Consider the following 232,200-nt stretch of genomic DNA (forward strand, 5'->3'; position numbering starts at 1 on the left):
AGCACCCGAGGACGCGAGCCAAAGGGACCGTCCTGACGTATTCACGGGTGCGTGTTCCCCAGGTGAGGCAGAGGAAAGCCCAGGGTTACTAGAATGTCCCGAGAGAGAACGTTTAGACACCTAGGGCTCACCTGCTCACCTCACGGTCCGTACAGGGAAAGACGGTCGGCTAAGTGCTTAAGCGCCCTAGAACCAGCCATCACCAGTAACGAGTCTTTGGGGAAAGGTTTTCTCTGAGCGCAGGGTAGTATCGAGGCTACTTTGTGGAAGGAAATGGTGGAAAACCTTAGAGTAACAGGGTCTAAACGCCAGCTCTTGCACCGATGAGCTCTGTGGCTTTGGGTAGGTCCCCACGCCTCTCTGAGCCTCAGTTTTCCCTTTGTCAAATAGCGGCTTCCCCACAGGATCGAGCATGAGACAGACTCAGCACAGTCCTCCCCACAGGAAAGCTGCTCTTAGCTTCTGTTGTCCTCACTGGCCAAATGCGCTTTGTTTTGCTTTTTAGGGTTATTTGTTTCTGAGAGAAAGCGTGTGCACACGCGTGTGTGCAAGCGGGGGAGGGGCAGAGAGAGAGGAGACAGAGAATCCCAAGCAGACTCCATGCGGTCAGCTCAGGGCCCGATACGGGGCTTGATTTCCCGAACCATGAGATCGTGACCCGATCCGAAATCAAGAGTGGGATGCCTAACCGACAGAGCCACCCAGGCGCCCGCAAATGCACTCTTAAGGCAAGTGTTGGGGGCCGACCTGTTTCTAACGGTGCATGCCAACTTGTCAGAATCACCAGAGCATCCGTGACCGTTGGAACTGGATGAGTGACTAGTTGGAAGCATTTCATTTTTGATCAGTTTGCTTTTGGACCATGCATCTAGAGCTGGAAGTAGGAAATTCCCGAGAATTTGCCCTATGGTAGGACATAACTTTAAAAAAAAAAGGAGGGCAAAAAACGCTTAAACACCAACACATGAATAGTTGTGAACCTGTCTTGGGCAAGAGAAAATGCCCAGCTGACAGGAAGGAAGACCATGAGAAAAAGGAGACCTTCTAGAAAGGATCTATTTGTCTCAAGGTACACCAAACTCACTAATACATATTTTTCCACCATCTTGGGTTTTTTTTAATTAACCTTAAAAATATATTGATGCCACACACGATTACAGTTTCATAAAGCTACAAAGGCACTGAAGCGTGTCGCATAAAAAGTTCCCTTTCATACCTCTTCTCCCCTCTCACCCCGAACACGCACACTGAGCAAACCACTTTCTTCCCTAGAGGCAGACGTACCAGTTCGGTGTTGGGTTTCCATGTGTTGGGTTGTAGAGACGTTTATGGTTTCTTAAATGTTTTACATTCGTGGGGTCAGTTTGTCTTGGGTTTGTTTGTTTTGTTTTGTTTTTCCAATCAAGTAGTGGCCTTCTGTCCACATCATTCATGACACTTGGCTCTGTTAAATGGCCACGTCTGCACGCCATCTGGTCTGTGCACACTGTCCATGTGCGACAACCCCCACCACCCAGTGACTTAAATAGCAAGGATTTGCCTCACAGTTGCCCTGGGTCAGGAGTCCAGACACAGCAGAGCTCCTGCCTCCGGTTCAAGGTCTGTCCAGGTTGCGGTCAAGCTGTGGGCCAGGGCTGCGGTCTCATCCGTAGGCTCCACTGGGGAAGGGCCCACTTCCCGGCTCGTTCTGTGCTGGTGGGCAGGTTTCAGTGCCTCACGGGTGAAGGCCTCTTCATAGAGCAGCTCACGGCATGGCTGGCGGCCTCTCTGGAAGTGAGCGAGCACCCAAGATGGAAGGGAAGCCAGCGTCTTTTTGTAACCCAGTCGTGGGAGCGATCTCCCCATCACTCTTGCCGTGTTTTGTGCGTCACGACAGCTCAGTAGGCCCAGCCCACACTGAAGCGTAATAATGAGAATGTGATACCGCGAGGCGTGGGGGGCACGGGGGCCAGGTCTGAAGCTGTTTGCCACACTGTGGGTGGCAGTTGGCTAGCTGTGCAGTTTCACTTAAAAACGCTGCGGAGAATGAGTGCGCGCGTACTCTCGTGTCTACTTTTGCTCCCTTGTGCCGACATTCCTGTGGGAAACGCTCCTAACAGCAAAAGTTCAAAATCGAGTAGTGTGCTGGTTTTCGTTTCTACTTCTTTGACTTTGTAAAAATTGAATTTATTTTTTGTGTTTATAAAACCTCCATATGGTTCACACTTTAAGAGGTTCCAGAGTTAACCCAATGCATGGTCTCTCCCAGCTCCCCCTGGAGATCAATTACCAATTTTCTAAGATTGATTTTATTTATTTATTTATTTATTTATTTATTTATTTATTTATTTATTTATATTGATTGGTTGATTGAGTGTAGGCTCCATGCCCAGCATAGGGCTTGAACTCATGACCTTGAGATTAGGAGTCACACCAGGTGCCCCTCAATTGCCATGTTTCTTATGTATCCTTTAAAGATCTATACAGGCAGGTGGAAGCAAACAGAAACATTCATTTTCTGGCTCTGCTGTCCAGTGGCAAGCCCGTTTATATTTCTAAAACAGCTTTACTGGGGTGTAATTGATAAACGAAACCTGGCACATATTTAATGTGTACACTTTGATGAGTTTGGACATATGCATACACCCATAAAGTCATTCCTGCAATCAAGATAGACCTCTGTCACCTCCAAAAGTTTCCTCGTGTCCCTTCGTGTGTGTGTGTGTGTGTGTGTGTGTGTGTGTGTGTGTGTGTGTGTCTATGTGGTAAGGACACTTAACATGAGTTCTGCCCTTTTCCTAAACTTCAGCGCCCAGTAGAGGATTGCTAACTGTCAGCAATATGTCCTACGGCAGATGTCTAGAACTTAGATTTAGCCTATTTTATTCTGTAGATTCCTTTATTCATCTGACAAGGCATCTTGTGGTTTATACCAGGGCAAAAAGCCCTCTGTTCTTTTTCATGGCTCCAGAGTATTCCCTTATGTGAACGTCACCGTTTTTTATTATTTATTTACTTGTTTGTTTACTTTTAAGTTTTTATTTATTTTGAGAGCGTGCAAGCTCTCAAAAGGGAGAAGGGCAGGGAGAGAGGAGGAATCTGAGGCAGGATCCGCGCTGTCATTGCAGAGCCCTGTGAGGGGCTCGAACTGCGGACTGTGAGGTCATCATGACCTGATCCCAAGTCCAGAGTCAGGCGCTTAACCTACTGAGCCACCCAGGCGCCCCTGAACGCCACCGTGTTTTACATCCCCCATTGTTAGTCATAGAGGATGCTTCTGGACTCTTGGGGTGCCCGCTTTAAACCGAGACAGAACTGCCAAATCGCCCCCTCCAAAAATACCTGATTTCTCAGTAATTTGCCGGTATAGATCTCACTGCATCAGAAGAGGCTGGGCGGGACACAGTCCTCTCCGTATGAGGAAGAGCTCTCGGAGCGTTTGGAACTGGTGGTGGCTAGAGGCAGGTGTGAGAAGTGCTGTGGTAACAGGGATGGGAAGGCCCCATCTTGAGTTGATAGCCATGGTGTGCCTTGAGCAGGAGGGACAGGAAAGTGAGGCGTTAATGCCTGATGCCCCTCATTTTTTCCATCAAGTGAGTCAAGGGCTTCTGCTGAGGTTAATCAAGAACCCCGGCTCAAGACCACCCCCCTTGGCCTGTCCTCAGCCATGACCTCAGGCTCTTGCCTCCTAATCCTTGGTTTCCCTACCTATAGAGTGAGGACAAGATTGCCAACCTCATGGTGTGAGTTTAAAAAGGAAGTACTAAGTATAGTGTTCAGGAAATATTCTCTATCATTATTGCTTTCCCAAGAATGGTATTCTTTTTAAGTTTATTATTTTGAGACAGAGACAGCAGGAGTGGGGGAGGGACAGAGAGGGGGAGAGAGAGAGCGAGCAAAAATCCTAAGCAAGCTCCACACTGTCAGCACAGAGCTTGATGCGGGGCTTGAACTCATGAGCTGTGAGATCATGACCTGAGCCGAAACCAAGAGTCAGATGCTTAACCAACTGAGCCACCAAGGTGCCCCTAGAATATATATATATTATATTATTTTATTTTATGTTATTTTATGTTATTTTTTAATTAAGTGATCCAGGCTGGCATCAGCTCTTGACATCCAATCTGACCCACTCTGCTTTACAGGCTGCTGCTGAGCACCTAGAGGAACTTTCTAGACGTTCTGGTTGACACTGGAGGTCATAAATTTGCAGTTCATGTGTTTGAAAAATATTGATTGGTTGCCTACTAGAGGCCAGGGCTGTGGCCGTGAAAAGATGGCTGTGGTTCTGCCCTTCCGTGGTTGGCAGGAAGTGACCAGGTTGCTTGCTTTGAAGGTTCTCTCATATCTGTCAGAGGAAGCTCTGATAAGCTGACCTTGAAGGACCCTCGTGAGAAATAACCCCCCGCCACCACCCGGAGTCTAATGTGGATCGAGCTGTTCCCCCTGGTGGCTGTCCTCCAAGAGTGACTCAGGGGTCCCGTTGCTTTCATTCAATAGCCAACCCCTCCATTTTGAGGTCCTTGGTCTCCAACAGTGGGGGTAGAGCATGGGCATGGAGAGGACTGGGCGCACAGGCTTTTACCTGCCTGTGACCAGAGGTGGTGCTCGCGACATCGTGGTGCTCACGTTGATGTTTCCACTGGTGAGGATGAAGTCACCCCCATCTACTACGGGGGAAGCTGGGACACGTGGTTTTCTGGTGTGCCCTGAAAGGGAGAATGGGGTGTCAAACACACCACCCCACTTCTGTAGAGGTGTAGAGGGGGAGGGCGTTCTGGGGGTGCATGAGCATTTGGATGTAGAGAACTCTGTCGGGCTTTTGGGACATCTCTGTGAGTAAGTGACACGTGATGGGATGCTTGTCCTTACAAAGCTCCCAAGCTGATGTGGGCCCACAGATAATTAGAAATCATGATGAGAAAGCTTAAGGAAGCTTATAAAGAGCCTGAGACGCATGTATCCGGCAGACCGTGTTTTTTTTTTTTTTTTTTTAACGTACTTTTGTAATAACAAAACAAAACAAACTTCAAGACAGAGATCACTTTGCTCACCTTTTGTTGTATAAGGCATTGTTGTTTGTCCATATTGCCTTTGTGTCCTTGTCTGTCACCTACACATCCAACCCGAAGGTACTCCCAATCTGCCGTTTTAGTAAACTCAATCATGTTGGTTAAACGGGATTATTTAAAAAGGACATTCATATGTCAGGATAGGCTGGGTTTGGCTGCATGAACAACTTCCGAATTGCAGCGACTTGAAATAACAGAGGTGGGTTTTCTCACTCCTGCTACATAGAGGGTCAGCTTGGTGATCCTGATACATCTGGAACATTGCCAGCAGCACAGGAAAGGCTTAGAGAGCTTTCGTCGTGCGCTGGTAATTAAATGCTCGACTGAAGGCACATGTCATTTTCCTCGTATCTCATTGGCCAGAACTAATCACTTGACCCCACTCGACCATAATGGGGTCAGCAGGTGCAATCATCTTTTTAGGTTTGCTTGAGAGAGAGAGAGAGAGACAGCGCGCGCACGCGCCAGTGTGGGAAGGGCAGGGAGAGAGGGGGACAGAGGATCTGAAGCAGGCTCCGCGCTGACAGCAGGGAGCCCGATGGGGGGCTCGAACTCGCAAAACCGCGAGATCATGACCTGAGCCAGAGATCGACACTTACCCGACTGAACCACCCAGGAGCCCCAACAAGTGCGATCCTTTTCATTGGGGGGCAAATGGAGTTAGAAATAGATGGCAAATGGCACTTACACCCATCTAAGCACTTTGAATGTTTTCATTAAGAACATTTAAACAGACATTCAGGGGCGCCTGCGTGGCTTAGTGGTTGAGCTAAGGCTGACTCTTGGTTTTGGCTAAGGTCGTGATCTCACGGTTTATGAGTTCGAGACCCAAGTGGGGCTCGAGCTGCGGGGGGTGTGGGGGGCGGGGGGTATGGAGCCTGCTTAGGATCTCCCTCTCTCTCTGCCCCTCCCCCACCCACTCACACTGTCTCCCAAAATAATAAATAATCATCTTTTCTGTTTTCTGTTAGGACCAAGATCTTTTCTTTAAGTATTAGTTTCCCATCTGTCAAAAACATCATATTCTTTTATAAGCTACATCTGCAAAGCCCAAGTTATTTGTCATTTCCAGCACTTTATTTTTTGGGTTTTTTTTTTTTTCTTTTTTTTAAGCAACTCATTTTTATTTCTTCTAATGCAGGCAACCTGGTTTCCATATAAACAACTCTCTTGCGTTAACATTTCATTGGTTTGATAGGATTAAGTTATTAATTTAAGAGCAACCGGCATAAACAGGTTCGGTAACAGTGTTCAGGAAGTGTTGACAGATGGGAGCAGAATTGCTTAGTCATATTAGCCCGCTAGCCTGGGCAGCAGATTTCACAGATGAAGTGGGCAGTTGCCTTTTAAACTGGCACACCGGGTAAGCAAGGTGGTTTCGGAGAGCTGTACTGTCGTATAACTCATAATTTCTGCCTCCGTTTTCTTGTCACGCTCGGGGATGTTTCCATTTTGCTCCCGCCGGAGTGTATCCTGGCACAATTTTCTCTCCGCTTATACAATCCTGGGAATTCACACCCACGCATGCGCCCTGGTGGGCGCTGAAGGATGCTGGAGAGCAGGAGGGATGTCAGAGGAATCCGTGTGGATAGAGCAGCCAGCATCGAGCATGCAGGGCACTGGAGGAAGTTTGCGTTTAATTCTAAGGGAAGCCGCTGGGGTGTTTGGGTTAGCGAAGCGAGAGACACCGAGGAGGGGGTTTCCAGACAAGGGTTTATGAAGGCTTGGACCAACAAGAACGGTGAGAAATTAGGATTTAGGGGGATTAAGGAGGCTTCTGTCCCTGTGGTTCTGTCTCCCTGCTGCCAGTAGCGGGTTGTCCAGACACGGATGCTTGTTGGGGCTCTGGAGGTAACTGTTGCTGTCTAACTTGTGGTCTCGGTCCGGAGAGCACCGGTTCTCCATCTGGTCACAATCCAAGGCCGATTTGGAACTCAGGGCCAGGTTGGAGCCGGCCCTGGGAACCCCTTGGGCAGGCAGCTGAGTGGGCGGGGCAAACAGGGTGGGAAATACACCCAGCCTTTCTCCTCTTTCACGGGCCACTCCTGTCCCATCTGCTACTTGCCTCTCAGGACTCTGACCTCTAAAGGTCTGGAGCGTCCCGGTCTCTGTCTATACACGTGCCCTTGGTGATCTCAGTGTCTCATTGACTCAGACACTGAAGATTCTCAAAGTTGTATCTCCAGACTCCCCTATCTACATCACTTAGTCAACGTCTCAAAGTTAGCACGCATCACAAACCACCTGGCCCATAGTCTGCTCCCTTTCGCTAAGTGGCATCTCGGTACAGGCCAAAAACCATGGCATCGTCCTTCACGCCTCTTTCACTCACTCTCTGCCCAAACCCTTTGGGCTCTGGCTTGAAACAAGTTGTGGAAGCGACCACCTCCACTGTGGCCACCCTGCCTGCCATCCATCCCATCTATGCCTCTTGTCCGGATTATTGGCACCGTCTTCTCTGCCCTTCTGCTTCCACTCCTCTCCTACCGGTTTATTTTCTTCCTCTCTTTTTAATGTTTATTTTTTGAGAGACAGCAGGGGAGGGGCAGAGAGAAAGGGAGACAGAGGATCTGAAGCAGGCTCTGCACTGACAGAACTCAAACTCATGAACCGTGAGATCATGACCTGAGCTGAAATCGAATGCTTAACGCACTGAGCCATCCAGGCACCCCTACCGTTTTATTTTCAACACAGCAGCCAGAGGAATCCTTCCAAAAAGATGTAAGTATTTCAAAAATTATTTCTAAGTCGGCAACATCTGCATAATGTAAGAATTCCAGATAGTCTAAGAGAGGCAGCTGAATCTCCTTTGCGTCGCTGTGGCCCCATTCCCTCTGCGTGCTGCCTTCTCTCCTCAGAGGCCACTGTGGGCCCCGTTCCGGTAGACTTGTAGAAATGTCATTTCCGAGTATTGCAGGAGTGATTTGTCTAAAAATAAGGGAGTCTGTGTCACTCCCTTGTTGAAAGCCTTCTGGTGGATCCCCAGCAGAGTGAGATTAAAATTCAAGTTCCATAGCAAGGCTGCAGGTCCCTGCTTGGGGATCCCGGCACCTCCCCATTTCCACAGCCCTCCACCCTCAGTCGGCTCCAACTGTGCCGGCTTCCCTTACTTTCCTTCTGCCCTCAGGACTTGTGCCTTGCTGTTCCCTCGTTTTAGGGCTCTTCCGGCCCATATAGAATTGCAGGCTACCTAAAGGTCGGTCCCCTGACTTCTCGTGGTCACCATGCTGTCGTCCTGTGCCTTTGCTCTATTTGTCACACTTATCACAAACTGCGATTATTTTGTTTGCTCCAGTGGACTTCGGGCTCTGTGAGGGACCCTCTCTGTTTTGGTCATCACAGTATACGCACTGCTCGCGCAGACTGGAAATAGTAGTACTAATAACGATTTTTCTTTTTTTAAAAAAATTTTTTAATGTATTTATTTTTGAGACAGAGACAGAGCATGATCAGGGGAGGGCCAGAGAGAGAGGGGGAGACACAGAATCCAAAGCAGGCTCCAGGCTCCGAGCTGTCAGCACAGAGCCCGACGCGGGGCTCGAACTCATGGACTGTGGGATCACGACCTGCGCTTAAGTCGGGCGCTTAACCGACTGAGCCACCCAGGCGTCCCAATAACGCTTTTTCTTTAAGTTTTTATTTTATTCACTGGTGTTCATCACAATTTTTTTTTTAAAAAGATTTAACATTTAAGTGGTTACTAGGCTGAGTAGTGATCTTATATTAACTCATTTAATCCTCATAGCCACTTGACGGTTACCTATTACTAACATTTAAGAAACAGACAAATTTAAGCAGAAAATGTTACACAACTCCTAGTAAGTGAATACGCAGTCCTGTAATAGCTGAGTGTAGAGTGAATCAATGAACGGCCCGGGTGGCAAGAAGCCCGAGAAGGTACCTGGGGCGGTAGGCAGAGCCTTAGGGCACCGGGACCAATGGGCACGCAGCGGGGACTGGCGGGCGTCTCTGGGGTCGCTGGCCCCGCCCAGGCCGCGCGGGGGACGCTGGGATTTGTGGTCTCCGGCCCACCTAGCCACGTCACTGCCTTCAAACATTAAGTCCCCTCCTGGTGCAAGATACGATCCGTATCCCCAAACTTCTAGGTAGGCTCCTTCGCCACAAGGCCCACTATTCCCTTATTCCTGTTCTTCCTAAGGTCTCTTGGTGTAGTCTCGCGGCTCCGCGACTAAGGGTAGGGTCTCTTGGTATCCTGTCTCCCAGCCCGAAGCCAACTTAGTATCGTCGTCTTCGTTTATCACCCCCCGTCCACCCTTCGGTATGGCCTCTCCCGCCACACCCCCCTGAAGTTGTTGCTCGCACGTCTTCCCAGTTCCTCCCCCTCAAGCGCGAGAGGCCCAGAGCATCTCCCAATGGCCGCGTTCCCCGCCCCACACACCCTCTCCGCTTCCTGAGGCTCCCCCAGCCCTATTTTGGTACAGCCCGGCCACGCCCCCTCGCGGACGCTGTTGGTACGCGCCGCGCTCCCCCGCTCGCCGCAGTGGTTTGGCCGCGGCGACCCCTCTCCGGCGGCGCGTCCCCCGCGCTTGGTTCAGCCCAGCCCGTCTCCCCCGAAGCCGCGCGCCCGCGCCCCTCAGTCGGTGGAGCCCGCAGCCCCCCGTGCGGCCCGTGGCAGCCCCCAGCCCGCTCGGCTCGCGCCCGCCATGGTCCGTCCGCGCCGCGCTCCGCACCGCTCCGGCGCCGGGGGCCCCCTCGGGGGTCGCGGCCGCCCCCCACGGCCCCTCACGGTGCGCGCCGCCCGCTCGCGCTCCTGGCCGGCCAGCCCCCGGGGCCCGCAGCCACCGCGGATCCGGGCCCGCTCGGCCCCTCCCATGGTGAGCCCCCCGCCTTTTTTCCAGAGCCTTCCACGGCCCCGCCCCCGCCAGCCCCTCCCCCGGGCTCGGGTCTTTGTCCGCGGCCCCCTCTTCTGTGGGGTCTCAGGATGACCCGAAGGGTGGTCCCGGCTGGGGCCGGGTTCCCCCGTGGAAACCCCCCCCCCCCGGGTGGTACGCGCCGTGCTCTCCCCTTTGTTGCGCGTTGAGGCTGGGGTGGCGGGGGTGGGGTACGGGGGCGGGGAGGGCTCAAATTACTGCTGACTCCGCGTCCCGATTTAAACGCGGGGTGGGGGGCGGGCGGGCCGACGGCAGGCGTGCATGCTTGTTTTTCCAATTGGAAAGTTGGTCTCTCTCCGCGCAGGAAATCTGGAAATGGGGGAGGGGGCCGCGGGGCCGCGGCGAGGGGGGCCCGCGTGTTGCACTCGCGCGCCCAGGTGTTGCACCTGGGGGTGTTCCTTCCCGGGCCCGCGCGCGTCTCCACGGCGCCCGTGGCGTGTGCGCCCAGGATTTGCACGGTCGCCCAGATGTGGGATGCCCTTACAGAGTGCAACAAGCCCAAACGTAAACATCTGGCTTTGTCGGGACGTTAACTGCACACGCTTCCCCGGACCTAAAATAAGCGCATACTTTTCAAAAATCTTCAGGCGCACCTGGAATGTTAGTAAACCTGCACGTCGCGGCGTTTCACGCTTGCCCAGGTGTGCCTTTTACCCTAGGCTGGCTCTCGAGTTCGCTTCTTTCATACCCTGCGCCGACGTTGTGCGTGGCATGGAGCTGTGGCAGCTCCACACAGGCCTTAAAACAGGTTTTTTCGGATCTTAAACCTAGACAGGAAGACTCTGAACGTCTCCCAAAACTTAAACCTACCCCTCGGCTCCACTGTCATACGGGGATGCGTTCAGCATCTGCATCTAGTTCAAAAGCGCTTCCCGGTCCTGAAACTGTACCCTAAGGCTTTCATTCTCCTACCAAGTACAAAATAGGCTTCCCTGTGCAGGAAACAGTTCACACGTCAAACGCACACATTTGCTCCGATATGAGATTTCCTTTAGGACCGCACTTAACTCTCGTCCTTAATTGTAGTCGTGCACTTGGACGTACCTACCCTGTTGTTGCAGGTAGACTTGAGTTTTTAGCTAGGAATCCTCGGTCTTTACATTCTAGACCAGAAGGTGTTTTAAGCCTAACGTGGTCAGCTGGCCCTCACAGACAAAGCAGACTTCAAACACGTGCTCTCCCAGTTTACACTGACCGGATCCTAAAGTGCATTCATCTGGCCCTCCGAAGGCTCTTCAGCTGTGGGCTTTAAGCACATATTCTCCGATGTTCTCTGCCCCACCTGTGGCACCTCCAAACCCGGGACTTCAACCCCCGTCCTGCATCTCAGACCCAGCCCGTGCCTGAACACGCACCAACATGTTCTTACGCCAAGATTCTCTTTGGTTTTCTTCCTGATCCGCTACCATTGCCCATATTCCAGAATCAGCTGTCCAGGTGGAGGACGTGCTTGCTCAGGTTTTTTTGTTTGCTTTTTTAAGCTCCTGGAAAATCCGAGTTTTCCTGTCTTTCTGGGACAGAAAACATCTGTGTGCTTTATAGGAAATGCAGAAAGTGCCCTCTAATATAAGATGAAAAAGAACAACGCCCGTTAGTAATTTTTTCTGCTGCCCGGAGGCATTTACTGGTGAGATTTGTAGGGGGTACTTGCTGCCAGCCTGTTCCAAAGCCTTTCCCTTGTTTGCTTTGAGATGTCTTTGGTTTAGGAAAAAAAAAAAAAGGATAGCTGGGAGAGTGCCCTGTGAAGAGTAGAACGTGTAGCTTTCCTTGGTTTTGTTGCTGGAACGTTCTCTGGGTGTTCTGCAACCACTCTCAAGATGTCGTGTCTGAAACCCCTCTTGATGTTGTTACGCTCCCTCTTCCAAAAGTTTCTCTGCCTCCCTGGATGGTTCTGTTCTCTGTGCTTTGGTTTCCCTTCTCCACCCCCCGCCCCCCCCCCCCCCCCCCCGGGTCTGCAAGGGAGGGAAGGAGGGCCTGTGACCACCTCGGAAAGGTTGGCAGGATCTAGAGGAGAGAGTCCAGACTTTCTCTTGAGGGCCATGGGGGGCTTTGGAAGAGTTTTCAGCGTGGGTGGGTTGGGGCAAACCCATGTGCCAGGCAGCCAGCTGCAGTGTAGACTGGTGTGTGCATTGTGGGGGCTTCATGGAGGCCTGGACCCTCGGACCGCTGGCTTCTGAGTTGGGTCAGGACAGAGGGACCAAGAACGGATCGGGCCAGGAGGGTGAGTGAGTGGCATCTCCTGAAGGGGGAGGGATGGTATTCCGGGCCAAGGGCACAGCTGGAGCAGGGAGCAGACCAGTGTTGAAGTGACAAGTGGCCGGGGAGGAGGGGCTCCTAGTGGCAGGGAAAGGATATGTAGGTCAGCCACTTGGGGTCTTTGACTCCTGGGACGAGTGGTTTGGACGTGGCCCCGGGAGTTTCTGAGCAGGGGGTTTGGGTCTGAACGCTGGGTTGCGTGTGGTGGACAGGCTGCCCCTGTGGGTCCTTCAGCCTCGGCTTCCCCCCTCCCCTCTGCCGCAGCAAGGTGCTCGGGTCTTTGGGGCCCTGGGTCCCATCGGGCCCTCCTCGCCTGGGCTCGCCCTTGGGGGCCTGGCTGTGGGCGAGCACCGGCTCAGCAACAAGCTGCTGGCCTGGAGCGGCGTCCTCGAGTGGCAGGAGGTGAGCCGCAGGGTCCCCTCACGAGCCCGGGGGGTGGGGGCGGGGGACTGGCCCTGTGTGTGGGGCGGGCCCGCGCACCCAGGTTGTGCCCGGTGACCCCCCCCCCCACCCCGCCCCCAGAAGCGCAGACCCTACTCGGACTCCACGGCGAAGCTGAAGCGGGCCCTGCCCTGCCAGGCCTACGTGAACCAGGGCGAGAACCTGTGAGTGGCGGGCAGGGGGGCGGGGGTAGGTGGGTGGCCGGGGCTCCCCTGACTCGCCATCCTCCCCCCCTTCCCCCACCGCAGGGAGACCGACCAGTGGCCGCAGAAGCTCATCATGCAGCTCATCCCGCAGCAGCTGCTGGTAAGACCCACCTCTGGCCTCCCCAGGCCCGTTTTCCCGGGGACCCCGCCCCTGGCAGTGACCCAGCTGTCCCCTGGCCGCCCACAGACCACCCTGGGCCCCCTGTTCCGCAACTCCCAGCTGGCGCAGTTCCACTTCACCAACAGAGACTGCGACTCCCTCAAGGGGCTGTGCCGCGTCATGGGCAACGGCTTCGTGAGTAGAGCGGGACCCTCGGGCGGGGGGGCCGGGGGCCCAAGGTCTCCCTCCGAAGGAGTCTTGGTCCGTGTCCGAACACGCGGGTGTCAGGGAAGGCAGAGCACGGAGGACGCGGGCGGGTGGCGCCGGGGATGCGAGTGAGTGGAGGGCCCCAGCTGGCCCTCCTGGGACCCGGGAGCCTGTTGGGGACACGGCACGCGGCAGGGACCCAACTGAAGGTGGCCGTGGGGGTGCAGGGAGGGTGAGCCGGGCCGGGGGGATACTCCGTGCTGGGGCCGCTCCCTCATCCGGCAAACGGGGCTGGTGGCGGGACGCCTCGGGGGGTTAGCGGGAGTGAACTTGTGTGGTGTTTGAGGAGGCGGCCTGCACGTGTGGTCGACACCTGGTCAGCGTGGGCTGGTGAGTGACCGTGACACGGGGCCGTCAGGGAGTGAGTCTGGCGTGGTCTCTGCAGCCCCTCCGGTCTGGGCCCCAGCGTCTCATCCGGGCCCTGATCTCAGCGGTGAACACCCCCACCCCACAGGGGTCTGGTTGTGGAAGGGGACAGGTGCTCGCGGGGGGTGGGTGGCGAGAGAGGAGAGCGGGTCGTCTGCTCGGGACACCACAGGACTCGGCTCTGGGGTCCCCTTTGGGACCAAGCGCCTCCTTCCGCCTACTGTGTGGGCGGGCCATGACCCCCAGTGTCCAGGTAGATCCCCGTTCCCTTGGGGCCCGGACAGACCGGGGGTCGTGATTGGCGCGGTCTCTTGCCCGATGGGCCGGCCCTGACCTCAGCGCCATTTGCTGAGGGCCTGCCGTCTGCCTGGCCGATGGGCCCGAGGGCCACAGGGGAGAAGCGCGCCAGCACGCTCCCTGTGCTACCTGGCCGGTCACACTCCTGGTCCTACTGGTAGCTCTGGGAGGACGGGCCGCGCCTCGGTCTGGGAAGGCAGGGGACAGGTTCCCTGAGCAGGTGGCCCCTGGGTGACAGGACAAGTCAGGGGTATTCCCCGAGGTAGCCGCCTCTTTGTCCCGACAGCCCAGGTAGAGAGGCCTGTGACACTCCTTTCCGACGTCATGCCAAGGAGGCATTGGCGTCTCGCGTAAAGATGTTTATGTGGCGGCGACCATGGGACTGTCATTAAGCCATCTTACAGATGGGAAAACTGAGGTCCGGAACATGAAGTGATTCGCACTGGGTCACGCACTTAGGAGGGAGTAGAGCTGGGGCTGCGCCCAGTGCCTCCCTGGAGGCGGCTCGGCCGAGGCAGGCCCTACTCTGGGGACAAAGTGGCATCGAGAGGGGGCGACGCGGCGGAGGGGGGGGAGGTGCCACCCTCTCAGGATCCTCCTGCCTCAGCGGTGGGTCCCAGGCCCTCACCACAGATTGACCAGCTGAGGGAGACCCCCAAGTGCACATTCACATGCTCTTGCCTTGTGCTGTGGCCTCTCACTTGTCACGGAAGGCCACGGGGCGACTTTGAGGACTTCTGTCCAGTGACCTGTCCCCGAGACAGGACAGTCTCTGGTTAGCTTGGAGGGGTCTCTGACTTCCTGCCCGCCCCCTCCCCCCCAGGCGGGGTGCATGCTGTTTCCTCACATCTCCCCCTGCGAGGTGCGCGTGCTCATGCTCCTGTACTCGTCCAAGAAGAAGATCTTCATGGGCCTCATCCCCTACGACCAGAGCGGCTTTGTCAACGCCATCCGGCAGGTCATTACCACGCGCAAACAGGTGTGCTGGTGGAGCCCAGGCCAGCCCTTGGGGGTGGCTTGGGGGTCGGGGGGGGGGGGGTGTGGAGGGCGGTTCTTCACAGGAGGGCCTCCTACACACAGCAGGGCCTGGAGGTGGGCGGCAGGCTTATGGGGAGGGCTGCTATGCGGCTGGAAGGCTCTGGAGGGTGATTGTCCTGGTTCACCCCTTGCCAGTTATTTTATGAGTAGTGTTCCTGTTTGTGCAACATATTATAGGGCTGTCTGGGTCTTAGGGGCAGACCCTGTGAGCTTTATACCCCAGGTTGACCATCTGAGACTTGTTCTGGGGCACTGGGGAGCCACGGAAGGTCTGTGAGCAGCTGAGGAGCAGGGCCAGCTCTGGGGCTGTGGCCAGACTGTCTGGAGACGGGGGCCAGGGTCTTCAGGACAGCTCTGAGGTTCCCCAGAAGCATCCCTGGGGCACTCCCAGGCATCGGCCCCACTCGTCTGTTCCCACAGGCGGTGGGTCCCGGCGGGGTCGCGGGCCCAGTTCAGATCGTCAACAACAAGTTCCTGGCGTGGAGCGGGGTCATGGAGTGGCAAGAGGTGAGTCCTGGGGGGACCGGGGCGACCTGAAGACCAGCGTGTCTTCGCTGACTGGGGTGCCTCCCCCCTCCTGATGTCTCCCCTCTTCCTCTCCCCCTCCCCAAAAGCCCAGGCCTGAGCCCAACAGTCGGTCCAAGAGGTGGCTGCCGTCGCACGTCTACGTGAACCAAGGGGAGATCCTGTGAGTGCCGGGCTGGGGGCGGAGGCAGCGTCTTGCCAAGACCCAGCTTCCTGACCCCCGTCCCCTTGCCCCGCAGGAGGACCGAGCAGTGGCCAAGGAAGCTGTACATGCAGCTCATCCCGCAGCAGCTGCTGGTGAGTGTGATGGGAGGCACTCGGCCTGTGTGACAGACAGCAGATCATGGGGTGGCCGGGGCACTTCCCCGAGAAGGGGGCGCTGGAGTTGCCGGCTGGAGATCATCCAGGGCCCTGTGGCCAGCTTGTCCGGCAAGTGAAGATAGGCGGGTGTGGACCCGGAGGAGGTCAGAAGCAGGGGCGAGGCCTGCAGAGCCGGCACGGGGGACGGGGGCGAGGCCGGGCGGCGTGGCTGCGGACCGTTCTGGGCGCCCTGTCTCACGGCGCCGTCCGGCCTGCCCGCAGACCACACTGGTGCCGCTGTTCCGGAACTCGCGCCTGGTACAGTTTCACTTCACCAAGGACCTGGAGACGCTCAAGAGCCTGTGCCGGATCATGGACAACGGCTTCGTGAGTGCAGCGTGTGCGGGCCGGGCGAGTGGGTGGGGCGCGACCGGCCCGAAAGGCCCCCCCGGGCCGACGGGGCCGGGTCCGCTCTGTGTTTGAAAACTAGAAGGCGGATGACGGCCGGTGGCTGTTTCCCCAAAGCCAGCTGGGGAGAGAGTGGTGACAGCCGGTCGGCTCCCGGTCCACGGGACTCCCCGGGTCTGTGCTGTCCCGGACGTGTTTTATAGATGGGGAAACTGAGGCTCAGAGTGGGACTCGCACCCGGTGTGGTACCGGCCTCCAGGGTCGACTCAGAGTCTCGAGGGGCTGGAACCACTGAGTGCTGACCCGGTGCTCCCAGGTCCCTCCTCCACGGGGACCGGGTTTTCTCATGGACAATCCGGGGCTCCGGAAGAGCCCTGCCAGGCAGCGAGGTCTGTCTGCTCCCGGCCCGAGCTCTCAAGGTGCCGGCTCAGCCTCCAGCGGGTCTTGACCTCAGTTTGTCCGCGAGGGGAGGTGGGTTGTCTCGGTGCTTGTGAAAGCACGGCCGTCGCCACGTTTTGTGGACGTTTGCGGTCACGGGCCGGCATGCGTCCCCAACTATCTGATTCCGTCACAGCAGCGCAAGTGCGTTTGGAGGGAGGGCTGTGTATTTCTTGTGTCACAAAAGTTTGAGAGCACAGCGCTCCCGCGGGGGACCCTGTAAAGGCCGCGCATGCACCTGGCCGGCCCTGCCCAGCGTCCCGCGCTCCCTCGGCGGGGCCGGGGCTCAGGTACGAGCTCTGGAGGGGCTCCCCCCTGGACACCTGCCGCCGCCGTCTCCCCGGGGTGGTGCACAGGAAGGCACGGCCCCTTGTGGTTTGGGGGGCCTGGGGAGTCCTTGAACTCAGCCTCAGTTTGCCCACCTATAAGCCGGGGGTGGTGACCGGAGAGCAGGGTCCAGGGAAGCAGAGCGGGACCGCTTCTCCCGAGGTGGCTGTCCCTTCGGCCGCGTCCCTGGTTTGAGGGAACAGTGTTGTTGACAGTTCACTGGGGGTTCGTGGTTGGCACTTGAGCTGCTCCGGGGCCTGCGTGTGGGGGACTTAGTGCTGGGCTTCCTGGGGCCCGAGGGGGCCTCTGCGAGTCCCGGCCACGGCCACCTGGCGCCTCGGGGGCAGTCCGCGTACTCACCAGCCCACCATCGCCCTGCCTGTCGTGGGCGCCGTGGTCTCCTTGGAGCACGTCGGAGCCAAGTCCCGGTGCCTCGGTGCAGAGCCCGTCGGCCCCCAGGCCGTTGCGGGCTCGTGTGTCCTTGTCCCCAAGCGGTAGCGACACCAGGGCCGGGGGGACGGCGGTCAGGACGCAGCGTGCCGCGGCTCCGAGGGGCGCCGGCCCGCGCGCTCGTGCTCCAGTGGCCGTGGGGAGGCGCATCCGCACCGGGGCCAGACGGTGACCCCCGCCCCCGCCCGCCAGGCCGGCTGCGTGCACTTCTCCTACAAGGCGTCGTGCGAGGTGCGCGTGCTCATGCTCCTCTACTCCTCGGAGAAGAAGATCTTCATCGGCCTCATCCCCCACGACCAGAGCAACTTCGTCAACGGCATCCGGCGCGTCATCGCCAACCAGCAGCAGGTCCTGCAGCGGAACCTGGAGCAGGAGCAGCAGCAGCGGGGGGTGAGGCCGGGACCCCCCTCCCCCCACCCCTCCCCCCACCCCTCCCCCCCACCCCCCAAGTCCCTGCCACTGACGCAGCCCCCCTGCCTTCCTCCCCCGCAGATGGGGGGGTAGTGGCCACCCCCAGGCCGGGCCCCTCCAGGAGTCACAGACGAGGCCCCCGCCAAAACCGGTGAGTGGCACCCAGCCCGAGTGCACGAGGGACCCTCTGAGGTGTCTGGGGCTTGGGGAGCAGTCATGTGACTCTGGTCTTGAGACCGGAGCCGAGAGCGCCTCTCGGGGAAGCTTCCAGTAGCCCCAGGCCTCCTGGGAAACTGCAACCCTCTCCCCCCGGAGGTGATGGAGCCCGGGGCGGGTGGGGAGAGGGCTCGCCCCTTTGAGCCAGGGCCCCTCCCTGAGGAGCTGGGAGGCCCCGTCCAGCCCCTCCCCTTCTGCTCCTGCCCCCCAGGTCAGATGCTTCTGAGCAGGGGCCCCTGGGATGGCAGCCGCCCAGCGAGATGGGCTGGAGGACCGCGTCGTGAGCTGTCTCCAAGGACGGTCTCCACCCCTGTACGTTTCCCCAATAAAGTCTTTTAAAAGCCCGTTGGCCACCGCGCTCCGTGTCCAGAAGCCTTGGCCGGGGGTCCTCAGACTGGGTGTCATTGGCTCCCAGAGAGCTGATGGCCCAGCCCGCCCCCTGCTGTGGGGGGTGGGAATGTGCATCCTTGTGATGGGGGGGGGGGGGCCTCCGAGAGCGCAGTTACCTGAGCGGGGATGGATGGGCTGCACGTGGAGCCACTTAGGCCTTCAGTGGCAGGTCAGTCCCCAGACTGCAGGCCCCGCCGTGCCTGGTGGTCTTGTCTTCGAGGCCAGTCGCATGCCTGGGTTCTGCTCCCGGCTGCCACTGGGGTTCTCTCTCCATCCCTTTGGGTTCGACAGGTCGCGCTTGGCCAGCAGCAAACACAAGCTGGGGCCCGGGACCTGCCCCCTGTGACTGGTGTTCCCACCCCCTTTACTGCTGCAGGCCCTGCCCCAAGGTCAACTTCACGCAGTTTCTCACTCACCAAATCGAGCTCGTATACTCAGGGTCACAACACATATGCTCCTGCACTGGTTCTGCAGCCCGGCAGCCACGCGCAAGGAAGACCCCACCCCGCTCCCCCAGGGGGCCGTGTCCCTTGCGGGGAGCTCCCCAGCCTCGGTCTGGAGCGCCCACGGCCATGGTGCTGAGGCCTCAGTTACTCTGGCAGGAGAGGCATCTGGCCAGACACACTCAGGACAAACACCCCTGTATCCACCCCGGGAGGCCCCCCCCCCCCCCGTCCCCGCTTGGGGACTAGCGAGGTGCCAGTCCTTGGCCGGGCAGACCACCCTTCTTCCCAGCACAATGCTGCCCGAGCTTAAAGGAAAACCATTTATTGGGGGTTGGGGGGCGGGGGCAGCTCAGCCCTCTGAGAACTGGCGGTACAGCCGCTCGAGGGGAGGCTCCACATTCAGCCGGAACGGGATTTCCAGGATGGCCGAGAAGCCTTCCGCCAGCGTCGGGGCCTCGAACTGCTTTCTGGTGGCAGGGGTGAGGAGGGGAGGTGAGCCGCAGCCTGGGCCCCTGGCGCCCACCCGCTTGGAGCCTCCCCGCGGCGGGGCTCACCTGTAGCCAAACATGACGACGTCGGACACGGGGGCGTGAGAGGAGCCGGTCATCTCTCGGAACTGTGGGGGGTGGGGGTCGGGGGTCAGGCTGGGAGGGGGGGCTGGGTGGGGTGGAGGGGGGCAGGCTGGCGGGGGGCACGGGCCAGCTCACCCGGTTGTTGTGGCGCGCCTGCTCCAGCGTGGCGCCGAAAAGGAAGCAGCGGCAAGGGACCCCCGCGTCCCGGGCGCACTTAATGTACCTGTTGGGCCAGGAAGGGGCCGGGCTGGTGAGGGGCCCCAGGCCCGCCCTACAGAGGTCACCCCGGGGACCCTGGTACCTGGCCCGGGTAGGAGGGTCCGGGTTTGTGTTGTCGATCACAACCCGTTTCCTTTGCTTTAGAGCGGTCTCGCACGTGGTCACGCAGCGCTGCCATGAGCCCAGGGTGTCCTAGGGGACACGACCGGTCAGGAGACCCGGTTGGGGGGGGGGGGCGGGGCACGCAGGGACCCAGAAGAGGCACAGAGACCCGGACGGAAGTGGGGCGTGAGCACCAGGACAGGGGCGGGCAGGCCTTGCGAGGCGGCGCGGAGACCTGGAGGGGAATCGGCAACCCAGTGAGGAGGGGAAAGCGAGCGAGGGGCCGGGCAGCGCGGCCCTCGGCCTGGGGCGTGGGGGGTCTCACCCGGTTCACGTGGACGTAGCCAGCCGACACGAGATGCTCCTGCAGGAAGGTGGTCTTGCCAGCTGTGAAGCGGGGGACGGGATCAGGGGGCGCCGAGGACCCAGAGAGGGGCTGGGGCTTCCGGGTGTCGGGGGTCAGGTGTCTCACCCCCAGGAAATCCCACGGCGACCACCACTTCAGGGCTGTGACTCAAGAGGGAGCTGGCCTCAGGGAGGTAGAGCGGCCCCGAGGGGGAGACGGTTCTCTGGGAGGGGTGGCCGCGATCAGTGTGACTCCCGCCTCTCCCCTCCCCTCCCCCCCCCCCCCCCAGGGCCTCACCGGGTCAAAGGTGGGGAGCACAAAGCTGGCGACGGGCCACTTCAGGAAGAACTCCTCCGGCGTGGCGAAGGGCAAGCCAAGGTTGAGGGCAAACTGGGAGAGGAGGCGGGGGACGCAGAGGTCAGACAAGGTGGGGACGCAGCTCCAGGCGGGCAGGGGACGGGGGCCTCACCAGACGGTCCGCACAAGAGAAGTCTTTCTTCTTCCGCCCCGGGGCCCAGTTGGCTGGGCGTCCGGCTGCGTCTGGAACACAGGGGACACACCCCCGCGTCCACCAGCAGCCTTGGGGACACACGTCCCCCAGCCCCAGTGGATCCATCCGCACACCCTCCCCGTCCCCAGGCCCTTACCTCCCACAAAGACACTGTCCCCGACGGAGATGGGCACGCCCTCGTTGGCCTGGGGAGGGACAGGTGACGGCAGTAAGGAGCCTGCTTCCACATCTCCCTGGAGATGCTTGGCTCCGTCGGTGCCCTGCTGGAGGCGCCACCCTCAGGCCACTTCTCACCCCCTTCACCGCCACCGCCCGGATCCTGGGCTGTTCCATCCTGGTTTGCGGGCTTCTGTCCTCACGGTCTGTTCCCCACACGGCCACCAGAGGGTGCCGGTTCCTGCTCATGTTGACCCCACCCCTCCCAACCCTACCTGGCACCACCCCCTTGCTCCCCTGCTGGGTAAAGGGGAAGCCCTTACCTGGGCCCTCAAGGCATCACAGTCCCACACCTACCCGCCCTGACCTCATACCCCTCTCTCTCCTCATCCACTCAGGTCCAGCCACCCAGGCCTCTTCACTGTCCCTAAACACCCTAGTCACAGACCTGCCTCAGGACCTTTACACTTGCTGCTTCTCCCACCTAGACCACTCCTAGATACCCTCATGGCTCCCCCCCACAACCAGCTTCAGATCTCAAAAGGCACCTCGAAGAGACCTTACCTGACCACCGCAGGTACACCCTGCCTCATCTTGCCTCGCTTCCTCCCACTATTTTACACACCAGCGTGTGCACGTACAGTCTGCACCCTCACTGGTATGTGGGTGCCCCAGCAGGCCTGTCTGGTACACGGATACCTTCAGCTCAGGAAGCTGATGAACTTCAGAACAATTGCACACACAAAACAACCAACAAGCGACTGATTTCCTCCTTGACTGCTCTGACTTTGAGTTCAAGAGCGTTGCCCTCACCTACCAACAGAATGTGACACAGAAGGCGAGGACCTGGGGAGGGGAGGGGAGGAAGAGGAAGGAGGCAGGACGGCAAACCCCGGAGGCCTGTGGAGGGGAGGCCGGGCAGAGGGAAGAGGGGAATGACCCGGACGCCGAGGCTCACCTGCTCCCGCAGATGGTCCCACATGCCGATCACCGGCTTCCGGTACAAGCCGGCGTGCGTGGCCACCAGCACCTGTGGGTGGGAGTCACAGCAGGCAGACACCCTCCTGGGCTCCTTCCCAGGATCCTCCAGGGATGCTACCCCAACCCTCGCCAATCCAGGGAGCTCCGGTGCCCCAGGGCGGGCCACTTCTGAGGAGTTTCTCAGCATGACCCCGCCCAGACCCCGCCCTCCACCTCCCCACTGGCACTTACGGCTTCTCCCCAGGCCCCTGTCCCCTCCTCTCTGTGCCCCCAGCTCAGCATCTCTGTTCCCCTCTCTCTGGGTCCCCACCCCCCACCTCCACAACCCTCCGACTCCCTGGCAGCCATACCTGAAAGGGAAGGCCCAGCTTCTCCACCACAGCCTCCACCTTGGCCTTGAACTCCTCTGCCGGCAGCTTCCCGCGCCCGATGCCCATCTGGTTGGTGAAGATCACCAGCTGGGGAGCACACGGATGTCACCTGGTGCCCTCCTCGCGCGGGCCCCGGCCTGCCCCGAGGCCCAGCCATCACGCACAAAGCACACGCACCTTGTAGCCTTCCGCATCCAGTTCCCGGAGCTTACGGGGAATCTCTAGGTACAAGATCCTAGGGCGGATGGGAAAGGGGTAAGGCGACGGGGGACCCCCTGTGGGTGCCTCACTCACCCCCTTGTCCTGCCTCCTATCACCTCCAGTCACTGGGGCCAGTGGGAAAGACCTTCCCAGAGCGGGTGGTGATGAGGGTCCCATCCAGATCAAAGGCGGCCACCTGATGGTCAGCGAGAAAAGAGGAACGGTGACACTGTTACGCCTCCCATCCCCACCCCTCGCAAGGCGGAGACTTACCACTCGCCGTTCACCCGTAGGGAAACTGAGTCACAGAGCCTCCACATTTTACGAGGGCAAAGCCACAGCAAGGATGTGTCCCTGACACCAGAGCGTAGAGCCTAATCTTTACCCTACTGCCTCCCACTTCTTCTAAGCGCCTCAGTATTCCAGTCTTTAAAATGGGTTTCACGGGGCACCTGGGTGGTTCGGTCGGTTAAGCGCCCGACTTCAAGTCAGGTCGTGATCTCAGGGTTTGTGGATTCAAGCCCCACATCGGGCTCTCAGCATAGAGCCCGCTTCAGATCCTCTGTCTGCCTCTCTCTGCCCCTCCCCTGCTCACTCTCACTCTCTGTCGCTCAAAAATAAGCATTAAAAATTTTGTTTTTGGGGGTTCCTATCCTGCCCACCCTCCTCCCCTGGCCTCCACGCCAGAAGTCTAATAACCCTGGAAATAAAAACAGGAGTGGGGTTGTTTGGGTACTAACCGCGTGTCAGGGGCTGTGCCTCGTGCTTTTCATGGATTCAGCATTTTACTGGGGAGACTAGTGGCGCTAAGGACACGTGAAGTAAGGACACGTGAGCTCGGGTCTCTGCTACAATGTGCTACACCTGCTACCATGATTGTGGCTCGTTGCTGAGGTTACTGCGGGTCAGGCCGGAGCTGACATACATCCACGCCCCCAGCCCCTGACTGTCATCAGGTCCACTTCTCAGACCAAAAAAAAAAAAAAAAAAAAAAAAAAAAAGTGGAGGCTCAGAGAGGTTGAATGACCTGCCCAGGGGCACACAGCAAACTTAGGGCCAAGCCCCCGCCTGCGTGGCTCCTTCAGCTTGGCCCTCACCTTGCCCCGGGGCTTCACCCCAGGTGCTGTAAACACTAGCAGCTTCTCAAAATTCTCCCAGCCGGAGGAGGACTTCCGCATCCGCTTCTTCTTCGGTGGTTCAACGTCCCCTGAAGCGTCTGGGGCCACCGGAGGGGTGCCGGGTGGAGTGTCTTGCCGGGATTCAGACGTGCGGGCCTCTTCCCAGCGCAGGGTTAGCGGGTGGAGGCCGTTGACCAAATACAGTGTGTCCCCCACCCTCAGAGAGCCTTCTGCCCCCGGACTCAGCTCCTGGGCCCCAGCAGTTGAGGGGTTAATTCCCAGCTGCAAAGGGAGCGAGCGGAGCTGGCATTAACTGCATCCCCCACCAGGCACCTCCTCTAATTAAACGGGACTTCTTTTCCCCACCTGCCAGTCAGATCCATAAGCCCCGCCTCCTCGTTGTGTACCACCAATCAGGAATCTGGAAATGTTACAGGCGGCCAGCCTTATCCAATTTAAATGTGGATGGATCCCCAACTGAAGAAGGTAATACGCCGAGGCTTCTCTATTGGCCACACCCCCTTCCCTCCAAACCAGGTTTTTTCCAACGGGCCCGTTCCCGGCCGGGTTGCTATTCTTGCCCAACGCCACCCCCAGGCCTCACGGAGGAACTGGTACCTGTTTCACTGCCACGGTCTTAGTCCCAGGGTCTGCGACCAGCTCCACTGAGGGTTGAGAGGGTGGAGTCAGAATGTGCATCCTTGTGTGATCGTTTTCCTCATTACTGGAGAGCACGGCCAGCTTTAAGCCACAGGATGGGGGCCATAGCACCCGTTGCGGAGGGGAAAGCAGTTTATCTCTAAATGGGATCGGCTCTCTCCTTTATATGCAGGAATCAGATAAAGGCCATAGGACTGCCTGTGACGCGGGTTCTCGCCTAGGGACAGGGCGGGCATTTTTTCCGTAAAGAATTGGCTTCTCCCTGATGAGCCGTGTGCTTAGGTGCAGGTCCTGGGCTTCCCCCGTTACCACCGAGGCCTGCGTAGTACTTCTCACCATAGGCTCGGCTCTCTCCTTGTCAAGGGTCGTGACCTGACTCAAGCCTTCCCGGTGACCTGTAAGCATCCTCCTCTGACACCTCTATAGGGATTGGTTCTATCCTCTCCCCACTAAGGGGTCTGGCTAGTTCCAGGTCAGGCACAGCCTCTTTCTCTTCCTATACTCTCCAGAGGGCACCTATCAACTTCAGGACTAGCTACAGCACGCAATTCCGCCTGGTGGCCAAACATCTCCCTTACACGACCGGCGGTCCAGCTTTCCTGCACTGTGTTCCCGCTCCAGCAGCGGGCCACACCCCCTGCAGCCCCGGCCCCGCCCACCTTGGTTTCTGGAGCACTTCCGGTCGGTAACGCGGGTCAAGGGTCCCCGGCCGAGGACCAGGGCTTGCCCGTCCGAGGGCAGGAAGATGGGGGGCGCACTCCCAGGGGGGCTCTCCAGCCACAGGCGGCCCTGGGGCTCCACCTCGGCCATCCCTAGCGCCGGCCTAAGGGGAAGTAGGTAAACAGGTTTGATTGACAGAACGCCCTCAAACTGCCACAGGAAGTCCCTCCTCCTCCCTCCCCGTCCACCAGGAATTTCCCTTCTTCCGCTGAAGGCTCCGGAAATCCCACCCTCTTGCCGGCCTCAGGCTCGCGCCGTTTCCCAGGCGACGACGCCCCGCTCAGTCCTGCAGGGAGCCCGGACCCCTACGTCCGAAGGCAAAGCCAAGAACCTCGCGCGCGCCCTCAGCTCGGCCCACGCTCACCATGCCGGACCGGGGCTCACCTGCCACTTGCGACCGGGGAAGTCCGGCACGAGGCGCTCTGCCCGCAACTCCACCGGCTTCTTTCTCTGTTTCTCGGCGGACGGAAATGACTCGTCCTACGGAAGGGGGCAGGGCCTTGGCTCCTCCCACTACAGGAGCCCCGCCCCTTTCCAGACCTGCCCCTTTGGTCCTCCGGTGCTCTGACCTTCATCTCTCCCGCAGCAATGGACCGCTCGGGCCAGTAGGGGGTGTGGGTCTTCTTTTCGCAGATTTTCTTTCCACGTTGAACTCTGTAACATTCATTCCCTTAGTTATAGCGGGAGAAACTTTTTTTCCATTTGATGGTCATTGCCAGTCCAAGAAATCTCCGCCCCCGACAGCAGCCCTGACCCTCAATACTTCGATTTTCTCATCTGTAAAGTGGGGATAATCGTTTCCATTCATGGGGTTACTAGGAAGATTAAAAGAGTTAATACATGTTAATAACTTTATAAAATTGTTTGGCTGGTAGTTCGTCCTGTTTATGTCTTATCTGTTGCGCATTCCTCCGGTGGTGGTCTGATGGGAGATGAAATTACAGGTTCACTGGACCCCGCCTAGATTTGGGATCAAGTGCCAATTTCAGCTCTGTCAGGCAGAAAACTCCCGGCCTCAAGTGGAGGTTCCTGGTTTTGCTGGGGTCTATGTGGACTCAACACTGATTCCTTAAATACTATTCACATTCCAACATTCATCTCCCTGAAGAGTGGGGATCTATGGTCACACAAGGCTGGAATCCCCACTCCCACCCTGTGAATCTCTTTTATCTGTAAAAACTCCCAGCTTTGCACTGAAAATCCATGAAATGCTGCTCATTCGGCTTCAGGAAATGTTTGTTGAATGAACACAACACACTTTGTACTCATTTGCCAGAGGTAAAATTCTTTAATCTCAGACCACCCCTCCCAACTCCCAATCCCCACCCCCGACTCTCTCCCCCACACAAGGGCCGGAGAGCGAGGGCCCCTGCCCCCCACCTTGGGCGGACGAAGGCCCTTTAAGGCACCTGTGGGGGTGGGGAGAGAGGGGCGGGAGCTGGTGCCGTCCGGGCTGCAAGGACGGACTTCGATTGGCAGGCTGTTGTGGGATGGAACCAATGAGAGGGTATCAGACGCAGGGGCAGAATTGGGCCATCCCTGGGAGGGGGCAGAGGGACACTTGGTCGGGACTAGGTCAAAAACAACCCCAGTCCCAGTAGTGTAAAGAACGTAAATTTAAGGCCGCAGGCCAATCCTGGGCACAGGAGGAAGGTTTGGCCACGCCCTCAGGACGCTGGAGCCAATCAGGCGGGACAGCCCAGAAAGGGTGGGATGGCGACTCCGGGAGATTGGTCAAGCCCTTTGGGTTCGAGCCAATCAAATGTAGGAGCTTCCCATCTCTAGGCCGAAATGGCTTGCCACTTCCCAATCCTGTGGCTTGGCTTTTCGCTTTCGACCAATGCCGCGCGAGCAAAGCCCTTGTCGCTAGGCAAAAAACAACAGTTGACCCATTTTTGGGCTTAAAACTGGCCGCCCCGATCAGGGAGCGAGCTAGTCCCTTCATCGAAAGAATCTGTCGCAGGGCAGAGAAAGCGGCGACAGACCCAATCGAGAAACTAGATAGGTCCCGCTCCTCGGCGCGTGAGGGGATCGCGGGCTGGAAGGATGGCGGGGATTGGCAGGGAGGGGGCAATCCCGGGGCCCGGGCGACCTGGAAGGTCGGTCCCAGGTCTGACTCGGATTGGCCGGCCCAGGGGGCGGGGCAGGGGTGTAGTGTGGAGCGGAGCGGACGCTGGGCCGGGAAGCTCTTTGCTTGGGCCTCAGTATTTCCGCTTCAGCTTCTGGAAGTCGCTGGTGTTGAGCCGCGGCCGCGGCAGGTCCCCGAAGACCTGGGTGTCCTCGGCCTCCCGCAGCACCAGCGCGCGCATGCTCGCCGCGATGCGGTCCAGGTCCGGCGAGGAGGGCTGCGGAACGGGGGTGGGGTCAGCGCCCGCTGCGGCCCCGCCTCTTCGGCGCCACGCCCCGGCCCAACGCTTCTCGCCTGTTAGGAAGGCCCTTCCCGCCTCCCCCAGTCTTGCTCCATGTGGGATCCTTCCACCCAACTCAAACACCACCTCCTCCAAGAAGCCTTCCTGCCTCTCTCCTCCTCCCCTTCTTGGCCTGACTCCACGCGCAAGAACTACTTGTCCCATCGCCGTTCTAGTTCCTTATACAATGGAAGTGCTGCTTGTCTGCTGACCATCAAGGCTGTGTGCGCCCAGAGAGTGTCATGTCTAAGGATTTGGGGTGGGCTTGGCATCGAGTCATGTAATAATCAGGCCTCCGCCACCGACAAGCTGTCAACGGGCATTTCATCTCCCTAGGCTTCTCTCTCGCCTTTAAAACATAGGGATGATGACAGAGTCTGAGACCATCAGCCCAGTGACTGCTCAAGAGCCCTGAGCCATCACGTTGCCGGCGCTGTAAGGAAAGGACCCCTTTTCGTGTTGGCCTCCACCTGGGAGGGGCCCTGTCATCCTGTCCCCCAGCAACTAGTGCAATCTCCCGTGTGGCCCGAACCCTTGAGCTGGGCCTGGCTTCCAGCAGAACAGGAGAGGCCACAGGCAGAAGCTGCACGAGAGCCCCTCCGGAGTCCAGCCCGGCACCCCCACCCTCAGGCCTCAAATGTCAGTTCACTGGGTTTCCACCAGTGGCAACAAGGACAGCAACAGCGGATGGATGCTGCCAGTGAGTCGACGAGGACTCTGAGAGGCACACGGGGAGGGGGCCCAAGGGACCCAAGGCCTCCTGCCTTGTGGCCTGTAACTCCTTTCCAAAAGGAAGCTGGGTTCCAATCCCAGCTCTGTCCCTCACAAGTTGAGGTCCCAAGGAAGTCACATACACTCCCCGTGTGTCAGGGAAGTTCGGGGATGGATGGTGAGGGTCCATCCAGGCCAGCCCAGGGATACCACGTGTACAACCGTGTGGGAGAAACAGAGGAAGTGGGGGAGAGGGAAATGCCAGGAGGAGCCAGAAATATGCAGGGTGGGGACAGTAGGTGATCTGACCCCTCTGAGCCTCAATTTCTCCTTCTGGAGGGGATACCAAAGTACTGGTACCTTGCCTGGAGCAGGTATTCTGTAAATAAAGCTATTCCTAGAAACCGGAAAAGACTTTCCCTACAAGGCACTGGGGTACATTATAAGGCTGCAATAGTTAAAAAATTTTAGGGCTCTGGCCCCAAAACTTGCCTCATGAGGTGGAGGGGAGGATCAACCCTATGAAATGTGCCATCCATGCCTGAGGGCTTCCTGGAGGAAGTGACTCTGAGTCTTTCCCTCCACCCTCCTTCCCTTTTCCCCTCTGCCCCTCACCGGCCCATTCTCCTCATCCGATGATCGTGCTTCTGTCCTCTTCTCCTTGAAGGCCCAGACGGGCACGGACACGGGCAGGGACTTGGCATACTGCTGTGTGGGCAGGGCTGAGGCCGGGGGCACTGAGTAGGCTGGGGGGCCAGCAGGGGTCTCCTCGCTCAGGCTGCCATCTGAGGGAGAGGGTGGACTTCAGCCTCTGTCCCTGCCTTCATCCCAGCAGCCCTGGGCATGGGGACAGCCTGGGACACTTACCATCTGTGCTCTCAGGGTCCGACTCACAGAACGGGGGCAGGTCCTGGAGTGTGGCATCCTCGTCCATCACAAAGAGCCCTGTGGACGGTGTTAGTGGCCCGGGCCGGCTCGACTCCAGCCACTGCGATCACCTCTCTCCCCCACCCTGCTCCCCCCCCCCCGCTCCCCCCCCCCCCCCCATTGGCCAGGCCCTTGCAAGCCTCAGGGCTTCTGGAATTATTCCCTCTGCCTCAAACACCCTTGCCCCGGTTATCTTCCAGGTCATCAGCAGAAACAAATCCAGTTTCTATCTGTTACACCCTCGGGTGAAAACAACTGGCTGGATAAACATGAAATCTCTTAAGATCTGTTTGGGTTGAACTGGCTCAAAAAACACACTGAGAAAAATAGGAGACGATTATGAGCCTGTTTGACAAATGGGGACCAGGAGGCACAGAGAAGTTATATCATTGCCCAAAGTTCCGTAGCTAATAATCGTGTCAGCAGGATTTGAACCCAGGCCACCGGGCTCTAGAGTCTGTGCCCTTAACCCTATGCAGGCTGTCTCCAGCAACAATGAAGAAGCAAGCGTTAGCAGTAAGCAGTTGCTGAGTAGTAGTAAGTCCTATTGCTGAGCCCCCCCACAAACTCCTAATCACTCTTCAAAGCCCTAATGTTACAGGCCAGTCTCTTTGAAGTCCAACCTCCAAATTACCCCCCAAAACACACAGCTGCATTTTCCCTCGGCCTCTCTAAGCTATTGCCTGCATCCCTGACTCCTATCTTTGTTCTCACAAGCATGTGGCACCCCAGATCTGGAAAGAACTCCTGTGCTGCTCAAGCTCCCAGCTCAGGTCCCAACCCTATGGCCTCCACGGGGCACTGCCTCACATCGGGACCACCAACTTCTTGGCCGGGCCAGGAGTCCCTCAAGAAAAGGGCCTGGACTGGCTCTGCGTCTGTCTAGCACCTCCCACCACGGGGCTGGCGCCAGGTAACATGTAAGGAAACTGAGGCCCAGAGATGGGGACTGACCCGCTCAAGGTCTCCCGGCAAGTCAGCCAGGGCTCAGAGACAAGCAAGTCCCACCTCCCCAGGAAAACCTACCTTGGAGGCGACTTGCCGAGCCAAGAGCCACCCCAGCCCCTGCCCCCTCTCACCTCCGTTATCGCTGACGCCCAGCCGCTCCCCCGAGGTCTCGGTCTCTGTCGGCTCGTCCTCATCTTCCTCGTCCTCCTCCCTGGCCAGGGTGGGCCGAGGTGGGCTCCGTGCGGGGCTGGGTGGCTGCGGTGCTGGTGGGGGCGCGGGGGGCCTGGCGGCAGCGGCGGCCCTGTGGGCCAGGGCGATGTCGTGGAGGCAGCGGCGGGCGGCCTCTGCCAGGGCCCCCCGGCCGTGGGCTGCATAGGCACAGGGACCCGGGCGGGGCGGTGGGGGCGGCGCGGCGGTCAGCAGCACCAGCTCCGTGCCTGTCCGGGCCCGGAAACGCTCAGCGGCCCCCACCACCGCCTCCCACAGCTCCTCGGGGCGCCCCGACGCCATCCACGCCCTGCAGGGCAGAGCAGGACAGAGAGCTGAGGCTCCGCTGATGGCTGATGGCGCAGTCTACACCCGGCCCTGTGTGTCCACCTGTCCCTAGAGGCCACGCCCATCCCTCCCAGCCACCTTGTCCCTGCTGAGCTCAGCTTCTTCCGCAAAGCCCGCTACTCCCCCAGATTTCCTCCCCACCCGGATCTCCTGGTACCATCCTCAACCCTCCGGCCCCATCCCTCCTGCCCCACCCTGTCCCCACAGCCTTGGGCCCTCCTTTTGGCCCTGCCTTGTCCGACCTGGGAACCAACTGCCACACGTGACTAAGGAGTACTTGACAGGTGGCGGGTCCAGAGCGAGAGGGGCCATGGGTGTGAGATCCGCACTGGAGTTTTGAAGGCTTAGCACAAAAAAGTAGGGTGTCTAACATCTCACTGGCAGGTCTGCTGTTGATGACACGTTGAGATGATGACGTGTTAGCCATAATGGCTAAACAAGACATATGCCGAAAGCGGATCTTATGTTTTCTTTTTACGGTTTTAATGTGGCTTATAGAAGATTTGAAACTATATGCTTGGCCTGCGTTCTTTTCCCAACGGATCACCACTGTAGCCTCTTCCTGAACCTCTTAGCCTCCAGTTCGGCCAGCACACGGCCCCCTGGGGGTCCTTCCCCACTGGAAGAGCCCCTGCCCCGCCCCAGCAGCCCCAGGACAAGGTCACGGCCCCTCAACCTGGCCCTGCGCTCAGCATCACAGCCTTCCAAGACTTCTGAGGCCTTCAGTCAAGGTGGTCCCCCTACACCTGGATGGCCTGCCTTCCAGTTACTAGTCAACATTTCTCTCACTCTAGTGTGGAAAGAGCTTTCCCTCGCCCCTAGATCGGGTCAGTCCCCCCACTTTGGGCTCCTACAATGGAGGAGAGTCCCCCATTGTAGCACATAGCCCTCTGGGGAGCCTGCAGCCTTCATCTCTGAGGCACCAGCCTTGCCCTGCACATGGCAGGCCTTGGAGAGCGGGGGCTGAGCAGAAAATGGTGTGCGAGACGCTCTCTGTGCCTAGATTTCCATTCGCAAAGTTTTGTACTTCCTAAGACTGTTCTGGCAATTCCTCCGGAAGTCTTCCCTGGCCCCCAGGATGGATCAGATGGCTTCTCTAGACCCACAGTGCCCTGGGCTACCTCCATTATAGCTCACTGTCACTTGAGCTTGTGACCCTTGTACCTCTGCTGCCTCCTCCATCAGACTGTGAGCTCCCCAAGCTCGAGGACGCAGGACAGGCCTCCCCTAAGCAGACAAGCTGCTGGCTGCATCCCCTTATGAGATGGAAAGAGCAAGTAGTTGGGGCGCCTGGCTGGCTGAACTGGAAGAGCATGTGACTCTTGATCCCAGGGTCATAAGTTTGAGCCCCACACTGGGTGTAGAGAGTACTTAAATAAACTTAAAAAAAAAAAAAAAAAAAAAAAAGCAAGGGGACTGGCTGTCTGCCATCGCAAACCTGCTGTGTGACCCTGGACCACTCACTGGCCCTCTCTCTGCCTCATTTTCTTCTTCCTATAAACCACAGTGGGGGAGCCAGGGCTGCTGGGAAGCTGAGGGGCCTCTTCAGGGAGGTAGGGGGCACCCCATCACTGGAGGAACTCAAGCACAGTTCTAGTCCAGCCTGCCAAGGTCTTCTGTAGCTGGATTTCAATTCGCAGGCCCTTTTCAACGCATAACCACTTAAGCCATTGTTTGAAAAGCAGCGACTAAGTGTATGGAGTCTGCACCTGTCAATTCACCTCCTACCTGATCCACTAAGGTGGGAGCGGTTCCCTCACAAATGAGACAGCCCGGGCTCGTGGGCCACAAAGCCCTTGTCGGAAGCCACGTGCAGCGAGAACAGCCAGCACCATTCCGGACACGCCCCACGGCAAATTCACCCTGCACTTCCCATCCGCCAGGCGGGGGTTCAGGGGTGCAAGCGTGTCATCCCAGCCTCTCCCCCACCCCACGAGGGAGGGGGCTGTTATCAACCCGCTTCACGGTGGCAAACTGAGGGCCAGGGAGATTCAGGGCTTTGATTATAGAGTCAGAGGGCTGGATCCCGAGCCCGTCCTTCATCTCAGATGCCAGCCTGCCTTCCTTGCCAGGGAAAGTTTAGGATCTCCTAGTCCCGGTGGGGAAAGTGAGGCCCAGGGAGCCTAACGGTCTCACAGCGACTCCTGGGGTCACCCTTAGCTGGTGGAGGACACCAAGGCTCAGAGCAGGGAAATGACTGGTCCAAGGTCACACAGCCTGGCAGTGCTAAGCCTGGGGCTCTCGTGTCCCCAGGACATCAGGATTAAACTCTTCGTCCTAGATCTTAGAGCAGTTTCAGGATTGGAAAGAGTGAAATGGGGGTGAGTGGGCGTGAGGGTCCCCCTTCACACTGTGAAGAGGCGGCCTGGGCAAAAATGAGAAGAGTAACTCACACCTCTCTGCCAAGGCCTGCGGGCTCTCTGAGGCTGGTTACCCAAAAGCAGGGTGGCCAAGACCAGAGGAGACTCCACCCTTTCAGCTGCTGGAGAGTCCTCTATCCTCTAAGGCGCGGAGAGATGGACGGAGGGTCCCCAACCCCCAAGACTGAAGAGTTTAAGATGGGGGAGAGGAGATGAGACTTGTCCCCCACAGGAGGGGGAGGGGAGGGCTAAGGTAACTGGCCTCCTAGGATGAGATGAGATGAACTGAGGAAAAGAACTCTAGGTACAGGTGAGGAAAGAGGCCGAGTCCCCCAAGGAATGAGGGATGCTAGTGAAGCCCCCTTCCAACCACCTGTCAAACTACGAGTGCCCCCCTGCCCGAAAGTGGGAGAAACTCGAGGATGCCCCCTCACCCCCCTACCCCGCGTAGCCGGGGACAAGGTGAACGTCTGGGCTCTTTCTCGACCTCTCCGAGACCTTCCCACCTCGCCCGAGGGTCCAGGGAAGAGCCACTTCTCTAGGAAGAAAACAGGAAATCCCGCCCAGGTGGGGGCCAGGACCGGAAGTCCCGCCTTTGGACGGGTGAGGGGCGCCCCAAGTCCCCCCGGGCAACCCCCAGACCCTGTGGACATGGTCCACGACTAAGGCAAGGACCCTTGTGGGTCTGGAGACCGTATGAGAAGGCTGTCTAGGTTTTGCCTTGGGTCAGACACAACGGTTCCCGCGGGTGACCCCTTTCCAGCGCTCAGCGTAGGGTCGCTGGGCGACCTCTGCCCTCTGATCTACGCAGACCATACCCCTCCCACGAGTGGCTCGCCCTCCCAGCGCCCCTCTCCTCCGGACGGCCAAATCCTCCCCACACCGCGGTTCACAACGCCGCCTCCACTCACGTGCCCGAAGCCAGCATGGCCGGCCCGGCGCCGTCGCCGCCCTCAAAAGACATGGCGGCGCCTCACGTCACTTCCGCGTGGTTGGCCCTCCTCCACTATGCACACTCCGCCTCCCATATCGGGGCCGCCCGAAACCAAAATGGCCACGGGGACATCACCGGGTCACAGCGGGGCAATGGCGACAGCACGGTGCCCATAAGAAAGATGGCGAAAGAAAGGCTTCAGCTTGCTCGGAAACAAGCCAAACCATTTCGATTTGCCCCCAAGAAATACGGCCGTCGGCATATGCACACTCAAGGCGTCAGTAAACTAAGGCCAGCGACTTGATGCCCCTCACCCATTGTCAACCTCTTCCACAGAAGTAGAGAAAAGGCATGCCCGTTAATGACATGGCAGGCCAGCCTGGCATCACTTGCCCAAAATGTACATGGACTCTCCCTCCAACCTATTCCCCCTTCAGCACCAAGGCTGGTAAAGATCTAATATGGTAGCCCTTTTTGCTTCGGTTTGCCAGGATTCAATATGGCTGCCTAGACTGCTTTCTCGCGACGGTGACTCAGGAATTCGACTAGGACCGCTTCGTTCCCGTGAATAAGGACGGCTTCATCCCGTTAACCCAAGTCCCTCAGCACCTCTTCTGACGCACACCTTCTCTCACCTTCTTTTCTTTTATCCGTTTCTTTTCCAGGACCTCACTGTCGCGCCCCTCAGAGAGATGAAAGTGCCCCGCATTAACATGGCCGCAGCTGACCGGCTTTGCCTGTGCCCTCGAGCAAAATGGCACCTCTTTAGCTTCAATGCCAGTATACAATATGGAGAAAGAAGTAGGTGTTTCGGAGAGGGCTTGAGAGAAGGGGTGGAGCCCTTGGATCCTCCCCCTTGTTTACTTCGCGGTCAGGAGAGCAGCACTGCGTCTGCGCACTCTCGCTGGGCTGCTCTACCTTCAGCGTTTGCGCCATGTGACTTAAGCCCTCGTGGTTCAAGTTCAGTCACCCGATTCTGAAAGATGGTTACATCCACTCCTGTTCTAGAACAGGCAAGGGCGCTACCACTGTCCAGGCTTCAGGGGAGTCTCCTATCCGGATGTGACAGCACGATGACCCGGAAAGGGAGAGGACCTGGGTAGTGGGACCTCGGCCGCGGCTATGGAGGGAGCCGGCTACAAGGTAAGCACCGAGGACGCATTCTTTCCCTTCTGTGGTTGCGAGACGCCGCCCTCCGGTGGTCGGCTTCGCCCCAAGACTCTGCCGGGGCTCTGGGAGCCCGGCTGAGCCTTAGCAAACACATCATTCCTTTATAAATGCGCTGTCACCCTCCCCTCCGCTGCCCTAGGCGAGACCCTTACCTTATGGCCCCGCCCCCTGAGCGGCTGGACCCCTCCCAGGCCCCGCCCCCTGGGCGTCTACCTGCGCTTGGGCCCCGCCCCTCACTGGTTCCTGTCCCCAGGTGGTGTTTGAGAAGGGTGGCGTGTACCTGCACACCAGTGCCAAGAAGCACCAAGACCCGGACTCCCTCATCGCTGGCGTCATCCGCGTTGTGGAGAAGGTGGGCCGCGAGGCAGCGGGGCTCGGGCAGGCCCAGAGCGGGATGGAGGCCGCATCTGTAGGCGTATGGTCTGGAGGTCACGATGGGGCTTTAGGAAGGCAGGGGGTGCGGACTGCAGGGAGAGAAGGGGCTTTGTAAGTCTGGGGGGTCCAGACTGGGGAAGAAGTTTGGAAATACGGTTTGGGGAGATTGGAGGGCAGCACTTCTAAACTCCTCTCTCCTTTCCTCAGGACAGTGATGTCCTCCTGCAGTGGGTTCCTGTAGAGGAGGCTGGAGATTCCACCCAGATTCTCTTCGCCAAGAAGGTAGGCTTTTCTCTCTTCTCCACTTGCTTTTTCCAGGTTTCCGCGGTAGAAGACATCTGAAGGACCTGGGTTCAGTCCCAGACTAACTCTTAGATCCTGTGTGACCCTGCTTGGGATCTAGGTTCTCTTTGCCCCTTGGTTTCCTCCCCTCTGTGAAATGGGGCTGAAGATGCCCATTCAAAAGAAAGCAGACACTGAGATTTGTGGCCATGGGGACAGCTGCCCTCTCATCCCCTTTGCTCTTTGGGAGAGCCCTGCCAGAATGCAAGAGGACAACACAGCCTGTGGATTCGGGTTCCGTGGCCTCTCAGCCTACAAGAACTTGAAAGGGTGTGGCGTTTCCCCTCGGGCAGGTCTGCCGTCCGTGTCCAGAGAGGAAACTGAACGTGACCAAGGTGACTCGCCCACTTACCAGTACTCCTTCTTACCCCGGGTACCAGACTTTGCCCTTCTCGTTATTACAGACTCCTGAGGCTTTCTGTCACCAGGTTCTGTGCTGGGACCGGAGATGAGTCTCAATCAGACCCTGCCTTAGTCCCCGCCCCCACTGTATTTAGGGGAACTGAGGCACAATGATTGGGAGCCCTGTTTGCAAAGTCAGAAAGCTAGGAGGTGTTGGAACTTGAGTTTGAACCCAGACTCTGATTCCAGAGCCCTGCCCATTTCCGGAGGAAGCAGACATTGGCACCGGAACCCTAAGAAGGAGGACGGGGCAAGAAAGTATTTCAGGGATGGTAGGAGAAAGAGTATTTCAGGATACGGGAGGGAATGAGATGCCCTTGTAGAGGGTTTTGCCGGGAAGGTAGTTCGACGTGAAATGCCCGACTGAGAAGCTTGGGCTGCGTTCTAGGGGCCCTGGGGGAAACATCGGGGGAGAAGGGTGTGGGTGTGGAAAGTTTCCATGGGAAACCATGTGGGGGGTGGGCAGAAGGTCTCAATGGAGGGAGACTGGAGGCTGGGAGGCCAGGGAGAGGTTATTGTGTTGGGCCAGGGAGAGAGAATGAAGCCTGACCTGGGGCAGTGGAGCTTTGAATAACCTAGTGTGGGAGCATTACAAGTGGCGAATCCGTTGTGGGATCTGGCTTCCGGGGGTTGAGGAAGAACCAGCCAGGATTCTGCATTTTTCATCAGCCTCACGGGCGGTCTGAGTGCCTTTCTTGAAAATGTTGCTGTTCTCCTTGGCAGTCTTACTTTTGACCCACAGAAACTCACTGAGACGGGTTTCAGCAGAAACGGCACAGGTGCATACAGCGTATTAATCCAAGGAACACAACATCTGGCCGACAACAAATTAAGCCGACGAGTTTATTTCTCTTGTTTCACAAGACTGCCAAAGACGTATGGGGCTACGGGCCGTGGCTGGTGACCCCGGGGCCTGGATCGGTGAGACCAGACCACGCTTGCCCTGGTCACCTTTAAATGGCTGCTTGAGCTGAGCCCCTGCATCTGCTTTTTAAGGCAGAGAAGAGGGGGGCAGGCAGGGTGCCATTCACATCTGTCTTTCTCGATCTCCCACAAACTCTCGGCATCAGTTAGCAGTTATATTTGGCTACGTGGGATAGAAATGGAAATAACAGTGGCTTCAGCTAGATAGAAGCTCATACCTCTCCAGCTGAAAAGGCCAGAAGACGGCGGGTCCCTTCCATCTTTGCTCTGCCATCCCCAGCACACGGGATGCATCCTCACGGCTGCCTTGTGGTCCAAAGAGGCTGCTGGAGCGCCAGCCTTTTTGGCTGTTTTTGCTCACTCTATATGTGTGCTGCAGGTTGGCCAAGGAGCTCTGTTCGTCACGATTACTCGGGGAGGCGTGCTGCTAGAGTGGCTGTCTTAGAAGCCACCGTTCCTTGTGGCAGAGGGAGAGTTCTTCCCCGGCATTTCAGCAGTCCATCCTGGAGACATCCCAGCCCCTTGGTCAGGACTAGCTGCATGGCTCCAGCCAGCCAGTAGAGTTCAGCGAACAGTGATCCTGCTGTGTGCCCAAGGAGTAGAGAGCTGCAAACATTCGCAGACGGCAGCACTGACTCTCGTTGTCATGTAAACGTCGAAACATCAAATTCATCTCACAAGACACGCAGGGCAGGGATGGCTTTGCCAGGGCTGGTTCAGCAGCCTTGTGGATGGGTGTCTCTGACTCCCTTCTGGCCCTGGTTGGCTGCCACAGCTACAGACACCATGTTCTCCATCAATGGCACCCAAAGGCTGTTCTAAACGGGGTGTTCATCCCTGTACGTGCCTTTCTTAAATCAGGGATTTCCCTTTACATTCCCCACAGGTGTCATTTCAGCTCCCATTGGCCAGAGTTGGGTCCCTACGGCCACTCAGAGCCACAGGGAAGGCTGGGAAAGGAAACATGGGGAGGTTTTAACTTCTGTCGTGGGAGGGGCTCCGTCAGCCTGGAGGGAGCAGCGGAAATGGCTTTTGGGTGGATCCACTGTCTGTGTCCTTCCAACAGGGTCCCATCACGCAGGGTTTCATCGTAGGAGGCACAAAACACCAGTTACTTTCAGCAGGGAAGGATTAAAGGCCACCCTCCTGCTGGCAGGGAGAGGCCTGTAGAGTTTTTTCAAGGGCTGATAGAACGGGACTGACCCTGCAGAACTGACCTGCCAGGGGAGCTGCCGCCACTGCCAAAATGAGGGAGCGGGGAGAGATCATCCTGGGAGCGGTCCCTACCACCAGCTGCCACCCAAGGGCAGGAAGCTGCTTGGGCCCTACAAGGCTAGTACCTGGCACTGGGAGACTGAGCTAGCCACCACCTCTACCCTAGTCGCCTCTCTGTGTGTGGGGAAAACAGGAGTCTTCTTCGTCAGCCAAACACAGCCAGCACAGCCAGAAGTTGCCTTTGCCTCGCTTCTGCTTTCCGGTAGCCTCTGTCTTGCGTCCTGACCTCTAGCTGCAGACGAGCCAGGGAAATGTAGTTTTCGCCTTCCAACCTCTGCCTGACAGGAAGGCATACCGTCCTGTGAAGGGACTCCCATCCCCTCCCTGTCCTTCCCCATGGCCCGCGGCCAGCACCATCGGCCGGGACTGCACTGTGACCCTCAGCACGGCCCTCACCTGCACTGCTTACCCAAATCTGCCAGCAGGCCCCACGCAGGGCACTTTACTTGTTTTCGTAACAACCTGTGAGTTGCCTCTTTTATTGAGGTAAAATTCACTTACGATAAAGCACATGGTTACAGAAGAACTTAAGTTCTTAAAGTACAGAGGCGAGCGTTTCTCTGTTCGCAAAGTCTTGGCAGTTGTCACTGCTGTCTAAGTCCAGGACATTTCGTCACCCCCCCCACCCCCCCGCCCCCGAGAAACCCTGCACCCGTTGGCCCCTGCTCCCCATCCTCTCCTCCCCCAGCCTCTGGCAACCAGTAATCCGTCTCTCTGGCTTGGCCTTTCCTGGACGTGGTGTATAAACGGAGCCCCACGCATTTTGCTCACGCGTCGGTTGGGTTGTTTCCCCTTTGGGGCTGTTATGAATAATCCTGCTCTGAGCGTTTGTGCGTTCAAGTGTGGACGCTTGGTTTCATTTCTCTTGGGTATACGCCTGGGAGTAGAATCGCTGGGGCGTATGGTACTTGTACATTTAACCTTTTGAGGAACTTCCAGGTTTTTCCGCGGCAGCTCCTTCCATTTACGTTCCCGGGGCAGTATATGCGGTTCCATTTTTTTCTACCAGTGCTTCTCTTAACCGGTCTTTTTAATCCTCACCGTCCTGGTGAGTGTGAAGGGTACCTGATGGTGGCTTTGATTTGAGTTGCCCCAGTGACTACCGGCTACTTAACTTTAAGCACTATGCCCTCCGGCAGTCGGCGGGTGGAGCGCACAGTCCCGGGCGTTCTCTGTGCTCCCCCGTGTGGTGGTGCTTGGCTTAGAGCCACCAGGAGATTGGCTTTGAGTCCTGGCCCTATCCCGGTCCCTGGCCGCACCGGGTGACTCTGGGCAAGTATTGTGCCCCCTCTCTGCCTCAGTTGCCCTATTTGTTCAACGGGGCCGCCTTCCAGGGCAGCCTCACAGCTCGGATCTGGAAGTCCTGAATCTACAGCCCCTCGCTCTCTTTATCTTCCTACCCCAAGGATGTGAGTGGGGGTGACGCCTGCACCTCTGAGGAGGAACCGACCTTTGACCCCGGCTACGAACCCGACTGGGCTGTCATCAGCACTGTGCGGCCACAGCCCCGCCACTCAGAGCCCACTAGAGGTAGGCTGAGCCGGTGCCCCTGAGGGGCAGGTGGAGACACAGCTTACCCTCCGCGGTCATGGCTCCATAGGCTTTGCTGGTCACAGTCAAGATGGCCTTCCAGTCTCAGGAGAATGGATCGGGTGCAGGACTGTCCCCGGTCCAGGTCCAGCCTGGCAGGGTCCCCGGGGCTTCCCACCTTGCTCATCTCACCGGGCTCCCTCCCTCATTGGCTGTGGGGGTGGACAGCTGTAGAGTCACAGGGTGATTTGGGCTATCCTGGAGTTCAACAGGGTGCTGGGGGCCCCAGAGGAGGCATCTGGCCCCTCTGGGGAGTAGAAAAGCCTTCTGGGAAGAGGTGATGCCAGCCTCTGGCTCTGGGGGCGGGGCGGGGGGGGCGACACCTGGGAGTTTTCTCCCCAGCAGAGAGAGCAGCCGTGCAAGGCCAGAGGCACAGGGCATCGGGTGTATTTAGGAAACTCGAGCTGTGGCCTGAGTGTGGGGTCTGGAGAACGAACTGGAGACAAGACGGGCAGGGGGTAGACCCGAGGGGCCTGCCACCAGCTCGAGGAACAAAGCCGTCACCCTGAGAGCCGAGGGAGGTTCCGGAGCAAGCCCGCGGTGGGCGTTTCCGAGGAGACAGGAGGCGACCCAGGGCTCCCAGAGGGCTCCTGGGAGATGTGTGTGCTGCCTCGGGCTCCCTGTGCCCGTTCCCAACACGGCTCTCTTCTCCAGGTGCAGAGCCCAGCTCTCCCCGGGGCTCCTGGGCCTTCTCGGTGAGTCTGGGGGAGCTCAAGTCCATCCGCCGGTCTAAGCCAGGTCTCAGCTGGGCCTACCTGGTCCTGGTGACCCAGGCCGGAGGCTCCCTGCCCGCACTACACTTTCACCGCGGGGGTACACGCGCCCTCCTCCGTGTCCTCAGCCGCTACCTGCTGTTGGCCAGGTGAGCCTTCCTCCAGCACCGGCCTTTGTGCCCGGGGCCCGGCCCCTCAGGGCTGTGAAAGAAACAGACTGCTTTAAAGGCAGGAAAGGGGGAATCCACTGGTGCGTGTAACCGCAAAGCCAAAGGGTAGTTTGGTTTCAGGCAGGACCCGGGCCCTGGAACGTTAGGAAGAATTGCTCTCTTTGCGTCAGAGCTGGTATCACTCTCTGGGGGCCCCTGCAGGCCTGGCCTAGCGGCCCCGGTGACAGAAGCAGTTCCTTCTCCAGCGGCATCCTGGAGCCGCCTCTCACCGGCCAGCCCTGGGTCGTGTGCCCACCCCCGGGGTCCAGCTGAGGCGAGGGCCTCCCCAAGGGCAGCTGGGCCGCTGTAGCTGGAAGCGGGAGGGAACCCACCCAGTGTGTCACCGCACCTGCCCCTCCCCAGCTCCCCGCAGGACTCCCGCCTCTACCTTGTCTTCCCCCACGACTCCTCGGCCCTCTCCAGCTCCTTCCACCACCTCCAGCTCTTTGACCAGGACAGCTCCAACGTGGTGTCCGTGAGTGTCCCGGTGCCGGGCTGGGCCGCTGTGGGCAGGGAGGGGTGGACGCCTTGGTGGGCGGGGCAGGGTGGGGTGGAGCCGTGACCGCCCTCCGGCCCTGTCCACAGCGCTTCCTCCAGGACCCCTACTCCACCACCTTCGGCGGCTTCTCCCGTGTGACCAACTTCTTCCGGGGAGCCCTGCAGCCACACCCAGAGGGGGCCTCCCCCGACCTTCCTCCACCGCCCGATGACGAGCCCGAGCCTGGGTTCGAGGTCATCTCCTGTGTGAGTATCAGGTCGACCCTGCTGTGTTTTGGCCGTCACCTTGGCGGGCGACCACATTTCCTTGGGTCCCCTTTTCCACAATAACGGGGACGACAGAGCACCACTCTCACCAGATCGTGTGAGTGACCTCGAGGAAAACGCTTATAGCCTGTGACGCTCGGGGAGGACCTTCCTGACACGGAGGGTGACTTTGGCGCTGACCCGGGGAAGGAGATGCTCCCCACCCTGAACGTTAACTGTCCGTGGAGCTAAGGAGGGCTCTGAGCTGCCGTGCAGGTGGCCTGCGGAGGATGGGTGAGGCCCTGAGCTCACTTGCCTTGTGTCTTGCAGGTGGAGCTGGGCCCGCGGCCAGCCGTGGAGCGGGCACCTCCGGTCACAGAGGAGGAGTGGGCCCACCATGTGGGCCCCGAGGGCCGCCTTCAGCAAGTCCCCATGCTGAAGGCCCGGATCTTCTCGGGGGTAAGGCGCCGGGTGGGTGGGCAGAGGACCGGGGAGGGCCAGCCGGCGGCCAGGGGGAGGCTCCTCTGAGCGGCGGGCCCCGCTCTCTCCCCCAGGGTCTGAGCCCCGGCCTGAGACGCGAAGCTTGGAAGTTCCTCCTGGGGTACCTCAGCTGGGAGGGCTCAGCCGAGGAGCACAAGGCCCACGTGCGCAAGAAAACGTGAGTGAGGGGCGCCTGGGGGGCTCCGTCAGTTAGGTATCTGACTCTTGGTTTTGGCTCGGGTCGTGATCTCACGGTTCGCGGGTTCGAGCCCCACATCAGGCTCTGTGCCGGCAGCACGGAGCCTGCCTATGATTCTCTCTCACCTCCTTTCTCTGCTTCTCCCTCGCTCACAATCTCAAAATAAATAAACTTAAAAAAAAAAAAAGAAAGAAAACACGAGCGAGAAACTGTGGGCCTGCCGCCCCCCGCCCTCCCCAGCTCCCACCCCCCAAGTTGAACATATCCCCCTATCACGGCACGGCACCTGATACATCACAGATGCACAGGTAGGCTGGCTCCTGAAAGGTCAGTCAAGAGCCTGGCACGTGCGGGCACCGGCCCTGGCACAGGGAGACGGTGGTGGGCAGGCCGGTCCATCTCCCATGTCCATCGCTGTTCCATTCCAAGACCATAACGTTGCCGCCATCAGCACTCTGTGGCGGTCCTCCTAACCCCATGGGCCCAGTTCTCCTCCTTCCTGGTACATACTGTGACCCCACTGTGTATGTCCTGGTCCCTGCCCCAGTGCTCTCTGTCCAGTGGGGATGGATGACAGACTTGGAACAAAAGCCTGCAACAGGGCGGGGGGGGGGGGGGTGCCTGGTTGGTCCAGACTGTAGAGCGTGCGACTCTCGATCTTGAGGTCGTGAGTTTGAGCCCCACGTCGGGTGTAGAGTTCACAAGGCTGTTGTGTGTTGTGAGACATGTCAGAAAGGGGAAGCACGGGGACAGGGGCGAGGGCGACTGGGTGGCTTGCGTCGTGGCCTTGTGTGACCCCTCTCCGGGCCCCTCAGGGATGAGTATTTCCGAATGAAGCTGCAGTGGAAATCTGTGAGCCCTGAGCAGGAGCGGAGGAACTCACTGCTGCACGGTTACCGCAGCCTCATCGGTGGGTCGCGGGGCCGGGGCTGGGGCGGGGAGATGGGAAACGGCAGGGAGAGGACAGGGGAGCCCCCTACCTTCCCGAGAAAAGGGATGAGGTTATCTGCAGTGAGGAGATGGGGAGTAGGGGAAGGGAGCCAGACTCCTTGGGCTCAGCCTGCCGTCTGCGTACCGTCAGGCCTTGGCGAGTGGTTTTGCCTCCTTGGGCCTCAGTTTCCCACCTGTGGATGGCTCAGTGACTGTTGGTGGCTGGGAGGATGCAGCGACCTGGCCAAGCATGAAGCAGGGCGCCTCACGTGAGAGCGCCCGAGACGGTTTCTGGACCGACTCACACCTGCCCGGGGTCTGTGGAAGGGAGGAGCGGGGGCTGGTGCCCACAGTCAGCAGGGATGGGCCCCCACAGCCTCGTCACTTTGGCATCCCATGCCCTGTCTCCGCAGAGAGAGACGTGAGCCGTACCGACAGGACCAACAAGTTCTATGAGGGTCCTGAGAACCCAGGGCTGGGCCTGCTGAACGACATCCTCCTCACCTACTGCATGTACCACTTCGACCTCGGTGCGACGCCGGCCCGGGGAGGGGTTGGGGGTCCGGCCTTCCCTTGGGGAGGGGGGCGGGGTGCTGAGGGCCTAGGCTGGGCCCTGACCTCGTGTTCCCCCAGGCTACGTCCAGGGCATGAGTGACCTCCTCTCCCCGATCCTCTACGTCATTCAGAATGAGGTGGATGCCTTCTGGTGTTTCTGTGGCTTCATGGAGCTCGTGGTGAGGACCCACGCGGGCATGGGAGACAGGCCCCTCCAGGGACCGGGGTCTGGCTCCTCATCTCGCCGTCCCTCCTGCAGCACGGGAACTTCGAGGAGAGTCAGGAGACGATGAAGCGGCAGCTCGGGCAGCTCCTGCTGCTCCTGAGGGTGCTGGACCCGTCGCTCTGCGATTTCCTGGGTAGGCATCCCAGCGGGCGGTCAGTGGGTGGCGGGGCCACAGACGGTGTCCGGGACATTTGGTCCTGATCCAAACGAGAGAAATGTCTCCCCGCATAACCCAGAACCCACAATTTACGCAGGATTGCCCTTGGAAGCAAACCTCCCCACAGGCGCAGACGCATCCACGCTCCCGTGTGCCCCCCCCCCACGCTCCCCAAGCCCCTTACTTCGCAGATGGAAGGGGTGGGGGCTGGGCGCGGCTGCTAGCACTTCGTCCCTCCACCCACCTGGAACCAGGATTGCAAACTGGTTGTCGGGGCTCCCGGGGCTGGGCCCGCTGCATTCCGGCCTCAAAATTATTCTTCGTTGCTTGTTGGATGTAAAAAACGCAGGGAATCCCGATAAGGAAAGTCAAAGCTGCTGTCGATAATATGGTTCTTTCTGAACGCCGGTGACGCCGGTGACGATGAGTTAAGTTCTTTAGGGGCGTTTCCTCACTGATGTTAGGGTGGCCCTGGGGGAGGGAGCTATTGCCAAGATCGCCTCACCAAAGAGGAGGCAATCCAGGAAAGCACAGGCCACTTCTGGGGGCGCCTGGACACTAGCTGCCGGACCAGGTGTTGTGTCTGCCTTAAGTGCCTACAAGACTAGATCTCCCCTGACCTGCCGGACGAGTCAGTTATTGGCAGTTTCTCATCATAATGACCATAGTCGGGATGATTATTTCAGGTTAAATCCCAAGAAGTGAAATTGTATTCAGGGCAGGAGATAGTTTCACGGCTTTTGAAATGTTTGTTCCCGTCACTGCTTTCCTGGAAGTTTTTACCAACTTTTTTTTTGCTAGCCGAGTACACATGTGTCACACGAGTGTCACACGAGCGTCCCGTTTCCTCACGCCTCCACCAGCATTGGGTATTGGTACCTTTTATTTTTTTCCTCGAGTGCACACTGCACCCCTTTTATGTGAAGGTGGGAAACGGGACTGGCTCACCTCATCTGGAGTCTGGAAGGTTCCTGCGGACACAGAGCATTCCTGGCTCGCTGCTGAAGCCTCCCCATGCTGGGCATAAGCTCCTTGCCTAGACTGGTGGAGATTCTTACGACCGAGATAACTTCTTAGAGTCGCAGTCTGACCACCGTGCACACTGTAAATGAGAATGGGGTTGGAACGGCTTTGGGGCTTGCTCTCTGCTCAGCACCTCCCCTCCCCACCACTGTCTTCCTCCAGACTCCCAGGACTCTGGCTCTCTCTGCTTCTGCTTCCGGTGGCTGCTCATCTGGTTCAAGAGAGAATTCCCCTTCCCGGATGTCCTTCGGCTGTGGGAGGTGGGCCCCCCAGTTTGGGTCAGTGGGTGAACAGGAAGGAGAAATAGGTCAGCAACCCCAGGCTGGGAGGTTGTGGGGGGGAAGTGGGCAGGGGTGAGGCAGACCTGGGTGGGACCTCAGGCAGAGACTGCGCGGTGACTCCTCCCTCTGGCCCTCCCAGGTGCTGTGGACGGGGCTCCCTGGCCCCAATCTGCACCTGTTGGTGGCCTGTGCCATTCTGGACATGGAACGGGACACCCTCATGCTTTCTGGCTTCGGCTCCAATGAGATCCTCAAGGTGAGGCCTTGGCTCCTTCCCAGTCCTCCCCTTCTCCCTGCCAGTCCTGACCTGCGTAAGCGTTTCAAGGCAGCTCAGGTGTGAACTCCGCAGAGGCTGGTGCTGTGCCCATGCCACACTTTGCCTTGGGGTAGCAACTACTCAAAACAGGATTGTGGGAAGTGCGGTTGGCTAAGCTGTGAGCACCATGGCCGTGACATCGGGCTGTTTTCCCTACCCCATCCTATCCCTGGCTGCCAGCAGCACCCTTATGGGGTGCGGCCAGCACGTGAGGGGGCACCTACCCCTTCCCTATCACGTTAATGCACGACAGGGCCATAGGGGTGGAGCTCAGTGCCCTTTCCCTTCACTGTACTTGCATCTGGCAAGCGGCCCCCATTTCCCCAGTCTGTCTGTCTTCCATTGTGTCCCCAGCCAGAGGCACGGAATGGGCGCTGGGGCGGTGGCGGTAGAGGGCCCGTAGGCCGGCAGGCCTGATGCACCCCTTCCCACAGCACATCAACGAGCTGACCATGAAGCTGAGCGTGGAGGACGTGCTGACGCGGGCCGAGGCCCTCTACCGGCAGCTGACCGCCTGCCCGGTGAGCCCCCGCCTTCTGCCAACACCCCTCCCTGCCCCGCCGCCCCCGGTAAAACCACTGACTTTTCGCTCCCACCTGCCGACTTTGCAGGAGCTGCCCCACAACGTGCAGGAGGTCTTGGGTCTGGTGCCACCCACAGAGCCCCACAGCCCCTCGCCCCCTGCCTCCCCACTGCCTCTGTCGCCCACCCGGGCCCCACCGGCCCCACCGCCCCCCGAGGACACAGCCCCGCAGCCGGACAGCAGCCTGGAGATCCTGCCGGAGGAGGAGGAAGAGGAGGGGGAGGAAGAGGAAAGCGTGAAGTCTTAACCCTCCCGGCCGGCCTGCCCGGCACAAGCACTTTATCCAGATCGCAGAGGCTGGGGAGGAAGTGTGCGAAGAGGGCGGGCCTCCCCACCGTACCTCCCGCGGCTCCTAAAGAGCCCATCTCATTAAACTGACACTTCCCGTGTCCAGCTGGCCTCGTGTAGGTGAAGGAGGCGGCTATCTTGGCGTGGACCTGGATGGGGAGGGGGTGGTGGCCTTGCTGCTCTGCTGACGCCTGATCACGCGGTCCCGACCCAGCCAATGAGACGTCAGAGGAGGCCTTTGGGGGGCTCGTGGAGGTAGGGCTATTGTTACCCGCCTGGATTTGGGGCTTTTGGAGGAATGAGGAGGAAGTGCTGGGGTATGGCCGCCACCGGTAGCTTTGCGGGGACACGTCCGGGACATAACCGAGATGGAAGGGCCTGCAGAGCTGTTGAGACACTCTAGGGACTCTGCCCACCAGCTTCTTGTTACATGAAAACAATAAACTCGTGTTTAACCCCCTGCCTGCTAGGCTATTACTGACATCAGGGCTCCTCTGTTTGGTGACAGCCGGAGTGGGCACCGTGATTACCATCTACCAGCGGCACAAAGCGGTGTCCATCTGGTCCCTCCTCTCCCCCTCCCCCGGTGGGGCCCCACCGCCCAGGAAGAAGTAGGACAGCTGCTGCGGCCCCAGAACGAGGCGCAGCTCCTTCCACCGCGAAGGCTAACGGCTTTGCTTCGTGCACATTGGGGAAGCTACTGAACCACACGGCTTTTTCTGAAAATACATTTTTAATGCTCGGGTCTCTTGGTGTGCTGAGCGGTCATCCCATGTGCGGCCGGAGCGTGGGTGGCACCAGCCTTTTGGAACTCCCACCGGGTGTGCCTGGGCACCTGGCGCACGAGCCCCTCCTCGTTGACCAGCGGGTGCCCCTCGCGGCTGTGCCCTTCGCGGCTGTTGATTAACACGGCCGCGCGCAGCGCCGACTTGACAGCAGTCTCCACCCAGCCGTGCGGGTAGGCCGTGTGCTCACCGGCGAAGTAGATGCGGCCGTAGGGGACTGACCAGTCGTAGTCCTGCCCGTCGTCCCCGCCGTCTTGCCAGAGCGTCGGCGGCTGCACCACGAAGCCGCCCTGGCTGTGTGGGTCCTCGGCCCAGCGTTTGATTGTGCCGCTGCCGTCCCAGAGCCGGTACACGATCGTCCCGTGCAGCGCCGCCACGTCATCGAGCGCCACGCGCATCGCCTCGTCCTGGCTCAGGCCGGCGAAGGCGGTGGCCGCGTCCGACCACGTGTACGAAGCCAGAAGCAGCGCGCCCTCTCCCGGCGGCGGGTAGAATATCACGCGCGACGGGCGGGCGGTGCTCGAGTGGCCGCCCTCGATGTGCTCGTCGTGCCAAAAGGGCCGGCGGAAGCTCAGGAACACCTTGGTGGCCGGCACGTAGTGCAGCGCGCGCAGCGCCTCCTGCCCCCTGCGCGTCAGCGGCGGCGAGAAGGCAATGCGCTGTAGCGCCGGCCCGCTGGCGGTGAGCAGCACCACATCCGCGGTCATGGCCTTCAGACTCCGGGCCCCGCGCGAGCTCGCGACGTGCACGCGCACATCGTGCGTCCTCTGCGTTATCGCCACGACAGGCGAGTGCAGCAACACTGGCCCCGACAGCGAGCTCAGCAGCGCGCGCGGCAGCAGGTCCCAGCCGCCCACGATGCGGCTGTACCTGCGGGCAGGGCGACAGCGTGATCCGGGAGCTCGGGCACTGCCCTGCCTCGTGGGCTCCTTCCCGCGGGCCCCGCCCTGGGCACTCCCCGGTACCCATCCTAGTTTTCACCTGCCGGGTCCCCTCTTATCCTGCCCCTTCTCGCGGGCCCCGCCCATTCATCTACCCTTGACCTCGCCAGTCCCTGACATCACCCGGAGGACCAGGGAGCAGAGAATGTGCGACCCGGGAACCCCGTCTCTTCTCTGAGCCACACCTTTTTCCGGGAACATTCTTATCCAGTTCCTCCGGAGGACCCGGGACGAGAGGGCGCGTGTGGCCAGACGCGAGCTCCGCGTCTCTCCGCCCTCTGTGCCCCTTCCCGCACCTGTGCGTCCCGCTCCTTTCCCGCCAGTCCCGCCCCACCCAACGCCAACGGCTCCGCCCACTCCGTTTCTCGCCCGCATTGGCCCTCGTCGGCCCCGCCCTGTCCACTGGCCCCGCCTCTCACCGGAGCCGGTCGCTGAGGCAGCTGTGGGCCCTTAGGGCCTCCGCGAAGCTGAGATAGAAGAAGCCGTCCTCGGACATCACGTCTCCCAGGAGCCGAACGGCCGGCTGGCTCAAGTTCCCCTCCCCGAGGAGGTATTCCTGGGGGATGGGTGCGCGCCCGGGTCAGGACCCAAGCGTCCTGCACCTGCCTGTTCTGTCCCCGCTCCCATGGGGGTCCCTCCCAGGCTGAGCCTCCTGGTTCCGTGACAGGACCGTGAGCTAATATATTAGTACGGTTCTCTGAAGCTTAGCCATCCAGAGGAGGGACGCAAGCCCAGAGAGGGGGCCGTGTGCCGCCTCGGGTCAGGCAGGAGGGCCGTGGCAGGCCTGGAGTCCGGGACTCCTGCCTTCTGACTCCAGGGCTAAAGCCCATGGGTGCCCTCCTTGTTTCTGTTTCTCAGACGGCGACGCCAAGGCCCCCACTCACCAGGAGCGTGTGCCTTTCAAACTTCTTCATTGCCTTTCTGCAGCCCAGTTTCTTGAGATCTTTGAGGGCCTGTGGTGGAACAAGGGGACAGTGCTGAGCTCCAGGGGCAGGACTGCAGAAGCCAGACTTGGGGTCCAAACCTGGGTTCTCCTCCCGCACCTGCCCATGACCAGCCATTTACCATTCTTGCTCAAGTCAGCATGGTCCTTGTCCATGCTGTGCCCTCGGCCTTGCCCTCCACTCTGGGAAGTTCTTCCCAAGTTGTTAATGCCCCTCATCCCCCAGCCTTCATCCCACCCTGACAGTGTCACACTCAGTCCTATTGGGTACTGTTGGCCTGCACTTGTCCTAGTCTGTGAGTTAGTAGAGGCAGGTATCGTGTCTGTTTTAGTCAATGCTGTATCCTCCTGGTGCTTAGTGATTGTCACCTGCATCACCGGGGGCACAGACAGAAGCAGAGTCCCTTCTGCCCCCTGTCAGCCCTGAGGGGTTATTCACTGGATCCTCCCCTGCCCACAACCCTCCTGTGGCTCCCCAGGGCCCGGGGCCCCTCAGTCACCATCTTATGGCAGCTGTCGTTCTGCAGCACTATGTGCAGTGCCCAGACCACTTTCGGGCCCCCCCCCCCCCCCGACACCTGCACCACACCACTGCACTCGTTCCCCTGCCTTGTCTTTGCCTGAAACATGAGTGGCCATCCTTTACTGCGCTGTTCACGTCTCCTCGCTTCCTGGGAGCCTCACAGCCCCATCTGATGTTAGCCTTCTTCTCTGTCCACGTGGCTTTCCCCTGTGGCTGGGGAACTCCTCAAAGCATGTGCTCCTTTGCTCACTCACTCATCATTCACCTTGCATCTCCCTAGGCTCCCTGAACTGGTCAGTGCCAGGGCACAGAAATGGCCTGGACTCAGTGCCCACCCTGGTCCAGGAGGGGAGCCAGACAGGAGCTCCCAGAGGAGGCCAAGGCTGGCTCCTCCCTGAGGGCACCAGTGAAGGCTTCCTGGAGGAGGGGACGTTGGACCTGGTTCTTGGGGGATTAGTAGGGTTCCCTGGGTGGGAAAGGGAAAAGGCCTGCCAGGCGGGGCAGGAAGCAAGAGCAAGGGCATGGGTGCAGGATGGTGAAGGAGCATTGTGGGTACGAAGGAGTGCAGGGCTGGGGTGTTTGGCCACTCCGAAGGCTTTGGAGGATAACAAACACTTCTTGGAGGAGAGATGAGGCTAGAGGGGTGAGAGAAACCAGACCACTCAGGGCTTGACCCTGAGGCTAAGGCGCTGGGGAGCCATAGGGAGCTGTGAGCAGGGGCTGGAACAGGGTGAAAAGCCTGAGCCAGAGCAGGGCCCGTGGGGACAGAGGGGTGGGAACACTGCAGGAGAGTCAGGGGGCAGGAGGGATGGGGCTGGGGACTGACTGGTGGTGGAAGGGACAGGGAGGGAGCTAGGACAGCACCTGAGGGTCTGTCTGCCTTGTGACTAGGGTGGGGGTGATGGGGCCATCGTGAGATGGGGGAACCCGGCAGTATGCGTGGAGTTAAGGGAAGATGCTGAGCTCGGTGGGAGCCGGAGGGTCCTGGGGTATGACCCGGGGAGGGGGGACGTGGACAAAAGTCTGGGTCCCCCAAGATGGATGGGGAAAACATCAGGTCGAAGACCAAAGTTTAAGCCAAAGGCCTTTGTAGAATCTGAGGCTGTCCGGACAGCGTGAGTGAGAAGCGGATCAGAGACCGAGGGCAGAGGGGTGTGAGGGACGGGCCGCGGGGCTCCCGAGGCTGCCTACCTGGTTGAGAGCCATCTGATAGATGTCTTCCGGCGAGTGGCCCTTCTCCCTGGGGCGCAGCTTGTAGCCCAGCTTCTCTGGCATCTTCTCCACCACATAGTTGCGCAGCTTCAGGTTGTTGACCTCTACCCACGTGTTCTCATCATACTGAGTGAATTTGGTCAGGTTGAGTCCCAGACTCTTGCAGAGCTGGTGGAGGATCCTGAAGGAGCGGGGAGAGGCTGCTGAGGGTCAGGCGGGGGCGGGGCCAGGGCTGGGAGGAGTTGGGGCCCCTCTTCCGGAGGGGGGGGCGGGGTTGGGGATGGGCCTGAGTCCGCATCGGGGCTAGAGTCGGGTGGGAGGGCGGGTCACTGGAGCTGGGGCCGGAATGAGAGGAGAGAGAGGCTGGAAGGCTGAAGGTGTACGGGTTTCGGATCGTGTTTGGAGCCCCAGCAGGCTTTCGTTGGGGCTGAAGCGGGAATGAGGACAGAGCTTGGGTCGGGTGAGGGCTTGCGATGCGGAGGAGACAAGGTTGGGAGGGCAGAACTGGAACTCTGGCTGGACACGGAGCTCTGAGCACCTCGGGGACACAGAGGTGGGGCTAGGGGAGGCTTCGGTGCCCACAGGGCTGCCTGGCCAGGCCTCACCTGTGCGAGCTGGGCATGCGCATGGCTCCCAGCTCCCCAATCCAGCCTGTCTTCCGGTCCCGGTAGGTGAGGATGCGGCCTCCGATCCTGTTGTCTGCCTCCAGGATGGTGACCTGAGGGATGGGGGTGGGGAGCGCCAAGCAGGGCCCTTCAGCTCCTCCCACTGACCCCCCCATCCCCACCCTGTGCCAGCACCCAGCTTCCATCCCCCCGGCAGCCCAGACCTAGACTAGAGAAGGACGCCCTTCTTCATGAAAAAGCCAGAGGAGCTGGTGGGAGAACAGATGTCCTAGCAAGCGCGTACAATATGCAGTTTCCCAGCTGCAGCAGGACGACTGCAAGCCAGACTGCAGAGGAACTTCCCAGCCTAGGGAGTGGGGGTGGAGGGGGAAGATTTCCTCCGTGCACAGAAGTCCTGGCCCAGCCCATTCTCCTTCTCGGCTTTCAGTGAGAGGGTCAGTCAGTGGTTAGACCTCAGGCAGTGTTCCTCGAGTGGAGTTACCATGGCCACCAGCACAAATTCCCCTCCGGGAGGTTGGAGGACTTTCAGAGGGACTTCCCTCAGGAATGAGAGAGAGTGGGGCAGGGAAGGTCAAAGGTCTCTCAGCCTCCCCTCCAGTTTCAGTCCCCAGACCAAGGGGGAAAGCACAGCTCCTCTCTCCACCTCCTACCAGCCCCTCAACAGGGACGTGGCCAGGCCCCTAACAGCCGGGATTCCCGGCCTGCAGCACAAAAGACTCCAGGTAGACTGCAAGCAGCACTTCTCACCTTGTGTCCGGCATCACTGAGCACCTTGGCAGCTACCAGCCCAGCCACACCGGCACCAACCACAATCACCCTCTGGGGCTTTGAGGTTCGATTGAGGCCCAAGGTCACAACCTTGAGCAGCACCTCATAGTCAGGATCATGCATACATTTCTCAAAGGGATCCTGGCTATGGGAAGTCTTCCAGTCCAGGGAGGCCACCAGGCTGAAGAAGATGGAGATCAGGACGAGCAAGTACCGGGCTGGACGGAGGAGGAGGGGATCAGTGGGAAGGTCAGTAGGTATGTGTGGGGAGAGTGGGCTCCGTCCCCCCCGTCCCTGTGCCCCCCTCTCCTGCTTACTTACCCGACGAGGCCATAACTCTCCGCGGGAGATGGTGTCTAGTTTGGAGGGGAAGCAAGGGCCACTGTGACAGGGGCCTGGGTCCCACCCCAGGCCCCGTCCCTAAGGCCACCCGTCTCTCTGGAGCCTCATGCCTCCATCTACCCCTTCTAGCAGTCTCCTGTTCTGTGCTCACCTATCTGCCCCCCTGTCCCCGTCCCTGCCCTCCTTGTCCTTCTCTTCTCTGTTCCCCTCTCCTCTGCCCTGTCTCCCTGGGTCTATTTCTGTGGGTCCCAGTTTCTTGGCAGCCTCCCCTCTACCTTGGGCTCTACCACTGCTTGTGGACAGCAGTACCACCCTCTCTCTCCTGTTGCTTCCAAAGGTCTGCCCTGGCCCCCTTCTTGGTCCTTAAACAATGAGCTGAGCCCCGCCCTCCCCTCCCTTTGAGAAATCTGCGGTGGGGGAAATGAAACTACTTTCCTGGGTTGTAGGGTCAGGTGCTTAGAATTTAGTTGAGGCTGGAGGGGGTGGGCGTTGGGGAAAGGGGGTTGAGAGGAAGCAAATCAGTCTGTTTTCTTCCTCTTGCCCCAAATGGTTCTGGGGCGGTTGGAAGGCCGGAAATAAATGCTCAGGTAACCATGCTAAGGGTGCCTGGTCTCAGGGTCCCTGTGTCTGTCCTCCTCTGTGCTCTCTCTGTCTCCTTAATTCCTGGGGCGGGGGTGGGGGGGTGTCTGGCCTTGGGGCCGCATGTTCCCCGTGACAGTCCGAGTCCGTCCCTGTGTCTAGTTGTCGCTGTGCCCTGAAGGGCCCTTGCTGGCTCCACTCCCCTCCCACGTGGCTGCTCTGAGCCTCCGTCTTCCCCTCCGTGAAATGGACTCAGTAGTGGGACTTGCAGGCAACAGCGGCCTGGGCTCGGGGCCAGCCTGCCTGGGTCCTGAGCCTGGTGCCCGCCTGTATGGTTCTGGTCTCCAGCTGTCAAGTGGGGGCCGTGAATCCAGCTCAGGCCTTGTGAACAAGCGCCTGGGTCAATACTACAACTTGCTCCTTAGAAACTGCCGGCTGCTGTCACCGTGGGGGCGCTGGCAGGGGTTCAGGGAATGACCCCCCACCCCCACCCCTGCTCCCCAGCCCCGCACAAGCCGCAGCCCAGGATGTGTGCTCACCCTTCCCATCCCTACGTTGAGAACCACCGTGGCTCTCCGCTCACACTAGGGTGCTGGGGGCTCAGCAAAAAGGCCACTGGAGCTTCCGCCTCTCTGCCTTTGGCCTTAGCCTTCTCCACCTGTCTGTGGGGTGCTTTTTTCCTGAGGGGGGCAGGCAGAACAAGAGGACCCAGCCTCAAGGGGTCCCCACTCGTGGCAGCAGGGGTCCCTCGGCCCTTGGGACTTTAGCCAAGGGGACACGTGGTGGGTCCCCTGAAATGGGTGGAGGTAGAGAGGCAATTTCAGGGGGGTTTCTTGGGGTGGGGGGAGAAGGCACCAGGCAGCTGGTGGCAGATCCTCTCCGGCAACAAGATGGGAAAATCCAAACAGTACATCAAAGAGGGATGTGGTTTGGTGGAGGGTGGGGGTTGGAGGGGGTATATCTGAGTGAGTCAGTAAACATATGATGCAGGGGCCTGGGAGGCAGCAGCCAAGCAGGAAACACAATCAGCTGGACAGAGCCTTGGGCCTTGAGGCCAAATGCCAAGAAAGCAAAGGGGACAGTCAGCAAAAACGACGGAGACGGTCCCCACGGTGAGCGTGCACTTATGGGGTCCTGTGCTCAGTGCTTCGCGCTCACTGTGGACCTCACAGAGCCGCTCTTGGCAGAGGAGGGATCTGACAGATGGACAGGGGGCAGGTGGGGGAGGAGGACCCCAGGACTCACCCCAGGCCTCCCCATCACAGACCCTGCCTCCTTCCTTCATGGCAACATGAGTTGAGCACACCATGCTCTAGCCCTACTCACGCACACCGCCTGGTTTCTCCTCTAATCCCAGACACCTTGTGTCGGAGGGGGAGCCCGGCCTGCAGAGCTGGGGGTCCGGCTGGCCCCTCCCCGGAGGCCCATCTGTGCTACCTCCCCATGGCAATGTCACGAGCAGGAGTAACATGGACGCAGAAAGGGGTGGAGGCCGCAGGGCTGTGGAACTCCTGCACTGGTCTCGGCAAGCCGTGTCGGTCCCCAGATCAGTTTGGAGGGCCCTGCCGGGGTCCGAGTAGACCCCCTGGTCTCTCCACCACAGGATTGCGCTTAAAAATCCCCTGGCTCCGGGCACGCCCCGAGCTCACCTCCTGGACTCTACAACAAAAGTGGGGTGCTGACCTCACCCAAGGGGCTCAGCAGGACAGGGAAAGGAAGGGAGAGGAACCCAACTCATGAGGCCACCCAGGACTGGAAACCAGCAGCGCCTGAGGGAGCAGGAGCCCTACTAGGGCCAGGCCTGATTGATCTTGCTACCTATAACATGACTGGGTGCTGTTTAGCACCACGTGCCAGACATGCTTCACTTCATTTACTCCGGGAACAATTCTGACAGGGTGGGTTTAGCTGTCCCCATTTCACGGTGGAGAAAACCAAGGCCCAGAGAAGTCACCAGCTAAGAAGTAGCAGAACCTGGGTGTGATCCCAGCAGCCTGGCTCCAGTCCCATGTTCTTAAGCACTTTTTTTAACCAGCAGAAAGCTCAGGCTTGTGAACTAGGGACGGGGTCAGGGCAGGGTCTCTCTGCCTCGGCACTGTTGACATTGGGGGCCATCTTGGTGGGGACCATCCTGTGCATCGTAGGATGCCGAACAGCCTCACTGGCCTTTACCCTCTAGATGCCGGCAGCACCCGCCCCTCAAAGTGTGACAAAAGACACTGTCTCCAGGCATTGTCAATCATTCTCCGGGGCAGGGGACACAAAATCACCCTGGCTAAGAACCACTGGGTTAGGCTCAGGTTGATGTTGAACAGAACTCCCACAGGTGGCCAGATATGGTGCAGGATGGGGACGGACGTGGGTATGGGGGCAGGAAAAGAAATAGTGGCAGCCACACAGATGTGCAGGGGAGAGGGCTAGTGCCTACATATATTGCTTTCCCAGAGTCAGTTCAAAGACCATGAGTGGTTGGTACTAAAACTTTCCCCAAGTCTCAGAAGAGGGCAGGGCCTTGCCCAGGGGATGTCCAGGGCCCCAGGTGGAAGTCAGGGCTCCGGGCCTGGATCGGGGACGGGTACAGAGAGCAGAGGACAGACTTACCAGAGGCCCTTGATCTATGGCCTGACTCCTGGACAGAGTCCCCCTTCCTACGGAGCCCTCCTGCCCCTCCTTCCCCAGTTTCCAGAATCCCTGGGCCCCATGGGGGCGGGCACTCACTGCACAGCTGGCTCTGGGGGGCCCTCTCAGTGCCCATGGCCTTTCTGGTTAGCCCGGGACAGAAGTCATCTTCGGGCGTGTGCGGAAACGGGGTGAATGATGGTGGCTTTGTCCTGATTCCTGTTAGATTAAAGGTGCCAGCGTCCTGGTGTGAAGTCAGAACAGTGGTGAGGCTGTGGACAGCAGGTCCTCCTTTCTCAAAAGCTTTTCATTATGGAAATTTCAAACATATGTAACAACAGAGAGACTAGGATGCCGAACTCAAGTGCATCCGTCGCCTCCTAGCCCATCTTGTTTCATTCACATTTTCTCTTTCCTCCTCGGATTATTTTACAGCAAATACCAGACATCTTATTATTTTGTAGGTAAATACTTCAGGATGCTTCTCGAAGACAGGGGTCTGCAAACTTTTTCTGTAAATATGTGGGGCTTTTTGGCCCACACCATCTGTCTTGCCTACTCAATTCTGCCCTCCAAGTAGCCACAGCATGTATAAATGAATTGGTTGTGGCTGTGTTCCAATAAAAATTTATTTACAAAATCAGGAAGTGGAACTGTAGTTTGCCAACCAACTTCTGCTCTAAAAAAATATATGAACTCATTTGCTTTAAAAAACCAAAAACCAAAAACCAAAACTACAGGGGTACCTGGGTGGCTCAGTCACTTAAATATCCATCCGAGTCTTGGTTCTGGCTCAGGTCACGATCTCACGGTTCATGAGTTTTGAGCCCCACGTTGGGCTCCGCATGGACAGCATGGACCCTGCTCGGGATTCTCTCCCTCTCTCTCTGCCCCTCCCCCACTTGTGCTGTCTCTCAAACTAAACTAAAAAAACAAAAAACAAAAAAACCACAATGCCATTACCACATTTAAAAATGGCATTAGGGGCGCCTGGGTGGCTCAGTCAGTTAAGTATCCAACTCTTGGTTTCCGCTCAGGTCATGATCGCATGGTTTCACAGGTTCAAGCCCGTATCAAGCTCTACACTGACAGTGTGGAGCCTGCTTGGGATTCTCTCCCTCTCTCTCTGCCCCTCCCCCACTTGTGCCATCTCTGTCTCTCAAAATAAACTTAAAAAAACAAATAAATAAAAATGGCATTAAACCAAAGTCCGCATTTCCCTGATTGTCTCAAAAAATTAACAGTTGGAAAAAAAAAAAAGAAGAAAAAAAAATTAACAGTCGGTTTGAATCAAAACTCAAGACAGGGCCCACTTGGCATTTGAGTGATGCTGAGGGTCTTGGTCAATGAGTTATTACTTTCAGGTTGGTGGATTTGGTGTCTGTGTCCTTGGAACCAAAGGGCTTAATGGGACCCCACAGCCCCAGGCCAGGCCTGAACCTGGCAGAGCAGCGCACCAGGTCTGGTTTCTGCCTCGGGGAAATCTTTGGAGGTCATGGGTGCGACCAGGACGGTGTCTGCCTGTGAAGTGTGTGTGTGCACCAGGTGAGTCACTGGCGTTTGAAGTGATCGGTGCCCACGTGTGAGGACTCTAGGGCGGGCACAGGGGCAGCGCGGCCGAGTCAAGCCTGGCTGGGGGCTGGCTTCTGAGGCTGAGGGATTTTGTTCCCGGAAGTTCTGCAGAACACTGCTGCCCGGAGAGTCTGAGGGCAGGCTTTTTAGGCACCCAAGTAATTTCAAGGTTGATTGAAAACGGGAGCAGTGGTGTGCTGGGGCTGGCTCATACCAGTGCACGAGAGCGGATGGTTTCATTTTTAGGGTCTTTTTCTCGGTTTGGTTCTGCAAGCCATTCTTTAAAAAAAAAAAAAAAAAAAAAAATTCTGATCAATCTCCCGAAACACAGATTTACTCCAAACTCATTTCTTCCCAATCACCGGATTACATTTTACTATTCTGTATATTCTTGGGGTGAATTCACTGTATCTAGATAGTGCATGTCAATTTCCCAAATTCATGCTCAGTGACGTCATGTTCAGTGACCTCAAGTCGATAGCTTGAAATCAGCCCCGGTGGGAGTATTTACACCATGGGACCAACAACTGGTACCCCATGAGGGCTCTCCCCTTCTCTGGAGAGCCAGCTATTCAACATTTACCAGCACACCACTGCTTGGGAGTCCTTGGTTTCAACCTCCCCTAGAAGATCAAGGGTGCTGTTTGGGGACATCTGATCCTTCTGACGCCAAGCTGTGGCTGACAGGAAGAGGCATGATCCTGGGGAAGGTGCTGGGCCATAGAGAGGCAGTCGTTTGAAAGGGTTTCTTTGAGATTAACAGAAAGCCATGGCCACAAATCTGATTGCCACTCTTACCCCTGTACGGGGAGAAGAAACGCAGGTATAGCTTATGGAGGGATTCACCTTTAAAAGCCACTGCTTCCAAATTTAGTCACCATATTGGCTGTCTTCGTACTAATTAATGAAGAGGAACCTTAAGCAGAGGCCATTTGTCTGCACTGGCAAAGAAGCGCATCTGTTTTCTTCCTGGAAAGGGAAACGGCAATTACAATGAAGTCATCATCTGCAGGGTGGCACCCAGTCAGCTGCTGAATCTGTTGCAATCTCAGGGACCCCTCCCTGACTCCCCGAGGAAGCCTGTTGGGGCCGCTTTCCCTGTGGCACCAGAACACTGTAGCCAGCCCTCCCACATGGCCATCCTCCTGATTTTGAACTGTATTTGAGTGGGTTGCCCAAGATCCCTTGGGGAACAGGAAGAAAATAGATGGAACTTCAATGTTTTCATTAAAAAAAAAAAAAAAAAAAATACAGTTCTGGGGCACCTGCGTAGCTCAGTCGGTTAAGCGTCTTGACTTCAGCTAAGGTATTGATCTCACAGTTTGTAAGTTTGAGCCCCACATTGGGTTCTGGACCGACAGCTCGGAGCCTGGAGCTGCTTCAGATTCTGTGTCCCCTTCTCTCTGCCCCTCCCCTCCTTGTGCTCTGTCTCTCTCAAAAATAAGCATTAAAAAAATTTTTTTAAATCTAAAAAAAAAAATTAAAAAATACAGCTATATGAAAGCAATTAAGTTTTATGAGCGTTTAATATGCAAAACAGGCAAATGATATACATTTGAAATGCAGGCTCAGGGGAAATCTTAGCACGACTGTCTGGCCCCTGCCAGCAACCTGTGTGTGGGCGGAAACACTGTCCCATTTTTGTGACCCCGATGGCAGGCCAGCTATTTAGCAGGTGCTCCAAAAATGGGTGTTGAATGAATAAATGTGTATAAAATAAGAACTACTTCCTACTTTCTAGGGGGACTTGAGGCTGCCCCATCCCACCTCCCCCTTCAGGGAGAGGGGTCAGATACGGGTCGCGGAGGCTCTGAAGGCCAACTTGCCAGGAAGGTGGCGGGGAGCTTTTAGAGAGAATCAAGTGGTTTAGTCTGGGGGCTCCCTTCTCCCTCTGCTGTGGCTTTTGCAAGACACTTGTTCTGGGAAGCCAAAGATGGTGAAACGACTTATGGTCATGACTTTGGGCAACTGGACCACAGGTCTCCAGGAATAAGCTTTGGGCATTCCTTAGCAAAAAGCAGGCTCAGCGAGGCAAAGGCCGGAGGGACAGACTCTCCACCCCGCCGCAGGAGATCAGATCCAACTGCTGGGCGTCATTCTCGCCTACGGGAACTGGGGACAAGAGGCACAATGTTGGGCATGTGGAAATGACCCGAACAAATCCGCATCCCAGCTTTACCTGCTTTCCACCTCTGAGGCACAACGAACACCCTCCAGCTAGCTCCAGGTAATGGAGAGGGACGCTGCCCATGGCACCCGCGGCTGCGGAGCTACCGCCTTCGGGACGATGGCAAAGGACTGGACATTGACGTGTATCTAAGATATAACCTAGAACGTCACCTGCACACACTCTCCCATGTGTCCCTCCTCTGCCGTCGGCACCAGAGGAACATACCGCTTGCGTTTTGGCACAGAGGCGGGCCTAAATGCGTCGTCTAGTTCTGCTGGTTTCTGAGTTCCAGACAAACGGCCACTTCATGCGGTTTTTACCTGGAACCTGCTCTTTTTACCCAGCCTTCTAAGTTATCCACGTTAATGGCATCTTTTTTGTTCCACAATAAATTTTATTTAGGAAAGCAACATACAGTCACAGGTATTTCAGACAGTGCAGCAGTGTAAAGACAAATACAAAAGACACTTGGGATACAACTGGTTGCCTTCTGTTCTTCCGGACACTGGATCTCACTGTAACTAACTAGGTTTGCTTTAGCGTCGGTCAAGTTCAGAACCAAGTCTGTGGCCGCCTCTGGCACCCGTGGCCGTTTCAGCAGGCCATTTTGTGGATGAACATTTTATGCTGTTTTTTCATCTCTGTTGTTCATTCGTTCGCAAATGTGAGGGATGGTGCGGACGGACGTCACAAAAGGGAATAAGGAACGCTCCTTGCCCGCAGGGGCTCACACTCTTATGGTGAGGCAGTGACGTAACCGGTTGGCCTAAGATCGTGTGGCGAGTGTTATCAAAGGTGCGAGCTCAGTGTGGTGCAGGGACCACAGGACGGCCATCTGACCCAGCTTTTGGGGTGGCCGAGAGGGCTTCCTGGAGGAGGTGAGGCCTAAGATAAGGAGACCTGGACAATCAGGAGGCGTGTCAGCCAGGCAAAGTGAAGACCTCCCGGTTCGAGTCTGACCCTTTTCTCAACACCTCATTTAAGTCCCTCATCTGACCTGTCCTTCCTCCTTTGAAATTCTACATCCCACGGTCGGTTCTATTCACAAGTCCCTTCTTTGCACTGGTGGTGAATTTCCACACGCACACACCTCATACGAGGATGCTGTCTCCTCGAAGACGGAGACTTTTCACTGCACCTACGACTATGTGTTGGACAAGTGGCCGCCTGGCGGACCCTGGCTGGGAGACGGATGGTGTTTGTGCGAATCAGCACTTCTCCAGCACCTGGCTGGAGCCGGGAAGGATGGGGAGGGTGGCTGTTGCAGGTGACGGGGTCTGGGATACGCCAAAGATACACAAAAGGAACCACACCCACTAGGCTGCTGTCAGGACCAGAGTGCTTGGAATATTTCTCTTTTTACTAATGCGAAATGCCAGACCACAGAACTGTTCTCAACGGCACAGTCGTTTGGAAGAAAGGAGCAAACAAGTACTCACGGCAACCAAAAACCAGACAATAATTACGCGGCGCCCACTGCCCCCAACACCCTCGGAACCCACGGGCCCTGAAGACGGCCGGCAGCTCAGTCGAACGTGATCCGGAAGCTGCGCTCCTGCTCTTTGCGACGCCCCTCGCACACCTTGGTCACCTCCTCCACCTTCCTCTGCAGCAGGGCCGAGTTCTGGTCGATCCACTGCAGCGAGTCCATGTGCGCGTTGAGGATCTTGCAGATCTGCTGCAGGGGGTCGCTGGTGTCGGCGGGACCTCCAGACGTGTTCAGGTGCTCGATGATGTCCTTGAGGTCTTGGGCCATGCGCTTCAGCTGCGCGTCGATGTTCTCGGCGAGCTTGTAGGTTTTCTCGCGCTCCTCGTCGGCGTGCTGCAGGTAGACGGTCCCGCTCTGCTCCTTGACCGACTCCTCCAGCGGGCTCAGCAGGTCTTCCAGCTCCTTCTGCTGAGACAGGATGAAGTCGAGCTCTTGGTCCAGCCTCTTCTGGTCCAGCTTCACTTTCTCCACCTCGCGGTGGAGGGTAGTGATCTTCTCCCCGTTCTCGATCAGCGTGCGGTCCCAGGCGTTGACCTGTGTGGCCTGCTGCAAAAAGTGCCGCTCCTGGTCCTCCAGCTCCAGGCTCCACTTGTTGATCAGACTCTCCAGCTGGGCGTAGGTCATCACGGGACTGGCGGACGCCCCCGTGGGTGCACCGGAGCCAGGAGGCGCGGTCGCGGCAGCCGGTGCGTTGCTGGCGATCCCGGCCGGTGCGAGTGGCTTCAGATTCAAGGCAAAGCCGGTGGTGGTGGTGGTGGCCGCCGTGGTGGTGGCTGTGGCAGTGGTGGCAGCGGCAGTGGATGTTGTCGTGGAGGAGGTAGAAGCCGCCCCGGGGGCCTTTAAGCTGAAGCCCAGCGCTCCGGTCCCGGGTGCCGCAGCTGTGGTCGACGGGGTACAAAGGGAAAGCCCGGTGGTGGTGGAGGAGGCTGGAGCGGTCGCTAGCGAGGTGAACAGCGTGGGCCCGGCGCTGGTGGTGGCCGCGGCGGGTGCAGGAGCAGCTGGCTGAGTGGCTCCTGCTCCAGTGGTTGCCGGAGTGGCGGGAGTGAAGGGCAGTCCGCCCAGTGCCGTGGGCTGGGCCAAACTCCCCATGGAGCCAATGTTGAAACCGGAGGTCCCGCTCTGGGACGTGCTTCCGCCTATGAACGAGAATCCCCCCGGTGTGGTGGACGGAGCGGCAGAGGTGGTGGTGGAGCCGAACACAAAGCCAGCGGATGCCGTGCTCTGGCTGGAGGTGACAGCGCTCGAGACGGTGTTGGTGAGGGTGCTGCCGCCGAGCCCAAAGCCGCCAGGGTGAGCAGTGGCTGGGGTGGCGGCTGCATTGCTCAGGTTTAGCTTCGGAGCGCTGATCCCTAAGGAGAATCCCGTTCCTCCCGTAGCAGGAGTTGTGGTTCCAAAACTGAACCCTGGGGTCTGTGTCGCCGGAGCTTGGGTGGTGAGCGAGAACAGGCCAGTAGAAGGGGTGCTCGCAGCGGGCTGGGAGGGAGTCCCAAAGTTAAACCCGCCAGTGCCAGACGTAGAGAAAGAGAAGCCGGTAGCAGGCGTGGTTGTTGCCGTCTTTGCGGTGCCAAACGTGAACCCGCCTGTGGGGGCCCCAGTGCCTCCAAAATTAAACCCGCTCATGGCTCCAGATTCCGGCGGCAGCGGCTACTCTGACTCCCAGAGCAAATCCCTCGGTGTCTGCAACCTTGGGAAGATTTTCAAAGCACAGTAAGTCACATGATCAGATGGCAGTTTGGGAAAGGCAACCTCAATGGCACGATGGAGCGTGTGGAGGGTGGCGGGACTTTGCATAATTATAATACGTGCTCGCCACCCTGCTCCCTGCTACAGCCCAGACAGGCCCTGTTAAACTGGCAAAGAAAGATTCGGAAGCATAAGCCGGTGCCCTGGGGGTCAGGTGCTCGGGGCTAGATGTGCTTGGGCCGTGCGCAGCCAGGTTCAGCACAAGCAGGAGTATCCGCTGCCGTGGAAGAGAAGGCCAAAGAGCAGGCACCTGAGCTGACCTCAGCCCCGAGGAGGGCACACAAAATAACACCTGGAGGACCGGCTGCCCAGGATACCGTGCCAACCACAGGTGGGAGGTGGTGGGCGGTGGGCTGATCTGGCCGAGTGCCACGCTGACTGCCCTTCTGGACTCACAGAAAGGCCCCAGAAAGCTGAGCTGCACGGCAGGGCCTGAGGTGGCGAAGGTCCCATCTGTGCACACCCCTGACCTGTTAGGAGGATGGAGGGCGTGTTGGCGCATCCCTCTGCCCTCCTTCTAACTCGGGGGTGGACAGGAGACCCCAGTCGGCTAACTCAGACCTCCCCTGGGACTGCTCTCCAGGCACTCAAGAGGAGGTGGCCTTCACCTGCAGGTGTAGGGCACAGAGGATGCACATGTGGGGCACCCCCCTCCTTTTCGGCCATCTGCAGCTGAGCTGCCACCAGAGAGAGTGACAGTGGGGAGAGGGAGAAAGTGATCACGTGCCCAGAGGATCTACACGTACTCAGAGGCCCCACCCCATCTTCCTTAGAAGCTCCATGAGCCAGCACAACCCTGTTCAGTCTAAGCCGACTAGATTTCTACAATTTCTGACTGAAAAAGACCCAAGCAGAGTCACCTGTTAGCTGACGCAGGGGCTGCTCACAGACGCTCACTCTCACTAATACCTGGAGACAGGGATTCTGTCCTCAAGACAGTGGGGTGAGGACAGTGGGGCTCAGAGGGCTGCGGTGACTTGCCCAGGATCTCCCAGCCAGCAAGGGGTGGAGCCAGGAGCTGACCCCAGGCCACGGGCCTGTTTGCTGACTTCTACTGGCCCAGCATGGGTGCCGGACAACAGGGCACTTTCTCACACCAAGCGAGGGGATTGATTAAGTTTTCGGTGTAAGGGAAGAGCTGCGTTACACCTACCGACAGACTCTTACGACACACAAGAAACCTAAGAAGTGACAACAAAGGGACCTGGGCAGAATGCACATCACTAGTGCAGTGTGATCTCAGCTGTGGAAGACAGAACTTTCAAGGAGGGCGGGAAGGGCTAAACGGCTGATGGGCATTAAGGAGGGAACTTGTTAGGATCAGCACCGGGGGTTACAGGTAAGTGTTGAGTCACTAAATGCTACTCCTGAAACCAATGTGACACTGTATGTATGTTAACCAAACTAGAATTTAAATAAAAATTTGAGGGGTGCCTGGGTGGCTCAGTCAGTTGAGCGTCTGACTTCGGCTCAGGTCATGATCTCATGGCTCATGAATTCGAGCCCCGCGTTGGGCTCTGTGCTGATGGCTCAGAGCCTGGAGCCTGCTTCAGATTCTGTGTCTCTTTCTCTCTCTTGAAATAAATAAACATTAAAAAAATTTTTTTAAATAAAAATTAAAAAAAAAAGAAAAAAAAAAGGAGCACAGGAAGGAGACACACCGATGTGGACAGGGCCCATCTTTGGGTGGTGGGACTACATCATCTCCTTTCTACTTTGATGTTTGTTCTGTCCGTACAATGGAGGGACATAATCTATAAGCCTGGCGTTTCAAAGAGGCTCAAATTATAGGGTGTGGATTCAGTCTGAGGAACCAGTGAACTTATGCAGCCAGGTTTTAAAATCACAACTCAAGTAGGATAGATGGAGTTACTGAATTAAACAAGCCTCCCCTAGGCTGGCCCTGCCTCAAAGGTGACTGGGGCTGGGGTGGGGCCAGACCGAGGTGGGGAGGTGGAGCTGACCCTGAAGGTGGTGGGAGCCCTGAATAGTTTCCAGTGGAGTCAGTATGGGAAGTGCTATCAACCATGTGGTCCCCCTGAAGATGCCCACACCCCAATCCCTGGAACCTGGGAATATGCTGCTGTGTGCGGCAAAAGGAATTTCCAGGTGTGATTAAATTAATGGTTTTGAGATGCAGAGGAAGTGCCCCAAGCATGGGAACACACAGGCCTCTAGAAGCTAGAAAAAGGTGACAGCAGGTACCCTGCTGACACCCTGCTTTTAGCCCTTTTGAGACTGAATTCGGACTTTGACCTCCTGAACTGTAAGAAAATAAATCTGTCATTTTAAGCCACGAAGCTGCTGTAAATTTGTGAGAGCAGCCATGGGGAAAGAACACGGTTGGAAAGCATAAAACATCTGACAGACCTGAGGTAGGACCTAGTGGCTCCCTAGGGCTCCGGTTTCAAACGAGGGGCAGGAAACCTCTCTGAGACTCAGTTCCCTTATCAGGAAAGTGGGGCGGCAGCTACTGGGCTGAAGCGAGGCCAGCATCCGTGGGATGCAAGTTAGGGTGCTCGTTATCACTGCGGCCGTGCGCAGGCACACGCTTGAAAGTTTTACTTTGGGGACAGCCTCTGGAAGCTGGTGAGGAAAGAAGAAAAGGAGCCCAGGAGGGGCCGCAAACACCCAGCTGTAAAGAAGTTCTTCTGAAAGAAACGCGGGGGTTGAGGCCGACCTCAAGTTTAACGCGAATTCACGGTAGGCTGCCACGAGATGTAGACCCCGGGGGGATTTCCAGGCAGCCAGGTGTGCCCGGCACCGTGCTACGTACACTCTCCCTAGCCAGACCCCCAGCTAATTTCACACCGATCCTACAGAGAGGTCGGGATGACTGTCCCCCGGCACAGATGGGAAAAGAGAGGCTCAGATGGAAGTAACTTGGCCATTCTTATCCCACAGTGGGCCCTGAACCCTGCCTTGGGCTGTAAGCCCCTCTTTAGTTCTACCCTGTCAAACAGGTGCACCCGGTCACAGGGCAAGCAGCCCCGCTTTGGGGCACGGACGCTATTCTGCACCCCAGCCTCCATCCAATACCCGCGTTTCTTACTTCCCTTTCATCCAAGACAGCAAAGGTAGTTCGGAGGCAAGACAGCTCCCTGTCCTGAGGCACGAGGTCGGTTCTTCAGACTTCAAGACCTGTGTTCGAACTATGCTTCCGCTGCTAGCCATGGGGCCTGGGGCAAGTTATTCCTGAGCCTCTCCAAGCCTCAGTGCCTCCCTCTGTAAGGAGGACAATCCCCTCCCACCGTGAAGAACAAGGTCACAACCGAGAAGCCAAGTGCCTGGCCCAGGGAAGGCATCCCCAAGTCCCGATTCCTTTCCCCTCTCCCTCTTCAGGACCAGTTTTACTTCTGCAAGGGTCTCCAGGGATCCTCTTGTGGCCCGGGTCTGAAGAAACCTGTGGCGGCTGCCCCTCTCCAACGTCCACTGCACCCTCTGCCTTCCTGGCAGAGCCTGCCATTCCGTTCTCCTGTTCCGCATAGACACGTGCCTCTAAGGAGAGGACCTCGGGGCTGCCTGGTCTAAGCCTGGGGACCTTGGCTGGCTGCCCATCAGCACCTCTGGGGGCAGGTTCTTGGGGGCGGCGCCCCGGCCGTGGCATTTTTATAAAGCTCTTCCGGGGGGGTTCTGGGAAAGGGCCCTTCTCTCCCGCCACAGCCCCCAGGGCCTCCGGCGCCCCGCACTGGACCCCTTCTTCATGAGAGCCCAGCTCCCCACTCAAGTGCCGTGTCAAGCCAGGTCCGTTCGGGTTACTGGCGGCCAACAGCCTCCGAACAGCTACCACCTACGCGTCTCAGTTCTCAAGACCTCAGCCCCACAGAGCTTCTATGAATAAGCTGCAGCTAAATTTTTCCACAAGAGCATTTATAAAAAGGTCTCTGTAGCTGTTAAAAAATTAAAAGAAAAACAATTTTCCGTGGGGGGCTTTTGTGGCTTCATGGTTCACCATTTATTAAATGCCTCACGTGTTTCTGATTGTACAGGAGCCAGGAGCTACTCGCAGTGGCAAACACACGCCGACTCGGCCCCACGCTTTGCACTTTCGATGTATTATTGCTCATTTACTCCTGAGAGCAGGTCCCTTTCCTAAGCCAGGAGAGTGAGGCCCAGAGGTTACTTAAGCCATGGCCCTCGTCCTTGAGGTGGCCAAACGTGACCTTCAGTACCAGGGCACCAGGCAGGGACAGGACCGGGTCGCGTGTTGTACGAGCAAGGACAGGTCCTCACGCTGGCCTGGGCTCTGGGGAGCACTCTCCTGGAACTGAGTGTGGAGGGGAGATGTGAGATCAGCCAGGATCGGCCAGGCGGGAGGGGAGAAGGGCCTGGTCACGGGCACAGAGAGGCTGAAACCGCAGGCGTGTCTGTGCACACAGTGAAGGGTGGACTCGGGAGGCCCGGATTATCCAAAGAAAAGACTGGCCCGTGTCTGGCTCCTGGGAGATAACCTCCAAGCCCCCAGAGCATCCTGCCAGCCTGCCCTCGGCAGGGGCCGGAGACCAAGTGACGAAGATCAGTCACACAGATGCTCCGTGCCTGTGTGAAGGTCCTGGCACCAGGGCTCAGGGGAGCATCCCTGGAGGGCAACGCTCCACGTGTGTGGTCACACAACGGTGCCTGGAGAACCAAGCGCGGGGCTGTCGGGCCAGCTCCACTGGGAGACGAGCGGGAGCTCACACCTGGTCTCTCCCAGACTCTGCCCTGTGCATCTTTTACCTTTGTGGACTCTCATCTCCCTTTTGCCGTGACAGGGGCAAAATCTAACGGGTTTGCCGAGTTTTAGGAGTCCTTCTAACTAATCAGTGAACACAAGGGCGGTCTTGGGGACCACGGTGCACAGTGTGTGTACAGCACCACGTGACGGGAGCTGTTGGTCAAGAAATGACATGCTGATGCCTCAAACTTGGTTTCGAGGCAGCCAGGGAGGCACTTCACGGGTAGGGAGACTAACATCGCAGATCTACGTGTGGGGAACGGACTGGAGAGGCCGGGGTGATGGTCTAGGCCCGAAGCCAGAGCCAGGACTCTGAGGACAGAGGAGAGAGAACCGCGGTTTGGGAAATGTAAAGAAATGGAGTGATGGCTGTGCGGGGCTGTCCCAGTTAACGGGGCCGTCAACCAAGACCAGGACCTTGGGAGTCTCTCACAAACGTGTCTGAAAAACATACACTATTTCAAGACTTTTCCACTTTCACCAAACGGGCAAACTTCCCTACAAGAGAAGCGGACAGTGCTCGGGCCAGGTGCTGAGGGCTAGATGGCCACAGACGTGACGCCCAAGTGGGCCCGGAGTGAGGAGGGGCTGCCACGAAGTCACCGAGGGAGTCGGTGACAGAGCGGCCTGCGCTGCATCTGTCCTTGTTTTTCACACCACATCCGTCCGCCCTCACAGCCCAGGAGAGCCCGAGATTCTGACCACCCCCAGCCCCCGCCCCGGCTTTGAAGACCACCGTTCTCTGCCACCGCCTCCAACTTCACTCAGGTCCACTAACCTGACCTGTGCAGTTCCTTTGCCACTCCAAATCCCAACTCAGATTGTCTAATTTCTTTACTCTATTACTTACTCAGCCCTATTCTATGTACAGGGATGACAACGGAGACAAACCAAACTCTCTGCAGTGCAACATTCACTCATACAACAGATATTTGTGAGCACCTGCTATGTCCAGGCACCGTTCGAGGCCCTGGGATTATGGCTGTGACTGAGACAGAGGCTCCTTACTCTCATGAGGCTTGTATTCCAGCCAAGGAGACAGGAGAACAACGAACTTCACAAAGGAATTATACAGCATGCTAGAATAGGCTAAGCACTATGGAGGAAGCAAAAGTGGGGCAGGGAAAGGGGAACACGGTGGCGGCACGGGGGCAAAGGGGTTGACTGAGTCACACCGAGGGAAGAGCTACAACAAAGTCCTGGGTGGGACATGACGACAGGCAGCCAGTGTGGTTAAGGTGCAGGGGCCACTGTCCCTGCACCTGGGACTCTCTCCCTCCCTGTCCCAGCCCCTTTCCTCTATCTGAAACAGGGGTGTTTGGGAATGAATATGGAGGGGGAAACCTCAGCCTTGGACTGAAAGGAATGGAAGGATTGAGAAGGCAATGGGGGGAGGTGGGGCGTGTCTATGTGATAGAATAATGGCCTTCATACGTGTCCAGCCCCCTAGCCCCAGAACCTGTGAATAGGAGACCTCACATGGCAAAAAAGGACCTTGCATGTGTGATTAAATTAAGGATTTCGAGATGGGGAGATCACCCTGGATGGCAGCATGGGCCCTGAATGTAATCACAAGGGTCCTTAGGTGGAACGGGAGGTGGCAGAAGAGTCAGAAGGAGGTGTGACCATGGGAAGAAAATTCCGAGAGATGCTGTGTTGCTGGCTCTGAAGACAGGGCTTGGGCCACAAACCAAGGAATGTAGGGGGTCTCTAGAAGATAGAAAAGGGGGCGCCTGGGTGGCGCAGTCGGTTAAGCGTCCGACTTCAGCCAGGTCACGATCTCACGGTCCGTGAGTTCGAGCCCCACGTCGGGCTCTGGGCTGATGGCTCGGAGCCTGGAGCCTGTTTCCGGTTCTGTGTCTCCCTCTCTCTCTGCCCCTCCCCCCCTTCATGCTCTGTCTCTCTCTGTCCCAAAAATAAATAAAAAACGTTGAAAAAAAAAAAAAAATTTAGAAGATAGAAAAGATGGATTCTCTCTGAGTTTCCAGAAGGAATGAGATCCTGTGGACCCATTTCAGATTTCTGACTTCTAGAACTGTAGGAGGATAAACGTGTGTTGTTTTAAGCCACTAAGTTTATGATCGTTTGTTACGACAGCAATAGGAAGTGGACAGAGGAATAGGGGAGAGAGAACAGGAGGGCCTCAACCTAGATACATGGCTGGGAAACACATCCTAGAGTTGGGGTCGAGAAAAGGGCTAGAGCGAGAGGAGACAGGGCCGGGGCAGGTCTGCCTCTGTGCATCAGGACCAAGGCGGGAGGCTGCTGCAGTCGCTGGGCCCCGGCAGCTGGGGAGCCGGTGGGAAAAGAACATGCAGCTGCGATTCTGAGAATCAGGATGTCCTCTGCTGCTGGGGCGACCTCATCAGCGGTGTGGATGTGTATGAAACCCAGCAACAAGCCATCTGTGACAGAGGGAGGGAAAGGTGGCCTGGGGGCACCAAGGTGGGCTCATAATGGTGATGGTGTCCGCCCACAGGATTTCTGGCTTTTGTTCACTGTGGTTATCCCCAGCACCTAGAGCGGTGGCCGGCATGCAGCAGGCGCTCCGTAAGTGACTGTGACCGACTACCTGGTAACTCAGAACTACCACTTACAGAGTGCCACCTGTCATGGTACTGGGCCAGAAATACTAGGTAGCAGCCCGACGAATCCTTTCTGGATGGGAAACAGGATCAGAAAGGTGATGGGACTTCTTCAAGGTCACACAGCAGCAAACACCAGTCCCAGGATGGGAATCCAGAGCTTTCTGGAGCTAAGTCCTGCTGTTCTGTCTGGAACATGGGAGGAGGAGAGGTCAGAATTAAGTCTTGAAGGATGAGTGAGGTTCTCTGGGCAGACAGGTCACCGCAGGACCGACACACATACAGGCAGCTTCTCTATAGCTATGGCGGGAGCAGGGGGAGCTGGGGGCCAGGTCACAGAGGCAAACTGCCTCTAGTCCATCTAGCAGAGACAAAGCCATGATGCTGCTTCCTTTTCTGATCCTAAAGCTGGCCTTTGTCTTCTCACCTCAGAAGCTTAAGTGACCGACCCTTCCACACCAGGCTCACCCCACTGGGGTAGAGATAGCGGCTGTCCCCTCCTTTACACCTGTTCTACTCCACTTCATTTGGGGCAGCAATAAGTCAAGCCAAAGGGCTCTATTTCCTAGGGCTCCTCGGTGGGGCTTGGGATTGTGAGTCCAGGGTTTTCTAGTCCACTGATGGGCCAGGAGAGGGACTGCAAGCAGTAGGTCAGCAGGGGTCATTAGAGGTCCAGACTGTGGGGGCACCCGGGTGGCTCAGTCGGTTGAGTGTCCGACTTCGGCTCAGGTCATGATCTCGCGGTTCGCGAGTTTGAGTGACTGGGCTCCGTGCTGACAGCTCAGAGCCGGGAGCCTGCTTTGGATTCTGTGTCTCCCTCTCTCTCTGCCCCTCCCCTGCTCACGCTCTGTCTCTCTAAAATAAACAAACTTAAAAAAAAAAAAAAAAATGTCCAGACCGTGGACTTCTGTGCACTCTGAGGACAGGGGCCTTGGCTCGTCCTTTTCCACGAGTCACCTGGCAAGGCTCTGCAGCCCACCTGCCAGAGCCCCTGCTTCTCCACTCCTAACCCTGGGATCTTAGATTCTAAACTCACCACCATGCCTGTTTCCTCATGTGAAAAATGGGGGTTGTAGCTCATGAATCATGTGGTCTCTGTGAAGATGAAACTGTCTGATCCACCTCAGGCACTAACCACACGGTACACTCTTGGGGCCCAGGAAAAGCTACTCTCTTATTATTCCGGGAGCAACTGGAACAGATGCTCCTGACATTTCGGCCCACAGCCACCTGGTGGCGCTGCCAACAACGCCAAGTCCAGGTGGCGCCCAGGAAGCAAGGATGAGCCATCTGGGTGGGAGCCACCCTTTCCCCCCAAGAAATTAGCAATTTAATGGGGAGACTCTGTTATCTCCCGGGTGGAGATTTAAAATAAAATGAATGAAAGAAAGAAAAAGAAAAGGAAGACAATTAGCAAGTTAAGAACTTGCAGGAAGTGTGATCACAGGCACAGAAACCAGAGAAGAATCAAGGGGAGCAGGAGAGAAAAGGGGGAAAATGAGAGACTGAAGGGACCTTCGCCTTTGGCCCCCATGGGCGCAGCCAGGGAAATCTGGTCCCCACTGAGGCTCAAACGCCGGCTGGAGCCTTTGCCAAGTACATCAGTGCAGGAACTCCCCGTCCAGTCTGCTGCCCCCGCCCCCCACAAACGTCTCCCCTGGGCTGTCTCACCAACATGCGTTCGTCGGCCACTCACCCCAAGTCCACCAACTCTGCTTCTTAAACTTCTCTTGAATCGGTTCCCCTCTCTCTCGGAGTCAAAGAAAACCCCTCTAACCCACAGGGAACAGGTGAGCTCACAGAGCCTACCCTACGGGAATGGAAATCAACTGATAAGCACAGAGCTGAGCAGACCGTAACCAAGACAGAGTCTCCACTGTTCCAGGCTGAAGAGGCAGCAGTGAGGGGGTGTGCGGCCAGACTGGGGTGCAGTATGAAGCCACAGGAGGGCTCTGTGTCACAGGATCTTGTTTTGAAGGACCCCCACCCACCCCGCGGGGGGCTGGGAAGGAGGGTGGCGGTCGGGTCCGGTCACTCTTCGGCTCTTACACAACCGCCCTGCCCGGTGGGCACGGCCAACCCCAGGTGCAGGAAACCAGGAAACGGAGCCTCTGGGAGGGGCAGGGATGCCTTCCTAAGCGAAATGGGCAGCAGGGAAACCTCAGTGCTCGCCACTGCCTAGAGGCCTTTCTCTCCGCAGTACATGGTGTCCCCGACAGAGAGGGCAGGATAGACACCCACCTCTCACCTCCTTAGGCCGCTTGGGATTCTGGTCCTAACTTCCTCCAGCCCGCCCCTCCCTGAAGACCAGCACGCTCGAGGCCCTTCCACCCCCAGGTGTATCGAACTTGTGTTAAATATTAGACACCTGTGAGGAGATGCCAAGCAGAAGGCGTGTCTGTCCCTCTGTTTGCTCTTCAGGGGGAGGAGCGGTGGAAAGCCTCACTGCTTGTCTCACTGCTGCCTGTCTCTTCCTTCTCCCAGGCGGAATGCCCTGACCAGGTCCCTAAATGTCCCTGCATGCTAACTGCTACGGAAGCTTTGTCACACGTGTTCCATTTCTCTACCCACCGACGTGATGGCTGTTTTAGAAATTTTTAAAATTCTTTTTGCGAGCAGTCTGTTCACGTGGTTCTACATTCGAAAGGGAAATACCCTGGTCTCCGTCTTCCCCTGTCCCCACAGCCACCAGCTCTCCTCCCTGGAGAAACGTGGCTAGGTCTCCTGTGCCGCTTGTCAGACTTCTGATTCATTTAAGCAAATTCAGTGAGCTCTCTACCCCTTCGCACACAAAATGTCATGTGCCGGACGTGCTGTTCATTTTTCACTTCCTAGATCTTAGGATTCCTCTTAAGCAGGCTTATTATCCTCGCTGGAGAGAGGAAGAAACAGGCTCTCAAGAGGGGAACCACCTTGGCCGAGGCAACGACATCCTGCCTCAGCTGCCTGCTCCTGTGGGCTGCCTCCAGCTGGTACCTAAATGCTTCTTGGATTCGATATTCCCAACCTTCTCTCTCCTCCCTTCCTTCCCCTGAAAATACTAGTTTACCCTAAGAGAGCACTACCCAGCTAATTAGCAGTTACATTCTCCTTTACTCCAACACCCATAACTACATCCAAAGGAGCTCACATGGCAGGAAAAACAGCAGTTTTCCCATAGGGAAAGCAAATCAGGTTAAGACATGCACGGAAAAGAAGTCAGGAAACAAAAGAAGAGTCAATTAAGAAAGATTTTAGAACAATTCTTAGTATATTTTGTTTCTCTTCTACTGAAAGATTTTTTTTTCTAACTGCATTAAAAAATGTTTATTTTTGAATATTTCTTTCTTTTTTTTTTTAACGTTTTATTTATTTTTGAGACAGAGAGAGACAGAGCATGAACGGGGGAGGGGCAGAGAGAGAGGGAGACACAGAATCAGAGGCAGGCTCCAGGCTCTGAGCCATCAGCCCAGAGCCCGACGTGGGGCTCGAACTCACGGCCCGTGAGATCGTGACCCGAGCTGAAGTCAGACGCTTAACTGACCGAGCCACCCAGGCGCCCCCCAAAAAATGTTTATTTTTGAGAGACAGTGCACACACGCGAGCATGTGCGCAGGGGAGGGGTGGGGTGGGGACAGAGACTCCTAAGTGGGCTCTATGCTGACGACAAGAGAGCCCGATGTGGGGCTCAAACTCATGAGCTGTGAGATCATAACCAGAGCTGAAGTCAGATGCTTAACCGACTGAGCCACCCAGGGGCCCCTAGCTGCATTTTTAACATTCATATTTTAACTACAGAATTAATACATCAGTCCTTCCTTTAAAATAATGTCTTGCACATCACCAACAAAGCTAAGATTCTCTTAACACTACGCTCCACCCTGGTGCCCACACCTGTGAGGTAACCGCTGTTAAAAGCTGTCGCATATCTTTTATCTGCAAACTTGTGTGTGCATTCAGAGCCTGAGGAAATGAAATGACTCCGATTTTTCTTTTCCTGAACAATATGGCAACAAGCATGCTCATTCACACCTTTGGCACAGGTGCATTTTTCCAGGATGATCTCCAGAAGCAGAGTTGCTGGCTGTGGACACTTGCAGTTTGGTTTTACTGGGGATGACCAAATTGCCCTCCGACCTGCCTATACCTGTTTTTATCCTGACTGGCAGTTCCTAAAGAGAATCATTTCCCTACAACTTGCCAGCACGTGAGATTAGGAAAGTCCCACCCATCTGATGTACCAACTGCATTTACTAAAAAATGATAAAAGCACTAACCATTCAGGGGCGCCTGGGTGGCTCAATCCGATAAGTATCTGACTCTTGGTTTCGACTCAAGTCACGATCTCATGGTTTGTGACATCGAGCCCCGCATCAAGCTTTTCACTGACAGCACGGAGCCTGCTTGGGATTCTCTCTCTCCCCATCTCTCTGTCCCTCCCCCACTCAAGCACTCACTCTTTCAAAAAAAAAAAAAAAAAAAAGCACCATTCAGCACTCATTATATGCCAGCATGTGTTGGCACTAAGTCCACTAAGATGTAGAACAGGACAGACCCTGTGCTGGGCAAACAACGACAGTAATATATGGTATGGCTACCATTTTCATGAAACCCAGAGTGATATTTAAATATGAAAAAAAAACTTACCAGAATGGAAAACAGATACTCAAAAACTTGTACACAAATATTCACAGGAGCATTATTCCCAACAGCCAAAAGGTACTCTCATTGCCTCCGTTACTGAACTCCAATCCCACCTGTTCTTGAGGCCTAAAGTACTCCTGCCTCAGGGCCTTTGCACTTGCTGGTCCCGTCTCCTGAAATGCTCTCCCTTAAGTGTCCCCACAGTTCACTCCTTTACTTTCTTCAGCCTTTGATCACCTACTCAGTGAGGTTTTCCCTGGCTATCCTTAGAACTTAGCACCATCTGAAATAATATACTGACCTCACGGATCTCATTTATTGTCTCTCCATTAGGATGTCGGCTACATGAGGGGCAGCATTTTTGTCTGTGACTTCCACTGCTGTATTCCCAGTGTTAGCAATGGTTGCTGGCCATCGCAGGCACTCACTAAATGGTTGTCAATGGCACTAAATGGATGTCAATGGCATCCAGGAGTTTCTTTGTGCCAGGTGCTCTTTGTATATGAACTCCAACCATGAGACAGGTACCATTACTATTTCCCTTTTAGAGTTAAGTAACTTGTCCAATGTCAGCATGAACTTCAAAGTCAAGATGAATACAATAAGGTCTTGGGGCACCTGGGTGGCTCACAGTTCATGAGATGGAGCCCTGGGTTGGGCTCTCTACTAACAGTGCAGAGTCTCCTTGGGATTCTCACTTGCTTTTTCTCTCAAAGTAAACAAACATTAAAAAAAAAATTTTTAGGGGCACCTGGGTGGCTCAGTCGGTTAAGTGGTCGACTTTGGCTCAGGTCATGATCTCACGGTCCGTGAGTTCGAGCCCCACGTCGGGCTCTGTGCTGACCGCTCAGAGCCTGGAACCTGTTTCAGATTCTGTGTCTCCCTGTCTCTCTGCCCCTCCCCTGTTCATGCTCTGTCTCTCTCTGTCTCAAAAATAAATAAATGTTAAAAAAAATTAAAAAAAAAAAAAAAAATTTTAGGGGCACCTGGGTGGCTCAGTCAGTTAAGTGTCCGACTTCAGCTCAGGTCATGATCTCAGTTTGTGTGTTCAAGCCCTACACTGGGCTCTGTGCTGATAGCTCAGAGCCTGGAGCCTGCTTTGCATTCTGTGCCCAGCCCCCTTCTCTGCTCCTCCCAGACTCGTATTGTCTCTCTTTCAAAAACGAGTATTAAAAAAATTTTATTTTTAATTTAAAGGGGTGCCTGGATGGTTCAGTCAGTTAAGCGTCTGCCTTCGGCTCAGGTCATGATCTCATGGTTCATGGGTTCGATCTCTACATCAGGCTCTCTGCTGTCCGCACAGAGGCCGCGTTGGATCCTGTGTCCCCCCGACCCCCACAAAAAAATAAAAGACTTAGAACCTACTGGAAACCTAGGGGAGATGACTACCTTCACCTGGGGGATGGGTAAGGGGAGGGCCACGGAAACCCTCCTAGAGAAGAAAAAGGATATTTAAGCATAGTTTTGAGGAACATGGAAGAGTTGGGGTAGGGAGGGGTTAGATCAATACCTCATTCCAGGCAAATGGTCAGACAGGCAAGGGCCTGCCGCCTTATGGAACAGTGTTAAACACCCTACGTTAAAACCACAAGATGCCAGAGAAAATACACAAATGGCCAATAAGCATAGGAAAAGATGTTCATCATCATTGGCCACCGGGGAATGCAAATCACAACACAACGAAGATACCAGGTCAGACCCCATAGGATGGTAATAAAGATGGACAAGGAGTGTTAGCGAGGATGTAGAAAAACCGGAACCCTCATTCACTGCTAGGGAATATAAAATGGCCCAGCCACTGTGCAAGAGCCTGGCAATTCCTCAAAAGGTTAAACACTGAATTATCCTATAATCCAGCAATCCCATTCCTAAGTATCTCCCAGGAGAAATGAACACATATGTCCACCCCAAACTTGTACATGCATTATTTGTAATAGCCAGGAAGTAGAAACAACCCAAATGTCCACCAACCGATGAATGGACAAAATGTGGTATATCCATAAAATGGAATGTTATTCAGCCTTTAAAAGCAACGAAGTATTAATATATGTTACCAAACAGATAGACCTTGAAAGCCAAAGGACCTTCTATGACATGATTCCATTCCAATGAAATGTCCAGAAAGGCAAATGTAGAGACAGGTCAGTGGCTGCCTAGGGTTGAGGGATGGGGGAATGGGGAGAGAATACTAATGAATGGATATGGGGTTTTGGGGGTAGATGATGAAAATGTTTGAAAATTAGATTATAGTGATGACTGGACAACTCTGTGAATGTACTAAAAACCACTGAATTGTTCACGTTAATAAATGGATGTGCATTATACAATACCTCAATAAAAGCCAATAAACTAACCAATAGGTATGAGATGCCACGAAGTGGTTGGGAGGGCAGAAGTGAGCCTGCAGAAGTAGGCAGTGGCCAGACTCAGTCCTGACTTTACCTTGAGGGCAGGGACTGGGCAGAGGAGTTTCCAGACAGGATCTGAAATGCCCTCAGCTGTGAGGCCATCAGGGACTCCTTGAGACATGCAGTTAGGCATAGAGAGGACATTCAGACTTGGAGAGGGACTCTAAGAGCACCGTGGGTGTGCGTATGCGTGTGTGTGTGTGTGTGTGTGTAGAATCGCACACACTTGTGCTCCCTCCCCAGCGCAATCCCTGTAATCAACACCAGCATCTCGAGGGAGAGGCAGTGATGTCACTGGTTGGGGAGGAAAAGGCCCAGGCCAGGTTGTGGTAGAGACAGTTGCCATGGAGATGGTTTCTCTGGGAACCAAGTGAAAGCCACCAGAAGTGAGGGGGGCGGGCAAGGTGGCCTCGATTCTGAGAACTAGAAACCAATCACACCTACCCGCCTCTGGGTATCAATCGCCATGCTAATATTTCTGGACATTCGTTATGTGCCGGGCTGTTGGCAGTGCTTTACCTGCACCGACTGCCAACTTTATGAGGTGGGAATTATTCAAAACCCCATTTTACAGAGGAGCAAGCTAAAGCCAAGAGAACTTTAGTAACTTACTCCAAGTCACACAGGTAGTCAGGACAGACCCAGGCTATCTGATCCCAGAGCCGAGCTGCTAATCACTCACTAGCCTCTCCAACGTGACATTGTGTCCACCTTCCACACCGTGTGCCATCTCTAGCACTCCCCATTCTCTAAGGACATCCGGGGCATCTCCATCACCTTCCACACTTGTTCAGGTTTCACTCTGAATCCAATTCAGTGCTGTCTACCTCCCCGGCCACGGGCTAGACTCCCAGAGGCTAGAAGCTAAGAAGGGCATTAGCTGCTCTTTCCTGCCCCCACCTCGGGAACCTGTCCCTGCTCTGGGCGGGCGCTGGCAGAGGAGAAAGGCAAAGGGCTCTTGAACTCAGAGCGGGGCTCTGCTGGCGCTGACCCAGTGCTCTCCATCGGGCAGTCCCCACATTCATGGGGACCTATGAGGCATTCCTGTTGTGGTCCTCGGCCTCTGCCTCAGCCTCTCTCTTGCTCCCCGCAGCTCCCACTACAACTGGCCATCCCGAGTGCCGGCTGGGTTCAGGTCCTGCTATATTCCTTTGTGCTCAAGCAGCCCTGTGGGGACTCTGCATGTGTGACCCACCACACGGCAGGGACTCTCCACCTCTCTTTCCCCATTTGGAAGGATGGGCACGTTTGCTTTGAGAAAGGAAAAGCCAGGCCCTGGCTCGCTCCCGTCAGACAGAACTTCAGAGAACACCAGGCAGGGCCACTCTGACTGTGGTGGATGAGACAGAACAAGACCACTCTGGAATCCTATTTCAACACAGACAGATGCACAAACCTTGTCCAAAGCACAAAAATGACCCAAATCCCCTTCCTGGCTCAGAGCAGACGGGAGCTTCTTACCTTAACCATAGCATTAGCTGGGCTCACTCCTCCTGCCTCTAGATGAAGTGGAGATACCCAGTCCCGGACTTGCCTCTGCTGCCCAGCCTCCAATCCAGAGCCAAGCCTGCTTCCCGAACCCTTCCCAAGGCTACCTAACCCCACCCAGCTCCCATAAGAAGCTCTCCATAACACCCACTTACTGAGATGCCCCGAGGGACCCAATGGAGGAGGGCAAGAAACCCGATGTTCAACTATAGGTGCTCCTGGCAGCCTCTGGCATGAGGCGCGGACAGACGAGGAACAGACGGGGGAGTAAGACACCAGCCCCTCTGTAGCAGGCATTTGACCCTCAATGACAATTCCTGAGAGGCCTCCCTCCCTGCTCCCCACAAACACTGTCCTCTCGACTCTACATGGGGCTGGGGCTGAGCAAGGCCCTGCTCTTTCTCAATCTTGATCAGTTCAGCAGGGAGCGATGTGGTCTCAACTTTCAGCAACTCTGGAATGGAAGTACTTGGTTCTTTTTGTTCTCCGCTCTGGGCAGCGAGGATTACAGATCGGAGGGTGAGGGGGAAATCACTGAACCAAAGGTCAGGGAGGACCCGCAGCCTGAGTCTCATCCACACTCATGGTTCCTTGGAGTTTCTCTCAATCACTTGCCAACTTTTAAAACTTGGATCTCACAGGAAATGCTCGATTTCCAACTTCATAAAATCAGCAGCTCTGCACTGCAAGGTGGGGTCACCCCTGAGGTGCCTTTGGGGTTTCCCAGGGGCTCTGTTGGCCTCTCCTGAACACAGGCCCTTTGCGTTTAAGGAGAGGCTTGTTCGTTGAGCCAGGAACTGTTCTACGCCTTTTCGTGTATTATCTGTCTGCACCACTGCCCTCTGAGGGTTCTGTTATTGTCCCTACTTTAGTGATGAGACCACTGCAGCACACAAGGGCCCGGTATCTTGCTGGAGGCCACAGTTCAGTAAGTGATGGCATCTTGAGCTCTGGGCACTAGGCTGTCAACTACCTCCAGTTTGCCCAGTCCTCTTCCTATAGCCAGTCCCTGTGGGCACAGGAGGGGGCACCCTAGGGCTGGCCCTAGCTTTCATCTTCCAGATGAGGAAATAGGCTCCCTTGGGAGGTGTGATAGGCTGGATAATGGCTCTCCGAAGAGGTCTACATCCTAGTCCCCACAACCTGTGAACAGATTACCCTACCTGGAAAAAGGGAGTCTGCAGATATGATTAAACTGAGGATCCTGAATGCAGATATTCTGGATGATCCGGGTGAACCCTAATGTAATCACAAACCCTAATGTAATGTGAGTGGGAGGGCAAGAGGATCAAAGGAGAAAATGGGAGAGGAGATGATAGAAGCAAAGGTCAGAGTGATGCGAGAAGGGCCATGAGCTGAGGAACACAGGCGCCTCTAGAAAAGGCAAGAAAATGGATTCTCCCCTTGAGCCTCCAGAAGGAACACGGCCCTACAAACCTATTTTAGACTTTCGGTCTTCAGAAGTGAAAGGGAACGAAAGTGTGTTGATCTGAGCCACTGTGTTTATGATGGTCTGTTGCAACAGCCGCAGGAAACAAACACAGAAGACGAGCACCGAGGGTGCCGGAGCCAGTACAGCCATGTGGGGCCTACCCAGGCTTGAAGGGCCGTGGCTGCTTCTGCCGAGGGAGACACCGCAGGAGCAGCGGAAGGGCTCCCGAGGACTCTGAGCTACTAGGCCACGTGGCGGACCTATGCTCTGCATGCCTGGCCCCTGTACCGTCCTTTCCCCAACCGGGCTGGCCTTGGCCCTCCTGCCCTTGTTTGCCAGGACACCCACCTCCAACTCCTGCCCCCTTCCGGGCCCGCATGACCCCGGTACCTGCCCTAGCAGCTCTTCAGAGAGAATCTAGGTCCGTCTGATGCAAACTGGGTGCCTTTTCTATCATGCCAGGCCCAGTCACCTTGATTGGGAAACAGCGAGGGGTGGCTGGTGAGGAGGGCCTCCACTAGGGCAGGAAGATGGGAACAGGTTGGATAAGATGGAATTTGGCAATCGTGAGCAGCGGCAAACCTGAGGTGAAGGTCTAGATGAGGCGGCCTCCCGGCAGGCTAGGCCTTGGACTGCGGGTCAGGGACCTCACAGAGCCTAAAGAAGACAGGCTCTCCCTGGGGCTTGTGGGGTCTTGAAAGCTATGCGGTATCGTGGAGGCCTGGGCTCTAACTAGCGATGTGACTGCGCACAACCCCCTTCACCTCTCAGGGCCTCAGTCTTGCCCCCTGCAGGACCAGCAGGTCGGCCTGTGAGCTGAGGCCTCTTCTCAACACTGGTCTCAGACACTCGGGATCCCGCATAGGTGGCTGCTCTCCTTCTCCCTCCCTCGCAGCGCCGGGGCCCCTCCCCAACCCAGGCCTCTAGGGCCTCGCTAACCAGGAACTGTTGCCGGGTGCGCCAGGGCCCCCAGAGAATCCCCCCACTCCCCCTCCCCATCAAAGAGCCAGGGTGATGCAACCTGCCTGCAATGGCCACTGCACTCCCCAAGCCTGGCTCCTCCGCACTGAAAAAGAGTCCCCAGAAGCCCCGCCCATGCTCCCAGCCCCAGCTGAGGAGTTGAAGGGACTGGGGCACCTGGACCCACGTGCAAGACTCCAAGTCTTGGGGAGGCAGCGGCATTTGAGTCCTGGAGGTGCCATGGGTCTGGGGTCAAGAGGAGGTACAGGAGAGGGCTTGGGGTGCCAAGACCGGGGTTCACAGGTGCCCATGGATGACCCACCAGTCACAAATTAGAATACACCGGGAAGGGCTAGGGAGCTAAGTGTGTGAACTGGCACCCACTCAGTAGGAATCAGTCAAGCTGCTCTGATGGGACAGCTGGCACCAGGGCTGAACCGGGTGAGATCCAACAGCTAGGGAGAGAAAAAGCTGCAAGGGGCTGGGACAAGAGGACCAGGGTCCCTGCCCCAATGTCTCCTCAGTCAGCATATGTGGCATGCAGCCGGCAACATGATTCCCATACTAAGCAAGTTCATGTCCAGTAATTAACAAATATCCTACCTGGCCACCCTCTCAAAATCCCATAATCCCAGTCTACGAGACAAAACCAAATTGAGGAATATTCTATAGAATGACCAACTCTTCAAAACCGCCAAGATCATGAAAAGACTAGGAAAGTCTGAGAAACTGCTGCAGAGACCAGAGGCTAAGGAGACATGACGACTAAATGTGATACGGCATCTGGAACAAAAAAACAGCATGAAGAACAACTAGTGAAATGAGAATAAAGCATGCACTTGAAAACCCCCTTATGTATGTGGGTTCTTTAGTTGTGACCCATGTACCACAGTAATGTTAGATGTCAACGAGGGGGAAAACTGGATGAGGGGTACATGGGAACTCTCTGTACTATCTCTGTGACTTTTCTGTAGATCTAGTCCACATGTATATCATAGGACATCTTTTCAGAAAAAAACTCAGACTTTGGCGGGTAGTGGGGGGACACGACTCTCTGCCAGCAGTCCGTCCTAATCCTACCTATGGCTCAAATATCTATACTGAGAAGTAGAAGGAAGGTCGGTCCTTAAGTCTCACTTAAAAGGCTGGGCGATCTTTTAAAGCACTTACTGCTTAGCAGTGGGGATAAAACACAGCTGCCTCAGTAACAACCACCACCACTCCTTATGTAGCACCTGCTTGCCAGGCACTAACCTAAGTGCTTGACCTGAATTTATTTAATCCTCATAACAGTACTAAGATGTAGGCACTATTGTTTTGCAAACTCTACTCCTGATGTGGGGCTCGAACTCACGGCCCCAAGATCAAGTCGCATGCTCTACTAACTGAGCCAGTCAGGCACCCAAGAAGTAGGCACTCCAAACTGCCATGTATATTGCTATGTTTCTATGAACTAAACTTCATACTTTATTCTGGTACTATTCATGGAGACTGAGGCACAGGGAAGTAAGCGAAATTGCCAATAAGCTAATAAATGGGGTAGAGTCAGGGTTTGAACCCAACGACCTAGCGCCACAGTCTGTGCTTAACTGCGACTCTGTGCTCCCCAGGTAATCATGTAGGTCAAGTCCTCAAACACTGGCAGAGTGGACAGCTAGTGCTCTAAGTGAAAGTGGTCCGATCCCAAGAAGGATTTCCTGCATGTAACAGAAGCCTGCACGTCTTCATTCCCAGATACCTCTCAAGTTCAGGGTTCCCCCACTTTCTTTGGATCTCATAACCCTCACAAGCGATGAAAGCTGAACTCCAGGTGTCCTGCTGTGGGCAGATGCAAAGTGGGGAAGGGTTTCTGAAGCAAAGACCCAAAACCACCTGGGCTAGTGGAGGGCCTACTGCACAGGAAGGGAATGGCCAGGAAGCCCCTCTGTTTAGTAAAGGGAAGTGCAGATCTCACTATCTCCGGCAGGTTTGGGAAACTGATCCGGGAGGGGACAGCTGAAGCAGAGGCCCTTTTGAAAGAAGTGCTGAGGATAAGAGTTGATGGAGACATAAGCTGATAGAGAGTAAGAGGATGGAGAAAAGGCAGTTACGGTGATGATGCCGGCTTCTCTGCACCCCACACAGGGATGTGCTGAGCGTCCATCATGTACGATGGGGAAAGGTGGGGATGGCTGGAAATTACTGAGTCCTTGAAGGAGTGACCTACTAGCACATGCTGGATGTTCAAATGTCCGGGGCTTTTGCCAGAGCGGGAGGAAGGGCTAAGGGTTCCTACTAAAAATAAAATATGTTGAAAAATAAAAATGAAAATAAAAAACGTTGAAAAATAAAATAAAATACGCTGAACAGGTACATAAGAGCCCGGCTCTCGGTTTCACAGGCATCGACCTATTTGATTCTCACAAACAACCTCACCAGGTATACCTGATTTATTAATCCTCCTCATTACAGGTAGTTAGTCCCCGATCTACGAGACTAGAGACCTTGTCACTTGCCACCCTCGAAGGTCTGAGATTTGAAAGGCGCGCGATCTCATCGTGACTCACGCCAGACTCTAACCCACAAAGAGGTTTCCTAGCGTGGGGCAGTTGGGGGATGAGGACACTAGCGTGTGGCTGGCCGGAAATTCGGGAAGCAGGGGGAAAAGTGAACTGGTGCAGGTCGGGGGGGGGGGGGAGGGGGGAAGGGGACCGAATCCAGAAAATCGCGGGGGGCGGCTGGATCCCAGAGTCAGAGGAAAGGGAGGCTCGGAACCCCCGGGGTAGGAAAGATGAGGAGGGTGGATCCCCAAATAGGAGGAAGGGAAAGGTCGAACTCTAGGGGTCGGGAGGAGGAGGGGACTGGATCCCAGGATCCCCGAGAGGTAGGGACCAGGCCCGCCCCCCGGTTGGGACCTCGTGGGGTGGGGCGGAGCGCGGAAGGATCCTGGCGGGCCGTGCTGCGCCACCCGCGGTATATCTGTCCCCAGTCCCCGGGGCCGCCTCATTCCCCATCCTCAGATCACTATCTCTCCTCAGACTACCGCGACGCCATCTCCGCCCGCATAGCCCTGGCCATGGCTCTGTAGCCACGACCCCTCCGTGCCCCGGCCCGTCTCTGCGCTCACCGCGCTTGCGCTCTTCGCTACCGCCTTCTTTCTTCAGCGGAGGCCGCCGCCGCCTCTCTGTTCCACAGCCATGGAGTGAGTAACCGCTCGCCCCTCCCTCTCCAACCGCCTTTCCCGCCCTTTCGAAGCTCGCGGCCTTCTCGACCAGGTCTCGTGGGGGTGGGGTGGGGAGACGAGAGTGAGGAATCACGGTCGCGCAAGCGCAGAAGAGGAAAGACGCGCCGTCGGCGCGTGGCCAGGCATGCGCATTTGGGCCGATGGGGGGAAGGGTGCGTTCTTGAGAATGTTGGTGTTTAAAGATGGCCTGTGTGCAGGTGCGCCTGCGCACTAGCCCCTAGAGAGGGTGAGTTGTCTCCCACCCACCATCTCCTTGAGCAAGTCTGTCCGCGAGCGGTTGCTCACGTGCACGAGCCACCAGAGCCCGCATTTCTGTGTGAAGGGCGGACGGAAGCAACGGCACATGCGCACTGACCCCCCCGATCCCCCGCAGGCGTAAGAGCAGTTGGCTCGGTGGCGGAGCATGCGCTTTGGCCCTCGGCTAGAGAGCCGCGTGTGGAAGGGTCAGGGGTGGGGAGCTGTTCTCTGCCGGCCCCTCCACCCTCCCGCTCCGTGTTGCTCAGGCGCACAGCACAACTTACCTTTGACTCAGGCACCCGCTCGGGGGAGGGGGACTGATTTAGATTGGGCGTAAGGCGAGGCTTAGAGGCAACCTGTTAAGAAGGGGGTGGAGCTAGGATCACCTTGGTTGCAAAGGGTGGGGCCTTGGGGAGCCCGTTGTGAGAAGGGGCGGGGCTAAGCAAACATCGCTGAGGGGTGGGGTTTTCAATAGTAGACAAAGCGGGGCCTTCGGGGGAATCGTCGGGAAGGGGTGGGGTTAAGGTAAATATGGGGGCGGGGCTAGAGGGGGTCACCGCTAAGTTGAAAGGAAAGAGTGGGACTTGGTGTTCTACGTTGACAAAGGGGCGGGGCTGGGGCAATTCCCCTGAGAACCGATTCGAGCTTGCATCTAGGGATAGGGTGGAGCCTAAAGAAGGGGTGTGGCTGGAAGAAAATTGTGGGATTGAGTTTTTTATGAAGTCGAATAATTGCGGGGGGTGGCTGGGAGGGGCTTAAGGAAATTCCCCTGGGAGACCATTATGTTTCTATATTGGAAGGAGTGGGGCTTGGATATTCTAAAGGAAAGTAAGTGAGGGCTAAAGAGAATTCCCTTGGGAGTGGGTGGGGCTCAGAGATTTGGGGAAAGAAAGCATTGGTTTAGAATTCTGCGAGGGCAAGGTGCAGTCTCGAGCCTAGTTGGAAGGGGGAAGGGAAGACCCTGGGGACATGGGGGTGTGGCTTGGTTTCCCTGTGACTTTGGCTGTGGATAGCCTCTGACACTGCCTACTTTTGTCTCACATGTAGGTCTTCCACTTTCACCTTGGTGCCTGTCTTTGCCCCGCTGAGCAACTTCCAGAGCCGCCTCCTAGCTGTTGGTTCAGCCTTCTTCATTGCGACCCGTGCCCAGAGCCCGTGCTGCAGCCATGTCACTCCTGGCGACCCTGGGGCTGGAGCTGGACAGGGCCCTGCTCCCAGCTAGCGGTCTGGGCTGGCTCGTAGACTATGGGAAACTCCCCCTGGCCCCTGCCCCCCTCGGCTCCTATGAAATCCTTGGGGGAGCCCTGGAGGGCGGGCTCCCAGGGGGAGGAGAGCCCCTGGCAGGTAAGGACAGGTGGAGAATGGAGGTGGGGTGAGCTGGGGCATGGGGGACAGGGGAGAAGAATTCATTTATTCACTCAAGAAATATTTACGGAGCACCTGTAATAAGCCAGGTCATGTTTTAGGTGCTGGGGGATACAGCTGAGACAAGACCAACATGATCCCTGCCTTCCCGGAACTCACACACTAGTGGGGAGGCAGACAAAAGACAAATTAAGTGATGATATATTGGGATAAGTGGGAAACAGTAGCTGAGCCAAAAAAATAAAAACACAGCCTTAGTTTACAGCGAGTAGCGAGGAAACATATAGGTAACATTTTGGCTGAGACCTAAAGGCTGGGAAGGAATAAGACCCAAAGGAAGAGCTTTTCAGGTAGAGGAAACGGCATACGCAGAGGCCCTGGGGCAGGGGTTATTTTACTCATTAGTGTTTTCCAAACGCTTGGCACATGGTTTGTTCTCAATAATTAATGAATTAAAGATGAGACGGGTGTGTTGTGTGTGTGAGACCTAGTTTGTCTTTAGGGATGGAGAGTAAATCAGAAACTATGGACGTAGGGTAGTTAGTAAAGATTATTTGGGAATGGTTGAAGATCTAGCTGGTTGAGTTTTGTTGTTTGGGTCATTGGTTGGTTGACTGACCCATTGATTGGCTGCTTAATAGGTTGACTGGTTGGTTGACTGCTTCATTCACTTAGTTGATTGGTTGGCCAACTGGTGGGTAGTTGATTGGCTGGTTAACTGGTTGGTTAGATGTTTGATTTGTTGGCTGGTTTCTTGAGGGGTCTGATGATTCACGGGTTGGTCGGTTGACCGATTGGCTCGTAGGTGGTGTCACTCAGTGAATGGGATGAATGAAGCCGACGCGAATGAGCACCAGGTGAGGCAGGAGACCGGGAACTCAAGGAAATTTATGTCCCTCCTCCAATTCTCCAGGTGACGGCTTCTCTGACTGGATGACTGAGCGGGTGGACTTTACAGCCCTCCTGCCCCTGGAACCCTCCTTACCCCCAGGTGCCCTCCCCCCACCCTCCCCACCCCCACCTGACCTGGAGGCCATGGCCTCTCTCCTCAAGAAGGAGCTGGAACAGATAGAAGACTTCTTCCTTGATGCGCCACTCCTCCCACCATCCTCCCCCCTGCCTCAGCCGCCGCCACCAGCGCCCTCCCTCCCTCTTCCACTCCCCCTCCCCACCTTTGACCTCCCCCAGCCCCCTGCTCTGGATACCCTTGACTTGCTGGCTATCTACTGCCGCAGTGAGGCCGGGCCAGGAGACTCAGGGTCGGCATCCCTGCCCCCACCACAGCAGGCCCCCCCCCCCTCCACCTCCAGCCTCTCGCCCGGCCCCCTACCCGAATCCTACCACCACCCGAGGGGACCGCAAGCAAAAGAAGAGAGACCAGAACAAGTCAGCAGCTCTGAGGTACCGCCAGAGGAAGCGGGCAGAGGGCGAGGCCCTGGAGGGCGAGTGCCAGGGGCTGGAGGCTCGAAACCGGGAGTTGAGGGAGAGGGCTGAGTCGGTAGAGCGCGAGATCCAGTATGTCAAGGATCTGCTCATTGAGGTGTATAAGGCTCGGAGCCAGAGGACCCGGAACAGCTAGAGGGGCTTTGGGCTCTAGGGGGCACTGGCCTTCATCTCTGGCTCACCTCTATTTCTGGGGCTGGGGCCGGAGGATCCCACCATCCCCTTTCTGTCTGACTATCTCCCCCTCCCTCTCCTTTTATCTTTGACTGCTCTCGTCCATTTCTAAATTTGCCCCCCTTCTCCCACCCAGAATCCTGGAATGTCTGGCCTTACTCAACATCTCCACTTCTCAAGTAACAGCTGGGGGGCTGGGGGCCCAGAGACGGGGAGCTTGCAACCCTGGTCTCTCAATCAGGGAAGTGAGGCCAGAAGCTATGCAGAATGAATGTGGAACAAACAGGGGAGCCCCCTGGGGATGTGAGCCAGGGAGGGTCTTAATGGCCCCCGTATAATAATATAACCAAAAAAGCAAGCCAAGTGACCTTAGGGAAACATATTTGGGCAGGAAGCCAAAAGGTGGCCAAGTTCACAGAGCAGGTGAATATGCAGGTAGCCGGGGAGGTGGGCAGGGCGGGGGACGGCCATAGTTGGGACTGGGTGTTCATTTTAGCTCTGGGAGGAAATCAGTGTTTTGTTGTGGGGGGAGGGGTCGTGTTGTGTTGGGGGAGGGGCTGCATCTAGATGAGGGAGGGCAGGGACTGGTCCTTTTGGTGGTTTGGGAGCAGAAATAAAATGAAGAATTTTCTCTGATCTGTGTGTCTTTCTTTTGGGGAGAGGGCAGTCTTAGGCCAAAGAATGATCACGTAGATACAACAGATAATCCTTATTACACACACACACTTGGCTCATGGCCAAGGCCCAGATGGGATCATTGAACTGGTCAAGACTCAAGGCCCACTTCTTTTTAATTAATTAACTTGTTATTTTAGTTATTTTTAATTTTTTTAAGTTTATTTATTTTTGAGAGAGACAGACACAGAGACGGCGCTGGGTGAAGGACGGAGAGGGAGAGGAAGAAATCCAAGCAGGCTCCCTGCTGTCAACATAGAGCCCAACGCGGAGCTCGAACTCACGAAACTGTGAGATCTTGACCTGAGTGGAAACCAAGCATCAGATGCTCAGCCAACTCAGCCACCCAGGAGCCCCCAAGACCCACTTTTAGATCCAGACCACTTACTACTTGTGTAGACAGAAGATGCCAGCTCCTTGTGGTTCTTGTCACACACACCAAAGGGGACACGGAAACAAAAGGGCTGCAGCAAGGGGGATGGGGCACCCGTGCCGAGGAGCCCACTGTCTGATGAAAGCCCCCCAGGGGAAGTTGGGAAGTAGGTGAGAATACGGCCTGGAAGCTATAACGAAGATGGTCCCCAACATCTCTTTGTGGAGGGTTTACTATGCATCCAGCACTATTTGAAGCTGTGATTATCTCAGCGGTCACAAGAGGATGGGGCTGTTAGATTTTGGGTGAAGAACCTTAAGCACGCACTCCACCTGTGGGGTCTCTGCCAGCCACTAATTGGGACAGGAAGGGCTGGGCACGCAGTGTGAACAAAGTCAAGTTCTCTGCCACCACGAAACCTACATTCTGGCCAGGGAGACGAGTTATGTAACTTGACGAAGTGTATCAGTTATGCTTTGGGGGGGGGGGGAGGAAGGGGGGGGTGATGCCTGGGTGGCTCAGTCAGTTAAACCCTGGTCTCGGATCAGGTCCTGATCTTCTGGTTTCATGAGTTCAAGCTCCATGTCAGGCTCTGGGCTGGCAGCACAGAGCCTGCTTGGTATTCTCTCTCTCTCTCTCTCTCACCCTCTCCGCCACCCCCCCCCTTCTCCCACTTGCTCTGTGTCGGACTCAAAATAAATGAATCTACTTAAAGTTTAAACAAATGAATGCTTTGGGCTGCAACTAACAGCAGAGCCAATCATCAGCATGCAAATAAAAGGTTAATTTTTCTCCTAGAAGTCTAGAGGGAGAGGGCTACTGGCATTGTTCAGAGGTTCAGAGGCTGTTGTCGCTGAGGCCTGTCTGATTCGGTTTTTTCCTCATGGTCACAAGATGGAGGCCACAGCTCCAGGCATTGTGTATGAGTTCGAGGCAGGAGGTCAAAACTTTCTTAGCTTGGTAGATACCTGCCTGCATCTCCTTGTCTGGACCTATGTTACGTGGATATTTCCATAATTCAGTCTTAAAAAGGAGGTGAATTCTGACAGCCGCTACAACATGGATAAGTCTTGAGGACATTATGCTAAGTGAAATAAGTCAGTCACAAAAAGAAAATTAGTGTATGATTCTGCGTGTATTATATACCATTCCATGCCCTAAAGTTTTATGCCAAAGGATCATATGGTAATTGCATTTTTTTTTTTTTTTTGGTAATTTCATTTTTAATTTTCTTGGGAAATGCCTAACATCCACAGCAGCCGTACCATTTTTCGTTCCCGCAAACAGTACACAAAGTTTCCAATTTCTCCACGTCCTTGCCAATATTTATTTTGTGTGTTTTTAATAGCGGCCATCCTGATGGTTGTGAGATGTATGCCTAAAATTCTTTTTTTTTCTTTTTTAAATGTTTATTTTTGAGAGAGAGAAAGAGCACGAGCGGGAGTGGGGGAGCAAAGAGAGAGGGAGACACAGAATCGGAAGCAGGCTCCAGGCTCCGAGCTGTCAGCACAGAGCCCCACGCAGGGCTCAAGCCCGTGAACTGCGAGATCATGACCTGAGCCGAAGTTGGACGTTTAACCAACTGAGCCACCCAGGCGCCCGAGATACATGCCTAAAATTCTTAATTCAAAAAAAAATCAAGGGGTGTTTTTAAATATATTTTTAATTAAGATACTGATTTGAGGGGCACCTGGCTGGCTGAGTTGATAGAATACCCGACTCCTAATCTCAGGGTCATGAGTTGAAGCCTCATGTTGGGTGTGGAGCCTACTTTAAAAAAAAAAAAAAAGACATTGATTTCATTTACTAAAGACCAAATAACAGACGCTTTAATAAGATAGAAGATGGGTTAAAAAATGTTTTTAATGTTTATTTGTTTTTGACAGAAAGAGCATGAGTGGGGGAGGGGCAGAGAGGGAGGGAGACCCAGAATCCGAAGCAGGCTCCAGGTTCCGAGCTGTCAGCACAGAACATGATGCGGGGCTCGAGCTCACGAACCGTGAGATCATGACCTGAACTGAAGTCAGACACTTAACCGACTGAGCCACCCAGGCACCCCTCCTGGAGGCCTTTTTGTAACACAGATTGCTGGATCCTAAACCCCAGAGTTTCTGATTCAGTAGGTCTTGGATGGAGCCTGAGAATTTTCCTTTCTCACAAAATCCCAGGGGACCTAGCTGCTGCTCATCCGGGGACCACACCTGGGGAACCGTTATTCCAAGGAGTTTCCTTCCTGGGGCACCTGGGTGGTTTAGCCGGTTAAACCTCCAGCTCTAGGTTTCGGCTCAGGTCATGATCTCATGGTTTCAGGGTTTGAGCCCCGCATCGGGCTCTGCGCTGGCAGTGTGGAGCCTGCTTGGGATTCTCTGTCTCCCTCTCTCTCTACCCTTCCCCCACTCGCTCTGTCTCTCTCAAAATAGATAAAACTTAAAAAAAAAATTAAAAATAAGGTGTTTCCTTGTTCAACCCAGTTGAAGGGAAGTCACCACCACCACGACCTCGTTACTGCAAGCAGGAAGGGGGACAGGGATATTGGAGAGCATGTCGCCTCTTAAGGACAAGAGCTGGGCATTTTCTACATCTTTTCTGTGCCTTTCCTTTGAGCGGAATTTAGTCACATGGTCAAGCTTACCTGCAAGGGAGCCTGGGAAATGTAGTCTCTAGATGGGTGGCCATTTTCCCAGCGAGAACCTAGGTGGTCCTATTACTATAATAAGAGAAAAATCGATGTTAGGGACTATGGTCAATAAGATAAAACTCGAAAGCTCAGCAAGGGTCAGTCAGGAATGCAGGGGTTTCTAGTTCAGCGGTGTTGTCTGGTGGCCTCGGGATCCCCAAGACCCTTTCAGGGGATTTGCATGGTTACAGTTCTTTTCATAATAATACCAAAATGTTATTTGCCTCCGCCCCCCACCAAAATTTGGAGTTTTCCTGAGGTTATGTGATGTGTGATGACATCAATGGTCTGACAGCTGATCCAATATGTGCTTGTGTATTCCTGTGATTTAAAAGTTTTGCAAGGGGCGCCTGGGTGGCTTGGTCGGTTGAGCGTCCGACTTCGGCTCAGGTCATGATCTCACGGTCCGTGAGTTCGAGCCCCACGTCGGGCTCTGTGCTGACAGTTCAGAGCCTGGAGCCTGTTTCGGATTCTGTGTCTCCCTCCCTCTCTGCTCCTCACCTGTTCATGCTCTGTCTCTCTCTGTCTCAAAAATAAATAAACGTTAAAAAAATTAAAAAAAAAATAAAAATAAAAAAATAAAAGTTTTGCAATTTGGGGGCGCCCGGGTGGCTCAGTTAAGCCTCCGACTTCACTCAGGTCGTGCTCTCACTGTTTGTGAGTCCGAGCCCTGCATCGGCCCCGTGCTGACGGCTCAGAGCCTGGAGCCTGCTTCCAATTCTGTGTCTCCCTCTCTCTCTGCCCCCTCACCTGCTCACATTCTGTCTGTCCCTCTCTCAAAATTAAATCAATGTTGGAAAAAAATTTTAAAAGTTTTGCACTTTTAATTGCTAAAATTGTAAAGATGGATAGATACGGCCCAAGCAAACAAAAGTTCTTTGTGGCCGCTGATATTTCTTTACGAGTACAAAGGGGGTCCTGAGACCAAAAAGTTTGAGAACTCCTGTATTAGTATTTAGTGCCACTTAAATTCAAATCTGGAGATTTGGGGCCATCCAAGCGTTGTGAGTTGGGGCTGAAATCTCACCTGAGGGCTGGCCAGTCCTTAGAGCTTCTCAGAGTCAGCTTTTCTCCTTCTCCATCTTTACTTATGACAGTGCTGAAGTCTAGCTGAGCCTTGTGCATCTGGAAGACAGCTATGGTTAAGAATCCTCCCTCGGCTTTTGCGTTCCAGGAACTGGCTTATCGCAAAGAAGCCATCTTCCCCATGATTTAGATAAGAAGACCCCACCCCCAGCCCCCACCGATGACCCCCTTGTTAACCTAAGACAGGGCCATGCACAGCCCCTTCAAATTCCCCACCCTTTTTGGGGGGGGTGGGGATGGGACCCATAAACGATTAGCTGAACTGTTTTGTCCCACTGATCCATCAGAACAAAATGTTTGTTAACCGAACCTCGGTGAAGCCGCGCCTCCCCCCTGCCCCGCACCCCAGAATCTGGAACTGTAGTTCATTCTCAGCCTGAACTCTCCTCCACCTTGTAATAATCCTTGCTAACAAAGTTTCTCCTGACCAGGTCTGAATTTTGTTTTATTAAACACTTTTATAATTTTTTTAAACTTTATTTTGAGAGAGTGAGAGTGGGGGAGGGGCAGAGAGAGAGAGAGAGAGAGAGAGAGAGGCAGAGACAGAGGATCCCAAGCAGACTCCTCACCGTCAGCACAGAGCCCGATGCAAGTGCAAGGCTCAAAATCACGAACCACGAAATGGTGACCTGAGCCGAAACCAAGAGTCGACGCTTAACCGACTGAGCCACCCCGGCGCCCCTAAAACTGATCATTTGAAAGTGAACAATTCACTGGCGTTTGGTACATTCACAATGTTGTGCAACCACCCCCTCTACCTAGTTCCAGAACACTCCCATCACTCCATGCCCATTAGGCAGTTACTTCACATTCCCCTCACCCCATTTTTTAAAATGTTTATTTTTGTGAGAGAGAGAGAGCGTAGAGAGAAAAGGGGACAGAGGATCTGAAGCAGCTGCCTGCACGCTCTCTCAAAATAAATAAGCTCAAAAAAAAAAAAAAAAAAGGGAAAAATAGGAAGCGCTCCTGACCGATGGTTGCTACCTGGCAGGAAAAGTGCAAATGTCGAGGCCTAAGTTCAAGTTCACCTAGCATTTCAGTGCTAACTCCTGTCTTGGGTTCCCGCCCCATGGACTTTGGCCTGGACGGTCCCTGACTACGGCTGCCCAGAAGATGATGTTCATATTTTACTTGTCGCCTCTACATCTATTTAAGTGGGTTTGTTTGCACGATGGAGAATAAACACAGACTCTTTATCTCCACCTCAGACTCATTTTGTGATGTAATGAATTTTAGGCCTGCTTTGCCACGCCTTTAATTTCCATCGTACGTTACAGGAAAACAGGAGGCCAGGGCAGCTCAATCGTGTTGGCTGAAATGGAGAAAGGACTAAATTAAGCTTTGCTCAACAGTAAAATTAGGAGCATTTAGTGGTTTTTCTCCTGGAGAAGTGAGGCAGAAGCTGGCAGTCCACCGCTGTGTGGACTGAACAAGTGTCTTCACCTCCCCGAACCCAGGTTCCTTGTCTGGAAGTCAGGGGATAGCAGGCAGGGACCCTAGAGGCGGCGGCGTGACATGGAGGGAGATCACCCTGGGTTTGGAGGGAGTCCGGCCTGGGTGCTCACCTTTGCTCCATCGTAATCTTTCTTTGCGAGCTGGCGGGGGGGGGGGGGGGGGGGGGGGGGGGGGGGCGGAGAAGAATGGCGCAGCAGGGCGCCCGTTATAGAGTCAAGGAATCAATTTAAAGGATTCTGACCAGCGTTGAAAGACAGGAACAGTATAAAAAAATCATGCCGGGGGCGCCTGGGTGGCTCAGTCGGTTGAGCAGCCGACTTCGGCTCAGGTCATGATCTCGCGTTCCGTGAGTTCGAGCCCCGCGTCGGGCGCTGTGCTGACAGCTCAGAGCCTGGAGCCTGTTTCAGATTCTGTGTCTCCCTCTCTCTGACCCTCCCCTGTTCATAGCTGTGTCTCTCCCTGTCTCAAAAATAAATAAAACGTTAAAAAAAAAAAATCATGCCGTACAGGGTGGCATTTCCAGAAACTATGGTGATGTGAGATGATTTCTTGCTGTGCATCACGGTCAGAAAGGTCTGGAAGCCAACAGAGGGTCCCCAGCTTCGCACTGCTTTCCGGACCACCGCCGGGAACGTTCTGAGAGCCTCTCCCAGAGCGAACCCCCGTCTCTCGGCGGCGCTGCGTTGGCGGGACTCCGCCGCCAGGTGGCGCCCGTGTCCCGCCGCGAGCGGGCTCGGCTCAGTCCGACCTTCCAGGCCCGGGTTTCCTTCTGGTCCAGCGTCGCCCAGAGGATCCGTTCGCTGGGACTGGAGGCCCCGCCAGGAAGACAGCTCCCGGAGCAGAGCGCGGTGGGGAGGCTTGGGAGGCCGGCAAGGGATGCGGCCATCCTGAGCCCCACCCCTCCCTTCTTATTCTGCAGTGTTCAGCCGATGCCTCTCTCTGTGCCCCAGACGGGGTCGCTGCTCCCAGAGCTCGCATCCCGGTGGGGAGGACAGACAAGAAGCCACAGTCGCGACCCCGCCACCACAGGGACGCCTCCCCGCCTAGGGCTTAAGAGGCTGGCGTAGTATACAGGACAGCCCGGGTGGAATCCCACCCTGCCCCCAGCTGGCCGTGTTATTTTGGGGAGCTTGCTTAGCCTCTCCGTGCCTCAGTTTCCCAATGCTATAAAATGGGAAAATAGCACCCACTGCACAGGGTTGTCGTGAGCATTAAACGAGTTGATATCTGTAAAGCATTCAGCGGGGGCCTGGTATGATTGTTAAATCAATGGATACAAATTCCCATTTTACAGGAGAGAAAACTGAGGACCAGAGCAGGGTAGTGGATCGTCAAAGCCACATTTCTACCCTCTAGGAGGATCTCTGAATAGAGTCCAATGATTCTGATTCCCAGCCCAGAGGCTTTTCCTCTGCATCACGCTTGTAGGAGTGAGCGCAGCTCCCTTTGCTTTGGTGGAGGGCAGGGAAAGCCCAGCGTGAAATCCTCAGGCGAGAACCAGGGCCCATCCAGACACCAGTCAGGGGTGGAGTCCGGGCTGGACCTAGAGTGAGACCCTGTGTCTGGGTCAGTGGAATAATTAGACAAGTAAATAAATCATTTTCCTCTTTTTTTTTTTTTTTGAAGTATATTTACTCTGAGAAAGCGGGGAGGCGGAGGAGCAGAGAGAGGGAGAGAGAGAGAGTCCCAAGCAGACTCCACACTGTTAGCACAGAGCCTGAGGCAGGGCTTGAACTCGCGAACCGTGAGATCATGACCTGAGCCGAAATCCAGGGTCAGATGCTTAACTGACTGAGGCACCCAGGCGCCCCTAAATCATTTTCATGTTATGAACTGCATCCTGGTTGCAACAAGAACGCGGAAGGAAACTGAAGTGAGCTGGCCGATAGCAGTCGTGGAGAGGTACCAGCTCTTCAGTGCTGAACTTGATGCATTTTGAAGGTCGGGCGTTGAGATTCCCGGCTTCAGAATCTCTTCCCTCAAGAGAAGGGATCTAACGAGGCCAGAGCGCACGGGTCAGCTGCATTAACAGGTGTCCCAGGTGCCCTATCATCTGCGTCTCCTGCTCTGTGATCTCACCGTGAACGGTCAGGGTGACGCCACGACACCCCATGGGGTTCCCTATGGCCATGCGACCAAGTGTACTGGGTTGGAGAGCGTTTCCCCCTCTCCTCCCAAATTCATGTCCTTCTCGAACCTCAGAATGTGACCTTATTTGGAAATAGAGTCATCGCAGATGTAATCGGTTAAGATGAGTCCCCCCCACCCCCCCACCCCCCCACCCCGGGCGCCTGGGTGGCTCAGTCGATTGAGTGTCTGACTTTGGCTCAGGCCATGATCTCAAGGTCCGTGAGTTCGAGCCCCCATCAAGCTCTGTGCTGATGGCGCAGAGCCTGCTTCCGATTCTCTTTTTCTCCCTCTGCCCCTCCCCCCCTAAAAAAAACAACAACAACAGACATTTTAAAAAATGAAAAAAAAAAAAGGTGAGGTCCTATCACAGGAGGGTGAGTGATTAACCCAACACGACCGGTGTATTTATATTTATAGGAAGAAAAAGAAACACAGAGACAGACATGCAGGGAGGCACGTCGTTCAAAGACAGAGTCAGAAATGAAGTGATGACGTCACGAGCCTGGGATTGCTGGCAACCACCAGAAACTGGAAGAACCTTCCCTAGAGGCTTCAGAGAGAACACAGCCCAGTCCATACCATGATTTCAGACTTCTAGCTCCCAGAGCTCCCAGAGAGAATAAATTTCTGTTATTTTAAGCCCCACAGTTTGCAGTGCTTTGCAAGAATTTGTAAGAATAGGGGCACCTGGGTGGCTCAGTCAGTTGAGCGTTTGACTCTTGATTTTGGTTCAGGTCATGATGCCAGGGTCCTGGGATCGAGTCCTGCGTCAGGCTCTGCACTGAGAATGGATCCTGCTTAAGATTCTCTCCCCTACTGCCCCTCTCCCCTGCTTGGGCTGTCTCTCCTTCTCTCTCTCTCTCTCCTCTCAAAAAAAAAAAAACAAAAAAAAAAAAAAACGGAATTTGTAAGAACATAGATGTGCTGAGAAAGAAAATGAGCCCTTTTAAAACTTTTTTTTTAATGTTTTTTTTTTATTTTTGAGACAGAGAGAGAGAGAGAGTGAGAGAGAGAGAGAGTGAGCTGGGCAGGGGCCGAGAGAGAGGGAGACCGAGAACCCAAAGCAGTCTCCAGGCTCCCAGCTGTCAGCACAGAGCCCGATGTGGGGCTCAAACTCACGAACCATGAGAGCATAACTTGGGCCGAAGCCAGACGCTTAACTGACTAAGCCACCCAGGCACCCCCAGAATGAGCTCTCGATATCCTGGCTGGGCTGGGCTGTTCTCTTGCGGGACAGAAACAAGCCCGCAGAACATAAACATCAGTCAAGGTCACTCTTTGGCCTTAATAAGGTAAGACAAAAAACAAGTCCATTTCATAATTTTCTCTAAGTGCTGATAACAAAGAAGGTCACAATGCAAACCTTGAAGGTACCGAATCTCTCTCTCTCCTGACTTATAGGAGTGATCTCTGCTTCTTCAGTGGAATCACTTCTTACTGTCTCTGGCTGGCAAGGATGGACTGTCCAGGAAGAAGAGGGGCTATTTCATAGCCCCCGGGAAATCAGGCCATGTTGTTGGAGAACAGATAACTCATCCTACCTCCTTTCCTGTTCTATTTTTTTTTATTTAATTTTTAAAATGTTTATTTATTTTTGAGAGAGAGACAGAGTGCAAGCAGGGGAGGAGCAGAGAGAGGGCGACACAGAACCTGAAGCAGGCTCCAGGCTCTGAGCAATCAGCACAGAGCCCGATGCGGGGCTCGAACTCACGGACCTCGAGACCATGACCCGAGCGGAAGTCAGACGCCCAACCAACTGAGCCACCCAGGCACCCCTCCTTCCTTGTTTTATTTATTCATTTTTTAAAAGTTTATTTATTTTTGAGAAAGAGAGAGCAGAGGAGGGAAAGAGAGAGGGAGAGAGAGAATCCCAAGCAGGCTCTGTGTTGTCAGCATGGAGCCTGACGCTGGGCTGAATCCAATGAACCGTGAGGTCGTGACCTGAGCCGAAATCAAGAGTTGGACGCTTAACCCGCTGGGCCACCCAGGAGCCCCGCCCCTACAAACATTCCTATAAGAGGAGTTTGGAAACAATCTCCAAAGCAAAGGGAGATCGAACACAGAAGAAAAGCAGCTCAAGGCAGATTAAGAGGGAGAAGTTGCCGCACCCCTGGCTTTGACGATGGAGGAAGGGGCCGCGAGGCACAGAACGCAGTTCTAGAAGCTAGGAAAGGCCAGGAGGTGGATCCTCCCCTGGAGCCTCTCAAGGGAGCAGGGGTTAAACTTACACGTAGTGGCTCAGACAAAACGAATGCATTCGCTTACAGTTCTGCAGTCCAAAGGTCCCAACTGAGTCTCACGAGGCTGAAATCAAGGTGTCGCCAAGGGTTGGTTCTTTCTGGACGTTCTAGGGGGAGAATCTGTTCCTTGCTTCTTGAGGTTCCCGGTGGTCGCCAGCACTTCTGGACCGATGGCGTCACTACAGTCTCTTTTGTCATCACATCCCCTCCTATCCCGTCTGTAGTCACATCTCCCTCTGCGTCCTTCTTACAGACTTGTGATTACACTTAGGCTACACCTGGATAACCTCTCCGTCCCGAGATCTTTAACCTCATGACACCTGCAAAGTCCCCTTTGCCCTGCAAGCTCACACATTCACAGGCTCTAGGGATTAGCACGTGGACATCTTTGGGGGCCACCATTCTGTCTGTTACATACTCTGCCTTCTTGAATCCTCCCCCTGGAATGTGGCGTTTTCTCTGATTTTCTGTCTGGGGGAGGAGAAAGAAAGAAACGCCCTCTCAGCCCCACCCCCTCGCCACCCACTCCATCTCTCCCTGGGCATTGTCACATTTTCTAGTCTTAGAGGTCCCGCCTCTGCCCCTGGTCTGAGCCCCTCCCTGCCCTCAGCCCCAGGGAGCTCAGCCGAGACCCTGGGAGGAGTCTGGGGAGGTCCCGACTGACTCTGCACCTGCAAATCTCTAGCTTATGTACCGGAGCTCAACAGGTGAATTCACCTGCATGCCCGGAACTCACCTGGGGCAGCCCCAGGACTCCAGGGTTCAAGGGCTGTGAGCGGCTCAGGATTCAGCTCTCCCTGGCCCAGCTCGGGCTCACAGGCACGTTACCGTTGGTAACACAGATCAGGCACAGAGATACCCCTTTTAAGACGAAGAAATGAGTCTCGCTGTGCAGAACGAGTCAGAGGCGGGGGGCAGCCACTTCTGGGTCTTCTCTAATGAGTAATCAGGCTCTGGAGGTCCACTCAGTATTTTCATTATTATAACCACAAATTTCCTGCTTTTTAAAAAGATATTTATTGGGGCGCCTGGGTGGCGCAGTCGGTTAAGCGTCCGACTTCAGCCAGGTCACGATCTCGCGGTCCGTGAGTTCGAGCCCCGCGTCAGGCTCTGGGCTGATGGCTCGGAGCCTGGAGCCTGTTTCCGATTCTGTGTCTCCCTCTCTCTCTGACCCTCCCCCGTTCATGCTCTGTCTCTCTCTGTCCCAAAAATAAATAAAAAACGTTGAAAAAAAAATTTAAAAAGATATTTATTTATTTTGGGGAGAGTGCAAGTGGGGGAGGGGCAAGAGGGACAGAGGATCCAAAGTGGGCTCTGTGCTCACACGCTGACAGTGGTGAGCCCGACGTGGGGCTCGAACTCACAAACTGCGAGATCGGGACCTGAGCCCAAGTCGAACGCTCAACTGCCCGAGCCACCCAGGAGCCCCAATTTTCCTGCTTTTAAACATTTCATTTATTAAAAAAAAATTTTTTTAAAGTTTATTCAATTTTGAGAGAGACACAGCGTGAGCAGGGGAGGGGCAGAGACACATAAATCCAAATCGGGCTCCAGGCTCTGCAGCACAGAGCCCGACGCGGGGCTCGAACCTACGAACCGGGAGATCGTGACCTGAGCGCAAGTCGGACCCTTATGATCCAGATACCTAACATGGTACCCAAGGTGTATAAGGTCTCTCTCAATATTAACTTCTGAGGCTGGTTTCAAATACCTAGCGTGTGAACATATAGACACACACACACACAGACATATAGACATACACACACACACACACAAATAGACATATAGACACACACACACACAAATAGACATATAGACACACACACACACACACACACACACACACACACACACAAATAGGTATCCTCACCCCATATGGACATGAGTACAAAACACACAGAGACACAGACGTGTGCACCCACAGACAGACACACAGATATGGACACATACACGTCCAGATAAAACAAACGCACAAGACTGACGCCTACGTACACGCACGCACACACATTTGGGTGTTATTCATTGTGCGTCCGGCAGACTCTGTGCCCTGTTACTTGTCTCAGGAAGGGTGGCCTCTGTACCCAGGCAACGGGACTCGGTTGTTAGGCCAAGGAGACCCAGAAGCAACGAATGATGCCTTCTGGGGAACAGAAGGAATTAGGGTTTCTCTCTTCCACTGGACACGGTCTGGCATTGGGTGACTCCTCGGTCCTCAGCACCCATACCGGGTCAATGCCATGGGGTCCCCGGTCCCTGGGATCCTGCCAGGGGCTCGCCGCTTCACCCTCATTCTTTCTGCTTGCCTATTGTTAAAGTAAGGAATTGCTTACTTGATTTGAAAGGAGGGAAGTCTGAGGGGCCCATCTTGCAATTCTGCAGAAATCGAAAAACTGGCTCAGACCAGGACAAGGCAGAGTGACTGAGTCGGAGACGGCGGGCGGTCCTCTGTCCCCTCTCCACAGGGCCTGCCCCGGAGACCCCTTCAGGGCTGCTGTCCGTGGGACCCAGGCCGGGCTGTGGACAATACGGTAACAATGGCAATTGGAGCAATGGGCAAGGAACACAGTGACCTTGGGTCTACGTGCCTGGGGGTGGGGACATGCTCTGCTGACACCGTGCGGCGTCCCTGTGGTACGTCCTGGGACCATTTAAAGCGACAAGTCGCCTCATGTTTGAGAGACAAGTGGTTAAGGAGTTAAGTGAGGGCCTGGTTACAGATGAAAAGGAACTGATGCTTTCTCTGTGCGGTTTCGGATTGTGCACATCCCGTTTCCTTTTCTGTATTTGCGATGAACTCGGTGGTTTTCCGGTAGGCGAGCTCGGGGCTGGGGCTCGCTGCGAGCAGCTCGCATGTCCACCAGGGGGCGCCCCGCGCGCGCGCGCCGAGCCGTGGTCTGCGGACGGATAGACCCAGGCCGCGGGGCGCCGCCCCTGCCTGGCTTCCTGCACCCGCGTCTGAGGAGGGAGACAGATGTTCCGGGGGTCCCTAAGACCACCCTGCAGCTTGATGAGTCACTAGAAAGACCTGAAGAACGCAGGGAAACTGTTGTATGCATGGTGTATGTATGTATGTATTTAAATATTTTGTTTTTAAGTGATCTCTGCCCCCCCCCCCCCAAGTGGGGCTCGAATTTACAGCCCTGAGATCAAGGGACGCATGCTCTACCCACTGAGCCAGCCAGGCGCCCTTGTTGTACTCGTGGTTTTTTTTTTTTTTTTTTTTTTAATTTTTTTTAACGTTTATTTATTTTTGAGACAGAGAGAGACAGAGCATGAAAGGGGGAGGAGCAGAGAGAGAGGGAGACACAGAATCGGAAGCAGGCTCCAGGCTCTGGGGCCAGAGCCCGACAAGGGGCTCGAACTCACGGACCGTGAGATCGTGACCTGAGCTGAAGTCGGACGCTTAACTGACTGAGCCACCCAGGCGCCCCTGTACTCCCTGGTTTTTAACAACAAAAGGTTACAGATTAAAATCTGCAATGGTCGGGGCGCCTCACTGGCTTAGTTGGTAGAACGTGTGACTCTTAATCTCGGGGTTGTGAGTGTGAGCCCCACTTTAGGTGTGGGGCCTACTTACAATAAGAATATAAAAATATATAAAAATACAGGGCATCTGCGGGGCTCAGTCTGTTGAGCGTCTGACCTCGGTTCAGGTCATGATCTCGCGGTTCACGAGTTCAAGCCCCGTGTCGGGCTCTGTGCTGACAGCTCAGAGCCCGGAGCCTGCTTCGGCTTCTGTGTCTCCCTCTCTCCCTCTGCCCCTCCCTTGCTCGTGCTCTCTCTCTCTCTCTCTCTCAAAATAAATAAACGTTAAAGTATATATAAAATGAAATGAAATAAAATAAAATAAAGTAAAATAAAATAAAAATCTACAATGGGAAAGGTGCACCGGGCAGGAGAGACCTGGCTCCCGCTTCCTTCTCTCCTCTCCTCGTGGAGTCATATGGACAGCACTTAATTCTCCCAGTGCCGTGGCCTGAATTGTGTGTCCCCCAAATTCATGGGTTGAAGCCCTAACTCCTGATGTGACTGTATCATATCATGTGGGGACAGGGAGGTAACTAAGGTTCGGTGAAGTCACAAAACCACAAGAGGACCTGAAACCACAGGAAAAGTTTTCTTATAAGAAGAAACACCAGAAGGGCGCCTGGATGGTGCAGTCGGTTAAGCGTTGGGACTCTTGACCTCAGCTGAGGCCATGATCTTGATCTCTCGGCTTGTCGGGCTCTGTGCTCAGCACGGAGTCTGCTTGGGATTCTCTCTCTCTCTCTCTCTCTGCCCCTCCCCCAGCTGTTCTCTCAAATAAATAAACAAATAGATAAATAAATAAAAAGTAAAGAAGAGACGTCAAAGATCTCTCTCTACCACGTGAGGACACAGCGAGAAGGCAGCCGTCTGCAAGCCAGGAAGCTGGGCCTCCCCCGGCCGGCACCTTACTGCCTCCAGAAGTGTGAGAGATGCAGTTCCTGCTGTTTGAGCCCCCCATCTCTGGGCTTTCACGTCTGTGGTGTTTTAGGGCCCAAAGCTGACGAATGTACCTAGCGATACCGTGTCACAACACCCATGGAGCCTTGCCAATCGAGAGCCCCCGGTGTCTTGATGTCCAGGGTTTTATGGGTCCTGCTGTGCATTGTTATCTTGCCCCCCCCCCCCCGCAAGATCTTCAAGTCCTACCCCCCAGTACTTGTGAATGTGGTCTTATTTGGAAATCAGGTCTTCACAGGTGACCAAGTTAAGGTGAGGTCACGAGAGTGGGCCCTAATCCAGTAGGACCAGTGTCCTTATAAGAAAAGGAAAGTGAGACACAGAGGCATAAGCATACTGAGAGAAGCTGATGGGAAGACACAGGGAGAGTGTGGTCTCTAAGCCAGGCCTGCAGCAGCCAGAAGCCGGGAGAGAGGCCTGGACGCATCCTCCCCGCCGACACCGGGATCTCAGACTTCCAGCTTCTGGAGGTGTCAGCGATGAATTCCTTTTGTTTTTGTTTTTGTTTTTTTAATTTATTACTTATTTTGAGGAGGGGGAGGGGCAGAGAGAGAGAGAGAAAATCCCAAGCAGGCTCCGCATTGTGGACGCAAGCCCGATCCGGGGCTCGAACTCACGAACCATGAGATCACGTCCTGAGCGGAAATCCGGATTGGACGTTTAACTGACCGAACCACGTAGACAAGGATCGCCAGCATGGCTGACCTCGGTTGTTCAGATTCTAACCCCCTCCCCCAGAAGTCAAACTGATCCAATGCCTTTGTGCTGTGGCCCAAGGCCCCCGGGTAAACCAGGGCACTCTCATCAGGCGGGACACTCCCATTCCAAGGGCTCAAGGGCTCCCTCAGGCAAAGAGCGACCGACCTCTCTTTGCTTAAAGGCTAATTTTTTTTTTAATGCTTATTTATTTTTGAGAGAAAGGGAGCGAGAGCGAGAGCGAAAGCGAGAGAGAGAGAGAGAGAGAGCGAGCGAGCAGGGGAGTAGGGGAGAGGCAGAGAGAGAGAGGGAGACACGGAATCGAAGCAGGTTCCAGGCTCTGAGTGGTCAGCCCAGAGCCCAAGGTGGGGGCTCGAACTCACGAGCCGTGAGATCATGACCTGAGCTGGAGTTGGACACTTAACCGATTGAGCCACCCAGGCGCCCCCTGCCCTCCAGATCCTAAAGTTTATATAAAGAGAGGCCTTAACTGTGTCCAGTCACCTATACCTTGCGGGTGTTCTCGAAGCTGTGTCCTTGGAGCGGACTCTGGGAGCAGAAAAGGCAAGCAGGACCCACGTTCCAAGGACGGGGGAGGGGATGCGGAGCCTCCAACGGCCTGGGTCCAGCTCACGGGTCAACTGGTGGTCACATCTTTTTTTTTTTTTTAAAGTATATTTATTTTGAGAGAGAGAACGAGAGAGAAAAAGCACGAGCGGGGGAGGGGGAGACAGAATCCCATGCAGGCTCTGTGCTGACAGCTCAGAGCCTGGAGCCTGCTTCGGATTCTGTGTCTCCCTCTCTCTCTGCCCCTCCTCTGCTCATGCTCTGTCTGTCTGTCTGTCTCTCTCAAAAATAAACAGTATTTAAAAAAAAAAAAAAAGAGTCAGACGCTTAACCAACTGAGCCACACAGGTACCTCCGTATCTTCTTGATGACCTTCCCCAACAACTAGTTAAGGTCAAGTGCCCCTCAGGCTTGACTGGGAGGTGGGCATCACCGGGGGGTGGGCAGTGTAGACCTTCACAGGTGCCTAGGGCTCCCACCTCTCCACTCGGCAAGGCTCAGACCCTCTCTGTGCCCAGGTGGGGCGTGCGAGTGGGAGTGGGGCCCGGGGAAGGAGGAGGCGGGGGCGTGGGGGAGGCTTGACGGCGTGTGACCCAAGGTTTCATTTTCTCTAGTTCGTGTTCCTTATCTCATTCGGGCTTCACTTACAAAGCACAAATTCAAAGATAAAATTATTAAGCATTTCAAGATGGCAACCTCAGGGCATCACCCCCCAAGCGTGAGGCCCTTTTGGGACCCTGTGCCCTTGCTTGCTTCTCACCGTGGAACCCGGAGCGTGTGTGGACTGCAGACAGACGGACAGACAGACGTGGCCTGAGGCAAGCAGGGAGGCTGAGTGCCCTTGGGGAGCGGGGTGGGCACTGGGTTCTCCTCTTTGTCTCTGTATGTAGCAGATGTTTGCCTGGTGAAAGAAAGGAAGACAGACAGAAGGAAAGAAAGAAAGAAAAAAGAAAAAGGGAAAGAAAGAAAGAAAGAGGAAAGAAAGTGAGAAAGAAAGAAAAAGAAGGAAAGAAAGAGGAAAGAAAAGGAGAAAGAAAGAAGGAAAGAAAGAAAGAAAGAGGAAGGAAAGTGAGAAAGAAAGAAAAAGAAGGAAAGAAAGAGGAAAGAAAAGGAGAAAGAAAGAAGGAAAGAAAGAAAGAAAGAAAGAAAGAAAGAAAGAAAGAAAGAGGAAGGAAAGTGAGAAAGAAAGAAAAAGAAGGAAAGAAAGAGGAAAGAAAAGGAGAAAGAAAGAAGGAAAGAAAGAAAGAAAGAAAGAGGAAGGAAAGTGAGAAAGAAAGAAAAAGAAGGAAAGAAAGAGGAAAGAAAAGGAGAAAGAAAGAAGGAAAGAAAGAAAGAAAGAAAGAGGAAGGAAAGTGAGAAAGAAAGAAAAAGAAGGAAAGAAAGAGGAAAGAAAAGGAGAAAGAAAGAAGGAAAGAAAGAAAGAAAGAAAGAAAGAGGAAGGAAAGTGAGAAAGAAAGAAAAAGAAGGAAAGAAAGAGGAAAGAAAAGGAGAAAGAAAGAAGGAAAGAAAGAAAGAAAGAAAGAGGAAGGAAAGTGAGAAAGAAAGAAAAAGAAGGAAAGAAAGAGGAAAGAAAAGGAGAAAGAAAGAAGGAAAGAAAGAAAGAAAGAAAGAGGAAGGAAAGTGAGAAAGAAAGAAAAAGAAGGAAAGAAAGAGGAAAGAAAAGGAGAAAGAAAGAAGGAAAGAAAGAAAGAAAGAAAGAGGAAGGAAAGTGAGAAAGAAAGAAAAAGAAGGAAAGAAAGAGGAAAGAAAAGGAGAAAGAAAGAAGGAAAGAAAGAAAGAAAGAAAGAAAGAAAGAAAGAAAGAAAGAAAGAAAGAAAGGATGAATTCTGCCTCCAGTACCTCACCTGGAGCCCTTACTCACTGACTCCCCCGAGAGCCCCCACTGCCAGGACTGCCCTTCCCCCCCTCCCCCGAGGCTGGAACAGGGCTCCTTCCCTGTTGAGGCCCAGCCTTGAACCCTTTCTGCCCTGTTGCTGCCTTCTGTGAAAGGAGAAGTTGCAAGAAGGGATTCTCCGGGACATTGCGGTTCCCTTCCTGCGGTTCCCCTTCTGTGGATGGTCACTATCCACTTCTTCCCCCACAAGAAGCTTCCTGTCAGAGCTTCCTTCCAGGACAGACAGGCACGCCTAGAAGCCAGACCGTTCGGTGGCGGGCCCGGCCCCCGGGGACCCCAGGGATGCTGCTGCCGTTGCTGCTGCCGCTGCTGTGGGCAGGTGAGTGGGTTGAGGGCCGGGGTCGGGGTGGGGGGGGGGGGCGGGCAGGGGCTTCGCCTGTCACTGTCGCTGAGCCTCAGTGTGCCCCCAGGGTCCCTGCAGGAGAATCCCGGGTACAAGCTGCAGGTGCAGAAGTCCGTGACGGTGCAGGAGGGCCTGTGTGTCCGCGTTCCCTGCACCGTCTCCTACCCCGGGGTTCGCAGGAGCCCCTCTGCACCTGTTTACGGCTCCTGGTTCCGGAAAACCTATAACCCCAAAGGGGATGTTCTCATGGCCACAAACAAGCCTGCCAAGGGCGCAAAGAGGAAGAACAGATTTTCATTTCACCTCGCCGGAGACCCTGGGGACAGGGACTGCTCCCTGAACATCACAGACGCCCAGAAGGGAGACAGTGGAAAGTATTATTTTCAACTGGACACAGGTTCCATGAGACGCAGTTACCAAAGTGACCTGCTCACTGTGACTGTAAGAGGTATGGAGGGGCCCCGAGAGTCCGTGACAGGGATGGGGGAGCACGTCTTCGAGGGCAGACACGGACCTCCTGCTGCTCACCTTTTTTTTTTTTTTAAAGTTTATTTATTTATTTTTGAGAGAGAGAGAGAGAGAGAGAGAGAGAATCCCTAGCAGGCTCCACACTGTCAGCGTGGAGCCCTGCCCAATGTGGGGCTCGAACCCACAAACCGAACCGTGAGATCACGACCTGAGCTGAAGTCAGATGCTTAACCGACTGAGCCCACCCCCCCCCCCCCCCGCCCAGGCGCCCCCGGTGCTCACCTTTAAGGGGGGAGCAGTGGAGCGTGGTCAATTTAGGGTTGGGGTGCCTCTTTCAGAGGCACACACAGAGGGGTCCCCTCTGGTCTCGTGTCTCCTCTCCAGCGCTGACACAGACCCCGGATATCCGTATCGAGGAGCCCCTGGCGTCTGGCTCTCCCAGCCACCTCACATGCTCTGTGCCCGGGGTCTGTGATGGGGTGACCCCCCTCACCCTCTCCTGGACGGGAGCTGCGCTCGGACCTCTGGGACTGGACCTGGAGGCCTATAACTCCTCGGAGCTCCTGCTCACCCCCCGTCCGCAGGACCACGGCACCAACCTCACCTGTCATGTGACCTTCCCCAGGGCTGGTGTGAGCACGCAAAGCACCATTACGCTCAACGTCTCCTGTGAGAGTGGGGGAGGGGGGAGGGGGGCAGGGGCAGGACTCAGTTGTCTGCAGATGCCTGCGGGGCAGGGGGCTCCGAGGGGCTGCAGGGAGGACACGGGACTTGTCTGTTTCTATTTCCATTTCTGCGTCTCCTGGGGGCGGGCGGCGGGGGAAGGGCCAGCTTTGACTCTACTCCTCTCCGTGTCTCTCTGTCCTAGATGCTCCACAGAACTTGACCATCGGCATCTCCCGAGGGAATTGCACAGGTGGGTCCAAGGGCCTCGAAGCCAACCCGGGAGGGCCAGGGCGATGCACAGCGAGAGCAGAGTCAGGAGGCTTCCCTTTCGCTGTGTGACGGATTGTTTTCGCTTACTATTCATTAGCCGCCAAGACAACTTGTCAAATACCTGCACGTTATCACGACAAAATGAACACCTTGGTGGTCAGTGACGAGGTTAAGAACTAGAACAGGGGCGCCTGGCTGGCTCAGTCGGTGGAGTGTGCAACTCTTGATCTCAGGATCGTGAGTTCGAGCTGCACATTGGGCATAGAGGTACTTAAAAAAAAAAAAAAAAAGAACAGCAACCCCACTTTTGGAACACCCTAAATGCTCCTTCCTAATTTCAGCCCCTTTCATCCGGCCTCAGAGAAAGCCATCACACGGGATGCTGTGTTATCATTCTTTCTACTTAATTTTACTTTAAAGTTTATTTATTACAAATGTTTTATGTTTATTTATTTTTTGAGGGAGAGAGAGAGACTGAGGTTGAGCAGGGGAGGGGCAGAGAGGGAGACACAGAACCCGAAGCAGGCTCCAGGCTCTAAGCTGTCAGCACAGAGCCCAACATGGGGCTTGAACCCACCAACTGTGAGATCACGACCTGAGGCAAAGTCGGGCACGTAACTGACTGAGCCACCCAGGCGCCCCTATTTATTTATTTTGAGAGAGAGAGAGAGCACGAGTGAGCCAGAGTGGGGGGAGGAGCAGAGAGAGAGAGGGAGAGAGAGAGAATTCCAAGCAGGATCCACGAGGGGCTCGATCTCCTAAACTGTGAGATCGTGACGTAAGCCAAAATCAAGAGTCAGATGCTTAACCACTTGAGTCACCCAAATGCCTCTATTTTACTTTGTTTTTGACGAAGGTATAATTGATGAATAAATTGTATATATTTCAAGTGTACAACGTGATGATTTGATATAGGTAGATTCGATATGTGTAGGTTTGATATACGTTTACTCTGCTAAAGGATTCACACAATCTAGTTAATTAACACATCCACGTATCTTCTTTTTTTTCTTACCATTTTACCAAATATGTTGGAATCTCTACACGATGTTTGCTTGCCAGTGTTTTTGAAAGCTTATGTGACACAGGACTGAAACATACGTGTTCCTCTCTGACGTCTGAGTTATCTTTTTAAGTTGAAATTCAGCTCCCGTCCCATAAAATCAGCCCTTTCAAAGTGAGCAAGTTCGGTGACATTTAGGACATTTGTGATGTTGTGAAACCACCGCTGTATGTAGCTGCAAGGCATTCTCGTCACCCCCCCTAAAAAGCCCTGTACCCATTAGCAATAACTCCCTATTTCCTGCTCCCTGCAGCCCCTGGCCACTAATCAACTTTCTTTGGCCGTGAACTTGCCTCTTCCGGATATTTTATATAAATGGAATCTTACAGCATGTGGTCTTTTGGTCTGGCTTCTTCCACTTAGCGTGATGTTTTCTTTTATATATCCGTCTATCTCTATCTCTATCTCTATATACAGTTTATCTCACAGTTTATTTTTGAGGGGGAGGGCAGAGAGAGAGAGAGAGAGAGAGGATCCCAAGCAGGCTCCACACCATCAATTTGTGGAGCTGGACTCAGGGCTTAAACCCACGAACCATGAGATCATGACCTGAGCTGAAGTCGGACGTTCAACCGACTGAGCCCCCCAGGCGCCCCTCACGTTCCATTTCCAACAGGCACTTGAGTTGTCCACGGTTTTCAGTTTTCATGATAATGCCGCTTGGAACATTCCCCTTGTCAGCAGAAGAGCCTTTCTTTAAGGCACGTAGATTTCTCAGGGATCTTGCGACGATGCAGATGTGACTCAGGAGGCGTGTGTGGCCTCTGGTTCTGCATTCTTTTTTTTGTTTTTTATGTTTACTTTTGAGAGAGAGAACACTCAGGTAGGTGCGCATGAGCGTGAGCAGGGGAGGAGCAGAGAGAGAGGAGGAAAGAGGATCTGAAGCCGGTTCTGTGCTGACAGCAGGGAGCCTGACAGGGGGCCTGAACTCATGACCATGAGATCATAACTTGAGCCGAAGTTGGAGGCTTAAGCGACAGAGCCATCCAGGCGCCCCATGCTTCTGCCTTTCTAACCAGCTCCTGGAGGGTGCCAGGGTACCCCGGGGGGATGGGACTGTGAATTTCATGCCCAGGAACAAAACTGTGGGATTTTAGGGACGTGTATTTCAATGTTACTAGATAAGGCTACTATGGAATAGCTCTGGAAGGCCACACAAGAAACTGGCAATAAGTGTTGCCTTTGACGAGAGGAATTTGTTGCCTGCAGCGTTAGTTACCGTGGAAGGGAGACTTCTCTCAGAACACCCCTTCCTCCTTTGTGACTTTTAGAATGCAAAATGTGGACATCCCACTCATCCTGAGACAACGGGGGGAAAGGAGGTGAAGAGGTAGAGGTCAAGTCCTGAAGAGCCTTGAAGGGTTTGGTATTCGAAGTTTGGGCACTTGAGCCAGGGGTGTTCAGCAGCTGGGGAAAGAGAGAGAAGTGTAGCGAAGGGCGTGTGCCTTGAAGAAGCCAGTGTCCATCGGTGGATGGACAGATAGACACAACGTGGCCCATCCATGCAATGAACATGATTCTGCCATAGAAATGAGTCCAGCACTGGGGCGCCTGGGTGGCTCAGTCAGTTAAGCACCCAACTGTAGATTTCTGTTCAGCTCATGACCTCACAGTTCGTGGGACCGAGCCCTGCGACGGGTTCTGTGCCGACAGCACGGGGATTGGGATTCTCTCTCTCCTTCTCTCTCCGCTCCTTGCCCGCTCTCACATGGTTGCTGGATTGCGCGTGCTCATTCTCTCTCAAAATAAATAAATTTTAAAAAAAGAAGGAAAGAAAGAAAGGGAGTGTAGCGCTGACAGGTGCTACAAGGCGGTGAACCTTGGAAACATCAAACCGCAAGGCACCAAAAGCCCACAGTGGTATATGATTCTATTTGGATACAATGTCCAGAATAGACAGATCTGTGGAGACAGAAAGTAGGTTAGGGGTTGCCAGGGGCTGGGGGACGGGAGCAACGGAGGAGGCAGCCGAGGGGTGCCTTTTTTGGGGGTGATGAAAAAGTTCTGAAACTGATTGTGGTAATGGTCACCGCAGGACTCCTTTTTAAGTGGTATATACACGGAATTGCATGGTATGTGAATTATATCACAATAAAGCTGCTTAAAAACTACTTGTGGTTGGCGCGCCTGGGTGGTTCAGGTCATGAGCACGCGGTTCGTGAGTTCGAGACCCGCGTCGGGCTCTGTGCTGACAGCTCAGAGGCTGCTTTGGATTCTGTCTCCCTCTCTCTCTGCCCTCCCCTACTTGCACTCTCTCTCTCTCTCTCAAAAATAAATAAACATTAAAAAAAAACCACACACACACAAAAAACCCACCCGTGGAGATCCCTTCCCAACTTATGGAAAATGGAGAGGAGAGAGAAATAGGCCTCGGCCCTGGGCTGGGGGTGCTCACCCTCGCTCTTTCTCTCTCTTCCTCCAGAACTGAAATACCCGGGGAATGGCTCATCTCTTCCAGTCCTGGAAGGGGAATCTGTGCTCCTGGTCTGTGTCGCCGACAGCAACCCTCCGGCCACACTGAGCTGGGCCCAGGGGAGCCAGACTCTGAGCCCGTCCCAGCCTTGGAAGCCCGGGGTCCTGGAGCTGCCCCGAGTGGAGTCGGGCCACGAAGGCGAATTCACCTGCCGAGCTCAGCACGCTCTGGGCTCGCAGCACGTCTCCCTGCGTCTCTCTGTGGTCTGTGAGTGTGGGGACCCCCGGGGGGGGGGGCGGGACGCCCGGGGCCTGGGGAGCAGAGGCGTCGCTGACCCTGCCCCTCCCACCCCCCTGCAGGCCCCCCGCGGCTGCTCGGCCCCTCCTGCTCCTGGGAGGGCGAGGGGCTGGGCTGCACCTGCTCCGCCCGTGCCCGGCCGGCCCCCACCCTGCGCTGGAGGCTGGGGGAGGGGCTGTTGGAGGGGAACCACAGCGACGCCTCCTGGACCGTCACCTCCAGCTCCGAGGGGCCCTGGGCCAACAGCTCCCTGAGCCTCAGGGGGCCGCTGCGCTCCGACCTCAGACTCGCCTGCGAGGCCCGGAATGAGCACGGGGCCCAGAGCACCGCCGTCCTGGTGTTGCTGCCAGGTCTGGGGGCTGTGGGGGAAGGGTGGGCAGAGACGGGGGAGAAAGGAGTCTGCATCCTAGAGAAGACGGTCTGGGTGGGCGTGGGGCCGTGGTCTGGATGGGAAGGGGTGAGAGAGAGGAGGAAGGAGGGGGGCAGAGTCCGGGTTTTCTGCAGGTTGGGGGATGAAGAGCATGAGAGCCCAAGTTTGCGGGAGGCAGGGGCACAAGCGGCCTGGGGCTTGGAGGGGACTCACCGGAAACCTCACTCCTCTGCAGCGCAGCCTCTGCTTGGGAGAGGATTCGTTCTGGGGGCTGCCGGGGGCCTGCTCTGTCTCTGTCCTTGCCTCATCTTCTTCATGTGAGTGTTGTCCCTGGGAGAGAGGGCGGGTGCGCGGGTTGGAAGGGGTCCGCGTCCTACGGTCCCAGGCGGCCCCAGCGGGAGGAGCCCTGGTGGTGCCGAGGCTTCGAGATTGGGGCACTGGGGCAGAGAATCAAAGGAGGGCTGATGCCGCCCTGATCACTCCTGTTTGCGCGGGCCGGCGGGCTCCGTGCGTCCCCTCCTCCGGCCGCGCTCAGCCTTGCCAGCCTCTTAAGCAGGGGGCAGTGGCTCACTCCAGGCTGACAGGTCCCGGCCTCCCCCGCAGAGTGAAGACCCGCAGGAAGCAGGCCCCAGAGACAGCAGCTGGTGGCAAGGAAGCCGCCTGCATGTTGGGTCCCATCTCCTGGGTGAGTGCTGAGCCCTCTGTCCGTCGGGGTCCCATGTGGCCACCACCCTGGGATGGCCACGGCCACACCCTAGAAGACTTAGATGGTCATCGCGCTCGGACAGGCTTTTGGTCTGGGGTCCCCATCAACTCAGTCACCCAATCCAGCCACATGGGAGTCGCTTGCCCCTCTGCTCTCCGACTCACCTTGTGGAGCCTGTCCACCTTGCACAGCCTGTCCAGCTTCCTGTGGACCCTGCACCCTCCCCACCCCCACCTCCTCAGGTCTCTCTGGACCCCGGACCCACTTTCCCTTCCTTCCCCTCTCTCCTCCCTAACACAGGATGCCAGGGAGATCCCACCCCGCAAATAATTATTGCCAACTACAAAGTTCAGGGGTCCCCAAGACGCTCTCAGCTACAATAGCTCACCAGAAGGACTCCGAACTCACTGAAATCTGTTAGACGCCCACCAGGGGAGCTCACCCTGGCCACGTGTCCAGGTTTCTATCGGAGGGTTGGTGACATAGGCATGGAGCCCCTGTATGGCTCATCTTTGTTGTTGGTGTCCAGCCCCTCTAGAGGTCAAGCCGATACTGTGTGGCCCGAGGCCTCACCAGAAATCACGTTGTTAACATAAGCTGTTTGGGGCGTGGTGAGCGCTTGACCGCACAATATCCTTTGATTGAAAAAATATATATATTTATTTTGAGAGAGAGAGAGACAAGAGTGCAAGCGGGGGAGGGGCAGAGAGAGAGAGAGAGAGAGAGAGAGAGAGAATATGCCAAGCAGGTTCCGCACGGTCAGTGCAGAACCAGACGCAGGGTTGATCCCACAAACCGTGAGATCATCATGACCTGAGCCGAAATCAAGAGTCAGATGCTGGGTGGCTCAGTCAGTTAAGCATGTGACTTCGGCTCAGGTCATGATCTCCCTGTCCATGAGTTCGAGTCCTGCATCGGGCTCTGTGCTGACAGCCTGGAGCCTGCTTCGGATTCTGTGCCTCCCTCTTGGTGCCCCTCCCCTACTCGTGCTCTGCCCCCCCCTCTCAAAAATGAATAAACATTAAAAAAAAAAAAAAAAAAGAGTCGGACGCTAAACTGACTGAGCCACTCAGGTGCCCCAACATTGGTTTTAATTGATTTTAATGTCTGTGCTACAATTTTGTTATAGAGTTTGCCTAAATTTCTGAGATGTGGAGTGGTCCCTAAGGACAGTTCGGTTCTTCGCAAATCCCTGTCCTTTTCCCACCACCCGCCCCATTTCTGTGCATCCTATCTCGATTTGCTATTAGATAGTAGTATAATTGACTACTACCTTAATGTCAGTGCCCCCGACTGCAAGCTAGTGGGAGGTAATGGATGAGGTCTACTTTGTTCCCCATTGAGTAGCCAGGGTCTGACACGGGACAGCTCTTCCATAAGGGGGCAGGAACTGGGGCCAGAGAGACCTGGGCATTGGTCTTGGCCCTACCAACAACTGAATGTGTGATTTGGGAATATTTACCTAGACTCGGTTTCTTCACCTGATGAATGGGGCTAATAGTGCCTCCCTGATGGCTTGTGGTGAGGCATCTAGGAGCCTGGCAATTGATTGCCAAGGACGAGACATTCTTACTCTCACGTATTTATTGAATGAGTGAGTGAGTGAATGAATGAATGGGGGCTCAGCCAATGCTTGTGGAATGAATGATGAAAGACTAAGTGGTTTCCAGCTTCCAGGCTTGCTCGTGGGTCCCCCTCGCTATCTGCCAGCTCCTGTTATCCTAATTTGACCCCCTTCTTTCCCCTCCATTCAGGGTTACCAGCATGAGGATCGGTCAAGCACCCCCCTAGACCACCCGCCCCCAGCCATGGCCGCTCCCTCCTCGGAGGAGGAAAAGGAGCCCTACTACGCTTCTCTCACCTTCCATGGGCTGAAGCCCTGGAACCTTCCGGACCCGGAGGCCACCAGCACCACCGAGTATTCAGAGATCAAGATCTGCAAGTGACGCCTCCAGCCAGCTCCTGCAACCGCTGGCTAGAGGGCTCAGGGCTTCTCAGGAAGGGACACCTCCGGGACAATTCCTGAGTGAATAGTTTTCCACAGAAACGGGTCGCCAACCGGTGTGGTGTGTTGGCATCCACCTGTGTGGGGATGGGCACAGCTGGGCTCACATTTCAGCCAGTCACCGATAAATTACAAGCCGGTGCAGAGAGAGCATTTTGCCCGAGGTCACGGGCTCTTCCCAGGGTAACCGACCTGGTCAGGAGGATTCCTGACCCGCCCCCCGCCCCGCCCCACTCTGAGCCTGCTTTCTGGAAACCCAACTTGTGTATTGTCACCACACGGAAAACCATTCCCGGATTTTCTGCAATAAATGACAGGTTATCTAAATTATATACCCTCCTTCTTTGTACGTCCCGGATGTTTTTGGTTCTCCTTAACAGTTGTTTCTTCTTCTTGTAGAATTCGCTTATGGGATTCCTTGCGGTTAGGATCTGTGTTTCATTTACATTGTAAAATGTGTTAACCTTAAAAGAAAAACTGCCCGCTTCGTTACCAGCAAAAATGGGTTCGTTGGGGAAGAAAAGAGAATTGCAGTTGTGGGCACACAACTTGCAACAAAACCGTAGGCAAGTCTAGGGAAGGGAGAGGCACACGTTTAATGGAGAAAAGGGGCCAATGGGGGAAGGCTTGGAAGTATGCTGGCTTCCCATTGGCTGAACTTTGGGGGCAGGGGTGGGGATAAGAAAAGCCTCTCCGCTTCCCGCTGGTTAGTAGAGCAGTAGCCCCACCCAAGGCCCACCCCGCGCAAGGTCAAGTCGGCCTCTTCCGGTTGGGTCTGCAATTGACTATGCGTGGCAGTGCGTTAGCGCTCTCGCGGCCAAATCCTCCCGACTGCACTGTAGCGCAGTTTCTTGCTATTAATTTTCACTATAGTTTTTACAGTGGTCACATCCAATTTATTTTTTTTCCATTGAATGTCCGTTTAATTTCTTCTACTGTGTCCATTCATGAGAAAACGCGCTCAATCTTAGCATTAGACTTCGGCTCAGGTCATGATGTCGCGGTTCGTGAGTTCGAGCCCCGCGTCGGGCTCTGTGCTGACAGCTCAGAGCCTGGAGCCTGCTTCGGATTCTGCGTCTCCCTCTCTCTCTCCCCTCCCCCGTTCATGCTCTGTCTCTGTCTAAAAAAATAAACATTAAAGAAAAAATTAAAAAAAATTTTTTTGATGTGTCAATGGGCACCTGGCCGGTTCAGTCAGTGGAGCATGTGACTCTTGATCTCAGAGTCGTGGGTTCGAGCCCTATGGTGTAGAGATTACTTAAAAATAAAAATCTAAAAAAAAAAAAAAAGTGCTGTGTCGAATTGTATCTTTCACGGCACAATTTGCTTAGCTGCATCTCTCGATCAATAACTTTTAAAAATGGTGTCTCCTGAGAAAATAAGTGCATTTATTCTCATGTCATACCCCTTCTTCAACACTATATAGGAGGATTCCATTTGTCCCCATGCTGGGGGTTAGTGACATTAATGTAAAAGAATAAAATCCTTCAGGGATAAAATCGTTTTGAAAAGGGCATCGTGGAAATGCAGGAACTATCCACTTCAAGTCAGAAATTCTCTTCCTGTTCTAAGTAGTATCTCCTTTAAGAATAGCATTGACACAGGGTGCCTGGGTGGCTCAGTCGGTTAAGTGACCGACTTTGGATCAAGTCATGATGTCAAGGTTCCTGAGTTCGAGCCCCGTGTGGGGCTCTGTGCTGACAGCTCAGAGCCTGAAGCCTGCTTCGGATTCTGTGTCCCCTCTCTCTTGGCACCTCCCCTGCTTGCACTCTGTCTCTGTCTCTCTCAAAAACAAACATTAAACAAAAAATTAAAAAAAAAAGTGTTGGCACGTAAAGAGATAAATTTTTCATCAATTCTTTCTTTAACACATTCAAGATATTCTTGTAAACATGGAAAAAACACTTGGAACACGTGGGAGAGTCAGTTGGTTAAGTGTCAGACTCCTGATTTTGGCTCAGGTTCATGAGTTTCAGCCCTGCACTGGGCTCCTTGATGACAGCATGGAGCCTGCTTGGGATTCATCGCCCCCCCACCCCAGCCCCACCTTGTGCTGCCCCTCCCCCACTGGCTCTCCCTGTCTCAAAATAAATAAATAAACTTAAGGAAAAAAAAACCCACAGAGAACTTAACATCATTTTCTGTTCTTTCAATTGGCATAATCCTATTGCTAACCAGATATCGGGTATAATTCTTTTAAAAAATATTTTTTCAATGTCTGTTTTTGAGAGAGAGACAGAGCATGAGCAGGGGAGGGGCAGAGAGAGAGGGAGACACAGAATCCGAAGCAGGCTCCAGGCTCCGAGCTGTCAGCACAGAGCCGGACGCGGGGCTCGAACTCACAAACTGTCAGATCACCACCTTAGTTGAAGTCGGACGTTTAACCGACTGAGCCACCCAGGCACCTCAAGAAAAATATTTAAGCAAAGAGAAATGATTTGTCGTCAGATGCCTACTGGGGCCGTTCTTGTAGACATACTACATACCTGCGTGTATTGAAGGCTCAGAGGTGTCCTGCAGTAAAAGTGATTTAAAAAAAAAACCCCACCACCAGCACCTGTACCACAAACATCTAACTCTGGGCCAGGGTCTAGTTTGGGGGCAGAGGCGAGGCATAGAGGACAAAGGGTGGGCTTCAGCCACCATCAACCACATGGTGGCATGTGATTTCTACTCCCCTGGGCCATGTGATTCTCATCTAATGCCGATGACAGCACCCTCCTCTTTCAGAGGTTGGGGGACAAGCTGCCAAAACACACAAGGTCAAGGACAGGGCTCTGCAGACAGACAAAGGCAGGATCAGAGACAATGTGGACAGTATCCTAGATGAGAAATCCTCTCGCTGCCTGAGCAGCACCGGGTCCTGGCTGGCTTTGCTCGCTCAGAGACGAGGGCAGAGGACAGAGGGGCTGCCGGAACTGGGCAAGTGTGCTGAGTGGCCAGAGGATGGGAGGGTCAGGTGCTGACATTGAGACCGTCCTGTTATCTGATTTGGGGCCCTGAAGGGCAGCTGATGTCCCTGTAATGTTGCGGACTCATGAACAAAGAGAGGTTTTGAGCAGGAGATTTTCAGACGAGTTTTCTTTCTCGTTGAGGAACACCCCCTTCTGGAAAGTGCTACACACGCCTGCTTTCACCCAGGAAGTGATCATCAGTCTGCCAATCTCCCCTGCCTGCCTTGGTCAGGCAAGAATCAGGGTGAATTAGAGCAGGCTCCTCCCCGACCCAGCCTCTGACCTCCCCATTCCAAAGTAATGGTGGACGATTCCAGATCTTTAAGACTGAGTCTGGGAGGTGAGCGTACCCTCCCTGTTCTGAATCCCTTCCAGTCTACCCACTGGCTGGGCTGCCTCTGAAATCTCTCCCCAGGCCCTCTCTTCCTCCAGCTACAGCCATTGCCTGGGCCTCACCGTCCCAGGGGGGCGGCTGCGCCAGCCTCCTCCACGCTCTCTGTCCGGACTCTCTGTAAAGGTACCCCTGTCCCTGGGCCCCTTGGTCTCCATCACAGCACCATGCCTTTTCTCCAGCATGTGGAGCACAACTCAGTCATCTCATTCAATGCCTTCCCCTTCCACTGGCCTGGAGGTTCCACCAACTCAAAGACCTCGGTGTGTCTTGTTCATCAGGATCCTCTGTGCAGCATGATGTGTGTCAGCACAAATTCAAGAAATACCTGCTGAATATTTGTTGAATAAGAGGAAGGATCAATGTATGGATGGGAGAATGAGGGGATGGAGGAATGGATGAAAGGTGGGTGGGAGGGTGGATGATGGAACAGTATATGGAAGGATGGATGGAGAGATGGAAGAATGACTGGGTGCATCAACAGATGGAGGGATTGGCAGGTGGATGGCTGGATGAATAAATGGATAGGTGGATGGCTGATTACATGGAAGGATGGATGGATAAGTGGATGGATGAATAAATGGATAGGTGGATGGCTTGATTCAATGGATGGATGGATAGATGGATGGATGGATGGATGGATGGATGGATGGATGGATGGATAAATGGATGGATGAATAAATGGATAGGTGGATGGTTGGTTAAATGGATGGATGGATGGATGGATGGATAAGCGGATGGATGAATAGATGGATAGGTGGATGGCTGATTAAATGGATGGATGGATGGATGGATGGATGGATGGATGGATGGATGGATGGATAGGTGGATGGTTGGTTAAATGGATGGATGGATGGATAAGCGGATGGATGAATAGATGGATAGGTGGATGGCTGATTACATGGAAGGATGGGTGGATAAGTGGATGGATGAATAAATGGATAGGTGGATGGCTGATTCAATGGATGGATGGATGGATGGATGGATGGATGGATGGATGGATAAATGGATGGATGAATAAATGGATAGGTGGATGGCTGGCTAAATGGCTGAATAAGTGGATGGATGAATAGATGGATAGGTGGATGGCTGATTACATGGATGGATGGATGGATGGATGGATGGATGGATGGATGGACGGATGGATAAATGGATGGATGAATAAATGGATAGGTGGATGGTTGGTTAAATGGACGGATGGATGGATAAGCGGATGGATGAATAGATGGATAGGTGGATGGCTGATTAAATGGATGGATGGATGGATGGATGGATGGATGGATGATGGATGGATGAATAGATGGATAGGTGGATGGTTGGCTAAATGGATGGCTGGATAAGTGGATGGATGAATAAATGGATAGGTGGATGGCTGATTAAATGGATGGATGGATAGATGGATGGATGGATGGATGGATGGATGGATGGATAAATGGATGGATGAATAAATGGATAGGTGGATGGCTGATTAAATGGATGGATGGATGGATGGATAAATGGATGGATGAATAGATGGATAGGTGGATGGCTGATTAAATGGATGGATGGATAAATGGATGGATGAATAGATGGATAGGTGGATGGCTGATTAAATGGATGGATGGATGGATGGATGGATAAATGGATAGGTGGATGGTTGGCTAAATGGATGGATGGATAGATGAATGGATGGATGGATGAATAAATGGATAGGTGGATGGTTGGCTAAATGGATGGATGGATAGATGAATGGATGGATGGATGAATAAATGGATAGGTGGATGGTTGGCTAAATGGATGGATGGATGGATGAATAAATGGATAGGTGGATGGTTGGCTAAATGGATGGATGGATGGATGGGTGGATGGATGGATTGATGGATAAATGGATGGATGAATAAATGGATAGCAGGATGGTTATAAATGGGTGGGTGGGTGGGTGGATGGATGTAAGAATGGTTGGCTGGCTAAATGGATGGGTGGATGGATGGATGGATGGATGGAAGAATGGGTGGCTGGCTAAATGGATGGATGAATAAATGGCTGTGTGAATGGGTGGATGGGTGGATGGATGGATGGGCATCTACATGAAACTTTGGACAGATGGATAGAAGGGTGGATAGATGGATGAAAGATGAAAGGGATGGATAGATGGAGAAAAAAGAAGCCAACTTTTCCAAAAGGAGCTTCTTTTGTAGACACTTATTATCCAAGCTCCAGTAAAACAATTTATTACCAAATCATAGCAGTGCCAATAGTAGCGGGAAGGGTGCCGACTGAGGGGGCTGGCTCACCCCCGACCATGAGCTGGGGGTCTTCTCTGTCCACAACCCCAGAGGCTGGTAGGTGACGATGGCTGAAAGGATGAGACAATCGAAAGGAGGAATTCACATTATCTGGAGTCTAACTGCTGGGTTCCCTGATGCTAATCAAGACTGATTCATAGTGATGCTTAAAGAAGCAGCAGGCATGCACATTCAAGGGATCTTTCTAGAAGCGTATCTGTGATACTACAGCAGGCCTTGAGTCACATTTCTTGTTTGGGTTTTTTTCTATTTCAAACCATGAGTTGAAAGATCTGGAAGACAATAAAAATGGCTTGTTAGTGTCCTAGTCATTTAAGGAGCACCCATTAAGCCCCTACGGGCACTTTCTAGAGACTGGAAATACTACCATGAACAAGACCTTGGTTGGACTTATGATTTGAGAGAGTGGGTAAAGATGTTACAAATTAACTTCCCTCAAGAAGGGGACAGCGCTGTGCAGAAAACAGGTGAGGTGGTGACAGCGGGTGGGGAAGTGCCTCACTGGGGCAGTGAGGGAAGGCCCAGGTCTGAGCTCCTAGGATGAGAAGGAACCAGTCATTGAAAAATGAAGCGGGGTGGAGAACACCTGGGTGGCTCAATCGGCTAAGTGTCCGACTTCGGCTCAGGCCATGATCTCATGGTTTGTGAGTTCAAGCCCCATGTTGGGCTTTGCACTGATAGTGCAGAGCCTGCTTCGGATTCTCTGTCTCCCTGCCCCTCTGCCCCCCAAAGTAAACATTAAAGACGAAGGGAAAGTGTGTTCCAGACTGTGAGAATGGCAAGTACAAAGGTCCTGAGGTGGGATCAAGCTTGGCCTGGTTTAGAATCTGCGGGGAGGACAGTGGGGCTGGCACAGAGTGGACTTGGGGGGTCAGCCATGCAGGCCAAGGCAAGGAGCTGTCATAAAGCAAGAGGTGAGATGATCTTCAAATTATTCCAAGGTCACCAGGCTCTTTGATTAGCATCCCCTTATTAAGTCCCTAAGTAAGGGACAAACCTGCTACTTACTCAGTTTCAGACCCAAAACATGATGACCCCGAAAGGGGCTGTTGGGTTTCCAGTTTTTGTGGGGTTTTTTTGATGTTTCATTTATTTTTGAGAGACAGAGAGAGAGAGAGGGAGAGAGAGAGAGAGAGACAGAGTGCAAGTGGGGGAGGGGCAGAGAGAGAGGGAGACCCAGAATCCGAAGCGGGCTCCAGGCTCTGAGCTGCGAGCACACAGCCCAACGCCGGAGACCGGCAACCGCCTGGAGGGACAGGGTGGGTGGGCGAGGGGTGCGGGGGGGTAGAGGGGCCACGGGGACAGCTAGGGGTATGGCGCATCTGTGTAATGAGCTGGAGTGACAGGCAGCGGGCAAGCTCCGTGGGTGGTCAAGGTCATGCCTTTGCTTTCGCAGGGACTCTGTGGTGGGGGCCGGCTGTGCCTCGTGGGGTGCTGCGTGGTACCCCCAGCCTCTACCCACTCGATGCTGGGGGTACCCTTTCCCCAGTTGTGACAACCAAAAGTGTCCCCAGATACCCCCTACGGGCAACATGGCCTCCCTCTGAGGACCGCTGACTTAGACACACACTGAACTTTGATTTCGGGCAGCCACGAAGACAGACGTTACAGCTCCACGGACAGACCACGGCCTCGGGGAAGCCTCTCTTCAGAACACGTCCATACGGCCTTGCCAGAATTAACTGTCGGGTGAACTTAGTTTCATTTTGACCTTCCCCGAAGTTCTGTGCACTCCCGCCCAGGGCTAATGGGAGTGTAGACAGGTACAGCCCCGCTAGAGAGGATCCAGTTCTCGCAAAAGAAGAACCCCATGCACAGACACGCGTGCACACCCCAGCGAGGCCTGTGCACGCAGGTGTTCAAGGCAACGTGGCTTGTAAAACAGAAACCAAGCAAATGCCAGCCACTGGTCATAAAGAGTATCCTTCTGGGGCGCCTGGGTGACTCGGTTGGTTGAGCGTCTGACTCTTGATTTCGGCTCAGGTCATGATCTCACGGTTCATGAGTTTGAGCCCCAAGTTGGGCTCTGCGCTGACAGCACGGAACCTGCTTGGGATTCTTTCTCTCTCTCCCTGCCCCTCCCCCACTTATTCTCTCTCTTTCTCTCAAAATAAATAAATAAGGTTAAAAAAAAAAAAGAGCATCCTTGCAATCCACAACGGAATATGGTGGCTCCATAAACAAGGTCATGGGTGTTCTGTGCTGACAGAGAAGGGCCGTGAGACAGACCGAGAAGCACAGGGCAAAGTGCATCACTGGGAACAGAACCAGCGAGGTTTGTGATGGGGGCGGGGGGGGACAGGTGGCGCCGACCCACAGGACAGCGGAGGCTACAGGTGGATGGAGAGAGGGATAGAGAAACAGAGGGATGAAGAGACAGAAAGATGGAGAGATGAGGACGTGTTGACTCTGTTTTCCCGGCCTTGAATCCAGTCATGCCTACGGCTTCCCCCTTGGAACTTTCTAGCCACAAGCGCCAATCAATTGGCCCTTTTCCTTCGAGCCAATTTGAGCCAGGTTTCTGCTATGTGCGATTCCCCGAGGGCTGGATGGTTCAAGAACCCTGTGGAAAAATCCAGCATTTAACTGGGAGGTCGGCCCTGATGGAAACCTTAAATGGCATCTGGGGAGCAGGGCTGGCGGAGGTGAGGGAGGGGGAAGACTCACAAACTGCTCCTACCGGAACCCACCTATGGTACCATCTGGAGGTCCAGGGGGTCGTAGGCTGACAGCCGCAGATCCCGCAGCAGGGCTTCTAGATTGTTCCTCAGCATGGTGTAGGGCGGCTTCTCGTCGTACTTCAGGGCCATCACCACCTTCAGGTACTCCTGCAGGGTCTCTGCGGTCAAGACACCCCCCCACCATAGGAGAGACCTGAGAGGGGCCTCCAACTCAGAGCCGGGGGGGCTGTGCCCAGTCTCCACCACGGTGCCCATTTGCTCAGTGCTTCCTCTGTGCCTGCAACCGCCTTAGGCACTTAGATTAAAAAAGATTTTTTTGGGGGGGGAAGAGCGCCTGGGTGGCTCAGTCAGTTGGGCATCCACTTCGGCTCAGGTCATGATCTCGCAGATCATGAGTTCGAGCCCCGCGTTGGAGGCTGCTTCCCATTCTATGTCTCCCTCTCTCTCTGCCCTTCCCTTGTTCATGCTCTGTCTCTCTCTCAAAAATGAACATTAAAAAAAAAATTTTTTTTTAAGATTTTATTATTGGGGCGCCTGGGTGGCTCAGTCGGTTAAGCGGCCGACTTCGGCTCAGGTCATGATCTCACAGTCTGTGAGTTCAAGCCCCGCGTCGGGCTCTGTGCTGACAGCTCAGAGCCTGGAGCCTGTTTCAGATTCTGTGTCTCCCTCTCTCTGACCCTCCCCTGTTTATGCTCTGTCTCTCCCTGTCTCAAAAATAAAAATAAAATGTAAAAAAAAAAAAGTAAAGATTTTATTTTATTTTTTTTGGTAAAACATCAAATGTATGCAACGGGAGAATGGCATCCCCAACACCAGCCTACCCGTCACCCAGTTTGAATGATCAGCTCACAGCCGACCTGGTTCATCAAGACCCCTACCACTTCCTTCCGGTATTTTTTTTTTTTTTTTTTATATTTATTTTTGAGATCGAGAGACAGAGTGTGAGCAGGGGACGGGCAGAGAGAGAGGGGCAGAGCTGTCAGCACAGAGCCCGACGCGGGGCTCGAACCCACAAACCGCGAGGTCATGGCCTGAGTCGAAGTCAGGGGCTTAACCGATGGAGCCACCCCGGCGCCCCGCCCCGGTAATGTTTGAAAGCAAATCCCAGCTAACGATATCATTTTACCTCTAAATGTTTAGTGTGTATCTCTAAAACAGGGGTGGGCAAGCTTTTGCCAGGATAAACAGGTGCAGCCTTGTAGGTGGGGCAGGGGTCTGTGCAACGTGTCATGTAAGCCGGTGGGCACGGCGATGAGCCAAGACAGGTTTGCTACCGGGCGCGGCAGCCTGAATTTTAGATAAGTTTCACGTACCATGAAATGTTCTTTTGATTTTTTTCCCCAGCTGTTTCCTAAGAGGATTTTTAAAAAGAGTTTCATTCATTTCTTTATTTTTTGAGAGAAGGAGAGAGAGAATTCTAAATAGACTCTGCACCGTCAGTGTGGAGCCCGATGCGGGGCTTGAAGTCATGAACTGTTGAGATCATGACCTGAGCTGAAATCAAGAGTCGGTCGCTCAATGGACTGAGCCACCCAGGGGCCCTGAGGATTTTTTTCTAATGTTTGTTCATTTTTGAGAAAGAAAGCGTGAGTGGGGGAGGGGCAGAGAGATTGGGGTCAGAGGATCCAAAACAGGCTCTGTGCTGACAGCGGAGAGCCCGACGTGGGGCCTGAACTCACGAACTGGGAGATCATGACCTGAGCCGAAGTCAGAGGCTCAACCGAGATGAGCCACCCGGGTGCACCCACAGCTATTTCAAAACGTGAAACAATTCTTAGTTCACTGGTTTACAGAAAACAGGCAGCGAAGGGGGGCCAGGTCTGGCTCGGGCAGTCGGTGGAGCATGTGGGCTCTCGATCTCGGGGTCCACGTGGTTAGTTCAACCCCCACGAGTGGCACAGAGTTTACATAAAATAAAAAAACAACAAGCCCCCGACAGGTAGCGGGCCCAGGGACCCAGTTTAAAAGGGCTACTTTGGGGGCGCCTGGGTAGCCCAGTCGGTTGAGTGGCTGACTTCGGCTCAGGTCATGATCTCACGGTTCACGAGTTCGAGCCCCACACTGGGCTCTGTGCTGACAGCTCGGAGCCTGGGGCCTGCTTCGGATTCTGTGTCTCTCTCTCTCTCTGCCCCTCCCCTGCTTCAGTTCTCTCTTCTCTCTCTCAAAAATAAATAAACAAAAAAAGTGCCAATCATGATATCAATAATAACATTCATAATAGCCCCCGCTTGGGGACCGCCCATAGCAGGCTGCGCTCTGAGCTGAAGTGCATGCACATTTAATTAGGGTTGCAGCAGAAGTTGAGGCAGCGCCTGAGCCTCCGGACAGAGGGTTCTGCATGGAGTGCTCGGGGCAACTTGGGAGGTGGGGGGCTATTATTAACCTTATTTTACTCAATGGGGAGGCTGAGGCTTAGAGGGGCACATTTACCCTCTGCTGGTCCCCTGGCTGGTAGCACAGGTCTGCCTGAATGCAGGACTGGGTGGCGGGGGTGGCGAAATTCCTTCTCCAGCAGGGCCGCCCCGCCCCAAATGGCGTCTCTCAAGCCCCTCCCAGCTGCACCCCAGGGGGACAGGCTCAGGGAGGCTGAGCTGCAGTGAACTAACGGGGTGGGGGGGCCTTATTCTTCCTGGGGCGAGAACTCAAGGCTGGAGGGGAAAGTGACTTGAGCAGCACAGCCATGTGATCCCAGGATTTCAGGTAATTAACAAATGAGCCCTGGGCACGTGGGGGGCTCCCTCTGTTGAACGTCCGACTTTGGCTCAGGTCATGACAGGGTTCGTGGGTTCCAGACCCGGGTCGGGCTCTGTGCTGACAGCTCAGAGCCTGCAGCCTGCGTCGGATTCTGTGTCTCTCTCTGTCTCTTCCCCTCCCCTGCTTGTGCTCTGTCTCTCTCCCTCAAAAATAAATAAAAACATAAAAAAAAAAAATTTTTTTTTTTAAATGAGCCCTTACAGAGCTGGAGGGGACAAGTTATCCATTTCTTTCAGCCTCATGTTTAAATTTTTTTTTTTTTTAACGTGTATTTATTTTTGAGACAGAGAGAGACAGAGCATGAACGGGGGAGGGTCAGAGATAGAGGGAGACACAGAATCTGAAACAGGCCCCAGGCTCTGGGCTGTCAGCACAGAGCCCAACGCGGGGCTCGAACCCACGAACCATGAGATCATGACCTGAGCTGAAGTCAGTGCTTAACCGACTGAGCCACCCAGGCGCCCCTCGGCCTCATGTTCAGAGAGCAATGCAGAAGTTCTACAGAGGCAACACTAGGAAAAAAAAGAAAAACAAAGACACAGCCTAAAACTCCAGTAATGGGGACTGGCCATGAAAATGATGGTGTAGGGGCGACTGGCTGGCTCAGTGGGTTGAGAGTCAGACTCTGGATTTTGGCTCAGGTCATGATCCCAGCCAGAGTCTTGGGATTGAGCCCTGTGTTGGGCTTTGCGCTGGGCACGGAGTCTACTTAAGGTTCTCTCTCCCTGTCCCTCTGCCCCTCTCCCCTACTGGCGTGCTCTCTCTCTCTCAAAATAAAAAAATAAATAAAAATAAAAAACAAAAACCAAAACGAGGTTGTAGTGGATCTAGGAATAAGAACACAAAAGCCAATGTTAATTAATGAAAAAAACAAGATGTTGGGGACGTGGGAGGCTTGGTTCATTAAGCTTCTGACTCTTGGTTTTGGCTCAGGTCACGATCTCATCGTTCGTGCGATCGAGCCCCATGTCGTGCTCTGCACTGACAGCCTGCTTGGGATTTTTCTCTCTCTCTTTCTCTCTCAAAACAAATAAATAAACTTAAAAAAAAATGCAAATTGACCAAAATGTACGTAAGGCAAGCTTATTTTCATTTTGTACGTGTCCCTCTGCCATGTCCGCTGCCTCTCCCATCCTGAAGTGGAGATACCTGGCCACCCGCTGAGTCTGGGTTGGCCTCGGGATTTGCTTGAATGTGGCCGAGTGCCGTCCAGGGACCCCCATGCTTTGTAGCTTCCGTCCCTGCCCTCTTGGAAAGCTGCCTGAACAGTGCCTCGGGAAGCAGCCCGGAGCTGAGGCCTCCCAGCGTCAGCGCCAATCGCCAGACAGGAGAGAGGTGCACTTGAACGAGCCCGCCCCAGTCGAGCCGCCGGCTGGCAGCAGCAACGTGAATTCCCCTCCCCCACTCCCCCATAAGACCGGGAGAAGGTTCACCAGGCTGAACCCGGCCCCCACTCCAATCCTTAACAAATTTTCATAGAGAAATACAATACTGTGTGTGTGGTTGTGTGTGTGAGTGTGTGTTGTTATTCTTATTCGGAGATGCTTCTGAATTTTGGGGGGAAGGTTTTTTGTTTTTCTAGAACAGGCACGTATGCACACGCAGCTTGGAAAACTCAAAGAAAGAAAGGTGTGTGAGGGGACAACAGCTGGATGGACCCAGGCCACCTGGTCCCGCCATGGCCCCCAACTGTTCCTTCCCTCTTCAGGACATACCTGAGGGACTGATCCGGCGACTGCACTGTCCCACGAGGGCCTCCGGGTTGTCAAGAAACCTGACAGGACAGAGGTGTATGCAAGAGGTCTTTTAGGGAGGCGAGAGCAAACTTTTTTTTTTCTTTAAGTTTATTTATTTATTTTGAGAGAGAGAGAGAGAAAGAAGAAGTGGGGGAGGGGCAGAGAGAGGGAGAGAGAATCCCAGGCAGGCTCTGTGATGTCAGCGCAGAGGCCCGATGCGGGCCTCGAACTCACAGACCACGACATCATGATCTGAGCTGAGATCGAGAGTTGGATGCTTCACTGACTGAGCCACCGGGGCTCCCCAGGAGAGCCAATTTTTAAAACAGAAAGTCTAGGGGCACCTGGGTGGCTCAGTCGGTTAAGCATCCAACCCCAGATTTTGGCTCAGGTCATGATCTTGTGGTTTGTGAGTTCAAGCCCCACACCGGGCTCCACGCTGGCATCATGGAGCCTGCTTGGGATTCTCTCTCTCTCTCTCTCTCTCTCTCTCTGCCCCTCCCCAGCTCACTCTCTAAGTAAATAAACTTAAAAAAAATAAAAAATAAGTAAAACAGAATGTCTACTAGATGTACAGTAGACTCTTGTTAATTGTGGTAGTTATGCCCTGTAGCGTGGTCTCAAATACGTAATTAGTGAATTCTAAACCATGCTTCTAGGGGAAACGTAGTATCACGTTCCTGCAAGGTTCTGGTTACAATATTTTTATAAACTGATCACTATTTAATTTTGTCTTAGGTGTGTCTGTGCTTAAAGATACTATGTTTGGGGCACCTGGGTGGCTCAGTCGGTTAAGCGACCAACTTCAGCTCAGGTCACGATCTCACAGTTGGGTTCGAGCCCCGCGTCGGGCTCTGTGCTGACAGCTCAGAGCTTGGAGCCTGCTTGGGATTCTGTGTCTCCCTCTCTCTCTCTGCCCCTCCCCTGCTCATGCTCTGTCTCTCTCTCTCTCTCTCTCAAAAGTAAACAAACATTAAAAAACCTTTTTTTAAAAAAAGATAGCATGTTTACTATAATGTTTACTTAATCACATTGAGCTCACAGCCAACTATTTTCTCTGTAAGGAACATCCCAGCCTTCTTGCACCTAGGAACACTAGACAGCTCTTTAGCACCATGCATGGGGCTATTTTTTTTTTTTTTTTTTTTTTTTTGAGAGAGAAACAAGAGTACAAACAGGGGAGGGGCAGAGAGAGAGGGAGACACAGAATTCAAAGAAGGCTCCAGGCTTTGGGCTGTCAGCACAGAGCCCGATGCCGGGCTCGAACTCATGAACTGCAAGATCATGACCCGAACAGAAGTCAGACGCTTAGCCATCATTTTAAACTGCAAAATCGTAGGGGGCGCCTGGGTGGCTCAGTCTGTTGAGCATCCAACTTCGGCTCAGGTCATGATCTCACAGTTTGTGAGTTCAAGCCCCGCATCAGGCTGGCTGCTGTCAGCACAGAGCCTGCTTCGGATCCTCTGTCCCTCTCTCTCTCTGCCCCTCCCCCAGCTTGCACTCTCTCTCAAAAATGATTAAACCTTAAAAAAAGTAATAGCAAAATCATCAACAAGAACATCTGGAAAATGGGCGTTAAACAGACTCCATGAAGGACCCCTGTTTATCCTGAGATCTGAAATGAGAAGGCAGAACATCACCTCGTTTGAGCTCAGCTGGGCCTGTGTACATCAGACAACTCAAAATTGTCTCTACTCTGTGTGTCTGAGGAGGCCTGGGAAGCACTGCGAATGCTGATTCTGGGGTGACACATGCATTTTAGTGAGCAGATGAATTCACAAATATGGAATCTGTGACTAACGAGGACTACCTTTCTATAAACGCACACGTGTACTTGCAAACACACACACACACACACACACACACACACACACACACACACACCCTCTTGGACTACTCCAGAAAAACAAATTCATCCAATTCCAGGGTGCCTGGGTGGCTTAGTCGGTTAAGCATCTGACTCCTGGTTTAGGTTCAGGTCAGGATCTCACAGTTTGTGAGATCGAGCCCCGTGTCGGGCTCTGTTTGGCTCTCTCTCTGCCCCTCTCCTGCTTGTGTGCGCATGCACTCCTGCTCTCCCAAAACAAGTAAATACGCATTAAAAAAAAAAAAGAAAGAAAGAAAGAAAGAAATTCATCTACCTTCTTTGTTCCATTCTCACTTGGAATCTCCACTATCCACCCAGTGCCTGGGGGTGCTGTCTTTGCCTCCCCCAACTGCAGGCCGAAGTCCCCAAGCTCCACCCTCTTGCCCCCCAACCCTCTCTGTCCCATCCCCTTTCTGGTCCAGTTCAGGCCTTATCCTACCTCCTTGGACCTCAACTTCCTCCCCAGCTTCCTGCACATTCCCCACATGGCCCTGCAGAGTTTCTCTGCCCAGAACGGACTCTGTCCCTTCCTACTCACAGCCCTCAGGGGACTCCCCGGGGCCCTGGGGGAAAACCCCTGGCACACAAGGCTGCCAGCCCCTGTGGCCTTGTCTCTCTGGCTTCCTTCCTCCCTCCCATCTCACACTCCAGCAGCACCAAACGCCTTCTAGTCCCCTAACTAGGTCAAGCATCCGTGCCCATCTCCTGGCCTCAGCATGTTGCTTCCTCTGCCCTGGACAGCTTTCTCCTAGTTTGACCCCTGGCCGTGGCTGCTCTCCCTTCAGGACACTGCTTGAGGGCTGGTCTCTGGAAGTCTCCCATGACCCCTCCAGGCAGAGAAAACAGATCCCGCCCGATGGCCTGTGTGCTCTGTGCATAGTCCACGGACACCCCAAGGCACTGTCAGGACACAGGAAGGGCTGGGTCTGACCTTCGTGTCTCCTGGCATCCTCAGGACGTGTGTGGCGAATGGCTGAGTGATGGCACCAAAGTCTGTGCCCCTAGGATGTTGTAAATTGTATAAGCGACTCTACCACTGGCTGTCGGTGTCCGTAGGACGTCCTTGCCCAGACAGAACCCTTAAGAGCAGGGAACGAATTCGACCAGCACCTGTGCTTTCCCAGAAAGGGACTTGAACACCAGAAAGCCTTGAGGAATTAAAACGTCTCTTTTTCTTTCCCTCATTCATTCCATCCTGAACTTGAATGTACAAAAACTGAATAAATGTTGAACGAACGGAAAAAGGCCATGCACACCAGTAGGGCGCCCTAGAGGCCGTTAGGTTCCAAAAATGTGCATGTGGCAATACCGCCCCCTCGCGGTCCTTTTTGTCACTGCCTCGAATCACGGGACAGGGGCTGGGTGGAGCGTCTATAATGAGCACATCACCACCATCACCACCCCCTGCTGAGATTCTTGATGTTTCAGACCTTCCCTCTGTGGTTGTGGTCAGGCTCCGGGGCTCGGGAATGAACTCATACTTAAATCACGGGATGTTAAAATTATTACTAGGACCTATTTTATTTAAAAATGTTTATTTATTTTGAGAACAAGAGAGAGTGTGCACGAGCACACGAGCAGGGGAGGAGCAGAGAGAGATACGGAGAGAGAGAATCCCAAGTTTGCAGAGCCCGACACGGGGCTCGCTCCCATGAACTGTGAGATTGTGACCCGAGCCGAAATCAAGAGTCAGATGCTCAACCAACTGAGCCATCCAGGTGCCCCTCGGGCCTATTTTCTTTACTCTGGACCAATTTGGCAAGTGTACAGCCTTCTAGAGAAGCATATCCCGTTCACTGATTATCTCTTGTGAAGGGGAAGGTGGCAGAGATGTGAAAAGGGGGATAGGGCTGTTCTGGGGAGTTAGAGGAAGTAGTGGCCGGAGCCTCAATGGGTGATTTCACTGGCGACAAGCAGTGCCCTCAGCTGATTCACATCTGGGTCTCCAGCATTTCCCTGGCACAAAAATGCCGCCAGGAGACAAGTTCTGAATGAATGAATAGGTCATGTATGAGCTCTCCTATCTGTCGAGAAATCTCGCCTCCCCTTGCCTGCCTGGGAAAGCCCTCTGCTCTATACAGACTGGGTCATGAATCTCTTGGGTAAAGGCAGCCAGTGGCCTGAGGCCGGGTAACGTGCCTCCCCTCTGCTCCCACAATGCTCCTGGGGCTGCCTCCACCTCCTTCCTGCCCGTGTCTCCTCCCAGCCTGGGAATCCCCCCACGGCTGGGGCCGCGTCTGCCTGACATGTCTGTCCACGCTGAAGCCCAGGCCTGTGAATGAAGGCTCATGCGTTCTTTCCTTATTCATTCATTCCACAACTATTTCATGAGCGCCCACGATGTGTCAGGGGCCATTCTGTGAGCAACACAGTGACAGAGAGCTGGTGTGGCCCCTGCCCTCACAGAAACGGGACTAAAGGTGGCACCGTGGAGGAGTCTCCGGCTGCCGTCCACTGTCCCTTCTCCCCTTCAAGGGCAGGACCCCAAGGGTCAGCAGCCCTAGGCTACAGACGTTTTCCAGCCCCCACTGCAGCTTGGGTGGCTATGCGACCAAGGGATGCATGCCACTCCCAGGCCTGCCCTGTAAGAGCAGCGAGAGACAGTGACCAGCAGAGTTAGCGCCAGAAAAGGATATGTGGACGTTGAAGGGCGCCAAGGTGCCGTTACTGAGAGGGAAGTAATTTTCCTCGTCCGAACCATCGTGTTTTGGGATCTCCTGGTAAGAGCAGCTCAGCCTTGTCTTTAACACGACAGAAACGCGCAAAGGAGCTGTTCACAGGCCTCAGGCACACGTAACGCCTTGGCAGTTGGGCCGTATGCTCCTCTAGCCGTGTTCCTAAATTCTGCGACTCGTTTTCCCCTGGCTTCATTTCAAGAATGGAAAGCTACTAGAAAACTAGAGAGTAAGGGGCGCCTGGGTGGCGCAGTCGGTTAAGCGTCCGACTTCAGCCAGGTCACGATCTCGCGGTCCGTGAGTTCGAGCCCCGCGTCGGGCTCTGGGCTGATGGCTCGGAGCCTGGAGCCTGTTTCCGATTCTGTGTCTCCCTCTCTCTCTGCCCCTCCCCCGTTCATGCTCTGTCTCTCTCTGTCCCAAAAATAAAAAAAAAAAAAAAAAAAAAAAAATTAAAAAAAAAAAAAAAATTAAAAAAAAAAAAAAGAAAACTAGAGAGTAAGGGCAAAAATACACTCCAAGAAAATAGGGCAAGGGGCTCATGTTCTGGAGGGTTCTGAGGCTGCCTTCTGATGCAGAGATTGCCTGTGAAAGCCTGGGAGCCAGGGGCCTCTCTTTCCCTGTCTCTCCCTCCTCCTGCAGAGACGTCAAGGGCACATAAGCGCCCTTATATGCCAAAATGAGACATCCTCCTTGCCTCACTACCCTTCCAGAGGCGACTCACCTGTCACCACTGTCATGAGACCTGCCTGGACATTAAATCTAAAGGAGCAGTGAGTGCCCACAGCCACACTCAGGGCTCCAACCTGATGGCCCCAACCAGTCTGGCCTGTGACATGCTGTGTGCTTTACTCATTTATCTCTTTACTGTTTTGTCTCCCCCACTAGGGTGTGAGTTCCCTGAAGGCAGGGACGTTTGGCTCAGTTATTCCTGTATCCCCAGGGACTAGAGCAGAGTGTGGTGCGTAGACGGTGCTCAGTACGTCTCTGTTGAGGGGCACCTGGGTGACTCAATCGGTTAAGTGTCCAACTTCGGCTCAGGTCATGATCTCACAGTTCGTGGGTTCAAGCTCTGCATCGGGTTCTGTGCTCTCAGTGCGGAGCCTGCTTCGGTTCCTGTCTCCCTCTCTCTCTGCCCCTCCCTCACTTGCTCTCTCTCTCAAAAAGAAATAGACATTAAAACAAATTATAATAAATATCTGTCGAGTGAAGAAAGGCTGCATCCCCGTGCCAACATTCCATCCTCCCACACGGCTTTGAGGTGAAAGAAACTTCTCTGGAGTCGAATGGCCTGGGTGTGAGTCTAAGCACCTCTACTTAGTAGCTGTGACCAGGGCTGATTACCTAAGCTCTCTGTGTCTCAATCATAAGACAGCTTATCTCAGAGTTGTTCTGAGGATGACACAGGGAAACAATGGGCGCAGAGCCTGGCACAGACAAGTGTTATGATAAATGTCCGCCTCGAATAGAGGTCATCAGGTAGGAGCGGGCCAACGTGACAGGGGCAGATCCCTTCCTCTGGGCATGCACAAGCAGGAAGCCTGATGCAGTGGGGGTGAGAGAAGCCCCCCACCCCCGGGGGGGGAGTGTTTAAGTAGAAACCTGAGGGAATATAAGATTCAGGGCACGGTACCATTTGTGCCAATTAAATGCACACCCAACAGTGACATCACGTATTTTTCAAGGATACATATACATCCAGACAAATTCACGAGTAGTATTTGGAGGCAGTGAATTAGCAACATAGATCAAGTTAAAAAACACAGCAGTAAGTGAAAGAAAGCAAGAAACAGAATGAAATTCAGAGCTCGGTACCATTTATGCAAATTAAATACGGTCGTCATACATCGTTCAAGGCTGCAGACCTATCTACACAAACATATTGAGAAGCAGTAGTCAGAAACAGTCAACTCAGTGCACATGTGACAATGCGGTTAAAATTGAAGAACACAGTGCTGAGTGAAAAATGCCAAAAACAGATGAGATTTAGAGCAGAATACCATTTATGCAAGTCAAACACACACACAATACCACCACCATCATGCAAGTTTTAGGAAACAAATACAGTTAAGCAAACATCTGTAGAACATATAGTAAGTACGGATGAGTGGGTGTCCATGGTTGAAAAAGATAGTGGGGGATATAAAAGGGAAAAAATAGAACGAGAAAGAGTCTCAACATGAACCAGTAACACAGCACATTAAGAACTGAGGAGCACAAAAGGACTCAGTGCTGTTCCCTAGAGTTTTCCCTCTTTCCACTAGGCACACTTCCCCTGGGCAATCTTTCTCTCCCAGGGCTTCTAGTGACAACTTCTGAGATACCAATGAGGTCTGAATCTCTGTTTACACTTCACTCCTGCCTTTCAGACGTGGATGGCCAAACCATCTTCTAGGTGGGCCCTCCAGGATGACTCCTAGGCAACTCTCACCACCCCCAGTCTATCTATACCAGGGCTTGAATCCTAACCTCTGGACTTTCAGGGCTTTCCTGTGTCCAGCTGTCTACTGTCCTTGGTGCTGAGGATCAAAGTGCTCCCTTCCCTCGGAGCCCAAACGCCGGCTGTCCATGGTACTGAATCTCACACAGCCACGCTTCCCAGCTAGTCTCCCGCTGTCCTTGGTGCTGAAGACCAAAGTGCCAGGGCTCACTTCCCTTCGAGCCCAGCTGCCGGCAGCTGTCTGCGGTCCTCCGTACTGAACCTCACATGGCCTCACTTCCCTCTGCATCCAGCGACTCCACCCCCTTCACCGCTGCCCTTGGTGCTGAATGCCTAAACCAGAACACGCAGGATCTGGGGGTTTTACAAGCAGAGGGTGGGGAGAGGAGGTATGGACACCGGTGGCCGGTGTAGCCAGACGCTGAGGCAGAGTCCAGGCCTAACTGCTCAGCTTTTCCATTTGTCTGTGAAGGTATGAATGAGTCATGGTGCCCTGTGCATAGTGGGCATTTTCTACAGGTCGGGCTCTGTGCTGAGCGCTGTGTAGCTGACTCCCCTGAATCCTTCCACAGACCCTGCTAAGATCTCATCCCACGGAGGATACTGAGGCTTGTGAAGGTTAGGCTGCCCACCCTACACCCTGCAGTGGGGAGGCTGGCGTCTCACCACAGGCAACATGGCTCCAGAGCCCACGCTCCTGTCTGCTGGAATGAATGCTAGAGGACACCCCTGAGAGCTGCAGAGGCCTTGACTCTGTGGGACACTGCTTTCCCCTCCTTTTTGTTCCCTGGTGGGTTCTGAGCTTCTGCCCCACCTGTGGGGGTGCCAGGCCAGTGCTGGCTTCTGCTGACCCCTAGACTCACTTCTGTTTCAGCTTCACGATCTTTTCGGTGTTGGGAAGGCAGTTTGTCCACGGCAGGATCCCGTACAGCCACTTCAGCAAACAGTAGCCCAGGGTCTGGAGGTCGCTGCGGCGGAAGGGCCCTGGGAAGGGAGGGCAAGAGGCGGCAGCTCAGTCCAAATGTTCTACTCCCTGACAGATCCACCCGCTTCCTTTCTCTCTCTGACTGAACCTTGCCCTCATGGACTCAACCATCTAAGCACATGAGCTTTAGTCTGTTCATTCACTTTTCATTTGCCTGCTCTCGCACTGTGATGAGTCTCTTACTCTCGTTCACTCTCTCAGCCATCCTTACCATCCCCACTCTCACTAGCTTACTCCCTCATCTCTTGTCTTTCATTCATTCACTGAGTCCTCGGCTCTGTGTACCAGGCCCCATTACACCTTCTTAAATCCCAGACAAGAGTTTGGTTGGGTCCCAGCCCTTGACAGTCTACTGGGGACACAGTACAGTGTGGGCAGGGGAAGCAGGACAGGGTGAGAGGGAGCCCAGAAGGATGGGCAATGAACCCAGCCTCAATAGAGGAGGTAACGGAGACTGTCTGATTTATTTTTATTATGTTTCAGACAACAATTTTTGTAAACACTGAGAGTTGACTGTACCAGACCTTCCGATATTGGAGCCACAGGGACCACCCCTTTCTTGGGGGAGGTCAGTCTGGTGGGAGGACACAGGCAGGTACGTGGATGGCCATGACATCAAGGGATTTGGGAAAGAGAGGCTGAGACCTCCTCAAGGAATCTTCTCCTCAGAGTACTTTCTTCTTACTTATTCTGTACATTTTCCTTGGATAATCTCATTCCTCTCCCAGGGCTTCAGCTGACAGCTCCTGAGATACTGCTGATATCTGGGTCTCTGTCCAGACTTACTCCTGAGCTCCAGACTCTTGGGCAACTCTCATGTTCTAAGCCGAAACCAGATCTCGAACCTGAACCTCTGAAACTCTGGGGCCTCCTTGTGTCCAGCTACTCGCTGCTGTCATTGGTGCTGAACGGCTGCCCTACAACTCCCTGATACATCCCATCCATGGTTCCGAATCCCCATTATGGCTCCCTTAGTGTGACTCCTGTGTCTGGCCACCTGCTGTCCGTGGCTGTGAAAACCCAGAGCTGCCCTTATATGAGAAGTGTACCTCCATGGTCCCGAACCCCTTCTCCAGACCCTTACCACATCCCTTGTGCAGGTCAAGGCTAATGAACTCAAGGTCCCCTTCATGTGGGCTCCTGCTGCCTTCCACATTGGCCACGTGTTTGCCACCGGGGGCATAGCGGAAGGTGAAACCATAGCCTCCCAGCATCACCTGGGTGGACATGGAGAGAAGCCATTCAGTTTGGAAGTTACGAGCTTGGATTCTCGAGTCAGAGATTTCAATCACGGGTGCAATTTGAAACAAGTGAATGCCGAACAGTACAGACGGGTGTGAAATGTAAAGAACCCAAACTGACCATCCCCAGCTTCCAACCCACGCCCAGAAGGAACGACTAATAATCGTCTCTTATGCATGGTTTCAAATAGCTTTCTTTGAATAGCTGGTAAACACACGGATGCAGAAGGGGCTCTAATTTTCCACAAAGGGAAATTATACCTCTTGTTGACATCATTATACCTCTTGTTGGACACCTGGTTTTTGCATGTTTTTCAAGTGGGCTGCACACCTAGTACAGAGCCCAATGCGGTGCTTGAACTCACCACCCTGAGATCAAGACCTGAACTGAGATCAACAGTCAGACGCTTAACTGACTGAACCACCCAGGCGCTCCCCTGCAACAGCTTTTTGCATTTTAATGTTTATTTATTTTTGAGAGAGAGAGACACACACAGAGTGCGATTGGGAGAAGGGCAGAGAGGGAGACACAGAATCTGAAGCACGCTCCAGGCTCTGAGCTGTCAGCACAGACCCCGATGCAGGGCTTGAACTCATGAACTGCGAGATCACGACCTGAGCCAAAGTCAGATACTTAACGGACTGAGCCACCCAGGCGCCCTGTTTTTGGCATTTTAGTAGTAGTTCCGGGCATTAAAATCTGGAGCCAGATAGACCCCATTCAGCCGTGCCTGAAGCCAGCGAGGTTCTGGCTTTTTCCACTCAATGGGCCACAATTTGCAACACCCCTTAAACATTTTCTTTTTAAAGCCTTGTTAAATCAGGTTTCTGTCATTTGCAACTGAAAAAGTAATTAGAATTTACTTCAAAAGGTTTTTTAATCAGCACCCCTACGAGGAGTGTATACTTAAGGTTCTTCCTCTTTACTATCACAATCAGTGCTGTCAGAAACATTTTGTACATATATCTTCGCAGAGGCCTGTGAGTATACATATAGGACACATTCGTAACTGGTGGATCAGAAAAACATACCCATTTAAAATTCTGACTATATCCAAACTGCCTTCCAGAAAGGTTGGCCAATTCCCACTTCCAGCAGTATATAAAGAATTTGTTTCCTTACATCCTTATCAGCAACAGATAACCATTCTTTTAAGTTTTGTCCACTCTTAAGATAGGATGTTTTAATTTTCATTTCTATGACTACTGACATCATTTAGGGAGGTTGAGCATCTTTTCACATACTTAACCAACCTGTGGGTTTCTTTTTCTATGAACTGCTTTTCCTATCCGTTTTTCCTTGTTCTACTAAGTTGCTCATCTCTTCTTATTTATTCAAAGGAGCCCTTTACATATGATAGACAACAATTCTTTACCTGCAATAAGCATGGTGAAATACACGGATGTTTTGAGACAGATGAGACACTGAGCCCAGAGAGCCCCTAGGGTGGAGGGGACCTAGCTATTACCTGGCTCAGGTCCTCTGGATTAACAAAGACGTTCTCAGCTGTCACATTTCCATGGACGTATTCATTCTCATGGAGGAACTCCAGGGCATCCAGCTGGGGGAAGAAAGACAGTCTCTCCATGAGTAGCTTGACTAACACAAAGAGGTTCTGAGGCAAAGCCCAGTGAAGGAATCTCCACTTAGGCCTAAGGTCAGAGGCGCTACTTGTGGTCGGAAGGGGAAAGACTGTTTAAGCCTAATTCTGAGTGAAGCATTAGGAAGCCCCATCTGCCAACACACCCAAGCATGTCTTGTTTTTTTGTTTTTTTTTAAGTTCTTAAAATTTTTTAGTAATCTCTATACCCAGAATGGGGCTCAAACTTACAACCCTGAGATCAAGGGTTTTGTGCTCCACTGATTGAGCCAGCCCAGGTGCCCCACAATTTATATTTCTTATGTCCAGCTCTGACTTCTCTACTGAACTCTAGACCCATACACTGAACTGCCTGGGTGGTAGTTACATCCTGAATATATCCCCAAGCCCACCTTGACCCCAAGGCTTACCTTTCCACTAGGTTCTGCTTGTTCTACAAACTCTCTGTCCCTACAGCCCATCTTCTTCTCAGGCCCTGTCCGCTCGTGCCAACCTCGCCCGGTCTCCATCTCACCCCACCAGTCCATCCCCACACGGACCACAGGGCTTTTCTGCACGCAGAGCTGATCCTGCTCCTCCCTTGCTCCCGATCCTCCTATGGCTCCCTAGTGCCCTCAGGAAAGAGTCCCAGGTCCTCAGCTTGGTGTTCTGAATGATCTGGTCGCTACCGACCTCTCCACATCAAGCCCGCCTTGTCTACCCCTTCCCCCTCTACATGTCACACTGGAGACACACTGAGCATGTAGACCTTCAGGACTCTTAATATGTCACTCCCTGGCCACTTCCACCTCTCCGGCAATTTAAATTGGGTCCTCTTATCCTCCATCATAGCAGAGGGACATTTCTATTCAGAGGACGTTTGAGGCTTGTGAAACTGTTTACTTTAAGATCATCCTCCACCACTAGACATAACAACCATGTCTGTGCTACTCCCAGCCCCTGGGACGGTGTCGGACACCCAGCAGGGACCTGATAAATATTTAACGCAAGGATGGATGGATGAGGGAATGAGTGAATGAATGAATGAATGAAGAAACAAATGCCTTATGCTCTCTCCTATACAAGCCTGTGCCCAAGCTGTATCCTTGGCCTGGAATATTCTCTTCACGAATCTCCACTCCCACTCCACCTGGCACCCTGCTATTTCCCACTCGTGGCTTCTACTAGGAAGCCCAGCTGAGCCCCTCTTTTTAAGGCTGGGGCCCCTTCTTCCACCTCTCACCTGGGAATGCTCGTCACTCTGGTTCTAATGGCCTAGTGCCCACCTGTGCCTGTCAAGCACTAGCCCCCGGTGTCTAGCAGAGGGAGACACGGGTTGAATGTGTCAATGAACAGGCCAACTGGTAATCTAGGACCTAGTGCGCCATCCCCTGGATGGGAGCCAGCAACTTCTAGGTACATACCAGCCGGCAGGCCATCTGGAACACAGACCTCACCGACATTATATGCTTTGGGTTGTCATCCAGGACCGACTGAAGGCTCCTCCCCAGGGTGGGAAACACCAAGAACCTGGAAGATATGAGTATCCCAGGAGGTGGGAGAGATGACCGGGGCAGGGGGGCAGAATCCAGGCCACCAAGGAGGGACCGTGGCTGGGTGGCCACAAGGTCCCGGTCCTGGGCAAGATCAAGGGTTCCTGACTGGTAGGGGATCAGCGTGGCTCAAGGCTGTGGAGAGAGAAGCAACTGGCTGGCCAATGGCTCCGGGGTCCCAGCCATGCCTGGTCACGTGACGGGGAGAGAAAGAACGGGACCAGTGAGGTGGCTGGCATGTGAAGTGACTCACCTGTACCTGTCCTGGTGAATGCCAAAACCGACACAGGTGGGGATGGCCAGGAGGGGGGTCGAGTTCAGCTTCTTCCACTTGTGCACTGTGGGAGGCAGGGAACTGAGAAGTTAGAGTCCACCTGGTCCCGGGCCCACAGCCCGTTCTCAGAGCGGAAGCAGAGACTGCCTGAGCCCAGGCAGGACCCTCGCTACTCCCAGTCAGAGACACCACCTCTGCGAGTGGGTGACAGCAGGGTGGGGACAGGGTGGGCATCGCTGACCTCGGGCTGTCATCTGTATCTGCGGGTGACAGGGGGTGAACGAGGCGGAAAGCACATACAAATCTGGAGCGGGAGGCCTCAGAACAACAGAGTAACCTCTGGATTCACACGTGTGACTAGTAAGATCAGGAAACGTCTCCGCTGGTCCTGGCATCATTGGATGCCTGCCCACCTTCCAGCATCTCAGTTGGGTGATACAGATCCAGTGGTGTGCTGGCCAGGGGGGGGACAGCCCTGAGCTGCAGTGTTTGCCAACTTTCGTGGTGTAAACACTTCCCACCGTGGCCGATTTCGGGCCACCGATCTGTCGTGACAGAATGTGTGGCTGGAAGAGATGCCAGCACGCCATCGCGCGGTGTTTTCGCCAAGCAGCACAATGGCTGTAAGCAACCCCAAGAGTATAGGTCATAGACAATGTAGACAAGTAATTAGGAAGTGATGAGTTTTGAGTATTTGAATATTTACTACTGTTCTTAATACAATTTAGTTGATTGTAGGCCGATGTGATCGATTTTAAGTAATGACTACGTTGAGCAACTGGCCGTGGTACTTCTGATAATTCAACACTAGGCTCTCCAGGCCCACGGTGTCTGTCCTCTGAGGTCCAAGGCCCAAGGCCCAAGGGGTGATGGGGCGCAACTGGGCCCTTTCCCACACCTTCAGGGGGAAGTTAGTTGCCCTGACCAAGAATTCACAGTTCTCTCCCCCTTGTCCATTTCCCTGCAGAATACCTTGCAAAGGCTTGGCCGCCCGCTGGAAGAAGTTCTGCTCAATGAACAAGCGCCCATCCTTGGCATCCTAGTCGGGAACAGCAGGGGGAAAGGTGTCACAATGCAAGCTCTTAGACAAGGGCTTCAAGGACATTACTGGCCAGGTATCACCCCAGGTTAGTGCCAGCACAACCATCACCAAGTCCCCCACTTCAGAACCAAATCCCCTAGGGTGCTGCATGTGAACATGTTATTTCCATTGCCCAGATTTCTTTTATGATAGGATCCACAAGTTTCCCTAGACATGTGGCCTTCAGCTAAAAACAACATTTCCCAGCCTCCCTGGCAGTGAGGAATGACCATGTGACCAAGTTCTGGCCAACGGAGATGTAAGCAGAAGAGATGTGGGCAACTTTCAGGTTATGCCCTCAAAGGGCTGGGCAGGCTCTCCCTTTTCGCTTCTGTTCCAGTTGGCTGGAATGCAGAGGAGATGGTGGGAGCTGAGGCAGCCATCTCAGCCCATGTGGAGCCGCCCATGTTGGAGCAACGAGAGAGAAAGTGGGCTCCCCTGTTCATGGAACCACAGTGATAGCCCTGGACTACTGCCCCAGACTTTTACATGAATAAAGTAAAATATTACTTTTGCTGAAGCCATTAATATCGGATCATTTTTTCTACAATGCAAACTGAGTATTTTAATTAAACACAACCAGTACAGCTGGGTTCTTAAGAGCACAGGGCTAAAGAGCTAGGTTCAAAGCTCAGCTCTGCCATTCATTCATTCTTTCTACAGAGCACCTATTACGTGCTGAGTACTCTACTGGCATTGGAGATACAGCAGTGAAGAAAGCAACTTGCATGCTGGTTGCCCCTGGGCCAGTGATGAGTCCCCATTTTCTCACCTATTAAATGGGGAAACAGAGTAACCAGCTCACAGGCTTGCTTGTGAGACTCTTAACCCAGGGTCAGGCATGGAACAGGCTCTCGACGAACAGGGGCTATTACTCATCTGTGAGCCTGGCTCCGGAGTCCTCGCTCTGAACCACTCACACAGCCTCTGTCTAGGGCCAGGGGAAGGCACCCGGACTGGCTGCCACAGTATTCTGGGGTGGGGGTGGGGGGGTTAAGGGTGAGAAAATCTGAATAAATGAAGGGAAGACAATAAAAGTTACCTACAATCCCAGCTTTCAGAGATGACGAGGTTACTAACCAAGACGATACCCTTTTATCAGATTTCACGGACTCCTCAGTGTAAGGACCCCATCAGATTGCTTCTCTGATGGACTCCAACATCCGGCACAGTGAAAGACAGTGGGTGCTCAACAAATACATGCTATGAGGCAGACAGGTAGTGGGCAAGTGGGCCACACAATGTGGGTACTAGTGGCTTCATTGCAAGGGTGAGGACACTCAGCCCCTCCAGACTGCACAGCCCAACGGCACCGGAACCAGGGCTCAGGGAGAACTTGACTGCAGCTTCCCAGGTCTCCTGTGATAAAGAACCTGAGGCTGGAGGGAGATGTGCCCCACCCAAGGTCCCACTGCCCCCTGCAGGCTAAGGTGGAGCTCTCCTGCCTGTGCCAGCCCTCAGAGGGGGCTTGGAGGTCAGTGGTACCCAAGCCCCAGGCCCTCCCCTTGTGACTGCCCCCCAGGGACACTCACCAGTTTAAGCGAGAATCTTTGTTTCTGGGGACTTGACTTGCAGGTGAAGGTGGAGACAGGCTCGGCTGTGGGTGGACAAAACGAACAAGGTTATGATCACCAGGGAAAGTGAAAGTCATGGTCCTGAAACTTCTCAGTGAAGAGCAAGCAACACTTCCGCTTGTCAAGTGCATTCTTGGCTTTCAAGACCTGTTCCTTCCTAGGTCTTGGAAAAGTTCTGTTTTTTCCTCCTTTCTCTCTGCTAATATTCAGCTACACAAAAAGGGTTATTACCAAGCAGGCCTGACTTCTGTCCTTGGAAAGGCTTGCTTGCAAGGGTGGTCCATGGCTGGTGTCTGGGTACTTGGAATTTCAGGAGGGCTCCACCATCACTGAACCAAGCAGAGGGGCCCCCTGTGCCCAAACTATTATGCTGAACACCTGCTTTCCTTCTGGGAGTCTAGAACGTTGGTACGTTCCAGGCAGAGTGTGCCCAAGTGACCAGCTACCAATAAAAACCTGGGGTATGAGATGCCTGGGTGGCTCAGTTGGTTGAGCGTCTGAGTTTAGCTCAGGTCATGATCTCGTGGTTTGTGAGTTCAAGCCCCCACATCAGGCTCACTGCTGTCAGCGCAGAGCCCGCTTCAGATCCTCTGTCTCTCTGCCCCTCCCTTGCTCATGCTCTCTATCAAAAATAAATACATATGAAGAAAAAAAAAACTGGGTGCTGGGTCTCTCAGGAGCGTCCCTGGTAGACAACACTTCACGTGTGTTGTCACACTTCCTTGTGCATCCTCCGGGAGCCCCTGGGGAAGGGACTCTCGGAAGATTGTACTGGTCTCCCCTCAGATGTCACTCCGTGGGCCTTTCCCCTCCCTTGACTGTGCTCTGCGTTCTTTTGCTGAAATGCATTGTGGCCCAACTATGTGCTGAGGCCTGTGGGTCCTCCTTGTGAATACCTGAGCCTGGGGGGTGGTCCTGGGGATCCCCAATACACCAGATACTTGCATTTGTCTACACATGTGGGTGGGTACCATGGGACGGATGAAGCCTTGTCCCAGCCCCAGCCCCACCCGGGGAAGTGCCGTCACAGGTTGACTTCTGCTCCTCGGGGTCCTCTGAGCTGCAATCCCGGGGCTGCCCAGATCCAATGGCTGATCCAGCCCTGCCGGCTCAACACGGAACCATGCTGAACGACCACTTCCGTTCCTGAGTCCCCATGGGGCCATCTGAGCCTATCGCCGGGTGGGGGGGGGGCACCATCCACATCCTTCCTCCTCTCTTCCTCATAAACACCCTGCCTGCTTGTCCCATGCTGCTCAAGGATAAACCCGGTGCTAAGTGTCGGCTTTACACGCATGGTCTCCCTTTAATGGTCTCAGGACAGCCCCGGAAGGTCTACTATGTTATGATTACTGCTGCTGCCGCCATTGTTGTTAGTGCCACCTGCCGGAGGAGAGGAGAACTGCGGGTCAGAGAGGCCAAGAGAGGCTGCTCGCAGGGAAATCAACTCTCTGTGTGACTCTACACGAGGTGCTAGACCTCTCTGGGCCTCCACTCCCATGCCTGTGAAATAGGAGTGATGAAGCCCGTCCCCAGGATTGGATACAAGGGCTCAGGTGGCCCAGCAGGAATGAGCACGGCAGTAGCTGAGCGCATACCGTACATTTGAAGCTAGCTGCATCCTTCACATGCACCGCTCAGAGAGCCCACTCAGCCCCGGAGCCCGGCACCAAGCCAGGCTCATCACGAGTGCTCAACGTCATCCGGGGCCCATAAACCGACACACTGTTGTCCATTCCCGAGGCTCTCTGTGCCCTCCTCCACCCTTTCAAACCCTTGCTGCCCCTTGCTCAGCCAGATTGGCGCTGTCCAAGGTGTGGAAATAAGGGAGGTGACAGTTACCCAGAAGCCATCCTTGCCCTCATGAAGCTCCAGCCAGAGCAGGGTGGGAGTCCAGGGTTTACAGAACCCAGGACCGAGGGTGACCCGAGCCAAGCCTAAGAGAGGGAAATGTGGGGGGGGGGGGGCTCAGATCTCAGGGGAAAGGGGGGTCCTTTGCACCTGTGAGAAGGGGACTTGGGGAGATCACCAACAGGTGTCTGGAGCTGGCTGTGGCACCTCTCAGGCATGCTAACAGTACCCAGCTCACAGAGTCCCCACACAGGCGGGTGACACATATGCTCCTGACGCTCAAAAGCAGGCGGGGACAGTTGGCAATTTCAGTGCGATCTCAGGCACTACTCTGCAGATTATGAGGGGCTTTTTCTCTTGAGCTCCTTCCTCTATGTGGCCCTCATGCCAACAGCCCGCAGAGCCAGCTGGGCGATTCCCATTACAGAGGGGAACCCACAGGGGCCCAGGAAGGGCAATGAGCTTGGTCACTGGCCCCTGCGGAGCCAGGCTATCAATCCAGGGCTCCAGACTCTGGGACGTGGGGAGACCCCTGCCTGATGCGGACCTGATACATGGAGAGCATGCAGACAAGAGCATGGCAGGCAAACAGGTGGAAGCTCCCAGCTGCCAGACGTTGCAAGAAAGCTGGTCTGGGATCCAGCGTAACCAGAGCGAACCGACTGAGCCACCCAGGCGCCCCACAAGAGTTCCTGCAAAGAAGGGGGCTAGAGAAGGTATAACTAGAGAAAGGGGGGAAGGCATGGGCGTGATGGAAGCAGAGAGGAGCTCGATACACCTTGAAGCTGAAGGAAGGGCTATGAGCCCAGGAACACGGGCGCCTCTAGAAGCCCGAGAATGCGAGGAAACAGGCCCCTCCCCACCCCCAGAGCCTCCAAAAGACTCGTGAGACTGATTTTGGACTTCTGACCTCCACGCCTGTAAGAGAACAAATGAGTGCTGTCTCAAGCCACTGAGTCTGTGGTAATTTGTTACGGTGGCCACAGAAAACTGACACAAGCCCCCAATCTCCATCCACAAGGGCACAGACCCAGAGGGTAGTCCTGAACTTGAGCCCAGGCTACTTTTCACAAGCACAGCGCCGTGAGCAGCTGCAGGGATTTATGTGGTGACCCGATACTGGTTCTCCCAAATTGTTCCAGGGAGATGGGGAGGGTGACGTTAGAACTCAGGAACTGACAAAGGAAAAGGGTGCCCACTCATAGGGCTGTATGAATAAGGGAATAAGATGGGGGGGGGGGTGCCTAGGCGGCTCAGTCAGTTGTGCGTCTGACTTTGGCTCAGGTCATGATCTCATGGTTCATGAGTTCGAACCCCACATTGGGCTCTCTGCTGTCAGTGCAGAGCCCGCTTCAGATCCTCTTTCCGCCTCTCTCTTTGCCCCTCCATCATTCTCTGTCTCTCAAAAAAAAAAGGGGGGGGGGAGTGCAAGCTGGTGCAGCCACTCTGGAAAAGAGTATGGAGTTTCCTCAAAAAACTAAAAATAGAACTACCCTACGACCCAGCAATTGCACTACTAGGCATTTATCCACGGGATACAGGTGTGCCGTTTCGGAGGGACACATGCACCCCCACGTTTATAGCAGCACTATCCACAATAGCCAAAGTATGGGAAGAGCCCTAATGTCCATCGATGGATGAATGGATAAAGAAGATGTGGTATATATATACACAATGGAGTATACTCGGCAATCAAAAAGAATGAAATCTTGCCATTTGCAACTACGTGGATGGAAGTGGAGGGTATGATGCTAAGTGAAATTAGTCAGAGAAAGACAAATATCATATGACTTCACTCATAGGAGGACTTTACAAGACAAAATAGACGAACATGAGGGAAGGGAGGCAAAAATAATATAAAAACGGAGGGGGACAAAACAGAAGAGACTCATAAATATGAAGAACAAACTGAGGGTTACAGGAGGGCTTGTGGGAGGGGGGATGGGCTAAATGGGGAAGGGGCATCAAGGAACCTACTCCTGGGGCGCCTGGGTGGCTCAGTCGGTTGAGCGTCCGACTTCAGCTCAGGTCATGATCTCACACTCTGTGAGTTCGAGCCCCGCGTTGGGCTCTTTGCTGACAGCTCAGAGCCTGGAGCCCACTTCAGATTCTGTGTCTGCCCCTCTCTCTGCCCCTCCCCTGCTCATGCTCTGTCTCCCTCTGTCTCAAAAATAAATAAAAACATTAAAAAAAAAAAAAAAAGGAACCTACTCCTGAAATCACTGTTGCACTATATGCTAATTTGGATGTAAATTTTAAAAAATTAAAAATAAAATTAAAAAAAAAAAAAAAAGATGAGCTGATTGGTGTGATGAACTTAGAGCGGGGCCCAGAGTGAGCTAAGAGTGTCAGCTGCTGTACTAAAAATTGCAATTGTGGGGGTGCCTGGGGGGGCTCAGTCAGTTAAGCTTCTGACTCTTGACTTCGGCTCAGGTCCTAATCTCATGGTTCATGAGCTCAAGCCCTGCGTCAGGCTCTGTGCTGAGCATTGGAGCCTGCTTGCTCATCTAGGAAATGGGGCAGCGACCGTGCTGACATTGCTCACTGGGTGACAGTGCTCCATTATGAGTTAGCAAGTACGAAGCAAACGCACGTCCATGTGAAAACGTGTGCGCAGATGCTCACAGCAGCGCTAGTCACCAGGGCCAAGTGTGGAAACAATGCACACGTGCACCGATCCATAGCATGAAGAAACCACATGTGGTATGTGCAAGGCCATGATGTAGTGTATCACTACATTTATCAGAAATATCCAGAACAGAGAAACCCAGACAGACAGAGCAGATTAGTGGTTGCCTGAGGCTGGGAGGAGGGGTGTGGGGAGTGAGTGCTTTGGTACAGGGCTTCCATTAGGGGTGATGGGAATGTTCTGGAACTAGATACACATGATGGCTGTGCAGCATGATGAATGGACTACAACTCACTTAATAGTAGACTTTAAAATCGTCATTTTGACGAAAGGTCAACCTCATTTGACAAAATAACAACACCCCCCACCCCCAAAATCATATAAAGCACTTGGAACACGGTGCGGCCTTGAATAGGCACTCAGTAAACATTAGGTTGATTAATACCAATCAGTGCACAGTTTTTGTTTTCTTCATTGTACCAAGGTACCCTTTTTTTTTTTTTTTTTTTTTGAGAGCGAGCAAGAGAGAGTGCATGAGCAGGGGAAAGGGGAAGAGGGAGAGAGAGAATCTTAAGCAGGCTCCTCGCCCAGAGTGGAGCCCGACACAGGGCTCAATCTCATGACTGTGCAATCATGACCTGAAGTGAAATCAAGAGTCAGACGCTTAACTGACTGAGCCACCAGGGCGCCCCGGACTTCTTTTTTTAATCTTTGACTACTGCCAGCTTCCAAGCCCGGCCCTGCCTCTTCCGCTCCCCGCTCCACATCTGTGCAGGCTGATACGAAAGCCAGGGGCTCCCTTCTGTGGTGTCGGTGGGAGAGGCGAATCACAGGAGGCCCCGGCCCCTGTGCAGGGAACCCTTGCCCAGGCCTCACCCTTTAACCAAACAAAAACCCCGATCAGGCACCTTTCCTTCCTGGTTCAGAGTGGTTCAGAGCCGCTCTCAAGCAATTAGCCTTTTGCATTCTCTTGGTCTGTGTCACCCTTAATAATCAAACCAAATTGTTTTTTTTGGGGGGGGGTTCCATGCTATCTCTGCAGGGTTGATAGAACACTCATCATCTTCCTCATCATTCACCCTCACTGGGCCTGCGCTCCCATATGACAGAGGTGGACATGGAACGGGAGGGGGGGTGCCTTGTTACATAGGGCACAGAATTCCCAGTTGGCCACGGTCCCCAGATGTCCCCATCACCTTTTAGCCTCCTTACTCTACCTGCCCAGCCCCTGCAGGTGGGTAGGTTTGCAATCCCAAGTCTAAGAGAAAGCTGTCTAGAGGCAGGTGGGCAGCTGGGATGTGGCTTTCATTTCCATTCTCGGAAAGGGGGTCCCGCCCCTTGCCCTGGCTCAGAGATGCCCCTGCCAGACCCAGCACCCGCCGGCCAGTGGACAGCATACCTTTATAGAGAATGCCCTGGTTGTCCCTGGTCTGGAGGGATCCCAGTTTCCAGTGTCGCCCATTCTTGTCTGTCACCACCGTCCCTGTGGGCAAAGCCTCAAGCGAGGTTGTCACCCGGCTCCGCTTCAGGGTCTGAGGGCTTTGCCTGGTTGCCTGTGGGCTGCTTTTGGGGGTTGGGGGTCTGCTCCAGGACCCTGCAGGAAGATAGTCAGAATAAGGAAAAAGCAGCAACAGGGAGAGACAAGTTGGATGGGTAATGGGACAATGCTCATCATAGGGTTCGTTTATTCATTTGTTCTTTCAACAAATGCTTCTTGGGACCTTTCATGAGTCAGGCCCTTGTGCAACAAAGCTGGGGACCCGGACACGAGTCAGAGCTGGGCCCTTCCCTCAGGAGCCCCTAATTTGGTGGGGGAGTCTGATCTGGACACCGTCGGTCAGAACTGAGTCCGAAACAGGACAATACAGAGGGATAAGAGAGAGAAACTGATACTGCCTAGAGAAGTCAAGAGAGGCTTCCTGGAGGAGGGGATGTTTGAGTTGGGTCTTGTTGGATGAAGAGAAGTTTACTGAGGGGAAAAAAGACCTTCCAGACATTCGACCAAAAATATCCCGAAACAGGACCTGGCCACCCTGGGCTGAATATAAAGAGTCAGAAATTTGTTAGACAGAGGCCCTGCCCTTGAGAGGCTCCCAGACTGGCAAGAGAATGGGGGGCAATGGTGAGGAGAGAGACAACGACACAAGAAGAGATATTATCTACTCCATTCTTCCCACCCACCATCCACCCAAGGCGTAGAATGGCAAGAGGCAGAGGGGCCTGGAGATAACAAGGGACAGAGGGGAGGCACTGGGGGCTGTGACTTTAGATCCAAGGGCCCATTAGGAAGGAGAGGGTACACGGTCCTCAAGACTCCCATGCTCGTCGGCTGGCTCCAGGCCTATGCACATGAGTCTATCTGGTCCCTGCCCACACAGGACTCTCAGTCTAGCAAGTGAGGCAGAAAGGGCCATGGAGCCTGGAGGAGACATGTGCTCAAATGAGGGTGTCACTGGCACTGGGGGCTAAGAGGGCAAAGAGAGGGAGACGAGGCAGCCTTGATCTAGCCTGTGGTGCTCAGGAAAGGCTTCCTAGAGAGCTGCCCCTCGATGCCAGGATGAAGAGCTGGGGCTGGAGGGGCGATAGGAGGCAGGAGGCTATGCACAGGTGGGGACAGGGGCGGCTCTGGCTGTGTGTAGACGGACTGGAGGCTAGCGATGCTGCAATGAGGGTCTAGGCGGGGTAGGGGATGCCCGGGCAGGGGAAGGATGCCCCAAACACTGTCCGGTGACCCACCGTTTCCCCGTCTAGTCAGGCCAGGTTGACCCCAACTCTCACCTTTGGGTCTCTCACAGGGTCTCAAGGTATCTTCAGACCCAGAACTGTCACTATCAGAGAAGACGGATGACGAAGAAGAGGTGACAGCGCTGGACCATCTCACTTTCTTGGAAGAGCTTTCAGAACTGGTGTTCTTCTTTCTCCTTGAGCCTGCAGAAAGGAAGACAGGATGCAGACTGAAATTACAAAGGCCTTTTCCAGGGAACCCTAAACTGGAAAACCCTGAGGGCACATTCAACCACTCTCTTCCCGCCGATCCCCAGAGCCAAACCTCGCTTCTTCGGTCACCTAAATATCTAAGCAAACTATCCCTTCATTTTATTTTTTTCCTCCTCTCTTTTATTTGTTTGTGTTTATTTATTTTGAGAGAGAGGAGGCACTGTGCACGAGCAGGGCAGGGGCAGAGAAAGAGAGGGGGAGAGAGAGTCCCAAGCAGGCTCTGCCCTGTTAGCTCAGAGCTGGACGTGGGGCTTGATCCTGCTAACCATGAGCCGCAATCGAGAGCCGGATGCTCCACTGACCAAGCCAGCCAGGCACCCCCTGAGTTGTCAACTTTAAAACCCAGAGGCCGATCAGATGCCGGGAAACTGAGTGTAGACAGAGTCTGAGTCCTGGGCGGCCCCAGGATCAATGCCGGGTCAGACAGGCTGCAAAGGTTTCTGGCCTTCCTCCCCCGATGCATGCATACATGCACTCGTCACCCCTCAAAGGGCTGGTTCTTACCTCGGAAGGATGACGTAAGCGGTCTGACAAAGGTCTGGCACCCTTCATGCTCCTCCACAGGCAAAGATTTCCCACAGTAGGGGCAGAATTTGAACGTTGCTTCGATATTTTTGCCACAGTTTGGACAGAAGGTGATCATGCTAGAAAACAAAAGGTGGGGGAGGGAACAGGGAGCTGAAAGCAAACCTTCACCCACTGCCAGTGAGTAGTTCATCTGGCTCCCCATGGTGACAACATTGCAAAAGGGAGAAAAGTTACTACATTGGAATATACTCTCTTAGGAAGTGACCACTTCTTCTATTTTTTTTTAACATATTTATTTATTTAGAGAGAGAGAATGGGGAAGGGGCAGAGAGAGAGGGAGAGAGAGAACCCCAAGCAGACTCTGTGCTACCAGCGCAGAGCCTGACGCGGGGCTTGATCTCACGAACCGTGAGCAAGAAACCAAGAGCCTGAGCCGAAACCAAGAGCCGAAACCAAGAGCCGGGCGCTTCCCCAGGAAGTGGCCACTTCTAAAACAACCCCCCCCCCCCCCGCCAAGCATCCAGCTTCTAGCCACCCATCTCCCCCCTAATGGCCCCGGGCAGGTCAAAAGCAGAAAAATGCAATGCGAAACTGCAGGTTTCACAGAAGATATGGGAATTCCTTGGAGTCCATGAAAGTTACGCAGAACCGCTCAGGTCACTGAAGCACTGAGGGTCTTCTGCTGTACTTCCGATGTTTGTTTCTTGAAACACACAATCGGTTTGGGAGAGACCGTGAATGCTCACCAAATATCCACGTGCTCCCCTACCCTTCCCGGGGGTCCCCTGCGGTTACACCGGGGCCACATAACTAATGCTGGTTAATGGCGTGTGAGTGGAAGTCAATTCCCAGCTGAGACAGTTAAGAGCCAGAGGACCCCCTCCATCCACCCTTTCTCAGCACGCGTGGCCCCGGAGGCCGCATCACTCCCCTGGCATAGCTATAAGATGAAGGAGGGCTGTCAGGTTCACGCTGGAATCTCATGATCAGTGAATAAATACACGTTGCATTAAGCCCCGAGGACCATAGCATCCGCTACTGCAAACAGCCTGTCTTATCCTGACTTAGTGAGACACAGGTGTTGACATTATCCTTTAGGCTTTGTGTGTCTCTGGGATATTTCCTAACACTTGTAAAAATCAAAACCAAAGGTACACACAGAGCCTATTAAAAAGGAGGACACGGCAGGTGTATTCGTTTGCTCGGGCTGCTGTACCCAAACACCACTGCCTGGGGGGTTTGAACCACAGAATTTATTTCCTCAGAACTCTGGAGGCCAGAAGTCGGAGATCAAGGTGTGAGCAAGGCCGGTTTCTTCTGGGGCCTCTCTCCTTGGCTCACAGATGGCTGCCTTCTGTGTTCACATGGCCGTCCCCCTGACTGCGTTCCAATCTCTTCTTGTAAGGAACCAGTCACATGGGATTAGGGCCCCGCTTTGGTCTGTTTGGGCTGCGATATTGAAATAGGACAGACTGCGTGGCTTATGAAAAACAGAAACTTTATTTCTCAGAGTTCTGGAGACTAGGAGGTCCGAGGTCAAAATGCCACCATGGTTGAGTTCTGGTGAAGGCCTTTGGGGGTCCAGACTGACAACTTTTCCTCAGTCCCCACATGGTGGAAGGGGCTAGGGAGCTATCTGGGGTCTCCTTCAAAAGAATACTGATCCCATTAGTGACGGCTCTACCCTCATGACCTACCCTCCTCCCCAAAGGCTCCCCTCCCTAATACCATCACATTGGGCATTAGCATTTCAAAATATGCGTTTTGGGGGAGGGGGACACAAACATTCAGACCGGGCTGGCCTACCCTAACAACCCCGTTTTAACTTAATTACCTCTTTAAAGGCCCTATCTCCAAATACGGCCACATTGTGAGGTACTCAGGGTCAGGGTTTCCACATGATGGAATTCTGAGGGACACAAGTCAACCCATAAAAACAGGATTAAACTAGTTAAGCGAAGAAGAGAAAATCAACAAGGATGCCAGTGCTATGGGTACTTCAAGTAGATACATTTTACTTTTTTAATTTATTGTTTTTTTTTCTTATTTTAAGTAAACCCTACACCACACGAGACTCGAACTCATGACCTCGAGATTAAGAGTTACGTGCTCTACCAACTGAGCCAGCCAGGTGCCCCTCAAGAAGATATATTTTATTTTACTTATTTTTTAAGTAGATATATTTTATTTATTTATTTATATACTTTAAACTTTTTAAAAAATGTTTAATTTTAGAGACAGAGACAGAGCACAAGCGGGGGCGGGGCAGAGAGGGAGGGAGACACAGAATCCCAAGCAGGCTCCAGGCTCTGATCTCTTAGCACAGAGCCCGAGGTGGGGCTCGAACTCATGGACCAGACCGGGAGATCATGACCTGAGCGGAAGTCGGAGGCTTAACCGACTGAGCCACCCAGGTGTCCCTATTTATAAATCTCAAATAGCAGAAGAAAGTAAGATTATTTCCTTCGCCCTTTATTCTAAGACTTGGCATACAGTACTGATTACCAACTGGCTACGGAAACACAAGCCAAAGTAAGTTTGCTCGTGACTTCACGTCACCTCGCAAGAGAAAGTTCTCTCCTCTTTTATTTTTGACAAACAAAAATTGTACATATGTGGGGCGTACCACACAATGTGCTGCAATTTGTCCATATTCTGAAATGGTTACCACAACCGCCTGATTAACATATCCGTGACCGCCCAGAGCTGCCACTATTTTCGTGTGGGTGGTGAGGACCCTTGAGATCCATTTTCTTAGCAAATTTCAGGTATTTGATACATTATTATTGACTACAGTCGCTATGGTCTCCAGAATTTGTTAATCATAACTGAGCTTGTCCCCTCCCCAACACTTTCTTTTAAAAGTAGGCCCCACGCCCAACGTGGGGCTCGAACTCACGACCCTGCGATCAAGAGTCGTCTGCTTTTCCAACTGAAGCCAGCCAGATGCCCTGAAAGTCTGTCTCCTGTGATCAATCTCTTTTTCCCCACAGCCTCTGGTAACCACCATTCTACTCTCTGTTACTAGGAGTTTGGCTTCTTTTTTTTCTTAGATTCCACCTAGAAGTGAGATCATGCCATAACTATCTTTTTGTGTCTGGGTCAGTCTGATCAAACCCCTTTTCCTGTATTCACCGTAGAGCTTGGTGTCTGTTGCACCTGTAAACAGGAGAGTCCTTAAAATCTGGCTCTGGCTCCAGGCTCCTGGATTTCGGTTCCATATCCGCTACGTGCTGGGCATGTTACTTACCCTCTCTGTGCCCCAGTCTGCCCAATGGTAAAATGCGGCTTCTAACAGTACTTTTTTTGACTGCTAGAGTAGTTGCTGGGGCCTAAATGAATACATTTATATCAAGCGCTGAGAACAGGGCCTGGCCCCCGGAAAGCCTTTTATGTTAGTGGCTCTTATGACAGGATCATGCCCCGTATCCAATATACATTCCAGTTGTTAGTCCTTCTCTTCTGCCCCTTCTCTTTCTGGAAGTTCTGCGCCTCCCAGGCTTCTCCATTTCCACTTGGTGCTGACTTATGGACTTCCAGTGCTTGCCCTTGAAAATCACAGGCCGTCCAAAGAGCTCAGGAAAGAAATCGCAGCCAGAGGAGACGAGGGTTGTGCTTCCCCTTGGTCTGCAGAAGAGCAGAAACCACGCTGTGGCAGAAAACTGCCCTTCCTTCAACTCCCACCAAGGAGCCGTGTACGATGTCAGACCGCAAAGGCTGTTGCCAAGTGTCTTTTAAGGAAACCTGTGGGTTGGTTGTGGCACTTAATTTGTTGTCCTGGTTGACATCTGAATGGACAGATCTCTCTTCTCGAAGGGATAAATATGGGTGAGCATTTTTGGTAAGCTAGAGGAGTCACCTCCTCTTCTCGCTTCAGGCCACTGCCCACCTGAAGCCCTTCTGGTGACGTTGGAGCCACAAGATCAAAATGGCCTGGGGGGCGGCTACCCTGAAGAGGGGTTCCAGGCTTTGTATCCATGAGAAACTTGAATTTGGGTTCAGCCACTGAGATATGGGGGCTGCTGCTAATGCAGCATAGTCTGGCCTCATCTGACTAGCAAACTAAGACTTTAGTTTTGTTTTGTTTTTTAATTTATTTATTCTGAGAGAGACAGCATGCATGCCCACAAGCAGGGGAAGGGCAGAGAGAGAAGGAGAGAGAGAGAATCTAAGCAGGCTCCCTGCTGTCAGCACAGAGTCCGACACGGGGCACGAACTCACAAACTGTGAGATCACGACCTGAGCTGAAATCAAGAGTCAGACGCTTAACCGACTGAGCCACCCAGGCACCCCTAAGACTTGGCAGTTTTTTTGTTTTTTGGGGTTTTTCTGGCTTTACAGTGTTAAGTGGTTTTGCCTTAAGTGGAGTTTTCCCTCGGTGCCAAGTGCCCTTGGCTAAAGATGGCCTCTAGGATGGGGCAAGCACCTAATCCAGTGACCCTGTCACATCCACGATAACTTTCCTCCTGGGAGTGAAGTCTGACAGCAGCAACACAGAAGAGGCGGAACAGGAGCAGGCTGTTGGTGGGGAATAAGCTATAAGGGGGCCTATCCCTGAGGGGAGGGTACCTTAATGGGGTCACAGTCTGGCCTTCAGATTCCCTGGGCTGGAAACTCCATCTTAGAAGAGTCCTGTAAGTGAATAAAAGTGGAAAGGTTGACTCGGGCCCATTTCACATATAAATGAAAGATAATGGTTAATGTTTACTGATCACTGGCTATGTAGCCCGCAAGTACTAAGTTCATTCACTCACTCAATAATCACTCACCGAACTCCTAATATGTGCTAACCACTGGGGATACAGCAGCAAAGGAAACAAACAAGGCCCTTGACCTGAGGAAGCTCACATTCTAGTGGCAGAGGATGAGATTAATAAACAAATGAGCAACTGCTGAATAGGTCAGATGGAGGTAGTGTTACAGTAAACGCTCAATAAATATGGATGGAAGAAGGCAGTTTCACAGTAAAGTCACCTGTCCAAGGTCACATGGCTAGTTCAGGACTTAAACCCAACGCTCCAACGCTCAGGCCGGTCTTTATTATCCATTCACCCATTTATTTTATTTGTTCAACCAATATTTACTGAACATTTGCTATCTGTTAAGAATTGCGTCCCTCCTAGGAGGTTCTCAGCCATTGTACAGCAAAAGAGCTAAAGGCTACTAGACTCCATCCACCTCAGGGAAGGAGGGACAGTCTTCTGGATGACCACGACTCGCCTAGGCCCCGCCCTCCCAAAAAATCGGGCTTGACATAGTGTCAAGACAGGACGGCCGACAAGCTCCCTATGAGCCCCGCCCATCTCCGTCGTAGCCACACCCGCCAAGAGCCCACAGGGGCCTGAGAAGGCTGCAAGGACAGATCAGTAATCGCGGCGACAAGAAGCTTCTTTCATAGAGACCCCCAGCCCGGGGGCCTCCGTCTCCCACAAAGGGTCGTGCTGACGTCACAGGCAGCACGACCGAACTGTGGTCACTGCATCAGGAGACCTCTCCCTTCTCCGCCTCACTTTCCCCTCACCTCTGGACTTCGTGAGCGGGGTTGGGAGCCAGGTATCTGCGGCCAGATTCTCCGACCCTTCGCGGGAAGTAGGACTCACCTTCTCAGTTGTCCCGCGTAAACTTCCGGGAGGCGGAAAGCGCTGCGCGCGCATCCTGGACCCGAGGAAGGACAGCGCCCGCGCAGGCGCTGCTGGCCTCCGGACTTCCCTCGGGCAGTGACCGGCAGGGATTATTTCCTCATCGCCCACCCCCATTCCACCCTCTTTTGGAGGGTTTCTGATTCTACTGCGCATGTGCCAACGTGACCCAATGGTAAGGAGGAGTGAACTACGAAGCATCTCTCCGCCTATCAGAGAGAGGCCTTGTAATTTTCCCGCCTCAAACTCCGCCCCTTGCTTCCAAGAGTCTTTTCAGGAATTTCCGCCTCAACGCGTTTCCATGGCAACCCGCCGTCTCCTTCAGGCCAGAGTACGCTGCTTAGCTTGTCCTTTAACTGGGTAAAAACTGGACTGCAATTCCCACATGCTACCTGGCCCCGATTTGGTTTCTATTCTCTTTCCTCCAGTGCTCAGCGGCCAGAGAAGAGGGCGGGGAAAGAAACACAGATAAGCGGAGATAGGCGTCAGCACAGCCTTCTGGGAAACCGAGTCCCGTTGGCGCGGAGGCTCCTGGGTGGAGGAGCTCGAGGAAGTTCTCGCGGCGCCGGAAGTTGTTACAAAGCGCGAGTGGGAGGAGTTGGGTCTGCGTCTTCCTCGGGGCGGGAGTCGCTTCTGTTAACGCGACGGACGGCAGTCTTGAGAGGTGAGGCGACGCCGCAGGTGGGGTCACTGAGTACTCCCAAGGCTTGGGGGCTCGGTTCTTCCTGAGGGGGGACGGAATGCCCACGGGGTGACTTCGGCAAAGGGCGCGCCTTCTGGGGGCGGTGGGTGTCCAGGTGGGGTCTTGACCGCTCTCTGTTCGGAGCGTGTTCTGGGCCGGGCTGTCGCTGAAATGGTTTCCAGTCCTCACCGGCAGCCCTGAGAGGAGAGGTTACGTTTACTTTTGAGTGAGGAGATGGAAGCCGAAGGAGGGGTTCGGTTGCCCGAAGTTGATCGGGCAGATCTGGAGGGATGAATGAATGGGAGTTCTTGAGGAGGGCGAAGCATTTCACATTTGGGCACTTGCTGGGCGCCAGGCGCCGCGCTGTACTCGGATTTCCTCCTGTGATCTCCGCAGCAGCGCCAAGCGCGGCTCCTCGGTTTTACCGGCTCCCTTGGCACCGGGAGCACTTCGGGAATCACAGTTTATCAGAGTTTGGAAAATTAATAGGGTGCCTATTTCATAGTTAGGCAACGCCTCAGAGGGATCTGGGGCAGTTCTTGGAAATCGATTATTTCTGCCGGGAAAGGCGTGAATATTCACACTATATACAGCCTGTGGCAGTTCGGGTTCAGTTTTGCCGCCGATTTACGAATGAATAAGGTTCTGCTTTTCAGAGCTGTTTTGGTTTTTAGAATTACAGCTGCGGGGCTGTGGAGCTGCTTTACTTGTCCCATTTCGTACACGTGGAAACCAAGGGTGAATGATCTGCTCTGGTCCCACACTAAGAAGCAGCAAGAGTTCTCAATTCTAGAGCGCTGGATTTGCCAGTCCTGTAATTGTTTGGCTCAAGTTCATTCTGAGAGGCTGGGTGACCTTGAGCCTCACATTAGGGCTCCAGTTTGTTCTGTCCCAGGGCTCAGAGTGTATGAGATATGGACAGAACGTGATTTGGAAACTGTAGACAGAGGTCTGAAACTCAGATGTCTATGAGGGTGAGGCAGATTAGGTAAAGGAGAGAACCGCCTGGGGGCGGGGGGGGGGGGGCGGGTGCGGAGAGCTGTGGGGCATCAGGGAGCACTTGCCCCACTTAAGGCGGGTAACTTTAGGCCCCAGCTAACAGCTTTGTTAGACTTGGTGAGCCAAATCCTAGAATTTGGCAGAAACTGGAAATCAATTTTTTTTTCATTTTTATTTATTTTATTTTATTTTATTTATTTATTTTTTTATTTATTTTTGAGACAGAGAAAGACAGAGCATGAACGGGGGAGGGGCAGAGAGAGAGGGAGACACAGAATCGGAAGCAGGCTCCAGGCTCTGAGCCATCAGCCCAGAGCCTGACGCAGGGCTCGAACTCACGGACCGCGAGATCGTGACCTGAGCCGAAGTCGGACGCCCAACTGACTGAGCCACCCAGGTGCCCCATCATTTTTATTTATTTTAGAGAGAGTAGGGGGGAGAGGGGGAGAGAGTCTTAAGCAGGCCCCATGCTCAATTTCCCAGTTTTCAAGGTTGAGACTACTTAAAATATTATTTTCTCTCAAAACCTGCTATCCGCCAGCACTGTGGGCAAAAAACCACATCTGTGGACCAAATTACACCCTCAAGGCGAGACTTAACCTCTGTCATGTGAGGAAAGTCACTGTTGAGTAAACGTTAGCACTTGAACACGTCTGCCACATCACCTTACCTGCAATCAAAATCTGGAAAGCCCGGGAGATCACTTTTTCCAGAAGTTTGGTGTCCAGACCTGACCAGAACTACTGGGATTTATAACCTTTCATTATCCTACCTAGAGAGAATATCTATACTCTTCACTCTAAAAATGTTGAAGTGTTCAAGTACAAAATGCTGCCTGGCCCACACTGCACTGTGATTTTATTTTATTATTTTTTTTAATTAGGTTTTTTTTTAATCTTTATTTATTTTTGAGACACAGAGAGACAGAGCATGAGCGGGGAGGGGCAGAGAGAGAGGGAGACAGAGAATCAGAAGCAGGCTCCAGGCTCTGAGCCATCAGCCCAGAGCCTGACGCGGGGCTTGAACTCACGGACCGCGAGATCGTGACCTGAGCTGAAGTCGGACGCTTAACTGAGCCACCCAGGCACCCCCACACTGCACTGTGATTTTAATGAAGTATATTTGTGTGTGTGTGTATGTGTATATATGAATATATATATATATCACCTTTTTAAAAATCAGAGAATTTCTTGGGGTGCCTGGGCGGCCCAGTCGGTTTAGTGTCCAACTTCGGCTCAGGTCATGATCTCATGTTTTGTGAGTTGGAGCCCTGTATCGGGCAGCTGACAGCTCAGAGCCTGGAGCCTGCTTTGGATTCTGTGTCTCCAGCTCTCTCTGCCCCTCCCCCATGCGTGCGCGCGTGCGCGCTCTCTCTCTGTCTCCCTCCTCTCTCAGAAATGAATAAACATTAAAAATTTTTTTAATAAAAAATCAGAAAATTTCTGAATTTCAAAGCGCATCTGTCCCTAGAAGCTTAACAATTGTGGACCTGACGTTAAATCATCCTGCTGCTTTGTGATACGGAGTGTTTTCGTCACTCTGTAGATAATGTGCCACTTAGGAAATTCACAGTAGCTACCAACATGTAAGAAGCCCTATGGTACAGGGCACCTGGGTGGCTCAGTTGGTTGAATGTCCGACTTCAGCTCAGGTCTTTGGAGCCCTACGTCAGGCTCTGTGCTGACAACTCAGAGCCCGCTTTGCCCCTCCCCACTCTGACGCACGCATGCTCTCTCTCTCTCAAAATAAATATTAAAAAAAAAAAAAAAAAAAAAAGGCCCCATGGTACAGTGTTTTGTATATTATGGCCATGAAAATAACTCACTGGGCAGTGGCCATAATTTTTTTAATGTTTATTTGTTTAGAGAAAGCACAAGTAGAGGAGTGGCAGGGAGGGAGGGAGGGAGATCGAGAATCCCAAGCAGGCTCCAAGTTGTCAGCAGAGAACCCAGTGCAGGACTCGATCTCACAAACTGTGAAATCATGACCTGAGCCGTAAGCAAGAGTCAGACGCTTAACCGAGTGAGCCACCCAGGTGTCCTGGCCATAATTTTTTTTTTAATGAAGTACAGTGAAAGCGACTAGAATAGAAAAGATCCTAGCACATTCTACTTTGTAAGATTCAGTATTATTTCGTGAAGTTTTGTTTTCGTTATGTGTGTGAATGGACAGTCATGGTATATGTCTTTGTTACTGTGGGTCATGGTTAAAAAAAAAAAAAAAGTTGGAGAAATCTTGCTACTGTTGAAAAAATAGTAAAATATTTGGAGGCCAGCTCACCTGGACTCAAATTCTAGAGCCAGTAATCAGAAATCCCAGAATCCTGGGGCGCCTGGGGTGGCTCAGTCGGCCGGTCGTCTGACTTCGGCTCAGGTCATGATCTCGCGGTTCATGAGTTCGAGCCCCACGTTGGCCTCTGCTGACAGCTTGGAGCCTGGAGCCTGCTTCGGATTCTGTGTCTCCTTCTCTTTGCCTTTTTCTCTCTCGAAAATAAATAAACGTTAAAAAAAGAAGAAAAAGAACCCAGAATCCTCATCCCAGGGGTTCAGTTGGAGAGATATTGTGTTCTTTCAACAAACGTTCCAAAAGCGCCTACTGTACGTCAGGGGTCGTGTCATGCTGAGACACGGTCGCGAGCAAGACCGAAGGTCCCACCCAGGTGACTGACCTTAATCGCCACCTCTCCCAAACGTGGATTTACTGACTGCAATAAGTGCCAAGAAGGGTCATGAAGTTGCCTGTGGGCCCGAAGCACAGTGGAAATGAGGGGCGTGGAGTAGTTTCGGCCGATACAGAAGTGTTGTTGTGATCCCCGCAGGGAGACTCCCATCCTGACTCATCCTCCTACTTCCGGACATTCTGGGGGCTCATCCGGCATGGCCAGGGAGCCAGCCCTAGAAGGAAGGGAGACTTTCTCCCGGCTCCCTTGTGTCTCCTGCGGCTCTGCCAGCCAGGAACATGGAGGGGACGGAGAGGGATCTTAAGTGAGAACTCCGGCCACCGAGTCCCAGTCGGCTACCACCAAGGTGAGTGGAGGGCCCCTCGTCCAGGCCCCATGCCCTGAGGCTGCATGGCCGGCCGGCCTTTATTCTGGGCTCACTGACCCACGGTGACCCCCAGGTGATCCTCTTGTTACGCTGTCGCTCTCCTGCTCAGCACCCTTCCAGGCATCCTTTCTGCTTAGAAGATCAAACCCAGGTTTCCCAGCCCAGTCCTGCACGACCTGAGTCCTGCCGCCTTCCTCAGCGTCTCCTCCGGTTCCCTCCATAACCCAAACTCCCTTCCTGGCCTGGTGGTAAACTGTTACACTGTGGTTGCCGGATTCCCAGCCTTTGCTCGGGCTCCTCCCTCTGCTAGAATACCCTACCCGCCATCTCCGGCCGGTAAGTGTTACGCAGCCTTCAAGACCCAGCCCAGCCCCCACCTTGCGTGGGCAGTGAGCTCTTCCCTGCTCCGGCCTCATCATAGCACAAATCACCTGGCTGTGGTTGTCCCCTGCCCCCATCTATCAGCCCCACCAGACGAGGTGCTCCTTGGAGACAGGTGCTGATTGGGCCTCGCCTCTGGGCCCCCGGGGACCAGCGTGGGCCCAGTACACAGCGGTCCTTGAGGTGTTTCTTGAAGAATGATGAATGAAAACCTTCCTCTACCACCGATACCTGCTTATCCTTAATGACCCAACTTGAATATCTGCCCCAACCAGGAAGCTTTTCCTGATTCCAAGGCAATGTCCTCATGCCCGTCCCTGGCCACACAGCCCTGGATACTGCCCTCTGTCACAGCCCTATCTCCTTATGCTCACTGTCAGCATCCCTGGGTGTCCCCTGTAGGCCAGGGAATGGGTTTGACACCTCTCTGCCTCCAGCATCCTCAGAGGGGTCTGGCACACAGGAAAAATGACTGTTGAACGAATACATGCTCTGGCCTTGTCAGTGTCCTGTATAAAACTCTCTGTGGCTCCCCAGTGCCCCACGGATCAAGTCCAGGGTCCTCCCACACCCCCACCACTATTTCCAGCAAAATCGAGGAGTTCAGGGAAGGAAGCTTCTTGGGGCTCTCTGATCGGACTCCTGCTGACAAAGCCTCTTTGGCTGATCCCTTCTGACCGGGTATAGACAGCAACAGTTTCAGCCACAAGGAACGGAACACTTGGCTCAAACCAATTTAAACAGTCAGTGGATTATATAGAACACATAACCAGAAAGGCCAGAGCCGGCTTGATCTGCCAGCCCACTCAGTGTGATCGAGACCCAGTGTATTGTCCCCATCTCTCAGCCCCACCTCCTATTGGTTCCATCCTTGATGAACTCCTTCCCTTGTCCCAGAACAGCTGCCAGGATCACCATGTCCCCACATGCCTCCTACGTGAAGGCTTTGTTCTGGGTGCTGGGTCTACCCGCTAGGGAACCAACTGATGTGGTCCCTGCCGTCATGAGCTCACACATTATTGGCGGGGTAACACCGTATTTGTTTGCTAGGGCTGTTGTAACAAAGTGCCTTGAATGATAGAAATTTATTATCTTGGCTCTGGAGGCTAGAAGTATGAAGCCAAGGTGTCATCTGGGCTCCTTCCTTTTGGAGGCTGCAGAGGAGAACCCCTTCCTTGCCTCTTCAGCTTCTAGAGATGCCTGTGTTCCTTGACTTGTGGCCACGTCACTCCGACCTCTGCTTCTGTCATCACATCACCTTCTCCTACCTTCGACTCCTTCTGTCTCATTTTTTTTCTAAATATTTATTTATTTTTAACGTTTATTTATTTTTGAGACAGAGAGAGACAGAGCATGAATGGGAGAGGGTCAGAGAGAGGGAGACAGAATCTGAAACAGGCTCCAGACTCCAAGCTGTCAGCACAGAGCCCGACGCGGGGCTTGAACTCACGGACCGCGAGATCATGACCTGAGCCGAAGTCGGCCGCTCAACCAACTGAGCCACCCAGGCGCCCCCTAAATATTTATTTTTGACACAGTGCACAAGCAGGGTAGGGGCAGAGAGAGAGAGGGAGACACAGAATCCGAAGCAGGCTCCAGGTCCTGAGCTGTCAGCACAGAGCCCAATTTGGGGCTCCAACCCATGTACCGTGAGATCATGACCTGAGCCGAAGTCGGATGGCCGACTGAGCCACCCAGGGACCCCCCTTCTGCCTCTTATAAAGATATAAGATGGTCAAAAAAATAAAGATATGAGATTGTCATGATTGTGACGATCAGGGGCCACCGTGATCATCCAGGGTAACCTCCCCATCTGAGGATCCTTAACTTGTCACACCTGGGAAGTCCCTTTTGCCATACAAGGTGACATTCACAGGTTCTGGGGATTAGAATGTGGATGTCTTTGGGGAACCATGATGTCTAAGGTTTAAAAGGGTATCTCGAACTTAACCTGTACCAAACCAGACTCACACCGTGCCCCAAACCTGCTTCTCCCCTGTCTCAGGCAGCAGCAGCTCTGTCCTTCCAGTGCTCAGGCTAAAACTTACAGACGTCTGGGCTCCTCTCTGTCTTTCGCTACATTTGCTCTCTTGGGAGATGTTGTCCCCAGCAGTGTCAAAATGTCCACATCTGGGGGCACCTGGGTGGCTCAGTCGGTTGAGCGTCCAGCTTTGGCTCAGGTCATGATCTCGCGGTCTGGGAGTTCGAGCCTCACGTCAGGCTCTATGCTGACAGCTCAGAGCCTGGAGCCTGCTTGGGATTCTGTGTCTCCCTCTCTCTCTGCCCCTCCCCTACTTGTGCGCACGCGCTCTCTCTCTTTCTCTCCCTCTGTCAAAAATAAATAAACGTTTAAAAAAAAAATGGCCACATCTCACCTTTTCGCACCCCTTCCATCCCTGTTCTCCTTTCTCGCCTGAATCATGGAATTCACCTTTTTCCTCGTCTCTCTGCCTCTGCCTTTCCACCTTTTATGTTTTTCCACGTAGTGGCCAGAGGAGGATCCTGGTTAGAATATGCTTCATCAATTTGCTTACTTTTTTAGGAATATTTGTATTGTAAAATCAAGCACAAACATAGAAACCCACGGCAGATTTCGGTTACGTGCAGATCTCTGCTGTGTGTGTTTGAAAATTTCCATAGTAAAAACTTAAAATCTTGAATGAACACTAAAAAGCAAAAGCCAAAGTAAGTAGATTTTAGGAACAGGCCGACGTGCATTTAAGTCCTGCCTGTGTGACCCTAAGGGGAACGCACGTCCCCTCTCCGAAACCCCATATCTTGCCTACAAAATATGGGGATGCCCGGTGTCCTATGTCTCAGGGCTCCCACGAGATGATTTTTGTCAAAGACCTAGTACATGGAGGGCAGGGTGCCTCAACTGAGCTGTCGGGTCCATCGCTGACCCCAGTCCCACGGTCACTGACAGTGTATTACATTTCAGGAATTTGTGACCCGCAGGGATGTAGCCATGGACTTCACCTTGGAGGACTGGGAGCAGCTGGGGCTGGACCAGGGGGACCTGTTCTGGGACACGGCGCTGGACAACTACCAGAACCTTTTCCTGCTGAGTGAGTGTCCACTCCAGCCCCGGCGGCCCGGTCCCTGCCCTGCTTTTGGCTATTGTCACCCACAGGATAAATTCTCGGCTCCTGAACGCCTCAGAGCTGGCATGATGTAGCCCGGCAGTGCTCAGCTGGCCAATTCTGCCCCCCCCCAGGGGCACTGGCAGTGCCTGGTGACCTTTTTGATTGGTCCGCACTTAGGAGCAGGGGGTGCGCACCTGGCATCTCATGGGTAGAGCCCAGGGTCACCGCCACATGTCCGGGAATGCAAGGGCAGCCCCTACAGCCGAGGATTATCCGACCCCAAGTGTCACTAGTGCCGAGGCTGAGAAACCCCATCAGCCACCCGCCTGCCGCTCTGGCCTCCTTAGCAGTTTCCTCTTCGTCCTTGTGGGGCTGACGCTCAGGGTGTTTGCATTTGCCTTCCTGTCTCGTCCCCTCCCTGCCTCTGGGCTTTCCTTTTTTAAGACTTCTACTGCGACCTGTTAGCGAGTCCTCTGTCCCCTGCCCCACCGGCCCACCACTCCTGCGCTTTCGAACTGCCCATTTTATGCTCTGTCTCCCTCTGCTGGGACGGGCACTTCCTGAGGGCGGGGACTCGCTGAATGGTGGCTTAGTAAACGAACGAGTAGCAGGAGTCACCGGCTCAGGAGCCGGGTCTCATGCTGGGTCAGCGCTTAGAACTGGCCTTCAGTCCTGCCGTCACCCCACAAGTCCGACTCCCTGTTTTGCTGGTCCTTTTGAAAATGAGGTCCAAAGAGAAGTCACCTTCCCAGCTATGCGGGGGTTCCCGGAAGTACCCTGTGTTCAGTGACTTACGAGGAGGGGACTTGAAGGACTCAGCATGTGGTCGTACTCACGGCCGTGACATGTTACAGAGAAAGGACACAGCACGGGCGGCAGAGGGGAAACCAGAGCCGGCTTCCAGAGCCCTCTCCCTGTGTAGAGTCCCACACGATCGTAATGAGGGACAAATGGTGTGAAATGTCTACTGGAGATGCTCACTGGAGACTCAGCACCCACAGTTTTTATTGGGAGCTGGTCACACAGGCACCCTCTGCCTGGAAAGTACCAAAATCCTAGACTCCCAGCCGGAAAGCAGGTGTTCAGAGGCACAGGGGGCCCCTCTGTTCGGGAATGCTGGAACCCTCCCGAGATCCAGGTTCCCAGACACCAGCTGAGGGCCAGCCTCACAGATTTTCTCTAAACTCTACTGAGCATGTGCGGCAGAAGCAGCTTCGGGGCAGCTCAGACCTCAGCATCTTTTCCATTTCTAAACTACATCCCACAGTATAGGCACGTCTCCCTTGACCCCCCGCACACGCTTGTGTGTGTGTCCAAGCAGAGTATTAGCTTCCTACAGCTGCTCTTAGAAATGCCACGAACAGCAGCTTAAAACAACGCGTTTATTCTCCGACGGTTGTGGAGGTCAGAAGTCTGAAACGGGTCTGACCCGGCTGCGGTCAGGCTGTTGGCAGGGCTTGTTCCCTCTGGAAGCTCCGGGGAAGAGTCTTGTGCCTTTGCCCTTTTCTGGCTTCTAGAGGCGCCTGCATTGCTTGGCTCGGGGCCCTTCCATTTTCAAGCCAAGAAGGCGCTTTTCCTCCACGGTAGCACAGTTCCCCCGGGATTAGGATTCTGCTTCCCTCCTCGAGTAGTTTGCCAAGGGCAGGGCACAGGGCCGCCTGGGCTCTGGGAACCCAGCATATTCCACAGAGGCCTTGGGCGATGTGGGCTCCGTGGGTGGATGAGAGGGTGCGTGCCTCTCCACCTGGCAGGCTGCTCATCCCTCAAGAGCTGTTGCAAGTCCTTTGTATCCCCGGCTCCGGCTTTCACAGCTCTGATCACCCTGGACTGTGACCACCTGGGTCTCTCTCCTCCACCCTACGGGGCAGGTGTCCCCGGAGTCGCCCAGAGCGACACTTGGCTCTCGCGAGCTGTACACTGGACAAAGCACTGATGGTCAGGACAGCCAGAAGGTTCCCGCTAAGCAGTCGGCTGGCCTGCCGTGTCCCGGTTGATGACAGCGCTCTCCTCTCCCTGCAGACCCCTGCAAACCCAAACTGACCTCCTGTCCAGATGGTGGCGAAGAGCTGGAGGCCGTGGTCAGAGAAAGCCCAGAATCAGAGGGCCTTGGTGAGTGGGCGGGGCGGGGGCCGGTGGGACAGCGCCCTTTGTCTGCCCTCCGTCTTTGGAACTCCCATCCGGACCCCAAACGTCTGCCTAGACATCTTGCCCCTCTGCCACGTGCTGGCTTCTGTCCCCTCGTCCCGGCAGGGTGGGGGCCCTCGTCTTGTCTACCTCAGTGTTCGGCACGTGGCTGTCCTGGTGCCCTGAGTCAGTCTCTCCACCTTCATGTCCTGTGCCCTTTGAGCACCACACGTCCCCGGTCTGTTTCACCCTGTGTTTGTACAAGTCTGTCCCGGAGGGCACGGCAGATGGCCACATCTGCTGATAACTCAAGCCCAGGCCTTAATGCAGCCAAGAGCGTTTGTTCCGTTCTCTCCTAGGCCACGGTTCCTCTAGAGGGAACAGGCTAGGCGGTGAGGGTGTCACGCTGGTTGACGTGTCCCCGGTGGGAAAAGGCAGAGGCAGGGGCCTTCCCTGGGGCGCGGGACACTTTCCTCACGGTCAGGTCATTAACACGAGAAGGGCCCCTGAGTCAGAGACCACAGCGTGGTCGCTGCGCGGCTCAGTCCGGGCCTCCGCCACCCAGTCAGGATGCAGCTCCGTTCTTGGCTCACCTCTCGTGAGCTCGCGAACGTGGACCCTCCGTGGCCTCCCGACGAGCACACCAGTGTTTGCGCGCAGGTGACCAGCACGGACCCCTGCCACCTCTACAACATATGGGGGCGCCCGGGTGGCTCAGTCGGTTAAGCGTCAACTCTGGGTTTCGGCTCGGGTCACGATCTCACGGTTTGTGAGTTCGAGCCCCACACTGGGCTCAGTGCTGACAGCGTGGAGCCTGCTTGGGATTCTCTCTTTTCCCTCTCTCTCTGTGTCGCTCCCCTGCTCACTCACGCTTTCTGTCTCTCAAAATAAATCAATAAATACTAAAAAAAGAAATACATGCTCTTTCCACAACTGCGTAGCCACGCCTTTACCAACCGAATCTGTCCTCCAGCAGTTATATCATTTGACCTCCTTCCCCGTTGAACAGCGCCCTTCTCCAAGAAGTGGGCCGTGGCTGATGGGGCGACGGCATCTGCTAAGAGGCTCCCCTTCCCTGTGGAGCCCCTGTGGCTGCCCAGCCCCCACTTAACCATCTTGGAAACGGGCTCTCTGTTTCCTGTGCTGCCAGTTCCAGCCGGGTCACCACTTTGGCCCCTCCTCCTTCATCATCCCCTCGAGGGACAGGCTTCCTGAGGAGCCATCACCCGTTCTCCCTCTTGTCTGTGTTCTCACCCTGCAGCTCCTTATGTCTCGCCGCGGGGAACGGGAGACACCTGCACTTACCCTCTCTCGGACATGGCCGAGGTCAAGAACTGCCCTCTGGCACAAGACTTCTTGGAGGAAGGACTCTCCCAGGAGATCATGGAGACTTTGTCCAAGGATGGCCTCGGGAACTCCAGTCTGGGGAAAGCCTATGTAGGTGAGAGTTGGTTAGACAGTTTGCTAGGAGATCCAGAAAGCCTTCTGAAGTCTGACGTCGTTACCAACAAGGGAAGTCCCACAGAATGCAGGAGTCGCGAACTCCAGAGAGACCTCGGTCCTGAGCCCCTCCTTTCCGTGAGGGAGGATTCTGTGATGCGTGATCTTCCTGAAAAGAGCCCAGCTAAGTCTCGGGAACGTGGGAAAGACTTTGGCTGTGACTTAGACCAGAGCCCGCAGGATCCTGTCCAGGGAGGCGAGAAACTGTATAAATGTAGTGAATGCGGGGAGAGCTTCAGTCAGAGTTACCATCTCATCCAGCACTGGATTGTTCATACTAGAGAGAAACCCGCCGTGCACGAAGAGTACGAGGAAGGTTGCAGCCAGAGGTCTTGCCTCTTTGTGCCCCTGACAACTCACACAGACTACAGATCCTGTGCGCGTAACGAGGGCGGGAAAACCTGCACTCAGAGCACACACCTTCTGTGGCATCAGCAAATTCACACTGGAGAAGAACCACATAAGAATCAAGACAGCGACCCTCCGTCGGGTCTCAGCTTACAGCCTGCTGAGCACCAGGAACCCCATACAGGTGATGAGTCCTACAAAGGTAACGAGCGTGGCGAGGGTTTCAGCCAAACCTTTCACCTCACCCAGCATCAGAAGACCCACACTCAGAAACGCTATGAATGTGCCAAATGCAAGGCGACCTTCAACTTCAGCAAATACCTCCTCCAACATCAAAAAACCCATGCTACGAAAACTACCTCTGAGCGTCAGGAATGCGGGAAGGCCTTCGGGCAGAGCATGCTGCTCGCCGAACACCAGTCCATTCACACCGGAGAAAAGCCTTACGAGTGTGATCAGTGTGGGAGGCCCTTCAGGAATATCTCGACCCTAAAGGTCCACCAGAGGGTTCACAGTGGAGAGAAGCCTTACAAATGCAATGAGTGTGGGAAATCCTTCTACCGGAGCACTCACCTTAATGAACATCAGAGGATTCACACCGGCTACAGGCCCTACAAGTGTCATCAGTGCATCAAGAGTTTCAGCCGGCCCTCCCACCTGATTCGACACCAGTCTGTTCACGCCACAGGAAAGTCCTACTGCTGTGCCAGATGCAAGAAGACCTTCAGCCATAATGAATACCTTGTTCAACACCAGAAAATGCATGCTATGGAGACCCTCCACGAGTGTCAGGAGTGTGGCGAGCGCTTCTTCTGCAGCTCGACCCTAGCATGCCACCAGAGTGTCCACACCAGAGAAAAACAAGCACTTGGCGAGAGCGGGAGTATCTTGAGTCAGGACTCAGAATGGAGAGAACATCCAGGGGTTGGCGAGAAGCACTTTAAGTGTAACAAATGCGAGAAAACCTTCAGCTGCAGCAAATATCTGACTCAGCACGAGAGGGTTCACACCAGAGTGAAACCCTTTGAGTGTGACCAGTGTGGAAAAGCCTTTAGCAAAAGTACACAGCTCCTCCGCCACCAGAACATCCACTCTCGAGTGAGGCCGTATGAATGTGGGGACTGTGGGAAGGCCTTCATCCGCAGCACTTCCCTCGCCAAACATCAGTCCACCCACAAGAGTGAGCACCCCTTTACATGTAATGAATGTGGAAAGACCTTCAGCCAAAGTGCACACCTCTCAGAACATCAGTTAACTCACACTGAGGAGGAGAAACTCTGTAAATATAGCAAGTGTGACAAAGCCCTTGCCCAAGGTAACTGCCTTACTCAGCATCAGAGAACTCACGCCGGAAAGAAGTCCTTTGAGTGTGATGAATCCGGAAAATCATTCCATTTGAGTTCGTGCCTTTCTAAGCATCAGAGAGATCACACAGGTGAGAAACCCCACAAATGCAGTGACTGTGAGAAAACCTTCAGCCTGGGTGCTCAACTTCTTCAACACCGGAGAGTTCACACTGGAGAAAAGCCTTATGTTTGTCAGAAATGTGGGAAAGCTTTCAGCCAGAGCTCATGCCTTTCCGTTCACCAGCGAGTTCACACTGGAGAAAAGCCTTATGTTTGTCAGGAATGCGGGAAAGCCTTCAGCCAGAGCTCGTGCCTTTCTGTTCACCGGAGGATTCACACCGGGGAGAAGCCTTACGTGTGTGCTGAATGTGGGAAAGCCTTTTCCCAGAAAGCAAATCTGATGCAGCATGAGAGAGTTCACACTGGGGAGAAGCCTTATGCCTGCAGGGTCTGTGGGAAAGCCTTTGGCCTCAGCGCCCATCTCACTCAGCACCAGAGGGTTCACACCCAAGAGAAACCGTAGTAATGTCAATATTGTCAGAAAGCCCTCTGACGCAGGTCTCAGCAGACATCAGCAAGCTCATACTTGAAGGTCACAAGGAGTTACTTAGCAGTGACAAGTAGCAATACCACAAGGTCCCAGCAGCAGCAACAGGGTCGCAGACATCTAAACACATTCGTCTGGGCCCTAAGGTTGAAACCACCGCACTGTAAGCTCCTCCGCCACGAAATCGACACGTCTCTTTATTAATAAGGAGCAATTAGAAAATTTGCACACATGAGTCTCATGAAAACACAGTAGTGGAGAAGCTGTGTCGAATGGCAGTTCAGCGGTAGACTTGAGCCAGTCGGCTGAGTTAAATCCCGGCTCTGCCATGTGCTATCCGCGGGGAGAGCCATGGGACTTCCTGGGGCCTCAGTGTCCTCACCTGTAAGATTGGCACAATATGGTTACCTACCTCAGAAGGCTGTTGTGAGGATAAATGCATGGAGATAAAGGTGCACTTAGAACCGAGTGCCCAGCACATAGTAAGTACTCACCAAATGTGAGCTACAAGTACTCATGAGATACAACAAATATATTAAAAAAAAAAAAGGAAGAGTTAGCAATCCTCTATTTACTGCAGTTAATGTCCTTACTAATACTATGCACGGCTTTCATTTTTAAAGTTTTTCTTCAAAATGCCTCTGGTTAAATTTGGTCCCCCAAACCCAGCACCTTGCTCTTTTCTTTAAAAAAAAAGGGGGGGGGCGGGGGCGGAGGGAGACGGGGTGCCTAGGTGGCTCAGTCGGTTGGGCGTCCGACTTTGGCGCAGGTCATGATCTCCCAAGTTCATGGGTTGGTTGAGCCTCGTGTCGGCCTCTGTGCTGACAGCTCAGAGCCTGGAGCCTGCTTCGGATTCTGTGTCTCGCTTTCTGTCTGCCCCTCCCCTGCTTGCACTCTGTCTCTCTCAAAAATAAATAACCATTAAAAAAATTTTTTCAGTCTAACTTTTCCTTCCCTCTGCTCTGTCGCAGTATTTTCTTGACTCACCCACAGAAGCCAACAAGAGCATGTCAACTAACACCAAATAGCTAGAACTTTCCACTCCTAACCTCCAGAACGTCTCACTCAAAAGGACGTTCTCCCACATAACACATGCCACTTCTTCCTGTAATTTTCTTCCCCCATTTAAAGCTGGATCTGTGGAATGAGACCTAGTGTGTGGTGGGAGTTCCTCATACTAGCAACCATGGGATTCAGTTGGGAAAGCTGCACTGGCTGTTGCCACGTGGTTCCCAGAAGATGTGCTCGATGGTGAAAACCGTGTATGGAAACTACTGGCGGAATGTTCCTCACGCACCGTTTGTCCAAGAGCCAACCACTCACCAGGTGCTCTGCCAGGCTCCGGGGTGGGGAATACCAACACGGCAAGCCCTGGTCTGGCTGTGAAACTTCTGGAATCAAAGGGAAGCGGATGGCCCCATTTCCACAGAGAAGTACTGTTCGTTGACAAGTGACATCCTGAAATGCCACATTCCCTCCTGTCACAGCAAGTTCTGGGACCGCGAAGGGTTGCTGGAGAGCCCAGGGAGGGCCCCATCCTTCCTGCTGGAGCCCTCAAGTCGACGGGTCAACCTTGGCCGGGCCTGTTCTACAGCTAAGACACCACATGGAACCATGTGCCCTCTTGAGGGCACCTCCTCAGCTCTGGGTTTTTGTGTCCCACCCACTGAGTGACCTCGTCACATGTCTGCTGAAGCACAAAGAGAACTTTACGAAGACACTGACACTTTTGATATCATTCATAGTTTTGGTGCTAAAAAAGTTTAGGAGTATGTGCTCTGAGTTCTTGAGTCTTTTGAACCTTGAAACTGGGGTGCCTGGGTGGTTCAGTCAGTTTAGCATCTGACTTTGGCTCAGGTCATGATCTCATGGTTCGTGAGTTCGAGTCTCCTATCGGGTAAGCCCACACCCCACTTCTGCTGAGCTCGAGCCCCACTTTGGGTGAGCCCGGCATCTCCCCTCCCCCGTTCTGCCCCTCGCTCACTTGTGCCCACTCTCTTTCAAAGAAAAACAAAAAACCTTGCACTTTGAGTTCTGCCGGTTGGTTTTTTTTTTTTTTTTTTTTTTTTTTTTAACATTTTATTTATTTTTGAGACAGGGAGAGACAGCATGAACAAACAGGGGAGGGTCAGAGAGAGAGGGAGACACAGAATCTGAAACCGGCTCCAGGCTCTGAGCGGTCAGCACAGAGCCTGACGCGGGGCTCGAACTCACGGACCGCGAGATCATGACCTGAGCCGAAGTCGGCCGCTTAACCGACTGAGCCACCCAGGCGCCCCTCTGCCGGTTGGTTTTGTTGTTGAAACTGGGAACCTACAGGCTCGCCGCTGGGCCCACACCACAGCAGGGAGCATATGGGTTTTCAAAGGGCCGAAACGCTGAACTCCCTGCACCTGGTCCCTGCCCTCAGATCGCTGTGTAGTCTGGGCGAGACTCGTCCTATACCACAGGGCAGGCCAGAGGCGGGAAACGTGTTCAACGAGAGTTTTGACACCAAAGATGGAGGTCGGAGGCCCTGCGGAAAATTGGCAACGTGGCGGGCGGACTCTGTAACTACTGACCTGTGTAGCTGTGGGCCAGCGTAGACATGGCTTTTATGTGTACGTGTTTGTTCGCCGATTAAAGTTTTGAGTCTGTATGCGTTGGTTGCTTTTTTCAGCCTGGTGCCGCGTACCCGGCCAGATGCTGGGCGTGCAGAGGCTCCCATTCGGGGCAGGTGCCCGTGTTGTGGGGGAGGAGGGCTTATCCTAGTAAAAGCTGCCCCATGAGGAGGGATGGTCACGCCCATTTTCCCAAAGTGTCGGTGGGGCAGGGGCCACCGGGGAACCATACAGTTTCAGCCGGTCCTCAGATACCTCATCAGACAACACTTCATTCTAGCACGATCCTGACTGAAGAGGAAGCACGGACGGCCTGTCGTTCTCTCCTCTCTAGTTACAAAAACACAGCAGTCCTCAAGCTCAGGCGATCGTTGGAGCTAGAAATTAATCTTACCTTCCTCTCTTGGTGTTCATTTTAGTTCCCCACCCCGCCCTTTCTGAAATGACAAGAGATGCTAGTTTCCCACTCGAGGGCAGTAGTAGAAAGCCCTCTTGAGAAATAAATTGATTTGGGGCGCCTGCCTGGCTCAGTCAGAAGAGCATGCGATTCGATCTCGGGGTTGTGAGTTTGAGCCCCATGTCAGGTGTAGGGGTTACTAAAAAAATAAAGTTACTTAAGTACAAAAGTGAGCTGATTTAAAGGGAAATGCATGGCACGCGTTTATGACAAAAAATGGACAGTGGTGTCCAACTGAATGAGGTGGGGAACACGGATGTGACTAAGGCCTGGCATCCTGTCAGTGGATAACCATCGCCGGCATAATTGTGTCAGGACGAACCAGATTAATGCTGTGGCTGAACAGGTTTCACTCACCCGTGCTACGTGTCCACTCCCTGCACCTGGTCCCTGCCCTCAGGGATCGGTGGCGGTGGGGAGGCCGTGGGGCTGGAACTCGATCCACTAGAGAGGCCAGGCTTCCCTTTTTGAGTCTGTGCATCCTTCGGGTCACCTGAGTGAGGAAGCAGCTTCAACACCTTGCATTTCCCCGTCTCCCCCTTCAGGCAGAGCAGGACTCGGGCTCTGCCCTGGGGCCGGGGGGACGATGCAAAGTTTTTGCTGCATTTTACTTACGGCAAACTTCCATTCATGGCAAGTGATACTGGTTGTCCACTCGCAGTCGCGCTTGAAAGGCTTAAGGGGTGTTGATTGAAATAGGTGGGTGAGGAGGGTCCTGGCGCAGGCAGCTGGTGTCTCAGGCGGGCAGAAGGTGACCGCTCTGCGGAACCCAAGCCGGTGGCGGCATGCGGACACCTAACGTCGAGAAGATCCTGCTCTAGGAAAACGACCTAGGAACCCACTGTATAAAGAAAGATGAAGGTGGGGGCGCCTGGGGGGCTCCGTCGGTTCAGCGTCCGACTTCGGCTCAGGTCACAATCTCACGGTTTGTGGGTTCGAGCCCCGCGTCGGGCCCTGTGCTGACATCTCGGAGCCCGGAGCCTGCTTCGGATTCTGTGTCTCCCTCTCTCTGCCCCTCCCCCACTCATTCTCACTCTCTCTCTCTCTCTCTCTCTCTCTCTCTCTCTCAAAAATAAACATTAAAAAAGATGAAAGCCGATGTGCCCTGGCCGAAGGGGTATGAGGAACACCCCCCCCACCACCACCGCCGCAGCCCCGGGGCACAAACCTCTCTCTGGGAGGGGCTTTCCGATGCTCCCTTGGAAAGAACACGAAGCCCTTTGACAATATCCCAGGCTGGGTTGGGTTGATCACCGAGATCTGAGCACCCGGCAGAAATCTTGTGGTGCTCCCTGCGGGGGGGGGACTCCCCAGGAGGCTGGGAAGAGCAGTACTCCTGAAGGAAGTGGCTCTCCACCTTGTGCCACCGTGGCCCAAGTGACCAATCCCCCGTGCACCTCACGGACACCGGGGTACAAGATAAAAGCTGTTGGCGCCGCCGGTTACAGCGAACGCCTATCACTCACCTTTCTGAGATCCGCCCTTCACCTCCCCGGCAGCCCTGTCTTCTCTTGGCGACACGTGTAGTTCGGCATCCCCCCGCATTCCCTCCCCGTTCTACGCAAAGGATATATGGCCTAGTTTGGCCAGCCAGCCATTCCCTCCCTCCGCCACTGTGATTGATGCAGAGATGGGCATGACCTAAGCTGGGCCAAGCACAGTGACCCTCGGAACCTTTGCTGAGGGGCGCCTGGGTGGCTCAGTGGGTCAAGCCAATGACTGTTTTTTTTTTTTAATTAAAAAAGGGTTCTTTTAATGTTTATTTATTTTTGAGAGAGAGAGAGACAGACTGTGAGCGGGCAAGGGGCAGAGAGAGAGGGAGACACAGAATCCGAAGCAGGCTCCAGGCTCCGAGCTGTCAGCACAGAGCCCGACGCGGGGCTTGAACCCATGAGCTGCAAGATCATGACCTGGTCTGAAGGCAGACGCTTAACCGACTGAGCCACCAGAAACCTCTAAGTGTATGACTTCTGATTTCGGCTCACGTCATGATCCCACAGTTCGTGGGGTCGAGCCCCACGTAGGGCTCTACGCTGACAGAGCGGAGCCTGCTTAGGATTCTCTTTCTCTCTCAAAGTAAATAAAACATTTATTTTTTTTAATGGTTTTAAACTTATTTTTGAGAGAGCGGGAAAGGGGCAGAGAGAGGGGGACAGAGGATCCGAAGCAGGCTTTGTGCTGACAGCAGCAGGCCCAACGTGGGGCTCAAGTTCATGAACCGCAAGATCATGACCTGAGCTGAAGTCGGATGCTCAACCGACTTAGCCACCCAGGCATCCCAATAAATAAAACATTTTTTCAAAAGCGTCTGACTGTTGATTTCCACTTGGGTCGTGGTCTCATGGTTTTGAGATCAAGCCCCGTGTTGGGCTCTGTGCTGGGCGTGCAGCCTGCTTGGGATTCTCTCTCTCCCTCTGCCCCTCCCCCTTCCTCTCTCAGAAAAAACAAAACAAAAACCCACGAGGCAGTTGCTGGTGCAGCCACCTAGAGCTGCTGGGGATGATAGTGGACGAAACGGTGCCCAGAACTCACACGCATCTGGAAGCACAACGTGGCCTTATTTGGAAATAACGAACAAAGGGTTGAGATGAGATCACACTGGGAGTCGGGTGAGCCTGAGAACCTACTATGTTCTACGCAGTGCTCTAGGTGCTGGGGACATAGTGGTGAAAGACACACGGACCCAGCCTTCAGGGTGTCAGGGAGCAAGCAGTCAACAGGAGACCCGTCACAGGTAATTATGATACGTGCTATGAAGTAAACGGGCGAGGGGCTGAGACGGAAACAAAAGGGCAGCTCTGATCAGGAAATACAATGATTTGAGAACGTAAATATGCAATAAACACCATATAAATCTCAAGTGCACTGTAAAGAAATACAGTAAAACCTTGGTTTGCAGGCATAATTCATTCCAGAAACGCACTTGTAACACAAAGCACTTGTATAGCAAAGCGACTTTCAAGAACCATTGGCTCAGTTGTGATCATGTGACAGTCAGCATCGCACAGCTCACGTTGCAAGACCTCGCTCGTTTATCAAGTTAAAATTTATTAGAAACGTTTGCTGGCCTTGCGGAACACTCGCAGACCAGGTTTACTCGCAATCCAAGGTTTTACCGTATTAACGTATGTATAGAAGCTGAAGGTTGCCTACCTGTAGATTTACTCTTTCCAGTGTTTATGACAATCTGAGTCGGGGTTTTCTTTTACTTGGCGTTGAAGGCATCCAGAAGTGCCAGGATAAACAGGATGAATGCCTTGCTTTGGGTCCTTTTGGCTACTTGGGTAAGTATATTATCCCTATGGTTTGAGCTATTTTGAGTTTTCTGTACTTGAAACCCAGGTGTCCTTGGTAATATAGTCTTCAACTATTCTGGTTTAAAAAAAAAAATAAGGAAGCTGGATCAGACAACAAGACTGGCAAAGGCAAGAATAAAAATTAGCTTCGTATGGGGAGCCTGGATGGCTCAGTCGGTTAAGCGTTGGACTTCGGCTCAGGTCATGACCTCACGGTTCATGGGTTTGAGCCCCGCATTGGGCTCTGTGCTGACAGCTCAGAGCCTGGAGCCTGTTTCGGATTCTGTGTCTCCCTCTCTATCTGCCCCTCCCCTGCACGCTCTGTCTCTGTCTCAAGAATAAATAAACATTAAAAAAATTTTTTTTAATTAGCTTCGTTTAATTATGTATTGTTTTTTATTTTTGAGACAGAGCACAGGCAGGGGAGGGGCCGAGAGAGGGAGACACAGAATCCGAAGCAGGCTCCAGGCTCTGATCTGTCAGCACAGAGCCCAACGTGGGGCTCAAACTCACGAACTGTGAGATCATGACCTGAGCCAAAGTTGGACGCTTAAATGACTGAGCTACCCGGGCGCCCCAAAATTAGCTTCTTTTATACTAAAATTATACGTATTCTACATTAGTATGTTAGTTAAGGGGTGGGAGTGAGTCTTTGTGAAGGGAGTGGGCTAAATATGCTAAGAAAGGTACCTACATCGAGGAGTACATTATGAGGAGGGGCTTAAAGATGCTACCCTGCTGGCTTTGAACATGGAAGGGGCCACCAGCCAGGGAATGCAGGTGGCCTCTAGAAACTGAAAATTCGTACCATAAGACGTGTTCAAAAATGCAGATGGAGGGGCACCTAGGTGGCTCAGTTGGTTGAGTGTCCGGCTTCGGCTTTGGTCATGATCTCATGGTTCATGAGTTCCAGTCCCACATTCGGCTGTTGTCACCACGGAACCCACTTCAGATCTTCTGTCCCTGCCTCTCCCCCTGCTGCACCTCCCCTGCTTGTGCACTCTCTCTTTCAAAACCAAATAAACATTTAAAAAAACAAAAATTAAAATGCAGATGGAATAAAAATTTAATTGTCAAAAAGTCATAAAAGTACGAGACTAAAATATAGGATAATCTTTTTCATAATCTTGGGGGTGAGGAAGGCCTTTCTTAAGTAGGCTGATCGTAGGCCAAAAACTATAAGAGAAAATACAAATAGATTTGAATACCTAAAGATTTTTAAGTTCTGTATAGCAAAATACATCCCAAGCAAAATTGAAAGAGCAACAACAAATCAGGAGAAAATATTTCGAATGTATATGCCAAAAGGTGAACATGTGTAATGCATAAAGACTTGTTCCTATAAATCAATATAAAAAAGCAGCCCAATTAAAAGTGGGCAAAATACAGAAAAAAGCAATTCAAAGGCTAAACGTCGACAAACACATAAAAGACCATTAATCTCACTATTGAGAGGACATATTTACTTATTAGAAATATTTTTAAAAGGCTAACAGTGCGTAATTTTTGAAGAAAATGGGGGAACAAGTAGGCATTTGTATACCCTTCCAGGAGTCCTGTAAATTGGTTCATCCTTTTTTGGAGGATTATTTAGCAGTAATTATCAAAATTTTAAACATGGATGTTATATGGCCCCATAAGATTCTTTCTAGGCGTTCATCTTATGGAGATATTTTGCACAAGTGTCAAACAGTAAATTCCAATGATGAAAAAGAAAAACAATCTCAATGTCAATTAATAGGGATTGGTTACATAAATTCAAGAAACCCTAGTATGAAGTATTATGCAATTGTTAAAAAGGAGGAAACATATACATATATATGTACATATATACGTGTGTGTGTGTATATACGTATGTATATGTTTTGCATTATCATGGGAAAATACCCACATTATACCAAGTGAAAAAGTGAAAAAAGTTACTTCTAAAATCCTATGTGTGGCTGTGCCTGGCTGGCTCAGTCAATAGAGCATGCGACTCTTGATCTCGGGGTTGTGGGTTCCAGCCCCACGTTGGGTGTAGAGTTTACATAAACAACATAAAAATCTTTAAGAAAAATAATATCGTGTGTGTGTGTGTGTGTTATACCAGACACATTGTGTCTATCTTTATGTGGATATATCTTTGGAATGAAGATTTATAGAGAGCCATAGCCCTCATTTTTGTGTTCTATGAATTATTCACCATAAACAAGTATTCCCTCAATCACGAAAGGAGTCATACATTAAAAGAAATACATGGGAAGATTTTTTTTTCCATTTTTTAATGTTTTTATTTTTGAGAGAGACACAGAGCATAAGTGGGGGTGGGGGGCAGAGAGAGAGAAGGGGGAGACCACAGAATCCGAAGCAGGCTCCAGGCTCCGAGCTGTCAGCACAGAGCCCGAAGTGGAGCTCGAACCCATGAGCCATGAGATCATGACCTGAGCTGAAGTCGGACACTTAACCGACTGCGCCACCCAGGCGCCCCTAGAAATACACGGGAAGCCTTTTAAACATGGTAATAGTTACCACGGATGACATTGGTCAGACGCAGTCCCAGCCGCCGCTAGTCAGAAGGCCAGTTGCTACAGAACTTCTGGGAAGCCATTGGCACACGTGTCTGGGATCGTTGAAAACATTCTTTGACCCCATGACCTCCCTGCCAGGATTTCACTTGGAAACTGGTCAGGTGCTCAGCCAAAGACTTCAGTAGAAGGGATGTTTATAATAAAGTCAAAAACTGGAAACAGCTAAAATGTCCGACAGGGGATTGGCTGATTCACTGGCTGGATAAACATACGCTATGCAAATCCCCCAAAGGTCTGGTTGTTAAAGATTATTTGATGACATGGGTAAATCGTGATATTTGAAGATAGGGGCCTGTGATATAAAGTTGAATACATTAGAAGTATGCTAAGTGGCATATTCAGTATACCCCAGATTTATTTTAAGCATTTTATAATATTATAAAGTTTTTAAAGTAGGAGAAGTGTATCCAAACAGTTAACAGTTATCTCTGGGGAGCACTGAACTTTGGGTGACCTCTGGATTTTCCGGATCTTCTAAATTTTCTGTAGGAAGCATGTAGTGGTTTTTATAGTAATAAACATCATTTTAAGAAGGAAATGTTATACATGCAATGTGCTCAATCCCAATAGAAGGACACAGCCTCGCTTCTGAGCCTGACTACGTGGGCTTGAATCCATACTCCGTGAGCTCATAGCTGTGAGGCTCTGGCTACTTCATCTCCCTGTGCCTCAGTGTCCTCACCCGCAAAATGGGACGATACAGCCCCGAACAGGTGGGACTGTTGGAAGAATGAGGACTCATGACATACCAAGGGCTTGGGACGGAACCCGGCACACAGTTAAGTTACCGAAAACACTAGCCATTTGATACGTTTGACATAGGAAAAAATTATGGATGATCAGTGCCGGTAAAAATGGAGTGGAAATGAGTGGAAATGTGGTCCCCGTGCCCAGCTTGCCAGGTAGACAAGGTCCAGCTCACTTGGGAAGCAATCTGACAAAACGTTCCAGGAATCAGGAAAATGATTGGAATCTTGCTCCTGTTACTCCCATCCTGGGACTGCGACGTAGAGAAATAATCTTGGAGGTGCTCATTATATCATCATTCATAACTGGGAAAAGCGGTGAACAACCTGTCAATCAGGGGCTTAGAACAAAGCCTACACAGGGGAATGGATTTGTAAATCATTTTACACCCACCAATGAAACATCGTTAGCCCCAATAATGATGAGTACGAGGTGTCTGTAGTTACAAAGGACAATGTTCATGGTATAATAAGGACAAATCAGAGAAGCCAACATTGTTCCTACACTCTGATCACAATGAAATAACATTTATTTTTAAATGACATTTGAGGGCGCCTGGCTGGCTCAGTCGGTCAGGTGTCCAGCTTTTGATCAGGTCATGATCTCGCGGTTCAAGGGGGGTGTGAGCCCCGCGTCGGGCTCTGTGTGCTGACAGCTCGGAGCCCGGAGCCTGCTTCGGATTCTGTGTCTCCTCTCTCTGCCCCTCCCCTGCTCACGCACGGGTACTCTCTCTCTCTCAAAAATAGACATCAAAGAAAAATAAAAATGGCTGTAAATATGTGAAACGTATTCAGTATTTAAGCCAACTGCGGATTTTGCCATGAAATTTGTAGCTTAAAGTTTCAAAGGAAACTAAAATCATCTAGTGTTTACGTTCAGCTGGCTACGTAGCTTGTACTCGAAAGGGTTTATCTTTCCAGCTGTGTTTTTTTTTTTTCCTTGAATTTTCAGGCTCCGATTTCATGAATGGTCAGTAAATTTGAAAAGTTCAAAGAGACCTTATTAAAGATATCAGATGAAGGGGCGCCTAGGGGGCTCGGTTGGTTAAGCGTCCAACTTCAGCTCAGGTCGTGATCTCGTGAGTTCGAGCCCCACGTGGGGCTCTGTGCTGACAGCTCAGAGCCCGGAGCCTGCTTCCGATTCTGTGTCTCCCTCTCTCTCTGCCCCGTCCCTGCTCACGCTCTCTCTCGCTCTCTCTCAAAAAGGTATACATTAAAAAAAAGCTATCAGATGAAGTTACATTCCATTTACACCACCCTTTGGGGACACTGTAAGGCTGAGAAACGGGAGAGAGGCTGAGATTTTACGGGGGGGGGGGGGGCGCCAAAAACGATCAGAAGCTGTCCCAGCTGGTGACACCCTGTGTCATCTTTTTGTAGGAAACAGAGAAAGCGACTCTCACAATACGTGGTGTTAGGGTCCCTCTCCGGGAGGGAGGAGGTTCCCGATGATGAAGGCCGAACCGAACCCAGCAGCGGGACCCCCGGTCGGCTCCCTTCTCAGGCCTTCTGGCCAGCGGGCGCCCTCTGACCACCGGCAAGCTGTGTGCCCCAAGCCAAGGCTTTCTCCAAATCATCGCAGACGTAGGCGTCGCGCACGGCGTGGAGTCTCCGGTGTTCAGTCAGGCGTGGACTCCAGCCGAAGTCCTCCCCGCGTGCCTTACGCACGTGGCGACCGCCACCCGTGTGAACCTTCTGGTGTTGCATCAGGTGCGAAATCTGGGTATAGGTTTTCCCGCAGTTGTTACACTCGTAGGGCTTCTCCCCGGTGTGAATCCTCCGGTGCTGAGTGAGGTGGATGCTCTGGTTGAAGGCTTTGCCGCATTCCTTGCAGGCGTAGGGTTTCTCGCCAGTGTGAATCCTCTGGTGCTGAGTCAGGGATGAGTGGTGACCGAATGTTTTCCCACACTCTTCACACTTATAGGGCTTCTCGCCCGTGTGGATTTTCTGATGCTCGATAAGGTGGGTGCTGCGGCTGAAGGCTCTCCCGCACTCCCCGCACTCGTACGGCTTCTCCCCGGTGTGAACCCTCTGGTGCTGGATGAGGTGGGAAACCTGGGTGTAGGCCTTCCCGCACGCCCGGCACTCGTACGGCTTCTCCCCGGTGTGAATCCTCTGGTGGCGTGTCAGCGACGAGTTCTGGCCGAAGGTTTTCCCACAGTCGTGACATCTGTAGGGCTTCTCCCCGGTGTGAATCGTCTGGTGCTGGGTGAAGGACGAGGCGTGACTGAAGGCCTTCCCGCACTCGTCACATACGTAGGGTTTTTGTCCCACGTGAGTGCTCTGGTGCCTCATGAGGTGCGAGATCTGCGTGTACGCCTTCCCGCACTCGTGACACTCGTAGGGCTTCTCGCCGGTGTGAATCCTCTGATGCTGAGTCAGGGAGGAGCTGTGGCCGAAGGCTTTGCCACACGCGTGGCACTCATAGGGCTTCTCGCCGGTGTGGACGCGCTGATGCTGGGACAGGGACGAGCCGTGGCTGAAGGTCTTCCCGCACTCGTGACACCTGTAGGGCTTCTCTCCGGTGTGGATGGTCTGGTGCTGGGTCAAGGAGGAAGTGTGACAGAAGGCCTTGCCACACTCACCGCATCTGTAGGGCCTCTCCCCCGTGTGGGTTTTCTGGTGGCGGGTGAGGTGGGACACCTGCGAGTAGAGCTTCCCGCACCGGTCGCATCCGTAGGGTCTCTCCCCCGTGTGGCAGCGCCGGTGTTTGAGGAGGGAGGAGCTCTGGGTGAAGGCCTTCCCGCACTCCTCGCACCCGTAGGGCCTCTCGCCCGTGTGGATCCTCTGGTGCTCGGCAAGCGAGGAGCTCTGGGTGAAGGTCTTGCCGCACTCGCCGCACGCGTACGGCTTCTCTCCCGTGTGAACGACGTGGTGCTGGATGAAATAGGAGCTGTTGCCGAAGGCCTTCCCGCAGTCACCACACTTGTAGGGCTTCTCTCCGGTGTGAATTCTCTGGTGCAGGATGTAGTCTGAGTGGTAAGCGAAGGCCTTCCCGCATTCCGCGCAGCCGAATGGCTTCCTCTCCAGCAACGTCCTGTGGCGTCTCGGGCCCTTTCGCGGCCCGTCGCTCTGCCGGGCCCCCTCCCCGGCCGGGCCTCTTTGCTTCCGGACGCGGGCGGAGGCCCGCCTGAGGCTTCGCCCCAGCTCGTGACCGCCGAGGCCTCTCTCCCCACGGACGGCTTCCCTGGGAGTAGCCGACAAACACCTCAAATGCCTCTCCTGCCTCCCCCGGTCCTCCGACCGGAGGCCACACGCCCGGGACCCCCCCAGTCCGGCATCTCCCAGCGCGGCCCTTAAACCGCCCCCCGTCTTTCCCACTGGGGAAGCGGCCTCTGCAGAAATGCTCTTTTTTACAAGCGTCTCCTGAGTCGGTGCAGACCTCGTCTCCGAGTCTGAAAGAAACAGAAAACGTGAATATTGCCCACGTCGGGACACAGGAAGCTGATTACACGGCACCGGCGCTGGAGACTTTAGAAGACGAGTTTCAGGGACGCCTGGGTGGCTCGGGTGGTGAAACATCTGACTTTGCCTCAGGTCATGATCTCACGGTCCGTGAGTTCCAGCCCCGCGTCGGACTCCGTGCTGACAGCTCGGAGCCCGGAGCCTGTTTCGGATTCTGTGTCTCCCCCTCTCTTTATCCCTCCCCTGCTGGCACCCTGTCTCTCTCTCTCTCTCTCTCAATAACAAATAAACAGAAAACAATTGACAAAAATGAAAGACAAGTTTCACGGTTTATGTTGCTGTTTCAAAAGACATGACACAGATTCTTGTCGTGGCCTCGAGATATAAAAAGGACTGAGTTGTATAGGTGTATCTACGTGTAAACGTGCGTATGCATGTGCGTGGCGGACTGGAGGGTTTTCCATTTATCATATTTGCTTTTCGATTGTGACAAAACACATACAACATAGAACACGACATCTCGGTCGTTTCTAGATGTACCGTTCAGTTGCATATATATATATATATACATTCACGCTGTGGTGCAACCAGCCTCGCCATCCATCTCCAGAACTTTCTCATCTTCCCAAACTGAAACACTATACCCATTAAACACTAACTCCTGTTCCCCCTTCCCCCGCCCCTGGCAAACACCATTCCACTCTGGCTCTACGAATCTGCCCGCTCTAGGCACCTCATGTAGGTGGAATCATATGATGTGTATCCTTTTGTGTCTGGTTTATTCATGTTTTTATTATATACTTTTGTAATTAAAAAATACGGTCAAGCTTTTGGGGTAACATGTTAAAAGCGGGGGCACCTGGACGGTTCAGTCGGTTAAGCATCCGACTCTTGATTTGAGCTCACATCACGATCCGAGGGTCATGGGATCGAGCCCTCCACGATGAACGTGGAGCCTGCTTAAGATCTCTCTCTCTCCCCCCCGCCTCTGCTCCCCTCCCCTACTTGCACTCTCTCTCTCAAAATAAAATAATATAATATAAAATAAAATATGAAAAAAGTAATTTTTTGAGAAGGAAGCATGATTATGGGGAGATTTCCATTTCCTGCTTTATTCCTTCCTTAGATTTTCAAAGTTGCTGAGATGAACACAAATGACTTTAATTTGATCAAAAGATACCAATAAATATTCAATGTATGTGAGGCTTTTATAGCCCAACCTCGCAACTTGGAGAAAGGGGAGTGTAGAGGAGAGACGATAAGCAGGAAGTAAAGCCATATGGAATCTGCTGAAGGGGATTGATTTTTTGATGCCAGCAGATTTGTTCATCGGATACCTCTTTCATGCAGTTTTTTTAATTTTTTCAAGTTTACTTATTTTGAGAGGAAAGGAGAGAGTATGTGTGTGTGAGTGGGGGAGGGGCAGAGATAGAATCCCAAGCAGGCTCCGCGCTGCCGGCACAGAGCTTGGTGTGGGGCTCAATCCCACGGACTTCAAGATCACGACCTGAGCTGAGATCGAGTCAGATGCTTTAACCACCTGACCCAGGTGCCCCCATGAGCTACCTATTAATTGTACAGTTGTTGCTTACTTGCTAACCACAGTGCTGGGGGGACACGCCTCTGTGCTGAACGAGACATCTGACCCTTGCCCTCAGAGAGGGGGAGGGGCCGGCTTGCACTTGGACATTTTGGACATACCCTCCTCGTCTCCATAGCACCCCTGCCCTTGAAGAACCACTGTTACTTAGATAAAATAAATAAATAAAATTAAAAAATACATAAAATAAAATAAAATAAAATAAAATAAAATAAAATGAAAAAAGAAAAATAAACTACTCTTATAAAAAAAAAAAAAAGAACCACTGTTCCCCTTTCCACGTAGTCTTGGTGGGGCTGTTAATCACAGTCTCCCCCACCCCATTTAGAGTAGGCATGAGACCCAGGCTCGCCAATCCGAATACCTGAATGCCCACCCAGGAGTGCCTGGGTGGCTCAGTGAGCTAAGCATCCGACTCTTGGTTTCAGCTCAGGTCATGATCTCGCGGTTCATGAGTTTGAGCCCCGCATTGGACTCTGCACTGCAGGTGCGAAGCCTGCTTGGGATTCTCTCTCTCTCTCTCTCTCTCTCTCTCTCTCTCTCAATCTCTCTGCCCCTCCCCCACTCACACTCACACATGCGCGTGTGCTCTGTCAAAATAAAACTTAAAAAATATATATTGATTAAAAAAAAAAAAAAACCAACGTTCAGACAGGGACAAACAAGTGCTTCAGCGGGGTCAGGACGTGGGGTACAGCCATGGTGGACCGGGATGAGACGTGAGGCCAGAGATACCACAGGCCGGGCCACACGGGGCCTCCGGTTCTGGGCGTGAGGGGCCACGACTTGCCCTCGGGGGTCCTAGGGAGCTACGGGGTGGCTGTGCGCAGGGGCGTGGGATCAGCCCTGGGTGCAGGCAGACCCCTCTGGAGCTGTGTGAGATGCACTGGAGGGCATAAGCCTGAGGGAGGAGGCCGGGGGGAGGCTGTGGTGAGGGGTAGGGGGGGCAACCCCACCCACAACACGGTAGACAGCGACAGAAACAAAGACGCTTCGACCCCCTCCCCTCATGGAGTCCGTGGGCCAGTGGCGGCAAAAACCCGGCTTCCTGTTCCCCAGCGTGTCAGGCCGGGTCCCACCTCTGGGTCTTTATACAGATGCTCCCCAATAAACAATCACCGATAATCATCGTAGCCTGTTCTGACCAGGGGTTACCGTGTGCCAGGCGCTGGGCTACACTTTACATGTTAATCCGTTTATCCTTTCCAACCCTGGGTACTATTATTCACCCCACTGTGCAGGTGAGGAAACTGAGGCACAGGGGGGCTAAATGACTTGCCAGAAAGTCACAGAGCCAGGAAGTGGTGTGGCTGGGATTCAAACCCAGCGCCCACGATCATGGCGTGTGCTGCCTCACTCCTGTCACTGATCACGACAGACAGGGGAGGAAGACGGCCTACACCTGCTGGACGTCCTCACCCACCTGGACAGGTCATTTGCCAGCCTTCTCTCTTCTCCATCCTGGGCTCCTCCCCTCGCTCCAGACGGGAGATCACGTCGGGTTTGAACCCTGGAGGCCCTGCCCCTAGAAAAGACACAAGATTTGGCCAGTCATAGGGAGGCCTCAGGGCTGGGTCCCAGGCCCTGGGCGTGCCGGGGAGATGCATACATTGGGTGCCTACTGATTAGGCTCTACTGGTCAAAGCAAGACTCATTTGTTGAGCGCCTACTACATTCCAGAAAGAGCCTGAGCCCTGACGTCACTATTTAAGGCTCTGGCTCTGTGTTGTTCAAGTTCGATGTGAAATACGCACCGCATTTTGAAGACTTATTATGGAGAAAGATGTAAAACATCTCATTAGTAATTTGTGTGTTGGTTATGATTGCCACACATACCAAAACGTTCATATTTTGGACAGATTGGGTGCAATGAACCGTATCACTGAAATTAATCTCATCGGTTTCTTTTTACTTTTTCTATGCCGCGATGTTTAAGCTCACTGATTTCTCTCGTCCTATAGGGGGCTGAACAGTGTGCCCCCCAAACTTTGTCCACAGAAACCTCAGAATGTGACCTTACTTGGCAAATCGGGGCTTTGAGGATGTAATTCGTTCAGACGAGGTCCTGCGGGAGTAGGTCGGGCCTTAGGGGATGATGCACAGACACCCTTGGGCAGGGGAAAGGTCATGTGAAGACAGAGGCCGAGATCGGGGTGATGGGGATACAAGGCGAGGAACAGCAAGGGTCACCCGGGACCTCCGGAAGCTGCATCCAGGAAGGACTCCGCCCTGGAGCCTTCAGAAGGAGCAGGACCCTGCCTCCGCCTGGATTTTGCACGTCTGGCTTCTGAACCGTAAGGGAACGAATTTCTTCCGTATTAAGCCACCAGGTTTGCGGTGATCCGTTACACAGCTGTGGGAAACGAACCCATCTCCCTACTGACCGTTCCCAGGAGTGGACAAGCTCCCGCCTGAGAAGGCGAACCTTCCTCCCACTGGAGAAGTGAGGAAGGGAGAGAACGGATGGAGATGACATCGAGGAGGCCGGCAGGGGCCAGGCCACACGAGGGTCTGAAGCTGCTGAAGGCAGGGCCCAGGACTGGTGGGCGACTGTCCCTGAGAGGGGTGGGTGGGCAGACGAGGAGGGGGTCTGTGGGGACGTCGTGAGCTCAGGGGAGGCCACTAGCTGCATCCAGTTGGAGCTCAGGGGACAGACCAATGGGACCTCGTTCTGTACACACGAGTTGTGCAGAAAAGGCTCACACGGCAGGCTGCCTGCTCTTTCTGGAAAGCCCTGCTCACAAGGCTACCCTTGGCTGGCGTTTGGGAAGCTGGATTTCAAGAGGGCTCCCAGTAGTTCCTGATCGACAGGAGAGGCTCCCGGCGCCTCAGCCGTTTGTGCAAACACTGTGGCTTCTGCCCGACACCTGCTTTCCTTCGGGGAGTCGGGAGCTTGGTCCGTGCCAGGCGGAGGCTGCTGACATGACCAGACCTCGGCGAAACCCTGGGCGCTGACCGGGTCTCTAACGAGTGTCCCCGGTGGACGACACCTCACACGTGTTGACACATCTTGTTGTAGGTCCTGTGTGACTCAACGGGGAGGGGACTCTGTCCTGGTTGCTGCTAGACTTCGCCCCGCGTGCCTTATCCCTTTGCCACCCGTGCTCTGTGTCCTCTTGCTGCAAGGAATCTTGGCTGTGAGCACAGCTACGCGTGAGGCCTGTGGGTCCTCCGAGAGAACCACCCGAACTTGGGGGCTCTCCTGGGGCCCCGACACAGGTGCTTAAGCGAGTTCTTGGTGAGTTTGTCCAGGGAACGTGTGTAAGTGAGGACGGCTGAGGAAGCGGCCTTCAAACCACCACTGCTTCCAGGGAAAAGGCAAGACAGAAGGACCAGAAAAAGAAACTGAGGGGAGACGGAGGCGGACAGAAAGACAGACCATTGAGGAGGCCAGAGAAGGGCCAGGGGAGGAGGATAAGGCCAGGTCAGGGCTGGACTGCAGGGATGGAGGGGGGGCGATGAGCAGATTGTTGGGGGGCAGAGAGGATGTGGTGGGCTGCTGGGAAGGGGGGTGGGCGGAGTGAGGATGGTCTGGGCTGGGGGATGGGGGGGCCCAGAGGATTGGAGCAGGTCTGTGTGCAGACGCTGAGCTCAGGGTAACAAATGTGAGAGGGGGACTTGGAGGGGCTCAGGAGGCGGGTGGACCGACAGTGTAGGGCCAGGAAGACACATTTGGGGGACAGCATTTATGTGCTTTGGAAAGATTCTAAGATGCAGCCCGATGAACATCCAAGGAGCACTTGGAGTCCGAGATTCTGGAACAGGCATTCCAGGAAAGCGTGAGAAGAAGGTGGGGGCACAGGCTGAAGATTGTGCAGGACAGGTAGAAGACTCGGGGCCCTTGGGGACACTGGGACTCTAGGAGAAGCCAGTGGAGAGAGAGAGGGACAGCCAGAGCCCAGCCAGGAGGCACCAATTAGAGGAACAGAGAGGGAACCACATGACCTCAGCAAATGCCCCCAGTGGGTGGGCACAAAGGAGATGAAGGCAGATGGGGGCAGGGCCTCACCCAGTGAGAGAAGGTTCTGGTAGTTCTCCAACATCACGTCCCGATACAGCTCCCTCTGGCCAGGACCCAGCCAGCCCCACTCCTCCAGGGTGAAGTCCACAGCCACATCCTTGAAGGTCACTGATTCCTGCAAAGGCCAATTTTACAGGGTGGAGAGACCCATCCTTCTAGAACTCTGGGGCTGGAGAGGTCATGGGCCTAGGGCCTACCACTGCTGGTGGTTGAAACAGTTGGAACATTCTAGGCTGGAACGTACTGACTCAACTGATTTGAGACGACTGAGTAAAGATGGCCTACAGAGGGTCACCTGGTGGCTCAGTCGGTTAAGCGTCCGACTTCGGCTCAGGTCATGACTCACAGCTCGTGAGTGCGAGCCCCGCGTCGGGCTCTGTGCTGACAGCTCGGAGCCTGGAGCCTGGTTCGAATTCTGTGTCTCCCTCTCTCTCTGTCCCTCCTCCACTCATGCTCTGTTACTCTCTCAAAAATAAACATTAAAATTTTTTTTTTTCAATTAAAAAAAAAATGGCCTACAGAAATGCAGAAAGTCTAAGGCAGCTGCTAGCCCAAAGGCACCTTGGAAGAAGATAGACAAAAGCTCCTTTTCTGCGTGACTCTTTACTGCCATCTGTTGGAAAGTTGTTACGATATGCCAATTATTTTAATAAATGACAGTTGACTGCCATCTGCATGAAAATTGCCATAAGGGGCACCTGGGTGGCTCAGTCGGTTAAGCGTCCAACTCTTGATTTCATCTCAGGTCATGATCTCCCGGTTTGTGAGTGCGAGCCCTGCATGGAACTCTGTGCTGACAGCCCAGGGCCTGCTTGGGAGTCTCTCTCCCTCTCTCTCTGCCCCTCCCCACTCGCTTTCTCTCTCTCTCTCTCTTTCTCAAAAAAAAAAAAAATAATAATAATAATAATAATGATAAACACTAATAATAATAAACAAATAAATAAACTGGAAAAAAATTGCCACAATATACCAGTGTGTGAGGTGTAAGATGTGAATCTCGCCACTGAGATGAGGCACCCTTGTGCAGTGTGTAACCTGCATACCTGTATGTGACAACCCTAAGAAATGCTTTTTTTTTTTTTTTTTTTTTAATTCTCAAGCCATTGTGTACAAGAGCGATTCCTGAGTGGCACTCCATCCCAGACTCAAGCCGGGATCCCAATTCCCATCCCCAACTCCAAGGATAAGGCTTGGGGGTGAAGCAAAACCATCCACTGCCCTCTTCATCTGGCCACCCAAAGGCTCCCGGGCTTCAGATGACTGATTTTTAGACTGTGTCCCAGCTCAGGGCATCCTGCCCCCGTGCCCTCTCCTCCCCGCACCTCCCAGCCCCAGAGTCCCTCCCACACTCGCCCCTTCCCCACGATTAGGAGGGGCGGAAGATCTTCGGGCCACAGGCAGAGATAAGTATGGCTCTCTGAGGGGGCCGTAAAATCATCTTGGGGAAGAGGAAACCCAGACTCACCTGGTCCTCAGCCATCAGGGTCCCGGTGGCCACTGCTGGGTCCTGGGCGTGTGCCTCCAGGAGAAAGGACCAGGTCTAAGTCCGCAGGGCTGGAGGAGGAGACTGGAGCAGAGAGGGGGTCAGCTGTGGCTCAGACAGACAGACACTGTCCCAAAGATGCCTCATGACAGTGGGGGCCCTGGTCTCCTAAGAGCTGGAGCAAAGGTCAGGACAGGCTGCCTGAGGCCCCCATTCCCCACCAGCAACCACTAGCAAACAGGGGGTTCAGCTCACTGCACTACTTCTCAAAGAAGTAGCTAGAGGGGTGCCCGGGTGGCTGAGTTGGTTGAGCGTCCGACTTCGGCTCAGGTCACGAACTCACCGTTCGTGAGTTCGAGCCCCTCGTCAGGTTCTGTGCTGACAGCTCAGAGCCCGGAAACTGCATCGGATTCTGTCTCCCCGTCCCTCTCTGCCCCTCCCCAGCTCATACTCTGTCTCTCTCTCTCTCAAAAATAAATAAAATATAGGGGCGCCTGGGTGGCTCAGTCGGTTAAGCGGCCGACTTCGGCTCAGGTCATGATCTCGCAGTCCGTGAGTTCGAGCCCCGCGTCAGGCTCTGGGCTGATGGCTCAGAGCCTGGAGCCTGCTTCCGATTCTGTGTCTCCCTCTCTCTCTCTGCTCCTCCCCCGTTCATGCTCTGTCTCTCTCTGTCTCAAAAATAAATAAAAAACGTTAAAAAATAAATAAATAAAATATTTTTTAAAATTAAAAAAAAAAAAAGAAGAAGTGGCTCGACTTATCCCCAGATGAGGAAATAGAGGCACAAGAGGTCAAGGCCCTTGCTCAAGATCATAGAGGTGTCGAGTGTCAGAGCAGGATTCAGACCCAGAAGTCTGGCTGCAGAGGCCAAGCCCCCTTTTGATGCCGACTCCTTTCTCTTATGCTAAAATACACGTAACACACCCTGTACCATTTTAACTACTCTAAATTCTACAATTCGGTGGCATTTAGTACGTTCTCCATGTTGTGCAACATCACTACTATCTGGTTCCAGAACATTTTCATCATCACCCTAAGAGGAAACCGTGCACCGTTAATCAGTGACTCCCAAATCTCCCTGTTCTGTGCTGCCACTCCAAGGCCAGCCCCAGACAACCACTCATCTTTCTGTCATAATGCATTTGCCCATTCTGGACATTTCATAGACATGGAATCGTGTAATATGTGGCCCTTTGTGTCTGGCTTCTTTCGTTTTTTACTTAAAAACATTTTTTTTCATGTTTATTTTTGAAAGAGAGAGAAAGAGAGGGCACGAGCGGGGGAGGGGCAGAGAGGGAGACACAGAATCCCAAGGAGGCTCCAGACTCCGAGCTGTCAGCACAGAGCCCGACGCGGGGCTTGAACCCACGAACCTCGAGATCATGACCTGAGCCGAAGTCGGACGCTCAACCGACTGAGCCGCCCTGGCGCCCCTGGCGTCTTTCATTTAGCCTGTGTTCAGGGTTCATCCATGTTGTACCACGTGATAGGGCTCATTCCTTTTTATGGCTGAGTGGTATTCCATTGTATACGGATCTGCCATTTTTTGGAAAGCTGCTACTATCTGTCTTATCAATCCTGCATAAGGATCCTGATCTCCTGCTGAAGATGTTGTTTAAAGAGGGGCGCCTGAGTGGCTCAGTCGGTTAAGCATCCAACTCTTGGTTTCGGCTCAGGTCATGATCTCTCGGTTTGTGAGATCAAGCCCCACATCTGGCTCTGTACTGAACGTGGAGCCTGCTTGGGATCGATCTCTCTCTCTCTCTCTCTCTCTCTCTCTCTCTCTCTCTGTCTGCCCCTCTCCCCTCCACTCATCCCACTCATGGTCTCTCTCTCTCTCTCTCTCTCTCTCAAAACTGCTGAAATAAAGTTTAAAAATCCCCAGGGCACCTGGGTGGCTCAGTCGGTTAAGTGTCCGACTCTTGGTTCTGGCTCCAGTCATGATCTCATGGCTTTGCGGGTTCAGGCCCCATGTTGGGCTCCACGCTGACATTGAGGGGGGACTTGCTTTGGATTCCCTTTCCCTCTCTCTCTGCCCCTCCCCCACTTGTGCGCGCGTGCTCTCTCTCTCTCTCTCTCAAAAATTAAAATGAAATTAAGATTATAAAGCTTCAAACTGGTACAGCCACTCTGGAAAACAGTATGGAGTTGCCTCAAAAAACTAAAAATAGAACTACCCTACGACCCAGCAATTGCACTACTAGGCATTTATCCACGGGATACAGGTGTGCTGTTTCGAAGGGACACATGCACCCCCATGTTTATAGCAGCACTATCAACAATAGCCAAAGCATGGAAAGAGCCCAAATGTCCATCGATGGATGAATGGATAAAGAAGATGTGGTATATATATACAATGGAGTATTACTCAGCAATCAAAAAGAATGAAATCTTGCCATTTGCAACTGGAGGGTATTATGCTAAGTGAAATTAGTCAGAGAAAGAGAAAAATCATATGACTTCACTCATATGAGGACTTTAAGAGACAAAACAGATGAACACAGGGAAGGGAAACAAAAATAATATAAAAACAGGGAGGGGGACAAAACAGAAGAGACTCATAAATCTGGAGAACAAACTGAGGGTTGCTGGAGGGGTTGTGGGAGGGGGGATGGGCTAAATGGGGAAGGGGCACTAAGGAATCTACTCCTGAAATCATTGTTGCACTAGATGCTGATTTCGATGTAAATTTAAAAAAAAATTTTTTTAAAGATTATAAAGCTTGGGGCGCCTGGGTGGCGCAGTCGGTTAAGCGTCCGACTTCAGCCAGGTCACGATCTCGCGGTCCGTGAGTTCGAGCCCCGCGTCGGGCTCTGGGCTGATGGCTCGGAGCCTGGAGCCTGTTTCCGATTCTGTGTCTCCCTCTCTCTCTGCCCCTCCCCGTTCATGCTCTGTCTCTCTCTGTCCCAAAAATAAAAATAAAAAAACGTTGAAAAAAAATATTAAAAAAAAAAAAAAAAAAAAAAAAAAAGATTATAAAGCTTAAAAATCCCTCCCCCAAAAAATATCTCTGCCAAAGACAAGTTGGTGTTCAGACTATGGTCACCCCCGCTCATTCATCAAATACGCTCTGAGACTCATGTGAGGGTGACATACTCATCGGAGAACAGAACGATGGGTGACGTGCGGCTCTGCCCTAAAGGGGCTCCCTGCCCGGTGGGGGAGGCAGGCCTGGACATAGACCAGGTGGTGGGCTGAATAATGGCCCTAAAAAGATATCTTGTAGGATGGACCTGTGATGTGATTAAGTTAAGCACCTTTAGATAGGCAGATTATCCTGGATCATCCGGGTTGGGTCCTAGGTGCAATCCTAAGTGTCCTGATAAGAGGGAGACAGAGGGATATTTGGCTCAGAGGAGAAGGCCACGTGAGGCAAGTCAAGAGAAGCAGAGTCAGAGAGAGAAGACGCTCTGGCTCCAGCTTTGAAGCCAGAGGAAGAGGCCTCACCTAACGAACGCGGAAGCCTCTAGAAGCTGGAAAAGGCAAGGAAACGGATTGTCCGCTAGAGCCTTCAGAGGGAGCACCACTCTGACCCCCTGAACTGTAAGAGAACAGATCTGTGTTGTTGGAAGCCACCAAATTTGTGGTAACTTGTTACGGCAGCAACGGGCAACTGATACAGTCTAGAAACAAAAAGACTCAATCTCCTGTGTGTTTCCAGGCAAACGCCTCACTACACCCAGTGACACAGGGGCCAACGCAGTTCAGGCTGAAACCAGTAGGTGAAATCCTGATGCGGAACAGAGTCTTACAGGCTCTCCTGTATCTCCTCAGGAGTCACTTAATAATTACAAAAAAAGAAAGGGCTCCTGGGTGGCCCAACCAGTTAAGCCCCCAATTCTTGATTTCACCTCAAGTCATGATCTCACAGTTTGTGGGATCGAGCCCCTCGTCTGGCTCCGTGTGGACAGCATGGAGCCTGCTTGGGATTCTCTCTCTCCCTCTCTCTCAAAAATAAATAAACAAACTTAAGAAAATAATAACAAAGAGAAGGCAACTTTCGAGTGGGGCCCCCTGGCAGACACCAATGCAGCCAGGTGATCAGGGCGGTCATGACCAGTGATGGAGGAACAGACATCACAGGGCTCCTGATCTGATGAGAACACAGCATCCCGCCTAAGGTATTCCTGCCAAACCGAAATCTAATCACAGGGAAACACTGAGCAAAGCCAAACTAAAAGACATTCCAGAAGAACCTGGTCCATAATCTTCAGCATTGCCCAGATCATCAAGACCAAAGACAGACTGAAAAACTAACTGTTCCAGAGACCTAATACCTAACGCGGTGTGTGATATGGGATTTTCTTTTGCCATCGAGGACATTATTGGGACAATTAGCAGCATCGGAAGGTCTGTGGATTAGCTAATAGTTTGTACCGATGTTACTGTCCTGATGAGATCACGGTGCTGCGGTTTTGGAAGAAAATGGCCTTGTTTCTAGAAACAAACAAACAAACAAAACCAAAACACAGACTCCTGAGGAAGGGGGCTGCACAAAGAGACGGGGGCTGAATGGGGGTTGGGGTGGGGGGCAGGGAGATCAGAAAGTGATGAGAGACCCAGATAACACGCTCAGGATAAGGAGAACAGAGGCGGAGGGCGTGACTGTGCGGAGTACGCGGAGGCTTTCGGGTCAGACATCCCAGGGTGTGATCCCAGGCCGACCCCTGGGACCTGGGAGAAGCCGCAGAGTCTGTTTCTTGACCTGTGAAGTGAGGAAACGTACAGGATCCCTTCGGGGAGACCGCGCTCGCCTGACTTCAGGCAAACAGCAGGCGCCCAATTCCTGCGCGCTGAGATCCTCCAAGCGGCGCGGGGGCAGAGGCGCCCGGGGGCCCCCTCCAGAGTGATAGGAGGGGGCGGGACGCCGCCCACAGCGCCCACCCAGGCACACTCGGACCCGCCTCTGAGTGCCCGCCAGCCTGCCTGGCACGGCCCGCACCCACCAGCTCAGACTCCGGGCCACCAGGTCGGGACTCACCTGTGCGCCCCCGCGGGTGGCGCTGGACGGCCAGGCCTTTCCCCTCCCTCTGGCGGGCCGCGGAATGCGCCTGCGCGGTTGCGGTCTCGGAACTATTTAAACCTTGGTTCTTTAAACGCGGCTTCGCAGTTGGACTACATTTCCCAGGAACCTCTGCGGGTTCACCCTCCTCCAGACCTAAGGTCTCTACGGGCGGGGGAATGCTGGGAAATGGAGTCTGGGAGTACGATGCGGGGCCGGGGGAACCCGGTACTGAGAAATATCTGGCTGTACTGACACCGTCAGTAATATTCCCATTTTAGCTAGAGTCTTTTAACTGCCCTCCACAGGAGGTGACGTCAAAGTCCATTTAACCCATTTAACCCAAGTTTCCCCTGTAGCTGAAGTCCACAGGACACGTGGACGTTCACCCCATCTAAACTGATGGTGAATGAATTGAGTCTGTCACTGAATTACGCAATGTCCCTGGGCATCCGCTCCCTGTTTGCCTCAGTGTCACCTGTCACCTAACACCTCTATAGGAAATAGACCCCTACGGTGGGAGCTGGAAGATGTGTGTCCAGGAATGCAAGGATGGTTCGATATTGGGCTATTATATAATTTGCTAATTGATATACAAAGTAAGATATAATCATGGATATGAAAGGGGTTTTGAGAATGTTCAGTAGTTATCCATTTCTACATAAACTTAGTATATTTAAGAATGGGCCCATCTTGAACAGTAATGACAAAAATCTTAAGGAGTTTCTTGTCTCTCCCTTGTTTTTAATTATATACATATAATCAAAACCCAAAACCAGGCGTAATGCTAAAACACCAAAAGCTTCCCCATGAAAGTCAGAACAAACTGTCCGTCCAAATAGAACAAACCATCTAGCATTACCACTTTTGGAAAAACTATCGGTGCAGCTAGACAAGAGAAAGAAAGGGTATATAATTGGAACGGAGAAGTCTGGGATTTCATCCTTCTTTGAATATGATATGATTGCTATTTTGGAAATCAGAGAATCTATTGAAATGTTATGATAAACCATAAAATAATTAAGTAAAATTACTGGGTACAAAATTAATCAATAAAAACCAATAGGTTGGGGCGCCTGGTTGGCTCAGTCGGTTGAGCGCCTGACTTTGGCTCAGGTCATGATCTCGCAGTCTGTGAGATCGAGCCCCGCATCAGGCTCTGTGTTGACAGTTCAGAGCCTGGAGCCTCCTTTGGATTCTGTGTCTCCTTCTCTCTCTGCCCCCACCCCTCCACTCTCTGTCTGTCTCTCTCCCTCAAAAATAAATAAACATTTAAAAAAAAAAAAACACAATAGGTTTTCTCTTTTCAAACAAGAATGATGAAAAGTCTAATGGAAAAAAGGGGGGGGGTGGTATTTGGATTTTAGTGCCAATAAAATTTGCCTGATAGATTTGAATCTCTTTGTGATCTGGGGAAGTTCTCTTCCACTCTCTGCACCTAGGTTTTCTTCGCTATAATCCCTCATTAGGATAATGTGTGGCAAGTAACTCTTCCTCAAAGCCGTTTCCCTTTCTGTGCACACAGCTAGACTACATTTCCCATATGCCTTTGCAGCCGGGGGTGGTCACGTGACTAAGTTCTGGCTAATGAAATGAGAGAGGAGACACGTATGCCACGCCCAGACCTCCCACTTGTTACGTTCCCCAGTCTTTCTTCTTCTGCTGAAGTCTTATGTTGAAGATGGGAGGAGCCTAGGTCCCTGAATTGTCACTTGGAGGGGGCCATCTCCAACCAGAACCAACTAATAAAAAGTTATTTTCAGTTATATAGACTCAGGGGAGTGATTAAATAAAGGTATATCCTGCCTATGAAATGTTATCAAGCCTGAAATAATTATGATGACTGCACGGTAACAGGGGGTGACACTTGCGAATGAAGGTTAAAAGAAGAAAAACCTCAAAGTTACATATCCTTCATGTTTGTAAAGATGTAAAATATATGTGTACACACGAGTAAAAGTTAGATGAACCATGGGCAAAACGGAAGGAGACTAGCTGTCACTTACTGACAACAGGCAGTGAGTTTTATTAGCTTATTTAACTCATACAACCACCCCGTGAAGATGTGTCAAACAGCCCCAGAGAGACCTTTGCAGGCCCAACACTCAAAGACCCAACGAGTGACAGAGGGTCCAGTGAAGCCCCTCTTCCTACGGCCAGACTCCTCAGCTCTGCTGCCCTCTCCCTGCCCATGAACTTGGTCCTGGCTCAAGCCTTGTCCTCACATCCTAAAACTTCACTGCGGTCTCATCCCAATCCTCCTGGCCCCCCAGTGTCTCCCCTCCAGGCTCTTTCACACGCAGCCCCCAGAATGGTCTTTCTGCACCCAGAGCAGATCCAGCCCTTCCTCCGCCCTCTGCATCTGAAGTTCCGTGAGCCTGGAGTCTGCCTTGCTTTGCTTCATGACATTCTATCTTAGTCAGCTCAGACAGCCATGACAAAATACCATAGACTGAACGACTTAACAGAAATTTATGGTTTTTCCTTGGTACAGGAGCATATGGAGAGAGAGCTCTGGTGTCTCGTCCTCTTTTTACATGGCCATTAGCCCTACTTCTGTCCTTAACTAGCTCTGGGCCTTGTATGGGTTACCCGAACCCTCCCTGTAGGTATCCTTGTCTCTAAAGTGGGGGAGCAATGCCTCCTTCATTGGGTGGTCATGCAAGTTAAATGAGCTCAATGACATATGTCACTTTCATCTGCATTTCATTGGCTGATGCAAGTAGCACGGTTGCAATGGAGTTCATATAGCAATCCCAGGGAAGGGTCCTGATTGGTCCTTCTTGGATCTTGGGCCCACCCCTTGGACCAATCACTCTTGCTAGGATTAGGATACAGGATAAAGACATGGTTACAGGTAGTTAGGACCTAGTGTAATAATACGTGTGCTTGATGGGAGATAGCCCAGGGCAACGTATGAACACAGAGGAGGGCCTTCAACCCAGCCTGGACAATCACGGAGGACTTTTGGAGGAGGTCACAACTTGGCTGTAACTTGGAAGACAAGAACTAATGGGCGAAGAGACATAAATGTGACCAATGAAGGCAGAGAATGAGGTGGGTTGTTCCAAGCAAAGGGAACACAGCGAACAGAAGCTTAGAGGGGAGAAGGAGATATAAATAGCTCTTTGTGGCTGGCATGCAAGGGTGGGATGTGGGAGTGTGCTATAATTGAATGCTTGTGTCCCCCCAAATTCGTATATTGAACTCTAACCCTCAATTGATTTTATTTAGAGGTAGGGCATTTGGGGAAGTAATTAAGATCAAATGAGATCAAAAGGGTAGGGCCTTGGTCCAATAGGATTTGATGTTGTATAGAAGTCAATCAGCACAGTGCTTCGCAGGTAGTAAGGGATCAATTACTCTAGGACCCCGGGGCAAGGGACACACAGCATAATGGTTAACCCCACGTATTCGTTGTGTAACACTGAAAGTCATCAACCTCTCTATACCTCCGTTCCCCTATTGTATATGGGGAGATAATAATTACCTTAATAAATAAATGAGATTTGGGGGCGTCTGGGTGGCGCAGTCGGTTAAGCGTCCGACTTCAGCCAGGTCACGATCTCACGGTCCGTGAGTTCGAGCCCCGCGTCAGGCTCTGGGCTGATGGCTCGGAGCCTGGAGCCTGTTTCCGATTCTGTGTCTCCCTCTCTCTCTGTCCCTCCCCCGTTCATGCTCTGTCTCTCTCTGTCCCAAAAATAAATAAACGTTGAAAAAAAAAATTAAAAAAAAAAATAAATGAGATTTGAATCCGTTGATATAACTAAAGCCATTGAAACAGAATGTTACTGGGACGCCTGGGTGGTTCATTCTGTTAAATGTTGGACTCTTTATTTCAGCTAAGGGCATGATTTCACAGTTCGTGGGTTGGACCCCTGCATCAGGCTCTGCACTGACAACACGGAGCCTGCTTGGGATTCTTTCTCTCTGCGCCCCCACCCCCCCCTCTGTCCTTCCCCCTCCCGTTTGCTCTGTCTCTCTCTCAAAAATAAATAGGGGCGCCCGGGGGGCTCCTTGGTTAAGCGTCTGGCTCAGGTCATGACCTCGCGTTTCTTGAGTTTGAGCCCTGCATCAGGCTCTGTGCTGACTCTGCCCAGCCTGCTTTGGATCCTCGGTCTCCCTCTCTCTCTGCCCCTCCCCTGCTCTCACTCTCGCTCTCAAAAATAAACATAAACAAACAAACACTTAAAAACCAGTATGTTACAGACACCACCACCTTCATATTTGCCATCAATATTATCAACATTAAATATTATTTTTAAAAGTTATTAATAGTTCCGACCTCTTGACCTTGGTGTGCGCTGTTCCCTCTGTCAGGAACGTTCTTTCTCTCTCTCTTGGAAAACGACGGTACCTGCAACAAGCTGTTACAGCCATTCCTACGGGAACGTTTCCCCTCTCCCCTCCCAGCCCGGCGGGAGCTCGCAACTCTGCTCGCTCCAGGGATTCCACAGGACCGCCCCAGTAAACCTAGCGCTGATATCACAATAATTTGCGTTGTTATCATTTGATAACTGTCGCTCCCGCCCCAGACTGTGCTCTCCTGGAGCATTCATCACACTATAATTTCTGCACAATTTAATTATCCGTTTATTGTGCACTGTTCCGAGGAAGGTAAGGGAGTACCTGGATTTGTAGAGTGAACAACACTGCCAACTTAAGACTCCCAGGCTAGAGCCTTCGCCGGACTGCGCTTGGGTCAGGACACCAGCTTACGAAATGAACGCGAGGTCGAGTATCTTTGACTTCTCGGCTGTAGCCCTGCTCCCCCCGCCACCTCCTCCGCCAGGGCGCTGGGTGAGGGTGACGTCATGCGTGCCCGGAGCGACGTCACCAAGGCGACCAGGATCCGTTGCCTTCAGAGAAGTGCGCCTGCGCCGGCGGGGGGGGGGGGGGGGGGGGCGGGGAGAGGGAGAGGAGGCCGGAAACTACCATTTCCAGAATCCTTTGGGTTGGAGCTTCTGCTCCACCTCTCCCGTTTGGGGACGTTTTCCCCCTTCCAAGCGCTCTCTACTGAGCATGTGCCAAAATTGGTATCTTGGCAACGGATTGCTGGAGTCCGGCTCTTTTTTTTTTTTTTTTTTTAATTTTTTTTTTCAACGTTTTTTATTTATTTTTGGGACAGAGAGAGACAGAGCATGAACGGGGGAGGGGCAGAGAGAGAGGGAGACACAGAATTGGAAACAAGCTCCAGGCTCCGAGCCATCAGCCCAGAGCCTGACGCGGGGCTCGAACTCACAGACCGCGAGATCGTGACCTGGCTGAAGTCGGACGCTTAACCGACTGCGCCACCCAGGCGCCCCTGGAGTCCGGCTCTTTAAAAGCACACACTCCTACCTTTTACTGTAGTGGATTGGTAGTATCTATGGCAACGGATGTAGTTGTGGGGGCGGAGAGGATTCTGGGAAATGCAGTTCATTAGAGTCCCACGAGCTAGTTCTACACTTAAAACTTCGTTCGCCAATCTCTAGCATAAAAATATAAGCAACACTCAGCCCCCCATGTTTCCCTGTCACCTCATAATGGTGACAAAACGTGTCTTGGGTTGGGATTCAGTTTCTGAAAAAATTAGTTGCCCACACTGCTTATGGAGTGATTTCACATTTTAAAAAATCTGAATATCTGGGTTCTCTGGAAAACTCGGAAGATCTGGGGCACCTAGGTGGTTCAGCCGGTTAAGCCTCCAACTCTTGATTTCCGCTCGGGTCATGAGATCCGCTGAAGCTTCGTGAGATTGAGCCCCATGTTGGGCTGTGCGCTGACAGCATGGAGCCTGCCTGGGATTCTCTCTCTCCTCTCTCTCTCTCTCTCTGACCCTCCTTTGCTCACTTGCTCTCTCAAAATAAATACTAAAAAAAAAAATACTAAAAAATACTAAAAAAAAAAAAAAAAAAAAAAAACCTCTGAAGATCTGAAAACACTGAGCTGTTATTTCACAGCAGCCACAATGGAATGGAGCTGAGTACTTTCTATCCTCTATGAATGTGACCTGCCGTGTTAACTTTATCTTCCTCCACCCAAACGATATTTGGGGTTCCAATCCCAGAACCTGAGGAAAGCCACCAAGCTCTTTTCCCTGGCATGTAAAGGCCCTCAGTGTACAGATCAATATAGTTTTTGCTTCCTCCTTTTCCCCCTCAACACTATTCTCCTCATTTACTCAACATATATTTACTGAGAGCCTGCTCTGGGCCAAGCATTGTGCTGGGCACTGAAACTTCAACTACGTTTGGTCTTTCTGATCAACCCCTATCCCTCCCACCAAACACCCTCATTATCCAAATCCTGAATGAGATAGCAATAGTTTTCCTAGTAAGTTCAGAAACATAAGGACACTATATTATCCAAATGTCTTTGCTTCCTACTTTGGTTAGCAAAAGCAAGAGTTCGGACAGCAAAAGATTTACATGAAAATTGATCTGAATCTATTCAGGGACACAGAGGGTGAAAATTTAACAGTTCAGATAGGGAGTGGAACCTGTATTCTCTATATTGACCACTGCTGTTCCTTCGCCAGACCATCCTTGAGGGTCCCACTAGGACACATTCCTACCCAGAGTAGGAATGGTTGTCTTTTCAAGCCCTCATCATGGGCCGTCCATTCCTCTTGAAGGTCCAAATCACTCCTGCTTTGATGTAGGGCAATTGGTACCTACAGATGAGTGAGACCTGGCCCCAACCCTTGGGGAGCACCCAGTCGGTGAGTCTTCCAGAAACTGACAGAGACGTTAAGGAATTTGTCATAGACTTTATTAAACTTCTTTTCCTTTCCCCTTACAAACTCCCAAGCCACCGCCCTACTGCAGCAGGAGTTTTCGGTTTTGCCTGTAAGTAACAGCCCTGGTCGGAGAGAAAAGGCCTGGAGGTTACAAACAGAAATTGAGGTCCCTCCAGGTCAACCCGTCCCCCACCCAAAAACTTCCCTCCAATCATCAGCCTTATTTGGTGACATCATGGGTATCTGGGCGGATTTCTAGGTTTCTCAGCCAATCAGTGTTGGTACAGGAGGAGGGAGGAGAGAAAATTTGGGACAGGAGGTGAGGGTAAAATGTGGAAACAGAAAGAGTGGGCAAGACCAGAGGAGACTCTGAGAAACACAGACACAGGGCGAGACTCACAGAGAAGGGAAAGACAGAAGACAATGAGGAAGAGACAGAAGCAGGTGCGCCGAGTTGAAGTGTGTCCCCGCACAAGACCTAATCCCCACGACCTGCAAATGTGACCCCATTTGAAAATAGGGTCTTTGGGGCGCCTGGGTGGCGCAGTCGGTTAAGCGTCCGACTTCAGCCAGGTCACGATCTCGCGGTCTGTGAGTTCGAGCCCCGCGTCAGGCTCTGGGCTGATGGCTCAGAGCCTGGAGCCTGTTTCCGATTCTGTGTCTCCCTCTCTCTCTGCCCCTCCCCCCGTTCATGCTCTGTCTCTCTCTGTCCCAAAAATAAATTAAAAAAAAAAAAAGTTGAAAAAAAAAATTTAAAAAAAAGAAAATAGGGTCTTTGTGGATGTAATTAAATTAAGGTAAAATGAGATCATTCTGGATTTAGGCTGGACCCTCCATTCATTCAAAGACTGGTTGTCCTCACAGGAGAAGGGGAGGGCGACACAGAAGTAGAGGAAAAAGCCATCTGAAGATTGGGGGGGGGGGGGGTGGAAGGAAGCCAAGGAATTACCAAGGATGCCAGAGGCGCGAAACAAAACTTGGGCAAGAGGCTGGGGCCGGGGGTGGGGGGGGAGAAACAAGATTCAAGGCAGAATGGGAAATCCAGAGATGTGAAAAGGAAAGACACAGCAAGACAGAAATGAAGACTGAGTGAAGACAGCGGGAGAGGTTCAAACCTGGGGGAAGGGGAGAGAGAGGTGGGGAAGGGGCTGGAGAAAGAGAGGGGAGATGGGAGGAGAAGGGAGGTGGCAACAGTGAGGGAGATTTAAAGAAGCCCGAGAGAGCTGACAGGGCGACAGTCTGCAAGGCAGATGGGATGGGAGCCAGAGACTCAGAGACAGGGAGAGACATTCAGAGACAGAGGCAGAAAGACACTGAGAGGCACAGATTCAACGTGGGGGGCCCGGGGCGGAGAAAGCCACGTGGGAGAGGCAGTGAGAGGGAGGGAGGGAGAAGGGGACACAGAACAAGGTCACAGTGAGAACTGACACTCATGACTTAACTCTCCTCGCCAGGTGCTGGGGAGAGGAGGGAGGGGGCAGGAGGGGGAGGCAGAGACTGACAGAAGAGGTGCCGGAGAGAAGACGAGAGGGGCTGGCGGGGGCGACAGGAAGGCCAAGGTGAGGGAGTTGCTCAGAAGGGCAGAGCGGAGGGCGAGGGCCTCTTCTCCCCTGGACCCGCGGGCTCAGTGCTTGGAGCCTCTGTAAATGTTTTCATTGTAACCACTTTGCAAAGCAGGAGAAAACAAGTTAACACAACAATAAGGATAAAGAAGAATATATAATAACGAATTCAGCCTGATGACATCTGTCTTCATGCCAGCACATTCACGGAATACAATGTTTAATACATACATATATATAATATATATATAATGTATAGTATGTATACATTAATAGTATGTATGTATACTATTATACATACATAGTATGTATGTACGTACGTTAATAGTATAGTATGTATACATTATACATTACATAGTATGTATAATGTATAGTATGTATACATTATATATATTATATATATATATATATAATATATAATATATATATATCAGGTCATGATCTCACAGTTCGTGGGTTCGAGCCTCCACCTGTGCTGACAGCGCAGAGCCGGGAGTCTGCTTCAAGTTCTGCGTCTCCCTCTCTCTGGGCCCCTCCCCCGCTCGTGCTTTGTCTCTTTCTCTCTCTCTCAAAAATAAAACGTTAAAAAAATAATAAAGTGAGTGCACAGGGGACTCCCAAATGACAGAGTGACTGAGCCAGGGCAGTGCCGTTTTTGAGGGCCCCAGTGGGGCATTTGGAGGCCTCAGGAGACGGCCGGGATGACTTACGAAGCCACGATGACCCCAAAGGCAAGGACAGCCAGGAACACGGAGATGGTGGCCCCAAACAGCACCTGCTGCTGCCGGTATCCACTCCCCTTCTCATACTGCAGGCTCATGCGGGGCTGCCCGTCAACTGGTGGGTGGGGTGGGGAGACAACCTTGACTTCCAAGTCATCGCCCTTCCTTGGCCTTGCACCTACACCCACCTGCTCCCCCGGCAACCTGAGCCTCCCTCTCCCTCCTCCCTCCCCATCCCCTGCCCTCTCCCGGGTCCGACGCCATGGCATCCATTCCTCAAATCCTGTGCCCAGGCGCCATCCTAGGTGCTCTGGATACTGCCGCGCACCCCACCAGCAAACATCCCTGCCCTCACGGCACCGACTGTCTATACGGCACATCACAGGGACCGCGGAGAGTCTAGCGCTAAGACAGTCGTCTGCATCTTAGCTGGGGACCCTGAAGATCCTTGGGAGTCCCATTCTGCATCTTCTAATTGTCCCTTCCCCCCACCCCTCGCCTTTCATTCTGCCAGCAGAGCTTCTTGGCCTCACCTTCGGAGTGGATCCAGAGTCTGATCCACCTCCTGGGCTCCCGACCTGGTCCAGCCCCCATCAAAGCGCCTCTCCTGGTTCCCGCTTCTCCTCACCCTGCAGTTCCCCACATGGCCCCCAGAGGGCGCCCATTAACACCTAAGCCCTCTCACTCCCCTCTTCCCTCAGAGCTTTCCCTGAGGTCGCCTCTCGTTCAGAATAAAAGCCCAAGTCCTCACCATGGTCCACCAGACAATCTGGTCACCATGTGACTAGCTAGCTACTACCCCCATCTTCACTCGTTAGCTTCCTTCTTGTTGCTCAACCATGTTGCTCGACCAGGATCATTGCACCTGCTGTTCCCTCCCTCATTCACACTGTTCCTTACTCCCTCACTTCCTCTAGATCTCAAACACCACTTCTTCAGAGAGGTCCTGCCACTTGCACCCTCTAAAGCAGCATCCCCCCACCCCCACCCCCACCCCCCAGGCACTTTCTATCAAATGGTTCTGTTTTCATTAGGGCACATTTGCTATCTGAAATTAATCCGTTTATTCCTTCGTGTAATTGTCTAGCAGTGGTTCTCAGCTGGGGACAATTTTGTGCCCCAGGGGACATTTGGAAATGTATGGAGACTGGAAATGATTGTTAGGACTTTGGTGGGGCAGGGCGGGGTGGGGGGTGTACCATTGGCATCTGGCTGGGGAGAGACTAAGGGTGCTGTTGAACATCCTACATCCACAGGACAGCCCTTATAACAAGGAATTTTCCAGCCCCAACTGTCTGTAGTGCCAAGGCTGAGAAACCCTAGTTAACCCTTCACCCCATTAAAATGTGGGCAATACGAGACACTTGTCTCTGTTCTGCTGACCCTCGGTTTGGGGGCATTACAGGGTACTGGTGATATCTGTTGTAGTTAACCACCATTCTAAAGAAGCAAACGGACAAATCCCTTTCCAAATGGTCAGTGTCATGGGGGGGCGGGGGTGGGGTGGGTGGGGACTGACAAGAGAAACTCTTCTAAATTAAAAAAAAAAGAAGAAGTGGGGGGGGCATCTGGGTGTCTCAGTCGGATAACATCCAACTTGGGCTCAGGACATGATCTCAACAGTACGTGAGTTCGAGCCCTGCATCGGGCTCTGTGCTGACAGCTAGGCGCCTGGAGCCTCCTTTGGATTCTGAGTCTCCCTCTCTCTCTTTCTGCCCCCCCCCCAAAAAATAATATATAAACATTTGTAAAAAATAAAATAAAATATGGGGCGCCTGGGTGGCGCAGTCGGTTAAGCGTCCGACTTCAGCCAGGTCACGATCTCGCTGTCCGTGAGTTCGAGCCCCGCGTCAGGCTCTGGGCTGATGGCTCGGAGCCTGGAGCCTGTTTCCGATTCTGTGTCTCCCTCTCTCTCTGCCCCTCCCCCCTTCATGCTCTGTCTCTCTCTGTCCCAAAAATAAATAAAAAACGTTGAAAAAAAAAAAATAAAATAAAATAGGGGCGCCTGGGTGGCTTAGTCGGTTAAGCAGCTGACTTCAGCTCAGGTCATGATCTCGCGGTTCGTGGGTTCGAGCCCCGCATCGGGCTCTGTGCTGACGGCTCAGAGCCTGGAGCCTGTTTCGGATTCTGTGTGTGTGTCTCTCTCTCTCTCTCTCTGACCCTCCCCTGTTCATGCTCTGTCTCTCTCTGTCTCAAAAATCAATAAAAGTTAAAAAAAATTTTTTTAAAAAGAAGTGGAAAAAAACTATAATTGAACAGTATGAGAAGCCTTTCATTGGGTCCTGGTTGGAAATAATTAGCTGTGAAAGATATTCTGGGAACAATTAGGGAGGTTGCAAAAGGGACTCAGAGTCACTTGATATTTAACAATTGTTGCTAGGTTTTTTGGGTATGAGAATGGCATTGTAGTTTCATAGGAAACGTCCTTATTTTTTAGAGGTGCTCACTATGGTTGAAATCTCACAATGCTTGAATACTTTCAAAATGCCATGGCAGCGGGGCACCTGGCTGGCTCGGTTGGCAGAGCATGTGACTCTTGATCTTGGGGACATGAGTTTGAGCCCCACGTTGGGCATAGAGATTACGTTTTTAAAAATACCACAGCTATAAATAAAGTAAGTGAAACAAATATAGAGGAATGTCCATCGTCAACATAATTTGATAGGAAGTGCTCCTTTAGAGGGTGCGATCAGGGAGTCCTGTTTGAGGTGGTGAACTTGGAGACTTTATTGAAATGAGGGAGTAAGAGGAATAGTGTGACAGAGAGGGAACAGCACGTGAAAAGTTCCAGCATCATTTTTCAAGCTTGATGGGTATATAGGGGCTCACTCTACTATTCTCTCTGCCAGAAAGATACATTTTAAAAATCTCTGAATGAATGAGTGAGTGAGTGAGTAAATTCAGCAGATCCTCTGGACTCCCCAGGTATGGCACTGGCTAAGAATGTTTTTCTAGCACCTGCCATTCTGGCAGTAGAGACATTTTTTTTTAATGTTTATTTTTGAGACAGAGCGTGAATGGGGGAGGAGCAGAGAGAGAGAGGGACACACAGAATCCGAAGCTGGCTCCAGGCTCTGAGCTGTCAGCACAGAGCCCGACGCGGGGCTCGAACTCACGGACCGCGAGATCATGACCTGAGCCGAAGTCGGACGCTTAACCGACTGAGCCACCCAGGCGCCCCGAGACATTTTAAAGTTACAGGTGTCTGACTGGCCCAGTCAGTGGAGCATATGACTCTTGATCTCAGGTTGTGAGTTCAGGCCCCACGTTGGGTGTAGAGATTACTTAAAAAAATATTTTAAAAGTCGTTTAAGAAAATAATAAATAAAAATAAAGTTACAGTGGAGTCTTCCTTATTTCACAGTGGGGGAATGCAAATTTCGGAATGTGGAAGCGACATCTGGGCCACTGTAGGCAGGTGGTGAGTGCAGGACTGAAGGCTCCCTGTGGGAGAACTCAAAACCCATATCTGCTGGGTCACGGCTGTCTTCACCTCTCATGCATCCCTGTCTCCCCCACCACCCAGGAGCTTACCAAAACAGTACTTTTTTTGGATACAGCTGGGACTGATCTTCTGGCAATGTAAACAGTCCAAGACTTCCTCTTTTAGCAAGCCTGGGCAGGAGGGAAGGGAGAAGTGGGGTGAGGGCAGGTACCAGAGGAATGGCAAAGAGCAGGAAGGCAGAGGGGAAAGAGGGCATGATATCCCTTGGCTCTCCTGGATTTGGAGGGTCCACGTGCAGCCAAGCAAGCTGAGCACAATGCACCGATTCGCGTTAAAAATAAATTTTACATAGGGGCGCCTGGGTGGCTCAGTTGGCTGAGCATCTGGCTGGATTTCAGCTCAGGTCATGGTCCCTGGGTCGTGGGATGGAGCCCCGTGTTGGGCTCTGCACTGAGCGTGGAGCCTGCTTATGATTCTCTCTCCCTCTCCCTCTCTCTCTCTCTCTCTCTCTCTCTCTCTCTCTCTCCCCCCTTCTCCCCTGTTCGTGCTCTCTCTAAAGAAAAAAAATATATATAATCATTGAAGAGTTGAATTGAATTGCAGTTGTCCAGTTGACCAACATTTGTAGACATTCGATTAACTAAACAAATGTTTCATTAAGTGTCTACAAATAGAACGTTTGCATTCCTACATTCCTGTTTTGCAGCCCCTGGTGACATATACTGGCTAGATGCTCACTGATCGGTCTCCTACACTTCCTATCGCATGAAAAGACTACATTTCCCAGGCTCCTTTGCAGTAGGTTGCAACCATATGACCAGAGTTCTGGCCAGTCCATTAAAGTCCCTGTAGGGGTTTTCTCTATTCTCTCCCCCGCTGAAACTACCTTAGAAGCCACAACAGAGGGGCGCCTGGATGGCTCAGTTGGTTGAACATCTGACTCTCGATTTCTGGTCAGGTCACAATCCCAGGGCCATGGGATTTGAGCCCCAGGGAGGGCTTTGTGCTGAGCATGGAGCCTGCTCAGGATTCTCTCTCTTTCTCCCTCTGCCCCTCTCCCCGGCTTGGGCTCTTTCTAAAATAATACTTTTAAAAAGAAGCTGCAACATAGGTGCAGGCTGTATCCCCGAGACAGCACTTGGAGGAACTGTTCAACTCTCAATGGAATTTGGGTAAGAGAGAAATAAATCTTTTGTTAAACCATGGAGATGTGGGGTTTATTTGTTACTATGACATGGCCTATCCCATCAGACTAACGTTCCCCCCCCCCCCAAATACTTTTTTTTGCAGGTTGCAACCACTTCCACAATCCCTCAAAAATCAGTGATTCCTGGATACTAACTAGAGCTTTGGGGAGGAGGACGAACCGCCAGATGGAGCAGGTGATGGGCTTGATTTGGGGGAGACAGGGTAAAGAGGTGCAGGAGGGTAGAGAAGGGACGATAAGTCCAGGACTCACGGCAAATTTTGCGGCTGCAGGCTGCGAGAGAAAAGAGTGGAAGTGAGTGAAGTCAGGAGAGCGATCTGAGAATTTGATGGGAAGGGACCAGGGGGGAAAGAGAGCAGGGAATATTGGGGAGAGGCAGGGAAGGCTGAGTCACAGGGGGGGTGAGCAAAGAGGTTGGGAGAAAAAGTGGGAGAAGGGGATGGGATGATGATGGGGGAGAGGCGGGGGGCTTGGTGGAGAGAGATGCCTCACCTTTTGCTTCGTACAATTTTAAGACTTTCTTGAGTTCCTTGATTACTCGCCCCCTGAGAGCTACGAGTTCTTCCAGCAGAGGCCCATCTGAGGAGAGACAGAGAGATCCTCGTGGGGTGGAGGCACCCAGCAAGCCCGTCTGCAGCTTCAAAGAGATGAGGAAACTCCTTTTCATTCACCAGATGTAACCAAGACCGGGTATTACTCAGGTCCACTGGGCAAATCCGTGGCCCGGAAGGTCCTGCACCTAGCTCCTGATCCACGGTGGGCGCTCCGGGCCGGACCACCTTCCGTTGGCCTCAGTTTCCTCATCTGGTAAGGAGTAGGAGGGTGAACTTGGCCACCTCTCCTTTCCTTTCTTCTGATCCACTCTCCTGTCTTCTCTGTCCACACTCACTCCTTCATCCAGCTGACCTCATCCAGGCTCATGGCTTCGTATGTTACCTGCATCTTGCACCGTCCAATATGGCGGCCGCGAGCCACACGTGGCCATTGAGTACTCGAAATGGGCTGACCTGAATTGAGATATGCCGTTAGTATAAAACATGCTGTGTGGTGCCTGGGTGGCTTAGTCAGTCAAGCGTCTGACTTCCGCTCAGGTCATGATCTCACGGTTCGTGAGTTCGAGCCCCGCGTCGGGCTCTGTGCTGATGGCTCGGAGCCTGGAGCCCGCTTCGGATTCTGCGTCTCCCTCTCTCTGCCGCTCACACTCTGCCTGGTGTGAATCAAATAACTATAAAACACCTCCATAATTTTTATGCTGGTTGCACATCAAAATGGTAATTTAGGTATGGGGCTAAACAAAATAAAAGTTAATTTCCCCTGCTTCTGTTTACCCTTCTAAACACGTGGCTACCAGAGAATTTAAAATGAGGTGTGGCTCCCATGTACGCCTCCCATCATATTTGCACCGGACAGCGCTGTTCTCTACACACTGATGCCCCCCACGTTCGATCAGTAGCCTAGACCCTCATCAAAGTCCGCAGGCAGGTCGCCAAGTACCCACTTAGGATCTCCACTGGGATGTCTGATGGGTACCTTCCCCTCAGGAAGTCCCAAACGGAACCTTGATCTTCTCCTTCGAACCTCCTCCCGACCCCCAGGACTTCTCCGCCTTAAGAGACGGGAGCCACCTGATTCTAATGGCTCAGCACAAAGCCTTGGCGCTTCGGCTCCACACCCCCGCTTGTCAACATGCACGTCAACAAAGCCTGTTTGTTCGACATCCAAGACAGATCCAGGAATCCCATCACTTCCCACCCCCTCCCCTGCCACCGCCCTGGTTCCCGCCGTGATCATCTCTTTGCCTGGGCCGTCACTAAAGTTTCTTACCCCTTGCCCTGCCCAAATCTCTCCTCCACAGCCAGAGGGACACAGGGACGCAGTCAGCTCACCGCGTCCGCTCAGAGCCCTCCCATGTGACCCGGAATAGAAGCCAAAAGTCCTCACCGTGGCCTAGAAGCCTCTTCCCCATCTACCCCTCCCCGCCCCCTTACCTCTGGGGCATCTTCCCCATCTCTCCCTCTTTCCACTCCAGCCTCCCTGACTTCCTTGAGGTTCTGTGAATATGCCAAACAGAGTCCTGGCTCAGGGGTTTGTAGTAACCGCTTTCTGCCTGCGGCCTTCTACCCCTCTCCTTCAGGCCTGCTCACATGTCGACTGGTCAGTGACGCCCCCTCCCTGGGCTGCCTGGATTTACGCTGCAGCCCCCACCCTACCCCTAGCACCCCCTCCTCTCCCTTTGTCCCTGCGGTATTTTCTCCATAGTACTTGTCCTCATTTGATACATTATATTGTGCAGTAAAGGGTTAACTCAGGAGGTCCGGGTCGTCCAAACCCTGTACATCCCCCAAAAAGGTTTGGCTCCTCCAGGCCTCTGGGATATCCTGGCTGTGAACAGTGTCTTTCTTGGGGTGCCTGGCTGGCTCACTTGGTAGAGCATGTGACTCGGTCTTGGGGTCATGAGTTGGAGCCCTATGTTGGGCATAGGGCCTACTGAAAAAAGTGAGTTTCTTTTTCTTTTCTTTTTTTTTAATGTTTATTTATTTTTGGGAAAGAGAGAGAGAGACAGAGCATGAGCAGGGGAAGGGCAGAGAGAGAGGGAGACACAGAATCCCAAGCAGGCTCCAGGCTCCGAGCTGTCAGCACAGAGCCCGACGCGGGGCTCGAACTCACAAACTGTGAGATCATGACCTGAGCTGAAGTCGGACACTCAACCGACTGAGCCACCCAGGCGCCCCTTTCTTTCTTTTTTTTTTTTTAAGTTTATTTATTTTGAGATAGAGAGTGAGCAGAGGAGGGGCAGAGAGAGAGAGAGAGAGAGAGACAGAGAGAGAGAGAATCCCAAGCAGGCTCTGCTTGGAAAGTATGGAGCCCAACGAGGGACTCAAACCCACCAACGGTGAGATCATGACCTGAGCCGAAACCAAGAGTTAGATGCTTAACCGACTGATCCACCCAAGCACCCCATATCTTTTTATTTTTCCCCCCATATTTATTTATCTATTTTGAGAGACAGAGAGAGCATGGGAGGGGCAGAGGGAGAATCCCAAGCAGGCTCCGTGCTGTCAGCACAGAGCCCGACACAGGGCTCGATCGCATGAACCGTGAGATCATGGCCCGAGCTGAAATCAAGAGTCAGACGCCCCAACTGACTGAGCCGCGCAGGTGCCCCTGGAATGTTTTAAAAGTTCTCTGGGGGATTCTAACGAGCCTTCCTGCTCCAAACCTTGTCTGTTAAGGGTCAGATAATAAATATTTCCAGCTTTGAGGGCTAGACGGTCATTGTCACAACTATTCAGTTCTGCCTGGGAGGGCAAAAGCAGCTGTAGACGATATGTAAATGAAAGGGTGTGGCTGTGTTCTAATAAAACTTTATTTACAAAAACAGGGGGCTGGCAGATCTGGCCCCCAGCTGTATTTTGCCAACCTGTGCCGTAGGCGCAGAGGCTAGGCACGGCATAAGAATCTTACTAGCTAGCATTTGTGGAGCACTTACTGTTGGCCTGGCTTTGTTCTAAATGCGGCTACACAAACTCAGTGACCATGAGGGGAGCGTTGTTATTCCCATTTTACAGATGAGGAAACTGAGGCACAAAGAAGTTAAATAGCTTGCTTAAGATTAGCCAGGCTTTCTGTTTCCGATTCTGTGGCTCCCTCTCTCTCTGCCCCTCCCCCGTTCATGCTCTGTCTCTCTCTGTCCCAAAAATAAATAAAAAACGCTGAAAAAAAAAAAAAAAAAGATTTCTTAAGGTTAGCCAGGCTTTGAATCTACCCTCAGGGCCTCTGCTCTGCGGTCTACGCTTCTCTCAAAGTTATGGGAGGAGGACCTAATTCCCTGCCCACCCCCCCCCCCCCCCCCAGCTTAGGACAGTGTTCTGGTGTTCAGGTTCCTCTTTAAAAAAAAAAAACAAAAAAAAAAACACCGGATGGAGGGAAAAGAAAGGAAGAGAAATGGAAAACTACAGCAGTTTGACAAGCATGGGGAAGAAAGCAAACCTCACCTTCAGCCCCTCGAATGACCAACCCCCTGGGGCCACTGACCACAAAACCGGAAAGGGGGTTAGCACTGCAGTGTCTGAGCTGTGTTCTTTGGCCAAGTCACCTAACTTCTCTGAGCCTCAGTCTCCGGCTCTGTAAAGGGCAGATCACAGCCGTGCCCACGGTGATGAACTGTCCTAGACTTTTTTGAGTAAAACACTTAGAATCCTGCCAGACACACACCGAAGGCTATATGCACGTTTTGATTTTGTTTTGTTTTGTTTATATCAAGGGGAAGCGGGGTGGACCTGTGGAAAGGGAAGACGGGGAAGGGGGCTGGGATAAGGCTTTCCCCCTTAGCGCCTACCTTTTAGAGGATTAACCATTAAGTGGCTCGTTTGGTTCTTGATAAAGGACGCCACGTGTTCCAGGTGATCTATCCCTGGGGCCAAGAGGGGAGGAAATTCCAGTGGGTGCCTCAGAGAGCCAAGGGACACCCCCCCCCCCCCATCCTCCTCCAGGACTGGTCCCACCCTCCCCTCTCGGGGACTGTGGTCCCCAAAGCGCCTGTCTCCCCACCCCAGCCTCGCTACCCCCCACGTGTCCCTTTCCCCCGCTGTGCCAGGCACCCTCCCCTCTCCAGCACGCACCCACTTTCCCCACAAACGCGTTCAGAGCGTAGTCCCGGAAGAAAGGCCCCTCCATGCCCAGCAGCAGGGCCTGGGCGCGGGCCTGCAGCCGCTCCTGATGGAAGCGTTTGGGGACGAGGGCCAAGCGCAGCTGCCTCAGGGCCTCCTGCACCGAGTGGTCACACTGCAGGCAGCCCCGGCCTCCGGGGCCGCTCAGGCCCAGCAGCAGCAGGAGGGCCAGGGCCAGAGGCATGGCAGGGCCTTTGTGACGTCCTGGAGAGAGAACCTGGCCGGCCCCACCCCCCAAGCAGGGGCGGGGTCAGGGAGGCGGAGGGGGGCGGTAAATGGGGGTCACGGGGGAGGGGGAGGGGTCACGGAGGAGGTAGGGGCGGGGTCAGGGAGGCGGAGGGGGCGGGGTCACGGGGGAGGGGAGGGGTCATGGAGGAGGTAGGGGCGGGGTCAGGGAGGAGGTGGGGGCGGGGTCAGGGAGGAGGTGGGGGCGGGGTCAGGGAGGAGGTGGGGGGCGGGCGTGGAAATACTCTGTGCGCAGGCACCTGTTTGCTGGGCACTTGCTATGTGCCAGGCAAGGTTCTAGAAGCTAGGGAGAGAGTCTAGAAAAACAGAGAGCTCTGCCTTGCCCTCCTGGATCTTACATTCATTCACCGCAACCCGTGTTTTTTGAGCCCCTGCTATGTGCCAGGCCCTGTTCTAAGCACCCGATATGCAGCAGAGGCTAACAGTCTCTGTTCACATGGAGTTTACATTCATTTGTTCAACAAATTCCAGCGGAGCAGCCGCTGCTGGAGGTAGACTGAATAAAATGGACGCAGTCCTGGGGCGCCTGGGCGGCTCAGTTAGTTAAATGTCCAACTCTCGATTTTGGTTCAAGTCACGATCTCACAGACAGGAGCTCGAGCCCCGGTCAGGTTCTGTGCTGGGTGTAGAGCCTGCTTAAGATTCTCTCTCTCTCCCCCTCTGCCCTTCCCCCACTCCCTATCTCTCTCAAAGAAAGAAAGAAAGAAAGAAAGAAAGAAAGAAAGAAAGAAAGAAAGAAAGAAAGAAAAATGGGCAAGGAGCTTGAACAGACATTTCTCCAAAGAAGCTAGGCGACTAATAAGTGCATGAAAAGATGCTTAACATCTCTGAGCAACAGGGAAATGCAAATCAAAACCACAATGAGATACCACCTCGCACTTATTAGGATGCCTACTTATCAGGAAAACGGAAAATAACAAGTGTTGGCAAGCATTTGGAGACGTTGGAACCCTTGTGCACTGTTGGTGGGAATGTAAGCAACTGCTAGGGAAAACAGTATGGAGGTTCCTCAGAAAATTAAAAAAAAAAAAAAAAAAAGAATCTAGAGAGATCTGGAAATTTCGCTTCTGGGTATATACCCCAAAGGACTCAAAGCAGAGCTCAGGGATATTGGTCCACCCATGCTCACAGCAGCATTGTTAGCAAAAGCCAAACTGTGGAAGCGAACAAGGTGCCCATTGACTAATGAATGGGTGAACAAAAATGTGGGATATACCTACAACGGGATATTATTCAGTCTCCAAAAGGAAGGACATTCTGCCAGGCTACACCATGGGTGAACCTTGAGGCCACTAGGCTAAGTGGAATAGGCCAGTCACAAAAAGACACACACTGTCTGATTCCTTTCATAGGCGGTATCTGGAATATCTAGAGTTGTAAAATTTGCACTCAGGACATTTAGCATTGATTTGATTGATTCAACCCTCCCAAATGCCTCCTAACTCCTCCACTTCCATATTACCTCCTCTGAGAAGTCCTCCCAGATTATCCCCTATAAAGCACGTCAGCCTTTGTTGTTCCCTACTTTACGGATCAGCACACTTTTTGAAGGCCAGGTTGCCATGTGGAAATGAGTGGGTGGGCTGTGTTCCAATAAAACTTTATTTATGGACACCGAAATGCACATTCCATAGAATTTTCATGTCACAAATATTACTCTTCTTTTGACTCTTTTCAACCATGTAGAAATGTAATAATAATTAGGGGGGGGGGGCCATAGTTTGCCACTAACTCATTATCCTGTTGGTTTCTGTCCTTACGCTAATTACAACCGATAATATTTTTTTGTCTTTCTCACGTATCATCCAACAAACCCCTTGAGGCCAGGAACTATGTGTATTTTGTCCACCATTATGTCCCTAACCCCTTGGAAGGAACCCGGCATACAATAGATGTTCAATAAGTATTTTTTGAGTGAAAGAAAAATGAAAAAAAGTCAGTTTCCCTTTCTGGGCTTCAATTTTCTCCCGTGTAAATTGGGAGTCATAACATACCTGCCTTATGTCAAGGGTGAAATGGTGTGAACCAATGTGTGTGCTTTCTAGTGTGCAAGCCACTGGTCACATGTGGCTGTCGAGCACTTGAAATGAGGTGTGATTTTTTGTTTTTGTTTTTGAGGGAGAGAGAGAGCACAAGAGCAGGGGAGGGGGAGAGAGAGAGAGAGAGAAAGAGACAGACTCCTAAGCAGTCTCCACACTCAGCTTGGAGTCCCACACGGGGCTCGATCTCATGACAGTGAGATCATGACCTGAGCCGAAATCGAGAGTTGGAGGCTTAACCAACTGAGCCACGGAGAGGCCCCCTGCGAAACTGAACTTTTAAGTTTATTTAATTGTAATTGATTTAAACTTAGATTTTTAAAAATGGATACTCAGTTCAGTTACTGGGAAATCTTTCAACATGTTTGGAACAACTTGACTATGTGACTCTGCTTCCTCAGCAGCAAATATCATGAAATCTAAATAGAGATCAAGTGTTTTTAGAGAAGATTTAGTGTTCAAATTGACATGTGCTATCCCGAGAACGTGTCAAAGGCTTAGTACCAAAGGGGAAAAAAAAAGCAAAATGTTTCAGTAATTTCTATATTGGTTGCAGGTTGAAATGATAACATCTTGGGTATGAGTTAAATAAAATATTATAATTAAGTCACCTGCCTCTTTTTGCTTTCTTAACATGGCCAGCAGAAATTTTGAAATTACATGTGGGACTCATTTCAATCGGACATCGCTGGTCTAGCCTAAAGATGGTGTCCAATAGGTACCATTTCAGTTGATGTGATTAGCGGGGGGTTGGTGCGGGGGAATCACACCAGGTGTAATGGGCCATCAGACCACAAGGGGGAGCTCACACCCGAGTGCAATGCCTCTCCCCGACCTGAGTCTCACCCATGACTTCCTGCTGCTCTCCCCTACCCAGAAGGAGCCACTTAAAATCGTAGCTACTGCCGCGGAGCCCATACTTTGAGATGAGAACGGAGATACGAGCTTGTAGGCCTTCCCTCTTCTCCCATCCCCGTGCCCCATGCACGCAGCGAGTCAGGGGGCCGTCCGCCCTAAGAAGTTGTCAGAATGGGGTGGAAAACAAAGGTAGGAAAACAAAGGCTGTAAACGCCACAGCTTCTAAGCACCAAAGCCTCAGGTCCGGGGGGGTCGGAGGGAGGCGGGAAGAATCAGGAAGCAGAACCGGTTTTGTTTCTCTGATAATCCAGCCACGTTAAAGCGCAGTTTGGCAAAACTTGGTTAAATTAAACATCTGCGGATTTCACAGCCCAGCAATTCCACTCTTCTTGGTGGAGAGGCTGAAGAAGTTCTCAAACTCGCCCACCAGGCGCATGCTGTTCGTCACAGTGTTGTTTGTTCTTATTTATTTAAACAAATTTTTTTAATGTTGACCCGCAGGGGAGAGGCAGAGAGGGAAACACAGAATCCAAAGCAGGCTCCAGGCTCTGAGCTGTCAGCACAGACCCCTACATGGGGCTCGAATCCACCAACCGTGAGATCACGACCTGAGATGAAGTCTGAAGCCTGATGGAGCCACCCAGGTGCCCCAAGCACAGTGTTGTTGTTGACGATGGGACCGTCAAAGGCAACCTGGTGGCCATCACGGAGGACGTGCCCTGGAGTGTGCAGCGTGGAGGCTTCTGCAGCCACAGGAAGCAATGGACTAGGCTGTGCACGAAGCAACGAGAACGGACCCAAGTGAAAATAGTAAGGAACAGAGCAAGAACTACCCAGCCGATACTGTTGATATAAATTAAAGATTCATACATCCCTCCAAGAATGTGCAGGGTAGAAGAACACCTATAAACGAAGGGATTCACATAAACGGGACAGAATGGGAGCTCTGGCAGGGAAGGAAAAGACTGCGGGTGGGAGTGCAGAGCAGAGTTAACTAAGAAACAGATAAAACTCGAGGCGCCTGCGTGGCTCAGTCGGTTAAGTGTCCGACTCTTGATTTCGGCTCTGGTCACGACCTCACGGATCGCGGGTTTGAGACCCGCGTCGGGCTCTGCACTGACAGTGCGGAGCCTGCTTGGGATTCTCTCTCCCTCTCTCTCTCTGCCCTTCCCCGCTTGCTCGCGTGCTCCTTCTCTGAAAACAAGTAAATACAAAAATAAAAAAATACAACTAACACTGGCTTTGTGTGAACCAGGTGGTTAAGGGTACCGCTGGGGTGGGTCCGGCTGCCTGCGTTTGAATGAATTAATCATTAAGCTCCTGCAGGGTGGCCTCAGGTACATTAGGTAACCTCTCTGTGCCATGGCTCCCTCATCCGTAAAACGAAATGACAAGAGTCCTTACAAGTTGGCCCAAGGATTAAATAAGGAGCATAGGGGTGCCTGGGTGGCTCAGTCGGTTAAGGGACCTGAGCCGAAGTGGGTCACTTCACTGAGCCACCCAGGCACCCCCAGGAGCAATGTCTTTTGTAACCTAGCCTCAGAAGTCACACCCCGTTATTTCTACCATGTTCTATCTGTTAGGAGCAAGCCATCGAGTCTAAGCCGTCGAGTCTGGCTCCCATTCAAGGGAAAGGGAATTAGTCTCCACCCTTCGAAGGAAAGAATTTGTGGATGTATTCCAAAACCACCACAGGCAGCCAGATGGTGGAATGATGGTGTATTTGTGTGGCCTTGGGAAGGCTCCCTAAATGTCCCATAGGCTCAGGGGCATTATGGGAAATGTGGTGGAAACTCTGCTAGTGGACAGCGAACTCTGGTCCCCCTTAGCTTGTACCAAGTGCCACACGCTATTCTAGATACTCCTGTTTAACTCAAGTAATTCTCACAACGATCCCACGAAGTAAGAAAACAACACCTTGGGGGAGCTCAGTTGGTGAAGCGGCAGACTCTCGATTCAGGCTCAGATCACGACCTCACGGTTTGTGGGTTTAAGCCCCGTGTGGGGCTCCTCGCTGACAGGGCAGAGCCTGCTTGGGAGTCTCTCTCCCTCCTTCTCGGCCCCTCCCCTGCTCGTGCTCTCTCTCTTTCAAAACAAATAAATAAACTTCCAGAAAAGATTAAAAAATTAAAACGAATAAAACAACACCTAACGTTTATTGAGCACTTACGACATGCCAGGCGCTGTCCCAACCATGCTTGACACGCATCAAGTCATTTAGTCTCACAGCAGCTCAGTGAGACAGGTACTGTTTTGACCCCCGTGGATAAATGGGGAGACTGAGGCCCAGAGAGGTTAAGTAACTATTCTCAGGTGGCACAGCCGGTTAGTCGGAGAGCTGGGATTTGAACCCAGGCGGTCCAGATCCAGGATCCATGCTTTTGCCAGCTCCACTGTGTCCCCAAATGTGTTATGCACACACTGCCGCTGCCCCCAAAGCTGCAACTGCTCCCCGAATATTTTCAGAGGGTTCACGGTGCTCCATGAACCCGGTAAAGCAACTGACATAAGATAGTGTATTGTCTAAATGAAGGCAATCTTTAGCACATGAAATCAGCAGCACACGGCTTAAAAAATCCCTATTGACAGATGTGGCAAATGAGGCTTAGCAGGGTCGAGCCACTCACGCTGGGGTGCGTTGGTAGGGACAGAAGCGGGAGTGGGGCCAGGCAGCCCAGATGAGGTCACTGGCACCCTGCTGGGCCACGCTGATGGCCTGGTTTGGCGTCGGTGTGAGGCTGGTGGGAAAGAATGCCAGGGAAACGGTTTGGAGGGATTTGGCTTTGGGCCCAGAGGAGGAGGCAGAATCAGAGGAGACAGCTCCAGGGTTGGGTGGGGGTGGGATGCGGGGTGCGGTGTTGGCGCGGTGGGGGAGGGGCAGGTGAGGCGGTTAGGGGGAGGGTGGGAGTGTGGTGGGGGAGGGGAGGTATAAGTTGGGTTGGTTGGGGAGGGTGTGGAGGCCGCGGAGGGGGGGCGGGTGGGGGTTTTGGTGGGGTGCAGGGAAGGGGGGAGGCAGTGGTGAGTGGGAGAGGTTTGGGGTGGGGGAGGGGCCGGTGGGTGGGCAGGAGCAGGGTGCGGTGGGTGGGAGAGGGTGGCAGTGCAGTGGGGGAGGGGCGGGGTGCAGTAGGGGTGCGGTGTGGCGAGGTAGGGGGCAAATGGTGGGTTTGAAAGGGTTGGGGCGCCGTGGGGGAGAGGCGGTGCGGTGGGGGGGAGGGGGGGGAGTGCAGTGCGGGTGGGGTGTGGTGACGCGGGGGGGGGGGGGGGGGCGAGTGGTGGGGGGGAGGGCTAGGGTGCGGTGTGGAGGGGCCGGTGGGGAGTGGTGGGCGGGAGAGGGTTTGGGTGCAGTGGGGGAGGGGCAGGTGGCGGGTTTGGTGGGGGTGCGGGGTGGGAGCGGGAGAGGTTGGGGTGCGGTGGGCGTGCTGTCCCCTCCCCCGTCGACTGCCGGGGCCCAGCCCCCTCTCCGGTCCGCAGCGCTGGGGTGCCGAAGCAGCAGCTGGTCCTCACGCGCTGGTGTGCGAGAATAAATCGGAACAACCCCTCTGGAAACGGTCTGCCAGGATCCCTCGGCAGGGCCAGGGCTCACTGGTGCCCAAGTGTGTGCGCACGTCCGCCCCGGTACACGGCCGGCGAGCGCCCGCCGCCACGCTGCGCGTCCTGATCCCCCGCCGGAAACCACCCCAGTGTCCGTCCCCGGGAGACTCCCTGGATAGACGCGCTGTGCTTTTGCAGATGAGTAAAAGCGCGTTCCTGTTCCTTAGTGTTCTAGGGACCAAGTGTAAAAATCACGTGTAGCAGCTTTACGGTTCTTAAAGTATTTCAAATATTCTTTTCTTTTTCTTTCTTTCTTTCTTTCTTTCTTTCTTTCTTTCTTTCTTTCTTTCTTTCTTTCTTTTTTTTTTTTAATGCTTATTTATTTTTGAGAGAGACAGAGACAGAGCGCGAGCAGGGGAGGGGCAGAGAGAGGGGGAGACACAGAATCCGAAGCGGGGCTCCGAGCTGTCGGCGGGGAGCCCCGCTGGGGGGGGGGGGGTGGGCTGGAACTCTGGAGCGCGAGATCATGACCTAGGCCGAGGTGGGAGGCTTAACCGACTGAGCCCTCCAGGAGCCCCCAAGGTTGGGCGTTTCCACCGCTAGACCAAAACTGCTTTCATGGACGGTTGCGGAAATGTGGAGTGGTTTTTACCTTGATCTTCTGTGAACGCAATTCATTGGCGGCATGTTTTGCATATGTGGCAATAAACCCTTGGATCCTAAAAACGACACAAAATCCCACCGTGGCACATTTATCCGATTCATTCACCCCGCGCGGCACTGGAATAGCCTCCAGATGGCTCACCATCTTGGAAGCGTCTCTTAACACGCGGCCAAGCCAAAGAAGCCACAGAAAGGAGACGTGATCCGATTCCATTGACATAGCAAAGATTTTGTGTCTCCCTCTCTCTCCGCCCCTCCTCTGCTCATGCTCATGCTCTCTCTCTCTCTCAAAAATAAATACACATTAAAAAAAAATAATAATAATAATAAATAAATTTAAAAAAATGGAAAGAAACAAAATGGAGTTAAAAAAAATCAAATCAATTGTGTATTTTATTCTTAGAGGAAGGATAAGCGATTGACAGGATCCGATCTATGGTTTGCAAAATTGCGAACACACAACAGAGAATTTACCATTTTAGCCACCTTTCCGCGGCCAGTGCGGGGACATTAAATACTTTCACTCGTGACCAACACCCCCATCCGTCTCCAGACCCATCAGACACTAACTGTCCATTCCCGCCCCCCTCAGCACCTGGCCACCAATATTTTATTTTCTGACTCTATGAATTTAACTACTCTAAGTACCTCATGTAAGTGGAATCAGGCAGTGTTTGTGTCTCGGTGACTGGCTGATTTCACTCAGCATAATGTCCTCAAGGTTCATCCGTGTTAGAGCAGGTATCAGAATTTCCTTCCTTTTTTTTTTTTTTTTAAGTTTTTAAAATTTATTTTGAGCTAGAGCCGAGGAGGGAGAGAGAGAGAGAGAGAGAGAGAGGGAGAGAGCGAGAATCCCAAGCAGGCTCTCCATCTCAGCACAGAGCCAGATGCGGGGCCCGAACCCAAGAACCGTGAAATCATGACATAAGTCAGACACCTAACCGACTGAGCCACCCAGGCGCCCCAGAATTTCCTTCCTTTTTAAAGCTGATTAACATTCCACTGGATGATGCGGCGCCTGGGGGGCTCAGTGGGTTGAGCATCCGACTCCGACTCAGGTCATGATCTCACGGTTCACAAGTTTGAGTCCCGCCTCGGGCTCTGTGCTGACAGCTCGGAGCCTGGAGCCTGCTTCGGATTCTGTGTCTCCCTCTCTCTCTCTCTGCCCCTCCCCTGCTCATGCTCTGTCTCTCAAAAGTAAATAAACATTAAAAAATACTCCACCGCATTTTGTTTATCTGTTCATCCGTCGACAGACACTTGGCTTGCTCGTACATTATGTGTTATGTAGTTTTCTGGATGTACATTATATTCGACAGTAAAAAAAAAAAAAGCTTTAAAAATAAATACATGCATTGCTATTTGCTGGGTGAATAGCACATGTGCACCCGCGTGCAACATACACGCACCCTCACACCCCGGCCTGGGCCTGGGTGTCACTCCGAGAATGAGGTGGGGCCGGTCACCTGTCTCCTGGGTATTTCTCACACCCAGGGGTACAGCACAGTCACACCCACCCACCAGACTCTCCGTGTCCAGTCACCTGCTCTGGGGTGGGGGGAGGGGAACCATGCCATCTCTGCTAAAATTTCAGCTGCAGGTAGCCTCTGGGGCCAGGACATCCCAGGACACCCAGCACCCTCCGCAGTCCCAGCGCTTCTCTGCAAACAGCTGCTCCCTCGACCTTCTCTCCCGGCTGCATTGTTGGGTGAGGCGACCCCAGGCTGTCCACCCACCTCCAACCCCAGCTGTCCTTCCCCTTCCTCACACTTGGTCCCTCAGGTTTTTCTCTTTTTGCCTCTCCCTGCCTCTGGTCTCCGTCTCCCACCTCTGGACCTCGGTCTTTCTGTGTCTCTCCTTTTCCCTGACTTGCTTTTCCTTTATCTGCCTTCCTGCCTTTCTTTAACCTCTCTTTGATTAATTTTTTGAATGTTTATTTAAAAAAAGAAATTCTAATCGATCAAGACTCAGCCTCCATCCCCTCCCTCTGCCCCTGGCCCCGGCCTCCTCCCTGCCTCCTTGCCTCCAGTGTCCCCGCTCCAGTCCATTTCCTCCAGGGGCCCAGAGCTGACCCTGCCCCTCCTTTGCGAGTAGCCCTGCCATGGCTCCCTAGTGCCCCCAGGACAGAGGCTGGTCTGGCATTGGAGACAGCTGGCCATACCCTTCTTTGCATCACCTTGACCGTGTAGACTCAAGTACTCGGGGAAACCCTTACACCCCCATGCCCCTGCCCACGCAGGTTTCCTCTGTCTCGAATGCCCTCCCTAGTCTCTCCTTCCCCACCTGCCCCATGAACTTGGTTCCACGCCCAAGTCACAGCCTTGCACGTGCCCTTTGACCTAGTGACTTCAAGTCTAGGAATTCAGCCTTCAGGTAAACTCACACACGAGCTCAGAGAAGTAGGCACAGGGATGTTTGTTCACTGCAGGACTGTTAATCACGGCACCACGGGGGGAATAACTTAAACACTCATCCGGAGGGGACGGTCAGATAAATCTCCGGAGGAGAATGCTAAATAGTGAAATGTGACAGATGCACGTGGTCACAGACAGACACCTCCTCGAGATCTATTACTAAGGGAAAAACACCAGGCATAAACCCTGCAAAACCCCTCCCCACCTCACCGTGTGACCTTGGGAAAATTATTTTGCCTCTCTGAACCTCCATGTCCTCATCTATAAAATGGGATATTCAAAATCTCAGAGGTTTTAGTAAAGATTTAAGTAACAAAACATGTGCGGAGGAAACATATATATAGCAAATAGTAAGGGTTCAGAATATGTTGTTTTTTGTTTTTGTTTTTTGAGAGAGAGAGAGAGAGAGAGAGTGAGAGAGTGCAAGCAGGGGAGGGGCAGAGGGAGAGGGAGAGAGAGAATATTAAGCAGGCTCTATGCCCAGCAAGGAGCCTGACATGGGCTTGATCTGGCGGGGCTTGATCTCGCGACTATGAGATCATGATCTGAGTGGAAATCAAGAGTTGGACGCTTAACCCACTGAGCCACCCAGGCGCCCTAGAAAATGTTTGCCTTTTAAAAAAAATTTTTTTAAATGTTTATTTATTTTTGAGAGAGAGACAGAGCATAAGTGGGGGAGGGGCAGAGAGAGAAGGAGACACAGAATCTGAAGCAGGTTCCAGGCTCCGAGCTGTCAGCCCAGAGCCCAACCCAGGCCTTGAACCCACAAACCACGGGATCATGACCTGAGTCGAAGTCAGGTGCTTAACCGACTGAGCCACCCAGGGGCCCTTGTTTGCTTTTAATAGGAGGGCAGAGGCTGGAAAATTTTTCTGGGAAGGGCCAGATAGTCAATATTTTTGGCATTATAGACCATATGGTCTCTGTTGCAGCCACTCAACTCTGTTATCGTAGCACAAAAGCAATCACAGAGAGCCGCATCAACAAATGCATACGGCTGTGTTCCAACCAAACTTTATCTAATAAAACAGACAGCTGGCCCATGGGCCATGGTTTGCCATCCCCTGTCTTAGACCTGAAAAAGAGACTGCTATTTGTTTTTATAGGCTTTCTATGGCCCTCCAACCTTGGAACTCTTCTCCCTCGAAGTCCTTATCAGGCAGCATTGTGATATCAGTTTCTCTTTCCCTTTAGGGCTCCAGGCCCCTCCCCACCCCCACCAGACGTTGAACTCTCCCAGGGCAGGAGCCTTATCTGAGCTACATGCGTCTCTAGAACCCAGCCTCGATCCCTGTTTGGGGAGCACAGGAGAAATATTTTTTGCATGCATTCATTCATAAAGGCAGCTCACAACACCAACTGAGTCCCGGCTACCGTTCTAGACACTGCCTAGTGTCTAGACACACTAGACCGTAACACGGACACAAACTCCTGGGTCTTGCGTGGTAAAAGCAGTCAAATAAATACCTGAAATATATATAAGCCATTAGGTGGTCCTAGGCACCAGAGAGAAGTAAATAAAGCGAGAAAGGGGTAGAGAAGTAAGCGAGGCGTTGCGAATTTTCATGGTTTGGCCAGTGGAGGCCTCACTGTGATGTGAGTGAGGCCAGGAAGGATGAAGGAGTGAGTCATGGCGATATCTCAGAGATGAACCTTTGGGCGGAGGCAAGAGAAAGTACAAAGGCCCTGAGGTGGGAACAAGCCTAGAATTTTCGAGACGCAGCAAGGAAGTCAGACAGCAGCTGAGTGTGTGAGGGAGAGTTGAAGATCGGAAGCAGGGTCACAGGGGTGACAGGGGCTGGGGGGGGGGCGCTATCAGGGCACTAATCCCCATCATGAAATCTCCACCCTCATGACATAATCCCTGCCAAATCTAACGTCCTAATACCTTCACTTTGGGGGTAAGGATTTCAACAGACAAATTTTAGGGGGACACAAACATTCAGGCCGTAGCAAGACTAAACACGATCTCCAAACGTCGTCCCCTGAGAGACCCGCTTGCTCCCTCTCGACACTTATCTGATGCCTGTAGTGGTCGGAATGAAGTGGGGTATGCGGCAGTGATGGGCCAGCCCCAACTCCCAGGGGCATAAAAACGGCAAAGGTCTGCTTCTCCCTCATCATGGTCACGACCCTCCCCGGCCGCTGAGGACACCGCCTCCAAATCCCCATCGTTCTCCCTATGGAACTCAGGCCGACCAAACAGCCACTCTTGGGGACCCTGCTGCCAGTTAGAGGGAGAAGGCAGGGGCGCCTGGGTGGCTCAGTCGGTTAAGTGACCGACTTCGGCTCAGGTCATGATCTCGCGGTCCGTGGGTTCGAGCCCCGCGTCAGGCTCTGTGCTGACGGCTCAGAGCCTGGAGCCTGTTTCAGATTCTGTGTCTCCCTTTCCCTCTGTGCCCCTCTTTTGCTCATGCTCTGTCTTTGTCTCTCAAAAATGAATAAACGTAAAAAAAAATTAAAAAATAAATAAAAAGGGCACACTGTTGCATATCCAGCAACAGTACGTATATATGTTCACCAAAACCCACATGTGGAAACAGGGATGGACAGACTATAGCCTGGAGGCCAAAAATTGTCTGTGGCCTGGCCCAGAGCTAAGGATGCCTTTATATTTTGAGAGTTGTAAAGAAAAAAAAACAAAAGAATATGTGATGAAGATCATATGTGCTTCAGAAAACCTAAAATATTTACTATCTGGTCCTGTACAGAAAACGTTTAACAACCTCTGTACTAGAATGTTCTTAGCAGCCCTATTGTAATAAACCCAAACTGGAAACTACACAAATACCCATTCACAGTTGGATGAATAAATAGATAGTGTTATATTTGTACAATGGAATGCCATCCAGCAGGGGTTGACAAACTTTTTCTCTTAAGGGCTAGATAGTAAATATTGTCAGCTTTCTAGGCCATATATGGTCTCTGCCACGGCCATTATAGCAAAGGGCTATAGACAGCAGTAAGTGAAGAGATGTGGCCATGTTCCAATAAAACTTGAATTATTCATTTAAATATTTTAATGTTTATATACTTTGGGGAGACAGAGAGAGAGCAAATAGGGGAGGGGCAGAGAGAGAGGGAGACACAGAATCTGAAGCAGACTCCTGGCTCTGAGCTGTCAGCATAGAGCCCACTGTGGGGCTTGAACCCACAAACTGTGAGATTATGACCTGAGCCAAAGTCACTCAACCGAGCCACCCAGGCGCCCCTGGACTGGTCTGCGTTTTAATCTGCTTTTAATCTGGCTTCACTGGCGTGCTCACTTTGTCAGAATTCGTTGAGCTGTGCACTTGGGATGGAGGCCCCTCTCCTGTGTTTATTCCTAACAAAGTCTGGCAGGGGCATTGGCTGGGATGGTCTGAGACCTTGCCTGGCAGCCTGAGCTCATCAGAGGCGCCCCAACTTCTCCCTGCCAACAGGGATCTGACCGCTTCTCAGCCTCGCAGCTGTTGGGGCTTCTCAGAGCTGCTGATGGAATGAATTCGACGCGGCGGAAAAATTCTCAGATTCTTAATGAGAACCACGCCTCCGAGACTACTCCCTCTTAGTCTCGCCAGTTTCAGACCAGGAAATGAGCAGGAAAACAACAACAACAACCAATTAAATACCACCGAGATGCCAAGGGAAATGTCACCAACGGCGGCAATGAAATTCACATTCATCACTGTAAGAGAGCAGTTGTCTACTCCTCTCCTTCAGGCTGTGACTCCAGGGTCCCCTCCACAGAGAGACCTTCCCAGGCCACCCCATCTGAGGGAGCAGCCCTTACCCCACCACCTCCGGTCTGCCTTCTGTGCTTTGTGTTCTGCCTTAGCGTGTGTTAGAGGTTGAGTTTTGTGCCCCCCCCCCCCCCCCACCTGACAGGAGGGTATGTTGAGGTCCTCGGCCCCAGACCTCAAGAAGGTGAACTTCTGTGGAAATAGGGTCGTTGCACATGGAGTTAGCTAAGATGAGCTCATCCTGGGTGAGGGTGGGCCCCGAATCCAGTAAGACTGGTGTCCTCATAAAAAGAATGCTGTGGTGCCTGGGTGGCTCAGTTGGTTGAGCGTCCGACTTCGGCTGAGGTCATGATCTCGCAGTTCGTGGGTTCAAGCCCTGTGTTGGGCTCTGGGCTGACAGCTCAGAGCCTGGAGCCTGTTTCAGACTCTGTGTCTCCCTCTCTCTCTGCCCCTCCTCTGTTCACGCTCTGTTTCTATCTCAAGAATAAATAAACATTAAAAAAAAAAAAAAAAAACACAGGCAAAAGTAACTAGACCCGTCTGCATGAAATGAATGTAGAGGAGGAGCTCTGGAGAGCCAGACAGACTGATTAGTAAGGGTTGGGCAATGAGGGAGCACTTTTAGGAGGAACTGGGATTTGAGATGAGTATTGACAGGTCGAATTATGTCGGCCCAAAAAGATATGAAATCTTGACCCCCAGGACCTACGCACGTGACCGTATTTGGAAATAAGGTCTTGGCAGACGATCGCGTTAATATGAGATATTAGGGTGGGTCCTAATCCAATAGGACTGATGTCCTCATAAAAAGGGGGAACTTGGGTGGGGGGCGCCTGGCTGGCTCAGTTGGTAGGGCAGACGCCTCTCGATCTCGAGGTGATGAGTTTGCGCCCCCCGTTGGGGGCAGAGTTTACTTAAAAAGTGGGGGCGGGAACTTGGACACAGACACACATGCACAGAGGGAAGGCAACGTAAACGAAGGAGAAAACATCACCTACAAGTCAAGTAACGCCTGATGCTGAAGCTGCCAGAAGCTGGGACAGATTCTCCCTTGGAGCCTCGAGGAGAGCCAGCCCAGCCAACACCTTGGTTTTGCACCTTCTAGATTCCAGAACCGTGAGACAACACATGCCTGTTATTTAAACCACCCAGTTTGTGGAATCGGTGATGGTCCCTCCCGGGAACTGCTAGGTGGGGAAGTGAGGGCAGCCCAGGCTCAGAGGTTGAAAATTCTGCCTCCCCTGGGCTTCCATTTCCTGTTCTCAGAATTCATCTGCTAACAGCTGTGTTCTCTCTATCCCCTGGGTCAGCATTTTAAAAGACTTATCACCTCCTGATATTATATCATATATTTTATTGCTTCCTTGTTCATTGTCCATCTACTGTCCCCGCCCCAGAAGGTGAGATCCAAAAGGAGAGAGACTCAGGACTCTGTGTTGTCTCTGGTGCTATTCCCAGTACCTAGTAGGCACTCAAAAAATTCATTTTAAGAATGCAGGCGCTAAATGGGGGCGCCTGGGTGGGTCATTTGGTTGGGCGTCCGGCTTCGGCTCAGATCATGATCTCCTGGTGCGCGAGCTCGAGTCCCACATCGGGCTCTGTGCTGACAGCTCAGAGCCTGGAGCCTGCTTCGGATTCTGTGTCTCCCTTGCTCTCTGCCCCTCCCCTGCTCACACTCTGTCTCTCTCTCTTTCTCTCAGAAATAAATAAAAACATTTTAAAAAGTTAAAAAAATTAATTAAAGAAGATTTCCTTCCTAACCAAAAAAAAAAAAAAAAAAAAAAAAAAAAAGAAGGAAGGAAGAGAGAAAGATTTCCTTCGCGGATGGCTGGCCTCAGGAGATGCGTGGCGCTTGAAGAGTTAATCCCTCTGCTATTTGGAAAAGAAAGGGCTTGGCTTGAGTGTTTTTCCCTCTTCCTCCTCCTATTTCTCTGAGAATAAACATAAGTCGGATAACTTGGTCAAGAAATTACCTGGCACTCAGTAAATGCTCATTAGCTGGCAGTTCTGTGTGTACTTTTTTTTTTTTTTTTAACATAATGAGTACCTACAAAGTGCCAGACAATTATTATTATGGCTGGATGTTTTTCCTCTCATTTTGCTTCTTCTTTATTTCTTCCTTTCCTCACCCCCAATGGGAAGGCAGTCGTCTGGCACAATACATCTGTGTAATCTTAGGAAACGCAGTTGTTCCTGCAAGAGACAGGTTGGTTTCCCTGTAGATACTTCTAGAACTTTCCATGATGATGGAACTATTGCACATCTGTGCTGTGGAAATGGTAGCTAGCAACCTTCTGTGGCTACTGAATACTTGAGATTTGGCTAGCAAGACTGAGGAACTGAATTCTTTTTTGTAAGTAATCTCTACCCCCAATGTGGGGTTTGAACTCATGACTCAGATCAAGAGTCACGTGTTCTGGAGCGCCTGGGTGGCTCAGTCAGTTAAGCGTCCCAACTTCAGCCCAGGTCATGATTTTGCGCTTTGTGGGTTCGAGCCCCACGACGGGCTCTGTGCTGACGGCTCAGAGCCTGGAGCCCGTTTCAGATTCTGTGTCTCCCTCTCTCTCTGACCCTCCCCCATTCATGCTGTCTCTCCCTGTCTCAAAAATAAATAAACGTGGGGCGCCTGGGTGGGGCAGTCGGTTGAGCGTCCGACTTCGGCCAGGTCACGATCTCGCGGTCCATGAGTTCGAACCCCGCATCAGGCTCTGGGCTGATGGCTCGGAGCCTGGAGCCTGTTCCCGATTCTGTGTCTCCCTCTCTCTCTGCCCCTCCCCCGTTCATGCTCTGTCTCTCTCTGTCCCAAAAATAAATAAAAAACGTTGAAAAAAAAATTAAAAAAAAAATAAATCAATAAATAAACGTTAAAAAAATAAATAAAAATAAAAGAAAACAAAAATAAATAAACTTAAAGAAGATTCTCTCCCTCTGCCTCTCCCCCTGCTCACGCACACTCACTCTCTCTAGAAAAAAATCTATAAATTAAAAAAAGTAGATATCTAATCTAATCACACCACAATGATATCTAATCATTAATAACATCTAATAATAATAATAATCTGACAAGATGTCCACGTCCTAATCCCCAGAACCTGTGAACGTCTCCTTACGTGGCAAAAGGGACTTTGCCAGTGTGCATAAACAAGGATCTTGAGTTGGGGAAATTATCCTCAATATCCGATACCTTCTTGGGTGTTACCTTGGGATCATCTCAAGGATCCTTATAAGAGGTAAGAGGGCAGCGGGAAGGTCAGAGTCTGAGAGGGACATGTGCCGGCGAAACTGGCTGGAGTGACCAGGCATCGAGCCACAGAACAAAAGCAGCTTGGAGAAGCTGCAAAGAGCTGGAAACGAATTCTCTTTTAGAGCCTCCTGGAAGCAGGCTCCAGGCTCTGAGCTGTCAGCACAGAGCCTGATGCGGGGCTCGAACCCACAAACCTCTAGATCGTGACCTGAGCCGAAGTCGGACGCTCAACCGACTGAGCCACCCAGGCGCCCCTGTGCATTTTTTCTAAGGAGTGGATAGATTGTAGGGTTTCTCAGTTTTTGTTACTGACATTAGGGGCCAGGTCATTCTTTGCTGTGGGGGCCGCCCTATGCACTGTAGTTGACCAACACCTCTCCCCCACACACAAGTTGTAACAATAAAAAAGAGTCTATTTCTAGGGGCGCCTGGGTGGCTCAGTCTGTTAAGCATTTGACTTCTGGTGCTGGCTCGGGTCATGAACTCACGGTTCGGGCGTTTGAGCCCTACATCAGGCTCCACACTGACAGCACAGAACCCGCCTGAGATTCTCTCTCCTTCTCTGTCTGCTCCTCCCCCACTCAAAATAAATAAATAAACATGAAAAGAAAAAAAAAAGTGTTTCGAGGCATTGCAAAATGTCCCCTGGGGGGTAAATTTGCCCCTGGTTCAGAACCCCTGAGCTAAAGGGAAGGACGCATGGATATACTTGTAAAAAAATAAACACAGCGGGGACGCCTGGGTGGCCGGGTCGGTTGAGCGTCTGACTTTCGGCTCAGGTCATGATCTCACAGTCTGTGAGTACGAGCCCCGCGTCGGTCTCTGTGCTGACAGCTCAGAGCCTGGAGGCTGCTTCAGATTCTGTGTCTCCCTCTCTTTCTGCCCTTCCCCTGCTTGTATTCTCTCTCTCTCAAAAATAAATAAAACATTCAAAAAAATTAAAAAATAAATAAATAAACACAGCAAATGACAATTGGAGAATGTAGCCAGTGGCTACGTGTGTCTTCACTGGGCCCTTTCCCCCACGACATTTCCATATGCTTGAAATGCTTCATAATAAAATATGAGGGAACAATGCACAGGCCCTAAGATCCGTCAGTCTCACTGGCACCTGCCCTGGGGAAAGACAACTGGTCTCTGTTCACAGGAAGGCTTGTGTGGAACATTCAGTTTTCCTCTCATTTCCTTGTCTATAAAACACTGGAAACCTTGTAAGTGTCCGTCAACCCCATCAACCACTGGTTGAAATAAACTCTGATACATCCGTGCTGCGGGATTCTGCGCAGCTGCTTTTTTTGAATTTTATTTGCTTAGGTTAATTTATTTATTCTTGAGAGAGAAAAAGCAATCGCAAGTGAGTGGGGGAGGGGCAGAGAGACAGGGAGAGAGAGAGAGAGAGAGAGAGAGAGAGAGAATCCCAAGCAAGCTGTCCGCACCTCGGTCAGTGCAGAGCCCGATGTGGGGGCTGGAACCCACAAACCGGGAGATCATGACCTGAGCTGACATCAAAAGTCAGACGCTTAACCAACTGAGCCACCAGGCACCCCTGTTTTATTTATTTATTTATTTATTTATTTATTTATTTATTTATTTTTGAGAGAGAGAGAGAGAGCAAGAGGAGGCGAGGGGCAGAGAGAGGGAGACACAGAATCTGAAGCAGGCTCCAGGCTCCGAGCTGTCAGCACAGAGCCTGATGCGGGGCTTGAACACATGAACCGTGAGATCATGACCTGAGCTGAAGTCGGTTGCTCAACCGACTGAGCTACCCAGGCGCCCCTGGTTTTGTTTTGTTTTGTTTTGTTTTTTAAAATTATTTATTTATTTATTTGTTTTTGAGAGAGAGAGAGAGAGCAAGAGGAGGTGAGGGGCAGAGAAAGAGGGAGACACAGAATCTGAAACAGGCTCCAGGCTGTCAGCACAGAGCCCGACGCGGGGCTCGAACTCGTGAACC

At 53.2% G+C, this 232,200-nt stretch overlaps 12 protein-coding genes and 2 long non-coding RNA genes across 38 annotated transcripts; 5 read left to right on the forward strand and 9 right to left on the reverse strand.

Moving 5' to 3' along the window:
• The first annotated feature begins 7,637 nt into the window (after positions 1-7,637).
• PTOV1 (PTOV1 extended AT-hook containing adaptor protein) lies at positions 7,638-18,333 on the forward strand. 2 transcript variants are annotated; one of them, XM_053905656.1, is made up of 13 exons: positions 7,638-7,772; positions 12,464-12,601; positions 12,722-12,804; positions 12,889-12,946; positions 13,034-13,141; positions 14,700-14,855; positions 15,335-15,421; positions 15,529-15,602; positions 15,679-15,736; positions 16,022-16,126; positions 17,555-17,752; positions 17,855-17,924; positions 18,201-18,333. In XM_053905656.1, the coding sequence occupies exons 1-12, from the start codon at positions 7,692-7,694 to the stop codon at positions 17,864-17,866; spliced, it is 1,158 nt and encodes a 385-aa protein (XP_053761631.1). In that variant the 5' UTR covers positions 7,638-7,691; the 3' UTR covers positions 17,867-17,924; positions 18,201-18,333. The 2 variants fall into 2 exon arrangements, with proteins under 2 accessions (XP_053761631.1, XP_053761630.1); XM_053905655.1 differs by lacking the exon at positions 7,638-7,772 and adding an exon at positions 9,600-9,886.
• Positions 18,334-19,131: 798 nt separating this feature from the next.
• On the reverse strand, positions 19,132-25,489 carry PNKP (polynucleotide kinase 3'-phosphatase). 6 transcript variants are annotated; one of them, XM_019425600.2, is made up of 17 exons: positions 25,167-25,489; positions 24,641-24,885; positions 24,021-24,067; positions 23,382-23,684; positions 22,401-22,480; positions 22,261-22,318; positions 22,063-22,170; positions 21,690-21,761; positions 20,712-20,835; positions 20,534-20,604; positions 20,362-20,454; positions 20,191-20,287; positions 20,044-20,105; positions 19,699-19,808; positions 19,533-19,620; positions 19,380-19,441; positions 19,132-19,292 (listed from the first exon to the last, which is right to left on the reverse strand). In XM_019425600.2, exons 1-17 carry the CDS (start codon positions 25,355-25,357, stop codon positions 19,175-19,177), a joined length of 1,929 nt encoding a protein of 642 aa, XP_019281145.2. In that variant the 5' UTR covers positions 25,358-25,489; the 3' UTR covers positions 19,132-19,174. The 6 variants fall into 6 exon arrangements, with proteins under 6 accessions (XP_019281145.2, XP_019281147.2, XP_019281146.2 ...); XM_019425602.2 differs by having other exon boundaries at positions 24,722-24,885; positions 25,167-25,482; XM_019425601.2 differs by having other exon boundaries at positions 20,712-20,760; positions 25,167-25,482.
• A 558-nt stretch (positions 25,490-26,047) lies between these two features.
• AKT1S1 (AKT1 substrate 1) lies at positions 26,048-34,398 on the reverse strand. Of its 2 annotated transcripts, none has more exons than XM_019425625.2 (5): positions 34,261-34,398; positions 29,908-30,293; positions 28,769-28,846; positions 28,517-28,686; positions 26,048-27,127 (listed from the first exon to the last, which is right to left on the reverse strand). In XM_019425625.2, exons 2-5 carry the CDS (start codon positions 30,284-30,286, stop codon positions 26,984-26,986), a joined length of 771 nt encoding a protein of 256 aa, XP_019281170.1. In that variant the 5' UTR covers positions 30,287-30,293; positions 34,261-34,398; the 3' UTR covers positions 26,048-26,983. The 2 variants fall into 2 exon arrangements, with proteins under 2 accessions (XP_019281170.1, XP_019281168.1); XM_019425623.2 differs by lacking the exon at positions 34,261-34,398 and adding an exon at positions 33,603-34,243.
• Positions 34,399-34,525: 127 nt separating this feature from the next.
• Positions 34,526-46,865, forward strand: TBC1D17 (TBC1 domain family member 17). Its single transcript, XM_053905653.1, has 17 exons — positions 34,526-34,768; positions 35,049-35,147; positions 35,378-35,452; positions 39,520-39,643; positions 40,358-40,565; positions 40,989-41,100; positions 41,211-41,369; positions 41,700-41,828; positions 41,924-42,027; positions 42,864-42,958; positions 43,392-43,508; positions 43,612-43,712; positions 43,793-43,892; positions 45,102-45,199; positions 45,360-45,476; positions 45,971-46,057; positions 46,148-46,865. The coding sequence occupies exons 1-17, from the start codon at positions 34,748-34,750 to the stop codon at positions 46,364-46,366; spliced, it is 1,965 nt and encodes a 654-aa protein (XP_053761628.1). The 5' UTR covers positions 34,526-34,747; the 3' UTR covers positions 46,367-46,865.
• A 256-nt stretch (positions 46,866-47,121) lies between these two features.
• IL4I1 (interleukin 4 induced 1) lies at positions 47,122-84,773 on the reverse strand. Of its 7 annotated transcripts, XM_019425611.2 has the most exons (10): positions 84,039-84,150; positions 58,164-58,286; positions 55,845-55,989; positions 52,527-52,561; positions 52,185-52,423; positions 51,417-51,529; positions 50,791-50,992; positions 49,018-49,086; positions 48,553-48,689; positions 47,122-48,062 (listed from the first exon to the last, which is right to left on the reverse strand). In XM_019425611.2, the coding sequence occupies exons 4-10, from the start codon at positions 52,537-52,539 to the stop codon at positions 47,141-47,143; spliced, it is 1,695 nt and encodes a 564-aa protein (XP_019281156.2). In that variant the 5' UTR covers positions 52,540-52,561; positions 55,845-55,989; positions 58,164-58,286; positions 84,039-84,150; the 3' UTR covers positions 47,122-47,140. The 7 variants fall into 7 exon arrangements, with proteins under 7 accessions (XP_019281156.2, XP_019281154.2, XP_019281155.2 ...); XM_019425609.2 differs by lacking the exons at positions 52,527-52,561; positions 84,039-84,150 and adding an exon at positions 84,677-84,773; XM_019425610.2 differs by lacking the exon at positions 52,527-52,561 and having other exon boundaries at positions 55,845-55,964.
• Positions 59,861-84,785, reverse strand: NUP62 (nucleoporin 62). 2 transcript variants are annotated; one of them, XM_019425617.2, is made up of 2 exons: positions 84,677-84,785; positions 59,861-62,660 (listed from the first exon to the last, which is right to left on the reverse strand). In XM_019425617.2, exon 2 carries the CDS (start codon positions 62,594-62,596, stop codon positions 61,013-61,015), a length of 1,584 nt encoding a protein of 527 aa, XP_019281162.2. In that variant the 5' UTR covers positions 62,597-62,660; positions 84,677-84,785; the 3' UTR covers positions 59,861-61,012. The 2 variants fall into 2 exon arrangements, with proteins under 2 accessions (XP_019281162.2, XP_019281161.2); XM_019425616.2 differs by lacking the exon at positions 84,677-84,785 and adding an exon at positions 84,039-84,150.
• Positions 83,844-88,010, forward strand: ATF5 (activating transcription factor 5). Its single transcript, XM_053905657.1, is given in 4 exon segments — positions 83,844-84,113; positions 85,440-85,736; positions 86,671-87,043; positions 87,045-88,010. Coding segments are annotated over 3 exon segments (843 nt in total). The 5' UTR covers positions 83,844-84,113; positions 85,440-85,558; the 3' UTR covers positions 87,337-88,010.
• A 9,572-nt stretch (positions 88,011-97,582) lies between these two features.
• Positions 97,583-100,815, reverse strand: LOC109253030 (uncharacterized). 2 transcript variants are annotated; one of them, XR_002074212.2, is made up of 3 exons: positions 100,341-100,815; positions 98,747-99,007; positions 97,583-98,481 (listed from the first exon to the last, which is right to left on the reverse strand). It is a non-coding gene; the product is annotated as an uncharacterized LOC109253030 (long non-coding RNA). The 2 variants fall into 2 exon arrangements; XR_002074211.2 differs by having other exon boundaries at positions 98,747-99,010.
• Positions 100,816-105,773: 4,958 nt separating this feature from the next.
• LOC109253029 (sialic acid-binding Ig-like lectin 5) lies at positions 105,774-114,592 on the forward strand. 2 transcript variants are annotated; one of them, XM_019425587.2, is made up of 9 exons: positions 105,774-105,971; positions 106,063-106,443; positions 106,848-107,132; positions 107,332-107,379; positions 110,885-111,142; positions 111,235-111,522; positions 111,783-111,859; positions 112,146-112,227; positions 114,003-114,128. In XM_019425587.2, exons 1-9 carry the CDS (start codon positions 105,935-105,937, stop codon positions 114,014-114,016), a joined length of 1,470 nt encoding a protein of 489 aa, XP_019281132.2. In that variant the 5' UTR covers positions 105,774-105,934; the 3' UTR covers positions 114,017-114,128. The 2 variants fall into 2 exon arrangements, with proteins under 2 accessions (XP_019281132.2, XP_019281131.2); XM_019425586.2 differs by having other exon boundaries at positions 105,777-105,971; positions 111,778-111,859; positions 114,003-114,592.
• A 5,187-nt stretch (positions 114,593-119,779) lies between these two features.
• VRK3 (VRK serine/threonine kinase 3) lies at positions 119,780-156,116 on the reverse strand. 2 transcript variants are annotated; one of them, XM_019425583.2, is made up of 15 exons: positions 155,927-156,116; positions 154,896-154,958; positions 150,303-150,442; positions 149,580-149,729; positions 148,201-148,395; positions 142,280-142,344; positions 140,639-140,705; positions 139,646-139,730; positions 139,264-139,369; positions 137,729-137,821; positions 136,103-136,235; positions 134,897-135,017; positions 127,034-127,092; positions 122,574-122,722; positions 119,780-120,155 (listed from the first exon to the last, which is right to left on the reverse strand). In XM_019425583.2, exons 3-14 carry the CDS (start codon positions 150,439-150,441, stop codon positions 122,574-122,576), a joined length of 1,362 nt encoding a protein of 453 aa, XP_019281128.1. In that variant the 5' UTR covers position 150,442; positions 154,896-154,958; positions 155,927-156,116; the 3' UTR covers positions 119,780-120,155. The 2 variants fall into 2 exon arrangements, with proteins under 2 accessions (XP_019281128.1, XP_019281127.1); XM_019425582.2 differs by having other exon boundaries at positions 155,848-156,116.
• A 386-nt stretch (positions 156,117-156,502) lies between these two features.
• Positions 156,503-222,018, forward strand: ZNF473 (zinc finger protein 473). Of its 5 annotated transcripts, XR_008423297.1 has the most exons (6): positions 156,503-156,629; positions 160,465-160,672; positions 164,033-164,142; positions 166,180-166,269; positions 167,546-170,821; positions 221,957-222,018. XR_008423297.1 is itself a non-coding variant. In XM_019425574.2 (5 exons), the coding sequence occupies exons 3-5, from the start codon at positions 164,043-164,045 to the stop codon at positions 169,999-170,001; spliced, it is 2,646 nt and encodes an 881-aa protein (XP_019281119.2). In that variant the 5' UTR covers positions 156,503-156,629; positions 160,465-160,672; positions 164,016-164,042; the 3' UTR covers positions 170,002-172,074. The 5 variants fall into 5 exon arrangements, 4 of the variants coding, with proteins under 4 accessions (XP_019281119.2, XP_019281118.2, XP_019281121.2 ...); XM_019425574.2 differs by lacking the exon at positions 221,957-222,018 and having other exon boundaries at positions 164,016-164,142; positions 167,546-172,074; XM_019425573.2 differs by lacking the exon at positions 221,957-222,018 and having other exon boundaries at positions 167,546-172,074.
• Positions 173,482-176,682, reverse strand: LOC109253027 (uncharacterized). Its single transcript, XR_002074209.2, has 3 exons — positions 176,236-176,682; positions 173,698-173,877; positions 173,482-173,575 (listed from the first exon to the last, which is right to left on the reverse strand). It is a non-coding gene; the product is annotated as an uncharacterized LOC109253027 (long non-coding RNA).
• Positions 177,427-200,005, reverse strand: LOC109253024 (zinc finger protein 883). Of its 3 annotated transcripts, none has more exons than XM_019425578.2 (5): positions 199,835-200,005; positions 190,186-190,287; positions 188,709-188,835; positions 186,123-186,224; positions 177,427-183,089 (listed from the first exon to the last, which is right to left on the reverse strand). In XM_019425578.2, exons 2-5 carry the CDS (start codon positions 190,198-190,200, stop codon positions 181,195-181,197), a joined length of 2,139 nt encoding a protein of 712 aa, XP_019281123.2. In that variant the 5' UTR covers positions 190,201-190,287; positions 199,835-200,005; the 3' UTR covers positions 177,427-181,194. The 3 variants fall into 3 exon arrangements, with proteins under 3 accessions (XP_019281123.2, XP_019281124.2, XP_019281122.2); XM_019425579.2 differs by having other exon boundaries at positions 190,186-190,378; XM_019425577.2 differs by lacking the exon at positions 199,835-200,005 and adding an exon at positions 195,185-195,295.
• Positions 201,942-213,748, reverse strand: IZUMO2 (IZUMO family member 2). 2 transcript variants are annotated; one of them, XM_019425571.2, is made up of 7 exons: positions 213,485-213,748; positions 213,202-213,276; positions 209,355-209,441; positions 209,115-209,135; positions 207,745-207,825; positions 204,199-204,325; positions 201,942-202,048 (listed from the first exon to the last, which is right to left on the reverse strand). In XM_019425571.2, exons 1-7 carry the CDS (start codon positions 213,714-213,716, stop codon positions 202,006-202,008), a joined length of 666 nt encoding a protein of 221 aa, XP_019281116.2. In that variant the 5' UTR covers positions 213,717-213,748; the 3' UTR covers positions 201,942-202,005. The 2 variants fall into 2 exon arrangements, with proteins under 2 accessions (XP_019281116.2, XP_019281117.2); XM_019425572.2 differs by lacking the exon at positions 209,115-209,135.
• Positions 222,019-232,200: the final 10,182 nt, after the last annotated feature.

Source organism: Panthera pardus, unplaced genomic scaffold, assembly GCF_024362965.1.
Source record: "Panthera pardus isolate Hobbes unplaced genomic scaffold, ASM2436296v1 HiC_scaffold_18, whole genome shotgun sequence".
NCBI lineage: Eukaryota > Metazoa > Chordata > Mammalia > Carnivora > Felidae > Panthera > Panthera pardus.

What these genes read in the sequence shown, in the direction of transcription:
- PTOV1 (XM_053905655.1), top strand. Translation starts at nt 9,716, where the DNA reads ATGGTCCGTCCGCGCCGCGCTCCGCACCGCTCCGGCGCCGGGGGCCCC. An exon ending in CCCGCTCGGCCCCTCCCATG is followed by an intron (nt 9,887 to 12,463) that starts GTGAGCCCCCCG and finishes CCTCTGCCGCAG; the next exon opens with CAAGGTGCTCGGGTCTTTGG. An exon ending in TCATCCCGCAGCAGCTGCTG is followed by an intron (nt 12,947 to 13,033) that starts GTAAGACCCACC and finishes GGCCGCCCACAG; the next exon opens with ACCACCCTGGGCCCCCTGTT.
- PNKP (XM_019425600.2), bottom strand. Translation starts at nt 25,357, where the DNA reads ATGAAGGTCAGAGCACCGGAGGACCAAAGGGGCAGGTCTGGAAAGGGG. An exon ending in AGCTGGGCCTTCCCTTTCAG is followed by an intron (nt 21,762 to 22,062) that starts GTATGGCTGCCA and finishes TCCCACCCACAG; the next exon opens with GTGCTGGTGGCCACGCACGC. An exon ending in GGGACCATCTGCGGGAGCAG is followed by an intron (nt 20,836 to 21,689) that starts GTGAGCCTCGGC and finishes CGCCTCCAGCAG; the next exon opens with GGCACCGACGGAGCCAAGCA.
- AKT1S1 (XM_019425623.2), bottom strand. Translation starts at nt 33,655, where the DNA reads ATGTCTTTTGAGGGCGGCGACGGCGCCGGGCCGGCCATGCTGGCTTCG. An exon ending in GCCATGCTGGCTTCGGGCAC is followed by an intron (nt 30,294 to 33,602) that starts GTGAGTGGAGGC and finishes TCTGCCCTGCAG; the next exon opens with GGCGTGGATGGCGTCGGGGC. An exon ending in CGGATGAGGAGAATGGGCCG is followed by an intron (nt 27,128 to 28,516) that starts GTGAGGGGCAGA and finishes CCCGTTCCGCAG; the next exon opens with CCCTCCTCGCCGGACCTGGA.
- TBC1D17 (XM_053905653.1), top strand. Translation starts at nt 34,748, where the DNA reads ATGGAGGGAGCCGGCTACAAG. An exon ending in CATGTACCACTTCGACCTCG is followed by an intron (nt 43,509 to 43,611) that starts GTGCGACGCCGG and finishes GTGTTCCCCCAG; the next exon opens with GCTACGTCCAGGGCATGAGT. An exon ending in GGCAGCTGACCGCCTGCCCG is followed by an intron (nt 46,058 to 46,147) that starts GTGAGCCCCCGC and finishes CCGACTTTGCAG; the next exon opens with GAGCTGCCCCACAACGTGCA.
- IL4I1 (XM_019425609.2), bottom strand. Translation starts at nt 55,881, where the DNA reads ATGGGCACTGAGAGGGCCCCCCAGAGCCAGCTGTGCA. An exon ending in ATCAGATGGCTCTCAACCAG is followed by an intron (nt 49,087 to 50,790) that starts GTAGGCAGCCTC and finishes GTTCCACCACAG; the next exon opens with GCCCTCAAAGATCTCAAGAA. An exon ending in TGCCTCAGCGACCGGCTCCG is followed by an intron (nt 48,063 to 48,552) that starts GTGAGAGGCGGG and finishes CCCTGCCCGCAG; the next exon opens with GTACAGCCGCATCGTGGGCG.
- NUP62 (XM_019425617.2), bottom strand. Translation starts at nt 62,596, where the DNA reads ATGAGCGGGTTTAATTTTGGAGGCACTGGGGCCCCCACAGGCGGGTTC.
- LOC109253029 (XM_019425586.2), top strand. Translation starts at nt 105,935, where the DNA reads ATGCTGCTGCCGTTGCTGCTGCCGCTGCTGTGGGCAG. An exon ending in CTCCCGAGGGAATTGCACAG is followed by an intron (nt 107,380 to 110,884) that starts GTGGGTCCAAGG and finishes CTCTTCCTCCAG; the next exon opens with AACTGAAATACCCGGGGAAT. An exon ending in CCTGCGTCTCTCTGTGGTCT is followed by an intron (nt 111,143 to 111,234) that starts GTGAGTGTGGGG and finishes ACCCCCCTGCAG; the next exon opens with GCCCCCCGCGGCTGCTCGGC.
- VRK3 (XM_019425583.2), bottom strand. Translation starts at nt 150,441, where the DNA reads ATGATCACCTTCTGTCCAAACTGTGGCAAAAATATCGAAGCAACGTTC. An exon ending in CCAGGGCATTCTCTATAAAG is followed by an intron (nt 142,345 to 148,200) that starts GTATGCTGTCCA and finishes GTCCACCCACAG; the next exon opens with CCGAGCCTGTCTCCACCTTC. An exon ending in TGACCTGCACAAGGGATGTG is followed by an intron (nt 135,018 to 136,102) that starts GTAAGGGTCTGG and finishes CTCCCTTCCCAG; the next exon opens with GGCCCTTCCGCCGCAGCGAC.
- ZNF473 (XM_019425574.2), top strand. Translation starts at nt 164,043, where the DNA reads ATGGACTTCACCTTGGAGGACTGGGAGCAGCTGGGGCTGGACCAGGGG. An exon ending in CCAGAACCTTTTCCTGCTGA is followed by an intron (nt 164,143 to 166,179) that starts GTGAGTGTCCAC and finishes CTCTCCCTGCAG; the next exon opens with ACCCCTGCAAACCCAAACTG. An exon ending in CCCAGAATCAGAGGGCCTTG is followed by an intron (nt 166,270 to 167,545) that starts GTGAGTGGGCGG and finishes CTCACCCTGCAG; the next exon opens with CTCCTTATGTCTCGCCGCGG.
- LOC109253024 (XM_019425578.2), bottom strand. An exon ending in CCAGAACCTTCTCTCACTGG is followed by an intron (nt 186,225 to 188,708) that starts GTGAGGCCCTGC and finishes TGTCTTTTCTAG; the next exon opens with GGGCAGGGCCTCCAGGGTTC. An exon ending in CTGGCAAATGACCTGTCCAG is followed by an intron (nt 183,090 to 186,122) that starts GTGGGTGAGGAC and finishes TGTTTCTTTCAG; the next exon opens with ACTCGGAGACGAGGTCTGCA.
- IZUMO2 (XM_019425571.2), bottom strand. Translation starts at nt 213,716, where the DNA reads ATGCCTCTGGCCCTGGCCCTCCTGCTGCTGCTGGGCCTGAGCGGCCCC. An exon ending in AAAATTGTACGAAGCAAAAG is followed by an intron (nt 209,136 to 209,354) that starts GTGAGGCATCTC and finishes TTTCTCTCGCAG; the next exon opens with CCTGCAGCCGCAAAATTTGC. An exon ending in CCAAAAAAAGTACTGTTTTG is followed by an intron (nt 204,326 to 207,744) that starts GTAAGCTCCTGG and finishes CCCACCCACCAG; the next exon opens with TTGACGGGCAGCCCCGCATG.